The sequence below is a fragment of the Antechinus flavipes genome, chromosome 1, assembly GCF_016432865.1.
Source record: "Antechinus flavipes isolate AdamAnt ecotype Samford, QLD, Australia chromosome 1, AdamAnt_v2, whole genome shotgun sequence".
NCBI classification, from domain to species: Eukaryota; Metazoa; Chordata; class Mammalia; order Dasyuromorphia; family Dasyuridae; genus Antechinus; species Antechinus flavipes.
Genome location: NC_067398.1, coordinates 257,249,048 through 257,502,948, shown reverse-complemented (window position 1 = coordinate 257,502,948; position 253,901 = coordinate 257,249,048). Strand labels below are relative to the sequence as shown.

The following is a 253,901-nucleotide window of genomic DNA, read 5'->3' as shown; positions in this document are numbered from 1 at the left end:
TCTGAGATGTTAAAGTTTACTTTAGAGATGAGGAAATTTAAGTCCAGAGAGACAAAAATCACCACTGAAATAGTGATAGAATCAAGAATTAAATCTATGTTTTCTGGCTCCTGATCTAGTATTTCTTTCCAATACCTTATATTTCCTTACTGGACTAAAAGAGTGAACAAATTCACTCTTCTGGGGGCTTCCTCTAAGAGAAAATACATGACTACTATCAGACCACATTCACATAATATTCTAATCACACAGGGAACAAGTGGAAATCTCAACATCAAACATTTATATCTTTCCACACATATGAATGTCAGGACAGTGTGGAAATATAGTTATGCAGGACATTAGAACCAAAAGTAAAATACCAAGTCACTTCTCAGTTAAACTGATGAACAAAAGTATTGGATCCAGATCTAATTCTCAAAGGAATCCTGAAAGAGGTGCTCAGATATATCAGTATAGAAATAGCTCCTACAGTGAAATCTTTCAGTATCCCTTAATCTTCAAATGATGAGCAAGACTGGCTCCTAGAGTTGGATTATGCATAGGTAGGAAAGAATCTTTTGCTTCCCAGTGTAGTGTGATTTGAATGGGTATGTGAAAAGCCTAATGGAACTAAGTTAGTTATCTTCAAGAGGCTATTCCTGAACTCCTACAATTAGAAACTAATTTCTTTCTATACCCCCAAATTCACTAAACTGTGCATACTATTTCACTCAGCACTAAGCATTTATCCAAGGATGTGCTGAAGTCAGCTCAAAAGAACGTTAATTGTTAAATTTTTTGTGTGAGCATTTTGCACCTCAGAAATCAGCAAATGCTACAAATCAAGGCTTGATTTATTGTTATGTTGATTGTCTAGACTTCAAAAAGTAATATAGAAAATGTGGATAATTTATCCTCTCTAAAAGAAGAAAAAAAGGATCATTGTAGCATTTCAAAATGCACAGAAGGAAGTGCTAAAGGAGAAACAGATAAGCAGAACAGATTTGAAACTATTGAATTTATTACATCCTTTTAATAATACATATATAATTATATGTAATCAATTTATAGTTTTACATGAAATAATCTTTTCTTGTTCTATTTTGTATAAGGAATTGTTCTTGTCAATATTTGTCAAGTTCAGAATAATAAAAAAAAATTTAATAGGAAAAAAAAGAAATATTACCTTTAGGATAAGCTTTACAACTTCCTCTGATGTCCTATTCTGATGCCTCGGTATATGATGCTGATCCTGGTATCCTGAAGGTTAGGTGAATTAAGTGGGAACTCTGGAAAGTCTTGCCAAGTTAAGAAGGTTTCAAATATAAACCAGGTAGTAGACTTTGGATCTTCTAGGGTTCAGCCTTTGAATTGAGGTATATCAGCAAAAGATTGGCCCCAGGTGACAATTTAAAAAAATACCACAGAAATTCATGAAGACCATTTATTAAGATGAAGGGGAAACATGTAAACAGTGGAAGAATAATAGACTGAGAACTGAAAGATATCTCAGAGGCCTACCCTCTCATTTTACAAATGAAGAAATGAAGGCCTGGGAAAGTCAAATTATTTACCCAAATTCAGAGAAGCAGTGAAACTAGATGCTAGATTTCAAAGATTCATAGATCTTGAGCTAGAAAAGCTTTCAGAGATCATCTAGTCCAACCCCCTCAATTTTACAGATGGGGAAACTGAGTTCCAGGAAAGTTACAAAACTTGCTTAAGATCACAAAGACAGTAAGCATCAGTGGTCAGATTTGAATCCAAGTTCTCAAACACTACATTCAGAGTCCTTCCCATTGTTCCATGGATAATCACACAGTGATGAAATTTTGGATGCTTTAAGTATTTCAGGAAGTATAATATAATAATAATGAGAGTGATGGTGTTAGTGATATGTATGTGATACCTACTATTGTGTCAGACACTGTGAACACTTTACAATTATTATCTCATTTGATCCTCACAGCAATTTTGAGAGGTAGATCCTATTATTATTCTTATTTTACAGTTGAGGAAACTGAGACAATCAGAGATTAAATGCATTGCCTATTAAGTGTCTGAAGCTGGAGTTGAACTCAGGTCTTCCTGACTCCAGACAGTACTCTATCCATTGCAGCACCTTAGGGGGAAAAAAACCCACTAGCTTTGGAGTAAGAGAACATGGGTTCTATTCCTGCTTCTGTTTTTCACTACCACTTATGTGCAACTGTGAGCAAATCTTAAATTCTTTGGGCTTTAGTTTCTGTATCTTGCAAAACAAGATTAGATTAGAACAGAGGATCTTAAATTGTAATCTACAGACTCATGAGTATATTTCAGGGAGCCCAAGAACTCAGATGAGGAGGGGAATTTCATCTTTATTTTACTAAACTCTAACTGAAATATATTTCCTTCAATTATTTGAAACTATTACATAGAGAATGGATCCATAAACTTTATCAGATTGTCCCAGAAAAGAGTCCATAAATTTTATCAGATTGTCAAGTGGGTCTATGATCCAGAAAAGTTTTCTAAAGTACTGTCTAGCTCTTGATCCTGCTATTAGATTGATATAGTTTTGATGACTTCATGTTTAAATCCATGTTTAAAGTACATTTGATACCTCTTGTGCAGAATGATAAGTCACTCCATTATCAGTCATTAACATCTTAAGTTTGTTCATTGCCAAAGGGAACTAGCTAATTAGAATGGGAAACAAAAAAGAAAGATAGGGTGTACACATGGGATACTGCTAGGGAGGTTTGATCTGAATGGAATTGCACAGTATATAATTTTGGATACCTGATGAGGCAAGAAACTCTGTTCACTACTTTATATCTTCCCAAGATTATATAGGCTGGTTTTACTAGATGGTGAAACATTTTGAAAGATAATTCAAGGTAAATACAAGGCATTTTCATGATCAATATACAATAAGACTTCATTAATTCAGATGAATCTATGGAAAGGCCACAATGAATTAGTACATACATCTAAATGTGTAAATAATGTTGCTTTATTACTTTCAAGGATATAACCTAAAATTATCTAACAATTATTAGAAGGTAAAGTTCTTTAAATGAACATTTAAGAACATTTTGAATATATAACATATAATAAGAAATGAATATATAAGAACTAATTATTAATTAGTATATCTAACAAATAAGTGAACATTTTAAAAGTATTTTTAAAGCTTTTGTTTCATTAGATAGATTCTCTGCAATTCTGTTTACTCCATTAGTTATTTAATATATGTAGAATAGTTCCTCACTCTCCTCTTCTTTACTAGTTAATTCTTCATGTCATCTGGTCCTGAAGTAAAAGAAAAAGTCAAGTTAAGTCAACAAACATTTAAACGAGACCTACTATGTTTAAAAACTATGTCTAATTATTACAGAGGAAAGAATAGTAATGGTCTATGAATGTCAATGAATTTGTGTAGCTACACAGACCTGTATGACCTATTATGAAGTAGAAGAATAGGACACTGGCCCTGCCCAGAAAGTGCTTATAATCTCCAAATGAACACAATTAATGAGCAAAACAATTTATATTAACGTACTAACTGTGCAATAAGGACCATGAATACAGAAGAATGAAAGAAAGTTAGTTCAGATTGGGATTATCAAGGAAAGCTTCTCAGAAGTGATAATATTGGAACTGGGGTGGGAAGGATGGATAGATTTTGGCTTTATAAAAAGAAAAGAAAAAGGAACTATAGGCTAGGTAAACAATAGGAGCAGATGTGCTCCAAGATTACTTCTGCTAACTCCCATTTGAGTTGTTGGGTTGAATCCCCGGATGATGTCTGAAACTTCTTAATGGTTCTATGGTTAATTCTAAGGGACTGGGGTTTTTTAAATTATCACAAGTCTTTACTAAATATATTTCTCATTGATTGTTAGACCAAGTTAATTCACTTTTAGAAAGGGTATTTTCTGTGGTGATTCGAAGCAATTGGTAGAAGACTTGGGATGGAAAATGCCATTTGCATCTAGAGAGAGAACTATGGAGACTAAATAGGGATCAAAACATAGTATTTTGTTTTTTATGTATACATATTTATATAGTTATCTTACTGCACAAGAAAAATCAGATCAAGAAGGAAGGAAAAAAACCTGTGAAAGAATACAAAATCAAAACAAATAACAACAGAGAGAGTGAGAAAGCTATGTTGTGTTGTACACTCTGTTCTTACAGTTCTCTCTCTGGATGTAGATGGCTCTGTTCATCACTGAACAAATGGAACTGGTTTGAATTCTCTCATTGTTGAAGAGAGCCACGTCCATCAGAATTGATTGTTGTATAGTCTTCTTGTTGCCGTGTATAATGATCTCCTGCTTCTGCTCATTTCACTTAGTATTAGTTCATGTAAGCCTCTCCAAGACTTTCTGAAATCATCCTTTTGGTCGTTTCTTACAGAACAATAATATTCCATAATATTCATATACCATAATTTATAAAACCATTCTCCAATTGATGGGCATCCACTCAATTTCTAGTTTCTTGCCACTATAAAAAGGGCTGCTACAAATATTTTTGCACATGTGGGACTCTTTACCTCCTTTAAGATCTCTTTGGGATATAATCCCATAGAAACACTCAAAGCATAGTATTTTCACTTTTTGTTTCTTTTTCTTTCTCATGGCTTTTTCCCCTTTTGGTCTGATTTTTTTCTTGCACAAAATGATCACTATGGAAATGTGTTTAAAAGAATTGCACACATTTAACTTACATCAGATTACTTATTGTTTTGGGGGAGAGGGAAAGTCAGGAAGAGAAGAAAAATTTTTTGGAAAATATAGTCTTATAAAAACAAATGTAGAAAATTATCTTTACATGTATTTGGAAAATAAAATACTACTAAAATTTTTTTTAAAAGAAAGAGTATTTGCTAAATAGATATAGCAAACTGTTATTACCCAAATTTCCTCCTAAACTGATAGAGCACTTTCTCCTTGCAGATATAAAGCCCCCAGAGAAAGTGGATTTAAAACTGAGGGTGTATCTACAGCTAAAATTTCTGCTTATCAGAAGCCCTTTTATTTCTTTGGGGAGTCCTCTTAAAGTTTTTTTTTTTTCTGCTGGACTCCAAAAATCAGTGTCCCTACAGAATACTGAAGTTTTCTTCAGCATGCTCAATCTATTCTCAGTAGAATAGGAATTCCAGATTCTCCACTTCAAAACTCAAAATGTGTCACTTGGTCAAGGGACAGGGAAGAGAGATATTAGACTCCCTTCCCTCTTTAATGACAATTCCTTGTCACGACTCCTCCATGGCTGGATTCACTGCTTGCTAGTCTGTCGGTGGAATAGCCAAACTCTTCAGCTATCTTGCTGTTCTACTCAGACAGATTTGGCCTGACTGACAAGATATTTCTTGTGTAGCACTGCCTTCCTGCATCCAATGAGCCAAAGCTCCCAAGTTCAGTTTCAATTGAGTATGCATACTTAATTTTTGTAGGTCATAAGACCATCTTTCTTTTTTTTGTATTGACACCAATGATTCACCCTGAATGATTACAGAAAAAAAGAACAATATTACAGATCTCATAATATATTCCTGCTCAGGTCTATGCATATTTACTTTTGAGTTATTCAATTGGGGTGCCTGGGGTAATAAATTAGAAGTAAGGATAAACTCTAATTGGGAATGTTAGGAGTGTGCATTCAAGAGGGGAACAAAGATTATTCCCTCTCCTTTACTCCTACTGACAACTGCCTTCTTATAACTCCCATAGAGGACATATACTCTAAAAGATGTTCCAGAATGGGAGGTTTCACCCACTCAGAAGAAGAGGACTTCTACAGAGGTCCTCTAAAGGAAAACTAGAATGCTTCCCTCCTACACTTTGCCCCACTTTGTGCTATAAAGCTAATGATCCTGAATAAACAGGTATTAAAGGCATATATAGTTAGCCTTCTGGAGAATGACTGTAAAGATGCTCCTATTTCTAGTCATGTCCATTGATCCACATGACTTTAGACAATGAGGCAAAGTCTATGTAGGAAACAATTTCCTATGTAGTAGTCCCTCACTTTCAACATTTGCTTTCTTAAGAAATCATGGGTCATATGGGTCATACTTCCTTTTCTACCTTGAATGGAACATTTTGCTTCTTGGTGTCAATTATTATTTTGTTTAACATTTCTAATGCATTCATGAAAAAATATCGAATCAGGATATAATATTCACATATGAAATAATGCCTGAGGAATGCATTTAAAGTTTGCCTTTCAAATTGGATGATAAAATACATTCTTCCAACACTACCCCTCCCCCATTCAGGAAACAGTAGAATAACTTCATGTGTAACACAGAGATAAAAATGTTTTGAAATGCTTATCATCCTTGGCTTTTTATATTTGAGTGAACATACATTGATGGACATCAGAATAATGTTTTACTTGTTGAAAGAAGACAATTTAATTGATAACATCTTTAATTATTGTGTTTTCCAGCACACTTGCATTACTTCTCATCCCATAAAAGAAAAAAAAAATCAAGTAGTCCTTTAAAAAAAAATTCTAAAACTATCTTGTGTTTTTATTTTGGTCAGAAGATGTCATTATTGCAATAGTTTGCTATACAAATAAAAAGTGCTTCTAAGCACTCTCATGGAAACTCAGGAAACCACTTCAAGTCAACAAAAGCCTAAACCCAGGACTGCTAGGTACCTCACTCCATTACAAACCCAAACCAAAATAGCAGGAGAGAGGGTCCTTTCTTACAAAAAGCTTTCAATGGACAAAGATGCTACAGTCTCTTTCCTAAGCACTAACACATGATAAGAGATAGTCTTCCATTCAATCTTAATATAGTACTAATTCATTCAGCACTTATCTCTTACATGCCTACTATCCAAAGACCTGCTCCTCAGAAGAGTTCTTTCCTGCCAGTAACTTTCCAGAATTATCCAAAGAGAGGGGAAAGAGCCCTAGACTCAGAAAAACAGGGCTTTGAGGCAATGTGGTGGATAAGAAGCATCTAGGATTTGACATCTGAGATTTTCAGAAATCACATCAATCAATAAGCATTTATTAAGTGTCTTCTGTGTACTAGGCACTGTGCTAAGCTCTGGGAATACAAAAAAGGCAAAAATGCAGTCCTTGATTTCAAAGAACTTATAATCTAATGGATTTTATTACATCTTAAATCTAGGGCTGAGTTTCAGCTCTGTCATCTCTATGACCTAAGACAAGACACTTAAGCTCTGTGAATCTTGACTTTTTCCATAATAGTTATTATTTAAATTAATTCATAAATTATTTATTAATTTTAAATTATTTAATATATTAATTAATAATTATTTTATAACAGACATAATATATATATTATTTACTTATATTATTGTTGTTTATTTATTAATGTCATATCATTATGGTCCTAAAATATACATATTACATAATTATGTAATTATATATAATTATGCAATTGTACATAATTTGTACTCATATACTTTTCATTTATAAGCTTTATGGAACCCATTTTGTTTCTTGTTTTTGCTACTGCCAAAAGTTGCTACTTAATAAATGCTTTTTTTTTTCCTTCTATCCTTCCTTCTTTGCTACCAACTCTTTTTGTCTTCTTGGGTAAGTCAGGTCACTTCTGGGTGCCTTAGTTTTCTCTCTAGATCTTGTTTTATTAGTTTCTTTTTTCCTTATATATATTTAATGATGTCATTTGTTTTTTGCACCAGTCATTTCCCACTATCATCCCTATTAATAACCCTCCCTTCACAGCAAAAAAGAACAATTAAATCAAATCAATCAGTCAACAAACTTTTATTAGACACCTACTATGTGGCAGGCACTATGCTAATTGCTAGGGATGTAAATACAAAAAAAGAAAGAAAGAACCCTTATTCAAAAGGAGTTTGTATTCCTATGGGGGAGATCTCACATATATACATTTAAACATATGCAGAATCAATACAAAAAAAAATACAGGTAGTTGGGTAGCAAGTGGAAAGAGCGCCGACCCTGGAGTCAGGAAAATTCATCTTTTTGAATTCCAAACTGCCCTCAAACATTTACTAGTTGTGTGATGCTAAGCAAGTCACTTTGCCCAGTTCATCTATTTCTTCATCTGCAAAATGTGAGCTGAAGAGGGAAATGGCAAATCACTCCAGTATTTTTGCCAAGAAAACCCCAAAAGGGGTCATGGAAAGTTAGATATGACTGAAAAAAATGACTGACCAAAATTTGGGAGAAACTTTAGAAATTAGGGAATCATGTAGAAGATGATGCAATGTCATCTAATATAGTGACTGTATGTAACAGAAAATGTGACATCCCCTGTTTGTTGTATACCATGACCAAGATGAAAGAAATATTTCATTTTGTAGAAGATTTATTAATGTGAATTTATTATTACCTCTTAAGTCTTTCAGTGTTGCTTTCATTTAATTGTTGGAGTCACTATGAGTATTGCTTTCCTGGTTCTTTTTTCTTCTCTTCCCATTAGTTCATTCTAGTCTCCCCATGTCTTTTTTTTTGGGGGGGAAGAGCACAAGTTAAGGGGAATTCCTCTTTTCATTAATTTTTGGTTTAGGGCTTTCATAGATTTAGAGCTAAAAGGAGTGTTACAAACAATCTAATATACCATCATCCCTTCATTTTATGGATGAGACCACCAAAAAGGATGGCCTATTAGGGAAAGGAGGAAGAAGGAACATATTTATAAATGAAGATGATATCAATAAATATATATTTTATATATTTGTATATTATATACCATGCTAAGTGTTATATAACAACTATTTATTTTATTTTAGTTATTATATTACATATTATTATAGTCATTACATCATATATACAACCATTTATTTTAGTTTAGTTTAATTATTATATTTACTAATATGAATAATCACATTATAGCATTATATGATTATATAATATATTGATATGTATAATCTTGGTCAGGGGTCCTCAAACTTCAGCCCATGGGCCAGATGCAACAGCTGAAGACATTTATCCCCCTCACCCAGGGCTATGAAGTTTCTTTATTTAAAGGCCCACAAAACAAAGTTTTTATTTTTACTCTAGTCTGGCCCTTCAACAGTCTGAGGGACAGTGAATTGGCCCTCTATTTAAAAAGTTTGAGGACCCCTGATCTTGGTTATACAAATAATAAAATTAGTTCTTTATGTAGACTCTTAGTGTAGAAAGGGACCTGAGAGCTTCTCTGGTCCAAACCTTTATTTTAATAGAGGAGTCCCTGGGCAGGGAAAGTTGTTCAAGGTTAAAACCGAGTTAGTAACTGATCTGGCCCCAGAAGCCAGATCTCCTGATTAGCCCAGTGGATTTTCCCATATACCACATGCTGCCTCTAAGAACACAGCAATAAGGATGTCTGAGGAATAGTAATCTAAGAGATCTAGGTGTTTTCCATGGCCAGGAGGTTCCAAAGTTATATAAAACAGCAATATACTTGGAATAAAATTAGTAACTGTCTTGGAGCTTTTAAAATGGAGCCTTTCCTGAAGTCCCCAGAAGACATGTAATAAACTGAAAACAAGTACATGTGCAGTCTCCATTTATGAAAGCTAGGATATAACACAATAAAGTATAGAGCAAAGTCTCCCCTGGCCATTCTCCACTGGTGTGAGGAAAAGAAGATGTGTTCAACAGGAAAGCCACAGAAGTGCTTATGAGAAAAGTTATGTGGGGCTTTTATTATAATTGGCTGTGGAAGCTGCATGTCTAAGGGACATTAAATTGGCAATGAGAAAGGGGTTGAATGTTTGAAAAAAAAGTAGAAAAAAAGAAAATATTAAAAAAGGAAAAATTGATCTCAGGAAACTGAGTCATGACAAAAAAAAAAAGAAAGAAAGAAAGAAACTATGCTTGGCAAGTGAGTACATTGAAACCTGTAAGAAAACTTAGAATTTATTTAGTCCAACTTTTTTATTTTAAGGATAAGGAAAATGAAGTCTAGAAAAGTTAGAGTAAAATAGATCTTAAGTACTAAAGCCACACTTGTAACCCAGGTACTTTGATTCCTAATAATAATGGTAGACACTTTACCTATAAGATGTGTTATGGACCAGAACTCTGAAAACAGAGACATCAAGACACTCCTCCAAAAACTAAAGAAAGGGGAAGCCATAGGTAACCCTAGAGAACTTCTAAATTTAGCTCTCTATAACATTAATTTTTAAATTTTCGATAAAGATGCATTAGCTCCAACAGACAAGTTTTATAACCCACCAGAAAGGCAGTGAGTCCAGTGCCCTTCCTGAAGGACTATCTTTAGATAATCCACTTTCCACTATCTTTAGATAATCGCCAGGTGATATGGAGAGATCCAGAAAGTGGTGAATGGAATGGACCAGATAGGTTAACTGCTTGGGGGAAAGGGTTTGCTTGTATCTCTACAGATGGAGAAGGAATCAGATGGATGCCAATGAGCTGCATTCGCCTTGTCCATCGAAAGAGACAGAAAAAGAGAAAAACCTTGAAACAAAGGAGAAGACCTAAGAAACATCAGACACTGAAAGAGCATGGCTGACAATGAAACTGTTACAGAACTTCAGAATCAGCAGGAATCATTGGATTCCCTAAGATGAAAAACTGTTGATGAGACTATTGCAGAACTTCAAAACCAGCAGAAATTATTGGCTTCCCTGAGACATGATAAGATTGATGCAGGACTTCAAAATTCTCAGGAATCATTGGATTCCCTGATTCATGATGAGACTATTGCAGGACTTCAAAACTTTCAGGAATCATTGGATTCCCAGACACATGAAGTAAAAAACAATACATTGGTTTTGGACTATTTCTAGGACTTATGGGCATGTGTAATTCCTCATGTAATACCTCCCATGTTGATAGATTTATGTATATCTGTTTCAAGTGAGATCCTTCAGAAACCTGCTAATCTGGTTTGATTCTCCATTTCCTTTGGTGTTTTCATTTCCCTTCCTGAGCTGTCAGGGAGGGCGTGATCACCTCCTTTTTTGGTGTTTTCATCCCTTTTTTGAGAAGCCAGGGAAGGGCATGACCACCTATGTTCTAAAACAAAAGAAAGCAGGAGATGTTATAGATCAGAACTCTGAACTTGAAACAAGGATTCTTACAAGGTGTTGTCAGGGGAATTACTAAGACAATGGTTATCTAGTTTAGCATGGTGATTAATAGTTCTCTAGTTCAGTACATGTACTTAGTACTTAATATAGTTCCACAAGATTCACACCTACTATGATGTAATTATAATAGAGTATATAATAGCCATCAGAGACTGAGAGGCAGATTCATTCCATCCTCCACCTTTGTGGTGGCTGGAGGCCACTTGATTAGTCATAAACTCGTCTTTATCTATAGATCTAACAAGCACATTTTTTTCATACTCCCCTAATTTGCTTATGATATAAACATTTATGTCAAAATCATTTGTCCATTTTGACCTTATCTTGGTATATAAGGTGAGTTGGTCTACATCTAGTTTCTGCCAAACTGCTTTGCAATTTTCCCCACAATTTTTGTCAAATAATGAGTTTTTATTCCAAAAGCTTGGATCTCTGCATTTATGAAACACTAATACGTATTGTGTACCTAGGTTACTAAGTGCTGAGTGGATAGAGTGCTTAGTTTAAAATCAGGAAGACCTGAGTTTAAAATTACTAGCTATGTCCCTGGTCTAGGGTCACTTAATCCTGTTTGCCTCAGTTTCCTCATCTGAGTTGGAGAAAGAAATGGAAAACCACTATCCTTTCCAAGAAAATGCTTGATGGAGTTTTTAAAAAGTCAGAAATGACTAATTGACAAAAAAGTATATCTTATTTATTTTATTGATTCATTCCTCTATTACTGTTTTGATGATTATCCCTTTGTAATATAGTTTGAAATATAGTATGATTTGGCCACCTTCTTTTATATGGTTTGGCCACCTCTTTTACTTTTCCCCCACCTTGATTCCTTTGAAATTCTTGACTTTTTTGTTCATCCAGGTGAATTTTGTTATTTTTTTCTTAGTTTTGGAACTTTTATGATAGGAAATAGCAACAAAGCTACCCTGAAGTAGCATAATCTCTAAGAATAGAGATAAATTAATACTGTAGGGAGTAGAAAAAGAGAAAATCATTTCTTCAAAATGAGATCTCTACTAATGCTTCATGATGGTATGGAGATGACTCTGCATTTTCAAAAATCGTGCCAGCTGTCAGAAATGTGTCTTGTCTTATCAAGTTAGAAGAGTTTTGAATGAGAGCCTGGAGAAGCAGTTGGCCTCTGTTGCATTGATGACCACCCTATGGTCATTATTTTATTTTAGCTCCAGACACTCATTTGTTTAGGATAGGCTTTGAAAGGCTTATGATGTGATTTGTATGGGCAAAGGAAGTAAAAACAGTCAATGAAAACAGGAATCTTTTGAAGTAGACAAGTCCAGGAAGTGGACAAAGTCTGATCCCAGTATAAAATATTTGTGCTTTGATTGCCTGCTCAGCAAAGAAGATAAAGGAAGAAAAGAAGAGGAACAAAAAGACAGATGGAAAAAAACAGATGATGAGAAGGAGAAAAAGGAAGATAGGGAAAAAGGATTGGTGGGGAAGAAAAACAGAAAGGATAGGAAGGGAAGGAAGGAGTAGATGTTATAGAAGGAAACTGTTTAGAGAATGAAAATTAATCACATTCTTTTCCTGACAGGAATTACAAATACCAATCACAAGATGTTCATGGAAAAGAAAAAAAATGCATAATCTTCTCCCCATCCATCAATGCCAGAAACAAACAGAGTATGTGCCCCTAGGAAAGTATCTCTTCCATTGCTCAAATACCTATCGAAAAGGGAGGATCTCTATGTGATCTATCTTTCACAAGTATATTACTCTCATCAATGACAACATCTCCCTTGCTAATTATTCCATGCTAGAGACCCAACAGCATATCCTGAAAAGATTTCTTCCTCACCAGAAAAGAGACAAAAGCAAGACAAAACCTTAGCTTGATGCTAGAGACAAATTCTATGGGGAGATTCTCTTGTTACAGGTCTTTCTTTTGCAGATTGATTTTAATTGGAACATAGTCTGTTTCCCATTCACTCCAGAATTCCCACAGATTATTGAATTTAATAGCAGGATAATTTGAATGTTAAGTGTGCTTCCATTGGCTTAAGTCCCCATTCTGGATAGTCCAGAAAAATTATCCAACTCAGTTATCCTGTTGCATTAGCAGAATTGGAGAAGGAACATGCATTTTAGAAGTAATACATTTCATTAGGCTTAAGCCAACTAGCAAAGGAATAGCAAAAAAAGATCTCACATACATTCTGGAGCATCTACAATCTAATAATAGTAGTCTTCAACAAATTGGGGTTGGAAAATAGACAGAAGTGTTATGAGGTTCAAATGAGATAATAGCTATAAATAAAGCACTTCACAAAATTTAAAGTGCTCTATAAATGTTAGTTGTCATCATCATCATCATCATATTAGTTTATAGTTTTTAGGTCTCCAGTGTGGTAGTGACTTCATATTCTGAGTCTTCTACTTCATACCTGCTGAGCTTAAGCAATTTTTATAAAATATGGGGAAGATATACTTTAAAATTTAATCTGCATTATTAACATGTTTAAAAATCTGCATAGACAATAAATCAATCCCTAATTTGTAGTTTTTCCAATTTCTGAGGTATAAAAATTCACATTGAAAATTAGACATTTAGAGCTGACTATAGAATACTGGTTAGAAGGAGACCTAGTAACTTATCATGGTAAGGAAGATACCTCTTGTCTGCTTGAGTGGTAGAGATTAAAGCATTCTGTGATTCTTTTTTTGCCTCTTTTTGGCAATATGACACATGTGCTATGGCCTGAATTATTGCTACACTGGGTACTATTTGCTCTTTCACATGGAGATTAGCTTTTAGATTCCATTTTCCAGTTTCTGGCACTGGAACGTAGTAAATGTAGATTACAATGCAGACATCCCTGTTCAGGAGAACAAATCCTGTGATATCAGATTGTTTGTTTCAGTTCCCTGTCCTGTCCTTGCTAAAATGGAGCAGGTGGAGAAGATAGTCTCAGAAATTCCTGGATCTTATTATTTCACGTGCTCTCCTTTCTCACCTAAAACCCCAAGATGAAATTCTCTATGCCCAGCAAATACCTCACATTTCACAGGATTTCAAACCTGGAAACTCCAGTCAAGCATCATGGGAAACACAGTTGAATGGGAAATGCAGTTCTGTATGCCCCTATTACACACTATTAAATCAAATTTATGAAGTATATACATGTGTGAGTATTTGTACTGATGCTCTACAAATCAATTGAAACAGACATGGTCTTGGTTCCCTAGGCAATGCCAAGCCTGTCTATTTTTGTGGTGAGCAGGAACCCACTAATCATTGCTATTCCAAAGCATAATAAGGTTATACAAGTAACATGAAAGCTTGTCTCCTCTCAAGGAAGATTCTCTGGATATTCACTCATAAATAAGAGGAAAAAAGTTTACACTCATGAAAACTCCAGGGAACAAAGTCTCTGGACATTTGAGTTACTATGAGTAGAGTGGAGACTTAAGAGAATTAGATTTGGCTTCAGAGATCCTGTTGAAAATCTTCCACTTTCTATGGATATGACTTTGGATAAGTCACTAGCCTCTCAAGCTATTTCCTTCTTTGTAAAATGGGATTAAATTAGATTACCTCTAAAGTCCCTTTTCTCTTCTATAAATTTATTAGAGACATAACCAACTGAAACAACGCCTGGGGTTGTTCAGGCTATAAGAAATGGCCTGACAAATAGTCAACAATCCTAAACTGTGAGGCAAATCTGATGGACTAGAGAACTATACAACCATAGCTACATAAGTGCCAAGAAGTGCTGATCGGAACCCAAGAGGTTCCGTGGGGAGGCAGTCACAACACATATTACCAGAAAATCACAAGGAGGTGTTAAGTAGAAGAGAGAGTGGAAATTTGAGAAGGCATATCTTTTCATATTGGTACCTGGAATAAAGTCCCATTCATCTATACTAGTTGCATCTCTGAAATTTATGAGGATATGATGATCCCATATGAACATGATGACAATTTATAAATGCATCCCATTTATCCCCTGCAATAAGGGGACCATCTCCAGCATCAACCAAATAGCCAATAGATACAACTTTGGGGAAATGAGTTCATCTTGGGTTCTGATTCATTAATTGAATATGTTACAATGGGATGATATGATTAAACCCTTAGGATAATCCTGTAGACAGCTGCAGGGCTCACTTTTGTATAATCACAGACATAACACTGGAAGCCTTCTGAATATATGCTTGTGTTTATGTATATAAATATGCAGGTGCACAGTTGCTGACTATAAAATGATGATACTGTTGTTATTTTTGACAAATGCCCTATTTCATCTATGTGAAGGAGTGATATTCTCTTCATATTATTTACTTTGGGATCCTAAGATCACAGACTTAGAGCTAGAAGGGAATTTGAGAGGTCATGGAGTTCACCTTCAACATACACACACTTCCTACCCCCATTTCACAAATTAGGACACTAAAGCACAAGAATGTAAGTGATTTGTCTAGGGTTATTCTACTATTAAGTGTGTGTGTGAAAGCAGGATTCAAATCTAGTTCTTCCTGACTCCAAGGTTCCTTCAGCTATTTTTTTGTGCCTCTCAAACATGAATCACATCTTCTATTGTTGCTGCCATTGCTTAGTGACCTTTTCAAAAATGCATGTTTGCACCTTGCGTTGATCATTTCTCTGTTGTGAGCTGCGAAATATGTTCCATCATAGGTCCTCCAGAGACATGGATGATCAATGCTTTGATCAGAGTCCTTAAGTCTTACAAAGGTATTTTTCTTTGTGATATTTTCATTTCTTGTATTCCTGGTTCTCTTCACTGTATTTTAGATCCTTTCCTATTACCCAGGATTTTCTAAAATTATCTTTCATTATTTCTTAAAGTGTAATAATATTCTATTATATTCATAATTTGTTCAGCCATTCCCTGATTATCAACAAAACAATCTAAGACATTCCCTTAGATGTTAGTTCTTCCCTCTAGCCCTTTTCAATCTTCCCTTCCCTTTTAGGAATTCTGTTTTGCCTATTCTTTTCTTTTTTTTTCTTTTTTTTCTTTTATTTTTTTTAATTTAAATGTTATTTTATTTAATAATAACTTTGTATTGACAGAATCCATGCCAGGGTAATTTTTTACAACATTATCCCTTGCACTTGCTTATGTTTCGATTTTTTTCCCCTCCCTCCCTCCACCCGCCCCCAAGATGGCAAGCAGTCCTATAAATGTTAAATATGTATGCCTATTCTTTTCTTGACAATATCTTCCCTCTTAAATCAATTCCTTTTTCTTAACTCTGCATGTTTACTTGGCAAGTTTGATGTATTTCCGCACCAAACACTGTGTGTGTGTTTGTGTATTTAATCTTCCTTTGTCTGCTTCAGATGTCAGTGAAATTCATTGGATTCCTCTTCTTAATTCTTTTTACTTAGCTATGGAAAAATATTAAGTTCCACCTCTCTTTTCATTTATTTTACATTAAAGCATGCTTACATATATTCTTCCTTCTTGTTCCTTTCTTAAAATGCTCAGAACAGAACCAACCTCTGCCCCTGTCTTTTTTTTTTTTTTTTAATTTAACTTCCTCAATATCCCTTGAAGATATTAAGGTTCCAAAGGGACACTTTGTTTCTTCTCCCTCTATTAGCATTATATACCTTCTTTAAACTATTCAAATAAATCTAACTTCTTTGTGTTTTTTCTGGACTCTTATATTTGATTCTAAAGTTCCTACTCACATCTGTCCTTTCCATCAGAAATGCTTATGAATCTTTCTTAAAGGATTAATATCATTTTTTCTTATTCCTGTCTCCTCACCTCATAGGATTTTATAGCTTGAAAGGATATATTTTTCTTGATTGGAAGCCTCTATCTTTTACCTTTCAGAGTACAGTATTCCAAGATTTTCTCTGGCTTTCAGTAGAAGCTGCTTGGTCTTGCATGATCTTGACTGTTGTATTTGAACTGCTTCTTCCTGAATGTTTGCATTATTTTTAATTTGATATTGGAACTTTGGATTTTGGCTATGACATTTTTAGTATTTTTCCTTTGAGAGTTCCTTTCAGGAAGCAATTGGTAGATTCTTTTTATCTTTATTCTCCTTCTGATTATAATAAGTCTTTGTAGTTTTCATTTATGATATCTTGAATATGATGGTTTCATTTTTTATGGTCTTCAGGAATTACAGTGATTCTTAAATTATTATTCTTTGACCTGTTTTCCAGATCAGTTCTTTTTAAAGCTATATCTTCTTTTTTTTTTTTAATTTTTCAATTTTGCCCTAATATTTCTTGCTGCTTCTTAGGGTCACTGATTTCTTTTTAGTCTATTCCAGTTTCAGGAATTTCAGTTCTTGAATAAATTTTATCTCTTTATCTTCTAATCTACATATACTCCAATTCTTTCCTCCAAATTTTTTATTTATTTTTATTTTTTGTCTCTTGCTGTGTTTTTGTAGGCATTCATATTGTCCTTACAGAAAATACATTTTTACTGTGAGTTTTTGCTTACTTTTTTTTTTTGCTTACAATAATATTAGATCAGCAATATTTTTTGATACTCATTGGTGTTTTCTTTGATTTCTTATCTTTCAGCTTTAGTTGCTGCATTATTTTATGTCAGGGACATGCTCCTTGCTCTACTGTGTTTTTGAATGGGGCTGTCAACCCTGCTAGGTTTCATTCTATATCTCTTCTATGCTTGCACTGAGCTCTACCACTGGGAATAAAGCTTCTCTGGATCTCTGAGGGCCCTCCTTGGCATTTTAGGACTGAATATTAGGGATCTCAAATGCCATGAGCTTGATCACCTCCTTGATCTGTTTGACTCTGCATTGGTAGTTGCTCCTCATGCTGGGCCTTTTCAAAAAACTTAGGCTTTCTCAAGGTAGTCTCTTGCTCCTGCTGCCTCTGAACATAGATCTTTGCTCGCTAAATATGTCTCTGTCTCTAGTTTTGCTTGAAAGATACTCTGCATTAGTTCTGGCTTTCCTGATAGGGTGTGGGGGTAGGGAGAGAGATACACTTTCACTTGTGCAATTCTGGGGTCTGAGACAATTGTGTTTTCTAATAGGATTTCTCGGTGATTATTTGGACTAGTGAAAGCTTCAGGGATTTGCTATAACAGATACTTCAGAGTTGAGCAGATTATTTTCTGCTTAGAAGAAAGTCCAATCCTTCCTCCACTTTAAGGATAAGGAAACTGAGGCTCAGATTGGTTAAATAACTTACCAGGTTTTTTGACCCAAAATCAGTTCCCAACATTACAACCAATTCTGATGTCCAAAGGGCATTGAGCTCAAATCACTTTAACTTCTCTCTGACTGGATTTGAATCTTCTTCCTATATTATTTTTTTCTAAATGGGAATTTCCCAAAATGGACAAGTATTGTGCTGGCATAATCCCCAGATACCAAGATTTGTTTGTTTAATATGAGTCACTGTTTGATATCAGATACCTCTTCCTGCTGGCAATGAAGCTGTAAAGGGAAGATGTGTGTGTGTGTGTGTGTGTGTATGTGTTTGTGTGTGTCACACATATACTTATCTATCAATATATACATATCTTCTGTATGATGTGAAAATCTACATATATGTATTTATGTACATGTGTAAATATGTATATCAAGAACCTATCTTCTGTAGAATTTGAAAATCAAGAAAACATTAAATATGTCTATACTTTCTTTAGAAGTCAAACTGAGGGGGCCAGAATCACCAGTACCATAAGTCTTGTTTTCTACAGTTGTGAATATAGAGCCCAAAATAATTTTGTACCTGTTTGCTGATCCGCAGGGCTCTGGCATTTGATCATACCTGCTTCCATTAGGTCTGGGACCATTTGGCTCCACCAGCTCCTGAGCTGGGCTAACGAGGCCAAGGTCAAAAGTTTAATCCCTCTATGGCCAAATTTTCTTCACTCTGTTTCACAGCCACAGACTGCAGAGCTGACCCTAGCCAGCTGTCGTGTGCCCTTGGCCACAATGAGAACCAAACATGTGTGTGCCCGAAAATTGCCCCAAGCTCAAACCGAGTTAGCAATGGATCGGTGTATCATCTTTGTAAATGGAGGATGCTGACATATTACAGAGCTTAGATTTAGAAGGGATTTTTTTCTTAAAAAAAAAAAAAAAGCAGACTATTTAGGGAGGAAGGTAAGACAGATTCTCACTGATGATAATTCCCTCAGGATCCTCACAGCCTTTGTCTTAGGCCTGTAGGTGTTAACACTGATTAAATTCAATCAGCTTTCCTCTCATTTCTTGCTGACTGGTAAAACCCAAGATTAGGAATGCAGAATAGAATTAAGCACTCTCAGCTTTCAGGTCCAAGTCTAAGGGACAGGCTAGGTCAAAGGACACAAACCCACTCTGTTCCCTTGAAGATATAACTCCATTCAGAGACATAGTGATTGTGGTGAGATTTTGGAAGTCAGAGGACTTGTGTTCAAATCCTGTCTATTATTTATTACCTATGTGATTTTGTGAATGTCATTTGACTACTATGGGTTTTTCATCTACAAAAATAAAAAATACATATATGTATGTAAAATATCTACTGGGGCAACTAGATGGCCCAAGAGATAGTGTATCAGGCCTGGAATCATGAAGTTTCTTACTAGTGTCTTACTCAGACACTTACTAGCTGTGGGACCCTGGGCAAGTAACTTAATCCTGTTGCCTCAGTTTCCTCATCTGTAAAATGAACTGGAAAAGGAAATGGCAAAACAATCCAGTATTTTTGTCAATAAACCCCAAATGGGATTGCATTGAGTCAGACACATTGATATAACTGAACAACAACAATTGAAAGAGTTGAATGAGGGATGCCAGGCTGAAATCAGGAGGATCTGATTTCAAATCTGGCCTCAGATACCTAATACTTACTAGTTGTGTGACTCTGGCAAGTTATTTAACTCCAATTGCTTCACACACACACACACACACACACACACACACACACACAAAATGAAGGAGGTAGCTTGTGAGATCCCTTTGATTTCTAAAACAAATGTAGCATAATTCTATTTCTAGTCTCACCTAATTGCCAGAGGCACTCTGAGTTAAAATGATTAACTCTTGGTCTCATTGTCCAAATCTTCCTGACTTCCACACTATTCTGTCTTTAATTTGTCCAATAATGTAGTTTTATGTTTGCCAATACAGATATAACTAATCTAGCCACCAAACTGATCCAGAATTAGATTCACATAAACTCAGAAATGGGAGAAACAGCATCGATAATGCCAGCATTCTTCTGTTAGCAGATCTGTACTCCAAGGTTTAGCCTAAATTCATTGATTGAACTATAATTTCATGGCAATCAATATTTCTGAGAAACAGTGTACTGGGCTTAGCAATATTCTTTTGTCATGCAGAAATGTATGTTGCCTTGTATTTGTTGGAATAGGATCTTATTTGGTCATAAGAGCCCCATTATAAAGAACTATGAATCCTGGAAACCTATCTTTCAGTATGGCATAGCATCTGCAGTGATGCTGCCCATTTTCTCATCATTGCCAGCTACTATTGAGCTCCTATTTTTAAAGTATTTTTGAGAGAATAGTGTAATGCAATAGAAAGGACAGGGGGAAAAGAGCAAGGTCCTACTGTGTGCCAGGCACTATGCTAAGCACTTACAGATGTCCCCATCTGTTCCTTAAGACAACCTTGGCAGTTAGGTACTAACTATATCAAAACTATATCACCCCCAAAAAAGGTGATAAAGTATATAGAATACTGATTAAGGTTAGGATTTTGTGGGTGAGGAAGAGCTGAGTTCAAATCCAGATTTAGACACTTATTATGTGACCCTGAGCAAGTAACTTAATCACTGCCTGCCTCAGTTTCCTTAACTGTAAAACGGGAATCTGTGAATCTAAAATTCCATTTTATAGTTGAGAAAACTGAATGACTTGCCCAGTATCACACAGTTAATAAATGTCTGAGGCTGAATTTGTACAAACTTCAAGCCTAGCACTCCATCCCTTGTACCACCTAGCTAACTAGTATAAGTCAAATGGGATAGAACTCTAGTTCTCCTAATTAGTACCAATTATAAACTTGGGTCATTCACTTTCCTTTATTCAGTCTTAGTGTCTTCATCTTTAAAAGGAAATAGTTTGGTCTAGATAATTTCTAAGGTCCCTTTCATCTCTAAATTCTATGAAAATGTCAACTTTTTCCTGCACATTTCTTTGTTCTGGCTCTCCCACACCACTGGTTCATGGCCAACAAGTTTTATTAACCTGATTCCCACTGCAGCTATGATGTTCAATCATGTCTGTCTCTTTATGACCCCTTTGGGGATTTTCTTGATCAAGATCCTGGAGTGGTTTGCCATTTCCTTTTCCAACTCATTTTACAGATGAGGAAACTGAAGCAATAGGATTAAGTGAGTTACCCAAGGTCACACAGCTAGTAAGAGTCTGAAGTAAGATTTGAGCTCACGGGACTTCCGGTTAAGATGGCGGAGAGGAGGCTCATAGCTGTGTAGCTCCACACTTTCTCTCACTATCCATTTCATTACAAGCCTCTGAATTAATGCTTGACTGAAAAAAAAACCCACAAATAGTTACCAAGAGAAGCCATCCTTGAGATTCGCCAAGAAAGGTCTGTCTTTACTGGAGGGCTGGGACAGTTTTAGATCAGGCGCAGGCGGCGGGCAGTGGCCGTGAGAGCACGGGAGCAGACTGGAGAGGGGGTGGGGAGTGATCGCAGCCGTCTCTGCGGGGAGAGCTTCGCTACAGGACTGGATACTTTGCTCCGGCAGCAAGTCAGCAGCCCAGCAGAGAAGCTAAAAACACTGGGGCTGAAGAATACAACCCCAAACAGCTGGAGTCTCTCGGGACCTGGCCGCCCCCCTCTTCCCTCCCTACAGTGACTCAGCACGCTCTGGGATCTCAGAGCGCAGGCGCAGCACAGTAGGGCTAGTGCCTCACTGCTGCCCTCCCCCACCCCCCGCAGTCTGTAGAGGAAGCTCGGTAACACCACCCAGCCCCTCCCCCAAAGAAAGACTCCAGTTTTTTCTGTTTTTCTTTGCTAGTTTGTCTTTGATTATTGGACAGAATGAGCAAGAAACTGAAGAGGACTTTAACCCTTGACAGCTTCTATACAGATAAGAGCAGACTCTAAATCCTGAGGAGACTAAAAACAGACAGTCTCCAGGTGAATCCCCAAAGGAGGAGATCATCTGTTCCTCAGCACAGATGAACCTCATAGAAGTAATTAAAAAGGCTCTCACAAGGGAGCTAGAAGAAAAATGGGAAACGCAGAGTGAGGCTTGGCAAAAGGAGAGGGAAGTGTGGGAAAAGGAGAGGGAGGCTTGGCAAAAGAGCCTGGAGAAGTCAGTTAAAGAGAGAGTGGATAAAGAAGTAAAATCCTTGAAAAACAGGATTGGTGAACTGGAAAACAAAATTGGAAAAATGGAAAAAAATTCCACAGAACAAAAGAACTCAATGGGACAATTAGAAAAGGATTTTTAAAAAGTGAGTGAAGAAAATACTTCACTGAAAATCAGAATTGAACAATTGGAATTGAATGACTCGAGGAGACAAGAAGAATCAGTCAAGCAAATCCAAAAAAATCAAACAATGGAAAAGAATGTGAAATACCTTCTGGGGAAGACAACAGACCTGGAAAACAGATCCAGGAGAGACAATCTGAGAATCATTGGACTCCCAGAAAAGAATGATGAAAAAAAGAGCCTGGACACTATTTTCCAGGAAATTATCAAAGAGAACTGCCCAGAAGTCATAGGAACAGAGGAAAAAATAAACATTGAAAGGATTCATCGATCACCCACTGAAAGGGATCCTAAAATCAAAACATCAAGGAATATAGTGGCCAAATGCCAGAACCCTCAGACGAAGGAAAAAATATTGCAAGCGGCTAGAAAAACCCAATTCAAGTATCAAGGAGCCACAATAAGGATCACCCAGGATCTGGCAGCATCCACATTAAAAGATCGAAGGGCCTGGAATATGATATTCTGAAAGGCTAAGGAACTTGGTATGCAACCAAAAATAACTTACCCAGCGAGAATGAGCATCTTTTTCCAGGGAAGAAGATGGACATTCAACGAAGTAAGCGAATTTCATCTATTTCTGATGAAAAAGCCAGAACTTAACAAAAAGTTAGATCTACAAATATAGAACTCAAGAGAAATCTAAAAGGTGAAGATTAATCTTGGGAACTATATTTCGACTATATAGATGTATAAAGAATACATGTATACCTTGTTCTAGAAATTGATGTGGAAAGGACATTGTACCAGAAAAAGGGTAAAGTGGGGGTAGTACATCTCATGAAGAGGCATAGGAAACCTATTATATCTGAGAGAAAGAATGGAGGGGGATGAACATAGTGGGTATCTTACTGCCTTCAGAATTGGCTTTAAGTGAAAAATCTTAAGACATATTCAATCTATGGTGAAACTTCTCCCACCTCATTGAAAAGTGAGAAGGGAAAAGTGAAAAGGAAGGAATAAGCTAAGAGGAAGGGAATACGGAAACTGGGAGGGAAAGGGGTAAGATAGGGGGAGGAACTCTAAGGCAGGGGGAGGGATACTAAAAAGGGAAGGCTGTGAGAAGTAAGTGGTGCTCACAAGCTTAATACTGGAAAGGGGGGAAAGGGGAAAGAAGGGAGAAAAGCATAAACCGGGGTTAACAAGATGGCAAGTAATACAGAATTGGTCATTCTAACCATAAATGTGAACGGGATAAACTCCCCCACAAAGAGGAAGCGGTTAGCAGAATGGATTAAAAGCCAGAATCCTACAATATGTTGTTTACAGGAAACACACCTGAAGCGGGGAGATACATGCAGGTTAAAGGTAAAAGGTTGGAGCAAAATCTACTATGCTTCAGGTGAAGTCAAAAAAGCAGGGGTAGCCATCCTGATCTCAGATCAAGCTAAAGCAAAAATTGATCTAATTAAAAGAGATAAGGAAGGGCACTATATCTTGCTAAAGGGTAGCATGGATAATGAAGCACTATCTATATTAAACATATATGCACCAAGTGGGGTAGCATCTAAATTCTTAAAAGAGAAATTAAGAGAGCTGCAAGAAGAAATAGACAGTAAAACTATAATAGTGGGAGATCTTAATCTTGCACTCTCAGAATTAGATAAATCAAACCACAAAATAAATAAGAAAGAAGTCAAAGAGGTAAATAGAATACTAGAAAAGGTAGATATGATAGATCTCTGGAGAAAATGTAATGGAGACAGAAAGGAATACACTTTCTTTTCAGCAGTTCATGGAACCTATACAAAAATTGACCATATATTAGGACATAAAAACCTCAAACTCAAATGCAGTAAGGCAGAAATAGTAAATGCATCCTTTTCAGACCACGATGCAATGAAAATCACATTCAACAAAAAACTAGGGGGAAGTAGACCAAAAAATAATTGGAAACTAAATAATCTCATACTAAAGAATGATTGGGTGAAACAGCAAATCATAGACATAATTAATAACTTCACCCAAGAAAACGATAATAATGAGACATCATACCAAAATGTATGGGATGCAGCCAAAGCGGTAATAAGGGGAAATTTCATATCTCTAGAGGCCTATTTGTATAAAATTGAGAAAGAGAAGGTCAATGAATTGGGTTTGCAACTAAAAATGCTAGAAAAGGAACAAATTAAAAACCCCCAGTCAAACACTAAACTTGAAATTCTAAAAATAAAAGGAGAGATCAATAAAATTGAAAGTAAAAAAACTATTGAATTGATTAATAAAACTAAGAGTTGGTTCTATGAAAAAACCAACAAAATAGACAAACCCTTAGTAAATCTGATTAAAAAAAGGAAAGAGGAAAATCAAATTGTTAGTCTTAAAAATGAAAAGGGAGAACTCGCCACTAACGAAGAGGAAATTAGAGCAATAATTAGGAGTTACTTTGCCCAACTTTATGCCAATAAATTCGACAACTTAAATGAAATAGAAAAATACCTCCAAAAATATAGCTTGCCCAAACTAACAGAGGAAGAAGTAAATATCCTAAACAGTCCCATCTCAGAAAAAGAAATAGAACAAACTATAATCAACTCCCTAAGAAAACATCCCCAGGATCAGATGGATTTACATGTGAATTCTACCAAACATTTAAAGAACAATTAACTCCAATGCTAAATAAACTATTTGAAAAAATAGGGACTGAAGGAGTCCTACCAAACTCCTTTTATGACACAGACATGGTACTGATACCTAAACCAGGTAGGCTGAAAACAGAGAAAGAAAATTATAGACCAATCTCCCTAATGAATATTGATGCTAAAATCTTAAATAAAATATTAGCAAAAAGATTACAGAAAATCATCCCCAGGATAATACACTATGACCAAGTAGGATTTATACCAGGAATGCAGGGCTGGTTCAATATTAGGAAAACTATTAGCATAATTGACTATATCAATAACTAAACAAATAAAAACCATATGATCATCTCAATAGATGCAGAAAAAGCATTTGATAAAATCCAACATCCATTCCTAATAAAAACACTTGAGAGCATAGGAATAAATGGACTTTTCCTTAAAATACTCAGGAGCATATATTAAAACCATCAGTAAGCATCATATGCAATGGGGAAAAACTGGAACCTTTCCTAGTAAGATCTGGAGTGAAGCAAGGTTGCCCTCTCTCACCATTATTATTTAATATCGTATTAGAAACACTAGCCTCGGCAATAAGAGTTGAGAAAGATATTAAAGGAATTAGAGTAGGCAATGAAGAAACCAAACTATCACTCTTTGCAGATGATATGATGGTATACCTAGAGAACCGCAGAGATTCTACTAAAAAGCTATTAGAAATAATTCATAATTTTAGCAAAGTAGCTGGCTACAAAATAAATCCCCATAAATCCTCAGCATTTTTATACATCACCAACAAAACCCAACAGCAAGAGATACAAAGAGAAATTCCATTCAGAATAACTGTTGATACCATAAAATATTTTTTTTAATAATTTTTTATTGATAGAACGCATGCCAGGGTAATTTTTTACAGCATTATCCCTTGCATTCATTTCTGTTCCGATTTTTCCCCTCCCTCCCTCCACCCCTTCCCCCAGACGGCAAGAGTCCTTTACATGTTGAATGGGTTGCAGTATATCCTAGATACAATACATGTGTGCAGAACCAAACAGTTTTCTTGTTGCACAGGGAGAATTGAATTCAGAAGGTATAAATAACCCGGGAGGAAAAACATAAATGCAAGCAGTTTATATTCATTTCCAGTGTTCTTTCTCTGGGTGTAGCTGCTTCTGTCCATCTTTGATCAATTAAGGCTCTCTTTATCAAAGAGGTCCACTTCCATCAGAATACATCCTCAAACAGTATCATTGTTGAGGTATATAATGATCTCCTGGTTCTGCTCATTTCACTCAGCATCAGTTCATGTAAGTCTCGCCAGTCCTCTCTTTATTCATCCTGCTGGTCGTTCCTTACAGAACAATAATATTCCATAACGTCCATATACCACAATTTACTCAACCATTCTCCAATTGATGGACATCCTTTCATTTTCTAGCTTCTAGCCATTACAAACAGGGCTGCCACAAACATTTTGTCACATACAGGTCCCTTTCCTTTCTTTAGTATCTCTTTGGGGTATAAGCCCAGTAGAAACACTGCTTGATCAAAGGGTATACCATAAAATATTTGGGAATCTATCTACCAAAGGAAAGTCAGGAATTATATGAGCAAAATTATAAAAAAGTCTCCACACAAATAAAGTCAGACTTAAATAATTGGAAAAATATTAAGTGCTCTTGGATCGGCCGAGCGAACATAATAAAGATGACAATACTCCCTAAACTAATCTATTTATTTAGTGCTATACCAATCAGACTTTGAAGAAAATATTTTAATGATCTAGAAAAAATAACAACAAAATTCATATGGAACAATAAAAAGTCGAGAATCTCAAGGGAATTAATGAAAAAAAAATCAAATGAAGGTGGCCTAGCTGTACCTGATCTAAAATTATATTATAAAGCAGCAGTCACCAAAACCATTTGGTATTGGCTAAGAAATAGATTAGTGGATCAGTGGAAAAGGTTAGGTTCACAAGACAGAATAGTCAACTATAGCAATCTAGTGTTTGACAAACCCAAAGCCCCTAACTTCTGGGAAAAGAATTCATTATTTGATTAAAAGCTGCTGGGATAATTGGAAATTAGTATGGCAGAAATTAGGCATGGACCCACACTTAACACCATATACCAAGATAAGATCAAAATGGGTCCATGACCTAGGCATAAAGAACGAGATTATAAATAAATTAGAGGAACATAGAATAGTTTATCTCTTGTGGAGGAGAAAGAAATTTGTGACCAAAGATGAACTAGAGACCATTACTGATCACAAAATAGAAAATTTTTTCTTACATCAAATTAAAAAGCCTTTGTACAAACAAAACTAATGCAAACAAGATTAGAAGGGAAGCAACAAACTGGGAAAACATCTTCACAGTTAAAGGTTCTGATAAAGGCCTCATTTCCAAAATATATAGAGAACTGACTCAAATTTATAAGAAATCAAGCCATTCTCCAATTGATAAATGGTCAAAGGATATGAACAGACAATTTTCAGAGGATGAAATTGAAACTATTATCACTCATATGAAAGAGTGTTCCAAATCATTATTGATCAGAGAAATGCAAATTAAGACAACTCTGAGATACCACTACACACCTGTCAGATTGGCTAAGATGACAGGAAAAAATAATGATGAATGTTGGAGGGGATGTGGGAAAACTGGGACACTAATGCATTGTTGGTGGAGTTGTGAACGAATCCAACCATTCTGGAGAGCAATCTGGAATTATGCCCAAAAAATTATCAAATTGTGCATACCCTTTGATCTAGCAGTGTTTCTATTGGGCTTATATCCCAAAGAAATACTAAAGAAGGGAAAGGGACCTGTATGTGCCAAAATGTTTGTAGCAGCCCTATTTGTAGTGGCTAGAAACTGGAAAATGAATGGATGCCCATCAATTGGAGAATGGCTGGGTAAATTGTGGTATATGAATGTTATGGAATATTATTGTTCTGTAAGAAATGACCAGCAGGATGAATACAGAGAGGACTGGCGAGACTTACATGAACTGATGCTAAGTGAAATGAGCAGAACCAGGAGATCATTATACACTTCGACAACGATATTGTATGAGGACATATTTTGATGGAAGTGGATTTCTTTGACAGACCTAACTGAGTTTCAATTGATAAATGACGGACAAAAGCAGCTACACCCAAAGAAAAAACACTGGGAAACGAATGTGAACTATCTGCATTTTTGTTTTTCTTCCCGGGTTATTTATACCTTCTGAATCCAATTCTCCCTATGCAACAAGAGAACTGTTCGGTTCTGCAAACATATATTGTATCTAGGATATACTGCAACATATCCAACATATAAAGGACTGCCTGCCATCTAGGGGAGGGGGTGGAGGGAGGGAGGGGGAAAAAATCGGAACAGAAACGAGTGCAAGGGATAATGTTGTAAAAAAAAATTACCCTGGGATTCTGTCAATATAAAGTAATTATTAAATAAAAATTAAAAAAAAAATTGAACTCACAAGACCAATGCTCTGTCCATTGTATCATTTAGCTGCCACAGCCACCATAAATTACAGATTTAAAATTGGAAGAAGCCTTAGAGATCATCTCATCCAGCCCCTTCATTTTGTAAATGGGTACACTTAGGTGGAGGGATATCACATAGATCATAAGATGCAGAAACAGAATTTGCAACCAAGTCTCTCTCCCCCAAAGACAGTACTTTTTTGCATAACTCTCCCTATAAAGGAGCTTTGGGCAGCAAGAAATAGAAATGGCCAAGTAAAGAATTAACACCAAGGTCTTCAAGAAGCCTGGCCTTAAACCAATACTCTCATAACTGGCAAGCTAAAGTAGCAAGAGCTTGACAAAAGCCTCATTGGACTGACATCCACCCTCAAAGGGGATCCAGTCATGCATCTCCACAATATCCATTCCCCTCCATGTGCATTGTCTTCTGGGTCTCTGAGGGTAAATCCCCCTACCCACAGGCCTTTAGATAGATACCCCTTAGTCTATTCAGGAAAGAACTAACTCTGGGCATTCTAAATTAGCTACAGAAGCCATTATCCAGAATTACTGTCTTTATTCAGCCAGTATCCAATATAAAGAATTATTCTTTTTTATGCACATCAGTCTTTAATCACAAAATAATACAACTTGATATAATTTATTAGGTCAGCATGGTGTGGGGTATGCTACAGTTTCTTTACCTGGACTAAGTGATTTCTTAAAATATTTTGATAATTGGCAGATAGTGATTAAATGTAAAACTCGAAATCTGTGAATCTGATTCTGGATCAGTTAAGGGATCCAATAATAATATCTACCTCCCTAGATTGTTACAATAAGATAATGTTTATAAAGCACCTAAGTACCTTGCACATAATAGGTTCTTAACAAATGTGTGTTCCCTTTCCCTTCACTCCTCTTTAACACTTAAAGCCCTTAATAATCCAGCCCACCTACCTTTCTATCATCTTTTGATTTATTTCTCTAAACTCCATTACTGGACACAGACTTTCATACAAGACATTCCATCTCTAGATTCTCCACATTTTCAATTTCTCCTGTACCTAGAATTCTCTCCTTTCTCACCCCTACTTCCTAATTACCCTATCTTCCTTTAGGTCCCATCTAAACTCTCATCTTATATAAGAAGGCTTTCCAATACCTCCCTTCTATTGATTATCTCCAATTTACCCTGCCTGCATCTCGTCTATAAATAATTTTCTTCATGTTGTTTTCCCCATTAGATATGAACTCTTTGAAAGCAGAAACTATCTTTTGCCATTCTTTGTAATCCCAGACTTTAGCACAATGCCTGCATACAACAGTCATTTTAAAATAAAGGCTTGTTAACAAAACAAAAAACAAAACGAATCCCTGATATAGTAGAAAGAGCATTGAACTTGAAGTGAAGAAGTCCTTGGATGCAAATTTGACCTCTGCCACTAATCATTTGACTATGAACTCATTTTTTAAATCTCTTTGAGCCTCAGGTACCTCAGGCAACAAGCATTTATCAAATGCTTAGTGTGACCTTGAACAAGTACTTACCCTGTTTACCTCATTTTCCTCATCTGCAAAATAACCTAGAGAAGGAAATAATAAAGTACTCTAGTATCTTTGCCAAGAAAACCCCTAAAGGGGGATTGCAGAGAATTATACATAGCTGAAAATTACTCAATAATAACACGTACCAGGCTTTGTGTTTTGGATACAAAGAGAGATAGGGACCCTCCCCTCAAAAAAAAAAAAAAAAAACTCATTCTAATGGGGAAAACAACATAAAAATAACTATGTGCATCCAAGATACCTGGAAAGTTAATGGAAACTAATTTCAGTAATCTCAGAGAGAAGGCACTAATAGAAATGGAGAAAGGATAAGGAAAAAGGCCCCTGCATAAAGTGAGATTTGAACTAAATCTAGTAGATAGCCAAGGAAACTGGGTCAGAAGTGAGGAAGGAGGGCATTCCAGGCAGGGAGAGATGGGTGAGAGTCAGTGAAAATGCACCAAGTCAGGAAATGGATCATAATTTTGTGAAAAATTCCTTAAAAACTCTTAAGTTACACACTGGTTGTGATGAGTGTAGAATCAGTGTATTAATGGAAAGGGATTGGAGGAGAACACAGCACATCTCTTAGCTGAGTGAGTTTCATATTTTTTTATGGAAATGCCTTTTTTGCAGGCAGTTTATTTTTTATTGTCTCTCATTTTTCACATCTCTAGAAGTTATGAAACAATGTTAGAAGAAGATATATAGAAATACTGAAAATGCAGTCCCATTCTCCTAGCTATTAAAAAGAAAATGCAAGTTTCCCCTGCAGGGTGAGAAGGTTTTCAGCTAGCACCACACTAAATAATACAAGAGAATTGTGTTAGTTTGTTCTTAGAATCAGGATGAAATAATACAACAAAAATGTTTAGGATGAATTCTTCTGAAACCCTCCGGATTTACAATAGATCAGGTGAATTCATACCCTGAGGATAGTTAAGGATTAATTACCGTTGGTATTATAAACTGCCAGGGCAAACTTTTGTGTTACTTCACACCTGGCCTTATGAATTACACCTTAGGAGAGACCAAATACCCTGCAAAAGGCTCAATTCCATTTTGCATGCATAGACCTTTAATATCCTATTCATGGGGGTGCAGGTGCAGCTCTACTCAAAGAGACTAGCATCCAAGGCGAGCTTCCTTTTTGCATCTTCAATTATTTGGGAGGGTAAAGTTCACTGCTAAGGAAACCTAATCTTATTGCAAGGCACACAGACAAGTGAGTGGAGTCAGAATAAGAATGTATTGTAGAATTTGGAACTATTCCCCAAAGGCTATAAAACTGCCCATGAGTGTGGGCAATACTAGTAATATCAATACTAGCTCTATATCCCAAAGAGATTTTCTTTTTTTAAATCACAAGACCCCATATGTACAAAAATATTTATAGCAGCTCTTTTTGTGGTATCAAAGAATCAGAAACAGAGATGCCCATCAATTGGGAATCAAGTTATGAATGGGATGGAATACTATGTAAGAAAAACCTGGAAAGAGTTATTTGAACTGATACAAAGTGAACAGAACTAGAACATTGTACACAGTAATAGCAATAGTGTATGATGATCAACTGTGAATAACTTGGCTATTCTCAGCAATATAATGATCCAAGACATCTCTGAAGAACAAATGATGAAAAATGCTATTCTCCTTCAAAGAAAAAAATGGTGGAGTCTGAATGGAGATTGAAGTATACATTTTTAAACTTTACTTTTGGGTTTGTTTGCTTTTTGGTTTGTGTTTTCTTTCACAGCATGATTAATTTGGAAATGTGTTTTTGCATTACTACATATGTGTAATCTCTACCGAACTGCTTGCCTTCTCAACAAGGGGAGGGGAGGAAAAGAGGGAGGGAGATAATTTGGAACTCAAAATTTTAAAAAACGAACGTTAAAATAATTTTACATGTAATTGGAAAAAATAAAATATTTGAAAAAAAAATTTAAAAGAATGCATTGCAGGTGCAGCTAGATGGCACAGTGGATAGAGCACCAACCCTGAAGTCAGGAGGACCTGAGTTCAAATGTGACCTCAGAATTTAACAATTCCTAGCTGTGTGATCCTGGGCAAAGTCACCTGACCCCAATTGCCTCAGCAAAAAAACAAACAACAACAAAAAAAGAATGCATTGCTGACCTACCAAAATACAATGACTGCTTTTTTGTTTTGAGGGTTCAGTCAGGATTTGTTCAACATTTATCAAACTAGAACAGGGATTCTTGGCTTAGGGTACATGGATCCAGAGAATCCACAAACTTAGATGGGAGAAATAAATTATAGCTTTATTTTTATGAACCTTTCATTGAATTTAGAGTATGAATTTAAAGCAAAAATTAGTCCGAGGAAAGATATATAGACTTTATCAGACTGCCAAAGAAGATGAAAAACTCTTGAATCATCACATATATAATTGCTTGCCTTCTCAATGGATGGGAGAAAGAATGGAAAATTGGAGAAAATTTGGAATTCAAAATTTTAGAAAATAAATGTTAAAACTAACTAAATGGAATTTAAAAAAACTCAAGTTAAAGGGAGTGTGTGATGATCAGAATGTTGTTAAAAGATGACATTTAGAGTTAGAAAGAACCATCTAAATGGGACCATTTTAAAAATGAAAAAAGTAAGACTCAGAAAGAATTAATGATTTATTCCCATAGATACTATAGAGATGAGCCAGGATTAGAACCTACATTCAAATCCAGTGCTCTTTCCATTGTACTAGACAGCCAGTAACCCATTCTCTAGTATCCTCTTACAATCATACATCTTCAACTTATCTTTTCAGACTTTGTTCACCTCCTCATACACTCGTAGTCCATATTGGCTACATGCTATTGTTTGTCCTGGATCATTGATCATGGGATCATATGTTAGAGCTGGAAGGCATCTTAGAGAGCATCTAGTTCAACCTCTTCATTTTACAGATGGGGAAACTGAGGTCCAATGAAGTTAAGGGATTTGTCACTTAAATCACAGACCTACTAAATAATAAAAGAAGGAGGATTGGTCCTCTGACTCCAAATCCAGTATTCTTTCTATTAGAACATAAATGGTCATGAAAGACTTATAAGCCCAACGCTCTTATCTTCACAGAGTTCAGAGTATTTCTAGGGAAGGAAAACATACATATCACTCATTTTCAAAGACATGACAATTTGCAAATAGACAACCTTTCTCTGCCTAAAATTTCTTTCCTGACTTGAGCAAGCCTATAGAAAATAAACAAGAGATCTGGCCAAACACATACTATTTTCTTCTATCTCATGCTTTGGTAGATTTCTTTTGTCAGAATTAGTCAAGATAAGACTATTTTCTTGATGCAAGTCTAGTGATACTATAAAAGAATTAAAGTTGAGAGTCACATGAAGAGTGATGGAGAAGCAACCACATTATAAGGTGTAATATAGAACTTTATCCACCAGGAATTATAACAGAGAAGCATGTAAAATATGTGATGAAAAAGATGTATAATCAGAAAGATGTGTGACTTAATTCAGGGAACTCTTGTATACTCCATTCCTATCTATCCAATGCTGAGAGCATTAGAGAAAAACCAATGAATGACATGGGAGATACTGGCATAGGACTACCCAGTATGAAATGCCCTCCTCAGAGAAGGTGCTGTACTCTGTGAGAAAAGCAGAATTGAAGTAGCTTGAGATGTGCAAATTTAGAGAATACAATACAAATGTTCATATGGCTTTTTGTGCCTGATCTGTGGTAGAGCATTCACAGCTCATATTGGTCTGATCAACCATAGCTGGTCAAGCTATTACTTGACTTTAATATTATGATGTCATTTTGGTTCTTTTTGAGAGCAAGGAACAACCAACTAATAATACTGCTAATAATAATAAATAAGTGAGAAGCACTGGGCCAAGTGCTTTTTACAAATATTAACTCATTTGATTTTCACAACAGTTCTGCTATTGTATATTCTGAGTAGATGCTATTATAATCTCATTTTATAGTTGAGGAAACTAAAAAAAACAGATTTGACCAGGGTCACATAGCTAATAAATGCCTAAGGCCAGATTTGAGCTTAGGTTTTCATGATTCTAGTCTCAGTACTCTATTCCTAGTACCACCTAGCTAATCTAGAAGTAGAACAGTCAAAAATGGGAATGGGGGAGGAGTGTGTGAGAGAACATAATTGATGCTGAGGTTTTAACATCCCTTGTTGTAGGTGGGCATTTGTTGCTGTGTTGGAAAAAATCAATTGATCCCATAGTAGCTAACTTCCTAGGGATGAACTTTTTGAATTTTAGCTAGCCTGCTTATTGTTTGTCCTTTGTTCTTAAATAGAACCATGATACCAGGAAAGTGATGCTGTGACCTGCAAATGAATTGAATTTAAGTGAAGGAGGGCTGTGCAAGGTCACCTACCTCACTTTCCCCTCCAGAGCCATCTGGGTTCAGTGACCAGATATAGATCAGATATAGATATAGTTATAGATTGGTGATGCCCCCCAGCCAGACTGCACAGAATACTGAAAATGTTGCGCACAATGCTTAAGAAAAGTTTGTGGGAAGGGATGCAATTGGATGACAGTCCAATTCTAGGTCCAAACTTTGAGTTTTTCCAGCTTAGGAGTGGGGAAGGCCTGACCTTTTGGTACTCTGTTGGAAGAGTTTTTGAGAACTCAGAATCATCCCTACACTGTGATCAGATTTTGTCAAGCAAAGGGAGGGAATTCACAGTCTGCAGCATGTGTTCTAAAATAGGACTTGGAGGCTGGCCCCTTAAGACCCATTTAGCTCCTAGGCCTGTGACCATATTCCACTCCATCATTTCCTGTAGCTTGAATAACCGACTTCCTGAGGAAGGTGCAAGAGGTAGCTGTTATAGACTCAATAACCGGGGAAGTTTTTCTTATGGTGCATTTGCCAGCCTCCTAATTAGAGGGTAGGCTAACTTTGCTGAACTGATATCTTCGGAAGTGGCTGAGGCTGAATCTTAGGTGGTTTTTCTTTTTTTTTTCCCCCCTGAGATGATTTACCAGCCAGCTTTTCCTAACTGATTGCTTCAAAAGTTTTTTTTTTTTTTTTTAGAATTTCAAGAGCACAGGGACTCAGTTTCCCTGCAGCGTTCACAGGGTAACTCTTAAGCAGCAAATAGAGCAGCCTTCCTCAATTCCCTAACACCACCCCCTCATGTGGGCTGAACTGGTTGAACTAGTAAATTCCTTGGCTTTCGGATTTTGCCTTGATGGGTTAACCCCAACCCCTCAAGGAAAACATCTCTTCCTACATCTTGCTTCTCAGAAGAACATCTGCATATTGCCTGGGTCAAAAGGAAATCTGAGGAGGGGCAATCACTTTCACTAGGGAAATCCCAGAGCTTAGCCTCAAAGGAAAAGAAAGCTTTCATTAAGTAGGAAGGAGGAGGACGGATGCTCCCCTGCGTGGGGGCAACCTGAACTGAAAACAAAATGAAATTGGGAATGATAAATAGTCCAGCCTGCTTGGAATTTAAAATGTGAGAAGAAGAGCATCATGGAATAAGGCAAACCATTTAAGAACTAGAGCAGTTTATTTTACCACTTTTTTTGTAATTCAGACCTGATATTTCATTGCTACAAGGAGCTCTTGGCTGAGGAAATTTTCCCCCATCAATGAAGTTAGCAACTGTTCTGCAATATTTTAATAATAATAATAATAATAATAATAGTACTTACTATGTACCATTGTGCTAAGTGTTTTACAATTATTATCTCATTTGATACTCACAATAGTCCTGAGAGGTAAGTGTATTATCCCCATTTTACAGTTGAAGAAAATGGGGAAATCAGTCAATGACTCTTCTAGGGTCACACGGGTGTTAAGTGTCTGATTTTTAAGTGTTTTAGAAGAACTGAGAAATTAATCAAATTGTCCCAGATCCTCCAGACAGTATCTGATAGCATTAGACTAGAATGTGGATCTTGATGATTTGCCACTTTCTCATTAGCCTACAATATCCCTTATTACATATATAAAGGCATAAATAACTTGTGCCTCAAATATGTTAATGTTGTTCTTCCCACTCTTTCATAAATTTATCTGGAATAGATCTTAGAAATAATCAAGCATAGTTAATGGGTATTTGATTCAAGATGCCTCTCTGACACCCCAAAAAATATCTGGCACATATCCATTTATAAAACTGGTAACCTTAACTTCAACTGAATAGCCACAAGCAAATAGCTTGCAAATCTGATACCTCCATGTGAATGTTCAAAATAAAAATACAACAACCAGACTGGAGATTGATAGGAACTAATTTCAGGGCAAACCTCATAAGTAGTAATAATCGGCAAGACACTAAAAATACAAAGCTGACAAGTGACATGATCCCAGCTCTCAAATAGCATGCCATGTATTGGTTGACACAATGGATGCACAGATTGTGATTATACAAGGAATGGGGTTTGTGGGGTACACAATACTTCTGATGTGAGGGTTTGCCAAGCCTTTTAGAGCTTTTAGAGCTCATCTACCTTTGGTGCCTACCTCTCACTCAACTCTTGTGGCTCCAAGAAGCTGTAGTATGCACAGTAGCCATATCCCAATAAAACCATCTTGGCAGACAGATTAAAAGTTGAGAATAACCAACAGGTCACAAATCTATTGATGACTTGGAGAGTGTCTACCCCAACCAAGTATGTGAATAATTCTCCTGAGGATGAAAACTATTTGTTCCAATGGCCATGGACACAGCTGAAGCAGATTCTGTGAAGCTCTTAGAGCTTGGTTAGACATTGGGTCATCCACTGCATTTCAGGCCATCACCAGTGGTCCTGACTTTTGTCACTGGAATTTGAAAAATCCCAGTCAAATTGACAAATTCAATCTGGGAGAATGAGTGAGGCTGATGACTTTGTACAACTCTATATCACTTAAATCCAATTCATGCACGAGTCAAGACAAGATGCCATTCATCCTTTTTGAAAACAAAGGACAAACAACATAAAAAATAATGAGACCTAGCAGAGTAGTGGATATAAAGCCAGTTTTGTAATCAGAAAGATTTGGATTTGGCATAAAAAGACTTGAGTGATGTTGGACAAGTCTCTTTGCCCTTCAGTGTCCCTAAAAACTCTTCAAGACTTGAAGTCAAAGGATAATTGCAAAAGCGTCATTGCTGAAATGAATTTCCTGAGAGGGATGCCCCACTTTGAAGAAATCACAAGTCCTCTCAAAAATATGAAAGAAAGAATATGAGAGTGTGGTAGATAATAACTGAAGAAATAACCTAAACTATACAACTTATTAACAAAACAGACATAATTAACAGACCAATGGACTTCCTAGTCAGTCCAAAGAAAAGAGAGTAAGACAGATTTTTATATTTTAAAAAACAATCAAATAAGAACAATTATTTAAAAAAAAACAAGTAACCAAGATACAAAATTGAGTAATATGATTTCTATTTGGAGAAAAGATTAGGAACTTTCTAAGTTGTGAAGGGGAGAGCAAAAAAGTGCAATTCCCTAAAAATCGGGAAAAAAGTGTCCCATTCCACTCACATCTTCCTAATGACTGTATTCAATCAAAAGAACATTGAAACAATAACTGATTGACTATTAATGGGCTACCTTAAGATTATAGGTCTAGAGCTGGAAATGACTTGAGAAATCATTTAGTTCACCTCCCCCTCAAATTTACACTTGAGAAATTTGGTGCCAAGAAAGACTAAGTAATCTTCCCAATATCACACAAGGTCAAAGATGGAATTGGAACCCAAGTTCTATGATTTTAAACCAGAGATTGTTTCACAATACAGTGGATAATGGTAGCTCCCTAACATTTATACAGTGTCTACTATGTGCCAAACACCATACTAAGCACTATACAATTACTATCTCAGTTGATCCTCATGACAGCCCTGGGAGGTAGGTTAACATTTTACAACTGAGGAAACTGAATCAGACAGAGATTAAATCACTTTCACAGGATCACAGAGTAAGTATCCAAGGCCAGATATGAACTCTTCCTAACTTCAGACTGGGCAGTCTATTTACTGGATCATCTAGCTACTCCCTTTTATCCTTTATATTGATAACATTTAGAAAGTGCTTTTATATCATTGTCCATTTTGATCCTTTCACCAACCCTATTAGTAGATAGAATTGGTGAGTGATTTTTTTCCTTTTACAAAATTCAGAAAACAGAATTTTTTCCAGTTCAAACAGTTAATAAGTTGTAGGACTGGGATTTAAAGGTAAATGTTCTTTCTACTGAAGATGGGAGGCTGGAGTAAATAACCTCTTAAAGTTCTCTCTCAATCCAAGGATTTAAAAAGTTTATTTTAAAAAATTTGTTCTGCAACTAAAGTTTTCCATTTTGCCATCCAGAAGGTGGGTTGGAGAAGTCCTCTCTGCCTGCTGACAAAAACAGTCGTGGGCGCCTAAGATTTGTTGGCAGCTAATTCCTTTTTCGACACTCTGGGATCATGGGTAGTTTCCAGCATCTCCTTTTTAAGTCCTCCTCCTAACCTTGAATTCCAGGTAACAGACCAAATAGTCTAAATAAACATGGAGAGATGGGGAGGACCTGACTGACAGTACACTATTTAATAAGCAGTAAGCACACATCTGGGGACCACTCCATCTGAAAAAGATGAAATTCTAGGGCAACTGAACTAAAAAAAAGTTTATTTACTTTTATAACTAGCACCTGGCTCAAAGTCTTCTTTTCTATGTCATTTCCCCTTTCTTTTATTCCCCTTCTCCTCCTTTCTTTCCATCCTTTGGGACTTCCCAATTCATGTCAATGATCCTTCTGATAACTAGATCCCACAATATCTCAATCTCTTCAACTCTAATAATAACTTCAATTCTTTACCCCTACCCCCACACTTTGGCCCCATGATAACATAATCCTAAGAGTCAACCATTTCACTGAATTTTACCACCTCCAATTTATTCAACTTTGAGCTTTCATTTTAACCAAAACCTTCCTTTCTTCTATTTCTACTGTTCCTTCACTCACACAAAACACTTTCTAGTCCCTAGTATTTAGATGGTAACTGGCTCTTTAATCCTAGTATATAATAACCTCAGTTTCTTCAACTGTAAAGTTGACATAATAACAGCATCTACCCCAAGTCTTTTGGAATTGCCTTGAACCACCACATTGTTGAGTCAAGTCCATCACAGTTTACTGAAATGATTCATTATTGATCATCTTAATAATTCCTTACCTCCCAAAGATCTTTCACCATTCCTAGTCTGCCAGTTGACTACTCTGTTTCTGCTCTTGGGTTTCTACTGGGTCAGTGAACAAAGGCTAAAAATTAAACTGTTTTGTTCATTTTGAATTGATGATGTATGACTTCCCTGGACACTCACTACTTCTAGCCAATCTTTATCTTCTACTCCCTAATTGACTCCCAATCTCTTTTCTTCTTTACTGTCTCCTTATCTACCTATAAGTACAATCAGGTTTTTACTATCTTAGGAAAAAAGTTTTTTTTCTCTTGACTTTTCCAATCTCTTTCTTCCCTTTTAGGCCTAAGCATCTTAGGGGATGAAATTGTGAGGTGTTGACTTTGGTTTTCTTTTTTCATAATGCCTAGACTTTTTTTTCTATCTACTCTCTCCTCAGTCTTTTGTTTGGTAGCTTCTACTGTATAATTCCACTGAAACTGTTTGCTCAAACATCCAATGATTTCCTAATGACCAGATTCATTGTTCATTGTTTGTTTTTTTCTTGACTTTTCTGCAACATTTGATACTGTTCATCACCCAATTCATCTGGGTACTTTCTCCTTTGACCTCAAACACTACACACTTCTGGTTCTCCTACATCTCCCTTAGTTCCTTCTCTGACCCCCTCACTAGTTCTTAATCTGTTATCAGTCCTTTAAAGTAGGTGCTCATTCACTAAGGTTCTACCATCAACTTTCTCTTTGCTGTTTCCCTTGGCAATCTTATTTACTCTAATGGTTTCAATCATCACCCCTATGCAAATGCATAATAAATTTATCTTTAAGGCCTTGATTTCTTCTCTCACCAGTTCTAAAGACACACCTCCATCTGCCTTCAAGAAAACTTTGCCTAAAGGAACTGGAAATTGAGTGGATTCCCATCAGTTGAGGAATGGCTGAAGAAGTTATGGTATGAAGGTAATGTAATATAATTATTGTATAAGAAATGATGAGCAGTCTGATTTAAAAAAAAAAAGACCTACATTAATTGAGCCTAGTGAAGTTAGTAGAACCAGGAGAACATTGGGCATACTAACAACAAGATTATGTGAAGATTAACTGTGATGGACTTGACTCAACAATGTGGTAGTTCAAGGTAATTCCAATAGACTTGAGATTGAAAATGCCAATCACATCCAGAGAGTTATGGGACTGAATGTGGATTGAAACCTACTATTTTCATCTTTTTGTTGGTTGATTGGTTGGCTTTTCTTTCTTGTGGCTTTTTTTCCCCTTTTGATTTGATTTTTCTTGCACAATGTGATAAATATGGAAAAATATTTAAAAGGATTTTATATTTAAGCTATATCGGATTACTTGTTGTCTTGGGGAGGGGAGAGATGAGGGAGGGAAGAAGGGAGAAAAAAATTGGCACACAAGTTTTACAAAAATGAATGTTGAAAACTATCATTAGATGTGTTTGGAAAAATAAAATACAATTGAGGAAAAAAGCTTTGCCTAAATATTCTAAGATCATTTTTCTTGACCACTAAACTTGTTCTTCCTATAGACTAAAACTTCTTTTTCTGTTCTGTTCTTAGAATTATTTTTATTATACTTTTTCATGAATATCCAATCATTTACCAGGAATGCCATTATCTATCACCCCCTCGAACCAATTTCAATAGGACCTATCAGATTCTTTGTAGTATCAGTATTAGAAATAAATATAACCAACCACATATCTATCTGAACTATTCCAATAGCAACATAATTGGCCTTAACACCTCAATTTCTGCATCATCCAATCTATTCTTTATATTGCTGCCAGACATCTCTACATTTAGATTTGCTCACATCTTTTTGTGCTCAAAGCTTTACAATGGTTCCCAAGAGTCTAGCATATAAAGTTCAAACATTTTTCTGTCATTCAAATTATACCACAATCTGGCTCCAAGCTAACTTTACTATTCCTTCGATTGTTTCCCACTATCTACTTTATGCTCCAGTCTAATTAATCATCCTTTTATATATGTCCTGCATGCTCTTGCCTCTGTACTTTTGCTTTGACTGCTCCTTATGCAAAGGAATGGTCTTCCCCAAATTCTCTCTGAATTCCTACCCATCCACTAAAGGTCCCCTCATATGTTGCTTTCTCCAGAGATTCTTCCATAGCTCTCCTTTTATTGTCATATAGTAATTTATTTGCATATATTCTATGCTTTATCACATGGTTTATTAGAATAAAGAAAAGGGAATAGACCTATGTTCTCATTGATATAGGAAATTGCAAATGAGAGAACTCTCTTTATCAATGCAAGTTGGTATCCTTGTTGTAACCTGTAAAGTAGTTTAAAGCATAGAAAAGTTCAGTAATTGGTTTACATTCAAATTGTCAGTTGGAGACTGAACTTGAACTCAGTTCTTCCTAGCTTTGAGATCAGATCTTTTTATACCATGATTTCTCATTTATCTATCATGTTCCTCTAAAAGGCTATAATCTCCATCAGAGCAAGAACTATATCTTGTCTAAATGTTATATTTCCTGCAGTGTTATTCTTAAATTTTTCTTGAAGCCCAACCTTTCTAGTATTCTGTCTTTGATTTGGCATTTTCAAATAAATGAGGCAATTTGGAAAAGAACACTGAACTAGGATTCAGGATACCTGGATTCTGATCTGAGGCTTATTTGTTTGCAACTTTGGTCAAATGGCTTTATCCCTTTGGACCTCAATTCCTTTATCTGTAATATGAGAAGGTTATAGTAGATCATTATAAAAGATCCCTTCCAGCTTTAACAATATATGATACTGTGTTCTGGCTCTATAAGGACTAATTCTAGCTACAATTGTGCAGAAGGCAATCTTCAATCTCTTCCTTCCATTTCAGAATCTATACTAGAATAACATCTACTTCTGATGTTTGGGACTAAAGGTATGCATCTGTACTTGTGGAATTTCATATTGGTAAATGACAAATGAGGTATTAAGATTCTTCCTAGATGAATACAGAGAGGCTTGGTGAGACTTACATGAACTGATGCTAAGTGAAATGAGCAGAACAAGGAGATCATTATACACTTCAACAACGGTATTGTATGAGGATGTATTCTGATGGAAGTGGATTTCCTTGACAAAGAGACCTAACTCAGTTTCAATTGATAAATGATGGACAGAAGCAGTTACACCCAAAAAAAAGAACACTGGGAAATGAATGTAACTATTTGCAGTTTTGTTTTTCTTCCCGGGTTATTTTTACCTTCTGAATCCAATTCTCCCTGTGCAACAAGAGAACTGTTCGGCTCTGCAAACATATATTATATCTAGGATATGCTGCAACATATTTAACATATATAGGACTACTTGCCATCTAGGGGAGGGGGTGGAGGGAGGGAGAGGAAAAAATCGGAACAGAAGCGAGTGCAAGGGATAATGTTGTAAAAAAAAAATTACCTTGGCATGAGTTCTTTCAATAAAAAGTTATTATAAAATTAAAAAAAAAAGAAGTGAAAAAAAAGGGGTCTTCCTAGAACTCAAATAAGATCAAGAGATGGATGCCTATATGGGTTGCATAGTAGGATGATAGCATTACCACTTCAAAAAGGCCAGCTCCCTGATCCCCTTTACTGGTTTTACATGGACTAATGATACCAGTGAGTCTTTGAAAGAGTTTAATAACTTACTCAGGACTCAGTTAAATATTGACTGTCATGCTGATACACAAACAAGTCAATAAGAACCCATTACAATGATATTATCTCTGAAGCACTCTTATATCTAGAGCTGATAAAAGAGGGAAAATCAAATGGAGAGACTGAAAACATATGTTATTCTTTGGACTTTTTATTCTGTTCATTCCATTCAAAAAAGAGGCTCTTTCTGAATTTTATCTCTGGGAAAGGGTGGGGACATCACCTAAAACTGGGGAGATAGAACCACCAGAGCTGATTATTACATTTTCAGTGTGAGCAGTTACATTGCAAAATTCATCAAATTCAAAAAAATCAGTGCTTATTTTATTGTTTTGTTCATTGGTTTAGGCTTAAGAAAGTGATGGGGAAAATGTTAATTATTCAGATTAAGTTTAAAAGTATGGTCTGCATATAATTTTCCCCAAAGGGTCTGTTTGAAAATATTTACCAGCTAACCCCTGAGCACAGATGTCACAATCAAAGTCAGTTGGAAAAGATGCATTCATTTTAGGCAGGAGTTATGCCAAATTGGTGAGATTAATTGATTAAATTGCAGGGTTATACAGGTCAAGGTCACAAATTGAATCCTAATATGAGTCAGTTGAATTCACCAAGAAAAAAAATTCTGTTTTCTAGTCTGTTAAGCATGGTTTACCAAGAAAGAGAACACAAATGGTACTAGACAAACTACCTTCATCCAAAAAAAAGAAGAAGAAGAAGAAAAAGAAGAAAGAATGAAAGAAAGGAGGGAAAGAAGGAAAGAAGGAAGAGATGAACTGATATGGAAATAGGGAGAGATTAAATTTATAAAAGATAATGTCATGTATGTGTGTGTGTGTGTGTCTAGAACTATGATGATCTTTGAACATGCAAAAGAATATCACTGCAAAATTCACATGTTAGTAATTCCTTAAGATGAATATGTATACACACACACATATACATACATACATATATATGTATGTACATATATATATATACATATTATATATATATAATCACTTTTTCCCTAAATATATACTTTCTATCTCTACCCAAAGAGCCATTCTTGGAACACAAAAATTAGAAAGAGAAAAAAAAATGTCATTTGGACATTTTGTTTTTCTGGGATTCATTTTCCTCATCTATAAAGCAAGTTTCATTTTAACATAATTCTAAACCTAGGTCTAAGCCTGTGATCCCCTTTCAAGTGTCTGGGGTTTTGGGGTGTATGTGTGTGTGTTTGGTTTCCTTTTACTATGCTCCTTAGAAAAGATCCTAAAAGTCAACATTCTCTTTAGTCCACATATTTCAAACTTTTTGGAAGGTTGTCCCGAGATTCCTTCTCTAGCTATATCACAAAAGACATCAACTGTTCTTCATCAGGCTTCAATCTGCCAGAAGGCACGGAGTGAAATTTTTGTCAAAGAAATATTTCCAGTATGTGGGGTAGCACATAACCCCCAATACATGTAATAAAGAATTTTGGGGCAAGTCAGGCAAAAGCTTTTGTCCAGGCCAGGTCTTTGCCCCATTATTGAACAGAGAACTTTCAGAGGTAGGGTTGTTGTTTTTGTTGTTGTTCATTTATATTTAAATGTATCCAATTCTTCACGATTCCATTTTGTGGTTTTTGTGGCAGAGATATTGGAGTGGTTTGCCATTTTATCCTCCAATTCATTTTATAGATGAGGAAATTAACACAAACAGAATTTAATGACTTACCCAGCTAGATAGATTTTTAACTCTGGAAGATGAGTCTTCCTGACTTCCAGGACTAGTGCTCTATTCACTGTACCACCTAGCTGCCTTGAAGTAGGATTAGCAAGGTACTAATAAGCACCTAGAAAATTGAGAATACATAGACATGAGGCATCCTGAAATAACTCTACCATAAAGTCTGAAATTCACATGTTAGTAACTCCTTAAGATGAATGCATTTTCAGCCCTGGGTAACAGTGTAAAAGAGAAGCTAGAGGGAGCAGTAGATAAAGTGTTCAGCCTGTATCTGGGCACTCAGACAAGACCTCAGACATATACCAGCTATGTGCTCCTAGGTTTGCCTCAGTTTCTCATTTGTAAAATGAACAGAAGGAAATAACAAAATGACTTATCTCTGCCAAGAAAACCCCAAAAAGGATCACAAAGAATCAAACATGACTGAAAATGACTAAATAGCAAAAACAACTGTGGGGAGCAGCAAAAGAAGTTACATTTGAATCCTAGCTCTTCTATTGGGTTTCATTTTCCTAATTTGTGAAATGGAATTAAATCAGATGACCTCTGACATCCCTTCTAGAACTATGATGATCTTTGAACATGCAAAAGAGCTATTACTGCTTTGCTGAGAAAAGGAAGGGGAAGTTTGGAGACACAGTAGGCTTGTTGTGGCTGTTGTTATTTGTCCAAATCTGTGATTATAGAATTTACAGTGTTGAAATTCTCTCTATCCAGCATGGGTATATATATATTCATGATATGTATATGTATGTATATATATATATATGTACATATATATATATATATATATATATATATATATATATATATATATATATTTCTTACTTATAACTTATGAACAGAGTTGTTTGGGGCAGTGAGAAGTTGAAGTTAAACAACTGCCCACAGATCACAAAGCTAAATTATGTCAGAGGCAGGATTAGACTCCAAATCTTACTGACTTCAAATTCTTTTATCTTCTATATCATAATATCCCTTAAAAGAGAAGATACTTTGTAGAATGTTGACTGTTTCCTGATTACAACACAGAAAAGCACACTAAGAAATATAATCAGTCCATCTGGGATAACAGAATGACCATTCAACTTGAGGCTAGAGACTTGATTCTTTAGTCTGAATTCTGCCTAATATTAGCTGAGCGACCTTGGACAAGCAAATCAATGAAATTCAGAGTGCCTATATGAAATTACTTTGAAAACTACAAAGCTTTATATAGCTTTATATAAGTGGCAGGTATTATTCTAATATTGAGCAAGCTCTTTCTGCCTGGTTGGTTATAGTTACTCTGTGGAATAATTTGATTTGATTTAATTTGATTCATCCATGTAAATCATGAGGAATAAACAAGTGGCCTAAAGCTCTGTTATCCCCAAGTACAACCTCTGTAGCACTCAGAAGTTACATAAAGTCTCTCTAATGAAACCACACAGCTAGATGCTAACTTATTCTCAGGAAAATAAATTACTCTGGTGAGTAAGAAAGACGGCAGCAGGCGAATACATATATTTTAGATTAAGAAACACAGGCAGTGACCATTTTCAGGAGATTCTTATTAAACCCATCAACATTGCCTAGTGCCAGATGGCTGGGAATGCAAGAAAATGAAGAGTAGACAAATATGAAATATACTAACATCTCCGCTACCATTGTCAGAAATTCATAGGTGAGTCACTCTTTTGGATGAATACATTTTCAGCCTTAGGTGAAATGCAAATGGATAACTAGATGCCCTAATAGATATAGACATATAACTAGGTGAGGATAGAATGCATGGCCTGCAATCAAGAGGATTCATCTACTAGAGTTGAAATCTTACCTCAGACACTAGTAGTTGTGTGACCCTGGGCAAGTCACTTGGTCCTAATTTCCTTATCTGTAAAGAGAGCTGGAGAAGGAAATGGCATTGCCAACCTAGTATCCTTGCCAAGAAAACCTTACAAGGAGTGATGAAGAGTTGAATAAGACAAAAAAAATTAAATAACAACAACAAAATGTAAATTTGTTATCTAGGAGGAGGGACATGTTAAGCCATGCACAGGGAAGGGAAAGAACATACTATAGGACAATGTCTAGAAATGGGTTCTTGGGAGCATAAGGAGAATCTTGGAAACCTGTAGTCTTATGTAAGGATTCTGTGCGGCAGAAGAGAAGTTACATAAAGGAAGAAGATGGGGTGGAGTCCATTGGTGACATACTATCTACATCACAATTTTTCAGGAAGTAACTAGGAAACTGATTTAAAGGCTTTAAATCTACCCCAAGTATTGTAATAGCATATTGTAAAAAATAATAATAATAATTTTTTTTAAGTATTCTTCATCCACTTTGTTTTTCCTGAGTAGATGTCTGGATCAATTATTTTTAAGTAACCTCAGATGATGTTGAGATAGCTCTGTAATGTTTTGGGGCTCAATGCCATAAGCAAAATGTCACCTATAACTAAAAGTTTCTGGAAAACTATATCTCCTTTATGGACTACAAGATACTGGCAAATAACGAGGAGACCAAAGAATTCTATACATGCCACATGCTTAGGAATGGGAAGGATTTATAAAACTCAATTCTTTTTTAAAATACAGTAATAATTAACACTCCAACTCGTCCTTTCTTTCCCTGTTTCCCAGTCAAATTCCAACTATATAACCAACTAATTCTTCCTTCTCCAAGTTTTCTCCCAAATTAAAACACTCATCTTGTAATTGTACTACTTTGTTTGACAGCTGCATATCTATGTTTTAAATAGGCTTGATTTCATCTATGGGAATATTTGTTTTTCATTTTCTGTTAGCTCCATATTGAGTAGGTTTGCTTATTTGTAGTACTTGAAAGCTAGAAGAAATCTTTTAAGACGGCTTTTCCAATCTCCTTATTTTACAGAGACCTGAGAGAAATGATAGAATTTATCCATTCACACATCCAATTAGTGGCAAAGCCTTTACAAATTATTCAAGTCTTCTATGTCCAAGTCCAGCGCCCTTTTCACTGCACTATTATCAACAAGGTAACACTTCTTTTTAATGTAATGATTTCTATATTTCTATTTTGGTGATAGCCAACTCTTGCTTATATACTATTATGATAAAAGCAATGCCACATGCACTATATGATCATAGAGGGGATCCCAGAGGCCATCTTGAGTTTTAAGGAAGTTAAATGACTGACTCAGAATCATACTGGTAGGATTAAAGGTAGAATTTGAACCCAGGTATTCCGAATCCACAGACAGTGCATTTTCCAATATGCCTCAGTGGTGTGGAAAGCCCCAAATAAAGGCATTTTAAATCCAGAAAACAAATACAAGATTATTATTTTATTTTTATGTTTATTTCCCAGGAAAATAATCTTTCTTTGCTAAGGCTAATAGTAAGATTAATTTGTATTTCCTAAGAACAGATCAACTCATGGAATGAAAAGGTGGCTCAGATGCATTCAGACAGATAGAAAGACGACATTTTGAATCCTCACCTAAAAGCCCTCATAACTAATCCAAAATGAAGGTAGTATGAAGTAGTGAAAAAATTGTTAGGTTTGGAATCAGGAACTGACAATTAGTACGCCAGCTCTAACACTGTGCATCTATAGGGAATTCCCTTTATCTTTTTTGTGTCTTAATTTCCTCATCTGTAAACTAGATATGGCAGTCTTGGTTCATCTCTTGGGTTATTTGAGTAGATAACTATTTCAGAATTATTGTGAATAGAGGCAGGATAATATAGTCAATCAGTCAACAAGCATTTATTAAGTGCTTATTATGTACCATGAACTATGCTGTGTTGGGTATGCAAAGAAAGGTTAAGAAAAAAATAATAAAACTAGGGGTAGTTAGATATCACAATGGATAGAGCACTGGCATCAGAAGAATCTCAGTTCAAATTCAGCCTCAGACACTTAACACTTGCTAAATGTATGACCCTGGGCAAATCAACCCCAATTGCCTCAATAATAATAATTATTATATATATACATATATAAAAAACGGTTCCTGTTCACAAGGAACTCACATAAAATAATTATGTACACTCAAATTACAGATTACATATAGATTAAATGGAAGATATTCTCAAAGGGAAGGGAAAAAAGGGAAGATGGAGAGGAGGGGCAAAGAGAGATGTGAAGATGAAAGAGGCATTTTGTAGAATATGAGAAGAGTCCCAGCAATGTGGTTAGAAAATCTGAGTTTTAATTTTGAAGCTCTTTCATACTGCCTGTGAGAACTTGGAAGAATTATTTTACTACTACTGGTCTGTTTCTTCATCTGCAATATAAGGAAATTAGACTAGAACATTATTTTTAACCCTTTTCTCTCTTGGGCCCGTTGGCAATCTAGAGGTCCCCTTTTCACGATGTTTTTATAAACATAAAATAAAGCACAAAGAACTACAAGACAATTATTTTGAAATGTAATTATCAAAATATTTTCAAAAAGATAAGTTTAATATTTGTGCTACCTGATTCAAAGGGTTATTCTGGGTAGAGAGTGTGTAACATAAGCAGTTATATTATTATTAATATGTTATATTGTTAATATAACATGACAGCATAATACAAGCTGTTATATTTTTAATATTTGACAGTGTAGTATAGTTATATTATCAGTATATTACATTATTAATATGACTGATGGTAAGCATTTGTTATTAATGTATTATGCTATAGTATTAATATAACAGTATAATATATCAATAAGCATTTAGTAGGTGCTTACTATGTGCAAGGCAGGAAAAACCAAGTTAATAGATCTCAATAGATTTTAATGGTCATCATAAATAGAGTCTTAACCTAAATTCCATAAATATGTGTGTGCTTAATTTTAATAATTGTGTTTCAGAATAATTGGCTTCCTTTATAATTCGAGGTATTTTAAAAATTTTGATACATTAAAAAACCTTTTTCTAAGAAGAGGTGGATAGGACTCTTGACTGACATAATGGGGAAATGTGGGGGGGATAGGGGAAAGTGTCCATAGCACACAGAAAACTTTGGAACTCGAGTGATACAGGAATTCTATTTAAAAGTAGGCAAATAGGCAGCGCGAGAGTTCCAGCTGTACAATTCTTGCCTTAATTTGAAGTTTAAGAGCCAGGTGCATCAAGGGTTAAAGACAGGACTGCCTGCAGTCTGGGTCCTGTTCTCATCTTGTGAGTTGTAACTGAGCCCAAAGCCCAGGATTAGCCAACGTTCTCAAGGCCTCGGCAGTCTGGCATCTCATCTGCGTGGCAAAGAAAAAAAAATCAGTAAACACGCCCAGCTCAGGGAGTTTCAGCATCAAAGCCTCGGGCACGGGGGCGCGCGCGGACACATACACACACACACATACACACACACACACACACACACACACACACACACACACACACACAGCTTTTTTTTTTTTTTTTTTTTTTTTTCCCATCTTCCATCTCTCTCTTAATCTGCCTCCCCCACCCTGCTTCGGGCCGGACAGAAAATAGGGTCATTTGCCTGATCTCATTTTTTAGTAGGGCGTTATCTCTCGAGCTGGAATCCGCGCGTGCAGCACGAGTGCATCCCCAATCCTCGTGCCCAACACCCGCTGCTTCTTGGTGGGACTCTTTAAAATTAAAAAAAAAAATTAATATTTTGTCGTCGGTTTAGGAGACCTTTGAAAAAGGGGAAGGGAACACTAGGGTGGGATGAAAGCAAGAAATAGACATTCTCTGCTTCCTCTCCTCCACCCCCAAAAAAGGCTGCCTCCTGCCCAGACAATGACATAGCAGAATTCATGTTTCCCTCAGTCTAGGCAGTCAGACTGCTGTAATACTTTGCAATGCTATTAGCATGTGGTTCCTTTTCTCTCTTTCTCTTTTTGCAAACCTTTGAGAAACAGGCGCCCTCTCCTTGCCCTACTCGGAGCTGCAGAGGAATTGAGGGGTGAGGCCAGGGCGGGAGGAGGGGGAGAAGGAGCAAGGGGGGAAAAGGAAAAGAGAGGGAGAGCTTTGCTTTCTTGGTGGAGGCTTTCCTGTTACTATCACTGTAGCGTTTTTTTAGCCAATCTCTTAACTATGACGTCTGGGAGGCTGGATTCATGGCTTGCACATAATATTTAACACACCCACCAAGAAGTCGAGCTGCAGCAGTATTAGCCCAACCAGTCTCCAGCATGCAGTGTAGCTGAAAGGGGGTATTCACACTGCACCTGCCCAAAGCTCTCTTTTCTCTCCTCTCGGAGGTTCGCTTTCTGTTTCTCGCTTCACCCTTTCCCCTTCTCCCCACCCCCCTCTTCTCTCGGGGCAGAAATGTAAGTCGGAGCCGAGATCCAAGGAGAGACATCATCACTCCCCCTCCCCACCCTTTTCCCCTCCCCACCCCTCGGCAGAGCAGCTACCGATTCCTGGGAGCGTCGCCTCCCCTCCCTTCCCAGCGTCCCCCCCACCCCCTCCCCAGCTCCGTGCGTCCTTTGTGCCAGCTCTCCTTTTCGCCTTGGCGGCCGTGTCAACGCCGAACCCTCCAAGTGCCTGGATATCGAGCTTCGGTGCCGCGGGTTCGAGCCCAACCAGCCGGGACTCTGGCTTCCCCGGGGCGCTGGAGGTGGTGGTGGTGGATGGAAGGATTTGGAAATCTTATAAGCGCAGCATTTGCAAGCCAATGTTTGTAACCCGGCTGCGGACGAGAGCGCGTCCCGGGGCTGCTTCTCCTGCTGCATCGCGGGTCCCTTTCCAGAGGATGGGAAGACGCGTCTTCTCTAAGCACTATGGATGATTCATTTTTCTTCTCCTGAATTCTTCACAGGGTGCTGCATGTGTGTGTTTGTGCGTGGTTTTTATTTTTGATATTACCATCCCTTTTATTTTCTCCCTTTAGCCCTCCATCTCTCCATCCTCCTTTGGGAGGGGAGGAAACCTCCCTGAGATCCATGTATTAAGCAGAGTAATGATAATAATAATAATAATAAAAGAACAGTTTCTAGATGGCACGCTTTTGTGAAAATTTTTGCAAATAGTTTTTTTTTTCTAAAAACAAAAAAGAGAGGTAGTGAAGACTCGGCTTCTAAGTGTATTTATTTTTTAACTGTCTTATGAAGATAACTTTATTGACTTTAATTGTTTGATTTGTCCATGAGTAGAATAGATTTATTTTTTTAAAAAGGAGCTTTTTCTGTGAAAAAGCCTCTCCCACCCATTACCGACACCTCCTCCCCCAACCCTTCCATACATACTTTTAGCTATTTAAAACTCTTAATTTATTAGTCTCCTCCTCGTGGCAACCCCCAGTCTCTTTAAGTCTCTTGGCCATGAAAATGATCTTGGTCCGCAAATTCCGGGTGCTCATCCTCATGGTGTTTTTGATTGCCTGCACCATGCACATCGTGATCGATCTGTTACCAAAGTTGGAGAAGCGCGCGGCGAGGAGCGATGGGGACCCCGGCTGCTCCTGCTCTCACCCCCCGAGCGAGGAGGCACAAGGTTGGGGAAAACAGAGAACTAAGAGCGGGGCTGATTCGGGCTGGCCTAACAAACACACCCTGCGGATCCTGCAGGACTTCAGCAGCGACCCAAGCTCCAATCTCACCTCCCACTCACTGGAGAAGCTCCCCGGGACTGGAACAGGGACCGGCGCCGGGGCCGGGACAGCTGCAGCCACCGACAGGTCCGAGGCAGCTGCGGCGGCGGCGTTTAAGAGGCTGGAGCCGGGAGGTGGCGGAGGCGGCGTACAGCGAGGTCTTCCCCATAAACACCTCATTCAAGATGGGAGTAGGGCGAGCAAAGTGCCGCTGGGGAAGGACGGCTCTAAGCTAGTCGCCCTTTTCCAACACCCCCTCTACAATATCGCCATCCCGCCTCTCACGGAGGACGATGTCTTGTTTAACGTGGAGAGCGATATCCGATTTAACCCCAAGGCGGCTGAAAATCAGGAATGGTGAGTCGAGTGGTAGAGGAAGGGGCAATGTTTCTGTGACCACAGCTGGAGAGAACACCAGGGAAACATTAAGTTTTGAGGAGCGGGTTGGATTTTTTGGAGAAATGGTGGAGAAGAATTGGGGGAAGACCGGGGGGAGGGGAGGCGCGGGGGCGAAAAGGGGAGGATGCTTCCCAAAATTCACTCTCAAGTTTTGCTATACCTTGCTAGCACAATCAGATTTTTCCATTTGAAGTCTTAATGGAATTGAGGGGTGGAGGTGGGATGAGGATGAGAAGGACTGAATTCTACTAAATGATTATTCAGAATATCAGATACTATTAAAAGGTGCTCAATTCTGCCTAGTACTAGCCATTTATATCGGAAATGAAATTTATCTCAGTGATTCCATCCAGCTGGGGTCAGAGGCACCCCGATGTCTGAAGTCCAAAAAAAAAAAATCTTTTTTTGGCTTGGAGATCTCGAGATCTGTGTGGAAGATTTTTCCTAAAGACAGTTCTTAGTGACCTAAAAAAAAAAATAGCCTCTATTTACCACATCTCACTTAGAAATCATTTGTGCTTTGTGTTTTGAATAAGGTTGAAACCTTTTCCTCCCCTGAGAATGATTTCCTAGTGGATCTTAAACGCGCCCAATGAATCTTACGGGGGGGAAAAGTCATTGAGAACAATATAAACTTGTCCAATCTACAAAGAAAGCAAATGAGACTATCAGAAGTGATTCTTTAGCGGAAAACTGAACCCATTTGAGTTGGGAGGTAGAGAAGGCTTCTATGTGACTCTCAGGTGACTGTCAGGGCATTGAATGATTCTTCTCTTAGAGTGAACCACCGTTTAAAAATGGCCTGGTTTAAGCCATCTCGCTCTTCTTCCCAACTTCCCAGATCAAAATAAACAAACAGATGTTGTAACCTAGTCTAAGTGAAATATTAACTCCCTCCAAGGCTGGAGAAAGTAACTGCCAAACGGGTATTTTATATAATAACCTTCTCAATGAACAGATGGTAAGAAAACTTCAAGATGTTGATATCTGACAATATCCCTTTTCTTTTGAAATAGGGTTATCTTTCCTACCTTCATCGACCTCCAACCCTTGAAGTGCCCCTCCCCCAACATTTAATATATTCCGTTCTCTGCCTTCCTCACTGATTTTTAAAGGGAAAGCTTGAGATTTTTAAGGGGATAGAGAGGGGAAGATATTCAGACTTGTCGCTAATACAACAGCACCCTCTTTCCCATTCAGGGACATTGTTCATGTCTCTGTCACTGCTTGGTACATACATTAAGTATGAGACAGGCAGCAAGAGAGCAACCACTCTGATTTCTGTCTTCTGTCCCCTTCCTTTTTCCATTTTGGTTTTGGGTTTGCAGAACAGAATATCATCTGGAGGGGACGACCTTGTTGGCCCCAAGTTAACAGCCACTTAGGAAAGTTCCATTTTCCTCATTTGACTTAGCTCCATGCTGCAGAGGGCTAGCTAGCCACAGTGAACATCTGTGCTACTGACCTCTAGAATTGAGGGGTTTGATGACCGAGCAAATGAGTGGAAAGTCTAATACCAGCCTGCCCCTCTTTTTCCTATTAGCTATTGCTCCCAAGGCTTATATAATTAAAATCAATTTAGCACTTAGCATAATTCATATACCTTCTTGTTAGAACAATAGCTTAAAGCAAAAGACAGATTTCCTGCAGACCTGGGACATATTTGTGATTTACATTTAGAAGGCAGTCAAAGGAAATTGTGTTTCCTTTGCTCCCCAGGAACAGTCTACAGTATAATATCTTAATTTGACATTATAATTGTCAGGCAATTTTCAGGACATATTCTTCATAGAAAAGAGAGGATCTTCATAGCTTTGATATTTTGGTATCTTTCTTGCTTAAGTTACAGCTTTTCTAAAGAATTTCCAGAGAGTAAATAAAGATTATAGTCTATAAAGATGTTAAAACACATGCACATCGATAAATACATATATATAAACCTTAATCCAAAAATCTCAGTCATAATGCATTCAGTAGAGATGCATCCAACAATATGCAGGAAAGGTCTTTATTTGAAGATGGACATTTCTTTGTCTTTTATTAGTTATTGATTCAGAACAACCCACAAATAAATGGTGGGGGTTTTTTTGTTTCTGTTTCTTAATCTCTCCTCCTTCCATCTCCCCCCCCCCTTTTTTTTTTGGTAGGCAAAATGAAGGAAATGAAGATGAAGAATTTTTACCTACAGGGGAAACATCTGTTGACACCTATCCCAACTGGCTAAAATTTCACATTGGTATTAATCGATATGAGTTATATTCCAAACACAACCCTGCGATTGGAGCCTTGCTGCAAGATCTGGTCTCCCAAAAGATCACCAGCGTTGGTAGGTGTTCATTTAATTTGGTTGTCTTTGGTTGCTTAACCCTGCCTTTTGAGCTGGGTTGTCTCTGCCTCTATGGCTGCTATTTCCTTTAAGTGAGTGGTATGTAGTCAGTCATTCATTACTAAAGCATTGCTTCCGGGCGCTATTAAAGTTGGCACTCATTTTGGGTAAGGAGACTAAAAGGTTTTCTGAAGGGAATGCCTTGGATGCACTTAGCACTAAATGGGCTTTTACTCTTTTTCTGCAATGTGATCTTGCCAAAAAGGAGGGAAAGAATAGTTTGAATTTCATATTTGTTCCCTAGGGGAGATACTGAGGAAAGATTTCTTTCAAAGCAAGAATCATGACCTTTCCCAAAGATTTAGAGTTGAATGCACGTCAGGGTTTTTTCCCAAAACTGCTTTTCTCAATGTTAGGCATCAGTGCCACAGTCTAGTACGTAGTGACTCTCTTCCAGAGTATGTATAATACCAGATGCTTTATGGTGCTCTGAGAAAGCAGAAGCAGATAGCTGGAATGAGAATTTCTAATGACTTCAAACTATCTTCAAGTCAGGTTATTGAGCTGAGGGAAGAACAGGACTTTATTTTCATGAATCAATTTTGACAGTACTTTTTTTTTGGGGGGGGGAAGCAAAGGCACCTACAGAATATTGTAGTTTCAGTGTGCCACTGGTAGTTTTAAAGAATCATCTTCATTGGGTCATCTAGCAAATAAGACTAAAGCATCATGTTACTGACTTGGGGAATTAGATCAGCAGCAACTTCCTCAGTGTTAGGGTTGGTTTTGTAGGAGCTTATTTTCCATAATGTGGGCTATTATTGTCAAACATGTTGATTTCTAGAGTAGATAAGTTGAACATGTAAGAAAGACAGGATCAGGATGTTTATCTGATGAATATCACACTATCTTGCATGTCCTGCTTGGCTCAATTAGAATGTAAACATGTGTAATAAAAATCCCTACCACATTATAGATAGAAAGATAGATGAATAGAGATCCTTAGATATCTTCATCCATCTATATACATACAAATATACATGTATAATCTTTCCTTACAGTTATGATTTGTAGGCACTAATGTCTATCCTTTCAAAAATTCCAGAATTACAAAAGGAACTAGATTAGAATGGAATCATAAATTAAGGGAATAAATAGATTTACAACAGTTCACATAGAACAAGGTTTTTTTGTGGTTGTTGTTTTGTTTTGTTTTGTTTGTTTGTTTTTTGACTCTGAATGCCAGCCAGATGGTCAGTTTGTAACAAATGGAGTAGGAAATATAGTTTCCTTCAAATTTTGTGTTAATTATGTGTCAGTAAAAGAGAAGGAATGAATTGGGTGCTCGTCCTTAGCCTTCACATGCTGACCTTGAAGAATTGGTCTATCCACTCTAGCAACCTGTCAGTGGGCTGGCCCATCAGCAATTCAAGCTTTGTTTTTTTCCCCTCTTTCTCTCCAACTATCCTTCTTGGTGTCCTGGCCCTTCCAGTCACAGCCCTTGAAAATCTGAGCCACAGATCTGAACAACTACTTGAGCAGCCTGGATTTGATAATTTAATTTATTAGTGCCATGTACCTTGTGGCATTGCCACTGGGAGCTGAGGGCATCGATGGCTTAGTTTTTCAAACTGCTTCTTGATGATCCTATCCAGTGAAAATTGAGTGAAGGTAGTATATTGAGACCAACTACTATTTGTGTCTGTTAGGCAGCATAATGCCTGCTTATTTCATTATAATAGGTGCTATGGTTAATTAGCCATATGTAAATGCTAAGCACTTGATAAACATAAGATACAGTAATAGGAAGATTTTAAAAAGTGGGAAAATAAAAATCGAGTGGCCTGCCTTTAAAAAAGATTCATTCCTATAGTGGAATAGTTACTGAATTGGGAATTTGGAGATCCAGGTTCTAGTCTCAGTCCTGGAACTAACTATTGATGTGACTCTAGGAAAATCATTCAACTCCCTGGAGCTGTTTCCTCATCTACTAAAGAAGAAGAATTGTTGGACTTCCTTTGTCCAAAAGTGAATGAGATCATAGGTATGAAAAGCATTTATCTAAGTGATACATAGGGATACAGTGCTGAACCCAGAGTCAGGAAAACTGAGTTCAAATCCAACTTTAGATATTTATCTATGTGTAAATATACTGGGTAAGGCACTTAATCTTTTTCTGTCTCGGTTTTCTCTACTGTAAAAAAGAGATGATGATGATGATGATGATGATGATGATGATGATGATGATGATAACAATAATAATTAGTATTTATTTTCCTTTGTTGTTGTAAAGATCTAATGAGATTATATTCATAAAGTGTTTAGCACTGTGAGTAGGTGCTTAATAAATATTTATTCCTTTTCCATCCCCTAGGGGAAAAAAAAAATAGGAAGTACTTTGAGTTGTGCCTTTCCTTTTCCATCCCCTAGGGGAAAAAACAAACAAACAGGAAAAACAAGAAGTGATTCGAGTTGTGTCTTTAAAGTTCCAAGACACCCTCTAACTTTCGTGGATAACAGTCTTTTATTTAAAGTAACAATTAATAGAGACCTAATGTATTACTATTAAAGTGATTGTTAATAATTAAGTCTTGGGGGCAATCCTTAAAGAGAGTTCTTTGTACAAGTTTTAGAGAAGAGAGAAAGTCAATGGCAAAATGAAAGCTGTTTTCTGATTCTCTTATTTCCTGGTCACTGTTTATTACCCATCACTTAGTATAATGCCTCACACTTGCTGCTTTTAAAAATTCATTCATTCATCCTTAAGGTCTTATGTATTAATATATTCCATATGCCCAGAGTTCTGTAGTAGGTGCTACAAAAGGTATATATAGAATATTGGAGCTGGAGAAGATATTAGAGATCACTGGAAAAGAAAATTGAGTCCCAGAGAAGTTGTCTAAGATCATAAAGCCAGGAGGAAGCATGCAGGAATTTGGACCTCAGCCTCACAAAACTTAGACTCCATTTATAAGAAGATGTTAACACTGGCTTTGGGACACAGAGAGATAATTCTCTCTTTCTCTCTCTCTTTTTTTAATGAAGTGTTTGGATGACTTAATGTTACCTAAGTGAGATCCTAGAAGTCGGGATTATAATACTTATATTTCTCAACTCTAGCTTTGATGAAAAGTAGGAGGCTCTCCCTTTCTTCCTGGTCTTCAGCTTTCTAACTTTGTCATCCTGTGCTATCTTCATTGAGATAAAGACTAGGTTGGCTAATATTCAAAAAATACCAGTGCACTAAAGATGAGAAGCCCAACTTCAGTATTCAGCATCATTCCAGTGATAGCCAGTATAATGCAAGATGAAGGTTATCGAATACCACATCTTCATAGTAGCTCATTCCTCAACCCTTATAGGAACCCTTCTCCCAGAGGTCCAAAAGGCAAGTTAATCTTTTGTTAGCAGATGGCCCTGCATACCTAATTTACAACAATTGATACTCATTTCATGCCCTGTTTCTTATTTGAGTGTGTTGGGTTGTAGGTTTTTTCAGAAAAGCAGACATAATTGGGTGTTTGCACGGACTGTAGGCTCCATATGAGTCAACAATATGACGGTGTAGCCAAAAAAAGCTAATGTAATCTTAGGTGACATTAATAGGAACATAATGTCCAAATTGCAGGAACTTATGTAAAATCCCATTGTTCTTTGCTCTGTTCTGAATATATTTGAAGTGTTGTTTTCAGTACTGGGAGCCATATTTTAGGAAGGAAATTGGCATGCTGGAATTCTTAAAAAGAAAGAAATAAAGTCATAGAAGGATAGAAAAAAAGGAATGGGTATATTTAGAATGGGATCAAAGAGGGAAAAAAATATCCTTAAGCTATAGGAAGGCAGATATTTGTCTTCAAGTATTTGAAAGACTAGCATGTGAAGAGAGGTTTTATTTTCTTTTCCTTGGCCCAAGATAATGAAACTAGGCATAGTGGGAAAAGGTTACAGAAATAGAGTTTTGGGATTGAGGAAAGAAAAAATTCCTAACAATTAGGATCATCCCAAAGTAGAATAGGGACAGCTAAGTGACATAGTGGATAGTGTACCAGGTCTGGAATCTTGAAGACCTGAATTAAAATCTGACCTCAGATATTGATTAGCTGTGTAACCCTAGGCAAGTCACTTACCCCTGTTTGCCTTAATTGCTTCATTTGTAAAATGAGTTGAAGAAAGAAATGATAACTACTTCAGCATTTTTGCCAAGAAAATCCAAATGGGGCCATAAAGAGTAAAATGACTGAACAACAACAGAAGTGGAATAAAATGCCGAAGGAAGTCATGGACTTTCCCTCTTCACACAGATGCTACATGGCAGATATATGGAGATATCATAGAAGAAAATCTTGTTGAAGGAAAGGTTTGGCCTTATATTATTCCTAAATTCAAATAATTTCTGAGGGCACTTCCAAAGCTGACCCTAAGGGGGAATCATCTTATTATATCAAAGATTTGGTTCTTGAGAATTTTTTAATTGTTTCAGTTCTTAGAATGAAAGAGTATTTAGAGATCACTTCGTCCTAACCCCTGATGAAGAAATTCAAGTCCAGAGCACAGTTGGTAGGATAGCCAAGACTAGAACCTCAGAATGATGTATCATTCTAAATCTCCTTGAATGGAAATCTGAAGATCAATAGTGATCCAAAGGATTCCTCTGTGATTAATCTTCATAGTTACCAAAGAAAATGCAGTGTGATTGGGCAGTGTGCTACCCAAGTGCTATTTGCAGGGATTCTTAGTGGTTTTCCGCATAACTATGATTATTCATTAAGGAAAAGTATGAAACAATGAAAAGAATCTTGGGCTCAAATCCTACCTGTGCCAGTTATTGTTAACCCTGGGCAAGTCACTTAATCTAGTTTGCCTCAGTTTCCTCATCTATAAAATGAGCTAGAGAAGGAAATGGCAAACTACTGCAGTGCCATAGCCAAGAACACCCCAAAGGGGTCACAAAGAATGTAACACAACTGAAATAACTGAGTAGCAACAACTTAAATTCATAAAGATAATTCCCAGTAATTAATTCTCTATATCTGTGTGTGTGTGTGTATGTGTGTGCACGCATCCAATAATTCCCTATACCAGTGAAATCACAGGTCTAGACCCTAACCCTTTGTAGCTTCATAAATTTAGACCTAGAAAGGATCATGTAATTCATTTTATATATATAGAAATTGGGGTTCAGAGAGATTAAGTGATTTGCCTGAAGTCACACAAATAGTAAATGGCTGTGCCAGTATTTAAATTCATATCTTCTGACATCAAATCTCTCTTTTTGTTTTTTTAATAGTATTTTATTTCTCCAAATACATGCAAAGATTTTTTTTTGAAAACCTTGTGTTCCAAAGTTTTCTTCTCTCCTCCAAGAAAGCAAGCAATTTGATATCATGTTGAAAATGATATGACATCAGATCTTGAAGCCCTGTACCACCCTACTCTAATATAGTGTCTTGCACATAGTAAGTTTGTTGATGTTGTTGTTTAGTCATGTCCTTCTCTGTATGACCCTCTTGGGGGTTTTCTTGGCCAAGATATTAGAGTAGTTTGTCATTTCCTTCTCCAGATTTTCTTACAGAAGAGGAAACTGAGGCAGACAAGGAGAAGTGACTTGCCCAGGGTCACACAGCTAGTAACCATATGAGGCCATCTTTAAACCCATGAAGATATGTCTTCCCAAATCCAAGACTTAGGCTATGTGCATTGCACTACCCAGCAAGTAGGTGTCCCACTACTTTGGATCAGATTGTCAAAGGTCACCCAGCTAGCAGAGCTGAACCTAGAACTCAGATCTCTTGACTCCCTCTCTAGAATTCAGCTGGTGACATCCTCTCCCCTGAACCACTCACTAGTGAGGTATACTTTTGTAGCTTTTGTCTGATAGCTATTCAGTTTAATATTGAATATCAGCTGGTAAATATTATTGTTAGTTAAATGATTCATCTGAGCCTCTCTAAATCTTTTTCTTGAGATTATTCAGTTGAATTCAGCTTATTCAGAACTACTTAACCAAGTTCATGAAATTCTGTGTTGCATAGAGTATAGATGGTTATTACCAATAGAGGTATATTTATAGCCAGAGTCCCAGCTGCTTAGTAACCAGGTTCTGTTTTCCTCTTTTAAGGGGCTGGGGATATTATCTAACTCTCTATTCAGTTTGAAATCATGCATGTGATGTCTTCAGTTTGTGCTGGCAATAATTAAATTGCTATCACATGCAATTATGGATAGAGAGAATAAATGGCACAATTAACTGCTGTGTACTCCACATTACTGTTAAAAATCATTATGGTATATAAGTATTTTGGCCGGCTCTGAGGTCTAAATACACATTTTTACAAATGCTCCATCCGGCCCCCTGACAAAGCATGGTTTCAAGAATGTGCCTGAATCAAAATAATAGCTCAATGGGCTATAAATCCTAGACTGTAATTGATTTACTAAAGAGGAAAAGAATAAATCCATCTTGAACCTGGAGGCTAATTGACTTGCCAGCCAGGAGGGAACAAAAGGGACCTTCAGTTGTGGCCGCCCACGGGGGTGAGGTGACTGCTTTGCTACCCACATTTAGTGCTCCTGCCTGTCCTGTCTTCCGAGTCAATTGCTGAAGTTTCAGAATGATTCTTTATCTCACCCTATAAGACCTCTTGTAATCTCATCTATGTGTCCCTTTCTGCTTTACCTGAGCGTTTTCATTTTGTCCTTTCAAAATGACCTGACCTGAGGGCTACACACCCACTACAATTAGAGCCTTCCTGCAGACCTTTCTGAGAAGGTCTAGATAACAACATTAATATTTCTATTGCAGTTTAAGTCTGCAAAGTGTATTGCATTTATTAACTCATTTGATTGTAGATGAAGTGTTTGTCATTCCCAGCATATCTGTGTTTGTTGTGATTTGGTCCCAGACTACAAATTCAGAATGTGGAATACATTACCCAGAGTTAAGAGGTGATTAAGTGGTGCAATGGATAGAGTGGGGAGTCAAGAAAAACTGAGTTCAAATTCTACCTTAGAAACTTACTAGCTATAAGACTTAATCACAGGGCAAATCATTTAACCTTTCTCAGCTTAAGTTTGCTCAGCTGTACAATGAGGGTGGTCTTTAAGAAAGAAAGGGAAGAGAATATGTGGTTACTGATTAAGAATGGATGCAGTGAGATCAATCTAACCTCATTTCCTTTTCTAACAGGATTGCTATATTAGTAAACTGGGAATATTGTGGACACGGTTTACTTTTCAGTAATATTAAAATATTTTAATGAGTCCAAAAAAATAAAGAATTAAAGCCTTCATAAAGGTCACCCATTCTAGCTCTTCCCTTCATTCAATAATCTCTCTTTAACATCTATTATTCTTCATATTGTCTAGGGAGGCATTAGAAAGTATATTGGGAAAAGCCCTGGAGATAGATACCAAGGTATGTTGCAAAAAGCAGTTAGAATACTTGCGTTCAAATTCTTCTTAGCTACTTATTACTTTGGAAAAAATCCTTTAAACTCTCCTTCCCCTAGTTTCCATCCCTGCAAAATGGACTAGATGGCCACTGAGAAATGTTCAGGTTCAGGTGATTTCTGTGCTTATTTCTGTGATTCCATAACCTGGGTTTAAGTACCCACACTGACTCAACGTGGGTTATTTTCAGCAAGTCATTTAACTTCCATATATCTCAATTTCCTCATCTATAAAATGAAGAAGGTATAGCATTAGATGGCTTCTATGGTTCCCCCCAGCTAATGTTGTAATGAGGTCATTATATTTAGGTTCAAATCAAGAAGACCCGAGTTCAAATCCAACCTCAGACATTTAATAGTTTAACTTAATCCTGTTTACCTCAATTTCCTTATCTGTAAAATGAGTTGGAGAAGCAAATGGCAACCCACTCCAGTATCTTTGCCAAGAAAACCCCAAATGGGATCATGAAGAGTCTAACAAGACTGAGATAGCTAAACAATAAAAGGAATATATCCTAGTAGGTAGACTGCTAAATTTGGATTCAAGAAGACCTGGTTTCAAATTCTGCCTCTGATACTTAATAACTATTAGCAATTCATTTAAGCTTTTGATGTGTCTTCGACTTATCTACTAATCATTTGAAGTATTTCTCAGTCAATAAACATTTATTAAGCACCTATTATCTGCCATATATTGTGCCACCTGCTGGAGATATTAAAAGGGGCAAAACACAATCCCTGCCCTTAAGAAGCTTAAGATCTAATGAAAGAGAAAACAAACAAGTACAAACAAGCCTAGATACAGGATAAATAGGAAATAATTAGAAGAGGAAAGGTACTAGAATTAAGAGGGATAGGGAAAGGCTTTCTGTGGAAGCTGAAATTTTAGTTGGCACTTAAAGGAAGCCAAGGAAGTCCATAAATGGAGATGACGAGGGAGAGCATTCCAGACATAGAGGATCAGCCAGAGTATATGTCTACAATGGAGAGATGGAGTGTCTTGTTTGTGGAACAGCCAGGAGGCCAATGTTATTGAACCGAAAAGTATATGTTGGGGAGTAAGACATAGGAAGACTGCAAAGGTAGAAGGAGGCAAGGTCATGCAGGACTTTCAGTGTCAGAGCATTTTTTATATGCCCCTGGAGGTAATAGGGAGCCATGATTTTTATTGAATAGGGATATGATACGATCAGACCTGTGTTAGAGGAAAATCATTTTAGCAGCTGTATGGAAAATGGATTGCAGGGGAGAAAGACTTGAGGTCGGCAGACCCACTAGCAGGATATTGCAATAATCTGAGCACGAGATGATTGATGAAGGCCTGAGTCAGAGAGGTGGAAGTGTCAGAGGAGAGAAGGGGGTATATTTGAGAGATGTGAACATGAAACTGATAGGTCTCTGCAATAAAGTTATTGAGGGGTGAGAGATAGTGAGGAGGGGAAAATCCCTACTCTGAGTACGAACTGCAACAGAGTATAATAGAAAGAGTATTGGATTTGTATTCAAAGGATCTGAGTTTTCTATATGTCTTGAGTTTCTTTTTTGTTGTTGTTTGTTTTTTTCCTAGCAGCCTAGTCTTGGTATATCATAAGCACTTAATAAATGCTTGCTAACTGGAACAGAACTAAAGCCTGTTCTACACTTAGAAACTGGTTGGAGGTATGGCCGACATTCACAAGCAACTCCTCACCAGTCAGGCTTCCAGATGTCTATCCAATCTCTTACAGCAGTGAGGGATGGATGGAGGAAAGATGCAGTTATCCATCACCTTATTCCTTTCACACAGAATCGCATCTTGACATACTCAGCCCAGGATGGCTTTATCGCTCAGAATATTTCGATTACAGTCATCATCTGAGTAGCACCATGGCCTTCAATACACTAGCTAAAACATTTCTTTTTCTTTTAATAGTATTTTATTTTTATAAATACATGCAAAGATAGTTTTTAACATTCACCTTAGCCCAAATCATGTTTTGCTGGAGCCTATTCTTAACATCAGAGGAATGGTAGGAATCCTTTTAAAACTCCCCCAACCCATCTGAAAAGGCAGAAATAGCCCCATGAATAAATCTAGTAAGCAGGACCTCTTGTATCAGGTACTCCTCTCAGTAATAAATAAAACCCTAGACCGCCACTATTTGAAGTCTTCTTTTGTTCTCATTATTTACTATGACTTTTAATATTAAAATCTAAACAGCCCTTTCTTCTAGGCTGATAATCTCCATCTTGCCACTTCCTCCTAGAATTTTTCCCACATCCCATTTACCTTGTAAAATAAAATACCTTATAACTATGTAGCCTGCTTAACTTTTCAAAGAAATGAAGCATAGTGGAAAGAATATTCGACCTATTGTTAGAAGACCTGGGTTTATTTTTCACTTATGATGCTTACAACTGCGGGACCTTGGACTCCTAATTTTACTTTAATGGACATCAGTTTCTTCATTTATACAATGAAGAATAGAGGTAGCTCAGTAATGCAGTGGATAGAAGTGATCCTAAAGCTGGCGGAATCTTGAGTTCAAATTTGACCTAGCTGTATGATCCTGAGCAAGTCACTCAACCCTAATTGCTTCTCTTCCCTCCAAAAATTAACAAAAAATAAAATGAGGAGCAGTGAAGTTTAAATTAGATGATCTCTATGGTCAATTTCAGTTCTACATCCTTGATTCCATATTCTATCTCTTGCCAGTATCCCTTCATTCTATTTTTCTTGTGAAATAAAAACAGCTGGGGTTATATTAGTGCTGCTAATTTTCCAAATGGAAACAGTATAAAGCAGTGGGAAGAGAGCTGGCTCTTCCATCGACTACTTCTGTGATCTTAGTCAAGTCACTTAAATTCTCTAGCTCTCACTTTTATTATTTCAAAAAACTAAAGCCCTGCACCAAATGACCTCTAAAGTACTCGAGGTTCAAACAGGATTCACAGGGCCAAATTCCAGAGGGCCTGGATCAGACTAAAATGGAAATATTTAACAAATAAATAAAAATACACTAAAACATTGGCAATATTAATCTGTTGTTTTCTAAGTCATTATGTTGCCAGGAATTGTTTCTACTTGAGTTTGACGCCACTGTTCTAGATGAAAAGTGATCAAGATAAATGCTGAGAGATGTATTCTAAGATTCTAGATCACTGTTCTAGATTTTAACCGAGAGTCCTGAAACTTCAAAGGAGAAGGCTGTAGAAACCTTTTAGGAGGCACATGAGTTTTTTTCTTTTTTTTTTTTAATATTTTGATAAGTGTAATTTGTTAGAATTGGTTTCCTCTGTAATCCTATGTATTTTATCTTATTCCTTTAAGAACATTGTTATGGGGGCAGCTAGGTGGTTCAGTGGGTAGGGCACCAGCCCTGAAGTCAGGAGGAGCTGAGTTCAAATGTGATCTCAGACACTTAACACCTCTGAGCTGTGTGACCCTGGGCAAGTCACTTAACCCCAATAGCCTCGGGAGCAGGGGAACATTGTTATGAGAAGGGGGTCCATTCATAGGCTCCATCAGACTGCTCAAGACAAAACAAAAGCTAAATATTCCAGTCCTAGATCTAGGATGCTATGAAGATCCAAAGTGCCCACCCAGATGTTGTTTAATTTTTTTTTACCTCACAGAAGCCAGTGAAGAAGGTAGGGAAGGCCTACCATCTTTGTTTTTTGAATTAGGAGGCTAAGGCTCAGGAATAGGGTGGGAGGGTGGGAAGGGGAGTAGATAGTGTGAGAGAGGCCACATGGGGACAGTGGTCAAACCAGGAATGGCTGCCTCAAATTATTCATTTTACTACTCAGTGTAGCCTATTATTAGGGACACAACTGAGCCTTATAATCCTTATGAAAGGTTCCCAGGACCTCCTATGACAGTGTAGGGCACATAATTAAATAAATGAATAAATGCAGGACTATGCCTAAGATACTAGAGAATCAAACTTAATACTTCAGGTAGTTCAGTGCCTACTGAAGCACAATATTCAGTGCTGGAAATAGTAAAAATGGAAAAAACAAAACAGAAAACATTGAGGTGATTACCAAGGTAATCATTTCTTGCATAGACATCAGAGAGCATGTCATACAGTGACTCAGAAAGGCAAGAAGATGGAGGAAAATCCACACCAGGCCTGCCTGGTGTGTATTCTATATAAAATCAGCCTGTAAATCCTCTGAAGTCATCTAGGTAATCATCTTGGGGCAACCTCAGCTCAATAGGCTTCTTGTTGCCTGGTTGTAAATCCTTTTCCCCCTTTTCCCTTTTCAAGACTATTCTTAATGTTCATTGCAATCAAATTTCACCCAATTACAAGTAGTGGGGAGTAGAATACATGGTCATTTTAGCAAGTCTTGTATTCCCTAGAGATGCTTATGAATGAGCAAATGTTACTTTCCCCTTATTTATACTCTCTCTCAAATATACTGGAGTCTTTTAAAATGTTTCATATGCTTGATTTTTTAGTTAAATAGAAGGCTATATATAAGAAAATCCATTCATTTATTCATTTATTTCAGGGAGGGGTAGGAGAAATACTTACCATCATCTATCCCAAGTTAATTTTTTCCAGTATTATTTTTCATTACTTCTTTTACTACACTTTAGAGTGCAGCTTACCAGTTTTCTCTTTTTTTTCTTCATACATGGCACTCATCTACCCTCTCCATGTCTTTGTATAGGTTAATTATCTATGCCTGGAATATAGTCTTAACTTCGATTTCATAGAATCCTACTTACCTCAAGATATAAAGAGATATGATTCTTGAGAACTGTTTTCTAAATGAAATCTTTTTTTTATCCCTTTGCAATATCTACCGCTACCTTGTATTTATTATGTATTTTTTGTATTTATGCTTGTATAGGTATATGTTATCTCCTCCAGTAGACACTAAGTAAGGTTTTTTCAGAGAAGAGCTTGTTTCATTGTTTATGTGTCTCCAGTGGCTGATCACACAGTACCAGGCTTATGTCAACCTCTTAAATGCCTTTTGATTTCTTGGTTGATTTATTTAAGCTAAGGGGAATGGGGGGAGGGAGGCTTGATTTTACATTATATAACTAGCAGAATCCCTAGCTTACAGTAGAAGTTTAATTAAATGCTTGTTGATCTTTAATACTATAGAAAGGAAAAGCTTTAACTTTACAGAGTTTCTAATTTAATTACAAAGATACATATATAAGATCAATCATAGGATCATAGATATGGAGGCTGGAAGAAACTTTAGAAGCCATCAGAAATAACAAAGCATTTATTAAGACTTACTGTTTGCCAGACACTGTGTTCTGGTTACAAAGCTAAACAAAATAGTAAACATTTACTAATTACTTAGGGGCTACTAGTGCAATGGAGAGAGTACTTGTGGAAGGCTCATCTTCCTAAGTTCAAATGTAGCCTCAGATTTGGCTAGCTGTGTGACCCTAGGCAAATCACTTAACCCTGTTTACCTCAGTTTCCTCATTTGTAAAAAGAGCTGGAGAAGGAAATGGCAAACCACTCTAGTACCTCTACCAAGTAAAATCCAATGGGATCTCAGAGAATTGGCAGTGACTGAAAGATGGCTTAACAGAAATTAAATGTCATATGCTAACCTCAGGATACAAATATGGAAAAAAAAGATCAGGCCCTGACCTCGAGGAATTTCCAGTCTAATGATGGAAGACCACACACAAAAGCAGACAAGTAGGAAATGAATATAAGCCATAAGAACTGATGCAATCAACTTATCAATATATCAGAATGGAGAATCCAAGACAGAGCAGTGGAGTAAACCCATAGTGGATAAAACATGTTTGAAGATAGAGCAAGGGAGACTTGAAAGGGGGCAGTCAGTTAGGAAGAGAACCATTAGAGATCAGGATCATGAAAATCCAGAAGAAGGTTGCTCATCAATCATCATATGCTATAAAATGACCTGATTATGTTATATCTAACCCCCTATTTTACAGGTAAGGAAGTAAGGGCTCCATAGTACACAGAGATCCAGCTCTGGATTCAGGAAGATTCATATTCCTGAGTTCAAATCTGACCTCAGACACTTCCCAGCAGTGTGATTCTGGCCAAATCATTTAATTCTGTTTGCCTCAGTTTCCTCATTTGTAACATGTGCTGGAGAAGGAAATGGCAAACACTTTAGTATCTCAGTCAAAAAATAAAAGAACAAAAACCCAAATAGGGTCATGAAGTACTATATGACTAAAAGGACTAATCAGTAACAACAGGAAGGCTAAGTAATTTGCCCAAAGTCACATAGAGAGAAAGCTTCAGAGGTAGGATTGAATCTGAGCCCTCAGACTTGGGACCCAGAGTTTTTATCCCTATGTCATGCGTTTTCCCATGTTAACTTAAGAGATTAATAGTTGGAAATCAATACAAGACTTAAATTGCAATGATAATACTTAGTTTGAGGACAGGACTTAGAAATATGTCATACACATTTGGAACCTTCTCAGGTCTATTTCTTTTTCCCAATTTCTGTCTTTATATCGAGGGTCAAGATGAGGAGGGTCTGAGTTCCTTCTTGTTGAGATGTCAATACAAATATAGATCACAAATCTGTTTTCACATAAGTTGGTTTCCCTATAGTTTATCCAGATAGTCCTTGACCATTCTTGGTGGGAGCCTTAGCTTTTTCTTCAACTCTGACCATAGAAAGTTTAATAAGATTTTCCCAGAATAGACCTTAGGACTGATTACAAAGATATATTCAGAACTGTTATGACATAAAGATTTTTCATAGATTTATAGACATTAGAGCTGGAAGGGAACTGATGAGATCACCTAGTCTAATCTCCCGCTTTCAGACAAGGAAGGTAATACTTTCCCCATTTTATAGATGATAGAGTACCAACCTGTAGGTGAAATGACTTTGCTGTGGTTACAGAGTCACGGAAGAAGTTCTTTTGTCTCCATATGGTACTTTGTTTCCATGACCCCAAGCTGTCTTTTGGACTTCATATTTGGTAGGCACTGCTGGGGGCTGAGCTAATTTACAGCTCTAAGTAAAAGTAGTCGAGGGTTTTCTTTTTTTTTTCCTCCTGGATGTTGGCAGGTTTCAAATGTTTCAGTTATGATACACCTCCTCTCTTTTCTATAGTCCTCACACTTCAGTTTTTGTTAGGGAGATTGGGCCAGGCTTGAGGATGACAGAGAAGATATCAAGGAGACACTTCCATTATAGCTATACTTTGTTTTGAGGAACCTGAAGAGAGTCCATGGAAAAACCTGGAGTTTCAGGGAACACATTTCAGAAACTCCTGATGTAAACCATTTCTTGCATAAATCAATCAATGTACATTTATTAAACACTTACTATGTGCTGGACAATGTACGAGATATCTCCTCACAAGAAGCTTGCATTCTAATGAAGAAGAGAAGAAGATCTAGATGTATTCATATATATATACTTATATATATACATACACATGGTAGTTGATAGAGAAATGGATGATAGCTAGAAATGGATAAATGGATAGATAAATGATATATCAGTAGATAGCTAGCTAGCTAAATAGCTAGCTAGCTAGATGAATAGATAGATGGATAGATAGATAGATAGATAAACAGAACACTTAAGCTTTAATGCCTTAAAATTGTAGTAATACTCTTGGGATATGGTATATATGTATATATGTATGTATGTATATATTCAGAACAAATATAAAGAAAATATATGCAAATGTAAGGTAGTGTGAGGGAGGGCACTGGCAATTGGGGAAATCAGGAAAGTTTCTTTACGGATATAATGCTTAAAGTGATTTAGGACCTTCTTGCAATCTCAAGATTACTTTTTCTCTGGACGAAATAATTGTATATGCTATAGTAGAAGGAATACTGGCTTTGGAGTCAAATAACCTGATTTTGAAATCTGGCTCTTCAACTGTATGGGCAGGATACTTTCCCTTTCCTCAGTCTCAGTTTCCCTTTTGAAAATCAAGGTTTAACAAGATAACTTTTAAGACTTCTTCCAGCTCAAAATCCAGTAAATGAGAATAGCTTCAAGGTTATTTATTCATTGTTTATGTGTAGAACTTTGATTACAAAGCAGAAGGAGAAGAAGCACTTATTTTCCCAGTTTGTAAAATGGGTATAATAATATCAGTAGTACATATCTTAAATTACATAGGGTTATTGTGAGACTCAGTAGAAATGGACTGACAGATAGATAGATACTATTTTCAAATTTAAAACTCTCTATGAATGTCAGATATCATCTTTATCATCATCATTATCATCACCAAAGACTCATGACTTTATGTAGGTGAGAAGACAAATGCGGTTGATGTGAAACCAAGAAGTTTTCTTTCTGTGCCCCCAGTCTCCCCTTTTAGGGATTTCTACTAAGCCAAATTCCATGGATATCCCATTACTCTTTCACTCAGGAGGAATTCACATCTTGGTGTTAGCAATTTGGGCCATCTCTTCCATGGAACTGTAGGAAGAAGATAATATTTAATCTTAAAGAAATGAATCTGTTATGGTAGAATTTTACTCAACAGTGAGGATTTGGGGGGTGTCTTTAAGTAACATTAGTGGTCATTCATTTACACTGTCCAAAAGAATAAGAAGTGCTTTATGTATGGGATAGCTCCATTTTGAGAGAGCCATGTATCCATTTCTTATTTTGACAGTGTCGAACTCTCAATAGAAATTCACCTTCAGAGGTGCACTCCTTTCCAGAAAAGCCAGTATGATTTTTACCTCAGAAGATAAGTTAGGTCCTCATATAATGCTCTAGTGGTCCCACTAAATAGCCAATAAATGATATTTAATGATAATACATATATGAATTAAGAAAAAATAAAAATGATGAACCTCTTGGGTATTTCATTCCCATGAATTTCCTTCCATAGATTTAGAGTTAGAAGGGACATTAGAAATCATCAAAAACCAAGGAGATGTGATATGATTTTAGTTATCTACATGATCAGATGGTGCATGATAATTATATAGTCTTGTAGGTTCTTAAATGGTTGATCAAAAAATGTAAATTAATGATTTTGATCAATCAATCAAAAAAAATTAGTACTTCCTATGGCCCTCTGCTAGCTACTGAAGATACTAAGAAAAAAAGGAAAAAGCCTCTACCTATAAGAATCCAATAATTCACTTCTTCAAAGCTGGACCTTGGTCTCTTATAGATTTAGCCCAGGGATGTGTCCTTGACCTTATTCTTTTCAACATTTTCATTAATGACTCATGAAAGTAGAGATGTTATCCTTATCTAATTTATAAATGACGTAAAATGAGGAGAAAGCACATAATTTAGGTGATAGAATTAAGATTAAAAGATTTTGAGAGGCTGGGAGTTGTAGACCAAAGACAACAAAATGTATTTTTAAAAATAATTTATTTTATTTTAAATTCATGAAATAAGTATTTCCCTAATATAGTATAATTTGTTTTTAAAAAGATGATTGCATATGAAACTACAAATCTATTATGTAACACTTGCTATTTCTTTTTAAATATATAATACAGTTATCATAATAGAGAGAAATATAAAGGCCTTCTCTTGGGGGCAAAACCTGAAGTTTTCATGCTAAGAACAGCAGTTCATTTGGAGAAAATCTAATAATTTCAGTGAATTATAAATTCCTTCCTTTTACAGGCTAAATAATTTGTCATCAGGATATGTGATACTGAAAAAAAAATGTAATTAATGCAGTTTTTGACTGTAATTATTAGAATGTCCAGAATAGGAGAGATAATAGTCCTGCTGTATTCTTCCCTGGTTAAATCATATTAGTTTGTCTCTTAAAAAAAAGAAGAAAGATTTATTGATGCATTTTATTTTTTACATTAGAAATACTTACATTTTTAAAGTGGTCTTGTGGAAATAAGTGACCTTGTCTGAAAGTGTATGCAACATTTCACATCTGTAATACTTTCCCCACTTGTTTAAAAAAATAAAATTTATTTTTTCTCCCTCTCAACTGGTGCTTCATTAAAGAAAAAAAAGAAAAATAAATTTCATGTAACAAATATTTATAGTTAAACAAAAGAAATTCCCTAAATTGATATTTATAAAAATATGCATCTCATTCCATAAACCAAATCTGTCATCTCTTTATAATGGATAGCCCATTTGATCAGTGATCCTTCTGGAATCATGAATGTTCATTATATTGATTAGAATCCTTTCAGTTTTTAAAAATTATTTGTCTTTACTGTGTTGTTGTTATTGCATATATTGTTGTCAGGTTTCTGTTGATTTCATTCTTCCTCGGTTTACATAAGTTTTTAAAATTGTTCATTTTTGTAAAAAATTGATGTTAAGAGTATAAATTGTATTTTTGGATCTCATTTCACTCTGCATCTGTTTATGTAAGTCTTTACAAGTTTCTTTGAAGTCATCTCTTTTCCTCATTTCTTATAGCACAAATAGTGTTCAATAACATTTGTAAACCACAACTTATTTAACTGTTGCTTAATTGATGGGCATCCCCTTAAATTGCAGTTTTTGCCACTACAAAAAAAGATCTGCTATAAATATCTTTGTTTATAAAGGATGGCCTTTTCTTCTTTCTTTGGTGTCTTTTAAGATACAGCAATGCATGGCTGGGTCAAAGGACAGTAGTTGTTTAGTAACTTAATAGGATAAATGTAAAAGCCTCCCCTTGAGGGCAGAAAACATTTCTCAGGTTCAGGATAGAAGGATATGATAGGAACTACAGTTCATGTGAATAAGTCTATTAGTTCCATGAACTATAAATGTATTGAAAGTCAGCAGGATATGCAGTACCAAAAATATGTGTAATTAATGCAATTTGGGGTTATAATTTTTTAAATTCAGTAGTATTTTATTTTTCTAATTATATGTAAAAATAGTTTTCAACATTCCTTTTTGTAAGATTTTGAATTACAAATTTTATTCTCTGTCCCTCCTTCCCCTGACAGCAAGAAATCTGTAAGTTATACATGTACATGTACAATCATTTTAAACATATTTCCATATTAGTTGTGTTGCAAAAGAAAAATCAGAACAAAAGGAAAAATCATGAGAAAGAAAAACAAACAAAAGAGGTGAAAATAGTATACTCTGATTTATATCAGACTCCATAGTTTGCTCTGGATGCTGATGGCGTTTTCCATTCCTAGTCTATTGGAATTATCTTAGACCACTGAATAGCTGAGAAAAGCTAAGTCTATTAGAGTTGATCATCACACAGTCTTGCTATTAACAGTGTATAATGATCTCCTAGTCCTGCTTTACTTCACTCAGCATCAGTTCATGTAAGTTTCTCCAGGCTTTTCTGAAATCATCCTGCTCATCATTTCTTATAGAACAATACCATTCCATTATATTCACAAACCATAATTTATTCAGCTATCCTCCAATATCCGGGCATCCATTCAATCTCCAATTCCTTGTGGGGCTGTAATTATTAGATTGAGAAAAGCAGAAAGTTTACCCTGCTTAGACCCCATATCTATTCTTGTGTCTCTTTCAGTGAACTACATTGTAGAAAGTATGAGACTGGAGGATGTTTAACAAAAGTCAATCAGGTTGATGAAGGGATTTAAAGCCAGAGTTATAGAAGAATGATTGAAGAAACATAGGTTGAAGAGAAGAGATGATAGGAGGAAATGATTTTTCTTCAAAATGTGAAGGATTTAATAATAATAGCTAGTATTTATATAATACCTACTATGTGCCAGGTACTATGCAAAGCACTTTATAAATACTTCTCATCTGATTCTCACAATAACCCTGGGATTTAGATTTTTACTATTTTCTCTATTTTATAGTTGGGGAAACTGAGGTAAGCAGCAAGGTCACAAATCCAAGGACATACAGCTAGTAAGTGTTTGAACTCAGATTTTAACTCAAATCTTCCTGACTCTAGAGCTAGTGGTCTATCCACTCTGTCACCTATCCATTTCTCAATGTGTAGACAAAAAGTATCTTGCAGACTATTTAGTCTAATCTCTTCATATTACAGATGAGAAATCTGAGGCCCAGCCAAGCTAAGTAATTTGCTTTAAATCTTATAATTCCTGATTTATTTCCTAATTCATCTCACTTCTTACATAAAGCCTTTCTTAACATCCTCAACTGCTAGTGCCATTCCCGTAAAAATACCTTGTATTTATTTATAAATCCTATATAAATGACAAATAAATTTATAAATATTTATAAAATTTATAAATTAAAAATATACCTTTGGATATGCTGATAGACCTGTTACATGTGGTGTTTCCCATTAAAAAGTAAAGTTCTTGAGTTCCTCTTTCATTTTTGTCTCTTCATCTCTGGTGCTTGGCATATAATAGGCGCTTATTAAGAGGTTTTTTTTTTTTAATTTAACTCTTATTGGTAGTAAGCAACTAAGATAGAATTTGAACCCATGTTTTCTGACTTAATGTAATTTGTCAAATGGAAGATGATTGGATTTGTTTTTCTTACCCAAGAAGACAAAGTTAGAACCACTTAGTAGAAAGTGTGTGTGTGTGTGTGTGTGTGTGTGTGTGTGTGTGTGTGAGTGTGTGTAAGGAGAGAGGGAAGGTAAAGGGGTTAGATTTTTGAGAAATAATATGCATATAGTATAAGCCCTGGATTTAAATCCTATCTCTGGCACTAACTGTGAAAACATGTGCAAATTAGTTAACCTCTCTGAGCCTCATCTGTAAAATAAGGTTAAATCTGACACCCTAACACATATTTCACTTTTGAATAGCTCTAATTATTAGGAAGCTTCTCCTTACATCAAGCCAAAAATTGCTTTGTTGGTACTTTCATATATTGCTTATAATTCTTCCCCTAAAGCTAAGCACAATGATTTTAATTCCTTATCAGTCTGACAGATCTTCAAATACTTGAAGACAGCTATCATGTCTTTGCTAAGTCTTTTCTCCTCCAGGCTAAACGTCTACAGTTAATTCATTTGATTCTCATGTGGCATAATATCAGCCTTACTCAGCTTCAGGATGCTCTCAATGGTTTTCTTCAATTATAGAGCTGAGACCTAAGTAATACTCCAGGTATGATCCGACTAGGGCATAGTGCAGAGGGATTATTCTCTACATGCATCCTCTCCCACCCTCCCTAGTCCTAGACACTCTAAGTTTCCAAATCCAGTTGTCATCCTTATCAACCCGTCTGAAACATTGTCACTGTCGACCATTCATTCTCTTCTTTTTGCTCATTCTTGACTTTCCTTCTCCCTCTCTAACTATTCTTTCATCTTCTTTGCTGGTACCCTCATTCTTGACCTGTCTTTGAACTATGGGTGTATACAGCAAAGCTCTATCCGGAGCCCTCTTTTCTCTCTAAAAGCTTCTTTGGGTCGAATGATTGAACCCTTAGTTCCTATGGGTTCAAACTATTTTTCTGCAGATGGTCCTCAGGCTAGTTTTGTATGTAATCCTAGACTTTCAAATGTGCTCCAGTTTCACATCATCACCTTCCTTTTGGACATTTCAAACTAGTTGATCTATAGGCATCTTAAATCCAACAAATATGTAAAAAACCAAAGTCATTATTTGCCCCCCAAACACATCTCTGTTTCTAACTTACCCACTTTTGTTTGGGGCACAAACATCCTACCATAAGGCAGATGAACACCTTTAGCCAACCTATAGTTTTTATTCTCTCTCCCTTCTTCCCTCCCTCCCTCCCTCCTTTCTCTCTCTCTCTCTCTCTCTCTCTCTCTCTCTCTCTCTCTCTCTCTCTCTCTCTCTGTGTGTGTGTGTGTGTCTCTGTCTCTCTTTCTCTGTCTTTCTCTCTGTCTCTGTCTCTGTCTCTGTCTCTGTCTGTCTGTCTCTCTCTCTCTCTTTTTCACTCTCCCCCTTCCTCCTCTTTCTCCCCCGCCTTCTTCCCTCAATCCATGTCCAGTGATTTGCCAGCCTTTTCAATTATACCTCCACATGCCTCCACACCTTGCCTAGATTTTTCAAGGAGCTTCCTAAATCATCCTATTATTTTTCTACCCCTTTCTCCTTTTTCCCAAGATCCTCCTTTTTTAAACTTCCAGACTCTACACGATGGACTTACAAAATACATGGAGGGCCAAATCTTAGCTGTTTTTGTATGCCTCCAGCTAAAAGGTTTTTTTTTGGGTTTTTTTTTTTTTGTTTTTTTTTTTTTTTAGTATTTTTGAGTATGATGAAACTTTATTTAAAATTCAAAAACTATTTTTAACTCTTAGAAAATCGGTACAAAGACAGGTGGCATCAACCCCTGCTCTGTATAATTACCATAGTTGGCTGGTTGGTTATTGTCTTTTGTTCTCAAAGAGGACCAAAATGACATCATTATGTCAGGGTACCATATGTCTGGCTGATCAGACCAATATAAGCTTGAAAGGCTCTACTACAGCTCAGGCACAACTGTTTCACATGAACATTTGGAGTGGAGATGGCTCTAAATGTGCACATCTCACGTTTCTTTTGAGCCACTGCAATGCTGCTTTGTTCCTAGAGCACAATGCCTTCTCTGATGTAGGGCATGCCATGCTGAATGGTCCTGTGCCAGCATCTCCCCTGTCTCACAATCAATTCCAAGGTTCTTCTGAGAGACCTTGAGAGTTTCTAGTTAACCCGACTAAACATTTATCACTGTTGACCATTCTCTCCTTTCTGTTCATTCCTGACTCTCTTCATCCCTCTCTAACCATCACTTTATCTCTTTTGCTGGTGCCATCATGCATGATCTATCTTTAAACTATGGATGACTTCTTCTGATCTCTTACCTCTACAACTATCATAGTAATATTCTTATAGCAGAGATCTAACCAAATCATCCCTGGGCTCAATAAATTTCAGGGACTCCCTTTGCCCTAAGACCAAATATATATTTCCCTGTTTGGATTTAAAAACCTTTCCCAACTTGGCTTGAAACTACCTTTCCTGCCTTAGCAATATAACTTTCTTTAATTTATTCTTTAGTTTAATTTTCCTGTTCCTCACATATGATATAACATCTCTTACCTGCTTACCTTTATATAGTTTATCTCCCATTCCTGTAATGTATTTATTCTTCCCCTTCACCTCTAAAGATCTCTAGTTTCCTTCAAAACTCAGCACCACCTCCTACAAAAGGTCTTTCCTAAACTTCTATTCACACACACACACACACACACACACACACACACACACACCCCAAGTATGTTGTTTCCTCCAATAGAACATAAGTACCTAAGTTTCTTAAATGTGAGGACTAATTTATTTTTGCACTGATATTCTCAACATAGTGTTTAATAAGTTGATTGTCTAATGCAGCCCAAGATTGCATTAGTTTTTTGTTTGTTTTGTTTGGTGTTGTGTTGAGTCACATGGGGCATCAGAAACTCCGGATCTTTTTCATGCAAATGGTTGTCTAGTTCATTTTATATTTTTGGACTTGAAATCCTTTGATTGTAGAGACTGTTCTTACCTTTCTATTCCATTGTTTAGTACAGCTTTTAGCACATAGCACTGAATTCATGGTCATTGATTGTAAACATGGATCTTTGTCAATTTCCAGTAAGGTTTACCTTACTAGATTTGATTCATACTTTTTGCATCCTAACTTTATCAAAAGTATAATTCTTCTTTCCCAGAACTGTGTCATTTGTAAGTAACCATTACCTTTACCCAAGTCATTGATAAAAAATAATTACAGAAAATAAGGACAAGCACAGATTCTTGGAGTAGGTCACTAGGAATCTTCAACTTGTTCTTGAATTACTAATGACTTTAGGGAGTCTATTCCTTCACTTAGTTTTGCATCTAATCTAACTACACTTTTTTCTATCCTACATTTATTTTTCCATCCTGTCCATAAAACTAGCATGAGGGCCTTATTTTTTTACTACTCTAATATTCTAGAATTCTATGGTCTTGTGCCAGTCTTTTTTTATTTTCTTGTGAATAGAATTCTCCCTTGCTTAGCCAAAAATGTCAGCATCTTTCTGTTTGGGATCCCACCTTAGATTTTTCCAGGAAATTGAGGAGAAGGTTGGACTGCTTGCCAAGTTTAGTTACTCATAAAATCTTAGTCACCATTACATGTGATAGTAATGAACTTATTCTGATTTTGAACTGACCAAATGCCAATTAGGAAATTTTGCTTGCACACCTAATTTTTAGAGATATCTTCCAAGCTTTTATGTTTTGGTAGCAATACTGATTTCTATGGTGATGTGGGTTTTCTCTTTACAGGAGAAGCATGTTTTATTTTTTTTTATTTTTTTAAATTTAATTTTATTTAATAATAACTTTGTATTGACAGAATCCATGCCAGGATAATTTTTACACAGCATTATCCCTTGCAATCACTTATGTTTCGTTTTTTCCCCTCCCTCCCTCCTCCCCCCCCAAGATGGCAAGCAGTCCTATATATGTTAAATATGTTGCAGTATATCCTAGATACAATACATATTTGCAGAACCGAACAGTTCTCCCGCTGCACAGGGAGAATTGGATTCAGAAGGTAAAAATAACTCAGGAAGAAAATCAAAAATCAAATAGTTCACATTCATTTCCCAGTGTTCCTTCTTTGGGTGTAGCTGTTTCTGTCCATCATTTATCCAATGAAACTCAGTTAAGTCTCTTTGTCAGAGAAATCCACTTCCATCAGAATACATCCTCATACAATATCGATGTCGAAGTGTATAATGATCTCCTGGTTCTGGAGAAGCATGTTTTATATAGAGGCAAAGGACCTAGGTTTGAATTTTGGGTCTTCCACTCAATATTTGTTTAACTTTCACAGTTAAAAGTGTGTGTGTTGTGTGTGTGTGTGTTGTGTGTCTATATGTATAGTCAGGAACCCTGAAGTCAGGAGAATTTGACTTCAAATCTTTCCTCAGACACTTAACATTTACTAGCTGTGTGACCTTGGCCAAACCCCAATTGCCTCGCTAAAATAAAATAAAAGCCATGATGCAGTGGAAAGAGTACTTGTTTGGAACTCAGAGGATCTCGGTTCAAATCTCACCTCTGAGTTCTTCTGTGATCGTGGACAAGTCATTTGTCTGAGTCTCACTTCCGCTCTCAATTTCTTCATCTATCAAATGAGTAGATCACCTCTAAAGGCTCATCCAGCTCTGATTCTTTGATGTCCATCTATACAGTCAGTCAGTTAACATTTATTAAGCGCCTATGACACACCAGACAAATCATCATTTCACATCATGTTCTTTAGTTGAGTGAAGCACCAGCTCATTGTTGGAAGTCACATCCTTTGATCCGATCACTTGGCCTCTGTTAACCTTGGTGTCTTCATCTGTAAAATCAAACAACACGAATGGACCCCATTTTACATCCTGAGAGCAAAATTAGATAATGCATGCAATGCAAAGTGCTTTGTCAACTTTGAAGAATATCTACATGTATATCTATCTATATGTGTGTGTGCGTGTGAATTATAGTTTTCTCTTAAGATAAATCATTGAAGGGAAGCTAGATGGCATAGTGGATACAGTACTGGTCCTGGAATCAAAAGGGCTTGAATGCAAATCCAGCCTCAGACACTTAACACTTACTAGCTGTGTGATCTTGGGTATGTCACTTAACCCTAATTGCCTCCATAAAAAAAAGTAAAGCACTGAACATGACCTTACCCTCAAAGATCTTTCTGAATCCCTTTCCTCCCTCTGTGCCTTATTGCCAGTCCCTTATTTCCCTAGACTTGATGTTCTCTCTCCTTTCTCTCTGAGCAAAATTTGCTGTTGGAAAAGAGAACATTAGTCATTTATGTCTTAGTATGAATTTAAACTAGTGTATTCCCTCTATTGGGGAATTTCCACTTTAAGCCTCATTTGTAATTGGGAAAAAGAAAAAATTTCCTACCTGTCCTTAGTTAAAAGCAATATTTGGTATGATTAAGTGGGCAGTTAGGTGGCACAGTGGTATGCCACTGGGTCTGGATTTAGGAAGACTGGTCTTCTTGGGTTCAAATCCAGTCTCAAACCCTTAACTAGTCACTTGATTCTATTTGCTTTAGTTTTCTCATCTGAAAAATGATCAGGAGAAGAAAATGGCAAACCACTTCAGATTGTTTTTTTTTTTTTTTTGCCAAGTATTTTTGCCAAAAAAATCCCAAAATAGGGTCACAGAGAATTGGATGTAACTGAAACAAAACAAAATGAGGGAGTAATTCAGTGGGGCACAGAACTTTCTATCTACCCTATAGACATCACACAGGGCCCCCTTCTTTCTACTAAATCATAAGGCTTGCCTCACTACTGATTAATTTTAAATCAGCTCTTTACACAATCCTCTGGTATAAAGAGTGGAACCAAAGTTAAGAAAAAAAAAACTCTGTCTCTTATAAGTTTTATGAAAGGCAAAGGACGACAATTGTTAACTTAGTTCAGGAGAATTCTGTTTGCTAGAGTATCTGCTAACATGAGTTATTTAATGCCCTTTAATTTATAATAATTTATTTATTCCTTGGGGATAAGTTGGTAATGCAGTGGAAGACAAGGGTCAGTAAAACATCCATGCAGATGGGATTCTCTTCCAGAAGAAGAATAATTAGGCTGACCAGATTTGCATAATATTTGTTATATTTTTAAAAAAGGATTACAAGCACTGGGGAAAAAAAGCTGGTGACCTCACCAGCACAGACCCAGGATTGCATAATTAAAGGACTATCTACCTAGTGGTCCTACTTATTAAAAGGAAATTCAGAAATTTAATGGGGGTTTAATTATGCCACTTACTTTTATTTAATAAGAGGGATAAGACTCTTTAGCACATGCATTTAAGCTCTGCCAAATTATTTATTAATATGGGGAATTACTTGATAATTCCTTAAAAGTATTACAATCAGCTAAACTGTATATATATACACACATACACATAAAGATGTGTGTGTGTGTGTGTGTGTGTGTGTGTGTGTGTGTGTGCGTATACATATATATCTTACCCTACTTGCCTAGGGAGAAGTTTAAGAAAAGTTTCATAAATAGGGATGCAAAAAGTCAGGAAGGGATTTGCTAACTTCTCCAGCATTATTTCAAATTCATGATTCTGTAATGTCATTAATAGCTTTATTCCCCAGGAAGGCAGGTACATTCAAAGCCATATAAAATAATTTGAACAACCTTGGTGACTTAGGAGGAGAGTAAGTTGAGGAGATTGGTTTCTTTACATGTCATTAATACTATCCTCTTCCCCCCAATACTTCTCTAAAACACACATACACACACTCTAAGTCAGAGATAATAAATAAGTAAACATTTTTTAAGTATGTACTATATGCTAAGCACCCAAGCATACAAAAAGAGACAAAAGATGGTCCCTGTTCTCAAGAAACTTGTAGTCTAATGGTGAAGACCCCAAATAAATATGTACAAATAAATCTAGATATAGGATGAATAGGAAATAATTGAGAGAAAATGGTGAGGGGAAAGGGGAAGATAGGTAGGTGACATAGTGGGAGCAGGTAGGTGGCATACTGGATAGAGCACCAGCCTTCAAGTCAGGAGGACCTGAGTTCAAATCTAACCTCAGACATGTCATACTTTCTAACTGTGTGATCCTAGACAGGTCACTTAACCCTAATTGCCTCAGCAAAAAAAAAAAAAAAAAAAAAAAGAATCAGGGAGACCTGAGTTCAAATTCAAGCTTAGATACTTAATAGCTATATGACCCTGAGCAAGAAACTTAAAACTTATTTGCCTCAGTTTCTCCATCTGTAAAATGGGAAACATTGCAGAATGTGCCTCCCAGGGTTGTGGTAAGGATCAAGTAAAATAATAATTGTAAAGTTTTAGCTGAATGCCTGCAACATAGTGAGTGAGTGTATAAAGTATATATGTAGGTTATATGCATTATAATTTGCATTATATGCAAATATTAATGGTAATAGTACTTACCTCTTATTTGCCTCAATTTCCCTATCTGCAAAATGGCAATAATAATAGTAGTACCTACCTTGCAGGATTGTGAAGAGGATCAGATGAAATCATTGTAAAGCTCTTAGCACAGTGCCTGTCACATAGTAACTGCTATATGAATGTTAGTTATCATCAGCTATTTAACAAATGTGTATTAAGTAACTTCTCCAGGCACTGAGTCATAACCTGCCTGGCACTGAGGGTGTGAAGTCAAGACAGAATATTGAGACAGCCCCGTCCTCAAGGAGCCTATATTGTACTAGGGACATATTCTGTCTCACATTTAAGATGGACAGGGCTTGGAATTCGGAAGATCTAAGTTCAAATTCTGCCTCAGACATTTACTAGCTACATGACCTTGGGCAAATCATTGAACCCTGTTTGTTTCAGTTTCTTCACATGTAAAATGAGCTAGAAAAGGAAATGGCAAACGATTCTAGTGTCTTTGCCAAGAAAATGAAGAGTTGGACATGATTAGATAAGAATATCAAATGTGTTACTTTTTACTCTTAACTCTGAGTTCATAAACAGTTTTACTCTTTTTTTTTTTCATATTGAGCCTATACAGAATTTTGAATTACTTTATCCTTTCCTATCATGTTTTCTACTATTATTCTTTGTTTTTCATATGACTGGTAATTACAAAGAACTGGGAGTGGCTCAAGGGGTCCTAGGCTCACAGATAAGAACTTAAATGTCATTTTACAAATGAGTAAACAAATATATGGAAAGAACATTTCAGACATGAGAAGAAAGTCAGAAAAAGTAGAAAATATGAGTGACCAATGAATAGACCAGTCCAATCGAACCAGTCTGGCTAATATAGTATAGTGATGAGTGATAAAGCTCAGAAAGGTAGTGTGCAGTCAAATTGCAGGGATCATTTTATGCTAGGCTGGAGAGTCTGGACTTTTTTAAATGAGGGGCTACTGAAATTTATGCAGTATCTTAGAGAGCCAAGTTTTGCTAATTCTGTCACTGTATTATATAGCCTACTATCCTGGCTAAGAGGCTAGTTCAGTCATCGAATACCATCTGTAGCCACTGTCTTCCTACGTAGCCATCTGCTCTGGGCATATAAAGATGGCCAACTTAGCATTTTTAAGGGTGTGGAAAATACTGATGTTCTGTGAAAGCCCTACTGAACTGCTTTACTCATGTCTAATGTTCATTTCAATTACACTTTTCCTAGCATATGGAAAATGAAAATTATAGTTAAAATGCCAAATCATCTGTTAGTAAACATGTTATTGTAGGAATGGTTTGAGAGGAATAAATACCAGTTAAAACCAGCCAGAACTTACCCAGCATGACTAAGGGACAATCTCAGAAACTCCATATCTTCTTGACCCAGCAAGGCTGAGAATCAATAGGACTTCCCTAAAAAATAAATTCTATTATGAATTATCAACAACTATGATGAATTATCAGATAGATCAACAATAATTTTGATCTGGCTGCCATATTTGATTTTGGATAAGAAACTCCCAAGCTACAGTTGGTTGGATTGCCTTTAAATATATCAAACAGAATTTTGAGCTGAAAAAGATCTTAGAAACAATATAATTCAATTCCTTTATTTTATAAATGGGTAAACTAAAGCTCAAGTTAACAGACTTGCCTAGGATCATACAAGTTTCAATATCATACAAGTAGTAAATAAAACAGTTATGGGGGTATTTGGAATATTCAGGAAGGATTGGCTCCTTGGATGTGAGGGCTTGCTGAGTCCTTTTTGGTGCTGCTCATCCATCTTTGGTCTACTTCTTACCCAGCTCTCCCCTGTGGTTCCAAGAAGTGATAGCCTGTGCAGTGGCCTCACCTGGGTAAGATTAATTGACAAACCTCAAAACAATTGGTGGGTTGCAGGGATGTCTACTTCAAGCATGAAGACTTCCCCCAATAAAATGGATGATGAAAACAATTTATTTTAATGACCAAGAAATAGGTGGCCCATCCACTGGACCTTCACTATTTGTTCTGAATTTTGTCTTGCCACGGGACTTTGATGATTCAGGAAGGGAGAGTGAGGCTGATGATGTTGTACAACTTTACCTCACTTAAATCCAATTCACATACAAGTCAAGACATCACCCTATGAGTCATTAGTTTTCTTCAAAAATGAAGGATGAACAACAAAATTGTTATATTTGATTGTGGATGAGGCCATTATAAAGTATAGCTGGAGAGAAAAATACAAATTACTCTAGTATTTTTGCCAAGCAAACCCCAAAAGAGGTCATGAAAAGACACAACTAAAAAATGATTTAACAACAACATCAAAAATAAAAAGATATAGTCGGTTAGATTGTCTTTAAATATAAGAAGCAGGATCATAAGATTTTGAATTGGAAAAGACCTTAGAGGCAGTCTAATTCAATTCCAACATTTTATAGGTAAGGACACCAGGGCCCTAGGAAGTTAAGTGAGTTCTCGGGATCATGCATAGGAGCAAAAGAGTTAGGCTTTGAACCAGGGCCAAATCCAGTACTCTTTCTACTGTATTGTGCTTCTTTTAGAAAAATCTTTTATTATAAATAATGAAGTAAGGTGGGGAGTGAGGAGGGAGAGAGAACTTGTGAAAATGGATTTAATGGTGTGTTCAGAGAAGACTAGTTCCTCTGGGGTGAAGGCTGCTGAGCCCTTTACAGGGCTGTTTTCCACCTTTGTGTCCATCTGATATACCTAACTTTCACCTGTGCCTCCAAGAAGTTGTAGCATGCACAGCAGCCCCGGTCCAACAAACCATTTCTGCAGATGGGGCTAAACCAGATTGAGGGTAACCGAGGGGTTTCAAACCCTGTTACGGTGAGTTAGGGGGTGTCTCAAACATGAGACCTTGGAAAGGGTGGGTGAATAAAATGTGTTCCAATAGCCAGGAGAAAGCAGGTGAAAGCTAGTGAAGCAGGGGCTGTGGAATGCTTGAAGCCTGAAGAAATAGCCACTGTATTTCAAATCATCACTGGTCATCTTGACTCTGTCCGGCCAGTAGACAGTGATAACTCTGGAAGAGATAGCAAGGCTGATGACATCATGCAACTCTATCTCATTTAAATCCAATTTATGCATAAATCAAAAGTGATTGCCTTCTTAATGGACTTGAAGCTTTAATATGGGTCATCAGTATAATATGGCAGTCAAAAAATTAAGGCAACCCTTACATATTTTTTATTTTGCATGTTTATTCTGAATTCTGAATTTTTACAGTCTGAATGGAATAAACTTCAAATAAAGTGAAAATTTCCATATGTAGCAGAAGAAAAGAGGAATGTACCTAAGATTGCGAATCTGTTATGAAGGATTTGCTGTTCTTTTAAGAAATTCATCCTATAATTGTCAAAGATGTCCGGATTTTCTGTGATTTCTTATGGCCATCTGTCTTTTTTCTGATGTGGATTTTTTTTTAAATGCTTCAGTGACCAATATTTCTTTTTTTTCCTTTTTCTTTGTTTTGTTTTTTGTTGTTGTTTTGTTTGTTTTTGGAAGAGGGCAAGTTTATCCTTAATTTCCCTCTTCCTCCCAGGTCATCTCTCTCCCCCCCCCCCACTTCCCCCATTGAAAAGAAGAAAAGAAAAAAAAAAAAAAACCCAGGTAATAATTAAGCATAATGAAGCAAAAAACAAATCCTCACTTTGACCTTCCCAAAACTATATGTTTGAATCCAGCACTTATCTATTTGCTTATTGTTGTTGTTCAGTCATGTCCAACTCTTCATGGCCTTGTGAACCATAGCATGGCAATACTGTCTATGAATTTTTCTTGGGAAAGATACTGAAGTGGTATGCATTTCCTTCTCTAGTGTATTAAAGCAAACAGTGATTAAGTAACTTGTCCAGGAACTTGCCATTAAGTGTCTGAGGTCACATTTGAACTCAGGTCTTCCTGAGTCCAGGCCAAGTACTCTGTCCACTGAGCCATCTAGTTATCCATCTATCTGTTGGTCATTGAGTTTATCAAGCTAATGAAATTTTAAGTTATATTAAGAGAGGCATGGAATCCTTGAATAAGGAAGGGGTAGTACTGTCCTTCTTTGGCAGCACCTAGAGCCTTGTATTCTGTTCTAGGAAGGAAATTACATTTTAGGGAGAACACTGATAAGAATGGACAGTGTCAAAATCAGGTCCTATCTTATGAGAATAGTTGAAAGAATTACAGATTTTTGGAAGTTTGGAAAAGAGGAAATTTAATAGAGACTTAATACTCACTCTCCCCCCCCCCCCACATACACACACACCAAGTATTTTAAGGGCTACCAAGTGGAAGAGAGATGTAAGTGGAAGGAACAAATTTACCATGGATGTTACATAGTAGGTGCTCAGTAAATATTTGCTGAATGAATTTCCAAATAATGATCCTGGAAATTTCTTCTCCCCCTCTATTCCTGAATCAAATGCTTATCTGCTGTTGAGAGAGAGTATCCTCCTCCTAAGATCTGGATATTACTATTGTCTGCCTCCAACTCAATATCTGCCTTCCCTGGGTGAGTGAATAAGGGAACCTTGGCAATAGTCACGATCTTAAACAAAATGAAAACAGAACAGAATAAATAAGAACTCCAGAGCTGCTTTCTTCCTTCAAACAATAAATAGAATGGTAGACTTAGCTAGAAGAGACCTGCCACAAAGAGACCAACCCTATCCTTTTTACAGATGAGAAGCCAGGCTATTTGACCTTGGACAAATTACTTCCCATTGCCATTTCTGGACTTTCATTTCTGAGTCTACAAAAATTAGAGAAAGAGGGTTAAAGGATCCATTTGTTCCAGTTATAAAAGTCTAGCCCATAGGCCATTGCTTCTTGTCTGCTCTGTTAACCAACAGGCTTTTGTCTAACACTTTCAGGTGAAAGTGACTTCTCAGCATGATTCAACTGGATCACTGATTTGTTTCTTTATTTCACCATGAACATTTGTCCTTTAGCATTTTTCTTCTGGACCACACAGTCATTGCACTGCCCTGGATTCTGATGCCATCTGAGCTGTCTTAGTTGCGTTCCCAGAGTTTTCATTGCCACAGACAAAAAGCAACAAACAAAAAACACCAGACGCCAATGTGGGTCTCTGTGAAGTAGAGTCATTATTCTGATTTAGAGACAACCTCCGCTTTAGGACTCCTGATCTTAGGCAGTTAGTAAGCAGGTGGCTGATGGGGGGAGACAGGAGCACTTCCATCAGGAGTGGGGTGGAGATGTGCTAATGAGTATGCTGCAGTAGAAAGAGTATATTCTGGCTTTGGAGATGAAAAACAACCTAGATTTGGTTTCTATGACAGCTCTGCCACTTATATTGCTTGTACAAATCATCTCCCCTTTCTGTATTTCTGTTTCTTCATTTATAAAATGATAGGTTATATGTCCTCTAATCAAGTAAATAGTAAGTACAAAGAAACTTGGACTTAAAGTGAGGAGGACCTAAGTTCAGATTCTGCCAAAGGCTCTTATTAAATGGGATGATACCAGTCAAGTAATTTATCCTTTCTCAGCCTCAGTTTCCTTACCTGTAAAATGGGGCAATAATAATATTATCTACTTCTCAGGGTCATTGTGAAGATAAACTGAGATGACAAGAAAAATCTTTTGCAAACCTTAAAATGCCATATAAATGCATTTTTGTTATTATTATTCATAGTAATAATAATATCTCTCCCAGCTCTGGATTTGTTTCCCATTATCTTTAGACCTTTCAGTTCCCTTTCAGAGATCTAAAATGATGACTTTATAATCTGAGATTTATAAATATTTTGTTCAGTCATATCTGATCTTTTGTGACCCCATTGGAGTTTTCTTGGCAAAGATACTGGAGTGGTTTGGAATTTCCTTCTTTAGCTCATTTTACAAATGAAGAAACTGAGGTAAACAAGGTTAAGTGACTTGCTTACGGTCACATAGCTAGTAAGTGTCTGAGGTCAGATTTGAACTCAGGTCCCTCTTAGGCCAGTGCTCTATCCACTGCATCAGTTAGTTGCCTTTATAAATGTAAAATTATCATCTTCATCACAGAGAGAGATATTGGAGAAGAAATCTAAAAGGCTGAGAAAAGAGACTAATGGTCCCCTAATTTCCATGCACATTCTTAGGTGGAACTTATATAGCCGAGTGACATTGAGGGACCTGCTTCACTTGTCTAGATTCAGTTACCTCAACTTAAAAATGAAGATAATTACGCATATATAACTCTGTTGACCTCAGAAGGTCATTAAGAGGAACAAATGAAATAAAGAGAAGCAAAAGGTAAAAGCATTAATATAGTACTAGACATTCTGTCAGACACTGTGCTAAGTACTTTACAAATATTAACAGTTCTAGGAGAGAGGTACTATTATTACCCTCATTTTACTATTGAGGAAGCTGAAGCAAATAGAGATTAAGGGCCATTTTCACCTGGGTACAAATAGTAGGGATTAGAAAAGTGGGTTGGTCACTAAATATTGAGATTTACAGCAACTCTGGGAAGTAGATAACAACTAATGATAATAGCTAACATTTATATAACACTTACAATGTGCCAAGCATTTTGCTAAGTGCTTTACAATTGTTATCTTATTTGATCCTCACAACAATCATGGGAAGTAGGTGCTATAATTATTCCTATTTTACATTGGAAGAAACTGAGGCAAGTGGCAGTTAAGTCATCTGTCCAGAGTCCCATAGCTAAGTATCTGAGGTAGGATTTGAATTCAGGTCTTCCTGAGGGGGATCACTCTATGCCTATCTTAAAAGATGATACTTTCTGTGCAATACCAACCAACTAAAATTTTAAAATAATAATAGCTTCTTATTTTTAAAATAGAAATTTAAAAAAAATTTTAAAATTAAAAATTTTTTAAACTTTAAAGATAGTTTTCAACATTTATTCTTGCAAAATGTCATGTTCCAGATTTTTCTCCCTCCCTCCCCATCTCCCGCCTTCCATTGGCAGCAAGTAATCCAATATATGTTAAAAATGAGCCATTCTTCTAAGCATATTTCCACATTCATCATGCTGCACAAGAAAAATCAGATCAAAGGGGGAAAAAAGAGAAAGAAAAAATATGCAAACAACAACAAAAAAAGATAAAAATATTATGTTGTGATCCACATTCAATCCCCACAGTACTCTCTCTGGATACAGAATTGGCCTGAATCACCTCATTGTTGAAAAGAGCCAAATCCATCATCACTGATCATCACATAAAATTGTTGTTGCTGTGTACATCAACCAACTAATTTAAGAAGGAATTTATGATGTTAGAATCATACCATTAGATTTTACATCCAGAAGGAACTTTGAGGCCATTACTCCAATTCCCTCATTTGAAAGGTACAGAAACTAAGATTCAGTGATTTAGCCAAAATCAGAGAGATAAGTTATGACGTTAGAATCATACCATTAGATTTTACATTCAGAAGGAACTTTGAGGCCATTACTCCAATTCCCTCATTTGAAAGGTACAGAAACTAAGGTTCAGTGATTTAGCCAAAATCAGAGAGATAAGTTTTGAAGCCAAGATTTAAAGTCAGCCACTTGGACTCCGGATCCAAACTTCTAGCCCTCTGAGTTTCACCCATTATTCACCTCCTTGCCCTCTTTTTCCTTTTATTACTATCTCTTCCATCAGTATCTAACTTCACTGAATTTCCTCTCTTCTTAGAAACCAACTTCAGGATGGATGTTTATTTCTTCCATCTTTTGTTAAGATTTTCAGACTCAGGCTTTTGTAAGGATCCATGAAATTGCTAGGTCACTGGGTCTCATCCTCTCCCGTTCTGCTTAAATGTCAAACAATACAACTGAGGTCTAGGAGAATGAGTTTCATTTCCAGCTGATTATGTCAAAAACAGTTTCAAAGTGCTTAGCAAAACACACCCTTTTCTCCCTCATCCCCAAAAGTGAACCACTCTCCTCTCTGAATTGAAACATTCTAGAGGCAAGATTTAATCTAGTGTTACCTGTACAAAGAAGTGAATTCTGTGTGCAGTGTGTAAACCATCTATAAGAAATACAGAGAATTGGCTGGAAATAATCCATATTATGTCAGAATGAGAGCTTTCTATCCTGAACAGGAAAAATGATCCAGTTTTTCTACTTATTTTTACTGGGGTAACAAGCTGTGAGAGTGATATCAAGTGCTGCACTTGGAATCAAGAAGATCTGAATTCAAATCTGCCTTAGACACTTAGGGCACTCTGGGAAAATGACTTACTTAACCACCACTTGCCTCAGTTTCTTCCATTATAAAATAAATATCACAATGCTATAAAAGGTAAATGCTATACCTCCCATGATTGTTATAAGCATCAAATGAGATAAAATTGTAAAGCCCTTAGCACAATGCCTGGTACATTGTAAGACATTAGCTATTATCATTAGCTGTTATCTACCTCCCGTTGTTGTTGTAAGCTTTAAAGTACTATGTAAATGCTAGCTGTTGTTATTATTGTGGTTGTTCAATATAAGTGAAACTTTTAATTATCATACTAATTATGGGATAAAATTGATGGATTTTTTTTTCTTTCCCCTTCTATAGCAATGAAGTCTGGGGGAACACAACTAAAACTCATCATGACATTCCAGAATTATGGACAAGCACTGTTCAAACCCATGAAGTAAGTGGAAGTTTTTGTGTCTGGGTCTAGGGAATCCATAATGGATCCTGTAGCTCATGGGGCAAAAACATAACCTGTATCAGAATTAAAGAGGTATGCCTTGACTGGACTTGCAACATTGTAACAATGTCAATTGGAATCTTTTAGATAGTTTTCTTGGCTCTTTATTTTCCTTTTGATACTTTAGATTTATTTTCAGCTCTGCTCTACCCTCTCCCAAAGCCTGTGCCCATCCTCCATCTAAACCTCTCATCAGAAATAAAAGGACAAGCTGAAAAATCATCTTAGTAATTATAAAGTCATGCAAATTTAATTTATTTTTATTTAATATTTTATTTTCCCCCAATTATATATAAAATGATTTTTAACATTCATTTTTTTAAAACTCTGGGTTCCAAATTCTCTCCCTCTCCCCTCATTGAGAAGGCAAGCAATTTAACTTAAGTTATACCTGATACACATTTTTAAAAGAGGAGACCAAAAAGATGCCCCCAAAGGAATGAATATCTAAAGGAGACAATTCCAGGGACCAGAGTTCCTAAGTATGGGAGAAAATTTTGACTTGTGGGACCTTATGATGTGATTCAAATAATACCATGCAATTATATATTACTTCTTGTTCCCACCTTAAATCCCACCATTTTGAATAAATGATGAGCTAGAGTCCAGCTCAGTCGGTGTTGCAGGAATTTTTTTTTCCCAAAATGCCTTTTCACATCATCTTCTAGGAAGGAGATGTTTCATTGCATTTAAGGTTCCTTTTCACAGATGATCTCATTTAGTTTGCCTTGAAGGGAAGCTTATTATAGTTGCTACCCTCACAAAAGAGAGTTTTAGATAGAAATTCTCAGGCAGATTTAACTTCAAGGATTATATTTGATGCTCTTGGGCTTCACTTAATCTGTCTTTTATTCTATCTGATTTATAATAGAGACAAGGTAACTAATCAGGTACTTGCACTATGAATTGAGCTTTGAAAATGGATCTGAATGACTGTCCCCCCAAAAAAAATTAAAAAAAAGAAATGTGGAATGGGAGAAGATGGAATTGTTAGAAATTCTCAACAGAGAATTAAAATGGAAAAAAAAAAAAAAAAAGATGGAGTGCTTACTTCATTGAGTTTAGCAAAGTCACCGGAGCCACCAAATGTTTAATGAAACTACTTGATATCTGTGTCAGAGGGATCAATGAAATCACATTCATTTCCTGTCTTTGTTCCTGTTTGGAGATAATGGAGTTCATTACCTTTATCTGAGCTAGTCTATACAGAATAAGGAATTTGTAGTTGGAGTGGTTTTTTCAGGAAGTGGAGGGTTGAACACTTATTCAAGATAATTTGATCTTCTGAACTTTGTAGATAGCCAATCAGCCTCATTCAAGCCTTAAACCCTCTATTTCTTCAACATCTGGAGAGAGAGAGAGAGAGAGAGAGAGAGAGAGAGAGAGAGAGCGAGAGAGAGAGAGAAAGTGTGTGTGTGTGTACTTATTAAGGATTATGAATCTAGAGCCACAAAGAACCTGAGAGGCCATCTGGTTCCAAAGGTAAGAATAATTAAGGCTTAGATAAGTATTATGTTTTGTCCTGTGTCACATTAGTAATAAATGGCAGGGCTAGGCTGGAATTAGTGAGATCCAAGTAGTTGACTTCTTTTGGATAACTTATCAATTTACATTTCTCATCCTTTTAGCATTTATAGAACACTTTAACATTTGTTAAATACTTTACACATGCTATTTCATTTTATTCTCATGAAAATCCTGAGATATAGGTGGCATTTTATCCCCATTTTACTTTTTTATTTTATTTATTTATTGGAGACAATAAGGATTAAATGACTTTCCCAGAGTCACACAGCTACAACTAGTAGGTGTCTAGAGTTGGATTTGAACCTAGGTCCTCTTGATTCGACAACAATTTACTATACTGTCTATCTAATCTATCCCTATTCCCCCCCCCACATGCATTTAATAGTATTTTATTTTTTTCTGATTACATATAATGATAGTTTTCAACATTCATTTTTTGGTAAAATTTTGAGTTTCAATTTTTTCCCCCTTCTCTTCCTAGAAAAACAAACAAACTGATATAGTTTATACATGTATAAACATTTAAAAAATACTTCTATTAGTCATATTGTGAAAGAAAAATCATAACAGAAGGAAAAACTACCAAAGAGGAAAAAAAGTGAACATAGTATGTTTTGATCTGCACTCAGTGTCCATAGTTTTTTCTTTGGATATGGATGGTATTTTCCATTCCAAGTCCTTTGGAATTGTCTTGGATCATTGTATTGCTGAAAAAAGCTAAGTCTATCATAGTTGATCATCACAATCTTGCTGCTTCTGTATACAATGTTCTCCTGGCTCTGCTCACTTTATTTAACATCAGTTCACATAAATCTTCTCAGGGTCTTCTGAAATCTACCTGCTCATCATTTCTTATAGAACAATAATATTTCATTATATTCATCATCATATTCATATACCACAACTTATTCAGTCATTCCTCAACTGATGCACATCCTTTCAATTTCCAATTCCTTACTACCATAAAAAAAAGCAACTACAAACATTTTTGCACATGTGGTTCTTTTTTCCATTTTTATGATCTCTTTAGGATATAGACTTAGTGGTGGTATTGCTGGATCAAAGAGTATGAACAACTCTTTGGGCATAGTTCCAAATTGCTCTCTAGAATGATTGGATCATTTCACAACTTCATCAACAATGCACTAGTGCCCCAGTTTTCCCACATCTCCTCCAGCATTAATTATTTTCTTTTCCTGTTATCTTACCCAATCAGATAGATGTGAGGTGATACTTCAAAGTAGTTTTCATTTGTATTTCTCAATAGCAATTTAGAGTATTTTTTCATATGATTATAGATGACTTCCTTCATCTGAAAATTTTTTCATATCTTTTAACCATTTATCAATTGACTTGTATTCTTATAAATTTAACTCAATTCTTTATATATTTTACAAATGAGGCCTTTATCAGAAACACTGACTGTAAAAATAGTTTCCCAGTTTTTTGCTGCCCTTCTAAATTTTGGCTGCATTGATTTTGTTTGTATAAAACCTTTTTAATTTAATGTAATCAAAATTAATCCATTTTGCATTTCATAATGTTCTCTATTTCTTGTTTGGTAATAAATTCTTCCTTTTACCAAAGATCTAACTCTAATTACTCTCCTTTTCTCTACCCCCATTTTAAAATGAGAAAAAAGCTCTAGAGATTCAGTGACATGCTAAGGGTCATAAAACTATTAAAGATCCAAGAAAAAATTTAACTACATTTTCCTTACTCCAAATCTAGCACTCTGGCTCCTTCTTAATTTAATTACTTCCTTCTAATCTTTAAAAATAATGTTTAATTATTTTTGATTTTTGTTATTTTTTAGTATTTACCATCAAGGTTTCTGTTAACATGAGCAGTGTTCATCATTTACAAATTTTCTAAACTGCTATAAATGTGGTTATTTTAAGCCCCCCTAATTATTATGACATTGTCATTTTGGAATTGCTAATGAGGCAAAATGAAGAGTTCGACATTTTCCTATCTACTGCATGCTGCCCAAAGATGGCAAGATGATGGATGGGCCTGGACATGCAGCCAGGTTCTCACACCAAGCAATTATGGGAATCTGTGGACAATAGCAGAAAATGACAATGTCTTCATTTCTCCTTCAGTGGGATTTCAAGGACATCACTGCAGGCTTCTCTGGATTGATTTACACTTCTCATCTTGGTATACACATTTTTTTTTTTTTTTGGCAAAAACTGAAAGAATATTCCCAAGCATGTTAAAAGTTACTTGGAGTAATATATGTATTTTAAAAACTAGCTGAAGCCTTGTGCACCATAGATACTCTGCCACTCAGCTCATTCAGACAGAATATTTTCTGCATAGGACTTTTCCAGCAAAAGGTGAGCTTTTTTCCCCTCCGCTGATTTATTGTTATTTAAAACTAAATAAGGGCCAAGGGTGATCAATAAATCGAACAGGTAGCAGAATGTAATAAATAGGATTTGGAAAATCTGGGGTTTTATCCAGGCATAGCTACTAAACAGCTATTAGGTGTTGGTCAAGTCATTTTCTATTTTTGATTCTCAGTTTCCACCCTGTTTTTTGGAAGGTATTGGGATTCCTCTGCTTTATACAGCTCTCCCAGCCTAGATCCTATTTGGTAAGCTCATCAGGATATTCTTTCCCCTAAAAAAACTTCCTCTCAGTGTTCCCTTTCTTTTATTCCCCTTCTATTCCTACCTTTGGGAGAAATCCTAGAATCCCCACTCCACTCCAACTATCAGACCTTTCTAAATGATGGTGCAATGGGCAACTCCAGCACACCTCCCTTGCTGGGTGAACATATCTGTTTGTTCATATTGCTTGAATGAGCAGAAACTCACAAAATACAATCATCCTGATAAGATGGAGGATTACTGGGTCTTACTATCTTCTCTATCACTATACCATACTCTAGGGCATTGTCACATAATCTAACAATGCACATTATTGATCTCACCATCCACCCTTTTACATCCACCCCCAATTAGTATAAGACCTTCAATTTATATACCCAGGACTCAGTATAATACTTGAAATACTTTTATTGTTGTGGTTCAGTCCTGTCTGAATTTTTGTGACTCCATTTGAGGTTTTCTTGGCAAAAAATATTGGAATGGTTTGCCATTTCTTTCTTCAGCTCGTTGTTAAGTGACTTGCCCAGTATCATACAGCTAGTAAATGTCTGAGGCTGCAAAAATAAGTCTTCCTGACTCTAAGCCCAGGTCTCTATTCATTGCACTTTAAACATGCTTAATGATTAATTATTTTTTTAATTTTAACTTAATTTATTAATTTAATTATTTAATACTTTTTCATTCATTCATTCAAATATAGGTCCAACAATTCCACACTTTTGAAATAATCTTTGCTAGGCTCTTTGTTTGGTACTGTGAATAATACAAAGAAGATAGAATGCAATCCCTGCCCTCAGAATGATTCAGCATTTTAAGTCTTTTTCTCACTAGTCACACAAAACAAGTTGATTGTAAAATTATGGGCATTTGCATGGCACCATATGAACTATGAATCAGGAAGACTCATCTTTAGTTCAGATTCTGCCTCAGATACTTAATAATTGTATGAACCTTCACCCTGTTTGCCTTAGTTTCATCTATAAAATGAATTAAAGAGTAGAACACAATAGACCATAAATGAGGTTATAAAGAGCAGAACATGACTGAAACAACTGAATAATAAGTAGAATCATGGAACTGCAAGAAGACCTTAGAAATATCTGGTCTGACTTTCTGCTCCCTATCACTTTTCAGAAATGGAAACTGAGACCAGAAAAGGAAAATATTTTGCCCAACATCACAGAGATAGTGTGGCACCAAGGAGAATTAAACCCAAGCTCTCTGGTCCAAATTTAAAACTGTTTCCATTGTGCAATGCTGTAATTAAGATGGATACCCCAAAGGATAATTAATAAATTAAGGCAGTAACAGTGTATGAAATTTATTAAGCCATTAAACTCCTATTGTGTATCAGGTGATTGTTTTTTTTTTTAATTAATGTTTTTCCCCAGTTACATTTTAAACATTTGATCACATTAAAAGTTTTGAATTCCATATTCTCTCTTTTTAAAATATGCTTTTCAGATTCTCTCTTATCCCAACTCCCAGCACTCATTAAAAAACTACATGTGAAGTTATGCACATTTCCATAAAAGTCATGTTGTGAAAACACAGATCTTCCAGCCCAATTTTAAAAAAGCATCAAGGAAAATAAAGTTGAGAGAGAAAGAGAGAGATAGAGATAAAAAGAGAGAGAGAAGAGAAGAGAAGAGAAGAGAAGAGAAGAGAAGAGAAGAGAAGAGAAGAGAAGAGAAGAGAAGAGAAGAGAAGAGAAGAGATGAAGGAAGGGAGAAAGGGAGGGAATGCTTCAATCTCTATTTGGACACAGTTTCTTTTATAGGTATGGACAGGATTTTTCATCGTAAGTCCTTCAGGGTAGTCATGATCTTTGTACTGCTGAGATTAGCAGTATTGGCCATCTCAAAATATTGCTATTACTCTGTATATAGTACATTTTATTTTGCTTGAGTTCTTGGAGCACTTTCTAGGTTTTTTTCTGAGAGCATCTTGCTCATCATTCTTCTCTTGATGGCTGGGGATGCAAATAACAACAATGAAACTCCCAACCCTCAAGGAGATTAATGTGGAAAATAGAGGTGGGAGAGGTTTGAACTAGTTCCAGCCCACTTAAGCATTCAAGGTACAATAAGTTGGCTTATTGGATTTAGAATGGCTCTCTTTTCTGTGTTCTTAATAACTCCATAAATTATGTATTATCATAAATTAATACTAATTTAGATTTTTAGAGTATATTTTCTACTAAGATTTCAAAAGATGAAACAACACTAGATAAAGAGGATTCAAAGTAGAGAGTATCTAACATGATAGGAGAATGTGTAGAAACCTAGCATTAAGGTGCCTGAGTACTCAACCAATTTTTTCTGCTTACTTTTTCTTTGTGAATTTGTACAAATCTCTTAACTTTCTGGGCTTAATCTTAAAATTCAACAAACATCTATTCGTTTCCTTGTCTGAAAATGGGCCAGATGGCCTCTTTCAATCTAAGTCTCTTAAGAGGGAGCAAATAATATAGCAGATTCCAAGTTAATGTTGGTCAGGCAGGATTTGCTTGGATATCCATGCAAAATAACCTTTAGTTACCTTTTGGAAGTTAATCATTATCTTTTTAATCATGTTTGGTCACTTTCAGGTTTCAAATTTGCTTCTCAGAACATTAGATGGAAAACAAACATTTAATGCATTAAAGCTGTTGGTTATTCCTGTGTTCTGCCATCATCAGCAAACTGTGTCTAGGTTTCTAAGCATAATCTCAAAGACTGTGAAATATGGTACAAGAGTGATACCCAGTCTTCTGTTTATTTTGCCAACAGCACATTTATGTCACTTTGTTGATTATTTCTGTGTCATCCATCAGTTGAATTTATTTTCGGATTTCTGTAACACAGTCAAAAATTCCTTAGTCTTCTGCCCTTTAATTTAAAATGCAGAACATTAGCCAAGAATTCTGTTCCCCCAAAACCTGGCATTCTAGCTGGGAAAAGTGGGAACACACACACACACACACACACACACACACACACACACACACACCCCAATTGCTTTTTCAATGAGGTGAAATAAAGGCTTCCTCAAACTCAATATTCAGATTGTATCTTTATGCTCATGCAAGAATTGGGGATCCCTTTTATCTACATTTGGGAAAATCTAACCCAAATCATGCCATAAAGATATAGCAAGATTTTCCTAGAGCAACTCTAGGCAGTGAGCTAGAGAGAAGTTCACTGCTGAAGTCAGACTTTCCCCACACTGGATCCAGTCTGTGAGAGCCTAGAGTTTTGAGAGCCCCTAGGTCACAAAGTTGTATATATGTATGTATATATGTGTGTGTACTTTCCTCTCCTAATTTCTCCATAAATTTATAGTTGGCATTTATGTTTTCCTAAGATCTCAAAGGATGAGAAAACACTAGAGAGAGAGGATACAGAGAAGAGTAATTAAAGCAGTAAGGATGTGGGGTATGAGTTAGCTGTAGGAGCCCTGGATTGAAGTCAGGAGATTTGAATTCTAATCCTAGCTTGGCCATTTACTTCAGCTGTATAACCTTAGATATTGTCATTTAATCTCCTGGATCCTCAATTTGAAATTCAACAAATTTTTCAGAGTAAATGAATTTGGGGAAAAAGTGATTTTTCTAGGCAGATCTTAAATATTTGATCTCTGGTCCCTTTACACTCTTAAAAATTATGGAGACCCTCCAAAGAGCCATTTGTTTGGATTATACCTAAGGGTATGTTCATATTAGAAATTAAAACTGATAAAATTTTAAAATATTTACTAATTTATTTCAGAATAACATTAAACCCAATATATTAACATAAATATAAATACTTTATGAGAAATAACTTTTCCAAAACAAAAAAAGAGAATGGTTTTTTTTGTATATTTTTGCAAATCTAATGTTTAATAGAAAACAGCTAGATTCTCATATCTGTGCTTACATTCAATCTGTTTCTATTTTGTTTTGATTGCACACAGATATGTAGTTGGAAAAAAGAAGAGTATTTTAATAGGTAGGAAATGTCTTAGTATTATTAAGAAAATGGTTTTGACCTTATAAATCAGAGAAGTTCCAGATCATACTTTAAAAACCACTGCTTTGGGAATAAATCTTTTTTGGGGGAAGGGGGGATAATGACTGGAAGATAGAAATGCTGATAGTTTAAAGATCAGAAACTTTACTTATAAAGAAAATGCTATTTATAAAGATTCCTTTTCTCAAGTAAGGGAAAATGGCAAGATGTTCACTTTCTTATATAAGTTGATGGTCACAAACTGTCTGCATGTTCAGTGCTCAACTCTAAAGCCTAAATTATCATCAGTAAAAAAATAAAAATAAAAATGTTTCTTGCCTAAATCATCTCTATAATGACCTCACTTCTGCTAAGCCTTGTAACTGCTATTGTTGGGGGAAGGATGGCCTTGGGGTTGACATAACATGTAAAATCATGTCAAAAAAGAGGTCCAGACTGTTGCTTGTACTGGGATTTTGTGGTATTGAATTCTGCTGGTTATGAGCTGGGACATTGCCCAAGGTGTGGGTGTTATTCTGTGATAACAGAAACTCTCGTTCTAATCCTATTTGTTGTGATAGTTTAACCTGCCCTAGCTTAGTCTGAGAGATAGATTTATGTGTCATCTTGTTGAAAAGACATGGAGTTCACAAGAACTTTATTGAATTTTGAGAGAGAAATGACTTTAGAGGCCCTCTAGGTCAAGCAGAGGGTCTGGGTCTGGAGTCAGGAAGACCTGAGTTCTAACTGTGTGTTCCTGGGCAAGTCACTTAACCCTGTTTGCCTCAGTTCCCTCCTCCATAAAATGAGCTGGAGAAGGAAATGACAAACCACTCCAGTATCTTTGCCAAGAAAACCCCCAAAAGGCTCACAAAGAATTGGACACTACGAACAACAACAACATAACCAGCTACTTATTTTACAGGTGAAGGAATCTTCCCCTAACACAAAAGTCAGAAAAGTGATGAAAGTCAAATAGATAAGTCACAAGAGTCAGGATTCTTTCCACATGAGACATTGCTTTTAAGCACCTAGTAAGTTTAACTTGAGTCACTGTGCTAAATGATAATAATAACTAACATCTATATTTTACCTTAAGATTTGCAAAATCCTTTACTTATATTAGAGATATGGAGAGGTCAGGAGAGGTGAAATAGGTGCTATTATTGTCCCCATTTTACAAATGAGAAAATTGATGCTAAGGGAGAATAAACAACCTGTGTAAAGCATCCTAGAGACTAGTGAGCATCTGAAGTGGAGATTTAAAATAAGGTGTTTCTGACTTCAAATTTAGACTGCTAGGGAGAGTTATCCATTAAAAATAAATAAATAAATAAAGTTAAAAGCCATGCTAACATGATTCTAGAACACCATGAGCTCTGGGGGAAAAAAGGACATTTAGCATTTGTACCATCAATATTAAGTGATTAATAAAAAGGAATTTTAAAAAATTAGGTGTGAAAAAATAAGATAATTTTATTTCCTGAGAAAATAAATTTATCCCAGAACTATTTAGATCAAATGACCTTCATGTTACTTGGGATTTTTTTTTTTTTTTTTTTTTTTGGCATTTGAAATGGGTGTTCTGTCATCTAGGGCTTAGAAGTGTTTTTTGTTTTGTTTTGTTTTGTTTTAGGGAGAGAATTCTTAATTTTTTTTTTTTATTATGCACCCCTTTGGCCTTCTGATGAAGTCTCTGAATTCCTCCTCAGGATAATGTTTTTAAATGCGTAAAGTATATCAAATTGGACTCTAATGTTTTGAATGACTTTTTTCTCCACATTAGATTCGTAATACAGTTCTTTGTAATTAGAACTACTGTAGATGGTGTATTGAGATTAGTCCGTGTGAACTAGACATATCATTCTTTCCTTCAGTAACAGAAATAATCATTTTAAAGCAATATCAGATACAAAGAAGAGACCCCTACTTGAGACTTTGCCACTCTAAAGTACAGTCACTTGCACCTTTCCTCCCATAATTTTGGGTAAAGCTGTAATTCTCAAAAGTGATCCACAGATTGTAATCTCCTTCACCTGTGTCCCACCTAGCTGCCTATAGAAAAGGTGGTAATGGTGACAATGATAGCTTGCTAGAATTTATATAGTGGCAATTAGTGTTGCAAAGATGGAGCTGTTATCTCCATATTACAGATGAGAAAACTGAGGCTGAGAGAGGTTAAGGGGCTTGTCCAGAGAAACAGCGCTAGCAAGTATCCAAGGCCTGAGATTGGATTTGAATTCAGGTCTTCCTGACTCCAGATCTAGTGCTCTATCTACTCTGACCCTGATAGCTGCTGTTTCTACAATGGGTAGAGGGAATTTCCTCACCTGGGAGTTCCCTATCAATGAAATGACAGGGCCAGTCCCTTTCCCTATTCCTTAGCATGAGGCAGCTCAGTATTGGGTATAGAAATCCAGTTTTAGAGTGAGGAACAACTGACTTCCAGCTGACCTTATGTCATGGATCTCTGATTATCTGAGGCAACTTTTTCTCACTCAGAGTTCTGTATGCCGGGTCCAGAAGGGAGGGGGAAAAAAAAACTTACTTAGCATGCATTCCAGACAAATAGACAGACATGAACTTATGTCAGTGATATTTAGGTGCTAAGGGAGACTTGATTACACAATGTGGATCATGGGATATAGGATGGAGTAGGTGTTAACCATATAATTAAGCAACCCTTTGATCGGTTCCAAAAATCACATGCTGTATGGAATTGGAGCCTGCCACCAAAACTCCTGAACTGCTTGTGCCCATTTTGAGCCCGAGCATTTCAAATATTTGTTGATTCTTTCTCTTTAAGGCAGTTAAAAAAAAAAAAGATAGCAACCTTTTTTGGATCCCCTGACCTTTCTAGTTTCCTTAGATCTTATTCCCCAATATCTCCCCCTTCTAAATATGGTCTTTGGTCCTGTGACATTCTTGCTTGAGCAAGACATCTCACCTCCAAATTCCAGGCATTTTTACTGGTTTTCCTCTATGTATATATAGACTGTTCTCCATCCTCATATCTATCCCCTGATCTTGCTGGCTTCCTTCAGATCCAAATAAAGTAGATCCCCTCTGATTCATTCTGTATATACTTTATATCTTGTCTCTCCCATTAGATTGTGAACTCCTGGAAGAGAGGAACTGTCTTTAGCCTTTTAAAAATATTCCTAACACTTATTTATAGTGCTGTCACTTAGTAGGTGTTTAATAAATATTTATTGACAACTGATCAGATCTATAGTTTCATTACTCTAGGGAATTCCTCGTGAGGGAATTCTCTCTACCAGTGCATATTGGCACATGCTTTACAACTTATACTTTCCATAATTACTTATGTCAAGGCTGGATTCCATATTCATGCTCAACTCATTTTGTAGGAAGAAGTGAAGTTCAGTCTAGCTTCTTGTATTTTATTTCATAGTTTAAAGGGATTCTTGCTGACTTACAGTGTTCCAAACTCATCAGCCCATACTATTTCCTTTTATTTTTTTATTTTATTAAAGCTTTTTATTTACAAAACATATGCATGGGTAACTTTTCAACATTGATCCTTGCATAGCCTTGTGTTCCAAATTTTCCCCTCCTTCCCCTCACCTCCTCTCCTAGAGGGCAGCTAGTATAATACATCACATTATTTCTGATGTGAATCATTCCAGCTTTTTCTTTTTGAGGCTGAAGCCAAATTTGAACTCAGATCTTCCTGATTCCAGGACCAGTACTCTATCTTCTGTACCACTGAGCTGCCCTCTTCTGCTTCTTCTAAGGTACAACCCGGGGTAGAAGACAAAGATAGAAAAATAACTGCTAGTGTTGGCCCTGGTCCCAAATGGTTCTTTGATGTCTACTTGTGCTGTCTTAGATGAAAGACAAGTGGTGGAGAGTGGTGGATCTGAAGTCAATTTTTAAAACTAACCCTCTACCAACTATCTGTATAACTTCACACAGGCCATTTAATTTATCTAAAACCTAGTTTCCTTATCTGTAACATGAGGTAATTGCATGTAGCAATGCCTGGGTGACTAAAGGCAGATAATTTAGTTTCTCTAACCCTCAATTTCTTTATCTGTAAGATGAGGTAACTCGTCTACATTGTGATGTGAATCTTGGAAGATGCCTTAAGACCCATAAAAGGAAAATTTGAATGGAATTCCATGAATGATCTGAGTGAAAGGACTTGGGTCCAAATTCAGACCTTGTCACCTTGAGCTAGTCACCCTAAGACAATAAGAGATGGTAGCACTAAATACTCTCTTCTTCCAGCTCTTAATCTATAAAACTCAGCTGAAGAATTGCCAGATATGTTGTGATAAACCTCAATTAACATTTTTGGCCACACAAGCCCTCTTAAGCAAGTTGTAGCGTAATAGCTATGGAACAATGTGGACAAAATACCTTCTGGATTTATACCTAGAAGAAAGAAGCTCACAGGTCATCTTGGCTAGTCCCCTTACTTTAACACATCTGAGTAAAATGAGACCCCAAAATCTTAAGCAGTTTGCCTAAGATAACATAGAATAAGGATGGTTTATCACCAACCTTAAGACTCCAGAATCAGTGTTTTTTTTTTTCCCACAGTACTGTACTGCTTCCAAATATACACATATAATTAACAGTAATTGTACCTTACACATGCATAGCATGTTTTTTAATTTTAGGCTCATAGCAATCAGTGTGGTATGTCCTCTAAGCCTTGGGCATGGGGGAGATGTTGCCATGTACACCATCACTAGATTGGGGCATTTCTTCCCCCTCAAATACTGACAGCTAACAGCACTTGGGATACAAGAGACAAGAGACACTCATTACTCTCAAAGAGTTCCCACTACAAGTAATTCTTAGCTTCAGTTTCTTCATCTATAAAATGGGAATAAATAATAGCACCTACTTAATAAAGTAATGTAAGGATCAAGTGGGATCATCTATGCAAAATATTTTTCAGACCTTAAAATGTCATGCAAATGTTAACTATTATTTTTATTGTAAATAGCTGTTGAATTGAAATAAATTGAATCAAGTGATACCCAAAAACTGAATGAAAATTCAATATTATTAGCATCACGGTCATCCTTTGAGTTGATGAGAAACCTACTACCTGCATAAATTCACAGAACCATAGATAAAGCTTGTTACAGAAAAAACCCCTGAGATCATATCATCAAAGGTTTTATACAAAGAACCTCAAGAGACCATTTTACTGATGAGGTTAATAAGACCCAAGGATGGGATTTGTCCAAAGTTACTTTTGTAGTAATGTGATCAATCTAAGGCCGAAGTTCATGCCTACTAATTACCAACTCAGATGTTTTTAATACTTTATCATTTTTCTAACAGAGACTTGGTCCTTGCTCTTTTGTACAGAACTCATTGAACCATAGAGCTTTTTCTAAAGTCAAATTTTATTTTTTTTTATAGAGCTGCTTTCTCAACCTCCAACTTACCCTTTTCCTTTACCTCACTAAGAAAGCAAGAAAAAAGCAAAATTCTCCTGTCAGAAAAATGTATTTTGTTAGGTTGTTTAAAATAGATCTAATTCTTCATGATCACATGTAGGTTATTTTGGCAAAAATTAACTAGAATGGTCTGTCATTTTCTTCTACAGCTTATTTTAAAGATGAGAAAATTGAGGCAAACAGGGTGAAGTGACTTACCCAGGATCACAGTTAATATGTGTCTGACTCAGGATTTGACTTCGGGAGGATGAGTCTCCCTGACTCCAGACTAGGTTCTCTATCCCCTGAACCACCTAGTTGCTCTCTATGAGCAAAATAAATTCCCAGAAATATAACAATCTGCACTCTGAGTCCATTGCCTCTATTAGGAGATGGGTAGACTATGCTAATCTCTCTAGAATCCTGATTCAATAAGAGGAAGAGGAAGAAAAAACCTTAGGGAACCAATACAACTCGTTTATATGACAGAGTAAGAAACAGACTCTTTCATGGCATTATCTTTAAGAACTTTTCTTTTTTGCTGACTCATTTGTTGGGTAGTATTATAGTGGAAATCCCTTATGGATATGGTTTAGACTATAGAGAGCTGTTGAAATCCCTTCTTCTTGTTCTTGTTCTTCTTCTTTTTTTTTTTCAATGAGGCATTTGGGACTGGGGGTCCAATGTCACACAGCTATTAAGCGTTAAATGCCTAGCTCAGGTTCTCCTGACTCCAAATCCGATGTTCTATCAAGCTGTCTTCTCCCTCCCATCTTTAAAATCTTTTTTTTTTAATTTAAAACAAAATTCCCCTAATTTTTTGCCCCTACCACTGCTCTGTTGTTTTTGAAGCCTTTTAAACTCAGATTTCTTTAGTGTTCTCATAACCTGTATTTATGGTGAGGGAAAAAAAAAAAAAAAAAAGCAACTTCCTAAATAAAACTCCTTCAGAGTTCCTTCCCCGGGACTTGTTATCCTAGCCTAGTTCCTGTGGGAACTACCAACTGGTAATGAGACAGAGGAAGGATACAAAAAGTGCAGTTACTCCTCAAAGTTGAGGGTTTTCTTTTTCCCTTTCCCTTCTTCCAAAAATCCTCACTTTTTAGGTTCCCAGTCCCACAAAGCACCGAAACTCCTCCGGGATTAAATCTACAAAACGGAGCCGCGCAGGTGAAATTCTCAGCGCAGGCCAGTATTTCAAAATGGAGAAACTAGAGCCTTGCTTTGGCTAAGTACTTAGTGTTACCTGACAAATCATGCAACATCATCAGGTCATTTATTTAGGGCAGCCGAGCGCAAACAGTAAAGATGGGTTTAATGGCCACAAGAGCACCGCTGTGGTAAATAAAGCCTGATAATCTATAATTATTTTATTTATTTGAAGCGCAGCCTCATCCCTTCTAAGTCCACTTCCCATAAAGGATGGCCGAGAGAGCCAGGGCTATTTATAACTCTCGTGGCCAAATGCAGATTCCCCGGCTGCTTCCCAATGAGCAGGAGTTGCAGAAAGGGAGGGCTGCTTGTTAATATTCCAATCCAATGGGGGACTTTAATGCATTTGCAATGTAGTGAACATATTTTAACACAATGGCAAGGTAGGGGCTTTTAGCATATTGCCACTCCACCGTTCTTTTGCAAACATCGTCGCAGTAAATTACTGCAGTAAAAGGCCAATTTATAAAGTGTTAGCTAGAATGATGGAAATTGCCGGGGCTTCTATTGGTAATTCCTGGGCTAATAATTAGTTGGGGGTGGGGGAAGTACCTTTTCTGTGGGTGGTTGTATCATATCAGACTGATCCAGGCTGCTTTCTCTCTGGCTCAGAGATCACCTTGCCAGTTGCTCTGCGAATTTTCACACCTGCAGCAATCTACCCTTCTCTGGTAACATTTTCAGTGCCAAGAGGCATACCTCCCTTGGGTCACAACTGAGGAGCTCCATTTGGATACTAACTGAATTGCAGGAGTGAGAGAAAGTGGATGTTAAGGCTTCTCCTCCTCCCAATTCCCTTCTTCCTCTCTCTCTCTTTCCTCTGCCCCTCATATGTGAACAGATCCACAGTAGTCTGCTGATCAGTCATACCAGGAGGTGGAATGTCCTTAATGTGTCTCTGTCAGTGCAAAGTAAGTAGATTTTTTAAAAATAATGGATATTAGCTATGTAGACACACAGATCTAGAGCTGGGAACCATCTAATGGTGAGGATGACCATAGCTAGCATTTATATAGCAGCTTTAAGGTTTTATATAATGTTACCTCATTTGAAGGAACATTCAAGATACAGAATGGATAGAGCACCAGGCCTGGAGTCAGGAAGACTCGCCTTCCTGAGTTCAAATCTGGCTCAGACACTTACTAGCTGTGTGACTCTGGGTAAATCCTTTAATCCATTTGCCTCTGTTTTCTCATCTGCAAAATGAATTGGAGAAGAAAATGGCAAAGTGCTCTAGTATCTTTGCCAAGAAAAGCTCAAATGAGATTATAGTTAGATACAACTGAACAAATCTCTTTTGACCTTTACGATGACCCTGTGAGGTTGGTCTTAATTTTACAAATAAAGAAACAGAATAAGAAAGAAGGAAAGAAACAAAGAAAGATATTTTAACAGATGAAGAAGATAAAGACACAGGAGGTTTAAATCACCTGCCAAGATCATGCAGGTATCAAATGGGATAATAGATGTAAAGTGCTTTGCCATCCCTCAGGTGTTATGTTAATGTCAAGTATACTTATTGTACAGTGTATCTGTCTTCCAAGGATCAGTCTAGCTAAGTAGGAAAAGACTTATCACTCAAAAGTTGGTCAATTAGGTGATGATTTTTTTTATATGTGGCCAGAGCACTTAATTAAGACCATGCATTAAGTCATGAATAGACTGCAATCTGTGACCAGAGAAGGAATACTTACACTGAGGGAATCACAGCTCTTTTCAAGAATTGAAACAAGAAGGAAGTTTATCTAGGACTTTCCTACTTAATGTAGGCTATCTGGCTAGTTTATCCTAATGTTTTCTGTGACTTTCCTCTATCTTGAGACTCTATTTTAGGAAAAAACATGAAAAAGCTTGAGGTTTTCCAAAGAAGTGCAATTAAAATAGATACTCAAAACCATCCTTAATTCTCTTGTATTCAGTGTTGATATCATTACACTTTGGGCTCATATGGGCCCCTTATAAATCCCATGTAGGCCCCTATATGGGCTTATATGGAGTTATGGGACATTACCCAATTTAAGAATATCCCAAAGATAATCAGGATAATTGCATGAGAAATAGTTACAAGAAGTTAGAAGAACCCAATGTATGGGGACCATGTTATTTAAAAGGCCACAATCTCTTTTGTGCCCTCAGAGGGCAGAGCTTCTCCAATGGACACAATTTACAGTGGTAAAAGGAAGAATGTCCTACTATTAAGAAATATTAAATTGTGTCCATGAAAAAAGTAGTATAGGTTCAAAAAGTAATGTGGGTTCTCCATCTCTATGAGTATTGAAGGCACAGGCTGTATGACCATGTCAGTGATATTAGAAGATGAGTTTCCTACACTGAGTGAAAAGTTAGGCTAATTGATTTTTCTTTTTTTATTACTTTTTAAAATATCTTTAAATGTTTAGTTAACTTCAAAATTATTTACATATTTTTCTCTAATGCCTCTCACTTCCCCCTCCCTATGCATTCTTTATACCAGAATAATTAAGAAAATTAAAAGAGCCGATCTACAAAATCAACCAATCCATCACTTGAGGCTCATTACCTATGCAGTGTTCCACACTGAAAGTCCCTCAGTTCTTCAAGGAAGTGTAATTTTTCTTCCCTTCTCTAGAGATAAACATGGTTATCATAATTACATGAACCATTATGATTTTGAAGGGCCTCTCCAATATAGCTTCTATGATTCAATAAACACCTGCCATGCAAAGGGTTCTTTGATTTCTTGTGTTGGGCAGCAAGTTGATGAAGAAGCCTCATTCATCACTCAGTCAGCATATAAAATGGCACTTCTCCTTTGTAACCTACCATGGTATATGTCACTTGGCATGGACTACTGCTTCAGAGAAATACAGATCATTATAAATATAGTTTCAACATGCCTCTTTATGTGAATATACCCTCTGGATGAGAGCAAAGCATATAAAAGATTAATAAGAAAGTGGATTTTAAAAAAGACACTGTACTGTCTTATTATAAAAACGTGTAACCATTACTCACAGTTTCCATTTATCTTTTTTATGATGAAAGAATTTAAAGAGATTTAGATAAAATATCTTTGTTTTTGTTGGCAAAAGGCAAGCACTCATACAGATGGTGTTACTAGCTTTCAAATGGCATAGTTTTTTAAAAGGAAGGTTCAACCACATTCTTGAAATTTCCTTTTGATTTGCCCTTTTAGGAGTGCTATACAAATACTGTACCTTGTGATAATAGCATCCCACTGGGTCTGGAAATCTTTTTGTCCAAGACGCCACTATTAATTTCTAGGTTTCCTTAGGTTTGGGTTTTGTTTAGTTTAGTTTTTTTGTCTTTGAAGTTCTGTGATATAAATTTGTACTTTAGGAATGAAGATCTCTTTCAGCACAACTTTGCTGCCTTCTTTGCCTTTATATTTTATACAGCATCTCGAGCTATTTCTAGGGGATGGTGGTGGGGGAGTAGAGAGGGAAAGTCTGTTACCACTTTCTTGGCAATCAGCCCGTATCAACATACTGCTTTTGTAAATCAACATAGGAATTAAAATCAAATTGTATTTTTTTTTCTTTTTCTTTCCTCCTCCCTCCTTAAAATCATCAGGAGTAAGAGATGAAAAATAAAGAAGCAGCTATTCCTGAAGCCTAAACATTAGCTCTCTTGTGTTTCAGGTTCTAGAGGAAAACCTCCTAATATTCTCAGAATTTTGGCTAAGTTTGAGTAGGTCCCTTAAAGTTAGGAAGTTAGAATCATAACTTCCATTTAAAGATAGATGGATGGATGGATGCATGGATAGATAAATAGGCTGACAGATAGTTACAGATAGACAGGTGGATAGATAGATTTTTTTTTCCTATTACTTTTCTTTTTGAATCTATCCCTTCCCTTTCCTATCCAGTGAACCTTCCCATCTCTCTCTCTCTCAAGAGCCCTCCTCTCCTATACATGTCTGTACTTTCAACATCAATTAGGATGTAAGTTCCCTGAGACCATAGACTGTCTTCAATCAAAATATCAATAAACATTGAATCTCCACCCCCATTTTACAGATAAGGTGCTGAGGCCCAATAAAATAGTTTTCATTTTTCTGAGTACTTTTTGAGTTTGCTTCTTTTCTAATTGTAGAAAACTGAAAAAAAAATGGCATTGAAGAAAAAGGGCAAGGCAATCAGTGATGCTACATTCAAATTATGTATTATAGGGTGAAAATTCCTTTGAGATCTTTTCCCCATCCTTTATCTTTTATAACTTTTTTCCATATTTATGTCTGTTTACTTGCTGATACTTAATAGCCTATATATGGACAAGTTGAAAAGAGATCAGAAATACACACAAACTTTTTGAAGGAATGGGAGGATCTGCCAAAGCCTTCAATCCATGTCAACCCAAGACATGTGCCTTTCTTGGTCCTAGTCTCCCTATTATCACTCTATAGTTTTGGCTTATCTGGTAACTTATACTTGAGAAGCCAAGAATGGAAATAATAGGGTATTTGAGAGCCAGGTTTTTGTATCCTGAGCCAGACTGCTCCAGATTTTGCCAGGCACTAAACATTTCTGCTGGTGTTAATGATGGCCAGCTCCTATAAACAGTTAATGATCCCATTGTGGTTTGTTTTCCTCCAATAAATAGCCCAAAGCTGTCAAAGAATACACATATGTAGAAGTAGCCAACTTTAGTATCATCCTTTTTAACTATCTTCATCTCTTATAATAAGAGATATAATTCTGGCTTATGTTGGGTGGATAAAGTAATTATAGTGTGAAGTCTTGAGGAGACATGCTTGGGCTCTTCTCTCCCTTGCCTTCTCTCTGAGAGAGAGGGAGGGAAGAAAAAGGGGGAAGAGGAGGAGAAGAAAGGTTGAAAGAAGAGAAAAGAGAAGAAACAGAGAAAAGATGAGGGAAAAAAGTAGTGAATATGTGTGAATAGAACTGTGAATAGACATGGGGAAAATGCTCTATCACATCAGATAATATTTATAAAAAATACATCTATCCGGTCCTTAAGCCTGAGAGAGCTCTCTGGAGAGAGCAAGATGATCCTGTTAGTACCATAAACTTCCTTTGTGAACCTCAATATGCTGTGGCCCAGGTTCACATTGTAATAGGCCTCTGGCGAGTGGAGTGTTACATTTAGCATAGCTCTATAGATTCATTTTGCTTGGAGCTACATGAGATATATGAGAGAGAAGGTGTGGATGTATGTGCAGCATACACAAGTCAGCTTACAAGAGAACAAGGAAAAGCACATGCATTCATATAATTCCATACCTGTTACCTCTGGGGTCTGGGAATGACACTGCATGATGGGACAGTAGAATGAATGGACAGATTATTAGCTTTGGGGTTCAAATCCTGCATAATGCTTCTTACCTGTATAACTTTGGGCAAGCATGTTTGCTCATTTGTAAAATAAAGGGAGTGGGCAATATAATTTCAGAGGTCCCTTCTGCTTCTAGATGGATGATCCTATAACCAGTTTTTATTTTTAATTTATTAAATTTATTCAAAACTTAAGAAATAAATATTTTCACAATAGAAGTAAAAAATAGGAAAAGATTTAAGTATATTAATTATAAAAATCAACATCATTTTTCTAGAAATATAAGGAATCTTTGTGACAAGTGAAAAATGATATGATGGAGAAGCTTATGAAGACCAGTTGTCCCCAAAATTGGGATCAATAGCCTTTCTCAACTTTGGCATTGGAGCCTGAATACAGGGGAGAAATAGAATTTTTATACATTAAAAACTATTAATCAAATAAGACCAATTAATTAAAAGAAAACAATTAATTAGGATATAGCATTAGATAATCTGATTTGTAATTGGAGGAAAGATTACGGGACTTTCCAATTTGAGAGAGAGGGAATAAATAGGTTCAATTCCCTGAAATCAGAAAAAGTATTCCATTTTCCTCAGGTGTCTATGAATAATCAAAGGAACATGGAAACAATAATTGATTAGTCAGTACATATGGATTGCTTGAGATTAAAATTGGGAGAAAACTCCTTTCATCAATCTTTAGATCTGACCAGGTTTATGGTCAATATAACCTAGGTCCTTAGTTAAGGGTTTCTAAGCAACAAGTAGAGGTAGTCCAGTTTCCCAGCCATTCAGGGGTAGGTTCAAACAATGCAATAGTTTTCTCATGATTTCCATAAATGAATAATGCTTTCTTACAAGACAAGTTGGACTAGGCCCATATCTGAACAAAAAGGAACTGAGCTAGTTTCAGAATTGTCACAAGATTGGAGTCAGTGAAGTTCACTCAGTTCCCACAATTAATCACTCGTTGTTCCAATTCTCTCAGTTCCTTTACTTCAAAGACCAGGTATTTCAACTCCCCTAATTTGCACACCAAGAGACTGAGACCCAATCCCCCTGTATTCAGGATAGATAATGAGTGTTACATGTAAGATTTGAATCCAGGTCTTCTGACTTAAGGAATATTGCCTAACTGTCCCACTCTTCTATATACTGGTCCTCTGTGTGAGGAATTTAAATGGACATGTGCCAAATGAATGATTAAATTTCAAAGCAAAACTTGGCATATTTATTATCTATTATTATTATTATCTAACATCTTATTCACCGATAGGCTCAAAACCCAGAAATTTAGAGTTCAGAAGTATTTTACAAGTCATCTATTTTAATTCCTTCATTTTAGATGGGTAAAAATTAAAAAACAAAAAACTGAATCCTAGAAAGGGTAATTGAGTTATTTTAGAGTCGTGTAGCGCATGAGTAGTAAAGTAAGGATTGGAATACAGATCTCATTCCCAGTGTTCTGTTATACCACATTGTCTCTCTTCTATCGATTGGATAGACTGAAAATAGAATCCACTCAATCAACAAACATTTAATAAGTGCTTACTGTGTGCTGGTCAACTGGGCTAGACCTTTAGATACAAAAAAAGTGGCAAAAACGGCTCCTGTCCTCAAGGAGTTTAGGGAAGACAACATGTAAATAAATAGAATATATGTGTGTGTGTGTGTGTGTGTGTGTGTGTGTGTGTGTGTAACAGTCAGGTGGTGCATGTGGTCAAATCCAGCCTCAGATACTTTGTAGCTGTGTGAACCTGGACAAGTCACTTGATCCTATTTGCCTCAGTTTCCTCATCTGCAAAGTGAGCTAGAAAAGGAAATGGCAAACCACTCCAGTATCTTTGCCAAGAAAACTCTAAATGAGGATATGAAGAGTTGGACATGACTGAAATAACTCAACAACAACAAACATACATTTCAATTAGATGTCTTCAAGCTCCCCATCCCTGTCTCAGAATCCATCCATAGACCTCTTGACAGATCCTAGTTAAGAACTCATTTTGTAGGATAATCTTAAATCAAATTTTAGAAATATACATGTCTGCTTAGCTCAGCTAATTAGAACCTAAGAGCCTAGGTTTAATTCCTATGAGAAATCCAGCTCTGTAATCCACTATACCACAAAGTATGTTCTATCTCCTCCCCTCCATGTAGCAAGGAGTGTTTGTTTTTGTTCTTATGCCTCTAGTACTCATCCTAGTACCTGGAACATAGTAGGTGCTTTTGAAATATTTTTCAAATAGAATTATAATAAATTTTATTTCCAACTGCAAAGGAAAACCAGACATTCCAGTTGTTGCAGCAACTACTCTGTTCCAAGATGAGGGCTGGTTCTGGCCAGATCTTTTAATGGGCAAGGTCTTTTTCCCCACAGCCAACCCTTTAGGACTGTGTTGAACAGTCCATATGCATTTCAGAATTTGGACCACCCAACCTTTCATAAACATTTATAAATCTCACTGTGGCACAAGCCAGGTCGGAACCCTAAACCAGATGTTGCCATGTCCAAGGTTCTGCTATCAGACATCGATAGCTCTAGCCAACAAGAAGCAATAACCATCTGGAGAGCCCTTGAGCTTCCTGAGTTCCCTGTTGCCTGTTTTTCCCTCTAACAAAATGGAGATTTGACTATCTAAAACATGGTTTCCTTTAAAATCTCAAGATTATAAACTCCCTGAAGGCAAAGACCAGTCAGCCAGTCAGTAAGCATTTTTGAAGTCCTTACTATGTATCAGATATTATGCTAAGCACTGTGGATACAGTGAAAGGGGGAAAGAAAAAAAGTCTCTCCCCTTAAGGAACTCCATTCTAGTGGTGGAGACAACATGTAAACAAGGAGGGCTAAATTACAGATCATCTCAGAAATCAGGGGCTGGCATTTAGGGTTCTTAGAGAAGGAAGGATTTTGACTGGGCTTTGAAGGAAGCCAAGATACTAGGGAAGAAATGGAGAGCCATTGAAAATGCTCTGATTCAGGACATGCAATATCACACACATAATAGCAGTACCCCTGGATTGAAAGTGTAAGAAGACCGGAAAAGTATAGATTATGAAGGGCTTTAAAAACTAAACAGAAGATTTTATATTTGATCCTAGAGATTACATCTTGTATATTCCCTGTAGTACATAGTATAGTTTGGGAGATGATAGTTTAGAGCTCATATTTATTGCCTCTTATGTATTTCCAGTGCTTGACACTTAGTAGGTGCTTGATAAATGTCCTTCACTGATTGACTTAAAATGACACTTAAAGTTTTGCAAAGCACTTTTCTCTTATCAAGTTGAGAGGAATGTAATAAAAATATTATTTGTATTTTGCATATAAAGAAAATGAAGCTCAAAGAGGTTGTGACTTAGGTTTTAACTCATTTATGGTATGATACTATAGTAGATCTTTTTTTTGAACTCAAAGGGACAATAAAGAAATATCCCAAACTAGTTTTCCAATTGCAAGATCACTTCTCTACCTACTCTACTATATACACTGGTATGTTGGCTGCTTAATAAACATCTAAATGAAATGGATTTTGGAATAATGCTTCTTACATATTATAGTATCACAGATCTTAAAGGGAACTTAGAACCCATCTAACCTAATCCATTTCTTTTACACTTTAAGAAACTACGATCCAGAGCTTTGCCATGGTCACTTAGTAGTATCAGAGGTAAAATCTGAAACCAGGTTCTCTGACTCTGAATCCATTGCTTTTTCCACTCTAACATATCTACCATATCCACCTACTTTGTCAGAATAGATGTCAAAGATTGACCAGGCTATGACACTAGTAGTGAAACTTTGGACATAGGATGTCGGGAAGTATGCTGAATTATGCTCCAGTTCAAGGTTGGAGTGTTACCAGAAAGATTAACTGGGGAAGCCCTGAAAAACCAGTCAAGTCTTACGGGGAAAGAAACCCAAGGACTTCTGGGTTGTGTCAAGGAATGGAGCCACTGGACTCAAGTTTGGGAAGTCAAGGTGAAGACAAGTGCAGAGATCCTAGCAGTCATTAATAAGGCATTATTTATTCTGTTTCTTACTCTCTAGAGTCTCACTTTAGATGACATCTACTGCAAGACATATCATAGTATCTGTTGCATTCATAATACTTTCTGCTTCTTGATGAGTAGAGTATTAAAAAAGTAGATATGGGGGCAAGGGGAGGAAAGATGAGATTCAGTGAAAAAATGATATAGGATAAGGGATCTTAACTTGGGCTCTGTGAACATATATATACACATACACATACATTTACACACACATACATATACATATCCACATATATATGTTTATATAATATATATGTGTATATATACAGGGTAATAGGTGATTCTGTGGATAGAGCCTTGGTTTGGGAACAAGGAAGACTCATCCTCCTGAGTTCAAATCTGGCTGGGTGACTCTGGGACAGTCACTTAGCCCTGTTTGCCTCAATTTCCTCATCTGTAAAATGAGCTGTAAAAGGAAATGGCAAAACACTTAGGCTTCTTGACTAAGAAAATCCCAAATGAGATCAATCAATTTCTGAACAATAACAGCAAACACTATCTAATGTGTATACAACTGTTTCAGTACAAACAATTTCCTTTTTATTTTATGCCTTTTAAACATTATTTTGAGTAGAGCTCTGTAGTTTTTACCTGACTGACCAAGGGGTGTAAGATACACTGATGTAATGTAGAGAATAAATACTGAACTTAGAGTTTCATGGGAATTGGCGATTCCTGAATAAAGAAGCTCCCTCTATCAATACCGTTTGACACCTGGTTTTAGAGAGTTGCTTAGAGCCTTGAAAGGTTCCATGATTTATTCAGAATGGCACTGCCAGCATGTGGCAGAGGTGGGCCTTGACCCCAGGTCTTTGCCTCAGGACCAGCCTTCTGTCTTCTGTGTCGTGCTATTTTCCTGCTGAGCTCTCGACTTCCTCAAAGTACAGATGTTTATTAAATTGATAACTGGATTCTTCTCTAGTGGCTTTTTTCAGTCTTTCAGAGTTACTTACTACGGGAGAGAAGGCCCCAGCCACCAATTGTTGGCTGCCCAGCTACATGCTGGTTGACTCTTTTGGCACCTGGGTATATAGTGAAACCAGCTGACAACTTGTGGACAGGCACAGTGCCAGTCAGACAGATGGGACTAAATGTCCCCACAGCTAAGAGACCACACACATGCAGCTGGTGAGGATGGCAATCAGAGCAGGAAGCCATGCTAGGAGCATGTAAATGATTGCTTTATCTCAGTCAGACTGGCCTAGGTTATAATCCTCAAGGTCCAAAGGCCATGGGAGGCTAGAAGGAATCAGGAAAAGACAGAAGGAGATGAGACTGAATGCCCAGCTCTCTGCCTTCCAGAAACATAGGTATTTATTCATTTTATCATTTGACAACTGAACTTGTCAAATGTCAAGTGTGCCATTTAAGTTCAGGTGAAATCACAGTAAGCTATTGTTAGTCTGTTTAATAATTCTGCACTTGGCTCATGATATTTATTTAGCTAAAGGTTGCAAAATCTAGGGCTTAAATTAAGTTGGAACTCAATTCTACTCTTTTATATTTTAGTTATAATGCTTGTTTCTTGTGGAAATGTGAAGGTAGAAGTACATATGTACTTACACTCATATATATACACATGGAACAGAAAATAGTTGCCTTAAGAATTGGTAATTAAGGGGATACTCATCAATTGGGGAACAACTGAACAAATCGTGTGATTATGTTGGAATACTATTGTGCTATAAGAAATGATGAGCAGGATGCTCCCAGAAAAGCCTGCAAAGCTTCCTTGAGCTGGTGTAAAGTGAAACATACTGTTTGCAAAGTAATACCAACATTGCAAGATGATCAGCTGTAGATAACTTAGCTATTCTCAGTAATACAATGATCCAAAACAACTCTGAAGGACTTAGGATGAAAAATGCTTTCCATCTCCAGGAAAGATCTGATGGTGTCTCACTGTAGATTAAAGCACACTTTTAAAATTTTCTTTATTTTTCTTGAGGTGGTTTTTTTTTGGGGGGGTCTATGTTTTCTTTTACAACATGACTATTATGGAAATGTTTTGCATGATTGTACGTGTATTAATATCACATTTCTTGCCTCCTCAAGGAGGAAGGTAGAGAGGGAACAAAGGAGAGAAGTAGGAACTCAAAGTTTTAAAAACAAAGGTTAAAAAATCATTTTTACATGTAACTAGAAAAAACAAAATACTAAATAAGAGGGGAAAAAAGCAAAAAGAAAATAGTTGGTTTAATGCAGCATTTAAAGGGCAATATGGTAGCCAGAAAGCTTGACCTCAAGACCAAGAAGCCCAATGTTCAAGTCTTTCTGACACATACTGGCAGCATGATTCTAAGCAAATCACATAATCTCTTAGTACTCTAACAGCTATCTGAGAATAAGTTAAAGAGAATGTACTGATGAAGGAGTTTCTTGACCACTTTCTCTGTATCAGTGAAATCACACCTAGTACTTATTCTTAAGTGCTGTGCCTTATTTTATTTCTCTAAGAATTATGGAGGGACAACTAGATGGCTCAGGGGGTAGAGTACTGGGCTTGAAATCAAGAAGATTCATCTTCTTGATTTCATATCTAATCTCTGACTCTTATTAGCTGTGTGACTCCAGGTAAGTCACATTATCCTGTTGTATGACTCCAGGTAAATCACTTTACTCTATTTGCCTCCATTTCCTCATCTGTAAAATGAGTTTGAGAAAAAAATGGCAAATCACTCAGTATGTCTGCTAAGAAAATACCAAATTAGATCACAAAGATTCAGACATGACTGAACAACAACAAAAATATTTTTGGCCCTATGTGAATCCTTTTATTAATGAGTGTCTTAAGAGTAGGAAGTATTTTTTTGTGTTTTCTTTTTTTTGTATCCCCAGTACCTGGTACATATTAGGAACCTATTGAGTGGCTGACTAAATTTGTATATAGTTGGATTCAGTGGGTATTTATCAAATGCCTACTTTGTGCTTAGATTCCCCCCTCAAAAAAATTGTCATGATCCCTTCTCTGTGTGCTTAGATTTTAAGCAAACATGATACATGTGAAATAATTAGACAATGGAACACCCTTTGTGGTTGGAATACCAAAGTAGTTAGTGTAGATGACTGCAATTATAGGAATTCAGAGAAAAGATCTATATTAGTTTGGAAAGATTAGAGAAGGCATTATGGAAAAGATTAGGCTTGAGCAGGATTCCAAAGGGTCAGGAACATTTGGGAAAGTTGCTATCATTTGTTTGTTTTAGGTTTTAAGATTCCAGAAGAACTCTTTAAGCCTACTTCACATTTCAATGGACATCTAGGTAGTGCAGTGAATAGAGCACTGGGCTTGAAATTAGGTAGCTCCTTCTTCCCGAGTTCAAATCCAACCTAGGATACTACTCATGTCATCCTGAGCAAGTCACTTAAGCCTGTTTACCTCAGTTTCCTCATTCCTAAAAATGAGCCAAATGGGATCTATAAATCTATAAACAGGATCTCTATTAAAAATGAGTTTGAGAAGGAAATGGCAAACCAGTCCAGTATCTTTGCCAAAAAGAAATGATGGGATAGCAGTTTAAAAATTCTGAATATGTCTGAAGAATTGCCTTCCTTTTTGGTCTGCTTTTTACCAAAGATAAAGAATGCTATCTTCCTCATACCTCTATAAACAACAACTGTGATTTCTACAGCCAATTATATCCATTTCCTAGGCTGTTTTAAAAAATGTCATAGCACCGAGACTTGTCTTGAGAAATAACTGTGATGAAGGGAAAAGACTGCAGAATTTACAGTATGGATGCCTAGGTTTAAATCCTTGCCCTCTTACCTTTCATATAATTTTGAGGAAATTCCTTAATCTCTCTTGGTCTCAGTTTCCTTATCTGCAAAATAAAAGACGGACTGGGTGGCTTCAGGGGGACTTTCCAGCCATGACTCTCTATGGACCCCCTTTCAGTGCTATCCTTGAGTACCACTTTGATGGCTATCTTCATTCTTACTTTCCTTTTAAGTTCTGCTTCACCAAGAGATTAGGCCAGAACAAAACTCTATTTCAAGGGATAGCTCTTCTTCTCTATGTAGGATTATTCGCTGACAGAGTCAGTGTAATATGATGGAAAAAATACCGAATTCAGAGTCAAAGACCCGAATCAATATCCCAGCTCAGTTTCTTTATTTCTAGAGCAAGTCATCTCTCTTGATTTCATTTTTTTCTCATCTGCAAAAACAGAACATTAACATCTTAAAATTTCAGTGAAAATAGCACTTGCTCTGGAGTTAGGGAATTTAGGTTCAGATCTTGTCTTTGGACACTCACAGAAATTATTGTTGTTGTTTGTCCTTCCTTCTCGAAGAGGACCATGACAAGGGGAGGGGATACCATGATTTAAGTGGATTTAATTGAGGGAGGGCTGGACAAAGTCACCTGCCTCATTTTCCCCTCTAGAGCCATCTAGGTCTAGTGGCCAGACTTAGGTCAGGATGATTGGAGATGGTCCTGGATTGCAGTGAGAGTCCTTACCAGTGGTTCTCAAACTTTTGTTTTCACTATTTTTATACTATTTAAAAAACTATTGAGGATCTGTCTGAAAAATTTTTGTTTATGTGGGTTATATTGACAGATATTTACCATATTAGAAAAAAAATTAATTTGAATTTGCAGACCTTCTGAAAGGGTTTCAGAGACCACCAGAGAATCTCTGGACTTCACTTTGAGAACCACTGCGCTTAGCCTTTCTAAGCCAAGGTCTTCATCAGATCTCAATTAGACTGAGGTTGCACCCATTCAGTGATTAAGGCTGAGTAGCAATTGAGGCAAAGAATCGCTTTTTTCATCTAGTCCGAAAAGAAAAAAATCTAAATAAATAAAAACATCTGGGAGGGGAAGACCCTGAGTGTTTCTAGCACTCACTCTGGCCTTTGTGACCTTTGGGGCAAATCCCCTGATCTCATTTATCTCCTCTTTAAAAAAAAAAAAAAAACAGGATTGGACTAGATGGTTTCTGAGATTCCCTCAGATCTAGAACTATGATCTTATGACCTTAAGTTACTTTAGCCTCTAAATTTGTGATTGAGGAATTATGTAACACAACCCCACCTGATTTATAGACAACCTTCTCAGGAACATCTAACTCCTCTTGAAGTTCCCTGTTCCTCCTGAATTTCTTCTTAAAAGAACTCAAGCCTCATATCCACAGCCAAAATAAGCCACCGCCTTCCAGCCCCAATTGGCTGAAAGGATGAATGGTCCATGTGTATAAAGGACGTAGAACATTTCATCTGAATGAGGCCTTCAGTGGCAGTACAGTGGATTGTGGTGGCAGATTTTTTTCTTCCCACAAAGAAGTCATTCATTGGGACAAGCAGGGTGAAAATGCCATGTGCCCAGGCCCTTGGCAGTGGACCATTTGAAGCCTAAGACCGATGCATTTCAAAGGGGATCTCTATTTCCTCTTGACTCTTAGGACCACATGGGCACTACCCAACAAACTCAGAATTTTATGCATGTCAGAACAGTGATCGTTTAGAGAAATACTTTCTCAGTGCCATTTCTTAGACTGTTTAATTTAAGGACAACTAAATCATGCATTCCTCATTTTTTCTATTTTTGGAGCTAACTGTGTATTCAAATGTATCTATTTTATGAAAGGTTAATACATTTACTGCTCGGATAATACAGGAGAAAAGTATTAGACATAAGGAAAGAGTCCGCTTGTCAGGGAAAAATTAAAACACTAGCAATATGCTTCCCAAAGCAGGGCATAGAGTCTGTTTTGGAAAATTAAAAAAAACAAATGTGATTGATATCTGTTTTAGAGGTTTTAAACCTGCCACTCTCTGAAAGCAGTGTTATGAATTAATTGAGTTTGGGAGTTTCCTCTAGTTCTGTGATCCTCTGATACGTGAGACAAATACTTTGTGAGGACTTAGTGTTGTGAAGTCCTTTCAGTATTGTCTGCCTCTTCCTAACACCATTTGCGGTTTTCTTGGCAAAAATATGGGAGTAGTTCGCCTTTGCATTTTTTAGCAGATAAGGAAACTGAGGTAAATAGGATTAATTGACTTGCCCAAGGTCACATAGCTAGCTATTAAGTGTCCGAGACTGGATTTGAACACAGGTCTTCCCAATTCTTGTCCTGGCACTCTATTCACTATTGAAGAGAATTGTATTAATACCTCAAATTACTTCCAGAGCTAACTGATGTCCATAATCAAGATCATAGAATAATGATGAAAAATGCCATTTGTAGTATAATATAAAATTGGTGAATAGGATGAGGTAGGACAATTCCCATAGGGGAAGATGGGTCACTTATCCAACCAGGTAGCCATCTCTCTGTCCACCTACTCTACTTAGACTAAGCATCTATCTTATTTATGCAAGACACAATTCTAGAAACTCTGGCAGATGAAGTGATAAGATATGGCCTTTGTTCTTCAGAACCTCCAGGATTCTCTTTAGCAAATAAAGTACTGGCCTTAGTATTAAGAAGGCATGAGTTCAAATCTCATCTCAGATACTTATTATCAGTACTTTACAAGCCTCAAAGCACTCTGTCAACATTAAATATCATTGCTGTTATTATTATTACAACACTCTATTATTTGTATTCCGCTATAATGTAAGGCACTATGTGATAAATGTCATATGCTTTGGTTAACAATAAGTATCCAGGAATTCAAAGATCACAAAGACATTTCAGGTGAGGGTGATTGGGAAAAACTTCTTGGAGAAGATGACATTTCAATCAAGCTTTGAGAGATGAGTAGGAGAAGGAAAGATAAAGTAGTAAAGTCCTTAAGGTAGAATAAATGTCATGAGTAAAAAAATCTCCACTCAAGGAGTGGTCTGTGGCTTTGGGAGTTCTATGAGTGATCTTGTATTCATATTTTCAGCATTATCTAACTACTGTGTTTTCTGGGCAAAGGATAGAAAACAAGAATGATCTTGTCAACCCCAGACTCCATCCTTCATACCCAGAGTTCTTAACCTAAGGTTTATGAACTTAAAAAAATTGATAATTAGATTTCAACATAATTGGTTTCCTATGTACTGTTATGCATTTTATTTTATACATTAAAAAACATTATTCTGAGAAGGGGTCTACAGTCTTGACCATAATGCCCAAGGGATCTGTGACATAAAAAAATTAAACACCCTTGGTTTTGACCATTTTCCCCCTTTCATCTAGTCTGTAGGTGTTATGTCCCTAGTGTCTGGCATATGGGTAGATGTTTAGGAAATTTCTGCTGATTGATTAGTAAGACTATAATTGGAAGAGGAGAAAATCTAATGAGTTTGTAGACTACGATTTTGATGTCCTATACTCATCTACTACTTTGTGCTTTGCAAATAGAAGACGATCTAATAAAAGGAGAAGAAATTGTTTAAGCTATTGCAGTAAGACTATTGAAACACCTTAAGTATACGTATACTGACTAAATACAAAATAAATATCAGAGATAGAATTGGACTGAAAGTATTAGCACTGGAGGGAAATCGAATAGGGCTTCATATAGAAGATGGTAATGTTTAAGAGGAGTCTTAAAGGAAACTAAGGCATTCCGCAAGGCTGAAGAAAGAGTACATTCTAAACATTGAAGCATAAAGTGAAAAAGCATGGAGTTAGGAAATAGAGTGCTGTATGTGAGAAACATCAAGGACCATGTTGGCTAGACCATAGTATGTAGGAAAGGGAATAATATATAGGGAAGTAAAAAAGATCTTTGTGGATAGATTTGCTGTTCAGTTTTTAATTCTTTTGGACTCTTCATGATACCATTTGAAGTTTTTTTGGCAAAGGCTTGCTATTTCCTTCTCCAGCTCATTTTACAGATGAGAAAACTGAGGCAAACAGGGCTAAATAAGTTGTCCAGAGTCATACAGCTAGTAAATGTCTGAGACTAAACTTGAACTCATGGAGATTACTCTTCCTAATTCCAAGCCTAGCATTAAATCCCCTGCTTCATGTAGAAGCCTAAATTTATTTATTTTTATTATTTTATTATTAAATTAAATTTATTTATTTTAATTTATTTAATTAAAGCATTTATTAATTGATAACTGTATGCCAGGTAAGCTAAGAAGGATTTGAGTTAGATGCAAGAATTTATATAATTCTGGAATGGGCTACTGAGAGGGACTATGGAATCTCCTCCTCACTTTTAAGAATGAGAAAGATTTAACCATTTAATCAGGATTAGAAATAGGAAGCATGGGTATGAATGTTTGACCTGGAGAGGTCCCTTCCATCCCTCAGCCTATCTAACTTCTAAAGCATTGTTCAGAAGCTTCTTACTCTTAGCATCCCACCGCCACATAATATCATAAAGAAGAAAGCCTTGATCTCCTTTAGACTTTCATCACTGCAGAGAATAATCTGTATTATAATGAACTTGCTTAGAAAAGACTACAGGAGGAACATTAAATTATATTGGGGGAATGAAGGGAGACTTAATTTGATCTGCTTAGAGACATGATGCCAGAAAATAAAGTAAGGGGCTTTGAAGGAAAGAATACACGTTCTCTTTCCATCCTTAACCCACCGAGAGGCTGTGTTCCAGCAGTGAGATATTTCAGCACATCCAGACACAGACTTAGTGTGCGATTGCCAGATCCCAAGAGGCCCAGCAGTGGTAGGATATGTGTTTCAGTTATGTTAATAGATGAGAATTAGAACCCTCAGATTCCTGGCCAGAAGCACCCCTAGAGTCTGTGGCACTTCATCTACCCTGATGTGAAGGTTGGCTCACAGGCTAGCTTGGTGCTTCAAAGCCTATCATTAACATCTTGTCTTAGAATCATGGATTGTCCTATCTGGAAGGAATTCAAGAGATTGCAGAATCCTATCACCTTGTCCAACTCCCTTTTTTAACTGATGGGAAAACCAGGCACCAGAGGGAGAGGGGTGATTTCTCAAGATCACACAGCTATTTAGTAGTAAAGCCAGAATGAGAACTCAGATCTCATGACTCCCAATTCAGTGATCTTTTTCTCTATACCACGCCAGCTCATTTTTTAATTCCTTTTTTGAGATCTTTCCAGACTTTTGAAATCCACTTCTTTTTGGAAGAGTTTTGGTTAAATGTTTCTTCAGGGACTTCAGAAAAATATTATTCACCCCTTTCCTGTTTAGAATTGAAATCAACAGATTATTCCTCCTCTCCCCATCCCCAGAATAGCATAGATATCCACAAGTGTTTACATTTTCTTACAGTTATTTGTTTCTTTGATGTTCATTGGAGTTCTGGCCTTTTTTCCCTTGTCATAAAGGGAGGGAAATGAAAATCGAGGATTTATTTTCATTGTTCCAGAGAAGGAAATGAAAATCATGGGATTTCACTTAAAATAGCCCCAATTGGGTCACATCTTTTCATGCCTCAAAAGGAGATTTTGGGAGTTTGTTTCAGGAAGACTTAGCAAGTTGAAATAAAAGCAGAAGAATACTGGATTTAAAGTTTATTTTTCTGGCTGATGTTTATAAAACACCCAGGGCACCTTGGAGAAAAAACAATGACTATAACAATAGCTTTAGAAGGAGATATTTAAAATCACAGTTTAGAGTAGAATAGTGGCACTTTTCCTCAATCCCTTTTAAATTGAGAAAAAAATCCAAATAGGCTCAAATAAAAGAAGACAGAATGTACACCTGTACTAAGAGAAAGCACATTATTTCTAGATCTATTATAATTGTCTTTCCCTTAGTAATATGTATAAATATAGGATGAGCTAACATAATGGATCTTTTAAAAATAAAACATGTTTTCTGCTTCCAACCAAATACCTTTTGTCTTTCTTTTTTTCCTTTTCCTTTGCCCCTTTTTTTATTTTTTTTGGCTTTTGAAATCAAATCCAAATCATTCTAATTATTTTTTAAACAGAAATGACTCTAGTCTTTCCCTCACAGTTACAAACCTTGTTTGAATAATTATTTTTTAAGAGCTGATTTCCATCAAATTGACCGTAACAAGGCAGAAAGTCTCTTCTGAATTAATTTCCCACCGAAGCAAAGAAATTAGCTATCCTTAGCCTTCTCCCCCCTATCTCCAAATTAAAGCTGCATTAAAACCATTTCCTAGATACCTGCTGGGGAAGGATAGATGCTAGTGCAATTTAAGCAGTCCAAGTTATCATTTGAATGCCAACATTATTAGCACGCACTATTTGGCTGAAACACGGAGTAATCTTAAGCACTGACCAGAGTTGTTTTCAAAATCACACAAGCACTAGCTTAATTTGTTTTGTTCTTTTTATTATTTAACTAGGAAGGAACTGAGTTCTATATAACAAAATTACAGATGGAAAAGCAGTTATTTTAGTTAAATCTAATAATGTCTCCAAACACTGGATTGACTTTTTAATTTTACTTTATGCTCTTCTTAGAGACCACCAATCATGTCCTGAGCCTCCCTATCTCTTCACTTTGGTACATATTATTCCTTTTTCTGAAAAAACCCTAGTCCAGAATATTTACCTGTTAAAAATCTGCCCATTCTTGAAGGCACAGATCAAATGCCACCTGTTCCTAGAAGCTTTCCCACATCCACCCCTGTCATTAGTGTTTTCTCTTTAATGAGGATTTCATGTTCTTTGTACTTACCCAATGTACATTATCCAAACATATTCTCATTTACATTGTAGATGCTTCACTTTTGATCTTTATCCCCCTTTATATGTACCTGATACTGTATTTGGAAGACAGTAGGCACTTAATAAATGTTTTCTTGATCTGCATCCTCTTTTATTATCCTTGACAAAAGGATATTGATAGGTCTTATTTGTTTCTAGATCTTCTCTAGCACCCAGAACAATTAATGGCCCACAGCTCTGTGTACTTGATATATCATTGTTATAGGGAAAATGACTTTGAACATAGGGACTGTATCTTTATCTCTGCATCTTCTCTAATATCTACCACAATTTTTGGCATAAATCTGGCATTTAAATGCTTGTAGAGTGCAAGAATGAACAAATGGAAGAATTAACCATGTGACTGATGGGATATGTTTGATGGAAGTTAGTAAAAAAGAAAGATAATTACTAAAAACTTTATATATATATATATATATATATGTACACACACACACACACATATGTAGAGAGAGAAGTAACTCATATTGAACCCCTATTCTATTCCAATAAAATATCAAATTTCTATATATAAGGCTCCAGAGCTGTGAGCTACAGATTCTAAATTCATTTGCTTAACTAGAGGAAGTTAACTAAAGACTCTCCACTCTTGTTTTTCCTTGTGATGGTGATCAAGTCCAGTGTGGCAGAGATTACAAATCCTTCCAAATATTTTTGTATCTCCAGATCAATCACTTTTCCAATAGGAGCAGGTGACCATCTTATGACCACAAACCATCTTATGATCACTTAGGTCATAGACTGTAATAGTTAAGTCCAACTTGTGACCCTGCTGATATTCATATTTTAGCTTATGTATTATATATTAACTAATGAAATCACTAGTCTATATGTAGCATAAATATAACCTTAAAAGTATAGTCCTAAGGAGAGTTGGCATCTGAGATTGTGAAGAAGATCTGAGGTCTACTTCATTAGAAGGGACTATGGACTCTTTAATAAAGTGCCAGAGTTCTGCCTCAGTTTCTCTTATTGTAGGTGGGATAATATACACATTCATACATACACACACATATATATATTATGTATACACACACACATACACATTCCTATACCTATATATAAATATGTGTACAAAAGCAGCTGAAATAATGTCAGTTTGTGTAGTTTAGCAAAAAGGACATTTGATTTGGAATCAGAAGACTTGGGTTTGAATTCTGTTACTTATTGTTTGATCTTGGACAAGTTGCTCAAAATCTTGGGGCTGGAGCTTTCCCTTCTGCAGAATAAAGGGATTGGGCTAGATGATCCTATGTTCATCTTCTCTAAAGTTTCAAGATTAAGTATTTATTTGGCTGTCAAGGAATTCCTGAGGAATTCTGTACCTTGAAAGAATTGCAAATTCTTTAGGCAATATAGTAGAAATTGGAATCACTAAGTTCTCTTTGTTTGTAACCTACAGGATGAGATCTGTTCCATGAGAAGAAAACAATATAGGTTTTACATGGCTATGTAACAAATCAAAGCTTTTTTTTTTCTTTTTCCAAGCTGATTGTGAACTCTGAAAAGGAAATAATTTGTAAGAGTAAGTAACTGTATATGGACCCTTTTTTGAAGTTGAGATCTCTTTTAAAGCCAGGTCAGAGCTGCCACCTCATAATAGCCCATTATCCAATTTGATCTTAACCCTCTGCTTTCTATCAATAGCTGACATGACAAGAACCCAACAGGAACCCTCCCCTTTTCTAAAATATCCACTTACTAGGTAGGTCATAACCAGCTCATGAGCTATACTAAATAGCTACCCAATTGAATATATCTCTCTTTTTTTCTTTCAAGGGCAGGTGACTTCCATCTTATATGACATCTAGTATCCTGGTGAGACTCATTGTAAGCTGTCGTTTTCTTTGTTGTTAATTAGGCCTCATGGACATTTTAAAAAATAATTTATGTCATTAAGTGAGCTCATTGAATGTCCTGAACAGACTTTCAACCAGTTGGACCTCGAGCAGGAAAGAATCGTCTTTCCTGACTTGAAATACAAGGACCTTCCTACAAACCCAGCCATGAAATGTTAGTTTCATTCATGAACATGTGTGGATCTCTTCACATCTGGATTAAAAACTCTTGGATTAACTCTTATTACTTCCTAAATCCCATGTAAAATATAGATATTTTCCAGGCAATTCTTGATGGTTACTAAGTTATTTCAATTGCATAGTATGCAGAATCTCTAATTTAATGAATATATTTATCTTCTAGGAAAACTACAATATGTTCTAACCAGCAGAGATGCAGGGCTCCATTATAAATAATGCAAAATGTGTCATGCTCCCTTTACCGTTCTTCCTGGGATATCAGTGCCATTAAAATTCCCAGGGTCTTTTAGCGTCTCACACACAGCAGGTGAAAAGAATACCCCGTGATGAACACTGACAGAAGCAACATCAACTAATACAAAAAGCCACTGAGCACGATTTGAGCCATTTTTTTCTCCTTCTTCTATTTGCAGTAATTATAGCACAGAAAGAACCTAGCTCTTAAGTTAATACACAGTGGTTCCAATATAAATTGTGATCCATCATGGAGAGCACTGAATTTATAAACAAGGTACTGTAGGCTTTAAATAAGGTATGTACTTTCAAAAACAAACTTAAAGCAAATAATCTCCACGAAGATCCAAACTTAGACAACTGATCACCATAATTAGGATGAAATATTGATTGTATACTCCCAGAACTTAAAGGTCACGTTGGATTAATTGCTGGGGTGAAGGGCTTATTTCCAGGTTGCAGAACATCTTGCAACTGAAAACCTGATATTAAGTGGCTTAATATATCTTTTTAATGACAATGTGCTTGGTTTCCGCTGTGCAAGTGATGGAAAGTCTGTCCAGGAGAAAAAGACAATATTTTTGCCCCTTAAGATTTAGCTTGTGAGTCAGGGATACAGTGTGTGTTTATGAAGGAAAATGAAGTGTCAGCCTTACACAGGCATTTATTTACGGGTGAGCTGAGTTCAAGAGTGTGTTGTTAATAGAAATCAAATCTCCTGGAAAGGGAGAGCAGCTATTTTCTTATGGAAGGAAGCCTACTAGCACATGAGGTAGCAGGGTGAGGTAACCTTATTTTTTTTTTTTTCAGCAATTGTAACTAGCCCTCAATGGATAGAGAGCTGGCCTTGGAGTCTGGAAGACCCGGGAGACAAATCATTTAACCTCAGAGTGCCCAAGGCAATTCTCTGGGATTATAAATTATACAACAAAATGTTGCTTTCATTAGTAAAAAAAAGTTCACTGAGAATGAATGACTTATTTCTATATAATTTTATAGTTGTCTAGTCATTTCAGATATGTCTGACTTTTCATGACCCCATTTGGGGTTTTCTTGGTAAAGACACTAGAGTGATTGGCCATTTCCTTCTCTAGCTCATTTTACAGATGAGGAAACTGAGGCAAACAGGGTGAAATGATTTGCCCAGGGTCATACAGCTAGTAAGTGTCCAAGGCTGGATCTGAACTCATGAAGTTGAATTTTCCAAATTCCAAACCAGCATGTCTGAGACCAAGATTGAACTCAAGTCTTCCTGATTGCAGGCCCAGCACTCTATCCACTTCATCACTCAGCTGCCCATTCTAATACAGGTCTGGTCTTAAAACAGAAATTATGTCCCAAAGACTGGGAAGTACCTGAAATAGCTTGGCTGAGCAATATTATCCCAGTTCAATAGTCCTTCTTCATCCTGTTATAATTCTATAGATACAACAAATTGTAATGGGAATAACATAAAGCTTACAGTCATTCTCTCTCTCTGGCTCATAGTGTCCCAAATGTAAGATGAGGATTTTGGACCGATGAATTATTAGGTTCTCTTTCAAATTTAAATTTGATTTTTCATCTAACTAAACATGGTCCCTCCTCCCAAATTCCTTACTATACTAGTAGGCTCACAATCTCAGTCGTCTTTTCTGCAAAAGAGAAGAAGACATATTATTAGCTACCTTTTTTTTTGGGGGGGGTCAGTTCTGCAATATCTCTTCTCTCCTATCCACTAATGTAGTCATAATTCTAACCCAATCTCTTTTCAACTTTCATCTGGATAGTAACTAACTCTATAACATGTATGTCATTTACTCTAAGTTTTCTTCCAACTCCAAATATAAGCTTATGAAAAGGCTTAAAAATATATGCTTATTCTGTTTCTCAACAACTCAGAAGTTTATACACTTCCCCCCTTCCCATTTCAACCCACCTCATCATTGAGTTCCTCTACTGTAGGGTTCTTAACCTGTTTTGGTATGTTCTTTGTCAATCTAATGAAGTTTGTAGAGGCCTTATAAATAATTTAAATGCATAAAATAAAATGTGTAGAATATTTATGTTGAAATATAGTAATAACATTTTAAAAAATTCTTGAATCCCAGGTTAGAAACCCTTGTTTTAATTTTTCCCCTCAATTTAGCCTTTATACAGCTGCCAATTTAATGTTTCTAATTCACAGGGCTGACCCTATCATGTCCCTGCTCAAAATCCTTTGATGGCTCCCTAGTGCCTATGAGATATATAGAAGAGTTTAGTATTGGAATATATCAAACATGACCTAAATATCCACTATGGGACTCTACAATGTGACTTTTTCAGTCTGATTTCACATGAATTTTAACTCTTTCGCAATTCTAGTGAAAATGATTCTTATCTCATTCCTGATCTCATCCAGTACTTTCCTATTCCTGTAAGTTGGTTTTTGGTTTGAGACATCTCTCATGTCAGGAATGCACCTTCTTCACATCTCTGTCTATTGAAATGAACCCAATTCCCAAGCAACTTTTCTGTCCCCTAGGTCTACTATGCTTAATTGTTTTGTTTTGGTTTTTTGAATATGTGTGTGTGTGTGTGTGTGTGTGTGTGTGTGTGTGTGTGTGAGAGAGAGAGAGAGAGAGAGAGAAAGAGAGAGAGAGAGAGAGAGAGAGAGAGAGAGAGAGAGAGAAAGAAAGAGAGAGAGAGATTCCCCTATTAGATTGCAAGCTCATTGAAGGAAGGAATTTGATTGCTAGTATCCATAGCAAATGTTTACACAATGTTTGTTGGATTGAATTATATAAAAGAGGCATAAGAATAGAATGTACTTAGGGAGTGTGGCCAATGTGGGAATTTGCTTTGCTTTACTGTGCTATTTGTTATAAGAATTTTTTTTCCCTTAATGAGGATGTGAGTAGATAGAAGAAAAAAAAATACACATAAAAATTAAATTATAAAATAGATTTTTTCAAAGATAGAGGCACATATTTGGAGGTGGGGATGGGAGTTTGTGCTTTAATAAAAAATTAGAAATATCCAACAATACAGAAAACAAAATAGCAAGTATAAACTAGAGATATCAGCATCAGCTTTGAAAATGTATAATGTTTTTGCCAGATAATTACCTGTATTTCAAGGAAATTCTTTTCTTTGAAAAATATCTTCTCTTTGGTTTGATAGCCCTAGGCAAAATCACCTTTCTTGTTCTCAACCCTGAGGGTAGAGATTAAGGAAGAAATAAATTATCTCATTAGATAACTGAAATTTTGATTAGTTCTCCCTAGTCACATTCTATATATTTCTTACCTAAAAAGTTTGAATAATTCTAGTCTGAATCAGTCCCTATGAAATGTGCTAAATTTCAAAGCCATTGACAAATGCTGTGGATTTGATAAGCAGCCTGAGAAGGCACTAGATAAGAACTGAAGATATGCCCTCCCTGTTTTAGGAATTTCTTGGACTGAGGAATAAACTCTGTTGATTACTATGGCCCCAGTTTAAATCACTAAAACAGATTGATCGACAAAGTCAAAATAGCCACATCTTAATTTGAATCTATCAGTGAAATATAACAATGATTCCAGTGGTCAGAGAACCTCAATGAAATTTCCCAAACCAATTAAAAAAGACTCCTTTAAACTCCAAATTATTTCATTTTATAAGTTCATTTTTCATTTTTTTCTCCCCTTTCAATATTTCATTTTTTGAAATAAGAGGGCGTTATCAACTGCCACTATGGCCCTACTAATATGGGAATCCAGATCTTTTATCTCCATATTCTTTATTGTTTTTAGAAGTTATAGAGTTTGGGGCAATACTGAGGTAGTAATGAACTTTATTATTGCCCTAGTTGCCTTTGGTAATCAAATTTAACATAATATTTTAATAATAGAGAGCTGGACTTGAGGTCAGGAATACCAATCTAGTCACAGATACCACTTATGTGAACTCTTGGGCAAAGTATTTACCCCTTTCAACTTCAGTTCCCCATCTGAAAAATTATGATAATAATAGCACTTAATATGTGGTATTGTTCTGATAATCAAATGAGATAATACTTTGTAAACCTGAAAGGATTATATACACTTATAATGCTTGTTTTTAATCCATCACTTTATGTATATAGTAATATTTCAGGGTCCATAACTCATTGATATGCATACCCATTCAACTTATCTAGATCACAGATCCCCAATTCCTCTTTGGATATCTTCATTATTTTTTTTTGATAGCCAAAAATATTCTCTTGATAGCTAAGTCTCTGAAGAGATGATGAATACCTGATTAGGTTCAGGGTCCAGGAATAATGGCCTATTTTCAGTCTTTCACATTTGTTAAGCACCTACTATTATGTGCTAGGCACTAAGCTAAACCCTTAAGAGACAAAAAGAGGCAAAAGAGAACCCCTTTCAAGGAGTATTTCAATCTAATGGGAAAGGCAGTATGCAAATATATAGAGAATAAATAAGTAATCATTATCATAGGGAATAGAGACTACTAGTATCATCTCCATTTTACAAATGGAGAAATTAAGGTTCAGAAAAGTCAACTATGATTTGCCCTTGCTCATTATGGCTATTAAGGGGCAGAGCTGCGACTTGGATCTGTTTCATCATACCTCGAGTCCAAAATTCTTTTCATAAATTACATAGCTGCATTTGACCAGCAAGGAAAGCAGAGTTTGCCAGAGATACAATCTAATAGATATGTATTACCCAAACTTAATCATGGGAAAGAAGCAAATTGTAAAGCTATACTGCAAAATAATTAATAACTTATTGATGGTTGTCTTCATGTAACTCATATAGAGGAATGGATTAGTAATATGATGATAAATAAGAATAAGAATAATAACACATATAGTATTTTTAGTTTTGCAAAACACTTTCCCCACATTTGAGACTCAAAACACTGTGAAGTAAGTGTGTTATTATCCACATTTTACAGAAGATAAAACTGTGGCACACACACTTTGCTAAGGTCACTCATCTATTAAATGTCGAAGGAAGGATTTAAATTCAGGTCTTTCTGAATCCAAGATTCAGTACTATATCCACTAAGCCGGAATTATGTCACATGAAATATTATCCACATTCAAGAATAGCTATTCCCCTAAACATATCCTTCAGAAATTGAGTAGATTAATGACTGCTGAATTCTATTAATCAGGTTTTAAAGGAAGAAAGCTTCTTTCTAAAATGTCTCCCATGAAATTCCTTGTTTTCAACTGTTTTTTTTTTCAGTGCAATCTTTGTCTTTTGCTACTGTCTAGCCAGAGTATTACATAAATAGGATACAGAAACAGAAGATCTCAGCCTTGCAATTAACAAATGACAAGTTCTCTCAGTTTACTCATCTGCAAGATATGGGGAATGGACTGAAAGATAGAGCAAGAATCTCATAGCTTGTCACTTAGAAGTCTAGGTTTTTTTGTTTCATTTTATTTTTTGTTGGTTGTCTATGTCTCTTATTGCTACCTCTGCCCCTCATACTTTAGATCTCCTAAGAATTCCTTGGGGGCAGACAAGGATTATATTTTACAATGAATTTTCAACACAATTTAAAGGCATTTGAAAAACAGCCAGATGTATGAAGTTACTAAAATGCAGCTGTTTAACAAAAATCAGCTCCAGGAAATGCTGGATATTTGCTATATCTCCTTCCAAGGCTTCCAGCCCTGAATCTTGGCTTTTTTATTTTTTTATTAGTTTATTTCATTGGCCCATCTTGTTGTGCAGAACAGACCAATACAGACATTTTCACATTGCCTAATCCCAGTCTCATATTAAACTATTTTCCCACTCAGCCATCGGCTGGTTTGCCCAACTTGTTTGGAATGAGATAATTTGGGTATTGCCAATTTTTTTTCTGAAATGATCTTTTGGGGCTTCATGTCCTCATCAATGAATTCTTACTTATTGAGGATCTCCTGGGAACTTTCCACTTTATTGGATACTCTGAGAAGTTTTAGAATTCCTAGGAGAGGGTCAGAGACTGGCTTTTTGTTTTCCTCGGTTTCTGTCTCTGTGACTGTCTGTCTGTCTCTTACACACACACACACACACACACACACACACACACACACACACACACATCCTTTTCTGTACATATAATGGGAAATTAAACAGATTATGTCCGTGAAGGCTTTGACATACTTTGATCAAACTGGAACACCAGACGTATCTCTTCTGAATATCGATGTCCTCAATTTGGATGTATATGCATTTGTTGTAATTCCACATATTTGGCACAAGGAAGCCAAATCCATTTTTCTTACCTCCAAACTGAAACAAATATATGAAAATGTTTAATGATAATACTAAATTTATAGGGGTCTTTTTGCATTTACTAGGAGTTTTCTGGAAAAATTAAAAACACTCAGTTTTCCAAGTCAGTGAGATCTCAATAGTTTACAATTATTGCATTGGTTCTTATTTCCTAAGTTTAGTGTTCCTCAAATGCACTTCTTTAATGTAGATACCATTCACTGAAGGGTAGCTTCAGGTGCCTGTAACTCCCACCTTAGATGACCAATGTCTGAGTGATTTAAAATCTCTGAGTTAAACTAGTTTGCTAAGCTATAAAATGGGGATAAAAATGATTATGGCACTTTGTCTTGAAGCTTTAATGATAAGTTATACATAATATCCTTTCAATCATTGTTGTTATTGTTACTTTTATTCTCGTCATCATTATTGTAAGTCATGTTATACCATATAATGTCTTATATCCCCTTAGCTATAATTAGTGCTAGGCATGATAAAGGGATAGGTCAACAAACATTTATTAAATGGAATTATGTTTGTACATAAAATGGTAGCACAAATGTGCTGGACACAATGGGTACTCAATTAATAATTATCATTTATGATTATTATTATATGAATATTATTCATAATTATTATTATGAAAATAGAGTTTATGAAAAGTATAAACAGTGATCTCTACTCTGAAAAGTTCACAATCCAGTTAGAAATACAGAATTATCAAGTTGAATAGCATCTCCTCTATTATTTGGGTCTTAGAATCAAAAGACCTAATTCCAGCTGCAACATGTGGTTTGTGTGACCCTGGCCATAGTATTTACTTTCTCTGACCTTCACTTTCATGCTCTAAACATGGAGTAAAAGTGCTTATATTACTATATCTCATAAAGTAATTATGAGAAAAGTACTTTGTAAATGTTACTGTTGGAATTATCAGAACTGAGACTTGATTCCCAGGTCTCCTGGACTCTGTTCTGGATCCATCCTGCCCCGCCTTCACCTGACAGTCAACCCCTCCACAATCAGGGATATGTTGGTAAATTTTTAATTGGTTCTCTAGGGGGGAAAATGCCACTGGTATATTTTTACATTTAACCTTATTAACATTTTCTCCATCACTTAGGTAACTCAGATAATTAATGAAGCAGTAAATCAAGTGCTGATTTGTAGTGTTTTTCACCTTCTCAGGTATAAATGATTACACTGAAAATTAGATGGACAAAGACATACCTCAGCCATACCATTAATTCCAGCTTACCTTTCAGTCTCTTTTCAGTTATTCCCCTTTATATTCTCTATATTCTAGTCACAGTGGCCTACTTACTAATTCTGAGATTTTTAGTCTGATTGGGGTAGGAAAGAAAAGAAGAATTTTTAATATATGAAGCATTTTAAGGGAGTATTATAGGTGGGTAGGGCATGGGACTTTCAATATCCTAAGACAAATAAGAGGCTTTGGGAGAACTTGAGAGACTGAAGAAGCCTGGAAAGAAATAGAAGAAAAGCATAGCAAAGGATTAAGGAAAGCACCAGTTGGTCAGTCAGCAAATATGTATTAAGTGCTTAACTATATGACAGAGACTTTGCCAAGTACTAGGGATACAAAGAAAGCAAAGAAACAATCTCTACCCTATTGGGACTTAACCCTCTAAAAAGGTTGCAAGTAACTGGGTTGCAAAGAACAAAAAACTAGGTTACAAAAAATAGACTATATACACACCAGATAGAAAGTGGGGATTATTCTTCCTTTTTACTAGAAAAGGAACAGTGATATCACAATGTTGGGGTCAGAGGACAGGGAAAGACTACTGCAGATCCAAAAGTCCACTTGAACATTTGGGGCAGCCCAGAGGAATGCCACTGGGGAGGGATGGAGGTGAAGGACCATGAAAGGTCTCTTGAAGAAGCTAGCACCAAAGGCAAGCTTCAAAGACTAACTTTACTTGGGCTCCTGGAGAATTTAACACTACAGAAATCCATCTCCCCTACAGGCTTTGTCACTCATGGAATAGATAAATCAGTTGTTTTAACCAGTGACAAAAAGGGATTCCAAGGCAAGCCACTCTCCTGAGTAGCTTAATGGATATCTCTCCTCTCTTTTTAGCTACTAAAGCCAAACAAACACCCAAGTCCAATGTTAGTCTAAACAAGTTTGGAAGATCTTGAGTAGAAACCATTTTCTTCAGGTAGAAAACATTTAGAATGTAGGAGACCTTAAATTCTCCTGAATCTTACTGAATTGGGATGTTTTCTTTCCATCTTTGAAAATCTTCACAGGTAAAATCTGTAGTCTCCTTCTATTTTCTAGATTGGGATAAAACTCTCAAGTAAAATGAATGCATTGCAAAATCTAAACTTTAAGCCTTTTTATCTTGTAGTCTTGCCTTGAATGTAGAGATATGTGGAGTTTTGTGCTAAGTAAAAGATAACAGATTAAAAAACAAATGATATATCCCTGATCCTATATATGCTGCAATCTCATTTACTAGGAGGAGGAGGCTGATAATCTCCTGAGTTTTAGAACTGGAGTGGTGCTACCAATTAGGTGTGTGCACTAAATCTGTCCACAATACCATGAACCCAAGGAGAAAGTGCTACAAGGCATGAATCAAGCTCAGATCTGAAGGTCAAAATTTGCATGCTGATCAGAAGTGAGATTGGCTGCATACCCAATCTAGACAAAAAAAGGAGACCTGATTTTTTTTAATATATTTGCAACAACATTAAAAACACTATACAGATTTATAACTGGCACTCACATTAAATACATAGTGATTTTTTGTTTTTTACCCTAAGATTGTAAAGGCTAAGAGATGCTTCAGTTTTCTACCTACTCTCTACTCCCATTTCCCTCAAACCACTTCTGGTGGTAAAATCAGGTTTTCTGATTTCTAGATTAATAAAGTTTTCATTATAGCATAATACTTCCTATCATTTTCCAGGAGGTTCTTAGCACTCTTATGTTATTCCTTAGCTTTCCTGGCAGATAGCAGATAGCTACAAGTGCCTTGTTCTCCAAAATTAGCATTTTCTCCTCTTTTCTAGGGCATTCCTGGCATATAATAGGCTCTTAACAAATGTTTATAGACTAACTTTCTTACTGTACTTGATATTAAAAACCAATAATCTAATTTAACTAATTCAAGCTCAAGAATTAAGAACTGATAGTTGACTTAATGTGTTAGCTTTTTGGAGTGGGTATTTACATTGTTAAAGAGAGATTTTTAACTCAAAGGAAAAGACTCTCTCGCAGTAAAATTTCAACCAGTATGGCAAACTAACAATTACAGGCTCTAATGATAAATTTTCAAACAAGGAAAGCTATTTAGGGGCAAAAGATTCTCAAGAATCTCCTCAAATCACGCCCCCAAAATCTTATTTAGCAGAAAAATTATCCCACCCTTTCCCACAAGGTGGATTTCTAACCACAAGGAGAAATTTCTAAGTCTTATCAAAATATCATATATTATCCTGAAGGTCAACTGAGTGAAATTCAAAGTTTGTTGGAAAAGAAAGACTGAGTAAAAACTCACATTTCTTTGTTTTGTTTTGTTTTGTTTTAAGTCTACAGAATGTTTTCTTTACAACTTGTTAGGCAATATTAATTTTGACTATCCCCATTTTATAGATGAGGAAATTGAATGAAGTTCACTTAAGTAAACTAATTGACCCACTTCTCTTTTATGATGAAAATAATTATTACCATGTCAACCTGTCTGCCATGAGTTACTTTGAATGTTGGCAAATAACATTATTTTTTTGGTTTTGTAGGCCAAATAAAATTTCTCTGACCATAATATACTTTTTAAGGGAAAAATGAAACAAAACCAAAAACACCCTCCTTTCCCTTCAATATTCTTTTCTGAGTAATGTTATTCATCAAAAGTTCCTTCTATTTGTCTCTCTTCTTTTTGTTGTCCCTCCTTCTCCTCCTTCTTCATGTCCTCCTTCTTTCCCTAACTTCTGTTTTTCTAACAAATAGTGTGTGTATGTGTGTGTTTGACATCTTTATAAAGCTTTGTAATTCTCTCACTTCTCTATAATTTATATTCATTCCCCCTCTTAAGGTTAGTGATCCTGGACTTTTTCCCAAATGGAATAACTGACCAGTGGGAGAAAGGGGCCAACATATGGCAGAAGAATAGTCCAACTAGTCAACAAACATGTATTAAATAGAAATATGTTTTTCATGACTTCACATATATAATAGGTATCATTGCTTGCCTTCTCAATGTTTTATGTAGACGATGAAAGGAAGGAGGGAATTTGGAACTCAAAATTTTTAAAAATGAATGTTAAAAAGCATGATTAATTTTTTTTAATTGAGCATTTATTTACATCTGCTATGTTTACTCTTCATTCCTCTCAGTGCTTTGCTCTTGTCTCTCTGAACTTATTTCTCCTCTTGGTACTTTCCCCCCACCATCTTTTAGCTTTCATTTATGTTAGAATGAAAGCTTCTTGAAGGCAGGAACTGTCATTTTTTCCTATTTGTATTTATATTTCCAGCAATTAACACAGTACCTGGTTCTTGGTCGGGATTAAAAAATGCCTCTTGACTTGACTTTGTGGCAAGCTGTGAGCTGAATATCTCCAGCTTGAGTGGTATTGTGCCTAAGCTCTGAGAATTTGTTTATCCCATATAGGGTTTTCTTGGCAAAGATACTGGAGTGGTATTCCATTTCTTTCTCCAGCTCATTTTACACACTAGGAAATTGAGGCAAACAGGGTCCCATACTTAGTAACTGAGACTAGATTTGATCTCAGGATCCTGATTTTTCTTGATTCTACTACTGGTACCATTTACCTACCCCAAGCTCTGGGAGTAAAACCAAGGGAAAAAAATGAAACAGCCCCTGTTCCCAAAAGATTTGCATTTTAGGGGACCTGGTTTTTGGCTTTATGTTCCTCCAGTGGCTAATGGGTCCTAGCCAAATGTCCTTATATTTTCTTCCTTATCTTCTCTCTTTTCTGAGAAATTTGCTCCTTAAAGAACAGTGGTTGCATTTTTAAAATTCAAAATTTTAAGTTTAAATTTAAATTAAAAACAATTTATTTTTCCATGAAATCTCATAATTGACTAATCTCAAATTTAACAACATCTCTGTTTGCCTTATTCTTTCCTAGACTGCCCTCTCCCTTTGCCCCAGCACTAACTGGCATACATTCTTTCTAGTTGCTTTAGCATCCTTGATATTCTCCCCTCCCTTTTCCATCCTCATCCCCATCCCCATCATTAATTTCCCAATACTACAAGAGAGTACCTGAGCAAGTGGAATATACATATACATCTGCTACCAATTTTACAAATTTGCCTAGTTTGTCCCAGATATTGATGAAATCTGAGGACTCTCTATGACTTTCTGCCCCATCACTAAACAGATCAATTAGATAGTAAAAGTGAAATTGTGAGATTTAGAAGTGAGGATGGAGCTTTCTAAGTGGCTCAACTATTCTAAGATGTTGCCTAACCATCGGAACTACAGAAAGTAAAATTTCAATTCCCTTTTCCTTGGACCACCCCTATTTTAAATTTCCCTGAGGCATTTTATTGGCTGATAAAAACATTTATTAGGAGTTAAACAGATAGTTACTTTGTGTTTGTAGCTTAACCATTATTATGCATGCAGTTGACAGTTGGGTTTATTGAATTGTGTTCTGTTTTGTAAGGATACTTGTTCTCTGTTTCATCAATTGATGAATTAAGCAAGAGATATCAGGCAGCTTTTCAAAACCCTCATTTATTTTAATGTGAACCTTAAACAGCAAAACTAATAGAGTGGATTAAGTCTTGTCTTTTTTTTTTTTTTAATAACCTTTATAAATTACTCTGAGATTTCCTCATATAGCCACCCTGTTGTTTTCATAATACTTTCCTGATGTGAACCTAGGGAATCTTCAAGTTGATCCTCTTTACACAGAACAAGAATTTCTAAACCATTTTGTTGTTTAGTTATGTCCAACTCTTCATGATCCCATTTGGGGTTTTCTTGGCAAATTTTGTAAATTGCCATTTCCTTTTCCAGGTCATTTTATAGGTGAGGAGTCAAACAGAATTAAGTGACTTTTCCAGAATCACACAGTTTGTGATTTGAATTCAGATCCTTCTGACTCCATTGTACCATCTAGCTATCCATTTTTTGAACCATATTGAAGCATAATAATTACTACAGTATCCTCTTCCCCTCCATATGGAAAGTCCATAGACTGAATTCCAGTAAATTCCTTAGAATTAATTGATTCCAGCACTCTTCTGGGGAAACAGACAATTCAGAGAGATAGAGTGATTTTTCCTACATCACACTGCTATTTCTAAAATGGAGCCAAGACTGGCACCCAATTCTACCATCTCTCAGTTTAGGGGAAGGAAAGAAAACAAACATTATTAAGTGTCCGTTCTGTGCCAGGCACTTTGCTAAGTGTTTTACAAATATTATCTTATTTAATTCTCCAAACAATCCTAGGAGGTAGGTACTGTTGTTATTCCCATTTTACAGTTAAGGAAACTAAAACAGTTTAAGAATCATATAGCTAATAAGTATCTAAGGCTGGATTTGAACTCAGTTTTTCCTGGCTCTAATCCCAACTTTGCCACCTAATTAGCCAGAAGACTGAATTTGGAGTCCATTCCCTGGTGATGAAATCCCAGCTCTGCCACTTATTACTTAATTGATCTTGGGAAAAACAATCTCTCTAGATTTTAGTTTCCTCATCTGTAGAAGTTCAGGATGGGGCTAGATGGCTTCTTAGGTCCCTTCCAGTTCAGAATCAATGGCTTGCTGTGATTCTTCATGAAGCCCAGCAGGGAGCTTTGTAAACAGTTAAATGCTTAAAAAAAGGTAATTGTCCAATAACTGGAGAAGGTTATGGTTACAGGGCTGTGTAGGCTGGTCTACAGATCTGGTATTTGAATCCTCTATATCCCATTTGCCAGTTTTCACAACAGATGAGGAAATGAGGCAAACAATTTTAAGTGACTCGTCCAGGATCACAAGCTAGGGCATATCTGAAGCTGGAGTTGACTCAGATCTTTCTGATTCCAGGCCCAGTGCCCTATCCATTGTGCCAAAAGCAAGATGGTAGAGTAATGAGGGAACATATTAAGCAATCACAGGTATAGGATGAATCACTGCCATGTGTCCCTGGCTCTTTAGTTCTTAGTTTTTTTATTTTAAAAATGGAATTGGATGCCTAGGACTCCTTCTGGCTCTATGGTCAAGTATTTACCATGTATCAAAATAATGGAGTAAGAAAATATTACAGATAGTTCTTAAGGAAACACTAGTAGAAGTTGTACATCTCCATGGGTTGGGGGGAGGGGGGGAGACAGGAAAGAAATCTGATACTTTTTCCCCTCCTCTCTGCTTGATATTCCAAGCAATTGTTATTGATATCTTACCCATTTACCCAAATTCAGCATCTCACTCTCTATTAATCTCTGCTTTATTCCTGGCCAGCAGGAAGTAATCTCTTTCCTCCTTGGTTGTCTCATAGCATACAATTTATATCTTATCTGTGCATGACTTGTAATTAAGAATAGGAAATTCTTTCTTTTCCTTTTTCCCTCCTTCCTTCCCTCCCTCTCTCTCCCCCTTCCTTCCTTCCTTCTGCTTTTCTCTTTTCTTTCCTTCTCTTTCTTTTTTCTTTCTTTCTCTTTGTTTCTCTTTGTCTCTTTCTCAATCTCTCTCTGTGTCTCTATGTCTCTGTCTATCTCTGTCTCTCCCCTCTTCTCATTTATCTAATCTATTTTTAATGTATCTATCTCATCCGTCTTCTTTCTTGGATTATAAGCACATTGAGGGCAGAAGATGTTTGTTTTTCTTCCTTAAGCAGGTAAGATAGTTCCTTGTCTTACAGCATATTATTTGTTGTATATTTATTTGTGCAGATTCTACTTGTTCAACAATAAAGGGAACTCCAGTGGGGAGCTCTCTATTTATGTAAATGTATGACTATTCTGAAATATATTATTTTATAACTTTAGGGCACTGAGAGGTTAAGTGATTTGTCCAGACACATAATTCTAGTAAGTATAAAAGGGTGGACTTGAACTTTTTTTTCCCCCAATTTGGAGTAGCTAGTTTAGCCACTAGTTAGGGGCTTCTTCTCAAAGCCAATGACTGCCTTTAATTGCTATGGTATAAAATAGCATTTACTGAATTCCATTAAATACCTAGGGAATCATATAGAAGATAATGCAACTCATGATGGCTTCTAAGAACAGAAAAACTGTAAGAACTGTCAGAAAAACCCAAATAACTTTCTCTGATTAATAGTAAAAAATTTAAATCAGTGAAAAAAGTAACAACAAACAAAATCTCATCAACATCTTTATATGGTTCTATTGCCAAAGATCTTTTCCTAAATTTTCTGGACTATTCCAGGAAAGGGTCCTGAGAGCAACCAGTAACAATTTTCAAATAAAATAGTCAGCAACAACCAGGCTATTTAATCCCTAGTTTAATCATTTCAAAGCCCTTGCAATTCTGCAGTACTATGAAGTCATCCTGTGCCTTTCCCTCTGGGTACCCATCAGATTGGGGGCAAGACAGGGAACACAACAGGCTCTTTCTGTGAACAGCCTTTGGGCAGTTCCTCTGTGAGTCTCAGATCAATGATTAGATCTGTGCCGGGAGGATGGTGTCAAAATGCAGTCCTTTGAGTAGATGGAGGGAAAAAATAATTCTCAAACTATCTTTTAAGAAACCAGAACCACCTAGATTTCAGCTGCATTTCTCTAGAGGGAACTGGGGTGAGGTGTTTGCCAGGAAATGGAGACTAAATATTTTGCAAATGTAAATGCTGACCTTTTAGCATTAGGAAAGTAGGACACTGATAGCTTATATATATATATCAGGAATGCAGGAAATCTAGAGGGATGCTGAGCTTGGTCTGATTATTATTTTTTTTTAAATCTCCATCTTATTTTATCTATTATACCTTGGTGAATGATGCCTGAGCTGTGATAAATTCTAAAGGGAATAAGCCTACAGAAGTAGAAAGGATGTGGTAAGCGGGATATTTTGTATATTATATCAACTAGAGAAATAAGGGAATAGAATAGTTTGCCCATCTTGCCAATTTAAGAAAGAGAGAGGGTTACAAAAAGGTAAAGGAGTAGCCCTCTTATAAACAAGTGGTTAGATTGATCATCTTCCTCATTCCTCTCCAATATCTCCCTAATATCTTTCTCCTGAGAAGTAACAGAGTGCTATATACAGGATTTTAATATGGTACCTTGTATTTTTGTTATTTTTGTTACTGTCATATTTCTCTTGTAGAGACAGATGGTAAGTTCTTGACAGCAAACACATGATCTTACACATATTAGTCTCCTCTCTCCAAATCTTAAGATCATAGAGCAATGCCTTATATGATAAATTTTATTGAATGAATGATGACTGAGTGAATGAATAATTAACTTTAAGTCTTGGAATAGCAAATAAATACATTTTAAAATATATATATTTATATATAAAATATTTGTGTATTTTATATTTTTATTTACAAATAAATAAATGTATGTATGTGTGTGTGTATATATACACATATACATACACACTCCAGAAGTCACTGGGATTTATTGAATTGAAGGATGATATGATGACTTGTGATTTAGGAAGCTCCACTTTGGCAGCTGAGGGGGAGGATGGACTCCAGTGGGGAGGGACATATAACAAGGAGACTGAGCACGAGCCATGGCAGTAGTTCAGTCATTAATGAGATGATGAGGGCCTGCACAAGGGTGGTGGCTGTGTCAGGGGAGAGGCATATATGAAAGATGTTAGGCAAGGAAAACTGATAAAACTTGGAGAGAGATTGGAAATGGGAGAGAGTGAAGGGTTGAAGATGACTCTTCAACTGTGAGCCTTACTGGCTGGGAGGATGACAATACTCTTGACCATAATAGGAAAGTTTAGAAGTAGGGAGGGTTTGGACAAAAGATAACAAGATCGGTTTTGGACATGTTGATTTTAGGATGTCTAGGGAACATTTAGTTTATAATAATAATAACTAATATATATTACTTTAAAGTTTTCAATGTGCTTTACAAATATTATTTTATTTTCTCCTTACAGAAACCCTGGAAAATAGGGACTATCAGTAACCCCATTTGACAAATGAAAAAACTGAGATAGACTAAGATCAAGTGACTTGCCTAAGGTTACACAGCTTAAGTAAGTGTCTGAGGCTGCATTTGAATTTATGGAATTCTTACTCCTAGTCCAGTACTTTATCCTATTACAGCATCTAGCTGCCTTAAGCAGTTAGAAATATGTAAAATAGGGCAGCTAGATGGCAGTGGATAGAGTACCAGCCCTGAGTCAGGAGTCAAATCTAGCCTCAAGCACTTAACAGTGTGACCTGGGCAAATGACTTACTCCCTACTGCCTCTTCAAAAAAAAAAAGGGGGGGGGGGGCAAAAAACAAAACATGAAATCTAGAGGTCAGCAAAGTGGTTAGGATTGGTTGCATAATAAATTTAAGAATCTATAGTCCAATATATATCATATCATAGGAGCTTATGATGTTACCAAGTAAACTTTGCTGATATTATTTTCTTCACTTGATGCTGAGGAATAAATCCATCTAAAACTCCAGTCTCTAGGAGAGGCTGCCTAGTTTATTAAGTAAAGAGCGAGTCTGAGAGTCAGGACAGCTCTGGGCTCAAGTCTAATTTTTGACATGTAGTAGCTCTGTAACCCAGGACAAATCACTTAGCCTCTCAGTGATTAAGGTAATAAGTGTCTAAGGCTTTAAGTTGTAAAGTGCCTACCTGCTGGTTGAAGGGAATTCCCTTATTTGAGACTTCCTGTATACCAACAAAAATCACAGGTATCCCACCTTATTCCAGCCCCAAAAAAAAACAAAACCAGCTGTCTGAGAATGTGTGACTGGGTCCCCATATTTGTTCTGTAGTCCTTTGCCCTTCCCAAGATTCAACTCTCCTTTAGTTTAACTCCAGCGAAGACAAGGTTTAACTGATTACTGGACATTGGATATTGATTATTGAATATAATGAGAAAGAATACCAATTCATGTTGCTTGCTCCTTATGTGACCTTAGTCAAAGGGTTTCATCTCCCTTGACCTCACTTTCCTCATTTATAAAAATAAAGAAAGAAAGAAAGAAAGAAAGAAAAAAGAAAAGGACTCTGTCTAACTGAGCTTTGAGATCTCTTTTGAATTAATAAGTGATCTTTATGCTAAGATTAATTAGTCAGGATAGCCTGTATGTTTTTCTTTCAGATTCAGTGGCAGAGGCTTAATAACCACAAATTTCAGCCCTAAAGGTGAACTAAGGAGAACTTCAAAGACTTGTATTCCAACTGTCAGCACTTACTCATTTTACAGTATCTGGTTTGTGGTGGAGGTAGGGCTTGTTTGTTTTAGGGTATTTTTTTTTTTTTAAATCAATGAGGAAATTAAATCTTATCTTTTTGCAGAGCTCTTAAATGTTAATTCTTGGTTATCTATGAGCAGCTGTTTCATGAATACAGAATCAGTCCACTAACACACTATTGCCTAATCTACCCTTTTGTATCCAAGAAACAAGGAAGGAAAAAAGGAAGGAAGGAGAGAAGGAGGAAAGGAAGGAAAGAAGGAAGGAAGGAAGGAAGGAAGGAAGGAAGGAAGGAAGGAAGGAAGGAAGGAAGGAAGGAAGGAACGAAGGAGGAAAGGAAGGAAGGAAGGAGGGAAAGAAGGAAGGAAGGAAAGAAAGAGGGAGGAACGAAGGAAGAAAGGAAGGAAGGAAGGAGGGAAAGAAGGAAGGAAGGAAAGAAGGAGGGAAGGAAGGAAGAAAGGAAGGAAGGAGGAAAGAAGGAAGGAAAGAAGGAAGGAAGGAAAGAAGGAAGGAAGGATAAAGGGAGGGAAGGAAGGAAGGAAGGAAGGAAGGAAGGAAGGAAGGAAGGAAGGAAGGAAGGAAGGAAGGAAGGAAGGAAGGAAAGAAGGAAGGAAGGAAAGAAGGAAGGAAGGAAGGAGGAAGGAAGGAAGGAAGGAAGGAAGGAGGGAAGGAAGGAAGGAGGGAAGGAAGGAAGAAAGGAAGGAAAAAGTAAGAGAAAGGAAGAAAAAAAGAAAGAAAATAGTCAAATTTTCCAATGAGCATCCTGTTCCTATTTGCATCCTGTTCTCATCTGAATGCTCAGAGATTTTTTCTTTCATGTTGTTGTTTGAGTATCCCTTGAAATGCCTTTGCTCATCTTCTTTTCTCCTGTTACAATTTTAGTTTCCTCAACTGAGCCACCCAAGTCAAAACACATTTATTTAGTGCTTACTATGTATCAGGCACTGAACTAAAAGTTGGGAATACAAAGAAAGTCCAAAAGCAAGCAAACAACAAAACAAAAGAATCTGCCCTCGGGGAGCTGACTGTCTGATGGAAGTCAACAACAAGCAAACAACTATGTCCAAACAAGATAAGGCAGGATGAATTAAAGATAATCTTAAAGGGAAGGCACTAAGGTTAAGGAGGACTGGGAAAGGGTGTCTTGCAGAAAACGAGACTTTAGCAGAAGTGAACATGTGGAGAGAGAACATTGCAGTGCTCTCACTTTTACTTCTATAATTGACTGCAAAGTCAACTCCTGTGCATCTTTTGAATTTTTTTCATGTAACACAGAATAACAGTATTTTCTGTTTTCAAGAAGCTAATATAATTTAAGAGAGAAGGCAAAAACCACATGAAACACTTTAAACAAATTCAGAAGTACATATTAATTACTAATAATAAGCTAGATGGTACAGTAAGTAAGTTGAGTGTCAGGACTGGACTCAGGAAAACCCATCTTCCTGAGTTCAAATCTAGCCTCAGATATTTATTAGCTCTGTGACCCTGGACAAGTCATTTAATCCTGTTTGCCTCAGTTTCCTAATCTGTAAAATGAGCTAGAGAAGGAAATAGCAAACTGCTTCAGTATCTCAAACTCCAAATGGGGATCACAAAAATCAGACAACAAAATTAAGTACTAAATTGTAGGATATATGCTAGGACTGTGTTATAAGTTTAGAGGAAGCTGTGACCCCAAGGACCACCTGTCCACATGGTTTTCTTGGCAAAAATACTGAAGAGGTTTGTCATTTCATTCTCTGGTTTTATTTAGGCAGGGATTAAGTGACTTAGCCAAGATCACACAGCTAGGAAATTTCTAAGGTCAGATTTGAATTTTGATCTTTCTGTCTACAGGTCCAGTGCTTTATTCACTGAGCCACCTCAGTGCCTCATGATCAAAGATCAAATTTAATAAAATGGGTTTTACAGCAGATTGGAGTGAAGCCAACTGGGACACCACTGCATTAATCAAGGAATTTGTGAAAGTAAAGAAGACATGGATTTGGGAAACATTTATTTAAGGAAGAATTGGCAAGCATTGGTGATTAAGGGATGAATTAAAGCTCCTTTCGAAGTTTTGAGCCTGATTGAGTACATAAACAATGCTTATATAGGAACAGAGATGTCAAACTTAAAACTCACCAAGTATGATCAGTACTAGATTAAAATATATTTGGGAAATGTTTAACAAGATATGAAATAAACTAATTAATTTTTCACAAATGCAGTATAACATAGGTAGTTATTTTATGGTTTTTCTAAGTCATTGTTCCATATATGAGTTTAACACCACCGCTCTAGAACAGCAGATGCTCTGAATTTAGATATGAGGTCAGGATTAGGTTAGATTGAATAGAACAATTAATTTTTAAAAAAGACTTTTTGAATAACAACTGTAAGGATGCAAATGCTAAAGGGAGAGAAGCAGTTTATTTAACCACTTAACCTACCAACTAAAGAATAATACTCATTTATGATTTATGATACCATCTAGATCTTCCTTTGGGGTCTTTATGACTAAAGAATATGCATGCTCCTTAGATCACTGAATTACTAACAAACACCACAAGATTCTCAACAGAATATGCATTGCCCACGACAGCAGGGCCTGGAATAAAACAGTAATATCAGGAGAAAAGCTAAGGACCTACTTTTCCAAATCACTATGGTGAATTGATGAGTCATTATTCTGTTGGCATCCAAATTGTAATTCTACTATGGATGGTATCTCTATTTAAGCAAGTCCTGAAATGACTTTCTTAGAAAATTTCCTTAGTGGGAGATTGTTGTATAATAGTCTAGAAATCTTTAAATATGTTTTGGTGCATTTAAGATCAACTCTCCATTCAAAATGTATCCTAGGTCACACAATCCAATTCCTAGAAAGGCTAAAGAGGAAGTCATCCATTCAGGTTATTAATATTCAGAGAAAATACAAAACAAAGACTTGATTTTGCTGTGGAGAGCTATCTAACAACACAGGAGGTAGGGTGGTGGCTTGGGATTAATCACTTCTCATGTCATGTCTTTGGACCAAGTTCTGCCATAGCTCTTCTTAGTACAGAGAAGTCAACACCCACTACACAATGAGTATTAATTATTAATTGCTTGCAGTACTTAGTGATGTATTGGTTTGACTATTAATATGAGCCATATTAACCTGACTATTAATATCTGCAAATGTTAAAAAGCTAATACAACTTGTGGTAATACTAACAAGACTAGTGTCCAGATCAAGGGAAGGAGTGATACTCTAATCCTGGTGACCAGAGCTATAATTAAGATAAGTCCTTTTATGCTTTGCCTCAGGGCACTGATATCAAAAGGCATATTTCCTCCTAGCACTGATCCACTGGCCTGTCATCACTATGCCTTTCATTATGTTCCTTTACAGAGACTGAGCTGTGACTCCCAGACTTTATACCTTTCCCAGTGCTGACCTCTCCTGTCATATTACTATTTCCCTGCTTTCTCCTAAATAAGGAGGGGAAGAAGTCAGTTCCATTATTTACACTACAAGGACACAGACTATACTCTCTGGGAATAGGTTAATCCCTTTCCCTATGAAATTCCACCCTGGGAAAATTGCCATCAACTGAATTCCTACTTAAGCTTCTGACCAGTGCAAACCATGTTGGAATTAAGCTTATTGCTTGGTACTGCAGTTAAGAAAGGGCATTGACAAATGAATGGGAATCCAGAGGCAAATGCCATAATTAGGAATCAGGAATCACGGTGAATGGAGAATTGCTGAAAGAACTGAAAATACTGAACCTGAAAAAGGAAAAAGAAAGAGTTAGAAAGCAAGAGTGAGGAGCATGGAAGGGACAGAGTGTCATGTGAAAAGAGAGTCAGCTCCACAAGTCAGAACCAGAATTTAGCAGGTGGGCAGTTGATATAGTCACAATATAAGAAAGAAGTTCCCAACAAATTAAACTGTCTCAAAATGGAATGGCCTGCTTCCTGAGATAGTGAGGTCTCTACTGTGCGAAGTATTTAAATAGAAGAGTGGCTAAGATAGAGTGCCAGTAAGGAAAACTCAACTTTCTGAATTCAAATCTGAACTCAGACACTTACAGTGACCCTGGGCAAGTCACTTAACTTTTTTTGCCTCAGTTTCCTCCTGCAAGAGGAGTTTAGAGAGATCCAGTATCTTTGCCAAGAAAACCCTAAATGGGATCATGAAGAGTTGTATACAACGGACAGTGACTTTAAGTAGAGACTGGCTAACCACCTCTTAGGGATTTTGTAGAAGATATTCTTAAATTGAGTGGGAAGGTGAACTAAGAATGTGTGACATTCCTTCCAACTTTAAAAGTTCAAGTCTGATACCTTAAAATCATAGTAACATAGAATTTAAGGGTCTACAGCCTTCACACAGACCAAGGGCTCAGCTTAGAATTCAAGCTGGATTCAAGCTTGGCAGCTCTCACCCAAAGAGAAATTGATCCCCTAGGAGCTGGTAATGGAAGCATGAAATAGGTCCACATTTTCTCACAGGAAGTAATTTTTGTAGCTGGTCATGACTTCTGACAACTGCAGGTTAGCTTATTTCAAGCTCCCAAGGTCAGTTCTTTTAGTTTGTGGAGGTCAGTGGAGTCATCACACCTTGTTCCTGCTTACCCAAGAGCTTGTGTTAATCATTTGAAAAGCTGGTATATGAGAGTGCTTTAATGTTTGCAGTATGCTTGTGACCTTTTCAGGAGAGAGAGGGGGAGTGGAGACTTTGTACTCAGCTTTATACCACTTTTCTGTCCCCTTCTCTCAGCTAAGAAATCTATCTTTTCCACGGCTGTATTGTGGGTACTCTCAGAATCAAAGAATACCAGAGCTGCAAAGGACCACAGAGATCTAACACTCTCCAATTATAGAAAAACAGCAAAAAATAGTACATTTGATTCAGTGAATATGGGTTCAATAGAACATTAAAGACTCTTTGACCCTCAGTTTCCCCATCTGTAAAATAAGGGGGGGTCAATCTAAGACATTTTACAGTTCTTGGTGTATGATTCTGTTATAGATGAGAGAACTGAGCCTCTGAGGCTATTGATCTAAAAGTCAGATCGTTAAATAGAAGGCAGGACTAGATCCTATGTCTCTTGATTCCCCACTGCCCTTCCAGATTAGAACACGGGGTTTTGTAGGGGTGAATGTAGAAAATTATCCATGTATATATTTTGAAAACAAAAAGCTTTAATGAAAAAAATGCAAAAATAATTTTGTATATGTGTATTTATATATATACATTAAGACATATATTTACATATATATGTATCTGATGATGCATTCCTTTGATTTCATTTTTGCAGACAATTTCCTGGTATGAAATCTCCCTCAGCGAACACATATAATCTTAGAGATGTGCTTTGAGCACTGACAATTATAAGTGCATTGTCCAGGGCTACACAGACTGGCATAGGACTTAAACAATGCTCTTTCTGACTCCAGGGACCAGCTCTCTATTTACTAAGCCACAGTGCCTCTCATATATTTATTCACATAATCAAATATAACATTTTATTAGAAAGTGTAAATTTGATTCCATTAGAAATGTTCTAGTACTATTTTTTCCCTTGGTTAAAGTCTTTTTTCTCCTCCTCTCTCTCCCTTGGCTTGGAGTAGAGACCTGCTGGTCACCTTCATTATTCTGTTCTTACTAATTAGTTGCTTGGGTATACTTAATGCTCTGGCCACAATGCTTCAAAAGGAGAGCCTTTTAATTTCCTGGGGCCAGCATTTCTTAGGGCGATAGAGTCATTAGGTCTTTATCACTAAGCTGGCTGTCTCTTGCTGGATATATTTGTGAGTCTTGTGTACACAATCAGCAAGTCTGTTTATAATGCCCCCCCTGACAGAGAAGGACATGCCCTTTGAGCTGTTTTTCCAATAGTGAAATGGATTTGCATTGATCTGCTCACACTCATACCCAAGCTTCTCTGGGGAGCCATTAGTAAAATGGAGAAGCAGACAAGGTTTGTCTTTGGCTCCCTCCCTTTATGTATCATCTTCCTTTCTTCCAGCCCCCTCTTTTTTCCAGCCACAGATGCCCACTGTTCTAATGTTGGTTTCTGGTTTTCTAGGATTCTATACCATTCTTGGTTGGTGCCCCAAATTCCCAGCCTTTTCAACTCAACCTAACCATGAAAACTTATGATTTCCTAAGGATTTCTCCATAGACAAGGGAACTGGAAAACTCACTTATGCTCTTGCATTAAGAGAGTTATAGAATTAATGTGTTATCTAATCAAGCACATTGTTGTATTTTAACTAGACTTTTCTCATACAAAGTTGTAAACCAGAGGTTCTTATCCTGGGGTTCTTAACTTTTTTTTAAATTTATTTTGATGACTTTATTTCAGTATTTTAGGCTTTTTTTTTTTTTTTGGTAAGCCTATGCATTTTATTTTAAGTATTTTAAAACTTCTGAGAAGGAGGGGTCTGTAAGAATTTACTGGTATTATACAAGGAGCTCAATGCAATAAAAAAGGTTAAGAACCTTTGCTTTAACCCAGAGGAACAATATTAATGGTGGGGAGTTAAAGCACTATAGCAAGATAGTAAAAGAACCTTTTTGAGGCCCTTCAAATCAAGCTACATGGCAGCCCTAGGCTGCCCATATATAGGGCCAGCCACTCCTGCCCGAGACATTTAAAAGTATGCTACACTTGGATTTAGGAGATTTGCCCTTAAGTCCCAACTATGCCCCTACTAAATGTTTGACTTGTGTAGCTCATTTTCCTGTCCCTCAGTTTTTGCATCTGTAAAATGGGGGATTCAAACTAAATAACCAGTAAGTTCCTTTTTGGCTTTTTATCTGGGATCTTTACAGTGGGGATAACAATACCATCTGTTCCTGTTCTCGTTATCTCATTAGGTTGTGAGAATTAGACAAGATAATGAAGGTCAAAGTTTAGTAACCCAGGGGAAAGAATGATGGATTAGAAATCAGAGGGATCTATGTTCCAAACTTACTTCTTCCACTTAACTAGCCGTCTGGTTTTGCATGTATAACCTAACATCTTTAGGTATCTCATCTGTGAAATGAGAGGTTTTGACTAGATGGCTTGCAAGGTCCCTGCTAGGTCTTAATCTATGACCCAATGATTATTATTAACATCATTAGCTGTAATGCAGCAATCAAATGAATGAGACTCACTTGTAATTCAGAAACTTGTAGCGTTCTTCTCTTTCTGGTTGGCAGAACTGCTCACAAAGTGAGCTAGGATGAGACATTTGTAAAGCACTTAGCATATACCTGGCCCATAGGTAGTCAGTCACTTTCCAATCATCTTAGACTCCTCCTGAATCTTTCCCAATTAGAGTTTTCTTGGCAAATATATTGGAGTTGTTTGCCCTTTGCTTTTTCAACTCATTTTCTAGTTGAGGGAACTGAAGCAAACAGGATAAAGTGACTTGTCTAGGGTCATACAGCTAGAGACCAGATTTTAACTCAGGAAGATAACTCTTCTTGACTCCAAGTCAGGGACTCTCTCCACTGCAATCTAGCCCTCTCCTTTTATAGATGAAGAAGTTTGAACCTATTGGTTTGGGGAGTCATTGAAGGTTTTTGAACAGGGGAATACAATTGGGAGATCTATTTAACTGACAACAATGTACTACACAATTTTAAGTGAACAGTCTGGGTGCTAGGAGGCCAATTAAATATATACATAGTAACACATGTGAACATATATTTGTATGTACGTTTAGAAAGGGAACTCAATAAGTAGTGAATTTCTATTATGCAAGGTCTATTGAGTACCATGCTTTACTTTGTATCTTTGTTACAATGTCTGTGTTTGTAGCAGGCAGAGTTTCTACAACATAAACTATTTTTTTGCTTATGTTTTGGAAAGAGAAAATTCTGAAGGTAAGTCGAAACTCAAAGACCCTAGATTTCCAGGTGGAAGACTCCTAGGAGATAGATCATCTAGCCCAATCTTCTTATTACAGATGACAAAACTGGGGCTAGAATGATTAAGATTCTTACCAAGTTCAGGCATCTAGTAAGTGAAAAAGTCAGAATTTGAACCCAAGTCTTCTTATGCCAAATCCATTACATTTTCCATTTTTACCACTTTTAAGGAAACAGCTTGTTGGTAGAGCAGATACAGCTCTGGACTTGCAATAAAGAAGACGAGTTCAAATCTTGCCTTTGACACTTACCATCTATATGGCAAATCACTTAAACTTTTTTAGCCTCAGTTTCTTTATTTGTAAGATGAAATAATAATAGCACTTAACTTCCAGGGTTATTGTGAGGCTCAAAGGGGATTACATGTATAAAGCATTTTTCAAACTGAAAGGAACTATATAAATGCTAACCACTATTATTACTGTTACCACCAGTCTCTTCTTGTTTACCAACCCCTTCCCCACATATATTTTTTATTCATGCTCACACACACACTCCCAGAAGTATATTTAAAAGCAGTACATGCTTTAAGTAACGTTGTACTATACAATGACATGAATCATGTAAATAGCAAGTTTCATTAGAACTGTCTCCATGTCACCAAGACTAACTTAAGCCCTTAATTTAGAATTCACTGACTAATGATGATTGACAGGTATACCTAGCAATCATTATCTATTCTGTTCCCTCGACTAGGTTATTATCTTTTTTTTTTTTTTTTTTTATTTAATAATTACATTATATTTACACTCATTTCTGTTCCGATTTTTTTTCCCCTCCCTCCCTCCACCCCCTCCCCTAGATGGCAAGCAGTCCTTTATATGTTGGATATGTTGCAGTATATCCTAGATACAATATATGTTTGCAGAACCGAACAGTTCTCTTGTTGCGTAGGGAGAATTGGATTCAGAAGGTATAAATAATCCGGGAAGAGAAACAAAAATGCAGATAGTTCACATTCGTTTCCCAGTGTTCTTTCTTTGGGTGTAGCTGCTTTTGTCCGTCATTTATCAATTGAAACTCAGGTCTCTTTGTCAAAGAAATCCACTTCCATCAAAATATGTCCTCATACAATATCGTTGTCGAAGTGTATAATGATCTCCTGGTTCTGCTCATTTCACTTAGCATCAGTTCATGTAGGTCTCTCCAAGCCTCTCTGTATTCATCCTGCTGGTCATTTCTTACAGAACAATAATATTCCATAACATTCACATACCACAATTTACCCAGCCATTCTCCAATTGATGGGCATCCATTCATTTTCCAGTTTCTAGCCACTACAAACAGGGCTGCTACAAACATTTTGGCACATACAGGTCCCTTTCCCTTCTTTAGTATTTCTTTGGGATATAAGCCCAATAGAAACACTGCTGGATCAAAGGATATGCACATTTTGATAATTTTTTGGGCATAATTCCAGATTGCTCTCCAGAATGGTTGGATTCGTTCACAACTCCACCAACAATGCATTAGTGTCCCAGTTTTCCCGCATCCCCTCCAACATTCATCATTATTTTTTCCTGTCATCTTAGCCAATCTGACAGGTGTGTAGTGGTATCTCAGAGTTGTCTTAATTTGCATTTCTCTGATCAATAATGATTTGGAACACTCTTTCATATGAGTGGTAATAGTTTCAATCTCATCCTCTGAAAATTGTCTGTTCATATCCTTTGACCATTTATCAATTGGAGAATGGCTTGATTTCTTATAAATTTGAGTCAGTTCTCTATATATTTTGGAAATGAGGCCTTTATCAGAACCTTTAACTGTGAAAATGTTTTCCCAGTTTGTTGCTTCCCTTCTAATCTTGTTTGCATTAGTTTTATTTGTACAAAGGCTTTTTAATTTGATGTAATCGAAATTTTCTATTCTGTGATCAGTAATGGTTTCTAGTTCATCTTTGGTCACAAATTTCTTTCTCCTCCACAAGTCTGAGAGATAAACTATTCTATGTTCCTCTAATTTATTTATAGTCTCGTTCTTTATGCCTAGGTCATAGACCCATTTTGATCTTATCTTGGTATATGGTGTTAAGTGTGGGTCCATGCCTAATTTCTGCCATACTAATTTCCAATTATCCCAGCAGTTTTTATCAAATATTGAATTCTTTTCCCAGAAGTTAGGGGCTTTGGGTTTGTCAAACACTAGATTGCTATAGTTGACTATTCTGTCTTGTGAGCCTAGCCTTTTCCACTGATCCACTAATCTATTTCTTAGCCAATACCAAATGGTTTTGGTGACTGCTGCTTTATAATATAATTTTAGATCAGGTACAGCTAGGCCACCTTCATTTGATTTTTTTTTCATTAATTCCCTTGAGATTCTCGACTTTTTATTGTTCCATATGAATTTTGTTGTTATTTTTTCTAGATCAATAAAATATTTTCTTGGAAGTCTGATTGGTATAGCACTAAATAAATAGATTAGTTTAGGGAGTATTGTCATCTTTATTATGTTCGCTCGGCCGATCCAAGAGCACTTAATATTTTTCCAATTATTTAAGTCTGACTTTATTTGTGTGGAGACTTTTTTATAATTTTGCTCATATAATTCCTGACTTTCCTTTGGTAGATAGATTCCCAAATATTTTATGGTATCAACAGTTATTCTGAATGGAATTTCTCTTTGTATCTCTTGCTGTTGGGTTTTGTTGGTGATGTATAAAAATGCTGAGGATTTATGGGGATTTATTTTGTAGCCAGCTACTTTGCTAAAATTATGAATTATTTCCAATAGCTTTTTGGTAGAATCTCTGGGGTTCTCTAGGTATACCATCATATCATCTGCAAAGAGTGATAGTTTGGTTTCCTCATTGCCTACTCTAATTCCTTTTATATCTTTCTCGACTCTTATTGCCGAGGCTAGTGTTTCTAATACGATATTAAATAATAATGGTGATAGTGGGCAACCTTGCTTCACTCCAGATCTTACTGGGAAAGGTTCCAGTTTTTCCCCATTGCATATGATGCTTACTGATGGTTTTAAATATATGCTCCTGACTATTTTAAGGAAAAGTCCATTTATTCCTATGCTCTCAAGTGTTTTTATTAGGAATGGATGTTGGATTTTATCAAATGCTTTTTCTGCATCTATTGAGATGATCATGTGGTTTTTGTTTGTTTGGTTATTGATATAGTCAATTATGTTAATAGTTTTCCTAATATTGAACCAGCCCTGCATTCCTGGTATAAATCCTACTTGGTCATAGTGTATTATCCTGGTGACAATTTTCTGTAATCTTTTTGCTAATATTTTATTTAAGATTTTAGCATCAATATTCATTAGGGAGATTGGTCTATAATTTTCTTTCTCTGTTTTCAGCCTACCTGGTTTAGGTATCAGTACCATATCTGTGTCATAAAAGGAGTTTGGTAGGACTCCTTCAATCCCTATTTTTTCAAATAGTTTATATAACATTGGAGTTAATTGTTCTTTAAATGTTTGGTAGAATTCACATGTAAATCCATCTGGTCCTGGGGATTTTTTCTTAGGGAGTTGATTGATAGTTTGTTCTATTTCTTTTTCTGAGATGGGACTGTTTAGGATATTTACTTCTTCCTCTGTTAGTTTGGGCAAGCTGTATTTTTGGAGGTATTTTTCTATTTCATTTAAGTTGTCGAATTTATTGGCATAAAGTTGGGCAAAGTAACTCCTAATTATTGCTCTAATTTCCTCTTCGTTAGTGGTGAGTTCTCCCTTTTCATTTTTAAGACTAACAATTTGATTTTCCTCTTTCCTTTTTTTAATCAGATTTACTAAGGGTTTGTCTATTTTGTTGGTTTTTTCATAGAACCAACTCTTAGTTTTATTAATCAATTCAATAGTTTTTTTACTTTCAATTTTATTGATCTCACCTTTTACTTTTAGAATTTCAAGTTTAGTGTTTGACTGGGGGTTTTTAATTTGTTCCTTTTCTAGCATTTTTAATTGCAAACCCAATTCATTGACCTTCTCTTTCTCTATTTTATACAAATAGGCCTCTAGAGATATGAAATTTCCCCTTATTACCGCTTTGGCTGCATCCCATACATTTTGGTATGATGTCTCATTATTATCGTTTTCTTGGGTGAAGTTATTAATTATGTCTATGATTTGCTGTTTTACCCAATCATTCTTTAGTATGAGATTATTTAGTTTCCAATTATTTTTTGGTCTACTTCCCCCTGCTTTTTTGTTGAATGTAATTTTCATTGCATCGTGGTCTGAAAAGGATGCATTTACTATTTCTGCCTTACTACATTTGAGTTTGAGGTTTTTATGTCCTAATATATGGTCAATTTTTGTATAGGTTCCATGAACTGCTGAAAAGAAAGTGTATTCCTTTCTGTCTCCATTACATTTTCTCCAGAGATCTATCATATCTAGCTTTTCTAGTATTCTGTTTACCTCTTTGACTTCTTTCTTATTTATTTTCTGGTTTGATTTATCTAATTCTGAGAGTGCAAGGTTAAGATCTCCCACTATTATAGTTTTACTGTCTATTTCTTCTTGCAGCTCTCTTAGTTTCTCTTTTAAGAATTTAGATGCTACCCCACTTGGTGCATATATGTTTAATATAGATAGTGCTTCATTATCCATGCTACCCTTTAGCAAGATATAGTGTCCTTCCTTATCTCTTTTAATTAGGTCAATTTTTGCTTTAGCTTGATCTGAGATCAGGATGGCTACCCCTGCTTTTTTGACTTCACCTGAAGCATAGTAGATTTTGCTCCAACCTTTTACCTTTAACCTGCATGTATCTCCCCGCTTCAGGTGTGTTTCCTGTAAACAACATATTGTAGGATTCTGGCTTTTAATCCATTCTGCTAACCGCTTCCTCTTTATGGGGGAGTTTACCCCGTTCACGTTTATGGTTAGAATGACCAATTCTGTATTACTTGCCATCTTGTTAACCCCGGTTTATGCTTTCCTCCCTTCTTTCCCCTTTCCCCCCCTTCCAAGTATTAAGCTTGTGAGCACCCCTTGCTTCTCACAGCCCTCCCTTTTTAGTGTCCCTCCCCCCGCCTTAGAGTTCCTCCCCCTATCTTACCCCTTTCCCTCCCAGTTCCCGTATTCCCTTCCGCTTAGCTTATTCCTTCCCTTTCCACTTTTCCCTTCTCACTTTTCAATGAGATGGGAGAAGTTTCACCATAGATTGAATATGTCTTAAGATTTTTCACTTAAAGCCAATTCTGAAGGCAGTAAGATACCCACTATATTCATCCCCCTCCATTCTTTCTCTCAGATATAATAGGTTTCCTATGCCTCTTCATGAGATGTACTACCCCCACTTTACCCTTTTTCTGGTACAATGTCCTTTCCACATCAATTTCTAGAACAAGGTATACATGTATTCTTTATACATCTATATAGTCAAAATATAGTTCCCAAGATTAATCTTTACCTTTTTAGATTTCTCTTGAGTTCTATATTTGTAGATCAAACTTTTTGTTAAGTTCTGGTTTTTTCATCAGAAATAGATGAAATTCGCTTACTTCGTTGAATGTCCATCTTCTTCCCTGGAAAAAGATGCTCATTCTCGCTGGGGAAGTTATTTTTGGTTGCATACCAAGTTCCTTAGCCTTTCGGAATATCATATTCCAGGCCCTTCGATCTTTTAATGTGGATGCTGCCAGATCCTGGGTGATCCTTATTGTGGCTCCTTGATACTTGAATTGGGTTTTTCTAGCCGCTTGCAATATTTTTTCTTTCACCTGAGGGTTCTGGCATTTGGCCACTATATTCCTTGGTGTTTTGATTTTAGGATCCCTTTCAGTGGGTGATCGATGAATCCTTTCAATGTTTATTTTTTCCTCTGTTCCTATGACTTCTGGGCAGTTCTCTTTGATAATTTCCTGGAAGACAGTGTCCAGGCTTTTTTTTTCATCATGTTTTTCTGGGAGTCCAATGATTCTCAGATTGTCTCTCCTGGATCTGTTTTCCAGGTCTGTTGTCTTCCCCAGAAGGTATTTCACATTTTTCTCCATTGTTTGATTTTTTTGGATTTGCTTGACTGATTCTTCTTGTCTCCTCGAGTCATTCAATTCCACTTGTTCAATTCTGATTTTCAGTGAAGTATTCTCTTCACTCACTTTTTTAAAATCTTTCTCTAATTGTCCAATTGAGTTCTTTTGTTCTGTGGAATTTTTTTCCATTTCGCCAATTTTGTTTTTTAGAGAGCTGTTTTCTGTTTCCAGTTCACTAATCCTATTTTTCAAGGATTTTACTTCTTTATCCACTCTCTCTTTAACTTTCTCCAGACTCTTTTCCCATTTTTCTTCTAGCTCCTTTGTGAGAGCCTTTTTAATCACTTCTATGAGGTTCATCTGTGCTGAGGAACAGATGATCTCCTCCTTTGGGGAATCACCTGGGGACTGCCTGTTTTTAGTCTCCTCAGGATTTAGAGTCTGCTCTCTATCTGTATAGAAGCTGTCAAGGGTTAAAGTCCTCTTCAGCTTCTTGCTCATTCTGTCTATTAATCAGAGATAAACTACCAAAGAAAAACAGAAAAAACTGGAGTCTTTCTTTGGGGGGGGGCTGGGTGTGTTATCGAGCTTCCTCTACAGACTGCAGGTGGCAGCAGTGAGGCACTAGCAGGACTGTGCTGCGCCTGCGCTCTGAGATCCCAAAGCGTGCTGAGTCACTGAGGGGGGGGAAGGGGGGGGGGGGCCAGGTCCTGAGAGACTCCAGCTGTTTGCGGTTGTGTTCTTCAGCCCGGTGTTTTTAGCTTCTCTGCTGGGCTGTTGACTTGCTGCAGGTTCCAAACCTGTAGCGAAGCTCTCCCCGCAGAGACGGCTACGATCACTCCCCACCCCCTCTCAGCTCTGCTCCCGTGCTCTCACTGCTGCTGCCCTCAGCCTGCGCCCGATCTAAAACCGCCCCAGCCCTCCAGTAAAGACAGACCTTTCTTGGCGGATCTCAAGGATGGCTTCTCTTGGTAACTATTTGTGGGTTTTTTTCAGTCAAGCATTGATTCAGAGGCTTGTAATGAAGTGGATAGTGAGAGAAAGCGCGGAGCTTATGCAACTGTGAGCCTCCTCTCCGCCATCTTAACCGGAAGTCTCGACTAGGTTATTATCAATACTGCAATTCTTCACTAGTCTGTTATAATAAAAAAAGATGCTATTCTGGGAAGGAATTGCTTTCCTAAACAATAATTCTTAGGTTTGTATTTTTCCCTAAGTTACTGACAGGACTTTATTTTGCACTGAATCTCAGTAAGATATATGACTCTCCACCAGTCTGTTAATAATGAAAATCAATCAATTAGTCAGCAGATATTGATTTAGTACCTGCTACAGGTTAGGCATTGTGCTAGGGGCTTCCAGCTTTAGAAGCTGCTATCTGGAGGAGTAACTCCTACCAAATTCTAGACTACCATAAGCAGTATATAAATAGTGTCTCTTAAAAGGAATTAGATACCCACCTGGTTGACCCCCCCCCCAAAAAAAAAACAACAACAACCTATAAACAAATGCTTTTCGTCCAAGTTATCTACCTAGTATAAAAATAACAAGAAAAAAGAAATCAGTAAATAGAGTCAAGCCATTTTCATCTGTCCTTCTACTAAACACTGGTATAGTATATGAACTCCTTAAATGGAACCCTTGGTTTTTCTGTATAGTGAGTACTTAGCACAGTACTTGGCACACAGCATTTAATAAATGAGTTTTCATTTATCCAGTAACAAAAAATAAAACTATCCCTGCTTTCAAGACGCATAAGGAGGTGAATTCACTTGAAACCTGAACATATAGGGATGGTTGAGGAAATTTTTAGCATCTCTATCAAAAAAAATTACTCCTATAAATTAAGAATATTATTTTTAACAATAATCTTAATGATGCACAGTCACACTCATTCCTGTAAAGCAATGGGTAAGAGTACAATTTGTCAAGTGCTTTCTTTTCTATAAGGTCAGAGGGGAGAGAGAGGAGAAGGGTGGGAGAGAAGAAAGGAGGAAGGGAGAAAAAAAACACATAGAGACAGACACACAGAGAGACAAGAGAGGGTGACAGAGAGACACAGAAAGAGACAGAGACAGAAAGAGTGACAGAGACAGAGACAAAAAGATAATAAAAGAGAAAAGGGAAGGAGAGACTGAGAAAGGGGAAGAAGAAGGAGAAGACAGGGAAGGGAAGTTGCTCTCAGATCTGACTGGGAGAATTATAAGGTCTCAGCCCTGCCCACAGAAAACAAGAGTCCAAAAGAGGTGGGTTGCTATATCTAATCTAGTCATATTCACCTTCCCACTCAACTGCTTCTAACTCCCTCTGATACTTGGAGATAAAATCAGGAGCTTATTTCAGGCTCAAGTCCAGGTCAGTGGAGGGACTGGTTTTTTTTAAGTCAGGTCAATTTTGAATTTAAAAATTCAAACCTGTTGATAGTAATAAACTACTTCTTCCTGGCTTCAGTCCCCCCGGCCCACTGCAATTCCTTTTGTTCTGCCTGGCAGGTGGTGCCTGTCATTTGCTCCATTGACAAGAATTTATTAAGCATCTACTTTGTGTTAGACATTGTACCAAGGACTGAAGATACAAGGACAAAAAAAAAAAAAGAAAAAATCCCAGGTGTCAAGGAACTTAAACTCAAGAAGCCATGTTACATGTACGAGTGGGTCTGGAACAAACACAAAAGGAGGGGCATCTTATAGATGGCTGCCTTGTTTGAAGGTGAGGGTGGTTATGGGGGAGGACAATCCAAGCGTAGGAGAACTGCCTGTACAAAACCATGGAGACTGGAGGTCAGGTGCCAAGTGTGAGGGACAGAGACAGAGCCGATTTGGTTACAGTGAGAGTGCAGGAAGGGGAGTAATATAGAATGAAGCTGCAAAGACAGGCAGGAAGAAAGGAAGGAAGGAAGGAAGAAGGTAGGAAAGGATGAAAGGAAGGAAGGAAGGAAATAAGCATTCATTACATTAATATTACCAATTTATTATTAATCTTTACCATCCAACAGGCATCATGCTAAGCTCTTTACAAATAATATCTCATTTGATACTCACAACAGCCTTTTGAAGAAGGTGCTAGTTATTATTATTGCTATTTTACAATTGAGAAAACTGAGACACAAAGCTTAGTTGACTTGCCCGGGGCTTCCCAATTAATAAGTCAGAGGCCAGATTTTAACTCAGGTCTCTTTGATTCCAGGCCCAGGCTCTTGTGATACCTAACTACAGATTGAACAGGGTCAGGTTAGACTTTATTAAGATAAAAAATGACGTGTTTGCTTTTATTTTTATTATGATGATTATTTCTGTAATTCTTTAATGTTTTAAAAGTATTTTCTTAACAGCCTTATAAAGAAAGAAAACCATTGTTGTTCCATCATTTCAGTTGCGCCTAACTCTCCATGGTCCCATTTTGGGGTTTATTTGGCAAAGACACTGACATAGTTTGCCATTTCCTTCTCTAGTTCATTTTGTAGATGAGAAAACTGAGGGAAATAGGGTGAAGTGACTTGCCCCGGATCACGTTGTTAGTAAGTGTCTGATGTCAGATTTGAACTCAGGAAGATAAGTCTTCCTTACTCCAGACCTGGTACTCTGTCCACTGGGCCACCTAGCTGCTCCTGATTACAAACTACTATCTCTCATTTTATAGATCTTTCACCATTTTGTTACAAAATCTCTTTTTACCCTCATTCCAAATAGCTGGAAGGTAACAAGGAATACACTAATAATTATAATGTAAGAAGCATCTTAACAATAAATAATATTTTATTTGACCCACCAAGTGACACAGTCAGTTTCATCAAAGCATAAAAATCTCAAATGTAAAATTCCCTTCCAATCTTTCTGAATCATGCTTTACATCATACTTAGTCCCTCCTCTTTCTCTCCAAATCCTTTATCTTTTATCCTTTATCCTTATTTGTATTAGACCCAGCATGATGTAGAGGAAGGGGCACAGGTCTGGGAGTCAGGAATCCTGGATTCTAATTGCAGGCCTACAATTAACTAGAGCTATAATTTGGGGCAAGACACTTCTCTCTAAGCCCTCATCTGCAAAATGATGGGGCAGAGGTGAGGATCTCTAGGGTCCCACTAAGCTCTGGGTTTGATTTTCAATGACAGAATTTTCATGAAATCTCTGTGCCTTTGTCAGATATGCCAAGAGGATGGGAAACAGTGTAATTAGGAGACAGAAGCTAGTGTGTGCTGTTTGGGGATGATTCATGTTTAAAAAAAGAGAGCGAGATGAATAAATGAGGTTAGGGCAGCAAGATGTAGAATTCGGTGCCAGATTGTTTGATGTCTCTGTACTGCCGAGAGAGAGAGAGAAGAGAGAGAGAGAGAGAGAGAGAGAGAGAGAGAGAGAGAGAGAGAGAGAGAGAGCGAGCAGATAGAAAGCTTGTAAAAGAAAAATAATCCCCAAATAAACAGTAGACATCATTTTCTTCATTGAGGTCTAAACTTTGGTACAAATCAGGAGCTCTGTGGGAGTAAATTGCTCACTGGACAGTGTGGAAAGGAAGAATCTCAGCATTTGAAATGCTATTCCCCTCACCCCCTCTTCCTACACCCGTAAAACCAGCCTATGCTCTAGGAACCTGTTCAGATTCCACATCTTCCATGAAACCTTCCCAGAATGCCTCAACCCAAAGTGAGCTTTCTCTCTGTCTCTGTTTCTCTTTTCCTCCTTCCTGCTCCCTCCATTCCTCCCTTCCTCCTTCTCTCTGTCTCTCTGTCTCTGTTTGTCTCTCTCTGTCTTTCTGTTTCTCTCTCCCCCTCCCCCCACCTCTGTCTCTCTCTCTGTGTGTTTCTGTTTCTATTGCTCTCTCCCTGTGTCTTTTTCTCTCTCTATCTCTATGTCTGTTTGTCTGTCTCTCTGTCTTGGTTTGTCTCTTTCTTCTTACTCCCTGTCTTTCTTCTTCCCGCCCTCTCTCCCTCCCTCTTTTTGTCTCTGTTCTTCCTCTATCTCTTCTTTTTCTTCTCTTTTCTCTCTCCCTTCTTCTGTCTTTTATCTCTTCTTTTCTTCTCTCCCTCTCTCTCTGTCTCTCTGTCTCTCTGTTTCTCTTTTCCTCCTTCCTGCTCCCTCCATTCCTCCCTTCCTCCTTCTCTCTGTCTCTGTTTCTCTTTTCCTCCTTCCTGCTCCCTCCATTCCTCCCTTCCTCCTTCTCTCTGTCTCTGTTTCTCTCTCCCTTCTTCTGTCTTTTATCTCTTCTTTTTCTTCTCTTTTCTCTCTCCCTTCTTCTGTCTTTTATCTCTTCTTTTTCTTCTCCCCCCCTCTCTCTATCTTTATCTGTCTGTCTGTTTCTGTCTTCCCCTTCTTTCTGTCTTTCTTCCCTTCCTCTCTCCCTCCCTCTTCTTTTTTTCTTCCTTTTCTCCTCTCTCTGTCTCTGTTTTTCTATTTTTGTCTGTCTATCTTTCTTTTATTCTCACTCTCACTCTTGCTCACTTTATTTCTGTGTTCCTATGTGTCTGTCTGTCTCTGGAATCCCCAGGGCACTTACTGTTCATATCATCCATATAACTCTTCACCTCCTTTCAGTACTTATCACAAGGCTGTGCTCACAGAAGGTAACTTAACAAATATTTGTTGATTGACTGATGAGGGAAATCTAATTTTCCAGGCTACAGAAAATATAACTTTGGTCTTTCATCATGAGGTGAAGGCAATCTTATATTCCAGAGGAGCACAATTTCTGGGAGGTCTTATCAATCTGAAAAAGACTTCAAGGACAGACTCAGTTCACTGGAAGGAGGATGTATGTCATTCCATTGGGCTGAGCCTGCACTAGCTATCAGTGATTTATATTGGAGAGTATGAAATTCTCATACACATAGGCTGGGACTCATCTAGATCAGGTGTACTCATTCAATTAACTAAGAGTCAGATACCATGATATTGTGGTAAGGGTGCTGAAGATCTGAGTTCCAATCCTATCTCTGTTAATTCACTATGTGTATAACCTTAAAAATGTCACTTAAAAATATGACAGACATCCAGATGGCACCATGGGTTTGGAGTCAGAAAGACTTGAGTTCAAGTCTGGCTTCTTCTATTTCTATGATCCACTTCATAGACAAATGAAGTCTTACCCATTTGTCTCAGTTTCTTCATCTGTAAATTGGGAATAATAATAGAACCTATTTTTTTGAGGATCAAATGAGATGATAATTATAAAGTGCTTAGCATAGTTCTTGGCATATAGTAAGTGCTATAAAATGTTAGTTATTATTGTCTCTGGGTCTCCACCTCCAATCTATATGTTTGTGGAGGTATATGTAATAAATGGCTTTTGAGGATTTTATAGTTCTCAGTCTATTCTGAATAAATACAATATACACACATATACACATTTATATTAGAGAGAGAGAAGAAAAGAGAGAAGGAGAAGAGGGAGAGAAGGAGGGAAAGAAGAGAGAGACAGAGGGAGGAAGGGAGGAGAGAGATAGGAGGAGGAGGAGGAGGAGGAGGAAGAAAAGGAGGAGAAGGAGGGAAAGAGTGAGACAGGGGAGAAGGGAGGGAAAGAGAGGGAAAGGGAGAAGGAGAGGAAAGGAGGGAGGGAGAGAAGGAGGAGAAAGGAAAAAGGAGAGAGAGACAAAGAATAAGCACAAAAACTAATTTCAAGGCATCAGATAGATATGGGGGTGGAGGAAGACTTCCTATAGAAGGTAGCATTTGAAAAGACCCTTAAAGAAAATATAGATTCTCAGTGGTAAATATGAGGAGATGGTGCCTTCTAAACACAGGGAAAAGCCTTTTCAGAGGCACATAAATAAGAGATTTAAAAAAAATTGTTTCCAGGGAATAGCAAACGGGCCCCTTCTGAGTGACAGCATCTCACACATAGCTCTGTCATAGGACCAGTAATAAGTTTTTTCAAAATAATCTCGAAGTAGCTGAGCATAGGGTATTGGAGAGAAGGGGAAAAGATTTGAACTCATGACCTAAAATGTATGATTTTCCATGGCATTTGTAATGTCTTAACATGGGAAAAAAACCAGTCTTCCAGGCAATTGGCTGGTGCCTAGAATTCCACCATTAGAACTTAATCCCTTTAACTTAATCCCCAAGACTTTGGCTCCATTTGAACTCCAAAGAGGATTGTAAGCTGTTATTGTTTATTTTTATCTGGTATGAATGAAAAATGGAAGAGAAGACAAGTTCTCAGTAAAGGTGGCCAAGGGCATAGAATTGGAGGCTACCATCTAGCATCTTTACTAGATTAAGTAATAAATAACATTCAACTTCTGTCCTTTATCCTCATCACTCCCCCTCAATTTGAGCATAAGGAATAAAGTTCCTTTTCATTTATGTTAAAAGAGTAAAGTCTCCTGGTCTGCAGCCAAGATGTAGTGAGTGACAAGCACAAGCCTTGGAAGAAGGTTCTTAATCTGGGCTCTGTAAATTTGTTTTTATTTTTGCTAATGTTTTAATAATTATCTTTCGGCATAATTGGTTTCCTTTGCAATTATGTATATTTTATTTTATGCTTTTGAAAACATTCTTCTGAAGGGATCTTTGACCCAAAAGGTTAAGTATCCCTGAACTAGCTGATCTCTCATCTCTTTGCCTGAGTTTTTATTGGTAGGATCTTAGTGGTGGCCATTAATTGTCAAGAGGTGTGGCCATGAAGCAGAATGTTCATTTCATAAGGTCACAGATTAGAATTGGAAGTGACCTTCCAGGTCATTTTGTCCAGACCTTTCAATTTTACAGAAGAGGAAATCAGTCCAAAGAAGTTATTTCCTTTTTCTCATTATGCTCTACAAAAAGTAAGATTACATTATCTTTTAGATGTATTTTCTACACCAAGTTTTCTTTGTAAAGGAATAGTTGTGATATTTATGTAATATTTCATCTCTCCAGGAGATTTTTTTTTTTTAAGCAACAGATGGAAGTGGTTTATTTACTCAGAAATTTCCTATGCCTATCAGCTAACTCAAATAAGATTTGTAAGTATGTGAAGGAATTGGGTGTGTCCACTTTCTCTTAATGGATTTTCAAATTTTGTCTTCTCATAGAGGGAGCTAGTCTGGAAGCTGAGGGAAAAGTGGATATTTGCATTCTGAAGAAACATCCCTTGTTAGCCATCTTTTCTTCTAATATTATCTTCACTAAACACATATCTTGTTTTGCTAAAGTCAGTAACCACAGGGTGACTTTGTAATCGAAGTCACAGCTTGGCTTCTGGTCTTGAAGGTTAGAAAATTCCATACCTGGAACTTTCTCCTCTCTTCTGCTTCTTGTCTTCCCAGGCTTCCTTCAAGTTTAGCTTTTCCCTATCAGACTTAATCTTAGCTCCTTCTCTCTGTATATATTGTTTGTCCAGAATTGTTGCCATGTTGTTTCCCCCATTAGGCTGTGAGCTTTTTGAGAGCAGGTATTGTTTTTTTTTTCCCCCAACTTCCTTTCTTTTCCAGCACTTTGCACAGTGCCTGAAACAAAGTAGATGCTTAATAAGTGCTTGATGACTTAATATATTGGATCTTATTAGCTAAGTAGTGTAGTAGGCAGAGAGCTGTGGCTAAAATGAAAAATACCCCAAATCAATTCTTTTCCTAGATATTTATTAGCTGTGTAATCCTGAGAAAAATCACTTAACTTTTTCTGCTTTTGTTTTTACCATCTGTAAAATGGGAATAATAATAATAGTATCTATCTCCTGAAGTTATTGGCAGGATCAATTGAGATAATTATTGTAAAGATCTTAGCACAATGACTGGTATACTTTAAGTATTTAATAAATGCTGCTTTTCTCTTGAAATGAAGGGATTGGATGGAATGATCTTTAAGATCTCCTTTTGGTTGTGAGATTTCCTGGTGGCACCCTTTAGGATTAAATATCAATTCTTCTCTTTGGTTTTTAAAGATCTTCACATCCCTGATCCCAACCTATACCTTCCTCCCTTTCTTACAACCCATAATCTAACCAGGCTGATCCTGCTGCTGCTTCTCACACGATAAACCATCTCCTACCTTTGTGGCCTGAACAAGGTATCCTCAGTGCCTGAAATGCTTTCTCTCCTCTACCTTTTTGAATCCATTGTTTCCTTTTAAATTTATCACCTTCAAAATAAAGTCTTTCATGATTACTAGTAGCCCCCAATTACTTTGTAAATAATATATATAGTATGTATATCCATGCACTCATAAGCATATATGTATACACGTGTATATTTATTGAGCACCTACTTTGTACCAGGCACTGGGTTTCCACTGGTAGGATCTTAATAGTGGCCATCATTATTATAATGATAATTATTATTATTATTATTATTATTTTTTTTGCTGAGGCAATTTGAGTTAAGTGACTTGCCCAGGGTCACACAGCTAGGAAGTCTGAAATGTCTGAGACCAGATTTGAACTCAGGTCCTCCTGATTTCAAGGCTGGTGCTTTATCACTGCCCCATCATTAATTGTTAAAAGGTGTGGTCATGAATCAGAAATGTCCATTTTCATCGGGTCACAGATTAGAATTGGAAATTTTGTCCAAACATTTCGATTTTATAGATGAGGAAATGAACCCAAAGAGGTTACTTCTTTTTTCTCATTATGCTTTATAAAGAGTAAGATTACATTGTCTTTTAGATAATGTAAGTCCTAAGTGCTGGGAAAGGCAGAAAAGGGGTAAAAATAGTCCCTACTTTCAAGGATCTCACATTCTCTGTCTCTTTCTCTTTGTTCTCTTTCTATTCACACATACATATATAGGAGAGAGATATATTGATATAGATAGATCAATATACATACACACTTCTTTTTACATGTTGTCACTTCTCAATAAAATATAAGCTCATTGTTATCCCAGCACCTAGTACAGTAGTTCATGGCCCACTTGGTAATTAATAAAATACTTGGTAATTAATCATATTAAAATAATAAAATAGAAGGTTTAACCGATGGATTCTCCAAAACTTCAAGGCCAGAATCTAGCTGTTCAGAGCAAAAAAAAGTAGAAACCAGGAGATCTGGATGAATGCCAACATCCAGAAAAGCAATCACGAAAATTGAGAGATAGAGGAAACCTGGAGTCAGCAACAAAATCGACAAACAGGAAGAAGGGGAAGATTCTTGAGCAGGTTGAGACCCGGCACCAAGAGGCAAGTCACGTAGGCTTTAGCCGCTGATGATCTCTGAAGTCTTTTCAACATTAGGATTCTGCAGCACTATTGGAAGGGAAATTGTGGAGGGCCTGTGAGTCTAGGGATATTGATAGCCAAGAGGACCTCGAGGAATGGAGATCTTTAAGCAGCATTAGGGGTGGATGCCAGGGATTCTGGATCACAGAAATGGCTTTCTCGTTCATGCTTCTGAGCATCCCATTGGGAAAGGGCCCAAGCTCGGTGCAGTTGGTCTCAGCTGTTCCACTGGGAGCAAGCAATTGGAATCACTTGGATGAAGCAGAAAGCGTTGGACCACAAATCCTGACAAATCTCCTGGCTCCCACTCCAATCTGCTCCAGTCCTTCTACAGAGGAAATCACTGGAGTGTGCCACTGTGAACAAGAAATTGTCCCAGCAGCCCCTTCCAGCAGGTGACTGGTTATTTGACAGATACACTACCCACCCCAGCTGTGTGTACTGTCAAAGAGCGAGGTATTGTCTGCAGACAACAATTATTTACCTCTGGAAAGGGAGTGAATAGATTGGATTATTTATGTGGGCTTAGGGAGGCCGAGTTTAATATTAACATCTCATGTTTACATGGTGAAATCTGTGACTTTCATTTCCCTGGCTCTGAAAATGAACAAACAACAATCTCCCATGCCTCCAGAGCAGGATCTCGCTTATCATGCTTCGGAAACCCCAGGAGGGGTGTTTCCAAAGAACCAGGACGGCTCCCTTTCTTCCTAAAGGAAGCAAGCATGTTAGGTTCGGACGGCTGCAGCAAAACAATGGGCTTTGTTTCAGAGATGATAAGGTCCATGCCAAAGAGAGAGGAGAGCAACTGAGACATGACTGTGGGGATATACATGTACTCAGAGAATCACTGATGCTGGGAAGTAGCTTGTTTATATTTTTATTGTGATCAATGTAGGGAGGAGTCCTGGACATAGAATCAGCAGAGAAGGGGGTTCAGATGCTACCTCTGGAACTTACTAATTGAATGGCCCTGAGTAAGCCAGACATCTATTCTCATGAGCTTCAGTTTCTCCATCCATAAAATGGATCTGATAAATACCTCTTATTATTCCATAGGATTGTTGTAAGGATCAAATGACATGATGTTTGCAAAATATTTTGTCAGTCAAAGTTCTGTCTAAATTTTAGTTTATCATAGTAAGGGGAGGAGAATAGTGGTTTTTGGTTTTGTTTTGGTACATACATGTAATTTCATGTCTGAAAGGAAACTTCCATGAATTTACATGTATGCACTGAAAAAAAAAACCTACTGCATACACATAATTTCATGATTGTAATGAAACTCCCTCGGGCAGCTAGCTGGCACAAGAGGTAGAGTATAGGGTCTGGAGTCAGGAAGACTGAGTTCAAATTTGACTTTAGATACTTCCTAGCTGTGTGATCTTGGGCAAGTCACTTCACCTTAATTGCCTCAGTTTCCTCATCTGCAAAATGAGGTGGAGAAGGAAAGGGCAAACCAATCCATTATCTTTGTCAAGAAAATTTGAGATCACAAAGAACTGGACATGATTGAAACAACAGGAGGGGGAAATATACATGGAACAAACTTGTAAATTTAATATGTACTATTAACATTATATTTTAAATCTATCAACAATCAACAAAATAATAAATCAAGCCCCAATATATGGTATTAGTGAATTTTTGAAGTGTAAATACTCACTCACACTGAAAATTTAACAGTTGATTCCAGCATACTTCTGATTCATATTATCATTTGCTTCTCACAGCAACTCCAGGCTAGATAGTATAAGCATTATGCCTATTTTGCAGATAAAGAAACTTGAAGACCTGGAAAACAATGTGACTTGGAAAAAATCCCATTCAATTCATAAGATAAGGACACAGAAACCATCTAGTTCAACCCCTCTTTTCTTATTTTTCTAGATGAGGAAATTAAGACCTGGAGTGTTAAAGCAATTTGCCCAGTACCACACCTGGCTAGTAAATGGCAGAGTTGAGATTTGCAAGCAGATCCTCTGGCCTCTGAATCCAGAGCACTTTCTACTGTACTGCCTTAATTCATGTTGATTCAATTTAGTTCAACACAACAGACATATCAGGCAGAGCTGGAAGGGGAAAAAGTCCCTATCTTGATGGCATTTACATTCTACTTAGGTACTTTATCACTTATAGGTGGCAGAACTGGCAAATAAACCAATGGAAGAAAATTAGGGCCAGAGGACAAACTGTCACCAAGAATGAGGGTCCCTATTGGCTTAGGAACCAAACCATTTAGGTCCTTAATGAAGACTAGGTCACCTTGACAGGTCAACTTTCAGGAGATATTTCCCTCTCCCTATCTCCCATCCCAATTCTTCATCACTTTTTAATTATTCAAAGCAAAATCATATGAAAACAGGCAAATCAGTTTTATTTGTTTATATTCCACATTGCATTTAAAATTCTGAACAAAGAAAAAGTTTTTTGGTATGCTAATTAATAGGAACGAATTTTGTGGTGATAGATAGTCTATATTTTCCAAGCAATACAACTTTTCTTCCCTTGTCTAGATTTTTCATTTATGTGTGTATGTGTGATCACCTCCAAAAGAATTTAAGTCCTTTGACAAAAATTGTATTTTGTCTTTCTTTTCCTCAAATCCACCCCAGTAAGAGCTCAGCCACTGCTTAGTTTATCATATAACATATATATTATATATATATATATGTACATATGTATAAAACATTTTATATATATACACATAACATATATATATATATATAATACATGTTTCTTGCATGATTAATTCCCATGGGAGGGAGGATTGCTTCCTCAGTGAGATATTGATTAGAACTCATCTGTTCCTGTTTTTGTGTCTTTCTTTTTTCCCAGGCAAACCAGGGAGCAGGAGACACCTCCCGACTTTTTTTATTTCTCTGACTATGAAAGACATAATGCTGAGATTGCTGCCTTTCATCTGGACAGGTAAGCTATCATTTCTTGTCTTTGCTGACAATCCCAGTGCATCTGCCCCATCATTAGCTTCACTGAATTATAGAATCTCAGTTCAAACAAACCCATGGTGAGTCTGGAGAACCCCTCCTTCTCACATCCATACCCCCACACCCCCCAAAAAAGTCATCATTTCAGTTCTCTGTGAGAGAAATACCAACACATGTAATCCTACACTGATAAGGTATAACTCTACATAATATTGGATTGCTTTTCCCTCCTTCCTTCCTCACCCTCCTTCACCAGCAATTGCTGCAAATGCATCAAAAATGTGAACTCATTTCTAATGTTCATCAGAGCTAAATATCAGTAAAAGGTAAATCGATAGCTCAATGTAGTCACGTCAGACTTTTACACACACACACGCACACACATACACATATATACTACAATGTTTTTTACAGATAGAATACAGTTAAATACAGATAAAATATAATTAACATGAACACAAATGGAAGCCTGATAAGGGGAACTGGAGAGGAACTGTCAGAGAAAGACATATAAAGTATTTCTAAACACTATGTGTCAGGCACTATAAATGTTAAGAATAGAGAGACAAAATTAAAATGTTCCTGCTCTCAAGGATCTTGCAATCTCTTAGTGGAAAGAATGTGTTCAAAGTCTTAAGGCCACAGTGGGAGGAGATACCTGTGAGTGGAATTAGGCAACTGGGAGAAATACCAGTTGGTAGGAAAGGGAAGTAAGATATTATCAGCCCACCCCACTCTAGCCTTGATTGTGTACAATCCTAGGTTTATTTTTTAGCATCACCATTCTATCTCCAACCCATCTTTTCTTTCATGAAAGCTCAAAGTACGTTATCCCTCTAGTAGCAGAGTTCCTCAGAATGATTACCCTAATTTTTACTATTTAAGGAATGGTTCTGTCCAAGTCAGAGATAAATCATTTTCCAATGAACTGCTTTTGGGGATGTTTCATACTGTTTCCCTTCAACTGGTACCATTAATTTTTATCTATCTACCTATAGAATGCTCTTGGAATGTCTGTTGTTTTCTTGTAGAGACCCAGCTTTCATCCCTGCAGAGCAGGGGACAGGAAAGAATAGGAATCAGGAAGCAGCTGTCCAGAGGCCCACAAAATTAAGAACTTAGGCAAGAGTGAATAATGGGAGGAAAGATTTCCACATTTCCTTTCCATCCTTTCAGCATATCAGTCATTGAGGACAAATCACTTTTTGCGAATCCTAAGTTTTCTCTCCAGGAGGATGTCATTTGTTCTCTAGCAATAAAACAAATAAGTAATAGAATCATTGATGAAGTTGTTATGTGTATCTCAATAGATTTGGGGAAAATGTTTGGGTATAAATTTTTTGTGGGCAGGGATTATGTACAGTGAGGCCTCCATTTATCTGGAAATGAGAATTATAGTAACTTGTTATCTGAAATATAGCCTATACCTATGAGCAAGCAAAAATATATATGGAAAAGGCAAACAGTAACCACAAAGCCCATATATTTTATTCTTTAGGAAATAATTATGCTTTGCTCCCAGGGTTCACCAAAAAGAGCTATATAAAATTTAAAAATTGTATCTGATAGCAGCAATAAAAACTGACAGCTGACTGAAGAAAAGAGACAGAGAAGCTAAAAGTATACTAATTTTCCCATATGATTTCTAGTTCTTCAGAACAACAATCTCTAGTTATTTCATATAAAAACAAACATACTCTGCACATCTCAGTAAGTCTTTTATATAACAGTACAAAAATTGATACTTGTTAATTATGTCAGTGATGATTGGGAAAAAATTAAATTATCTTCAGAACACCTGGTTTAAGAAATACCGGGATGATGGGCATGGTGGTACATGCCTGTTACTGAGGAGGCTGGTTGAGTCGCATGAGCTCAGGAGTTTGGAGCTGAAGAAGGGCTAAAGCCAATTGGGTGTTTACATTAAGTTCAACGCCTAAAGGATGAGCTCCTGGGAGTGAAAGGCCATCAAACTGCCTAAGGAAGGGTAAACTACCTCAGATCAAGGCAGGGGAACAGAACAGGTTAAATCTTTTGTGCTGATCAGTATTGAGATCAGTACAGTGGGTGATGACTTCATTTCTTTCCTGAGTGAGATAGAGAGGGAGGGAAGGAAGGAAAGAGGGAAGAAGGGACGGAAGAAAGAGAGAAGGAGGGAAGAGAGAAAGGAAGGAAGGAGAGAAGGAAGGGAGGGAAGAAAAAAATGATCATGTACTTCAAAATATAAAGATTTACATTAACAGCTATTAAATAGTTTTAATGTTTTATTTGACTATACATAATTGATACAAGGATTTATTTTTCTTTTATTTGAGAGGCCCAGGAGACTAGAAGTAGGGATTACCAAAAATGAAGGGGGAAAAAAAGGAAAAATGAAAGTAAGAAATGAAGATAATCAAAGCATTTGAAATGCATAGAACAGAACAAGCAAAAGTTAGTAACAAACATAGACAAGTAGGATGTCTTGAAAAATAACATGTTGAATTTATTATATACTTTAAAAAAAGCAAGCTATGATTCACACTTCCATGTACAACTTTTTTTTTCTGCCTGTCCTACTTTACATATAGAAAATTTCCATTTATTTGGTGTTAATTAGGTTCAGAATTTTTAAAAGAAAAAAAAAATTATAGCATTTTAACTAAAGTTAGAAAAAAAATTTCACTTATGTAGAAAAGAATGCTTTATTCCATAATGCTAAAGGACATATTCTTCAGCATTCATGTAGCCTTTCTCTTTTGTGTCCATCTCCCACAACATGAGGCAGCAAAAGGATGTACACACTGGGTGCTCTTAATCCCAGCAGTCCCTCACTAAAACTGGGTTTCAAAAATAGTAATACAAGATTCTAAGTCATTTAATTAAGTTAAAAATAACTCAGTTGAGTTGAGCCATTTTGTGTCATGAACACATGGCACATGTACACATGTAAAAGAGCCTCACAACAATATTTTGTGTTTAATTATTGTTATTATTGTTGTTATTTTTACTACTAGAATCCTAGATTTTCGCCGTGTCCCTCCAGTTGCAGGCCGGATGGTCAATATGACCAAGGAAATAAGGGATGTCACACGAGACAAGAAACTGTGGAGAACATTCTTCATCTCTCCAGGTAGCATTGCACACCTACACAGCTACAGATACAATGATTCTCATTTCTGGAATCCTGGGAAGATGGGAAGGGAAAAAGTCCATCTGTTTGGATTATCCTAACCATAGGGGCTATTGAACACTCTGGGTGTGTTGATTTGATTTTCTTTATAATGAAGGGCTAGCACTGAGTTTTCCTTGTAAATCTAGTAGCTTCACAAGATAAATACAATGAAATCCTGTAATGTCAGGATTCCTGCTACAGATAATGAAGCAGAATAAATAAGGATATATTAAATGAAGGAAACAATTCCCCAGGGGTCAGTTTGGGATATTTTATAGAGGAATCTGTTTTTTAAAAAAGCATTTTATACAGGGGAATTTTATAGGGCAATCTGTTAAAAGCAGGAATGAGGTTTCATATTAAAATAGATTGAATTTGCATCCAGATAGCTTACCATGACTCTTTCATTTAACAAAAATATATTAAGTACAATGTGTAAAAAGCATTATGTTATATCTGGGTCTTCAAAATATCCTCTTGATAATTTGATTGGTATAGCATTAGACCTATAAATTAATTTGGATGGTATGATTTTTTTATTGGCACAGCCCAAACATGGGCACTAAATATCTCTTCAATTATTTATATAGAAATCACTGTGCTTGGCATATAATGTTTAGAGAAGATAAAAATTCCTTCTTCAGGTAGTAATTCAACAGCGACATAAATCATGTATGAATATAACTGATATGCAGCCTGGTGATGTGTGGGAAAAGTTCTGGACTTGGGCTTAATAAACCTGGGTTTGAATTTTGACTCTGTCACTTCCTATCTTTGTTGACAAATTATAATCTCTTTAGACTTCCAATTTCTTTTCTGTAAAATCAGATTTGATTAGACAACTTCTCTAAGAGTTCTAATTTGATTATCTTATATTACACGATAATTGTATTAGAGACATCAGTTATTGAGAATTTATTACGTGTCTGCTATGTGCCAGGTTGTATGTTGGGCTGCTGAGAATATAAGTATGTAAAAAGAACAAAACAGGAGTCAGCTAGATAGTGCAGTGAATAGAGTAGCAGCAAAATCTAAACTCAGACACTTAATACTAGCTGTGTGATGCTGGGCAGGTCACAACTCCAGTTGCTTTACCAAATATAATAATAATAATAAAATAATAAAACAATTCTTTTCTCTCCAAGATCTTATATTGGGAAAAAAACAAAAATTCCTGGGGAGTTAATAAGTATCAAAACTTCACTTACGATCTAGCAACTTAATTCCATCACTGCAGCTAAGAGAAGTTTAAATACCCAGATTGGAGCATGGAGTTGAGAATTGCCAGTATAGTTATTTTTAGATTTTTCTCAGTTACCTGTATTCTTCAGACAAAGGTGATTTATTTTAGCTTCAATTATCCAAATAAATGCTTTATTTCTTTTTGTATCACTTGACCTGCCCCTTTGGGTCCCTGCCCATCCATTGTAAAGCAATGCCAGCAATCCTTTACAAGGTGGTTATGCTCTGTTAATAGAGAGAGATGTACCACCTAAACAGAGTTGGAGCCAGATGCTGTTGTTTTAAATGCAGCCATTCACATAATAGTAGCCACCCAAAACTGCCAAGTCAGTGTTGCTGGATTTTTAACCTAGGATGTTTCAGCTAGTGATTATTCCCTGTATACTTGGAGTTGTGACATTTTGAATGGATGAACATTTATAAAACACCTACTATATGTAGTACGTGCTAAATTCTATGATTACAAATGGAAAATTCAGTCCCTATTCCCAAGGAAGTCTCATTCTAATTAGAAAAAACAACACATAAAGGATGGTTTGATATCATGGAGAATGGAAGTCCAGATTGCCCAAAAGTGTGGAAGATATAGCAGTGTATATGGCAATACAACTTTATGCCATTTAAGACTTTTAGAAGAGTGGAATCAAAGGACATCATAAAACCAGTAAATAACATTATATTCTAGTTAAATTATTAAAAATCAATTTGTTTAATTTTGAGAAGCCCACTTTGTAAATGAAAACTTCCCTGATCACCCCAGATGGAAGTGATCTCTTTTTCCTTATTTTATGGAAAAGGTAGTTGATAACCATAAGGAGAAAGTGACCTCGGGTCACCCAATCAATTAGTGGTCAAATTGAGGGCTCCTGGTTCTCAGAATCCCTAGGGTAATATTCCATCCCCTTCAGTAATTCCCTTCCAATAAAATGTTGTTCCACTCATTGATAGTTAATAGCATCAGGTAGCACAGTCTGTTTCCATATATGTCTTGTCTTCCTAATTGGATTGTCAGGGGCTAGAAAGCAAAGGACTTATCTTCTTGAACTCAGGAACACCTGAGTTCAGAACCAGCCTCAGACACTCACAGCTAGTAAGTGGGTAAGTCATTTAACCAATGTCTATCTCAGTTTCCAGATCTGTAAAATGACAAGAATAATAATAGCACCTACCTCCCAGAGTGGTTGTGAGGACCAAATAAAATAATGATTGTAAGGCTCTTAGCAGAGTGCCTGGTCCATGATTGTTGTTGTGGATATTTGTCTTTCCTTCTTGAAGAGAACCAGTGACATCACAAGGATGATATCTTGACTTGTGCATGAAGTGGGTTTAATTTGTGAGTCAGAGCTGCACAATTAGTCTCATTCTTTCCTCCAGAGTTAACAAAACCCAGTGATAAGACAAAGCTCAATATAACTGGCACATAGTAGATATTATAAAAATATTAGTTATTTTCATAACATCATTATTTTATAGCCTTGTTACTCCAGTTCCCACCCCACATCCCTTAACATAGTGTCTTAACTATAATAAGTATTCAGTAAATGTTTGTTGATTAATTGAAATGTATTCATTTCATAAAACCCCTCAATATGTTCAGCTCCCAACTGAGACATCACAAAAGCCAAGGATTCTCTGGCCAAGCTATTGGGTAATTCCTTGCTGCATCATTTTTTTTTTTTTTTTTTAGCTTGGTCTGCTTGGATGTAGGTATAGCATTTTACATGGGATCTCTTTGTACTAGGAGAACCTTTAAAGGTCATTCAGTCCTGAAGAAGAAAGGCAAACTGACTTATCCAAGCTTACCTTTGAATCCATGACTTCTAACTCTAAATTTAGTTAATCTTAGTCCCTCTACTATATCATTGTACATTAAGAGACTTTTCCATGTTCCTGTCTTGTTTTTGGAAATGCTGGAGTTATCTCAGGGATCAGAATAGTGGAATCATTTGATGATATGCTATAGGTAACTGAAACTGCCCAAAGCACGAAAATCAACAAAGAAAGCTTCTGGTTAATGTGAAAGATACTCATCTGGTCTCACAGTTTTAGACATTACAAGGATGCCTCGGCCAGAGGATTTTTTCCTAGCTCTCTCTAATTCATCCAGATAAAAACCAATTAAGATATTTGATTATCTGTGCCTCAAGCTTTGCTTGAACATAAAAGCCCAAACTAACAGCCTTTTTTCTATAGATTTTCCAGATCAATATGTTCTGCTCTTTTCCTTAATTGTGCTCATAAGTTTGTCAAAATCAATCTCCATAAATCCATAATTTAATTAACTCTATTCTCATCACCAAAAGTGCAGCGAGTCCCTCAAATACTTCATTCATTTCAGAACACAGTTAACCAAGGACAAAATCATATATGAAAGGCCCAAAAGTATCCACTGGAAGAATACATTTCCATTCAGCATCTCATATAAAAAATGATGCAGCCCCACAGGACTTTAACATTATTGACTTAAGAGAGTAAGCAGGGAATACTTAATTAGATCTTATTAAAATCAGAAGAGATCTTGGTAATTCTTTTAACAAGCCACCCAATGTAGGAATCCTTCCTAAACTATATTGCATATATGGTCAATTACCCTTGCTTGCACACTTCCAGCGACAAGGAATTCACTACCTAACAAAATTATTTTGGACAGCTCTGTTTGTTAAGTTTTTGTGCTGTGCCATAATTGACATCCTTAATAGATTCCAACCAGTGGGTCATAGTTCTGCCTTTGGTGAAACAATCAACTTTTTTCTTCAGCTACATGATAGGTTTTTAGATAATTTATGGAGACTTGCTGAATTTTCCCTTTATCATTTCTTCTCCAAAATAAACCATTTTGGATCCTTCAGTCTATAGCAGAAAGTCTGGTACATTTTAGGCATTTAAAAAATGCTTGTTTACTTGACTCAATCAATTCAGAGCCCTCTTCCACCTCAGTCCTGGACTCACCTTAGCTGAGGAATCCAGGACTATCAGAATGGCTGATGAGCAGCTTTAAATTGTTTCCCAGGATCCTGCTGTATTCCCAATGTGCTCCAGCCCAGAGCTTAATGAAATTAATACTTCCCTTTCTTTGAATCCTGTGCTTTTGTTAACAGATTGAGAGAGACACTTTATTTCCTTTCTAGTCAGGCCCATTTAAGCAAACATGCTCAATTGGGAGCTTAAATGGATGATCTTGGAGATGGTCTGTCTACAAATGACTACTCCCAGAAATGTAGATTTTGATTCCGTATAAGCCTAAAGTTTTCACTGGAATAGATCCAGGAAATCTTAGCACATTCTTCTGCTTACAAACCTATAGATACTATCTATTTCAATTCAATTGGATATAATTCAACATAGGGTAATTCGATAAGCAACTTTAAGAGCTGGGGTTAGATATGAAGATAATGAAAAACAGTGTTTCCTCCCTAGATATATGCATTCTACTGGAAAACACAACATTTAGAGAGATAATTCATTATAAAAGAACTAGAGGAGAAAGAGAATACTAAGTAGCCACAGCTAGATGGCTCAATGAGTAGAGCATAGGACTTTGAATCAATAAGACCAGAGTTCAGACCTGCCCTTCAACATTTACTAGCTGTGTGATCCTGGATAAATTACTTACCTCTGTTTGCCTCGGTTTCCTCAACTGTAAAATGTACTGCAGAAGGAAATGGCAAACCATTCTAATGTCTTTGCCAAGAAAACCCCAAATGAGATCACAGACATGACTGAAAAACAATTGAATTAATTTCCTATTGTTATTATGCAAATCAAATGCGATAATAATATTGTAAAGCACTTTTCAAACTTTATTAAAGTGCTCTTTAAATGCTATCTATTGTTATGATTAGCAGTAGAATTACTAATGGTATTAGGGAAAGCATACTCTAGGCCTGAGGCATCTGAAATAAGGTTGAGACTTCTAAGGGGCTTTCTAAATGAAATACTAGAGAGTCGAAGTTAAGTCAATAATTATTTAACTTACTTTTATATCCTTTGTCACAGAGTGGACTCATACTAGCATCACTACTAATGAATAGTAATTTACCAAGACAAAAAGGAGCAACATTAAAAATGTCAGCCATAGTCTTTAAAATAATTGAGGGAGCCATTTAAGCAATGCATGCTAAAGATAGTGCTTCTGTTCACATTTTACAATTTCAGAGGGCGATGGAACCCCATCCCCCATAAGTAAAAGACCGTCTAAGTCAGTTATTTTTCTGGGCAGAGAGACTGAAGTACTTCACTTCCCATTTGGGACAGTGATCTGGCATTTTCACTCTGGCCTCAACTTTGAGTTTGAAATGACCATCAAAGATCAAGATAAACCATGAGGAATTTCTTCCAAACAGGGGCTGGATTTGGAACTTAATTAATTTACCACAGGAAAATCACATTTGAAGAAACATCTTCTCAGTCCAGACCAGTGCCTTCTCTATGACTAATGGTGTTAAGAGATATAGAAGTTAAATGGGTGCAGCTTGGGGATGCAGTAGATAGAACACGGGGCTTGAGGAACAGAAAGACTCTTCTTCCTGAACTCAAATCTGTCCCCAATCACTTTATTAGCTAGCTGTGTGATCCTGGACAAAAAATTGCATCCTGTTTGCCTCGGTTTACTCATCTGTAAAATAAGCCAGAGAAAGAAATGGCAAACCATTTTAGCAAATTTGTCAAGAAAACCCTAAATGGGCACACAACTGAAATGACTAACAAACAGGGGGATGTTTTATCTTGCCATCTCAGAGAGGGCAGATACTACTAATAAATAAAAGACTGACCTTTGAGTCAGAAAGACCCAGATTTAAGTATTACCTCAGGTATGTATTAGCTTTGTGATCAGAGAAGGCCATTTAATTGCTTAGTGTCCAAGACAACTATCTAAAAAGGGCTGGTTAACGTTTTTTATATATCTAGGATGTTCTGCCCCAATTTTGGCAATCTGGTGACACCTGTAGACCCCTTCTCAAAATAACATCTGTTGTCTATACTCATAATTGAAGAAAATGCTAAATTTCTTTAGAAGTTAGTAAAAATAAAGCTGTAATTTAAAAAAAAAAAAACCATCAACATTTATGAATCCCATAGAATCTACCTATAGACCACATGGGGGGCCTATGGTCTAAAGACTATAAATTCCAGTTGAATGATATTTGATTGTCTTCAGTAAAGGGAGCTGCCAAGACATTCCTGGGCAGATGAAATCACACATCTAGACATCCTCAAAAATATATAAAGATAGATTTTAAAAGTACAATATAGCTTTAGCTGATCCAACTGATCTCTGTTCCAATTATCCCCATGTTCAAATACATCTATCAACCAAATTTCCAAATGTCCATCTGGTTGAAAACCATGAGATGTATTCAATTTTTGCTCATACAGTAAAATGATATAGTCAAGTGTCCAATTCATCATATCTTATTTTTTTTAAAAAAACCTAATGCAATTCATTTGTGTAATTTTTATTTTACACATCCTCTTAAATCTATTCAAAATGAAATTGAGACAGTGGAAAGAAGCACTGGACTTGAAGTTAGAGGATCTGGATTCAAATATTAATCTCTTCTAGGATTTACCTATGTGACCCTGAATAAGTCATTTAACATTCTGAGCTTCAATTTCCTCAAATGTAAAATGAAGGAGTTGAAATAGATGCCCTAAATCTCCAGCCCTAAATCTGTGCTGTGATGAATGTTGAATCTTATATAAAACTCTCTGAAGGTGTGTCTTGATCTTTAGCATATTGAGCTTTATTAGCCCGAGATGACTATCCTTCATGGATGACCAAAAAGGAAAACATTTTCATTCATTTGAGTTGTGACCCCATTTGAGGTTTTCTTGACAAAGCTCATTTTACAGAAAAGGAAGATGAAGCAAAACGGTGAAGTGACTTGCCCAGTATCATACAACTAGTAAGTATTAGAAGCCAGATTTGAATAGGAAGATTAGTATTCCTTACTCCAGACCCAGCACTCTATGCACTTTGGCACCCCCTAGATGCCCAAAAAGGGAGGGAATGGTAAAGAGGGGAATGAAGAAATGGAATGGGAAAGAGCCTAAAGTTTTGGATCAACCTTCTTTGTGATCCCTAGTTTTAACATACAATAGTTGTCAATGTGTCAAACAAATAGGTCTTATGTCTACTAGTAAATGAAATGTATATATACTTGGAGGATGGGGAAAGTATTTTATCTGAGGACATCTTGACTCTCCAAGCATTTCATTCCATTGAAAAAGTCAGTTTCTTGAGTAAATGTTTCCAGATCATAGACCATGTAACAATGGTGGAAATTGAGATTACTGATGAATCTGAATGAATTAAAAATGCGAGTAATGTTTTGCTAACATTCTCTCACCTTATGCCAGTAACAGCTTACTACACAGAGGACATCAGTCAATAAGCAAGCATTCATTAAGTATCTATGCAAGAATCCTCACACTATTTGAATAAGACAAGTTTTATAAGATATTTTCCTTTCAAAAATTGTCCTGCTATTAATCTATGTATGCCATTTAAGGGGAAAATTTTTTGTTAAGTTTTCCTCTATGTTGTGTAGACAAATTTAATTTATTATTATGTATATATTTATTATAAATGATATAATATTTATATATCATTTAATATATATCATTTAAATATAATATTTAATAGACTTATATAATTTATACATAATAAAATATGCTTTATATTTATTTTATTATAAATAAGAATGTTATAAATTTATTGTTCATATATTATTTTAATTTCTATTTAATTTGTTTGTTTCTTATTTTTTCACAAAATTTGCAAAAAACAGTTATTATCATAATTAATTATTAATATTTTAAAAATCTTACATTTATGTAGTGTTGTATACCTTTAAGGTAGTACAGTGTTCTTTCTATCTATTGCCTTATTCAATTGAGAGGCATAGGGTATACAGAAAAAGGCATTAATTGTACTTAGTGTTAGTTTCAAGACTAATACTTGGTCTTCTAGTACCTTTGGACAAGTCATTTTCCATCTCTAGATGTCACCATCAAATGGAAGAAGGTAACATAATGTTTCCAAATTCCCTTCTGGCTTTAACACATAGGATTCTAGGGCTCACTGGCTTCCTGCTATAGTCAATTTTTTCTTCCACCTTATACTAACAGAAAACAATGTCCCCTGAATTCATGAATCATTCCTAAGTCATTATAGTCCATACTTGTGCTTAGTGGTCAGAGAATATGTCCACCTGCTAGAAATGTGGGGAATGTCCTTTGGCTGAGCCAGTTAAAATAATGAATTCCAGAAGCAACTTGGGGAATGTAATAAAATGCAATCAGGGAGAATTATTCGGCACTCTTGTGCCAATGGTGTTTCATCCCTGCCAAACTAAGGAGGATGGATAGCAAAGCTGGGGATAATTGCTCAAAAGCTGGGGCTCAGCTGAGACTTGGTATGCTATGGGAAAGGTTGGTTCTCTTCTAAATTACTCACGGCGCATCTTTGTATTTCTTGCAAAGTGGGGATTTCTTGGTTCCATCAGCTCTGCATGGTTGAAGCCTAGGGAAGAAGAACCTTTCAGAGTCTTGCTAGAAATTATTTTTAAAACATCAAAACAACAGTTTTTTTTTTTAATGTAACGAAGTACTAGACTATATACTATGTGAACTACAAAAGACCATAAGAAATGGTAATTGCCTTCAGAAAGCTTATAGTCTAAGCCTAACTCTGTGAATTGTTAAACTCTTTAAGAGAGGCAGCATTGTACACTATGTTGAAAAAAGAGCTCTTTGAGATGAAGGATCCACATTCTAGTCTTGGCATGAAAACTAAGTTTCTATGTGCCTTTCAAGTCATTTTACTTCTGGGTCATAGGTTTCTCCTGTCAACCCTAAAACATTGTATGCATATAAGTCATTATTATAATAAAAGTTCCTTTCCAATTTTTTTTTTTGCCCAGACCTTTGATTTTATTGGTTTATTAAAACCCTAAAACTAAAAACTAAAAAAAAAAAAAAAATCATCTAATACTCATACAGATTGCTAATTGCTTTGCAGCTTAAAAAAAATAATAATGATAGCTGGACATTTTAAGGTTTTCAAAGTTCATTTACCTTTTCATATGATCCTCATTATAACTCTGGAAGATAAGTAGTATTATTATCCTTGTTTTACAAATGTGGAAACTGAGGCTAATTGGCTACCATATCTCATAAGGTGCTAAGGCATATTTGAACCCAGGTCTTTTAGACTCCAAGTCCTATCCTGCATCTCTTGTAGCTCCCTCTGGGTCACTAGGAGATCAAGTGATGTGCTCTGAGTCACAAAATCAGTATATTTCAAAGGGTAGGACTTGAACTCAGTGCTCTCTGACAATAAGGCCGATTCCCCATGCACTGTGTCATGCAGCTCCTATGCATTGCTTGTAGTAGTGCTTAATCAAAGCATTTGGGGAACTTTGGTTATTGTTTAAAATTTCTTCCACTAAGGTCTTGGGGCTTCTTTGTGGCATGGAAGTCACCCAGAGTTCTTGAATGCAGTGCTAACACAAATTTACTCAGGTCCTCTTAGGCTGGAAAGGCTTCTAGTATCAGTGTGGGGAACAGGCTCAGACCCAATCCAGTTGGGTTCAGAAGGATTAATCAGAAGGTTGGCCATCACATAATGATATTTGGGACCACAGCAGCTCACAGAGATCAGCCCACTAAGATTTAGAGGAGTTGAAATCAATTGAAGACAGTGGATTTAATGCTTACTGAGATTTCTTAACATCTCAAGGGAACTGAAACAGTAATTATTATCTTCCCTGTTTTAAAAGTGAGGAAAACTTGGATCATTGACACAAAACAGCTTGCTCACGGGGCTCATGACTTGTGGAAGTGTTAGAGGCAGGAATTATTTATTCCAAGGTCTCTTGTGATTTGCTCTCTGTCATGCTGACTTTCCTCCTTTTAAAAAAAAAAAAATCAAAAACCAGTCCCAGCTCCAATCCAGAGTCAGCAAGCTCTTGCCTCCTTATTACATTTCTTCAGCCTTCAACTCTGGGAGTTCAGTTTTACTTAAATTTCACCAGCTACAATTGAAGTCTCTTTTTTCTTTCTTTGGTTTTAAAAGAATTCATGCCTATGGTTATTCTTAAGTAGCTGCTTCTGCCGGCAGAAAAATGGTAGAGATAAAAATTGTCCTCCTCAACAGTGAGCAGGTAGCCAAAAGTAATAAATAATTACAAATCTTTCTGGTAACAGGAGTTCTCTTTAGCCTCCATATCATCCCCTGTCTTGATATAACAACAAAGAAAAAGGTAATAAACTAAAGGAAAACGATAATTAACAATAGTTAAATCCCAATGAAGTTCTACCTAAGCTGAATGAGAAGAAAATAAAGTATTAATCATCTTTATCTGAATTTTCTTAATGGTTAGTTAATTGTTCTTGGTCCTCATTAAAGACGTTTAGTTAGAAGGGGTAGATTTCAGCTTGTTGTAAAGAACAATTAAAAGTGCTAGTGGGAATTAGGTACATCCAAAAATGCAATGGGACTATTAAGGAACACAGCAAGATTTTCATCAGTGGAGGTCAATCAATATAGGCAAGAAGACTACTTGTCAGCAATGTTTGGATGGTATTCCTCTTCAGCTCTGACCAAATGATCTCATGGAGATTGTCCCTGCCTCTTCCCCCCCTCCTCATCCCGAATTGTTTTGTGGCTATTTTTTCTGTATTTTAAAGAGAAAAGACAGTGTGATATTGTGAAAAGAAGGCTGGACTTGGGAGTCAGAAAAGACTTGATATCAAACCCTGTGTCTAATACTTACACAAACCTGGGCAAATTGTTTTCTGTCTCTGATCTTTGGTTTCTTCGTCCACAAAATGGAATGATCAATAACATCTAAATGATCTATCTTCTCAAGTTGTTGTGAAGATCAAATGAATTGATACATGGAAAGAGCTTTATGAATCTTAAATTGATGTATAAATGTCAGTCATTCTATTATTAAATAAAGCCCTTGTTTCAGGCCATACTATACATTCCATAGAATTGGACTTTATATATGATTGACAGGTCTGTTCCTCCTTCCATACAAGATTTGAAGAAGCTTTAATAATGTACACAGGTGTGAATTGCCTAGGTGTGTCATCCCACCAACCAGGGGCAGGCTAAGTTCTGAGCAGTAATAGATTAGATCGGTTATTAGCATTGTATGATAAAACTGTATTGAAAAAACAACAGCCACAAAAATTAATTAATGCTACTTTTGAAAGGACTTTGAATCTGAAGGAAAAATATGTAGCTGGAAACATTCTGGGGCAACATACAGTTCAGTAGCTGGGACTTGCATGGTTCTGAGAGATGGTTCTCAGAGGATTCTCTCAGGTTGAGTTTTTGATGTATTTGAGATGGGAGGGAGGAGGTTAAATTAAATGATGGGCTTTAGGAACATTAGTTCCCCTTAAGAAAGAGATGAAGCAATTTTACCAAAATTAGGGCGAATAGATGTCAGAGATTAGGAAACTAACTTTGGAAATTTTCTAGATTGGCCATATGAGTTGTCCCATCCAGACTTTCATATTGCAATGAAGAGCACTGGATTTGTGTCAGATTTGAGTTTGAAATTCAGTTCTGTCACTGAACTGTTCTGTCACAGTTTAGGTGGCATAGTGAGTAAAGCAGGTGAAAAGCTGAGTTCTAATCCAATATGAGACACCTGGACAGTCACTTTCATCCTGTTTGCCTCAGTTTCCTCATCTGTAAAATGAGCAGGGGAAGGAAAAGTCAAACCACTTTACTATCTTTGCCAAGAAAACTCCAAATGGAGTCAGTATCCAACTGGGGCCTTTGTATCCCACAAGGGAGCTAGATTAAATAAACTCTTAAATTCTCTTCCAATACTTAATCCTAGGAGCCTATTAAGAATTTGGGTTACTGCTTTGCCAATTGAATTTAAAAGTCAATCCTGGGCCATGGTTAAGGTTATCCAATGTACAGTCACGAGACAATTGCTTCTCCTTTGGAAGTTAAGGTCAAGTGGAACATTATTATATTATTATTAGTATTATTATTATGTACCCTCTGTCAGTATTCCAACATGTCACCAGAATAAATTCAGGAAGCCCTAGAATCTCAGTTTAGGAAAGTTAACAGTAGAGACCTTGAGAGCATTTTAGATTTTCAAGGGTAAATGAACCACATTTATCAAATTTCAGCCCTTTTGAATCTAGTTATACATTCATCATATTACTATCTATCCTATAGATTTGTGTTGACATATTGTGAACCCTAGGAGATAGCCTTTTGGGAGATAGGGAGTCTTCTGTAATTTTTTAATCTTTCCCAAGGCCTATCAAAACATATTGCATACAATGGACTTTCACTTAATGCTGGCTAGCAGTGTGAGAGGTGAAAAGAATTCTGGCTTTGGAGCCAGAGGATTTGGGTTCTCAGTGTGATGGCTTCTCTCACTTAGATGCTTTGTTTTGTTTTAAATGTGAATTATTATTATTATTATGCTCTCCAAAAATTCTCCCTAAATGGGAAATTCCTTCCTATCACCACTCCTCAGGAGGAGATAAATTCCTAGAAAGCATGGATTATTTAATTTTTGGTTTGGTATCTACTGTGCTTATTAAATGAATGAATAAATGCTACATGAATGAATTTTAATGAAAGCTAGATTTGGACAGTAGGCCATGAGCCATCCTTCAGAGGCATAAGGGTTCTCTCCATATGTAAAAGCGGATATGAAATATAGAGAAAACTAACACTTTATTCTAGGTTTAAATATTATTCTAGTGATGACCCCCTAATCATTAATCCCAGGTGCTTTCTTTAATAAAATGAAAAGGGAATGATAGACTCTTATTGTAACAAAAGTTACATTCATATGTAAATGCAAATGAAACCCATTTCTGCATTGAATTTGGATACTTTCTGAGAGAACTGCAGTGGAATCATTGTTATATTCCACCTCCTTCCCCTTTTAAAATTATGCCTTTAAAATTTGGCTCCCTTAAATGCAACAAGAGAGTATTGTATGTAATAGACAAATTTCCTGGACCAAGATAATGGAAGATCAGATAACAGCTTTCCTGTGTAAATAGATTCAGTAATTCCGTTAAAGGCACATTGTCTCAAAATGGGAGGCTACAAATTAAACAGTATCAACAGATGCACAAGTACTGAGTGATCTTTCTTTGATCATTCCATTAGTAAATATCAGACATCAGCTATTTGTTTTCCTGCAGTGCAAGATATTTCCTTAGGACTGTTTCTTTGCTTATCAGATCCAATAAAAATGTTTTGTCTGCCACAGATAATTACAAAGTTTAACTTTACTTAGGGTAGGATCCTAGACTCCAGGAATTTCCACTGGCTGTTCCCCATGCTTGGAATCCTCTTAACTCTGTCTTTTTCCCTCAAGCCCCAGCTAATAATATTATCTTCTATAAGAAGCCTTTTCTAATTTATATTAAGACCTTCCCATTGTTGATTATTTCCCATTTATCCCATATATATGTTGTTGTATTTAGTTATTTGTGTGTTTTCTCTTCCCCTATTAGATTGGGAGCTTCTTGTGAGCAGGGACTTTTTCCTCCCCAGTGCCCAGGATATAGGACATTCTTAATAAATGCTTTTGATTGAATGGATTAGGAATAGGGCTTGAATCTTAGCTCATCTATCCAGGAGTCTCGTAAAAGGAGCTGAGAGAGTGGGGATAGGATGTCAATACCAAAGAACTGAAGCCACAATAAATGAATAATGAAGTAAATAAATAAATAACATGTTTGTAGAGTTTGCATACATGAAGCTCAAGATCCCATTATTTATTTGGACCTTTACCCTGATTAATAAGACAAACTTAGAACAAAGAGAATTAAAAGGAGTTTATTACAAGTACTTTAAAGTAGCAATAAGTCAAGGGGAGATCACTGGAAGTCTGGGATGGCTTCAAAGTGGGGCCAGCTTTTATTGCAAACTTATGTAATGAGATAGACAATTCAGTTAAGTCATGTCAGAAAAAGAAATTTTTTTTTTCTTTTTCTAGCATCTCAGTTCCTCTCCAAGGTAGCAAGGACAAGACAATTTCCAGATATACATAGGTGTATATGGAGGTATATGTGTGACTTGCCCATGTGACTGATATATGGGGACCTCCCCCAACACTGATTTATTAGCAGATCTGGGAGCAATGAGTCACTCAGAATAATTTTGAATGGTTATTTTGAATGGTTATAAAGTGGCTGACTTGAGCTATCAGTAAAATTGGGTAGTGACTTCTGAAGAGAATTCATGATTAGATAGGACCCTTTTAAATAATGGTACAATGCAGTAGTGGGAACCTAAGTGATACAATAAGATAGAGCACTGGACTTGGAATCAAGAAGACTCATCTTCCCTAATTCAAATCCTGCCTCAGATACATACTAGCTATGTGAGCCTGGGTAAATCACCTTACCCTGTTTGCTTCAATTTACTCATCCAGAAAATGAACTGGAGAAGGAAAAAGCAAATCACTTCAGTATCTTTGCTGAGAAAACCCCAAATGGGGTCATAAAGAATAATACAGGACTGAAAATAATTCAATAGAAACAACATGACGCACTAGTTAAGAACAGTTGACTAGAAACTAGGAAGTCTAGTCACATTTCTGTCTCTCTTAGATTAATTTTCCTCATAAACCTAAAAGAGTGCTAAAATAGCTTCCAGCTCTAAATCTAGTCACTTCGAGGCATTATTTTTCTGGGAATGTTAATATCTGATTTTCAGCAGAAAGAATCCAATTCCTGATTGAATCATTTTATAGGTAGTTTTGTACACAAAATTCTGAAATATTATACCTGGAAGATGATGAGATTGATGTTCAGGAAACCAATAATGAGATTGAGGAGAGCAACTTTCACCAAATGTTGGAATTTAGCACCGAATGTTGGGGTTCAATCATATGAAAAATTCACAATGGCCTTTCTTTTTGGCAAAAGATACGTTTATTCAAGAGAAGGAGTTACAGACAAAATGAAAAGGTAAAATAAATACCAGGAGAGATAAATATGAAACAGAGTTAGGTAGTATATAGTATATAGTTAGCAAGGAGTGATTTTAACACTTAACAATGGAAAAGACAAGTTCCCTAGTGGAACTCACAATTAACCAGGAGAAAGGGAATGCTCCATGAGATGGGAGTACACCATTGACTGGCAGACTAAATCCAGAGAAGTTCAACACTCTAAAAGAGTTAGTTAGCTACAACAAGGAGAAAAACACCATGAAACATGGTGAGGGGATAAGAGGAAAGACATCATAAGGCATAGGGATAGGAGGACGAGAAAGATGCCACTTGGCAGAATGCTGTGAAAGGTTAGCCTAAAAGGGATTCAGCAAAGATGGCGTGGGTCATGGACAGATTGATATGGGAAATTTAACCTTGGGGCGTTGTCATAATTTGCCTTTCTACTTGGATACAGTAAGTTGGAGTTATACAAGACTCCAAGGTCTGTAAGGTTGAGCAGATCCCCATCAGTGCCTTTCCCTGCTTGCCTCAGGGAGAACCCTATCTAGTGGCCTAGATCCTCATCAGAAGCTTTTCTGGTTCAAAAGCCACACACACGTAAACCACAAAATGGAAAAGAACTTGGAAACCATCAAGCAGAAGGGCTTTATTTTGCATTCAGTTCAACTGAATTAATCAGTTGTGATGAATGTTGTGAAATAGTCTCTACCCTCAAGAAGCTTACTCTCTGGGGACTATAAGGGAGACATTCACATAGACAAGTTCATACAGAATAATACAAGGGAACTTGGGGAAAATGAGGAAAGGCTTTTAGTGAAAAGGAAGTGACATCTGAAGGAAGTTTGAAATTCAACAGGGTAGAACCTACCTAAGAAGTGAGGAGAGTCTCAGTCTATGGCCCAGGAAATGAAATATCCTCTGTTCAAAGCCATCAAGAGATCAAACTGGATATAATGTAGAATACGTGTTGGAGAATGTTGTGAAATCATTCTCAAAAGACAGTTTTAGAGCCAAACTGGGGGTATATTTAAAGACAAATCAACAAAGTCTATATTTCATCCTAGAGATAGGGGGGAGTTACAGAGGTTTCTTAAGACCAGAGAATTTTGATAAGTAGCTGGGGCTGGAAGACTGCCATCATCCATTGTCCTTCCTATCCCCACAGAGTTTAATTAAAATAAGTTGAATTAGGAAAACTTTTTATGTAGAAGTATGGGGAAAAAAATCTTAATTTGTGGGTTGATGTTATTAAATCAAACTTCTACTTATGTCAAATGTTTCCAAGTACTTTTTTTTTTGCAAGGCAATTGAGGTCACACAATTAGTAAGTACTAAGTTTCTGATGCCAGATTTGAACTCAACTCCTCCTGACTTCAGGGCCAGGTTTATCCACTATGCCATCTAGCTGGCCCTCCAAGTGCATTCTACACTTTCAACAATTCAAGAAATAGTTATTCGACTACCATATATAAGACACCATGCTAGGTAAGAATTCAAAGATTAAAATGAGACAAATCTGGTCCTCATACTATGAGGTAAATGATAGAAAGATATAGAAGTTTATTTCAAGAAGAATTGAGGAGGGGGAAGCTCTAAAACTCAACAATTGAAAAAATTAGAGATAGCTCATGGAGGAGGTGACTCCTAACCTGAACCTTGAAGGAAGAAAGAAGTTGAAACCCATAGCAGTCACACACAAAAGGCAGAAGATGAATTTTCTTATCTGGGGAACAGCTAGTTGTCCAATTTGACTGGAACTTAGAGAGCTCAGTTTGTGAGATGTAGGTGAAAAAGGAGACACATTTGTTGCACTCTTTTTTTTTTTTTTTTTTTTTGCTTGTTTTACTGACCTGGGAAGAAATGAAATAAGTAAGAATAGAGGTTCTCTGAGCCAGCTTTTTTTAAAGAGAGACATAAAAAGCAATCAAGTCTAAACTCATTCGTGTCAGATGCTTAAGGAAGGATATTCATTCCTGCTGCCAGGCCAATAAGAGATCCTTTAGCAATCCAGCTAAATCATCTACCTAAGAATTCTTTATTCATAAAAAATTAAGGAACAGCTAGGTGACTCAGTAGATAGAGTCCCAGCTCTGAAGTCAAGAGAACTTAAGTTTAAATCTGACCTCAGACACTTACTAGCTATATGATCCTGGGCTTATCACTTAACTCCAATTGCCTTTCAAAAAAAAAAAAAGAAAAGGAAAAAAAAATAATGTAACACCAAGGAGTTTAGGCTAAAGAGTTGAATGGACACATTGGAATTATCTAAGCAAATGAAGCTCATAGCCTTACAAGGTTTTGATTTGAATAACTCAGATAGCTAGTATAGACTTGTCCTGAGAAGAATTTGCTCATTGGTATATTTGACATGTTTTTATAAAATATTGTGATTTAGTCATAAGAAGAATGAACTGGAAGCCAACAGGCCTGGTTATAGTCCCAGATCTGCCAATAACTAGATGTGTGACTTTGAACAAGTGACCTCACCTTCCTGGGCTTTAGTTGCCCAATCTATAAAATAAGATCAGATTAGATTGTATCCAAATTTCCCTTTAACTCTGAAACGTTCTGTGATTCTTAGAGAATTGGTTTATATATAAAATAAACTTTCCATAGAATTATGTATATTGAATTCTTGGAGCTCAGTACTGGGAAATTCCAAAGTTCCTAGAAAGGATGAGGAGAATGTATGGTCATTGCTCAGGCTTCATGTAAGTTCAATGAAAAGAACATGAGGTGATTTTTTTGGCATCAATTTAATTCTCCTCTTACATGAACTACAATAAAAACTGGCATTCATACAAAGTATCCTAAAATTCTCAGTGCAGTTTGAAGTTTCAATTGCTATTAAAGCTTCAAATCTTACCATGACTTTTTTTTTAATTTTTTATTTAATAATTACTTTATATTGACACTCGTTTCTGTTCCGATTTTTTTTTCCCCTCCCTCCCTCCACCCCCTCCCCTAGATGGCAAGCAGTCCTTTATATGTTGGATATGTTGCAGTATATCCTAGATACAATATATGTTTGCAGAACCGAACAGTTCTCTTGTTGCTTAGGGAGAATTGGATTCAGAAGGTATAAATAACCCGGGAAGAAAAACAAAAATGCAGATAGTTTACATTCGTTTCCCAGTGTTCTTTCTTTGGGTGTAGCTGCTTTTGTCCGTCATTTATCAATTGAAACTCAGGTGTCTTTGTCAAAGAAATCCACTTCCATCAAAATATGTCCTCATACAATATCGTTGTCGAAGTGTATAATGATCTCCTGGTTCTGCTCATTTCACTTAGCATCAGTTCATATAAGTCTCGCCAGTCCTCTCTGTATTCATCCTGCTGGTCATTTCTTACAGAACAATAATATTCCATAACATTCATATACCACAATTTACCCAGCCATTCTCCAATTGATGGGCATCCATTCATTTTCCAGTTTCTAGCCACTACAAACAGGGCTGCTACAAACATTTTGGCACATACAGGTCCCTTTCCCTTCTTTAGTATTTCTTTGGGATATAAGCCCAATAGAAACACTGCTGGATCAAAGGGTATGCACAATTTTTACCATGATTTTTAAGACTTTTTATATAACCTTTTTTTAAGGCTTGAAAGAGATTCTGATTTACTTATTTGATCCTAACAACAACCCTATGGAGTGGATACTACAGGTATTATTATTCCCATTTCATAGGCAAAGAAACCAAGGTCCAGCATATTAAGCAACTCACCTGTAGTCACTCAAGTAATAAATGTCGAAGTCAGTATTTAAATTTAGAGCTCCCCAAATTCTAAGTCTTGCATTCTTTCCATTATACCCTGCTGCTTCTCAGTAGAAAGTTATTGAATGGTTTTCTTATTTGTTTTTTTTTTTATGTATGTTTATTTTTATGGATTCTTTTTAAATTAGCGGGTTGTCTCTTTTTCCATCAGCCAACAACATCTGTTTCTACGGAGAGTGCTCATATTACTGCTCCACGGAACATGCTCTGTGTGGGAAGCCCGATCAAATAGAAGGATCTCTTGCAGCCTTCCTGCCCGACCTGTCCCTGGCAAAGAGGAAAACATGGCGAAATCCATGGAGACGGTCGTACCACAAACGCAAAAAAGCAGAGTGAGTCATTCCCTTGTGCCAGCAACTGTTGGGAGGCAGAAAGCACAAAATAGCTTTCATCTCAGGCAAGAGAGGGTACCCAAAGCTAGGGACTTCACTCCTGGAAGGGTATGAAAGACTCATGTCCCACTGTAACTCCTCTTCTCTCCCTTCTCTTTTCTTAGTTTTTAAAATGAAGTTTAAAATACTGGTGAGATGATGACTTCGGATCATATATTTAGAGCAGAGCCTCATTAACCTTTTTGTGCTATTGGGAGTCTGGAAAACTCATGGACCCTTTCTCATAAAAAATATTTTTAAATGCATAAAACAAAATATATAAACTCACAAAGGAAACCAATTATATTGAAATATAGTTATCCGAATATTAAATATTTTAACCCCAGGTTAAGAACCCTTGCTCCAGAGCTTCAAGGAACCTTAGAGATCACCAAGTGCTCTTTCATGCTATGAATATAAAAACTGATGGTCAGGGAAATTAGGTGACTTAGCAGAAGCCAAGAAGCTAAGGTGGCTGCCCATTGCATTAAAAAGAGAACTAAATCTGGAGTTGAATCACCCAGAACTGGTTGCTGGAATTTTCATACAGCCTCTTACTATCCATGTGACTATAGAAAACAAGTCACTTAACATTCCTAGGCCTCAGTTTCAGTTTAGTTGTATTTGATAACTTTTAAAATCTTGTTCTATTCTGGATCCATGAACCTATTTTATTTGCTGCATAGATAAGGGTTAGTTGTAATTCACCCACTAATTTTGCAAGTTAGTAGGTGTTGATAATAATTAATTGTGACCTTTTTCACCTTGTTTATACTATATTTATACTTGTTTAATAAATGGTGGTACAGAGGCAAGCTTTGAGACAGGCCTGGCTAATTTATCTTAAAAATTGGTACAATCCAATTTAATGAGGTCCTATTTAGAATATTGCTTAATAGAAATGAGCTTCAATTGGAACATCAAAAAACTTTTCTATATGAAGACTTTTATAATAGTATTTATAATTAAATAAAAGAGATGCTTTGGACCTGAGAAGGTCCCTTTGGGGAACAGAAAGGAAAAAAGCCTTTTTTAAATCTTTCCTCCCAGTAGAAACCTGGAAGGTTGATAGGATTGTGTTCAGTACTCACCTTTGTTTTCTGAATCCATCCCCTCCCCATCCCACTTCTTGTGAATTCCATCATTCACTTTAACTTCAACACTGCATCCTACCAGATATACACAACACCCCTTCTCCTGTCAGTACAGAAATAAGATAGCTCTCCACATATTCTGCTGCTCTTTTCTCTGGTAAGAAAAAAAAAAGAGAGAGAGAGAGAAGTAATCAATTCACACCTGGGTGCCAACTAGATAACGTGTTAGCCCTCTCTGGAGTGCTTGGATGGAGAATCTTCAGAGAAAAACAGTTGTAAATAAAGGAAAAAGTAATGGTAGGATTTCAGACAAAAGGAAATAGCTCAGTGGGGGAGATAATGCACTTCCCCTTAAGTCTGTCTCTATCCCCTATTTAGCAAGGTCTCCCAGGTAGCTGACTTTTTTTCTGCAAAACTGGGCCCCAAATACTCCTCTTATTGAAGTTTTCTACTCATTATCCAGAGCCCACCTGTAGATGCTGTCACTGATTTAAATCCATAGAATAGATAGTACTTTTGAGCAGGTGTGTGCGTGTGTGTGCCTTTGCCACAAGCTAGGTTCCCTAAGAGTACATTACTCATATAACTGAGAACCAAAGGAGAATTGCATAGAGCCCAAAAGGAAGGGGAATTAGGGAAAAGAATCATGGCACATTCCTGAGAGTCTTGATTTTGGATGAATATCTCCTTCAATATGACTAAAGAATATCTAGCAGTGATTTTGTCTATTGATTTAATCTCGGTGGTCCAACTTAATAAGAAATGTTACTTAAACCATTCTTGAAAAATGGTCCCTATTCACAAGGAACTTATCACACTGCTTTTTTTGATAATTTATCTGAGTGATTAATAATCTTTTTTAAAATTAATTTTATTTATTTTTCAATTACATGTAAAAAATTTAACAATCTTTTTTTTAATTTGATATCCAAAATTTCTCACTCCCTCCTTGAGAAGGCCAGCAATTTGATATCAGTTATACGTGTGAAGACATTCAAGATATATTTACACACTAGCCATGTTGCAAAAAACCAAAAAACCAAAAAAAAAAAAAACCCACAAAAAAACCCACAAACAAAATAAAGCAATAAAAATAATGAGGGTTAAAACAAAGTATGCGTCAATCTGATTTAAGAGTTCATCAGTTCTCTTTCTACAGATGGATAGTATTCAGAATTGTCTTTGGTAATTGTCTTGATCACAGTAATCAAATCTTCCACAATTGATCATCATTAAAATATTGTTATATACAGTGTTCTTCTGATTCTGCTCACTTCACATTGTATCAATTCATACAAGTCTTTCTAGATTTTTCTGAAACCATCTCCCCTTATTATTTCTTATAGCACAATAGTATTCCATCACAGTGATATACCACGACTTATTCAGTCATTCTCCAATTGATAGATGTCCCCTGCTAATTCTTTACCTGAGTTCTGAGTCTTTCCCCTCCCCTTTTAAAAAATCTTTTTTAAATATATACATAGCAGTGGTATATTACTAGGTCAAGAGTCTGCATAGTTTGTAATTCCAAATTGTTCTTCAGAATGATTGTATTCTAGTTCACAATTCCATCATAGTGAATGAGCATGACAGTTTGTATCATTTTAGCCAATCTGATTAGTATGAGGTAGTATCTCAGAAATTGTTTTAATTTTCCTTTCTGTAATCAGTAGTGATTTAGAGCATTTTTTTCATGTGACTGTTGATAACTGATTTCTTCTTCTGAAAACTACTTACTCATATCCTTTGACCTTTAGGGAATGGCTCTCATTTTAATAAATTTGGCTCAGTGGATCTGTATTCCAAAGAGACCATAAAAGTGGGGAAAGGATCCATATGTGCAAAAATATTTATAGCAGCTCTTTTTTTTTTTTAATGGCAAACAATTGGAAATAGAATGGATGCCCATCAATTAAGGAAGAATTAAATAAGTTATGATATCTGACTCATTAAGTCTGTTGATATTCTTGACTCTTTGTCCTTCTATATGAATTTTCTTAATATTTTTTCTAGCTCTATACAATAATTCTTTGACAGTTTAATTGGTGTGGAATGGAATGGTATGGAATGGAATATTATTATTCTATAAGAAATGATGAGCAGTCTATTTCAGAAAAGCCTGGAAAGACTTATATGAACATACATAATGCTGAGTGAAGTGAGCAGAATCAGAAGAACATTATACAGAAACAGCAAGATTATGTGATGATCAACTATGATGGATTTAGCTCTTTTCCAAGACAATTCCAATAGACTTGGGATGGAAAATGCCATCTATGTACAAAGAGAGAATTATAGAGATTGAATGAGGTTTGAAGTATACTATTTTTATTATTTTTTTGGTTTGTTTACTTTTTCTTTCTCATAGTTTTGCCCTTTTGTTCTGATTTTTATTTCATAACATGATTAATATGGAAATATATTTAAAACAATTGTATATGTATATCAGATTGCTTACTGTCTTTCTGAAGAGAGGGTAGGTAAGGAAGAGAGGTGGAAAGATTAGAACTCAAAACATTACAAAAATTAATGTTGAAAACCATCTTTACATGTAATTGGAAAACTAACCAAATAAATAAATTTAGCTCAGTTCCCTATATATTTGAAACTTGAGACCTATCAGAGAAACTTACTGTAATTTCCTCCTCCCCCCTAATTCCCACTTTTTTGTTTTCCTTCTAATTTTGGCTGCATTTGTTTTGTTTATACAAAAGCCTTTTAATTTCATTAAAAATTTAATTTTTAATCAAAATTATTCATTTTACCTCATGCAATACCTTTTATCTCTTCTTGTTTAGTCATATTTTTTTTCTTTATCAATATCTCTGACTGGTATCCTTTTCCATGCTTTCCTAATTTACTATGATATTACTATTTATATCTAAGTCATTTATTCATTTTGACCTTCTCTTGGTATATAGTATGAGATGTTAGTCTATGCTTAGTTTCTGCCAAACAGCTTTTTAGTTTATCCAGCAATTTTTGTTGAATGATGAGTTCTTGGATCTATAGTCATTTACTAATCTATTTGGTACTTAATCTATTCCATTGAGCCACCATTTTTATTTCTTAGCCAGTACTATATTATTTTGACAATTATCACTTTGTAATACAGCTTGAAATGTGAAACTGTTTCACATTCTTCCTTTATATTTTTTCATTAAGTCTGTTGATATTCTTGACTTTTTGTCCTTCCATATGAATTTTCTTAATATTTTTTCTAGCTCTATACAGTAATTCTTTGACAGTTTTGATTGGTATGCCACTGAATAAGTAAACTATAACAAGTAAAATTGTCATTTTTATTATATCATTGGCTCAACCTACCCATGAGCAATTAATATTTCTTCAATTTTTGTTTAGATTTGTGTTTATTTCTTTGAAAAATGTTTTGTGATTGTATTCATATGATACCTGGGTTTGTCAGAACATTTACTACTGTTCTTAAAAATAGAAAGATATTTTTTTACTTAGATTTAACACATAATATTGCCTACTGCAATTTGAAGTCATTTCTCCATTTTTGTCTTCTCTCAATAAGGAGCTCCTTAAAGCTGATTCATTGTGTCTTCAATTGTCCTTAAAATAAATTGGTTCATTATTAAGATGAGAATTATCTTCATGCCAGTTGTTCCTTTCAGATGGGAAGTGGACCCTGATTACTGTGAAGAAGTGAAGCAGACACCACCATACAATAGCAACCGCATTTTGGATATAATGGACATGACCATTTTTGATTTCTTAATGGGTATGTGTCTGATCCTATTAAATTAACTGTAAAAAGAATTTGAATTATTGGGAGGGCCATGTGTAACCAAGCAATTTTTGATACACAGCATGAATATATGAGCCTATTTTTTACGGAAGGCAGATCTACATAAGTAACAAAATAGATTAAAACCATCAAATATTAATACAGATGTATTGTTTAAAGTCTCAAACATAATACTGCAGCTTGTTATTTCTGTGAAATAGGTCTAATTGTTTGAGCAGGAACCTAAGATTTACTATTTTTATTTTAGTTGTTAGGCTTTAGAAATTATATATAAGGGGAGTAAAAAATACTCTGCTCTCTGCAAGAAGCTAATGTTTCTTATTTTACATCCTTGAATTTTCAGCTTCCAAGACTCAAAATTCTTTCTGGTTCCCTCTACAGGAAACATGGATCGACATCATTATGAGACTTTTGAAAAGTTTGGCAATGAAACATTTATTATTCACTTAGACAATGGAAGAGGGTAAGGTTCTTTGTTCTTCTAGATAAAACAATGGCATTGTAACATCTCCATTTAGCTGTATATTCATATTCCCAAAACTTCAAACATCTGGTAGCCTTCTTGAAAATGGAAATAAGCAAAAGAGTCTTCTTAAAAATAAATGAGATTTATTAAAGAGAAAAGCAAATTAACATACTGAAACAAAAAAAAAAGAAAGAAAATAAATAAGAATGGAGAGAAATCTGTTACAGTGCCTATGCACCTGACTTTTTAATAGAAGTACGAAGCCATTCAGGCCCTTTGACTTAGAATTACATGTAATATTGGGGGGAGGAGAGAGTTTTTAAAATATTAAATGTAAAATAAATTACCTTTTGGAAATTCAAAGACATCAGATAATAGAGAGAAGATGGAAGGGTTTCTGGCTCACCCACAGTCTGGGGCCATTTGTTTTAGGGTCAAACTACCTTATTTGCTTTAATATCAAATGAGCTGATATATGTAAAGTACTTTGCAAATTTTAAGAGATTATTTAAATAGTAGCTACTTTTATCACTGTTATTATCAGTAGTCTCTGTGGGCATCTTTGGATTACGTTTATATTGATAACCTTCAGGCATCAATAAAGGGTAGGGAATAAAAATTTATTAAGCGCTTTACTATGTGCCTGGCAATTATGTTGATAAGTACTTTACAAATATTATCTCATTTGTTCCTCACAGCAAACCAGGAAGGTAGGTGATATTGTTATCCCCATTTTGCAGAAGAAGAAACTGAGGGAGGCCAAGGTTAATTAAATGTGTAAAATCACACTCAGTTAATAAGGTCTGAGGTAAGATTTGAATTCAGGTCTTCCATGCTTCAGGCCCAGCACTACCTAGCTGCCTTATCCCCTTAAAACATTAAGTTATGTTCATTAAGCTCTGTTTAAGATCCAAGGAACTGTGCTACCAGCTGTTTCATAAACATTTCCCACCAAAATGGGCAAAATACAAAATAATTGGCTATATGAAACCGAAAGCTCCAGTTATTTGGAAAATTCATTTATGTAGAACATCCCCATTCCATGTTGAAACTGGCTAAATGAGCCACTACTGTAATTATACTATACAATAAACTATTTGACAGTTCATATCTCCCTGAATTTCCATCTTTACCCCATAACTCTCTGTTTATTCATCTGTGCCTTCTTTTTTCTGGTCTAGTCAACTCCAGCCAGCTCCAGCATAATGACAGGCTTCTCTTATGCCTATGTGTTTTACAGAACACACATTGATGCATACTTGACATTCTGGGACTCCCAATGTGACTATATATATAAAATGTATTTCTTGCTTCCAATAGGTTTGGAAAATACTCCCATGATGAGCTCTCCATTTTGGTGCCTTTAAATCAATGCTGCAGGTGAGTTCTTTTGTGGTTAGTCCCAGTTATTAATGAACTCTTTTATCGTCAATTATCATTACAAAAAGTCCTGAAAATATGATGTTTGAAATTAAATCAGCTGTTTTTCCAACTCTTGCATGATAAGCAGAGCTGTAACTAGTCCAGGGCAAATGTAGCTTTGCCCATATCACCAGCATTTGGTGGAGAATCATGCTTGCTCCCTGAGAAAGATATATATATCTTCCTAGCCATCTATGTATTAATATTACTACATATAGCATAACTACCTATAGGCTCCCATTGTTGTTATTTTCCTCTCCCTGGGTTCATTTTCCTTACTAGTTCCCATGGGAAGTGAGGATCAGACTTCCTTCCTTCCTTCTTCTTCCTTCCTTCCTCTTCCTTCCTTCTTCCCTCCTTCCCTCCCTTCCTTCTTTCTTTTTCCTTCCTTCCTTCCTTCCCCTTCCTTCCTTCCTTCCTTCCTTCCTTTCTTCCTTCCTTCTTTTCTTCCTTTCTTCCTTCCTTCCTTCCTTCTTTCCTTCTTTCCTTCCTTCCTTCCTTCCTTCCTTCCTTCCTTCCTTCCTTCCTTCCTCCCTCCCTCCCTCCCTTCCTTCCTTCTTTCCTTTCTTTCTTCCTTCCTTCCTCTCTCCCTCCCTTCCTTCCTTCCTTCCTCTTCCTCCCTCCCTCCCTTCCTTCCTTCCTTCCTTTCTCTCTTTCTTTCTTTTTCTCTTTCTCTCTCTCTTTCTTTCTTTCTAAATAATAATAGCTTTTTATTTTTCAAAGTACATGCAAAGATAATTTTTAATATTCACCCTTGCAAAAGCTTGTGTTTCAAAATTTTCTCCCTCCTTTCTTCCTTCCCTCCTCCCCTAGACATCAAGCAATCCAATATAAGTTAAGCATGTAATTTTTCTAAACATATTTCCACAATCATGATGCTGCACAAGAAAAATCAGATCAAAAGGGGAAAAATGAGGGGGGAAAAAGCAAGCAAACAACAACAAAGAAGGTGAAAATACTATTTTGTGATCCACATTCAGTCCCCACAGTCCTCTTCCTGGTTGCAGATGGCTCTCTCCATGACAAGTGTATTGGAATTGGCCTGAATCACCTGAAAAGAGACAAGTCCATCGGAGTTGATAATCACATAATCTTGTTGTTGTTCTGTACGATATTTGTTTTCTTGGTTCTACTCACTTCATTTAGTATTAGTTCATGTAAGTCTCTCCAGGCCTTTCTGGAATCATCCTGCTGGTTGTTTCTTACAGAACAATAATATCCTATAACAGTCAGATATCATAACTTATTTAGCCATTCCCCAACTGATATGCATCCACTCAGTTTCCAGCTCCTTGCCACTATTAAAAAGGCTTCTACAATCATTTTTGTACGTGTGGGTTCTTTCCCCTTTTTAATGATCTTTTTGGGATATAAGCCCAATAGAGGCACTGCTGGACCAAAGGGTATGTACAATTTGATAGATTTCAAATTGCTCTCCAGAATGGTTGGATCAGTTCACAACTACACCAACAATTAATTAATTAATGTGGAACAAACTTTCTAAGGGATAACTAACATCTATCTGATTCTACTGTACCCACTTTGGGGCTGTCCTCTGCAATGCTATACCCTTTCATGCCCAACTGAAATTACTCCAACTAGCTACTCTGACCACAAGAAAAGAGAGACATGATATGAGTGGTACTGTATCAGCTTACATTTGATTACAATAACATATCATTTTGAGAAAAATAGCATTAGGATGCAAATAGCTGCTTATTTTTAAAATTCCAATTATTCATTAGTTATTTTCAAAATAAGTGGTTGGGTCAGAATCATTGAATTTTAAAACTAGAGGGGACCTAAGAGATCACATAATCCAATTTATATATAATTTATGTAATCCATTTTATGGATAAGGAAAAAATCATTCCAAAAAGAATAGGAATTATTTTGTGCTAGCATGAGTGTATGACATATAAAAGTTGCCTTACAAGTATTTGTCACTTGACTGCTTGATTAATTACCCAAGTACTCACAATAAGTCAGTATTAGAGCTGGGACTAAAAATCCCATCTCCTGAATTCTGAAATATTGGGAACAGAGCCATTCATCTCCCAAGTGATCTTTCTCCTGGGTAAGGAGACCAAGAAGGCAGCTGAATGCCTGGATAGTCTTTTGGCTGGGAATGGTAATAAGCTCTTCAAGGTGACCCATTTAAAACTAGCCCCTTTTTAAAGCAGCTTTAAAACCAGTCAAAAAGAAGCCAAGTTTTCATTGGGATGTTGTGAGAAATCACATTTCTACAGAGATTCTTGCCTATCCTTAGACTTCCTTGTCTCCCACTCATCCACCCATCCAAATATCTCCCACATCAAAGATGAAATTATGTTTAATTAGTAAGCAATGACTTCTAAGTAATCAGAGCAGTTCTGTGAAGACCCATTGGGAAATATTTCTGTAGAAAAGGTTTTCCTTTAATTCACTTAAAAAAATAAACAGATATTCCTTGATAACATTGATACTTGTGATAGAATAAAATATCCCTTATTTTCCTCAGCAAAGAGTTCTTTGAGAGAAGAGGCATAATAACAATAATCATAATAATAAACATTTATGTAACACTGACATTTACAAAGCACTTTCCATATATTATTTCATTTAATCATGACAACTCAGTATTAGGGGCTATTATTATTCCCATTTTACAGATGAAAGAATTGAAGCTCATGAGAGTTTAGATAATTTGCCAGGGGTCATAAAGCTAGGAAGTGTCTGAATGGTATCAAACTCAATAGTAGGTTATCAAATTCCCAAGAGCGATGCTCTAAATCTTATAACACCTAGTTATCCTCAAGGACATCTGCTTTATCTTCTTCCTATATCATATCTGATGTCTGCTGCACTAAAATATGAAATCAGCTGACTGCATTTTAGAATTGCCTTCATTTATTATTATAATTATTATGTATGTTCAATTGCCTCCTCTCTTTTTTCTTATTTATACAGTTTATACAAGTTTTTCCACGCTTTCTTGAGTTTTTTTTTAAAGCTATACTAATATTTTATTTATACATAGTGCCACTGGTCATTCAGCCCTTTACTAACCCATGGGCACTTGCTTTGTTTCTAGGTTTCATGTTTTGTGTTTTGTTTTGCTAGCACAAAAAGTGTTCCTATCACCATTGAACTCTTTGCTAAAGAGCATATAATGGGATGGGATTTAGGATTCTGGTAGGGGTGGGTAGTGGCAGTTAAGTCCACTTTCAGATTCTATATCATTTGTTTGAAGATTGTAGTAGAGGCTCAGTGACATAGCTCACTACCTCCATTTTATAGATTCCTAGAATCATAGACTGAGAGCTGAAAGTGGAACCCTGAGAGATTCAACCCAACCCTTTCATTTTACAGATGAGAAAATGGAGCCTTAAATAGATGATGTATATAGGTAATAGAATTAAAATTAAAATTTTTAAGTCATGACTCCAGATTTACCTATTGCTCTTTCTGTTATGCTATACTGCATTCATAGAATCTAGAGTTAGAAGAGAATTAACAGATCACCTAATCCACTCCCACTTTCTTGGGGAAGAAAATGAGATACATAGAGGGGGAAGAAATTTGTTTGTAGTTATATAGGAAGAAAAGCTAGGAATTAAACCCAGATGCTATCACTACAAATCTAAAATTATTTGCCATTATCATTCAATCAACAATCAAGTGCTGGAGATATAAAGGCAAAAAATGAAATTAGTGCCTGCCCTCAAAGAGCTTATTTTCTCTTGGGGGCAACAGCATTTTGCACACATAAGTATAAGCTTATAAATGCCAAGTTAATACAAGGTAATTTCAATGAGGAATCACTCATAGCTGATTCTTGACAATCTATTCTAACAGTATTGTCCTCCTCTATCCAAATCCAGGGTCCTTGAGTGCAAAATTACACCTGTAAAAGTTAGCTAAGATTATGGTAGCTATGATTAGAATATGAGAAATGTCATCTCAGACCTTCGGGAGATAGAAGGAGTAGAGTCAAAAGAACACTGAATGGGGAGTCAGTGAGTATGAGGCCAGACTGTAACTCTTACTGGCTATGTGACCTTGGGAAACATCCTTAAACTCTCTCCACTTTATAAAATGGTGATTTTGGTGCTATAAACCTCACTGCATTGTTATGCAGATCAAATAAGATAATGTATGTAAAGTGCTCCACCATCATAAAACTGTGGTGAGTGGTTCCCATTATTGTACTCTTTATGGGTAAATGTTCAGAAATGCCTTCCTGACTGGCAAAAATAAGGTGGAAAATCGGGTACCTTCCTTCTCCAACAGCTAAAATGTGGCTAATGTTATATTGACACCCAGCACTGTAGGAAATAAATTTGAGGTACAATTAGAATTAGTCTTTAAAGCTCTTCTTCCTGTATTCCTCTCCCTGCCAGCCCCTCTGTGCCCTGGGCTTTTAAATTATCCAGGTCTTTCCCCCTGGGAAGGAGAAACTCATTTATACTCTAGTGTTAACTCATTAATGGACAGCTAAGCAAATAGAGCTCTGGGCGTAGAGTCAGGAGTTCAAATTTGGCCCCAGATACTTACTGTGTGATCCTGGGCAAATCACTTCACTCTGTTTGTCTCAGTTTCATCATATGTAAAATGAACTGGAAGAGGAAATGACAAACCATTACAGTATTTTTGCCAATAAAATCCCAGATGGGGTCACGAAGGGTTGGGAACAACGAAAAATGATTGAAGACTTTAAAAGTATTTGTATATATATGTACTATGTACATATATAAAATATATGTATGTGTATATATTCTTGTAAGTATGTGTGTGTGTGTATACACATATATATACATATACATACACACACACACACACACACATATATATAAACATCTTCAGGTCATAAAGAGCCAGACATGACTGAACAGCAACAACAATTTTAACTAATTGACACTGCAGTGTTAGAAAGCCACATGTTAGTCTTTTCAGGTGATTCACAGGACTGCTGGGGAAAGAAAAATAGAACATCAATACACAGGAATGAGTAGTAGAATGAGTAGTGGTAGAATTTCAGAAATTGGGGGAGATAGTCCACTTCACTTTAGTCCACTTCCACATAACATCTCCATGACTGGACAAACACAGAATGTCAAAGTTAGATAGAGGATATCAGAAATCATGTAGGCCAGAATTTCTCAAAACTTTCTAGTCTCAGTGCTCTTTTTCACTCTTAAAGTTGTTTTCTTTTCCCATAAAGAGTTTTTGTTTGTATCTGTCACTTTTCACTGTATTAGAAATTAAAATTAAAATGTCCGTATCATTATGAAAATTGTTTTAGCCCCACGTTTCCCAGAACAGATTTTAAGAACCATTGACTTAGATCAGTCAATGTCTTTCTAAGATTGCACCAGAAGATCATAAATCAGAGCCAGAAAACTTTTAAGGCCATCTGTTTCCAACCTCCTCAGTTTGCAGAAAGGGACACTGAGGTCCAAAGAGAGATGAAGCTATTTATCCAATGGCAACAAAAGTAGGAAGTAAAGGAGACTGTATCTAAATCCAAGACCCCTGAGACTCCAGGCTCATTGTTTTCATAGTCCCTATACAGTATTCAGATGAACAGACTTTGCTCTATAGAAATAAAGTGGTTCACCCATGGTCATTAGCAGGAAAGCTAAGACTGCAGCTCGCATCCCCAGGATCTTAATCCACTTTCCACCACACCACAAATCTGAACCATACAGATGGCAGAACTGTGAACAACTAATTATTAGAACAACTAATAAAGCAGCTTGGCCTGGGTCACACAAGAGGTGAGGGATGGAGTGCTTGAAGGATGTAGGGCTGAGGACTTCTATACCTGGAGGTAGGCAGCAAAGGTTGGAGGGTATGATTTGTTCCACAGAGGTTCATACAGGGGAAAGCCAGTGTGTCCCCAAACATGATAATGATTCTAACTTGTCAAGGAAGAGAAAAGCCCTGAGGATAGGGGCAGTGGGCAGTAAGGGGAGAAAGAAAGAAGAAAATATGTTTTCTGACATCACTGAAACAGGCAAGGGGGAGAGAAAGCATCCCTTCTCCCCATGCCCTCAGGAAGGGTAGAGCAGGAAGGACAAGGGGGAAATGTTCCCAAGGAGAGCTCAGTATTACTCCTAGTACTTTTTAAATGTCCTGTTCTGGAGCAAAACTCTGGTCACCCACCCTAGCTTACCTAGATTGCCAGTCAAATATATTACATGGTGTTTTTTTTTAATTGTTGTTGAGTCATTTCATACATATCTAACTCTTTATGATCCTACTTGGGAAATACCGGACTAATTTATCATTTTCTTCTCTTGCTCATTTTACAAATAAGGAAACTGAGGAAAACTGGGATAGGTGACTTGCCCAGAGTTCCATAGCTAGTCAGTGTCTGGCTCTAGATTTGAACTCAGATCCTCCTAACTCCAAAACCTGTCCCTCTATCCAGTGTGCCACTTAGTTACCACATACTACTGCTAGATCCTGATGAATACAAGTAATGAATCCCATGAAGCTTTTTTAAAATTTATTTGAATTTGTACTGCACATTTCCATTGGACTGGAGCCAAATGCAATATTTTACATAATTATTACTCCAAATAGTTAGAATTGGAATACATGGGGATTTTGTTATTCACAGACTACCTTTGCACTGTCTCTTCCCCTTATGCTCTTATCCTACTATGAGTTCCTGAGAGCCAATAAAGTATATTTATTTTCTGTTCTGGTTTGCCAGAGATTTGGAGACTGAGTTTTTTTACTCTTTCTTTTCCAGAATACGGAAGTCCACCTACCTGCGACTACAATTGCTTGCTAAGGAAGAATACAAGCTGAGCGACTTGATGGAAGAATCTTTGCTCAAAGACAAAATCGCTCCCATTCTCTACCAGTTACATTTAGAGGCCCTGGATAGACGGCTACGGATTGTTCTCCAGGCTGTTAGGGACTGTATAGAAAAAGATGGTTATAACAGCGTGGTTGAAAATGACTTTGACACTGCCAACACGATCACAACCAAGAGGTAGTAAAATTAAAGCAGCGTTCCTGTTTTTACGAGTGAAAGAAAGAAAAGAAGAAAAAAGTCTTGCAAGAGACTATGTGTACGCCACTTTGTGAATTCAGTGAATTCAGAATTGAGATATAATTGTTCCCAAAGTAGGTAAAGACACTCTGAGAAAGATTAGATAATTATGAACTAAATCTAATGCAATGCTTATAAGTAGTTCCCCGAAACAATATGAAAGTGTTGGAAAAATATTATGATCACTGACAGATGAAATGGATTGGTGGCAACTGCGTGCTGTCTTTTTTTTTTTTTTTTTTTTTTGTATGGAAAGGAGGCCTTTGATATTTTGTATTTGCATATGGTTTCTATATATGTGTGTGTGTACATATGTATATACTCATATGTACCCACACATACATATATATGTATGTGTGTGTGAGAACCACAGATCTACCTACCAAGTTTCACAGAGCAGAGGCGACATCATCTGATACCTCACAATTTACTCCGGGTGACATCTGCTTGGTCGATTATGTTAATCCATCACGTGCTGTCCTGTGCTAGACCTGACCCAAAACTAAAAGTTTGGGGTGGGCAGGGGGGTTTGGGCCTCAGCGCTTAAAGAAATGAGAGCAAAACTCTGAAAGCTCAGTGGTTAATCCAAATGGAATTTCAATAATTGTTCATTTTCAGAAAATACTTGAATGTTGGTTTTTACAAAGTGATGTAAAATGATGAGTTGTTCTATTTATCCATCACTAAGTAGCAATCCTGACCTTTCTAGATGGGCAAAGGGAAACCGCTACTGTCCTGACTTTGCTTTTGATAGTTTGGTGTAAATATATACATATATGAGTAAATCTGCAGTCTGCAGCCATAGGCTTACTTTTGCAGCATTTTTTTTTTTTTTGTGGAATTGTTTGCAACGTGGTACAAGTACAATAAAAATATGGCAGATGTGTAGCCGGAGTGTTTCTGTGGGTTACTTATCAATTGCGGAACTGGAGAATTTTACAATGTTTTACTTGAAAGGACCTCAAACAATCCTTCTCTCTGCCTGAAGCATGAATTCACTCTTCAGTGTCCTCAACAATAAAAATAGTTCTGACACTTTAAGGTTTGCAAAGTACTTCACAAATATTTCATTCCAAGCTCACTACAACTCTGGGGCTCCGGGCTATTGTTATACCACTTTTACAGATGAAATTGAGGCAGAAGATATAAACTAAGTATCAGAGGCTAGGTTGGAACTCAGGTCTTTCCAACTATAGATCCAGGGTTCTGTCTATTGAATCAACTAACTGCCTAAGGAAGGAAGAAAAAAAAAAAAAGAAACAAAAGAACAAAATTAAGGGAGAATGCTATGAAATGGGAAGGAAGGAAATGAAGAAGGGAAGAAGAAAAAAAGAAGCAAGAAGAAAAAAATGTAAGGAAAGATGAACAAATTAATGTGAATTTGTGTGAAAGATAATCTATTGAAATGCAAATACATCTGGCAGGATAATCTAATGTTTAAATGGAAATATATCTGGAGGATCATTTTAGGTTTACAGAAAACCATCTGAAGCCACAGGGTAATGGATATAAAACAAGTCTACAAAATTAAAAAGAGTGTTGATTTGTTCATCAAACACTGAAACACTATGAATCATGACCATGAAGTATGTAGTTTTAGGACAAGTTAAATATTTGAAGTCCTTTACTCCTTTTGAGAATGGACAGTGAATAAATGGAACTTGTTACTGCTCCCCCTTCTGAACTTTTGATATCAGAAAAACTGATTCTCTTTCTGTCCCTAAAAACATGATTTTTTTATCTCCCATCTCCAACCATTTGTATTAGCATTTTCCATGTCTGGAAGGTAAATTCTTGCCTTTGTGTCAAAAAATCCCTTTCTCTCTTCAGGATAGAACTTAAGCAGCAGCTTATGCTTTTTTGATTTCCCCAATTGCTAGTAGCCTCTCTAAAATTGGTTTTAATTCTTTTTTTCTTCTTTTTATTAATCCTATATATATATACATATATAAATACATGTGTGTGTATACATAAACATACACATACAGATTTATTTACAGAGTACTAGGCCTAAAATCAGGAAAACCAGAATTCAAATGCAGCCTCAGACACTTAGTGGATGTATGACTGGAGGCAAGTCATTTAGCCTCTGCCTCAGTTTCCTTAACTGTAAAATGGAGGTGATAATAATACCTCCCTTACTGATTATTGGGAGGATCAAAGGAAATATTTGTAAAGCCTTTGGTACAGTGCCTAGGACATAGTAGATTGATATAAATGCTTTTTCCTTTTTCCTCCCACCTCCCTCTCTTTTTCTCTATGTATTTCTTTCTCTGTCTCTTTCTGTATGTATTTCTCTCTCTCTCTCTCTCTCTCTCTCTCTCTGTGTGTGTGTGTGTGTATCTCTGTCTCTCTGTATTTCTCTCTGTGTCTCTGTCTGTCTCTGTCTGTCTCTGTCTCTGTCTCTGTCTCTCTCTCTCTCTCTCTCTCTCTCTCTCTCTCTCTGTCTTTCAGTCTCTGTCTCTGTCTGTCAACCATCTAGTGAAAGGCAGGCAAGTTACCTTGAAGGATAATTCAGGCCCTATAAGAACCAGTGGGGGTTCGACTTGTCTCCAGGGGTTCACGAACCCCTGATCTAGTTAGTCCATGACCTCCATTTTACACAGGAGCAACCTGAGGCTGTGATTTGCATGATCACTTTTAGTTTAATGATCTTTCTATTGCACTCCTGCTTCTCATTCTTCTCTAATGAAAATATGACATGGGACAGTAGTCCGTTCACATACGAGATATTTTTGCTATCTAGGTGGTATAATAGTATATAGATCACTGGGCCTGGAGTCAGGAAAATTTGAGTTTAAACCTAACTTCAGTATTTACTGATTATGTGATCCTATGTAAGTCATTTAACCCTGCCTGTCTCAGTTTCCATAGTTGCAAAATGTGGATAATAATAACGCTTACATTCTGAGGTTGCTGTGAGGATCAAATAAGCTAATATTTATAAAGTATTTATAAAGTATAAAGCTTTCTGTCCTTCCTTCCCTGTTCTTCCTTCATTCATTTCCTTCTTCCTTCCTTCTCTCCTTTCCCTCCCTCTTACCCTCTCTCTATTCCTCCTTCCTTTCATTCTTTCCTTCTTCCCTTTTCCCCTTCTTCCCTCCTTCCTTCTGTTGATGTTGGGAAGGAACCCCAAAAGGTTGGAATCACAGACCTGTGTCAAGAGAGGTCTCAAAAGAATTTGCAGGCTTGAACCCATATCCAAGTCAAGGGGCAAAGTTTATAGTAATTGTAATGCCAATTGAAGCAGGCTAAGTCCCTAGTGAATTTAGCAAAGAACCACCAGCAAAGAGACAAATTTATCCAGTTCTTCATGTCATTGATATGCTAATTTTATGGCCTAGAGATAGAACTGAGGAGTGGTTTTTAGGAATTTGGTTATTGCTGACCAGCATATCTAGGACTATCCTAAAGCCAGAAGACATTAGAATCATTGACCGACAAGATTATCAGAACAATAGCATTCTAAGGTTAGAGAGTCTCGGGATCAGTAATATATCTTCCCTAAAGTTAAAGGGAAGAAATATTATTATACTCCTAGGCCAAGAAGACATTTACAATCATTATAGACAGATTACCAGAACAATAGCATTCCAAGGTGGGAGTGTGTGTGTGGGGGGGGGGGGGGGTGTTGAACCTCAGGATCCAGATTCCAAATCCAGAAGACTTTAGAATCACTGACAGATTATTAGAACAAAAGCACCCCAAAGTCAAGAGGACCTTCCCTCTCCCTCTCTCCATTCCTCCATTCTTTCCTTTCTTCCGTCCTTCCTTTATTCCTTCTTCCTTCTCTCCCTTCATTTTTTCCTTGCCATTCCTTCATCCCTTCTTTCTTTCCTTCTTTCTCCCTCTCTCCTTCCCTCCCTTCTGCCCTCCCTCTCTCCCTTCCTTTCTTCTTTTCTTCCAAGTTGCCTAGATCATGCCATGACACTGTCAATCTTTCTAAACTAATTATTAGAGGATTTGGATTATGGGTAAAATAGAAACTGTACCTGTGCTTTTATTGGCATAAAGAACTTTCAGGTGAGGAAAAATCCTTTGCCAATGCAAGCATTGCCCAGAACAGGACTTTTAAAACTTTTTCTATTCTTGAAGATTTTTGCCAGAGAAAATACATACAAAGTATGTCTACAAAGGTATATAAAGTTGGCATTACTGATAATAAATCATAATTTTGTAACCTCTACATTCAGTTATGAGATCCCATATGAGGTCATGAACCATAATTTAAGAAACTGGTCCTTAGAGCAGCACTGAAAAGTTAAATAAAGTTACATATGAGTATGTAATGGAAGAACTTGCCTACAGGACTTCCTGTCCTATACATAAAGCTACTTCTCAAGCTGTGGGCAAGAGATGGAAATGTAACTATGGAATCCTTTCTCATGGGGGGAGGTAAGCGAAAAAGAACATTTCCCAGAGTATTGTGAATCGGCCTGGCATAATGTCCACTAGGGAGATGACATTTAAGCTGCTAAAATCATCTATTGAATACAATTCAGTAACTATATCTGAACATTCAAAGTGGGTCTGTGTTGCTGCCAGCAGATGTAGCGGACATAGCAAGTACATAAAAGGGTATTTAGGGTTTTTGCTAATGTGAGAAATGATCCTAGCCTGAAAAATAGTTCATGGGAACCAGCATTGATAAGCAAGGTGGGTGCAACCAGATCAATTGGCAGAGGCTATAACAAGGTGATTAGACCAAGCAGATCAAGATTCTCAGAGCTCAGTGGAGTGAATTTTGAGCAGAGTGAAAAATCAAGCACAGATTCTTTCATTTGGGGGGGAGGCAAGTTGCCGTGCCAACCTGAAATTTTAATGAAAATAGTCAACAAAATGAAGGTCTTTAATCAGGAGAAAGGAGTTGCAGTTCTTGGTACTATGCAGGAAATACTGGAAGACCAAGGAGGAGGGCAGGGAACAGGGTTTATGTAGAGTACCAAAACAGAAAGAATGACTATATTTCCAGTGGAACAAGTTAGGTATCTCACAATCTTTCTAGATAATTTGGTTTGTAAAGAAATCTTGGGAATTTGGAAAGGGGAGAGTTTGGGAGATTTACAAAATAATCATATGTCAGAGTGACGATGTCTAGTCGGCTGGGGAACTGAAACTGTATTTGAATCAGTTTTCAGTCAATTTTGTTTGCCAGGGGTTAAGTGATTTGCCCAGGATTACATAACTAATAAGTGTCTGAAGCTGAATTTGCTTTTAGGGACTCCTAAATCCAGGGCTGGTTGTTTTATCCATCGGGCCATCTAGCTGCACAACTAAAGCACAGAAAGGACAGCTAGATAGCACTGTATAGAGTACTAACCCTGAAGTCAAGAGGACCTGAGTTCAAATCTAGCCTTAGACACTTAATACTTATCCTAGCGAGTCACATAACCCTATTTGCCTCACACACACACACAAAAATCTTAAGCACAAAGCCCAGATTTCCAATCCATTCCTTTCCTCCCCCTCCAGAATTAAGAAGCCCTGCTATTGGGCATAGAGCATTTGTTTTTGAAGATTGTCATTAACAGTCTACCTATTGTAGCTTATTTTCTATTATTATTCAGCAAATAAAAAGGTGGGGAGTACAACAGACCATTATAATGTATAGGTATAGAAACAAGTGGCCACCTATAGGGTGTGATTTTTGTTATTGTTGTTATTAGGGGCTCAGGAGAGACTTTGCTCCAAAAAATCTAAGCATAATACCTAAAATAATTTAACAGAAACCAACACTTTTTTATTCCATGTTGGGAAGGAGGATTACAATAAAAATTTCCCTGGGACATGTTGCACATAAGCATAAAACATGTTTATATATAAAGGTTGATGTAAATAGAATATCTTTTCCAAATAACAGGATGGATAACTGAGGGGTATGAGGTGGTAGAGTATAGCAGGAAAGAGCATTAAATCACTGAGGGATGACAATGTGGTGCCTCAATTGCTATCTAGTCTTAAATACTGAATGGATGTGATCTCAGTCAAAGCTGTTAAAGACCTTATCTTAAAAAGGCCCAGGTCTCCCACTGCATCCAGGTCATCTCCATTCAGCCTAATGTATAACTGACCACTGGACCCAGATGGCTCTGGAGGAGTAAGTGAGGCAGGTGATCTTACACATCCCTGAATCTGGGCTGAATCTCCAACTCTCACTAACTGAATGGTCATAGGAAAATACCTTAACCTTTCTGACCCTTGATTAGACCTCCGCTTAAAAAGGCCAAGGTCTCCCATTTCACCCAGGGCCATCTCCACTTGTCCTGATCTGTATCTTGCAACTGGACCTAGATGGCTCTGGAGGGGAAAGTGAGCAGGTGACCTTGTACAACTTTCCCATGTGACTGTATCACTTCCCTGATGTCATGTTCCTCTTGTGAATGAAGGACAAACAACAACCTCAAGAAAATACTGATAAGGAGCCAAGAGAATCCTAATTCTAATTCTTTCCCCTTTGAGACCCTGCCAAGTCTCTTCTCTCTAAGCCTGAGTTTCTACTCTATAAAATGAGAAAAGTGTACCATGTTATCTAAGTTACTCTTCAGTATTAACTTTCTAGAATCCTAAAAAAGGGGAAGCCCAAGAGACATGACACCAATTGAAGGGCAAGGGGCATTGAAAGGGGAGAATGAGGGAACCAAAGAAAAATGGACAATTTCACAATTCTGTCCTGGGGCAGCTAACCTAGATCTATGGTTCTAGAACAGGAAAAATTTTAGATCCCTGCAAAGGAAGAAAAAATAGAGGGTGAGTGAAGAGAGTGCTAACATTTGAAAAAAGGATGGTAGGCAGGAAGGGAGGGTGGGAGTGAAGGAAGGAAGAAAGGAATAAAAGAGGGAGAAAGAGAAAGACAGAAAGAGGCAGAAAGAGAAAAAGGGGGAAGGAAGAGAGAAAAAAAGAAAGAGAAAGGAAGGGAGGGAAGGAGGAAAAGGAAGGAGAGATGAAGGGAGAGAAGAAAAAAGAAAGACAGAAAAAGGAAACACAGAAAAGGAAGGAAGGAAGAAAAAAGAAAGAGAAAGGAAGGGAGAGAAGAAAAAAGAAAGAGAGAGGAAGAAGGTAGAAAGGGAAGAGAGGGATGAAGGGAAGGAAGGAAAGAAAGAAAGAAAAATGGAAGAGAGAAAGAGAGAGGAAGAAAAAAGAGAGAAGGAAAAGATAAGGGAGGGAGGGAGAAAGAAAGAATAAATGTCACTGGGCCTTAGTCAAACTGTGAAATAGACAAAAGATATCTTTGAAGATAACTGAAGATAAATTAGTCTTCCTCTACCTTGTGGATACCCCCTTTATTTTTACCCACTGATAATTGTATGGGAACAAGAGAAATCACAGAGAAAGTCATCAAATTTGGCTGAAATTTATTCCATCAGCACAACCACTGCTATCCTGTAGAACACTAGGACCATCCAAAATGAGAATACCTAGTCTTTTCATTCATTGGGCCCCTAATTCAAAAGGGAGATAATCAGATACAGTAACTAAATATTGAAAACAGCTTTAATTATCAGGGCCTTTCTGTTTCATGGGGTACTTTCTCAAGGTACAATAGCAACTGGATGGAGCTAGGAAAAAAATAAGCATTTATTAAGTATCCATTATGTGACAGTTGTTATTATTAAACCCATTTTTTCAGATTAAGAAATGGAGGCAGACACGTTAAGTGATTACATGGCTAATAAGTATCTAAGATCAGATTTGAATTCAGACTTCCCTGATTCCAAGCCCCATTACATTGGCCAAGTTCATAATTTAAAAATATTAGAACTAATCAGGATCTTAGAATTCATCTAGACAGGATGAAGCTTTTAAAGAGAAAATAACTTGATCTAAATCTGTAAAACTAGTCAGCATCTGAGTTCTATTATCCTCATCTGTGTTGCTGAATGGGAAGGGGAAGGAGGAAGCCAGCAAATTAAGTGATGGACAGAGATAAAGAATTGATACAATTTACAAAAGACTAAAACTTTGGGAAGACAAGTTGAGGTGTCCAAACAGTTCACTTATACTCCCTGTGCTCTATCTCCTTATCTGGTCCCAACCTTTCCTACTTATATTTCCAGTCTTATACCTATCTAGTTTCCCACTCCCTTCCACTTCTTGGATTTTTACACTTTGAAGAACCCAAGTCCCTGATTCAATCCTAACCTTTGGTGGAAAGTTATTTTGTTCCAAACTCAGAGTTTGCCTCTCTGTTTCTGAAGAGAAATGCTCTTCTCCACCACTATAACCACCATCACTCTCCAGTCTTCCCAAACACAGGGACCTATTGGCCCCTCCATATAGGATATGAACATTGTGCCTGACATCCCCAAATAGATGATCAGTGGCCATCAGTGGCAGGATATCCAGTCAAACTACAAGGTCCCTGATATCTCAGAGTTAAAGTGAAGTTGAACTAGACCTAGAATCAAGTGAACCACTGATTCAAGCAAGATGGTTTCAGTTGACATTTTGGAAATAATTCAAATTGTTCATGGATTTCAAATTCAGAGACTCCTAACAGAGTAAGTCAAGATCAGTAGGCTATATGGTGTCTCACTGAACAAGGCAGGCTCCCCATTAAAACTACTCTTAGCTTCACAGAAAATATCAGACTATGAATAGCAGAAATTAGGCATGGACCCACACTTAACACCATATACCAAGATAAGATCAAAATGGGTCCATGACCTAGGCATAAAGAACGAGATTATAAATAAATTAGAGGAACCTAGGATAGTTTATCTCTCAGACTTGTGGAGGAGAAAGAAATTTGTGACCAAAGATGAATTAGAGACCATTACTGATCACAAAATAGAAAATTTTGATTATATCAAATTAAAAAGCTTTTGTACAAACAAAACTAATACAAACAAGATTAGAAGGGAAGCAACAAACTGGGAAAACATCTTCACAGTTAAAGGTTCTGATAAAGGCCTCATTTCCAAAATATATAGAGAACTGATTCAAATTTATAAGAAATCAAGCCATCCTCCAATTGATAAATGGTCAAAGGATATGAACAGACAATTTTCAGATGATGAAATTGAAACTATTACCACTCACATGAAAGAGTGTTCCAAATCATTATTGATCAGAGAAATGCAAATTAAGACAACTCTGAGATGCCACCACACACCTGTCAGATTGGCTAAGATGACAGAAAAAAATAATGATGAATGTTGGAGGGGATGTGGGAAAACTGGGACACTGGTGCATTGTTGGTGGAGTTGTGAATGAATCCGACCATTCTGGAGAGCAAGCTGGAATTATGCCAAAAGTTATCAAACTCTGCATATCCTTTGATCCAGCAGTGCTATTACTGGGCTTATACCCCAAAGAAGGGAAGGGGACTTGTATGTGCCAAAATGTTTGTGGCAGCCCTGTTTATAGTGGATAGAAACTGGAAATTGAGTGGATGGCCACCAATTGGAGAATGGCTGGGTAAATTGTGGTATATGAATGTTATGGAATATTACTGTTCTGTAAGAAATGACCAGCAGGATGAATACAGAGAGGCTTGGAGAGACTTACATGAACTGATGCTAAGTGAAATGAGCAGAACCAGGAGATCATTATACACTTCGACAACGATATTGTATGAGGATGTATTCTGATGGAAGTGGATTTCTTTGACAAAGACTCAGTTTCAATGGATAAATGATGGACAGAAGCAGCTACACCCAAAGAAAGAACACTGGGAAACGAATGTGAACTATTTACATTTTTGTTTTTCTTCCTGGGTTATTTTTACCTTCTGAATCCAATTCTCCCTGTGCAACAAGAGAACTGTTCGGTTCTGCAAACATATATTGTATCTAGGATATACTGCAACATATCTAACATATATAGGACTGCTGGCCATCTGGGGGGGGGGTAGAGGGAGGGAGGGGAAAAATCGGAACAGAAGCGAGTGCAAGGGATAATGTTGTAAAAAAAAAAATTACCCTGGCATGGATTCTGTCAATATGAATTTACTATAAAATAAAATAAAATACTTGGTGGATGAAAAAAAAAAAGAAAGAAAATATCAGACTATGTTGGAAGTGAGGTTTGAAGGTGCTGTTTCTGATTCTCAAGGACATTTCTGATCCCTTATTTAGAGTGATAGGACAGCTAAATAGTACAGTGAATAGAGTTTCCAGGGTTAGATTCAGAAAGACTCATCTTCCTGAATTCTTATCTGCCCTCAGATACTAACTGTGTGACGCTGGGTAAATCACTCAACTTTGCCTCAGTTTCCTCATCTATAAAATAAGCTGGAGTAGAAAATGGCAAACCATCCCAGTGCCTCTGCATTCATATCTGCCCTCAGATGCTAGCTGTATGACCCTGAGTAAATCACTTAATTCTGCTTCAGTTTCCTCATCTATAAAATTAGTTGGAAAAGAAAAAGACAAACCATTCCAATATCTCTGCCAAGAAAGTCCCAAATAAGTTCACTAGGAGTTCAACACAACTTTAAAAAAAGCTAAACAATGACACTTAGAGTGAATATTACTAGCTATTAGCTTTAGGAAGGGCTTGATTTTAATGGCAGATTATACCAGTTACTTCCAGATCTTAAATCAAGATTTGATATGAAATATATCAAATACTTGGTAGACCAAGATTTGGAGGGTTTAACTATGCTCATCTAGAGTGAATTTGTTCATGTTTATTTGGCAATGTCTGCACATCAACAGCTGCCTTTGAATATGGGCAATGTTATAGGAGAGCCTCCTGCAATCTCCTAAACCAATAAGCACAATGAGAACAACAGGTCAATTTCTAGGAATACCATGTCTAGCTTGTCCATACTGAACACTCAACAGGTTACAGAAGGCAAAGAACAATCTATGGGCAATCTGCTTGTCCCTATAGAAGACTTCTCAGAATCATAACATGGGACCTCAGAGTTCAACTGGTAAAAGTTATTTGCTAAAGGTCATAGAAGAAGTCAGCATAAAAGATAGAATTTGGATCCAGTCCTATAACAACAGAATCATATTCTTTTCATTATTATTGTTTAGCTGTATAAGACATGTCTTACTTTTTATGACCCCATATGGAGTTTTCTTTGCAAAGATAGTAGAGGATTTGACATTTCCTTCTTTAGCTCATTTTATAGATATGGAACTGAGGTAAATATTGTGAAGTGACTTGCTCAGTGTCACAGAGCTAGTAAGTGTCTGAAACTGAATTTGAATTCAGGAAAATGAGTCTTCCTAATTCCAAGCCCAGTGATCTAGCTATCTACTGTATCACCTAGTTGTCTCCTTTTCACTACAGCACCTCTGGTTCTCTTGTAGAATGATGCCTTACTTGTCTACTATTACTGACCATTTCTCATAGTTTATACCTGCATCTGTCTAGGTATGACCTTCACAATCAAACTTCCCTGGGCATTGAGCCTTGTGGATTCTAGCTATGGTAAAGTATAAGCCTTTAAGAATTTTCTAAATGAAGCTCTAATTCCTTCCTAGGTTCTAAGAATTTTTACTGTCTGTCCCTTATGCCTGAAACCTCCCCCTTCTTCATCCCCATCTCCTGGCATCCTTGGATTCCTTCAAGTCCCAGCTAAAATCCCACCTTCTATCAGAATACTTTCCCAATCCCTTTTTATTTTAGTGCCTTCTCTTTGTTGATTATAGAAAAAAGGCTATTTATACTATATGTTCTTTGTTGCATATTTTCTCCCTTGTAAGACTGTGGGCTCCTCCAAGGACAGAGCATGTCTTTTATCTCTCTTTTTAACTGCAGTGTTCAATACAGTGCCTCACACATATCAAGTGCTTAAATGCTTATTGACTGATCAACTCTGAAAGAGTGAGTACTCCAGAAATCTCATGCAATCCCTATGATGATCACAAAGCAATTTATGAATTGCTGTTTCCCTATGAAGCAATGATTCAATAGTAGCTCAGGCTGCTAAAACACTGTGTGAAGCTTCAAAAATTTGAGGTAAACATCCTTTAAAAAAGTACTGGAGTTAAGTTGGCCAGACCTACACAATTCAGTTACATTGCAGGGCTCCAGGTAAGTTAACTCCCATTTCCAGCGCAGATATATAGATTATTTATATCTGATAAATGTTCACTCTGGCCATAGCCCCCAGATCTTTCCTCAGCATCAGGAGTATCAGGACACAGGGATCAATTCCACATAGTTTAAATAGAGCTACTATCCACATACAGGTCGCTCAATTGTGGGATCAAACTAGCTTCAGAAGTCAGCCAGCTCTATCTTCTCATTTACCATACCAGAGATATGACCCTTGAGAAGTAATTGAAGGAAGAGAATTATTCAGCCTTCTACCTACCCTGCCAGAGTCCTGGGAGAATGGGGACAGGGAGAGGGAGTTTATAGTTTGGACAGGATAGAGATCGGTACCCAATGCAAATTGGCCTTCCAGACATGGTACAGTTAATTTACTTATCTCAATGATCTCAGTCTTTGTTTTGTTTTTGTTAAAAACAATTCAGCTAGTTTTTATTGTTGTTGTTGTTTGTTGTTTGTTTTTGTTTTTACAAATATTTGAATATGATTTATTGAGTATTTTTTAAAATTAAAGCTTTTTATTTTCAAAATATATACATGGATAATTTTTGACATTCACCCCTACAAAATCCTGCGTTCTAAGTTTTCCTTCCTTTCCCTCATCTCCTCTCCCATTTGGTAGGTGATCTAATATATATGTCAAATCTGTGCAATTCCTCTAATCATATTTCCACAAATATCATGTTGCTCCAAAAAAATCAGATCAAAAAGGAAAAAAATGAGAAAAAAGAACAAAATGCAAGCAAACAACAACAAAAAGAGTGAAAATAGTAAGCTGTAATCCACACTCAGTTCCCACAATCCTCTCTCTGGGGGCAGGCAGCTTTCTTCATCACAAGACCATTAAAACTGGTCTGAATCTCCTCATTGTTGATGAGAGCCATGTCCATCAGAATTGAATCTTATCCATGACACTATAACCACCTTCTCACCACTTCATGCCTGGAATATTGCAATCGCTTTCAGGTTGGTCTCCCTGTCTCAAATCTATCCCTACTCCAACCCATCCTTGACTCAACTGTCAAAGTGATCTTCCTAAGTACAGGTCTAACAGAATCACTGCCCCAACCCCTAACCCATTTAGTTCTCCAGTGGTTCCCTATTCCAACATCAAATATAAAATCTATATTTGGCTTTCAAACATAAAGCCGTATGTATAATCTTGCTGTTGCCATATATAATGATCTTGTGGTTCTTCAGCTATTATTTTTAAAGAAAAAAAAGAATAATTATCATAATAACTAATATTTGAAAAGTTCTCTTGGATTTGCAAAATGCTGTAGCGTGTAATATGGCTCTCACCCAGTTTTGTAGGGGAGGGATATTGTCATCATTTGACATGCAGGAGCATATCCCCAAAACAAATGAGGCCATCAGTAAGTCAGTCAACTCATATTTATGAAATAACTATGTACCAGGCAAGCACTGTGCTAAGTGCGGAAGATATAAAAAGAAGCAAAAAACAAAACAAAACAAAACAAAAACCAGTTTCTACTCTTATAGCCTAATGGGAAAGAAAACATACAAATCATTATGTACAAATAAAAGACAGGAAAAAGTGGACATAATCTCAGAGGGAAGGCACTAAAATTAAGGATTGGGAAAGACTTCTGACAGAAAGTGAGGCTTTAACTGAAACTTGACGGAAACCAGGAAAGCCAGAGATGGAGATTAGGAAAGGGAGAATTCTAGATGTGAGAAACAGTTATTGAAAGTGAGCAGAGAAGATGAAGTCTTGTACAAAGAAGGTCAGTTAATGCATCTCAGCTTTTGTAAAAAGGTGTAAGATATAAGGACTGGAAAGGTAAAAGGAACCTAGGTTAGATTATGTTTGAAAGCCAAAAATAGATTTTATATTTGATCTTGGAATAGGGAACCACTGGAGAACTAAATGGGTTAGGGGTTAGGGCAGTGATTCTGTTAGAACTGGACTTAGGAAGAACACTTTGACAGTTGAGTCAAGGATGGGTTGGAGTAGGGATGGATGTGAGACAGGGAGACCAACCTGAAAGCTATTGCAATACTCCAGGCATGAAGTGGTGAGAAGGTGGTTATAGTGTCATGGATAAGATGTGTGTGTGTGTGTGTGTGTGTGTGTGTGTGTGTGTGTGTATAAAATGCCATGAAGCTGTAAACTACAGGACTTGATCACTTATTGGGTAAAGGGGATGAGGAGTTAAGGGCTCACAATTATGTTGTAAGTCTGGGTAAGGAGAAGGATAGTGGGACCCTCCTCAGGAATGGAAAAGTTAGAAAGAGAAGAGATTGATAATGAGTTCATTTTTGAAAATGATGAGTTTCAATTTTGAATATGTTGAGTTTAAAATATCCAATGGGCAGTTGCAATGGTAATCAGGAGAGAGTTAGGGCTTAGTAAATAGATTGGAGAATCATCTACATAGAGATAGTAATTAAAACCATGGGAGCTGATGAACTCATCAAGTAAAATATTATAGAAAAAAGGCTCAGAATAGAATTTTAGAAGACTCCCATGCTGATGAAGATCCATCAAAAATGGCAGAGAAACAGCGGTCAGCCAGGCAGGAGGAAGAACCATAAAAATCTAGAAAAAAGAAAATCTCAAGAAGAGGTTGATTGATAGTGTCTAAGATCGAAGAGAAGTAAAGATATGAGAACTAAAACAACATAATTAAATTTGGCAATTAGGAGATCCCTGGTAACTTTAGAGAGAGTAGTTTTGGTTTAATTACAAGGTTGGAAAATAGATTATAAAGAGTTAAGAAGAAAGTGGGAGGAAAGGAAATGGAAGCACCTATTGTTTTTTGTCCTTTTAAAAAAGGTTACCTATAAAGAGTGATGAGAGATAGGATAATAGGGATAACAGGAATAGACTGAGGATTTTTTGAGGATGAGTGAGACATGGACATGTTTTTAGGCAGAAGGGAAGCATCCAATAGACAAGGAGTGATTGATAAGAGGAGAGCAGTGATGAAAAAGGATTAATCTGCTAGAGAAAAGGAGATGGAATGGAATTAACTGTGCATACAAAGGAGTTTTCTTCGACAAGTAAAAGAACCATCTCTTTGTTAAGAAAATCAACTCATCTGAACTCCCTCTCGATTTTGAACTGCCATTTTTATGAACTTTTGAAAGACTTATGAGAATGTTATAGAAATTAAATGGAAAAAGCTCATTTCCCCATCTTGAAAGTACTCTCATTGATTCATTGAAACACCTCAAAGCATTGCCATAGAAATCATGGATGGATAATATATTTTCTGACCTGAAGAATCAGTTTTCTTAATTCTCTATCTTAATAAACTTCAAATAACAAAAATAGTCCCTTCCAGAGAGCAAAATATCTGATATTGCTTTGAGAATGGGAGAGGAGGAATCCCTTGATAGACCATGCTGCCCCTCATCATGGTCTGTCCCTGTGCATATTTCTCCCACAAAAAAAGGATAAAGATGAAAAGAAATATATGATCTGGGAAAGTTGTTTCTTGTGGTCAAAGCTGCATTTGAGATTTATACTATCTTAAGAAAATAAGGTACTCCATCATTGTCAAAATTCATCTTAAGAACTTGATATACTTTAAAAACTCCTAGCCCCTCAATCTCCTGGGCATTACTTTTCAGTATTCAGCTTTATTGAATCTATACCCAGACATCAAAATCTTCAATTCTTAATTGCTTGATCCTATGACATCATTGTTGTAAATGAGTCAGAAAGAAGTCATGGCAAACCCAACCTTTGAAGACACACATCAGCACAGATCTCCCTGACTTGAAGTTACCTCTAACCCTGAACCTCTCTTCTTATTTGTCTCAACCTCTTAGATTTTAGTGTTCAGAAAAAACTAATTTTTTAACTGGACCTATCATTTGGCTTATAGTTACTTAGATTACAACTTGTGCCCTTCTTTTCTTTCCCCAGGAAGGGATTTCTCTTTTTGCCAGAGATAGACTGGAATACATGAATTTCCTGTGGGGAAAAAAACAATTAGTGGTAAATCTAGGGCTAGAACTCTTATTCTGATTTTTTATCTACTATATTTCTGCATAGACAATATCAAAATCTGATATGGTTAAGGGACCAATACTTCACACAAGAGCAAGAAATTTAAAAATGAAAAAAAAATCAGTCCAAGTCAGATATTTGATAATATATGAAAAAATTAAGAAGTTATTAAATATTACTGTTATTTTTTATTGCACCATGTCAGTGATCCAATATAGAGCCTACTTTGGGGTGGGGGGATGAAAAGGAAGATAAGAACATACACATACACATAGAAAGAGAAAGAATTTCAAGTTCTTTCACCCGTAGATAACTGTAATCTAAATAGATGTCAATCTAATGGGGAATGAGTGACCAAACTGTGATCCAATTGTGATACAAAAATAATATATGAAAAGTTTAGAGAAGCATGAAAAGACATATGAACTGGTGCAAAGTGATGTAAGCAGAACCAGGAAAACAATATGCCCAATGACCACTATAACAGTATAAATGGAACAATTTTTTAAAAGGCAATAAAAATAGAAATTGAATGCTACAAAATTATAATGACTAAGCCTGACCAAGAAAGAAAAATAGAGAAAATGTACCTCCTTATCTTAATTACAGAGCTGGGGGACTATAAGTGTGGAACATTACCTTACCTTCACACATGGCTGCTGTATTGGATGTGCTGAACTGCTTTTCTTTTTCCAGTCTTTTTCTTTTTTAATCTTTGTTATAAAGGTGATTCTCTAGAAGAAGAAAGAGGAGCAAATTTATAAAGGAATAGAATATAAATGAAGGCAATTTATTTTTATTTTAAAAATAGAGTCATAAATGAAAATAGGAAAATAATTCCGAAAAAGAAATCCATTGCTAGAGCTATATCTGTCTTTTGTTAATGTTGTTATTCTTCTATCTTTTGAAAAGATTTGTAACCTGAGAATAATGACAGGAAAGAACCAACTCGACCCAACATGCAACTGATGTAATGTTTCCCTGCAGCCACTGCAAATGTGGTGGGGTGGATGATTGTGGTAAAGGAGTAGAATTATTCCACTATTGTGCCAAAGTTCCAAAAGTGCTATTACTGTTGATTAGGGCAATAATCATGGAGAAGAGGAGTATGACTGTGATAGATTGTAGCATCTTTTTAGCAACGCTAGAGGCTCGATCAGCTCCAATATGCCCTTTTTAAACACTGCCTACATACATTTTTTAGCCAACAGACCGTAAAATTAATATCAGAATGGAAATCTGCATATAACTGAAGTTCTGTTAAGCTCGGGTGGATCACTAATGCATATAGTAAGCAGAGTGAGTGTGCTTCTTAATAGGATAAGTAATATGACTTTGAAAATGCTTAATTACTCATTAACATCAGAGAACAGAATGGCTACGATTGAGCTGTTCCAATCTTTTATGGGAAGATGAACTACATGGTAATTTTTTTTTACCCTCCTTTGCTAGTTTCTGCAAGGAAATTCAGATACTAAAGCAAATATATATATATAGATATATTTATACATGCATATAACATAAATCAAAAACCTTTTGATTCTCATTGATTGGCCAGGCTAAGTCCCATTTGGTACTTGTTTGGATCATTATTGACTCAAATTAAATGTAAATTGCAATCATTTCTACTTTGGTTAGAAACACTGAGGGTCTTCTCCTCCCAGATTTATTTATTTATTAGAATTTTTCTTGACTGGGCTTTCATGCAGGAGGAGTGAAAAGAGTGAAAGGAGATTCTGCTACCTAGCCTTAATCACTGAATGGATATACCCTCAGTCAAACTGATACCTGTTGAAGACCTTAGCTTAAAAAGGCTAAGGTCTCCCATTGCATCCAGAGTCACCTACAGTCATCCTGATCAATATCTGGCCACTGGATCCAGATGGCTCTGGAGGGGAAAGTGAGGCATGTAACCTTGCACAGCCTTCCCTCCCTTAAGTCCAATTCATTTGCATGTCACAGCATCTCTTCTCAGATGTCACCATCCTTTTTGACAATGAAGGACAAACAATAACAACATATACACATTTATGTATATGTCTATATAGATGTATTCTTATATAGATATATATGTCCATATATATATATATATATGTAATATACATATTTATGTCTGTGTGTATATACATACACACATATCAGGAATAATCAATCAATAGGAATAAGGAATGAATAGTAACAGACAAAAGCAACTGCCTTTTTTGATGGCAGTTGATTAGAATAGTGCCTCTGCTTCATCTGGGTATCCTGGCTGCATCTTCTGAGGTATTTTCCTAGATCTCATTTTATTCCTCTCTTGGTTTTGTCCCTTGATCTCTTTACCTGTCATCAACATCAATCAAATTAAAACTGTTTAACCAAGTGTCTATGTGAGCAAGGTATTATGGTAAACCCTGCAAAAAGTTCAATCAAAATGAATTCACTATCATCCTTGGTGATATGATGAAAATGCTGGGCGAAAAGGAAAACTGAAATCTTGGTAGTATGAATTCAGATTGCTGCTCTATCTTTCCTTTGCTCTGTGACTTGGGGCAACTTGTTTGATCTCTCTGAAGAGTTTTCTGCATTTATATCAAAGAGCAGCAACCTATCTTTCCAGCTCATTGCCAGCTAAAAACAAGTGTTTTTAAAGTTTCTAAAGTGTTCAGAGAATAGAATTTTATTGTCTCACATACCATAGAAGTTACAAAAGGACCAAAATGCTTATGTGGTCCAGATGGCTTATTTTTAGAGGAAGAACAGGTGGCCCAGAGAAGGAAGTGTGTCCCCAAAGTCATGTAGCTTGTAAATGGCAAGAAGAAGACATTTGGGATTAAGGGACTTTCGAGCCACATAGCTTGATGTTTTAATTTTATGTATGAGTATCTAAGGTCCAGAAAAGTTTAATGACATATCTAATATCTTATAGGTAGTAAGTAGAAAAGCTAGGATTTGAACCCAAGTCTCTTGGCTCCAAGTTCAGTAAATAAGAGACCTCCGATCAAAGAAAAGTTGGATGAGCTTGCTTTTTCTCAATCACAGCTAGCAGTTAGCTTTCAGGTATTTATTTAACAAATTTATTTATTTATTTTTATTTATTTAACAAATATCTGCTATTCCTTTGGCTTAGCAAATCACAATTTGAGGAGATAGCCTCTCCTTTATTAAACTCATTTTTCTAAGTTCTCTACTTTTTACAAAAGAAATGACAAAAGAGCCCATGCTAATGAGTTACTGGGTCAACCTCTCCAAGTACTTTGGAGCAGTAGTTTGTTGTTGTTGTTGTTGTTTTTTGTTCTGTCCTCCAGTTCTCACTCACCTCAACTTCAAGTATCTATCTCTATCTCTATCTTCTCTCTGTCTCTTTCTAACTTTGTCTGTCTTTGTCTCTCTATCTCTGTCTGTGTCTCTCTCCCTCCTTCCTTTCCTCCCTTCCTCTTTCTCTCCCTCTGTCCCTGTTCCTCCTTCCCCCCGCATATTTTTGGGTATCTTTCTATCTCCTAATAACAGATTTTTCGAAGGTATCTCTAGGATTAGTGGAACATGCTAAGGTAGCCCTGCTTTGGACATCTGCGCTAGGAGGAGCTAGGAATTCAACCAGGAAAGTGATTCCAGGACACCAAGGTGGAGCAGAAATACTATTCTACTCAACTATCATCAAAAGGGAATTTGTTTCTATCCATTGCTACTGTATCTAAATTATTTCTATTTAGCAAACTCCTATACCTTTTTATTTTCCCAGTTACCCAAGAATGCACTATCTCAAAAAACTCATTTCCTATTTTCTCATTCAAGTTTACCTGATCCGTGGCCTTCCAATGTCCCTCTCCAGTTATATCCACCATTTTATTTATGCCCTGGGAACCCCCATTTCATATTTAATAAATTTTTCTTCATTTTATAATTCTTCCTCACAAATTCCTATTATCTTCTGGCACAGACAGAGACCTGGCTCCTCCATAATAACAGCACATTTCTGGCCATCCTTTACAGACTGATTCCAATTTCTTTTATATTTTCTGATGTACTAGTCCAGAGGAAGAACAGGAATATTTCTTTTTTTTTTTTTTTATTGCCTCTTCCAGACTCTCCCTCTGCTACCATCAATCAGCAGTTTCCCTTCCTTTGATGTTAACTCCATGCAAATTTATTACCCAATCCAGATCCTGTGTTGATTATTATCTGCTCACCCATAGGTCATTCCCTGTCCTTTTTCAAGGATTTCAGTCCCTGGCTCAGTCTTCTCTACTCCAATTCCTGGCCTAATGTTATTAAACTTCAAAATACACATTGCTGTTATCTCAAATATAAACTATTCAACTCTCATGACCTACTCCTTCATTTCACACACAAAAATGGTCCTACCTTGAGGTTGCTATTACCCACAAGTATTGCACTTCTAGGATCAAGAACTCTGAAATTCCCTTATCTAATTCAAATTTCCTATCATTCTATCTCTCTTTATGCTTTGCCCTTTCCAAACTTATTTTTGTTTTTCCCCATGAAATCTAATCCTTTCAGACCTCAGTATTTTTCCAGGCCATGAGCCCTGCTCTAGCTTCATGCTCCTCCCCTCTCAATGTTTACCCTTTAGTTAACCAGTTAAAGACTTCATTATCCCTCTACTCTTAAAGCCCCAGATTTCTTGTCCGGTTGCTGTTTATGCCTTGATAAACACCAACATTGGATTACTTTTACCATCTGGCTCCTCCAATTCTACCCATGTGCTGCTGAACAGAGCTGAAGGAAGTCATACAACCATTCTGATTGGATCTGAAATAAATACAGAGTCCATTCAGCCCTCCCTGTAAGATAATCCTCTCATTCCTCCCTAATAGATTTTCTCTCCTATTTCCCTTTCTGTCAGCTGAGGATGTCAGTGTACTTTATTGAGGAAACTGAGATCTTGGTCAGGAGTTCTCCACCTCCCTTCTTATACTCACAATGCCTTGACATCATCCCCTATTTTCTCCTCCTATTTTTGTCTCTCATAAAGATGTGGTCCTTCACCTAACCAAAACCTACATTTCTACATGTAATCTTGATTCTATCTTCTTATTGTTAAACTCAAATCACCCCATATCTCCAATCTTCAATACCTGATTCCCTGATGACTAAAAACATAGCCATAATGAAAAAGAAACAAACCCAACAAGATTCTATTAACTAGATGGAAAGAGCAAAGCTTCTTAAATGCCCCCAAAAAACTGACAAAAGTAAAAAGTATCAAATATTTCACCAGGATTTAATTATGTAAAAATAAACAAGCACATCCATCTGATTATGTGACTATTTGCTTTTGATTTTCATAAATGATAAAATTACAAGAATAATAAAGAATTGCTTTTAAATAAATTTCTTTATGATTTATTATCAGTAAATGCTTGATTTATATACCTATCTTATATACTTATATACCTACAGTGTCATAAAAATTTCTCAGGTGAAAAGAAGTCAAGAGTGGAAAAAGTTTAGAAGCCCTAAGATAGAAAACTAAGCCTGTAATCAGGAAGACTTGTTTTGAAATCCTGCCTCAGATACTTCCAACCTGTGTGATCCTGGGCAAATTAACTTAACTACTTGTCTGTTTCAGTTTCCTCACTTATTAAGTAGAGATAATAATAGTATCTACCTCAAAAGATATCGTGAGGATCAAATGAGATAATATTTGTAAATATTATTTTGTCTGGTAAATTGTAGGTATCTAAGACATGCTTATTCTCTTGCCTCTCTATTTCCTTCTGGCTATGGCTGTTCTTTAGCACTTTATTTGGGCTTTCTTCTTTCTATATATTCTCTTAATCAGGGATCTCATCAGCAACATGAATTTAATCATCATGTCTATGCAGGTTGCTCCCAGATCTATAACTCCAACATTAGTTTTTCTTCTGATCTCTAGTTTCACATAACCACTTCAAATGAACACTTCAAACTGGATCTCCTATAGGCATCACAAATTCAACATTTGCAAACCAGAATTCATTATCATTTCCCCCAAACTCACCTTTCTTCCTTACTGTCCTATTTCTGTCAAAGTCATCACCATACTTCCAGTCACCTCATTGGAACCTCATTATCTTTCTCATCTTCTCACTATCCCTCATCTCCCACATATTGAATAAGTTATCAATATTGTCATTCCTACCTCCAGAACATTTCTCAAATTCATCTTCTTCTTTCAGCCTGCATAGTCCCCAGCCAGCTAATCATCTCTCCTAGGCTACTGTAAAAGGTCCTAATTAATCTCCCTGCCTTGAGTCTTTCTCCGTTTCAATCCATGTCCACAGTTTCCAATGTGATTTTCCTAAATCAGGGGTCTAAACCTGCTGCTCTCCAGTGACTTCCTATTACAACTAGAATCAAATACAGACTTCCTGTTACTTACGATCCTTTACAAAGGGCTAGTTGATTCTGGCCCCAGCATACCTTTCCAGCTTTACTATATATTATTTTTATTCATATCAATGTGGTCTTTTTACTATTTCTCATATAAGATACTCCATCTCTCATCTCCAGGCTTTTGCAGGAAATTTTGTCTCTCAGCCCTGAAACACACTTTTTCTCATTTATATTCCTTAAGGCCCCTAATTTCCTTAAATACTCAGGTCTCAGTATAGGTAGCGAGATGGGGATGAAGGAAAAGATGTTCCGAAGTAAAAATGATGACTCAGTTAAAACAATATCTCCTACACGAAGTCATGACTCCCCTTACTCCCCACTGCTTTGCATTTTTGTGTGTATGCCCATACCAGTCCATGTGTTTTCCTCTAGAAGGGTATAAACCCCATGAGGGTCAGAATTATTTTGTTTCCACATTTATATTCCTAGAACTTAGCACAGAATTTAGAATACAGGAAGTGCTTAATAAATGCCCCATCAGTCACTGAGTTTGACTTAAGAATTCCTATTTAGTAAAATGACCCAGAAAGGTTAAGGATTTTTTTTTTTCCAAAGTCAGGTGTAATATGTATTAGAGTAGATTTTTGAACTCAGGACCTGATTCCTCAGCCAATGCACTTTCCAGTGCTATACTCCCTCATATAAAAGGAAGGTCTCAGTCAAACTAGATGGCCTGCAAAATTCTCTGCATCTATAAATTCTGTTATTCTTTATTATTTCTAGTCATAAGATTTTGAGAGAATTCTGCAACCCTATCTCTCACCACCTTAGAGTGAAAAGCCACTATATTCTAGTGTTTGGTTGGGTTTAAAAAGTCTATAGAATCAGGATAGCAATCACAGTTCACATTTAGAGACTTAGGAAGATAAGCCATGATTGGTAAGGTCAAGAGTGTGTGGACACATGTGCAAAAATGTTTGGGACAGGCCTTTTTGTACTGGCAAGGACCTGGAAACTGAATGGATGCCCATCAGTTGTAGAGTGGCTGAATAAGTTATGGTATATGAATATTATGGAGTATTATTGTCCTATAAGAAATGATCAACAGGATGATTTCAGAGAGGCCTGGAGAGACTTACATGAACTGATGCTAAGTAAGGTGAGTAAAACCAGGAGAATACTGTACACAGCAACAATTATGTGATGATCAACTGTGATGGACATGGCTTTTTTCAACAATGAGATGATTTAGAACAATTCCAATAGATTTGTGATGGAGAGAGCCATCTGCATCCAGAGAGAGGACTGTGGGAACCGAATGTGGATCACAATATAGTATTTTCACCTTTTTGTTGTTGTTTGCTTGCATTTTGCTTTCTCCTTTTTGATCTCACTTTTCTTGTGCAGCATGATAAATGTGGGACTATGTATAAAAGAATTGTATATGTTTAACATATATTGTATTACTTGCTATCTAGGGGAGGGGATGGGGTAAAGAAGGGAGAAAATTTTAGAACACAAAGTTTTGGAAGAGTAAATGTTGAAAACTATCTTTGCATGTATTTTGAAAAAAAAAGTATTATTTTAAAAAGTGTGCTGTGCAAAGATGTGCTTTCTATCTTTGCAATAGCAACATGTATTTCCATTGAGCTTTGAGGCTTACAAAATGCTTTCTTCAGAACTATTTTAAGTATTATTCTTTACAGATGATGAACCAAAGTTCAGAAAAGTTAAATAATAACAACACACAGCATTTATAAAGCACTTAAAAGTTTGTGAAGTGTTTACATGATCTCCATTTGATGCTTGCAAAAACTATTATCCCCATTCTATAGATGAGGAAATTGAGGCTAAGAAAAGTTGAATAGCTCAGGATCACACAGCTAACAAATGACTAAAGCAGAATTTTCCTGCCCATGGTCTCATAGCCCGTGAGTTTCAGAACCAGGTTTCAAACATAGATTACCTACTCTTTCTAAAAGACCTCTCTGCTGGAAATCTAGCTGCCGAGGCTGGAACAAGAAGCAGAGCATACATTGAAAAAGCTTTAATTAGTCATCATACACCTGGGTTATTTCATAATCCAATGGTCTGACATCCCCCATTTGCTCAGACAGAATTGCTCACACACCTAATGCCATTTTACACTTGGCATCTGCTGGTTTGATCTATTTCCTCATTACCTTGGATAGAAAGGCAAATATTTTCTGTTTACCTCAATAATTGGAAATTTTGGAGATGGATATCTTCGAAGCACTCTTCCACACTCCAAAGCCCACAGTTTAATGCCTGATGACCAGAAACACGGTCTGGATGCACCTGTGGTAGGAAGGTGGGGTGTGCTGTGAATACAGTGGTTCCCCTTAATTGTACTAGCATTAGAGGAGAGAACTAACATCTGCCTCGGAGCCGAAGAATATTCTACCAGGAGCTTACTGCATGGAGCTGTTATGTTTCAGGGGATATAATTTAAACCATAACATTTCCCAGGGGATAGGACTAGACCTGTGATTTCATAGAGATGAGGAACTCTCCCTATCAACACAGGGCTTCTCTTAAAATGTTGTCTGAGATATTAAGGAGATAAGTGACATATATAGTTTAACGCAACTAATATGAATCTTTTAGGTCTTCCTAGTTTCAAGACCATTTTGCTGTAGTTGCCTCTAAAATATCCCACTCCATGGATTAATGAGTTACATTAAAACAGAGAGCTACTGTGTTTACCTCCCCCTTGTGATTTCAGAATTTAAACCAGAAGGCATTCATTAAAGATTAGATCTTCTGTGTAATAAAAAGGGAAATACCAAGTATCAGGAGTTTTCTTAATACCTGAAAGCTCATGAAAGATTCCTAAAAGCTAAACATTTTTTTAAAAAAACTGCTCATTTTCTTTTTTGTCCTTTTTTCTTTTGTACTCTGGTGCTGTAAAGCAATCTTCAGTAGAGAACATAGATATTTTGCCAATCACATCATAGCTAAGGTTGGGTGTGAGAATGGCAGTCTAGTCTTATTTTACAGTTTAAAAAACTGACACCCAGAGAGGCAAAGTGAAGTCTTCAATCATGTAGCCAATTAGTGGCATAGGATACTTGATGGAATAGGAATATATTTTGAAAGGGGGAAGGCAGAATTAGTAATTCCATGCAAGCTCTCCACCAGATTCACACAGTGCAATGCAATAATATCCAAAATGTCCCAAGAAAGCCCTGTCTTTCTCTCTCCCTTTTTCTTTTTCTTGCAAGTAGCCTACAGTATCCATTTTCAAAAGGAGGATTTTGCACTTTATCGCAAACAAGGCTCTCCCTAAATCTCTAATTTCTAGCCCGGAAGATCATCAGTTGAGAGTGATCCCAGAATCCATGGGGATCATATCTAGATTTTCATAAAATAAGTAGTCCAGAAACATTGCTTGTTTCCCCAATAGTCCCTTGGCCATAACAGACATTTCCTTCTCCTTCTTTTGAATGAAGGAGCTTGAAAATAAACAGCTGGCTCAAGCTCCTTCCTCTTTGGGGCAGCCATCCCCTCTCATCCCCTTCCCTCAGCCCTACCTTCTGACCAAACAGGCCTGATCCCGTTAACCCTCTCTTTTTTTTCGTTTTTGCACATATCTTTTTCTCACTGTAGATTCAAGAAAGCCATGTCTGAAAATGGCAGACACTGAATTATCTCAGCTATTCTTGTCTGGGCTCCCTGCCTTCCCCAAACACCAACATTTCAAAACCTGAATACTCTGAGAAGTTACCCACAGGGCCTGAAAATCAGTGGTTTTAGAAAAAATGGGGAAATCAGGGAAGTACTTTGAAATTGGGCGGAGGGAGGGAAGAAACCGCTCCTAGTGAATCAATACTAGTGCCTGCTGTCTGTGCGTTCTCATTCAGAGGGGCTCCGGTTTCTTGACACAAACAAATCTTTACAGCTTGTCAGCACAGCTGCAGAAACAGAGCCGCGAAAGAGCGATGGGGAGAGCCCAGCTTTGCCTGACGCTTTATCTGCACCGAGAGGCTTTTCCCTCCCCGGGAAATATGTAAGGCAGGAGAAACGATTTTGTTAGGGGCTCCCGCCCCCTACCCGGGGAAACGGGCTTCCCTAGCTTTTAGCAATCTCTAGTTCACGTCCCAGCTGAACCAAGCGCCCGGTATCCGCGTAACAGAATAAATGGCAAACATGAGAAGGAGCCGAGAGCAGGCGTCAGCTTTGCCCGCTACCTCGCTGACCTCCGCCTCTCCTTAAAGACTAAAACAAAGTTATTTCTGTTGGGCACTTGGCAGCTGAGACGCGCACCATTTGGAATGGAGCTTTCTAGCGTGAACCCCGGGGCCTTTTTTTCCCTTCTTTTTTTAAAAAGACTTCTCATGTAATTTAAACACATTTGCGCGCGCACACACACACACACTGCAGCTGCTTTGGGAAGAGACCGGCCTCGGCCTCGGTATAAATAGCGATCGCCTTGATTTGAAAGGCTTCTCTTTCCGGCCCTTCCTGCGCCCAGCTGGCAGCGTGCTGCGCTCAGTCCCACTGCCTCCAACCTGGGCTGGAAGAGCATTTTATGGGTCACCACCCCAGGCCCTGGGACTGGTCCCGACTTCCTTGCGCGCCTCTGGCGCCGGCTTGCGTGCAGTGTGCATGCAGGCGAGGGCTAAAGATAGCCCTGCCATTTGGGAATGACCATTATCGAGAAATAAAAGCGAGTGCAAAGCTGACCGTTATGCCCCAGCTGTAAGACAAGCGTGTTTAAAGGCAAGGGCGGGAGAGGGGGAAAAAAATTTAAAAAGGCTTGGGTCAGTGGCAGTGTAGTGTGTAGTGGAAAAGGCCTTGGGCTTAATTAAGAGACGGGAGGCTGGGCCCAGCACTCACTGACTCGGCCAGCCTCAGTTTCCACTTCTGTAAAGTATGGGTTAGTAATGCTCGCATTCTCTGCTTCACGGGGTTATTGAGTAATTAAGGCAGAAGTTTTAGAACTTCAGAGGATCTCAGAGGTCATCTAGTGTGACTTCCTCATTGAGCTGATGAGGAAATTGAGAAGGAAGAAGGGGAAAGGAAACTTGCTGAAAGTCACATAAGCATCAAAGGAGGAAGAAGCAGGATTTAAATCCAGATACTATAACTCCAAGAGCATTGCTTTTCCCTCTTTGGAAGCTGCCCTCTTGACTAATTTGTTGTTTTTGAGTAATTTCTGTAGTGTCTGCTTATGACCCTATTTGGGGCTTTTTTGGCAAAAATACTGGTTTGCCATTTCCTTTTTATTTTCCTTCGAAGGAAGGAAGGAAATTCTTGACTGAAAAATGCATTAAATAAATGTATTGTTGTAGGTAGGGAGCTGACCTTGAAGATCTGGGTTCAGGTTTTGCTTCTGAGTTTTTCTAGTTGTAGTGGCCAGGGGCAAACTTCAACCTCAGAATATCCAGGAGTATTAATTTACCCTAAGAATTAAATTATTGTGGAGCTATAGATTTGAAATCTTAGGTCCTGACCAAGCAAGTAATGAATGTCTTATCAATTTGTAAATAGCTGATTGAATTCAGCTGAACTCACTGTTTGCAAAGAAAGTCCATCAAATTTTAAAGCTGAAAGAGATCCTATTGGTCATCAACTCCAAATGCCTTGTTTTCCAGATAAGGAAAGCAAGTCCAGAGGTACGGAATTGATTTAATCAAACAAGATCTCCCAACTATTTAATAACAGTTCCAAAATTAGAACTCTCAGTTTCCTGACTAAACATACACACACACACACACACACACACAGAGTAATGGAAGTATGATTTGACTAAATTTGGCTGTTTCCTCTGCTGGGTTATATGTATGGATAATGTTTGTTTCAGAATCACCTGATGGAATATTTTGGTTTGGTGTTATCCAACAAACCTTTATTCAAATCCTTTTATGCAGAGGTGATGCTGGATTGTTTAATTTTTAATTCAGACAGTGATATGGGAAGAACTCTTTGTGTAGAAACTATGAGTCTGGGTACAAGGGGATATAAAGGCAATATAAATCTGAAGCAAGATTTGAACCCTGGACTTCCTAACTTCCAGATCCGCCCTCTACCCACCATGTTACTACTTTTCTTAGAAACATTATACAGTATACAAAGGAAATTAGAAAACCAGGCTCAGCTCTCAACTAAACTTTTACTTCCTTTATCATCTCAGTTTCATAGACATTTTTAGAGATGGAAGAAGGTCCAACCCCTTCCTTTTCTACTCTACCATGCTGTATGCACTTGCTTTTTTTTTTTTTTTTAAGTTAGCAGTGTGTCCCTGGACAAGTCCTTTAACCCTGTCTTTTTGCCTCAGTTTCTTCATCTATAAAATGAGTTGGAGAAGGAATTGGCAAGCCACTTTAATATCTTTGTCAAGACCACATGGGGTCTCAAAGAGTCAGCAGAAACTGTGCTGACTTTAAAACTTTAAAAATAATCATCTCATTTGATCCTCACAACAATCTTGTGAGTCAGGCATTATTATTACTGAGGCAGACATAGAGTAAGTGACTTCAGGCCCAGCATTCTATCCACTGCAATAACTAGTGCCTGTAACTAAGCTCTACAGTAATCATTATGAGAAATGAATGAAAAGCTAAATAAAACTGTCCCTGCCACACAGGACATTAGATGAATTAGATGGATCAAATGAATCCAATAGCTAGAAGGGAAGATAACCAATTCCCAGAAAAGCAAGAAATCAAAGGCTAAATTCAGGATTTGTTTAGTCCTGTCTGACTCTTTGTGCCCCCATTTGGGGTTTTCTTGGCAAAGATACTGCAATGGTCTGCCATTGCCTTCTCCAGCTCATTTTATAAATGAGGAATTGAGGCAAATAGAATAAATTGACTTGGCAGGGTCACAAGCTATTAAGTGTCTGAGACCAGATTTGAACTCAGGAAGATGAATCTTCCTGACTCTAGGCCCAGAGCTTTGTCTACAGCACTATCTAGGTGTCAGGACACTAGGTTCTCAATGTACCTCTGCTACTAACAGGTTATGTGATTTTGGACAAGTGTCTTGGTCTCTAGCTCGACCTTTGTTTTCATTTTTTTTTAATGGATCACTTCCTGTTCTATGATCTCAGGATTTATAAGGGGGTGGGGGTGGGGGAGATTGGATAATGATCTAGATAATGAAAGTTGGACCAGACCAGAGATTCTTAGTCTTTTTTGTGTGTTCTGGATTTCTTTGGCAAACCAATGAAACCAATGAATCCCTTTTCAGGAGAATGTTTTTGAAATAATTGAAAGAAATGAAATAAATGAAAGAAATTGAAAGAAAATAAATTTCTGTTAGAGATGAATAAAAATAAAAGATATCTTTTTTTCCTATATAAATTTATAGACTGATGGATCTATCCATGGGAACTCATAGAGGATTGGTGTGGATATTCCTATGAACCTCTGGATAAGAACTTCTGGACATGTTGATCTCTAAGGGTACGCTTCAGCTTTAGATTTATGGTCTTAAAATTGAGGCGGAGAAGAAAGATGAGTAACTATAAGTGGTTAAGTCTCAGGATAGGAAGTGAGTGAATAGAACAGAATAGACATGAATTAACTGTCCAACTTTTCAATATTTACCAGAACATCTGAAGGTAGCTTATTTTTCAGAGGGAACTTCAGTGTGAGCTTTTCAAAGATCCTGACACTCCCTCTCTGAGGTTTTCACCCATCCTCCCACAGCTGGACCTCCAAGGAGGCCTTAAAAACTTAGCCTGACTCACAACCTCTCAGGGAAGCTGACAGTTTCTGTCTAAAGAATTCTCACAGGTTTGATTAGAGACACTTATATCCTTTTTTTTTTTTCTGGGCAGGCTGAAATTCTGGCTTGCCTACTTTTTTAGAGACCAGTGGATTAGGAAGAATGTCCAGTCAATATGAGACAGTGGTCACTGTGGTAGTTAGGTGGCCTAGTGGACAAAGTTTTGGCCATGGAGAAAAACTTCTGTCTGAATCTTATGTTAAAACCCTACATAATCCTGGACAAATCATGTAATCTCTCTTTGTCTTATTTTTCTCATCTGTAAAATAGGGATTAACACTAATATCCACCTCCCAGGGTTGATATGAGGATCAAATGGAATAATATATTTAAAGTGCTTTGCAAATTTTAAAGCCATATATAAGTGCACATTATCATGTGCACTGTAGCAATCCAGTTCAGCAAACATTTATTACACTCTAGCATGTACCTCTAGATAAATCTACAAGTTCTTTTTGACTTTATTTCTAAGGTTATTATATCTCAAGACTATTAGGTAATATAATAGATAGAACTATAGGTCTGAAATCAGGAAGACCAGAATTCAAATCTGGCCTCAGGCACTTATTAGCTGTGGGATTCTGGGCAAGTCACTTTATCCTATTTGCCTCAGTTTCCTCATCTGCAAAATGAACAGGAGAAGGAAATGGCAAAGCATTACAGTATCTCTGGAAATGGGTCAAGAAGAGTCAGACAGGAATGAATAATTCATATAACACTTTAAGGTTTGCAAAGTAATTTTTTTGATTCTTACAACTATCATAAGAAGTAGGTGCTCTTATTATCTCCACTTTATGGATGACAAAGCTGAGGCAGACAAAGACTCAGTGACTTGCTCAGAATCACACAGATAGTAAGTGTCAGATACTGGATTTTAATAAAAGTCTTCCTGATTCTAGATTCAGTATTCTATCCGTTGCACCACCTAGCTGTCTCTGAGCTATGTTTTAAGGTACCCTAAGGATTTTAACAAATGGGCAAGCACTTCATGAACTAAACATGTGGTATAAATATGAGATTGTTTTTGTTGTTGCTATCCTGTCTCAAGTGTGCCTGGAGGGAAGCAGAATAGACATTTCTATCCTCTTCTTCCCCTACCATTCTCCAAAGAAGACTTTAATTCCTGACAGGAGAAGTAGGGAGTTGGGGCCAGAGGCTACAGCCCTATTCTCCCCAGAGAAGAATTTTGGACTAGAATTATATCTGTTCACTTAAATATTATTACTCTAGCAGATGAGATTTTTAGGTCTGAGCTAAATTTTTGATCACTATTCATTAACTGGGTGAAAGAAGGATCCAAGCTTTATATTTAAAGTTCAACTCCCTTCCCACCAAACATCATTTCTACAATGAACACACATTAATAATAAAGAAATCCATTTAGTCAAGTTGATACCAAAATAAATATAAGAGAAAGTATCCATAGGAAAATATATACTAGATAATACAGTGTGAAGGAGCTGTCCCATTTGGAGTAAGGTAACACAATTCAGTCAAGATATAGAGTCCCAGATCTCATCCAAAGGGGGAAATTCCCTGAAGTCTCTAATGCAGCAACCTGTGAATCGAGACATGATGGAGACCGCCAGCTCTTCTCATGTTAACTTCTTTCACAGTCTTTTTATGCTTTAGCAAGCTGAAGTGAGATTGGTATCATCTATATTTTATCTCAAAACTGGAAACCAGAAGAGACCAAAGAAAATGCTTCTCTCCTGAACCACCCAGTTCTCTCATACAGAATTGGAACATTGATCTCTACCATACCAATGGCTTTATCTTTGTCATCAATACCATTATATGACATCATTATTGTCATTGCTGATGATGCAAAAAACAAACACCCAATCCACTACCTCTTTCTTCAAGGACTTTACACCAGTCTAGTTGGGATACAGTTGGAAGAGCACTGAACTTGAATGCCAAGGATCTGGATTTGGGCCAAGATGACAGGAAAAGATGAAGAAAAATGTTGGAAGGACATTAATACATTGTTGGTGGAGTTGTGAACTGATCCACCCATTCTGGAGAGCAATCTGGAACTATGCCCAAAGGGCTATCAAACTGTGCATATCCTTTGAACCAGCAGTGTTATTACTGGGCTTATATCCCAGAGAGATACTAAAGAAGGGAAAGGGACCTGAATGTGCCAAAATGTTTGTGGCAGCCCTGTTTGTAGTGGCCAGAAACGGAAATTGAGCAGATATTGTTGTTCTGTAAGAAATGATCAGCAGGATGATTTCAGAGAGGCCTGGAGAGACCTACATGAACTGATGCTAAGTGAAGTGCAAGAGAACATTGGACACAGCAAAAACAAAATTATATGATGATTTATTCTGATGGATGTGACTATTGGTACTGCATATTTTTTCACCTTTTTGTTGTTGTTTGCTTGCTTTTTGTTCTATTTCTCACTTTTTTCCTTTTTGATCTGATTTTTCTTATGCAGCATGATAATTGTGGAAATATGTATAGAAGAACTGCACATTTTTAACATATATATTGGATTACTTGTTTTCTAGGGGTGGGGTGGAGGAAGGGAGGGAGAAAAAAAATTGGAACACAAGGTTTTGTAAGGGTTAATGTTGAAAACTGTCTAATGACTTCTCCATGGCTAGAGAACTCTAGGGAGAGATTGACTAGACCACTACTTGTGGGGATGTAAAAGAGGATTCTTGTTTAATTATGACTTGGACTAAAAAATCTAAAATCCCTTTGGAATCTTAAATTGTGGTACTGAAGTTATCTCTGCTTTGTCATTAACTATTTTTGAGATCATTACCCTGTTCTGGACCTCAGTTTCCACCTTCATGTAATGAGGTATGAGTCTCATTACTATCTCATCCCATGAGCCTAAGTGCTAAGAAACATGTGGTGCAGTTAATTCTTCTTACTTAATGAGCAGAAGAACGATCCCACTTTTCAACTTTTCTTGGAGCTTTTGCATAGGAGATGGGGCCATATAATGGATAGGAGGTCAGTCTTACAGCTAGGCAGATCCAGATTGAAATTCTACCCAATTTTATTGGGTAGGTCTCTAGCATTAATAAATGCTTATTGGCTATGGGATCCTAGATTAATCAATCAACTTCTTTAAGAAATCTTTAAGAAATCCAAACATTTCTTTAAAATTACAAGTTAAAATCCAATTGCTGAACAATATCTGGGAAGGGAGTTTTCATCCTGCGAGTTTCCCTACATTAATAAAATCAAAAGTCCAGAATGCCCCCCCAAACAAGCAAAAATATTCCTGGAATTTTAACTACATGGACCATCCCTTGACTATGGATCTATTTGTATTACTCCTTATTGGAAGCAATTGATTTCCTAGCATCAGAGCAATTTAATGTCGGGTTTTTGTTTTGTTTTGTTTTTGTAAATTTTTTGTTGGAGAAGGTACATGGGGATGCTCCCCAAAGGAAAGTGGTGAGGTCACAACCCTGGGAAACCACAAGGCCAATACTGGGAAGGACACCATTTTTAGGAAATAGGGCAGGCAGTAAATTTGGGGATTACTATAAATGAGAATGTGGCCATGGTAAGAAAGAAGCACACTATCAGTTAGCTATTTTGTTTCTCTGTGGCAAAAGCAGTGCAAATGTTATCAACACTTTCTAAATTGGGGGGCCTAGGCAAAGTCTTAAATGTTCCACCATAATTCCAGATTTGCCTGGAATTCAGGTGATACCACATAACCCATCACATCAGGCATTTGCTCAAACATTTCTGCCCAGAAATCATCTCTGACCACCTCTGTTAAGAGTGACCCCCTTCAGAGATCCTGAAAGGTCCAAATTGGAGCAGGAACTAAGCAAGACTCCCTCCTCTATGGGAGGAAGGCTCCCAGTTCATTTCTAAACTTCCCACCAACATCCTTTTCCTCTTTTCTTCTCCTGGTGTATCCCCTAAGTACCACCCCTATGAGAAGGAACTCAAAATCCCCTCTCCATCCTGACCTGCAGTCCTACTCTGCCCCTTTCTCAATGGTAGTAAATGACTTCTAAAAGGCAGACTCCCCAAGGCATACTAGAGCTGCTGCTATAGTTGAATTATTTATCCACATTGTCTTTTTGAAACCTTGAATTTCGGTTTGCATTTCTTGTACTTAACACAGTGTTTAGCTCATAATAAATGTTTAATAAATGCTTTTTCATTCACTTATCCATTTAATAGATAACTCCAACTCAAATTTTTTTCTTTTTTTCTTTATCCCTATTTTGTATTATACATAACTAGATATTAATTGCCCTTCTCTTTCTCCAATACAGTAGAAACACTGAATGCAGAGCCTGGCATTTTCAACCTTCTAGCCCAGGATAGGACAGCTAGGTGGTGAAGTAGATAGAATGACAGGCCTGAAGTCAGAAGGACTCAGCTTCATGAGTTCAAATCCGATCTTAATTATATTAGTTGTGTGACCCTAGGCAAGTCACTTAACCCTGTTGCCCTAAATTCCTCATTTGTATATAATGAGCCAGAGAAAGAAATGGCAAACCACTCCTGTATCTTTGCCAAAGCAAACAAAAAACAAATTAACCCATCTGTTAATAAAGAGTTAAACATGTTTCAACAACAACAAATCCCTGACATAGAGCTATGTACATAATAGATTGGCAATAAATATTTTTAATGAATAAATCCTTAGATACTTTGAATACTAGATAGATAAAGGAACTGAAAGTCAGGAAGAGTTTGTTTGAGCCCTGCATCCAACACTTATTAACTAGCTATATATGTGTTCCAGACAAATCACTTCTTTAATATTTTATATAATATATTTTGTATATTCTTTTTTATTATAGATTTTTATTCATAAGATATATGCATAGGTAAATTTTCAGCATTGACAATTGCAAAACCTTTTGTTCCAACTTTTCCCCTCCTTCCCCCTACCCCTTCCCCTAGATGGCAGGTTAACCAATACATGGTAAATATGTTAAAGTATAAGTTAAATACAATATATGTATACATGCCCATACAGTTATCTTTCTGTACAAAAAGAATCAGACTTTAAAGTAGTATACAATTAGCCTGTGAAGGAAATAAAAAATGCAGGCGTAGAGAAATAGAGGGATTGGGAATTCTATGTAGTGGTTCATAATCATTTCCCAGAGTTCTTTCGCTGGGTGTAGCTGGTTCAGTTCATTACTGCTCTATTGGAACTGATTTGGTTCATTTCATTGTTGAAGATGGCCACTCAGGACAAATCATTTAACCAACCTTGGTTTTCTTATCTGTAAATGGGGATAATAATATATCTTGTAGAATTATTTTGAGGACCAAGTGAGATTATATATATATATATATATATGTATATATACACACACATATATATATATAAAATTAACTTTTCAAACTTTAAAATTGCTATATAAATATGACCAATTATATGATATAGTGGAAAGGTTGCTGGATTTAGAGTGAGAGGAACTCTGTTTGAAGCCCAGTTCTGCCATTTACCACATATGTACCCTTGGGCAAATCACTTAATCTTGAGACTCAATATCTTCATTTCTAAATTGAAGGGGTTGGTCTATATGTCCTTCGAGGTCCTTTCCAATCTTCAATCTAATGAGCCTTTGATCCATTTGTGGTCAGCCACCACTAACCTCCAAGTTGAACATTAAAATATCAGAAATAATAAAGTAAAAAAGAACCATGATCCAGTCATCCCAGGTGTCATTGGATTAAAGGATGGAGGATGAGGATAGGGAGAAATTCAGATTCTGTATACTAAGATGAATTAGACCTCATAATGCCTAGACCCCAAAAGGATTCGAGGATAGATTTAAGCAAAAAGGAAGGAATAAAAGCCCAGGAAAATAAATTGTAGACACACCTCCTTTTTCTCGCCTTCTCTAGCAAGGCCCTGGGGATCCTGAAGAAATAAATTAGAGTCTCTCTGCCAGCATCATAAAATCATAGAGCTGGATGAAAGCTGAGAAGTCATCTATTCCAATTCTTCAACCATTCATGAATCCCTTCTACAATATTTTTTGACAAATGGCATTCAATGACTATTCTGTTAGAAAGCCTGAAGGTGGAGAGGAAGACTGCACATATCTAAGAGAAGCAGACTTTTTCTGGAACTCCATTATTTGCAAGTTCAGAAGTTTCCCAGACTGCTGAAATTTAACCAGATCATGAGCACTGGAGCAGGATGCAATTTTGTTCCAGTACTAGGAACTGTTATTTGAGGATATCTGAGCCCTACCTGGAAGTCTCTCCCTTGCCATCCAGCTACACTTCCATGGATCCCATGAGTACTTCTGGGTTCTCATTAGTAAAATATTCTCAAATATTATAGTAAATCTGAAATGTGAGGCTCTCACAGCCAGATTTTTATCCCTAATTGATTCCATTTGTACTCATTTTGATTTTTATGCAATTATTTGCATGTTTTAGAATGTTAGCTCCTTGAGAGGAGGGCCCACACTTTGCTTTTTTTTCAGTACTTAGTATAGGATGTGAAATAAGTTGTTGTTTAGTCATTTCAATTATGTCCAAATCTTCATGGGCCCCTTTTGAGGTTTTCTTGGCAGAAATACTTGTTTTCCATTTCCTTCTCTAACTCATCTTACAAATGAGGAAACTGAGGCAAAAACAAAGTTAAGCAACTTGCCCAGAATCATACAGATAGTAAGTATCTAAGGCAGGATTTAAACTCAGGTTTTCCTAATTTCAGGCCTGGCTCTTTATCCATTGTACTATCTAACTGCCCTTTGTGAAATATAGTAAATGCTTAATAAATGTTTGTTGACTGGCTGACTGACTTACTAAGCCTCTTCAAGGGAATTGAGAAGAGCAGAGATGCATTTCAGAGATTAGAGATGTATTCAATAAAGCATTTGTTTCCATCAACAGCCTCTTGTGCTTCTAAAAAAATTTGAAATAAGATCATGAAAATCTCATTAATTTATCTTAAAACTATTTCATCCATATTGCCTCTCAGGTACCAAGTCTAAATGTCTATCTTTATGATCTCAATAGCAGCATACACCGAGGGAGGATTTCCTTTGAGCTGTCTTTAAAATGTTCTTTTTTCCTGCTCCTTTCCACGTCTGTATTCATTGTATCAACCTCCTTCCAGATTTTATAGACTTCAATTCTATTTCTTCTCAGCTGTCATCTTTTCAGACTGTGAACAGATTAAAGACCTTACAACTCTAATTTCAAAGTTGAAATGCCTAAGATTTAGCAGCCAGGGTATCTCTAGCAGAAAATTTCTTGAACAAAGATGACCACGAAGCATGAATGTGGTATAAGGTAAGAAGGGTGTGTGTGTGTGTGTGTGTGTGTGTATGTGTGTGTGTGTGTGTGTGAGAGAGAGAGAGAGAGAGAGAGAGAGAGAGACAGAGAGAGACAGAGAGAGAGAGATACGGAGAGAAAGAGAGAGACAAAGAGAGAGAGACAGACAGAGACAGAGACAGAGACAGAGATAGGCAAGAGACAGAAACAGAGACAGAGAATGACAGAGAAACAGATAGAGAGACAGAGATACAGAGAGACAAAGACAGACACACAGAGACAGAGAGAGACATAGACAGGGAAACAGAGAGATAGACAGAGACACAGAGAGAAAGAGAGAGCCACAGAGAGAAAGAGAGAGACAGAGACAGAGAGACAGAGACAGAGATAGGCAAGAGACAGAAACAGAGACAGAGAATGACAGAGAGACAGACAGAGATACAGAGAGACAAAGACAGACACACAGAGACAGAGAGAGACATAGACAGGGAAACAGAGAGATAGACAGAGACACAGAGAGAAAGAGAGAGACACAGAGAGAAAGAGAGAGACAGAGACAGAGACAGAAAAGAGGGAGTCACAGAAACAAAGAGAGATGGAGAGAGACAGCCAAACAGAGAGAGAGAGAGAGAGAGAGAGAGAGAGAGAGAGAGAGAGAGAGAGAGAGAGAGAGAAAGGAGAGAAAATCCCAGAGAGGCACATACAAGACAGAGACAGAAAGAAACAGAGAGACAGAGACAAAGACAGAGAGAAAGAGAAAGGGAGAGATACACCGAAAAAGAGAGAGAGAAAGAGAAGAGACAGAGATATACACAGAGAAAGACAGACACAGACAGAGAGGCAGAAAAAGAGACAGAGAAATAAAGAGAGAGAAGAGAGAGACTAACAGAGATAGTGACAGAGACAGACAGACAGAAGAGAGAGGGAAGCAGAGTCAGAGAAAGATACAGAGAGAAAGTCAAACATTCACGCAGAATCAGAGATAGCAAAAGAGAGACAAAGAGAAACAGGAGTGGGGAGAGAAGGAAGGAGGGAGTTTCAGAGACAGAGAGATAAACAGAGAGTATGAGAAGGGAAAGGAAGAGGAAGAGGAACAGAAACAAGATGAATTTCAATTCAATTTTCAAATGATCTGTTTAAAATCACAAGCAGAGAAATGCTAGAACAGAGTTGGAAAATGGTGGGTTTTTTTTTTTTTTTTAACATTCTATAGTCCCTATTAGACTTTCATCACCTTTCAATCACTGTTTTAAACATTTCAATAGCAACATTTTAAAATATTTAAAAGTTCAATTTAGATTTCCCATTGGAAGCTAGGCTTTTCTTTCCTTTGTTTCTTCCTCATTATCTTCCTCCTTTCTCTTTTTTTCTTTTTCCTCATAGAAAAGCAACATAGCACATTAGATCAAAAATTAGCCTCAGAGGCAGAAGACCTAGATTCAACCCATGCTGGCTGTGTGACCCTGGCCAAGTATAATTCAGTAGCTCTCTAATTATAAGTCACAGAGTAGTGCTGATCTTCATTGGTAAAGAAATGTTTCCCTCCTGAGAGTTTTATATGCTGATAAAGTCACAAATCTAGTTAATAATAATAACAACAACAACAATAAAAATAAACAACTAGCATTTATATTATACTTTAATGTTTACAAAGTCCTTACTTGTAATAAGTGAATGTTGATAATCCTTAAATATTAGGTGCAGAAAAGTTTCTAAATTAGGAGTTAGCTACTGATTTCCCTCCTCAATTTCAGATGTTTTGGTTTCATTTTATAGTATTTTGTTATCTGAATTGTCTCTGCATATAATCACTAAGAAGCAAAGAGATATGGAGGATAGAATCCTAGGCAAGTCACTTAACCTATTTGCCTCAGTTTTCTAATCTCTAAAATGAGTTGGAGAAAGAAATGTCAAACCTCTCCAGAATCTTTGCCAAGAAAACTATAAATGGAATCATGAAAAGTCAAACACAATTGAACTGAAACCTGCAATTGTGTTTTTTTTAAGTTCCTTATTGGAGTATAAAGTCTTTTAAAGATTAAAACTCTTATTTTACTCATTTTCCTATCTTCCACAGTGTCTCCTTGAATAATAGAATATGACATCATGCTTTCTGTGATCAAATTTCATGAATATTGGCCCAATCAGTCTTTTTTTTTTTTTTCCTTTTTTTTTGAGGGGGAAAGTACACCAAGAATCCAGTCAGTTAGTCAATAAACATTATTTAGCACCTATCTCATGCCAGGCACTGTACTAAGCACTGAGGATATATAGATAAGAAAAAGATAGTCCCTGCCCTCAAGAAGCTTACAATCTAATGTGAAAGCTGAAGGATGAGGTACAGATGCCAGGGAAAGTACCTGAAAAGTCAGAGACATTCCAATTGCCAGGTAAGAAATAAGGACATCTGAGCTGAGCTGCCTCTTTAAATAGAAATTTTAGAGTTTATAACTTTATCTTCCAATTAGATGATGATGATGAGGTGGAGTACCAAAGCTGATGGCATCTTGCAAGGGGATGAGATTTTTCCAATAACAAACTTCTAGGGCATAATGGAGAAGTCAGTTAGAAAAGTCACAAAGGAGAGCAGCCAGGTAAGAAATGAGAAGGAACAAAGGTTTGAGTAATATATGACAGTTCAAAATTACTTCATTCAGTATTAATCATTTCCCAAAGTCATATCATTTGGTGATATTGGAGAGTATCCCTGGATAAAATGGGACACCCGGATTTTGGAGAGATTCGGGTTCTGTTCTTCATCCAGTTTTAGCATTGCTAAAAAAAAAAAACAAAAAAAAAAAAAAAAAAAAAAAGCTAAAGAAACAATACCAACTGAATCAACTTAGAGCAATTTAGAGAACAACCATTGATAGTCCAATGGAGGAAAAAGTCAGATAAACTTCTTGATTTCCTTAGTTGACCTGTTAATTCCAACATACTTGACTAGTAAGGTTATTTTCAAGTGCAATTTTGGTAGCCAGATGTATCTTTAGTCTATATGTGTGTGACCCAGCTTTTAGAGTTAGTCTCAGATATATGAGAATCAAGTCAGGCATTTAGTCAACAAGCATTGATTAAACACTAACTATGAGTCAGGCACAGTGCTAAGTGCTGGGAAATAGAGCCTGGCATATTGCTGTTGTTGTTCAGTCATATCTAACTCCTCATGACCCATTTGGATTTTTCTTAGCAAAGAGAATGGAGTGTTCTGCATTTCCTTCTCCGGCTCATTTTACAGACGAGGAAACTGAAGCAAACAGGGTTAAGTGACTTGCCCAGGATCATACAGCTAGAAGTGTCTGAAGCCAGATTTGAACTCAGAAGGGTGAGTATTTCTGATTGCAACATCTGGCTACCTGACATGGTAGGTGCTCAACAAATTGATTGGTTAGGGATATAAATACAAGGGAACATCATTTAGCCTTTAAGGAGATTATACTTTTATGAGAGAAGATAATAAATAAAAGGTTACTGGGTGGAGTCAGAAGCAATGCAGTCTGGATCCCTCCTCTCAAAAGAGACCCCAAGAGGAACTCACCAATAAAAAAAAGGCAGAATGGGAAGGAAATTGAAATGGCAAAGTCAGAAAATAAGAAAGTGATGAAAGGAGGTTGGTCTGGGACCCTCCCCCAAATAGCGGTCCATCTAGTGATGGCAAGGTTGGAAGTAGGGAGGGAGTGTATGTGTGTGTGTGTGAATGCCACAGTCAGACCTTACTCTTATTTTGAGTTCTGTCTGGTTTTGTCAACTGGTTCTCAAATTCTTCATCTCACCATCAGACACTGTGCTTGTTTTTGGAAAGAACAAGTTGTGAGGGGGCAGGAAATGGGCTGAGCAAGAGAAGAAGCAGAAAGCTCTGAGGATGCTTTTTGAGAAGTCACCAATGGGGGAGGTTTGACCTTGATTTCCCATTTTCCTTATCCAAGCTGCAATCATTAAGAACCACTCTACCTGCTGTAATCCTGGGATTCTGCCAGCTGCATCTTCAAGTGGTTTTTTAAATATGGTCTCATTTACCCTCAGCTGGGGAGCAGTGGGATTATAGGACACTGTTAAGGAAGCTGTTGTTCTTACACCTTTAGGATTTCTTTGAGAACTGAATGTAAACTCCAGCAGGGTTGTACATATGAATGAATAAACCCATCAATGATAGACTTCGATCATCATGTCCATCTCTGGGTGAGGGAAGCAGCAAGTATCAATAATGCTTTTGTTTTGGAAAAAAAAATGTCAGGCAAGATTCAGATGGGCACATTAAGTCTCTGACAATTTCATTTGATTCCCCATAGCCTGTGTACCACAGACAAATTAGATGGGGCCACAATTTGTCATCCTCTCATGGAGATTTGCTGGGGGCTCTGTGTCCCTATGAATTATTTGTCTGCCAGGGCCCTGAGGCTTTCTGTAAGGGCAAAATCTCTGGATATTTCTCCACTGCCAGCTGGGCCTATAACAATCATTGCATGTGTATAGTGGTCTTTACTTTAAGCTCACACTATTGCTGTGAGACAAAGAAGACATATTTTTACCCCTATATTATTATGCCCAAGGAAGTTAAGTCATGAGATCAAAGTCAGACAGCTAGTTTAGTAGAGGAATTGGGCTGAGATCCCAGGTAAAACTTAGCTCCTATCTCAGCTCACTTGACACAATCCTTCAATTCTACAGTTGAGGAGATAAATGTAATGAGGATTTTCAGGTTTCCTTATTCTCTAACTGGGGATTTACTAGAGATTGCCCATCAATTTTATATTTTCCACAAAATGAATGAGTTGCCCAAGGATTTGGGTATACTTTACAACTTTATCTTGAAAAAAAATATGATTCACAGATCACACTACACCCACCCACGAGGAACCTGTAGGAAAATGAACGATTCAAATCTTATCAGATCTCCTGGTCCCCTGACTTTGTCCTCAAATATTTCCTTGTGGATACACACATTTTCCAGTTGGACAATAGCCCTGCCAGCATGCCAGATTTTGGTATTAGTCATGTTGGCTATTATAAATAGCATCATAAGAACTTTCAACAAGAGACCCAAAGTCCAATCCCCTCATTTTACAGATGATTGAAATGAAATTAAAGTCATATTGATAGTGACAATTTTGTTCAGGCATTTTCAGTTATGTCTGCTTCTTAATGATCCCTTGGGGTTTTCTTGGCAAAGACACTAAATGCTTTACCATTTCCTTCTCCAGCTTGTTTTACAGATGAGGAAACTGAGGCAAATAAAATGAAGAGAGTTGCTCAGGATCATACAGTATCTTAAGCTGGATTTGAATTCATTTTTTTTTTTTTTTTACTCCAGGCCTGGTGCTCTATCCATTGCATCACCTAGCTCCCTGTGAGAATCAGGAATTAGAAGTAATTTCCTTGTACAAGACACTCTCCTTATTCCAGGCATTTGTATTCTAATGCTCAAAATTCTTTATCTTATCATTTCTACCTCCTGACTTCCCTGGCTTTCTTCAAGTCCTAACTAAAATTTCACTTTACAGAGGAAGTCTTTTTTTTTTTTCTTCTAATATAGTGCCTTCCTTTCATTTTCTCCATTGATAGTCTCCATTTACACTGTAAATATCTTGTCTGTACATAGCTGATAGCATGTTGTCTCCTCTATTAAATTGTGAGTTTCTTAAGAAAAGAGACTATCTTTTGCTATAATTTTCATCTCTAGGTTTGGCATAGAGCCTAATGCATAATAGGTCCTTAATAAATATTTATTGACTGACTCTCAGAAAATAGCACATACTACTTATTTAATGAGCATTCAACCATGCCCTATCTATTCATAGAACCACAGAACTAAAGAAGAGAAAAGGAACATCTCATCAGTTTATGGAAAGGAAACTACATCTCTGAGAGGGAAGTATTGTCTGAAATCACACATGTAGCACAATCAGAATTTGAACCCAGATCCCCTGATTCAGAATCCAGTGTTATTTCTATTGTACCATTTGAACCTTCCACTGAGTGTATTAACTCACAAGACAATTAAAAACCCTATAACTTTATACAGGGCCACTAGATGATGCAGTGGATAGAGCATAGGGCCTAGAGTCAGTAAGGTCTGAATTTAAATTTGGCCTCAGACACTTCCCAGCTGTGTGACTCTGGGCAAATCATTTGATTCTGTTTGCCTCAATTTCCTCATCTGTAGAGTGAGCTGGAAAAGGAAATGGCAAACCACTCCAGTATCTTTGCTAAGAAAACCCCAAATGAGGTCATGAAAAATTGGACAAGACTGAACAATAACAATGTTGCTGAATATATTAACTGGTCTGCTTGATTGCTTTGGTTAAAACTCCTTAATTTTTATTGTGGATAGTAAAACACTCATTTTTTTTCTGTTTTAAGTCATTGCAATAATTTTACCATTTATTTTGCATATGAAAGTAGGTAAGAAAATATTACTCCTACACTTAGAAAAGTTTCTGTTTATTGAAATCTGCATCTCAATTCTCTCACTCTTTAAAAGGCATCTTGGCTCAAGCCAAGCATTCCTTTTAGAAATGTCCGAGTGCATGGACTTCTAACCTATTTTTAGGATTTTAGATGGAGAGCTGTAAGGGAATGCAGAGCCCAGCTAGCCTAAACCCTCTCATTTTATAGATAAGGAATCTGAAGTGTGAGGAGATCAAATGATTAACCCAAGATCATTCAGCTGCTAAGCATCTTTTGGAAGCAGATGGCCAGGGCTTGTGTCTCACTGTATCAAGCTGCCTATTCTACTAATGTTTACTCTTCCCATCATGTTTTCCTTAATTTACAAGTGGGTGAGAATAGAGGCTGCTGGATGGCACCATGGTGCACAAAGCACTAGACTTGGAATCAGGAATACTTAAGCATGAATTTAGATCTAACCTCAGAACCTGGTCAAGTTACTTATACTCATTTGCCTCAGTTTCCTCATCTGGGAAAATGAGTTAGAGAAGGAAATGGCAAACCACTCCAGTACCTTTGCCAAGGAATCCCCCAAAATGGGGCCATAGAGTCAGACAAAACTGAAACAACTAAACAACAATGAGACTAGAGAAAGGCTCCACTGATCTCAGCAACTTTCAGAAGTATTAGATGTTAATGTTAAGATGACAGAAGCAAATGAAAAAGCAAATTATTTCTATGCCATTATTGACTTCTTGCCTCACTACCAAATGAGAGCAATCTATGGAGTTAATGTCTGAGAATAAGGAGTCTAAGCACAAATAAACAACCTGTAAGTACCTGTAAGTAACTGGCTAATTCCAGTTGGGCCATCTTCCTCCCTCCCTCCCTCCCTCTCTCCCTTCCTTCCTTCCTTCCTTCCTTTCCTTCCTTTCTCCTTTCCTCCCTTCCTTCCTCCCTTCCTTTCTCCCTCCCTTCCTCCCTTTCTCCTTTTCTTCCTCCCTTTTTTCCCTCCTTCCTCCCTCCCTTCCTCCCTTTCTCCCTTTCTCCCTTCCTTCCTTCCTCCCTCCCTCCTCCCTTCTTCTTTCCTTCCTTCCTTCCTCCCTCCCTCCCTCCCTCCTTCCTCCCTCTCTTCCTTCTTTCCTTCCTTCCTTTCTCCCTCTCTTCCTTCTTTCCTTCCTTCCTCCCTCCCTTCCTCCCTCTCTTCCTCCCTCCCTTTCTCCCTTTTTTCCCTTCCTTCCTTTCTCCTTCCTTCCTTCCTTCCTCCCTCCCTCCTTCCTTCCTTCCTCCCTCCCTTTCTCCCTCTCTTCCTTCCTCCCTCCCTCCTTCCTTCCTTCCTTCCCTAGCTTCTTCTTTTCTTCTTTATAACCCTCTCTCCTTCCCTCCTTCCCTCCCTCCTTCCTTCCTTCTCTATTCACATAGGGAATCATACCCTTATCTGAGGGTGCTTTGTCCAAATCGCTGAATTTCAATTGCTGAAACCTAGCAAGATATCTTGGGGGATAGATTTCTTTTTTATGAACCATGCCTCAAACCCCAAATACTCCGGCTCTCACTGATTGATCAACAGTGAATTTCAGCTCAAGCTTTATCTGGCATTT

General features: G+C 36.8%; 1 protein-coding gene, 1 long non-coding RNA gene and 1 pseudogene across 2 annotated transcripts; all 3 read left to right on the top strand.

Annotated features, from left to right (window-relative positions):
- Window positions 1-51,141: 51,141 nt before the first annotated feature.
- FAM20C (FAM20C golgi associated secretory pathway kinase) lies at window positions 51,142-209,489 on the top strand. The gene is made up of 10 exons (XM_052000650.1): window positions 51,142-52,555; window positions 54,745-54,923; window positions 90,686-90,764; window positions 172,168-172,260; window positions 175,274-175,389; window positions 194,574-194,754; window positions 199,532-199,638; window positions 200,047-200,128; window positions 201,452-201,511; window positions 208,296-209,489. The coding sequence occupies exons 1-10, from the start codon at window positions 51,930-51,932 to the stop codon at window positions 208,543-208,545; spliced, it is 1,773 nt and encodes a 590-aa protein (XP_051856610.1). The 5' UTR covers window positions 51,142-51,929; the 3' UTR covers window positions 208,546-209,489.
- Window positions 153,106-161,966, top strand: LOC127564242 (uncharacterized). Its single transcript, XR_007954216.1, has 2 exons — window positions 153,106-153,952; window positions 160,306-161,966. It is a non-coding gene; the product is annotated as an uncharacterized LOC127564242 (long non-coding RNA).
- A 38,976-nt stretch (window positions 209,490-248,465) lies between the features above and the next one.
- The window catches only part of LOC127545187 (39S ribosomal protein L24, mitochondrial-like), a 9,695-nt pseudogene continuing 4,259 nt past the window's right edge, over window positions 248,466-253,901 (top strand).

Bases quoted from the DNA above. Each gene is read 5' to 3' on its own strand.
- FAM20C (XM_052000650.1), top strand. From the start codon at position 51,930: ATGAAAATGATCTTGGTCCGCAAATTCCGGGTGCTCATCCTCATGGTG. The intron at 52,556-54,744 runs GTGAGTCGAGTG...TTTTTTTGGTAG, and splicing joins GCGGCTGAAAATCAGGAATG to GCAAAATGAAGGAAATGAAG. The intron at 54,924-90,685 runs GTAGGTGTTCAT...CCCCTTCTATAG, and splicing joins CCAAAAGATCACCAGCGTTG to CAATGAAGTCTGGGGGAACA.